The 288,358-nt window shown below is 42.4% G+C and overlaps 2 protein-coding genes and 2 pseudogenes across 8 annotated transcripts; 2 read left to right on the forward strand and 2 right to left on the reverse strand.

Annotated features, from left to right (window-relative positions):
• Nucleotides 1-890: 890 nt before the first annotated feature.
• On the reverse strand, nucleotides 891-175,664 carry NINL (ninein like). Of its 6 annotated transcripts, none has more exons than XM_043604743.1 (25): nucleotides 175,454-175,664; nucleotides 95,950-96,143; nucleotides 87,706-87,802; nucleotides 83,523-83,701; nucleotides 81,228-81,294; nucleotides 79,102-79,292; nucleotides 78,241-78,393; nucleotides 75,427-75,597; nucleotides 71,234-71,370; nucleotides 69,658-69,798; nucleotides 63,786-63,960; nucleotides 62,604-62,714; nucleotides 61,923-62,003; nucleotides 53,035-53,164; nucleotides 50,145-50,254; nucleotides 48,841-49,169; nucleotides 48,508-48,546; nucleotides 45,841-47,010; nucleotides 37,993-38,097; nucleotides 36,581-36,650; nucleotides 15,159-15,317; nucleotides 14,080-14,193; nucleotides 9,427-9,636; nucleotides 5,924-6,037; nucleotides 891-1,872 (listed from the first exon to the last, which is right to left on the reverse strand). In XM_043604743.1, the coding sequence occupies exons 1-25, from the start codon at nucleotides 175,644-175,646 to the stop codon at nucleotides 1,681-1,683; spliced, it is 4,632 nt and encodes a 1,543-aa protein (XP_043460678.1). In that variant the 5' UTR covers nucleotides 175,647-175,664; the 3' UTR covers nucleotides 891-1,680. The 6 variants fall into 6 exon arrangements, with proteins under 6 accessions (XP_043460678.1, XP_043460681.1, XP_043460679.1 ...); XM_043604746.1 differs by lacking the exon at nucleotides 175,454-175,664 and adding an exon at nucleotides 125,929-126,080; XM_043604744.1 differs by lacking the exon at nucleotides 48,508-48,546.
• Nucleotides 161,558-162,327, forward strand: LOC122466881 (annotated as a pseudogene).
• A 36,769-nt stretch (nucleotides 175,665-212,433) lies between the features above and the next one.
• On the reverse strand, nucleotides 212,434-227,728 carry LOC122497555 (N-acetylneuraminic acid phosphatase). 2 transcript variants are annotated; one of them, XM_043604750.1, is made up of 2 exons: nucleotides 227,620-227,728; nucleotides 212,434-213,973 (listed from the first exon to the last, which is right to left on the reverse strand). In XM_043604750.1, the coding sequence occupies exons 1-2, from the start codon at nucleotides 227,689-227,691 to the stop codon at nucleotides 213,317-213,319; spliced, it is 729 nt and encodes a 242-aa protein (XP_043460685.1). In that variant the 5' UTR covers nucleotides 227,692-227,728; the 3' UTR covers nucleotides 212,434-213,316. The 2 variants fall into 2 exon arrangements, with proteins under 2 accessions (XP_043460685.1, XP_043460684.1); XM_043604749.1 differs by having other exon boundaries at nucleotides 227,545-227,716.
• Nucleotides 227,729-254,459: 26,731 nt separating this feature from the next.
• Nucleotides 254,460-259,061, forward strand: LOC122467062 (annotated as a pseudogene).
• Nucleotides 259,062-288,358: the final 29,297 nt, after the last annotated feature.

Genomic DNA, 288,358 nt, shown 5'->3' on the forward strand with positions numbered 1-288,358 from the left:
CTAATTTAATTCCATTGTGGTCAGAGAAAGTACTTTGTATGACTTAAATTGTTTTAATTTTTTTGTGACTTGTTTCAAGGTCCACAACATGGTCTATCCTTGTAAATATTCTAGGTGCACTTCTGCTGTTGTTGGAGACTATAAATGTCAATTGTTTGATAGTGTTGTTCATGTCTACTAGATCCAATCTCCTTGTTACTCCAGTCCCAGCCAGAAGTCCACAGTGAATGAAGAACTGTGCCCTTTGATGAGTTTTGACAAATGTATACAACCATGTAACTCAAACTATATTGAAACTATTTTAACAACTAGTAGCACTAGTTCCCATTCATTGCTCTTCTTTTTAAAATTTTCCATATTATTTTATTTGCTTATCTAGCTGTACATGTAAACTTTAGAACTGTCCAACTCTGGACAAGGGGTTGATTGGAGAAAGGAACACCCACTTGTGTTTTTATTGGAGCTATATTACATTAATCAGTTAATTTAGAAGAACCAACTTTATGTTGTTGAGTCTCCCTATCCAAGAACTGATCTTTCCATCTGTTCTGGTCTTTTTAAGTAGGCTCCATGCACAATGTGGAGCTTGAACTCACAATCCCCAGATCAAGAGTCGTATGCTCTGCCAACTGAGCCAGCCAGGCAGGCACCCCTATTCCAGTCTTTTGTGTATTTCCATAGTGCTTTAAGACAGACAGAAGGAGACAGGGCACAGCAGATTGAGGGTAGTGGCTGACTCCAGGAAGGAGAAGGAGGTTGACAGCAACAGAACAGGGGCTGCACCTCTATCTACATGTAGCAGAAGGATTTTAATACATCTAGTTGATGGGCACAGGAGTGTTTCTTATAAAACTATTTTTCTATTTAAAATATTTAATAAAAACTTAAACTTAGAAGTTAAAACAATTTTAATAGAAAAGAGTTTTTGTAAATACAGTGATTCTTCATTGTACAGTTTATTCTCATAAACCAAATAACCATAACTTATGTATATTTTGGATATAAAACTAGACTTTTCTTTTTTCTTTACATATAATACAATTTCCAGTGTGATGACATTTCAATGAGGGAAAGATTGCATTCGCAATACCATCATCCCTGAGACCACAGACCTAAAATAAGCGCTCTCCAAACATCTTCCTGTGGTAGAGCAGTCCCTGAAGAGGGGGCTTCCCCTCCATTGTCTTTGATCGCAGGGTTGACAGTCTCAGCAAGAGTCTTTCTAGAATGTTTGTACAGACACAGCTTGAGAATGCTAATGATCTAAACCCAAAGCAATAACAGTGAAAAGATGAAACTGTCTAGAGCCCTTATTTTTCATTTTACTCTCTGTAGCCAAGGTCAAAAGTACAACATTGAAATTGATTGATTTTACCATTTTTCTTTTAGTCTTACTTCACTGAAAGCTACCCATAATTGTTTCACCAATGAGTAGTAAAACTGAGAATTTTACCGGAGAAATTACCCAGGACTACTAATAAAAATGTAGTCTTTTCCAGCATGTCTATTTCCTGAGCAGCTGGCACAGTAGACATTTTTAAACGCGTGTAAGGTGAACAAGAAATCAGAAATCTATGTCCAAGGGTGCACAACCAATGAACGTTAGGATATTATGACATCATGGTGGCTTAATTTTAAAAGATATTCTTTCAAAATGAATTCCAGGAAAACAAGCAACCTTCACACAGAGAGGGAAGCTGAAGTGATCTTACTGATGAGTCTGTTGAGAGCTCTAACTTTTTCTTCCAGGATGCAGTTTTTCTTCTCAGCATCTCGTAGTTTCTCTTCGGTGACCTGAAGTGCCTTTGTCAGGTGAGCATTTTCCACATAGAGATCCTTGAGCAGCAAATGAGATTTTGTGTTCTTTTCAAACTAGGGAGGAGAGAAAAAACATACTTTACTATTATTTTAGTGCAGAAATGTTGCATGACAGCTTGCCCCTCCCACTCTTTCAAGTATGTTTGGAACACAGTTCCAGGGTTTTTACATATCTCATACACAAACATTGGGTATAATGACAATTTTTATTAAACCTGGCATGAAAGATGAAATTTAAGTCAACTTTATGAGAGTTGATTTTACCATGAAATGAAGATATAAAAAAGATCAAAATCACCAGCCTTAAATTTTTTTTAACCGTTTATTCATTTTTGAGAGAGACAGAGTGCAAGCAGGGGAGGGGAAGAGGGAAAGGGAGACACAGGATCCGAAGCAGGCTCTAGGCTCTGAACTATCAGCACAGAGCCTGATGCAGGGCTTGAACTCGTGAACTGCTAGATCATGACCTGAGCTGACGTTGGATGCTTAACCGACTGAGCCATCCAGCTGCCCTAAAATCACCAGTCTTTAAAAAGGCCTACTCGGGGCGCCTGGGTGGCGCAGTCGGTTAAGCGTCCGACTTCAGCCAGGTCACGATCTCGCGGTCCGTGAGTTCGAGCCCCGCGTCGGACTCTGGGCTGATGGCTCAGAGCCTGGAGCCTGTTTCCGATTCTGTGTCTCCCTCTCTCTCTGCCCCTCCCCCGTTCATGCTCTGTCTCTCTCTGTCCCAAAAATAAATAAACGTTGAAAAAAAAATTTAATAAAAAAAAAAATAAAAAAAATAAAAAGGACTACTCAACATAACATAAAACATGTCATTCTGGTTCTTGCCAGTGTGCTCTGCAGGGCCACCATGTCTCACAGGACACACTCTGACACTACATCCACCCTGGGAACCCCAAGTGCATGGGCTGGTCACCACACACTATAGCCATGGCGATGGGGACACAAGGCCACTCTAGTTATGAGTCCTTGTTCAAGATACAATGCCAACCGGGGTCCTAGCCTTGGGCTTCAAAAGTCAATACTATATTCATTCATTCAACAAGTACTGCCAGACATACTGCGCAATGATCTTGCTCTCGGGAGCACATATTCTGATGGAAGTGGACATGCCAGAAACAAATACATGGTGTGGAGGCATGACAAGTTCTAAGAGAAAACCCCACATAACTGAACTCAAGTCTGCCTGCCTGATGTACAGCAAACACAATCACTCAGCATGCAGTTATGTGTCAAGGAGAGATAGCCAAAGGAGGAGATGGAGATGGGAGGGCTGGACTCTAACCTGCCTCCCCCAAGGAGAAGAGTCAGGGATGTTTACAGGCAAACAAAAAAGATCTTGGTGAAAAGTTACAGCTGCACTTACTAGTCCTATTAACACTCAGGTTACTGGTTTCACCAGGAGGCGACAGATAGCTGAGGGAGTTCCTATTTCGGTTGGGGTGAATAGGGAAAGCTTCTCTGTCCATTGACATTTGAACAGAGATCTGAACAAAGCAGGGCAAGGAGCACTGAGCCTGTCTGGATGTGAACATTCCAGGCAAAGGGAGGAGCAGGTGCAAAGGTCCAGAGCCTGGCCAGGCTGGGGATGGCTGGAATGGCCAGAGACCTGGGGCTGGGGGGGCATGGCAGTGAGAAGCCCACTGAAAGGAAGTTACAGCTGACACGCTGGCTGGGTGCCACCGAGGGCTGGGGGCAACTAGATCCTGCAGAGCCTTGGAGGCCTCTGTAGGAACTCTGCCTGGTACTCTTAGGGCTGTGAGAGGCCTGGAGGGCTCCGAGTAGAAGGGCCAGCACCTCAACCATGTTGGGAAAGCACTGCTGCCACTCCTGCACTGAGAACATAGCCCAGGAGGAAACAAGGACACTGTAGGGCACAGAGGATGAGAGTGGGAGTGAGAAGAGGCTGGGTTCTACATCCCTTCTGAGGCTGAGCTGGCGGGTTCACTTGCAGACACTGTGGGGGCATCCACCACAACACCAACATTTTGGACTTCAGCCAGTGACATTAGTGAACACACGGGAAGGCAGATGAGGGTGTCCAGATAACCCTCTGCAGGTACTTTGGTAAAAAGGGGCAGAGGCAGGGCCAGGGCTCCTTTACCTTTGGATTCAGGTGGCAGTGAGGGCCTGGGAGAAGGGAGGGTCTGGGCATTGTGGCACATGCACAGTCACAGGTGGCTGGTTCACTTGGCTAGAGCATAAGCTAGTTCTGAGGTGGGGTGGGGTGGAGTGGGGTGGGGTGGGGTGGAGTGGGATGGGGTGGGGTGGGGTGGGGTGGGTGTAGGGCTGTGGACAGGACCTCACCGCACAGGGGCAGGTGTGCAGGAGAAACAGGATTTAACCAAGACTGAGGATCTGCCAGGCAAGAGGAAGCAAACTGTGGCTTTGTGTAAGAGAACTACCGTAGGGCAAGGGGGGTCGCCAAGTGTCTGTAACACTTGGAGAGTCAGTGGATGGCAGAGAGGGAGCTGCAAAGCCAGGAGCATGGTCAGGGAGGGAGGTGTGACTCCCAATGGGACCTCCCACCTCCCAGGGAAGAAGAGGTGGCCTGGACATTTCATCCTGTTTGGGCTCAGTTCAGGAGCCCTCTAAACAGACTTGACTACTATAATGAAAATATTTCTGCAGACTCTCATACTTAATTTCTTCTAGCTCTGAACAGAACTATTCTGGAGTAGCTGGTGTTTGGCTGAGCCTTTTCTCTGTCTCCTGCTTCGTTCTAGCCTTGCCTCCCCCTCCCAGCACCCTCCATGCTGGCTGCCCAGCCACCAGTTCTTACTGATTGACCTTGCTGGCTGAATTCAACTGTGGTCTTTGCAGCCTATTGAAGCCCAAATATTTTCTTTTCCCCCAGAGTGATTTATTTAAAAATATAGATCATATCATGCTCTTGCTTAAAATCTTCAGATGGCTTCTAACTGCCATCAGAAATAAAATAAAATCCCAGGGCACCTGGGTGGCTTCGTCGGTTAAGCATCCAACTTCAGCTCAGGTCATGATCTCATGGTTCGTGTGTTTCAGCCCTGTGTCAGGCTCTGTGCTGATAGCTCAAAGCCTGGAGCCTACTAAGGATTCTGTGTCTCCCTCTCTCTCTGCCCCTCCCCCACTCATTCTATGTATCTCTCTCTCTAAGAATAAACATTAAAAAAAAAGTAAAATAAAATCCAAACTCCTAACGTTGAGGGGGGTCCTGCCCACCCGCACCCACCCATCAGCTCATAGCAGCTACAGCCACCTCCCTGGCAGTCTGCTGATGTACTCCACTTGGTCCCATCTAAGGACATATACCTGAACTGCTCCTCTGCTTGGATGCCCCTCCTGCTCGGGGTCTAGCATGTCCCCTAGCACACAGGGAAACACATGGGTGCCCTTTTATGACACTCCCATTGACTGGAGGTGCTACAGGCATTCAGCCCAGCACTGCATAGGACAGTCCCACCACATGAGCACCTCTCTTCCAAAAAGCCAACCTGGCCTCCACTGGGGGGGAAGGGGGGGCTCAGAACCAGACTTCCATGGCTGTCATTGGTGTCTGCTCCCATGCCATCTGTTCAGAGTGGTCCCCAACCATCCCCACCACGTGCCATCCATCTCTTCTTGAGAGTGAGCATTTCTCATCACCTGAGGTCATATATCTTGTTATTGTCTCCACTGCCAGAACGTAAGGCCCAGGAGGGCCCATCTTAGAGTCTTCCTAGAACAATGAATGCCATGATACATGACAGGTGCTCAGTAAGTATCTGCCCAGTGACTGAATAAATGAATAAATGAACATCCTTTCTGAGATTATGTGAACACCTCTCAAATGTACCTTAAAACAATTCCCAAAACAAACACAATATACAAATACAGTGTAGGGAATATATTTAACAAAATCAATTTTTCTATTGATTGATTTTAGCTGTTAATCTTCTGAAAAAAATTTGTACATTCAGTTTCTCAAAGTTTAGATGGAGCCCTAGGTTCAGTGGTTCCAAATGAACATGGGGGCTCTCTGTGTTCTGTGAGGACAGTCTCTCCCTGAATTAGCTACTTGAACACCCATGGAAGGAGAAAGTTCAGAAAGTGCATGTGGCAATGACAGACATCCATCACTGACCTGCTCTTTCAGCTCAGCTACTTTCTCTTGGAGGAGCATGTCCACGTTCTTCAGAGCCCTTCCCACCTCTTCCACCCGCTCCTCACTGTCTTTCAGCTCCTTTTCATGTTCTTCCTGTCACAAAAGGTTACAGACCAATAATTTACATTTCTAAAAGAATCATCTCAGGCTTATTTACTTCAGAGTGGAAATTAGCTAAAATGTACATATCTGAGAGCAAAGGGAGAGCCTTTCATCTGCACAGAGTAACAGACACACAATGTTCTGCCACAGGTCACAAAGCTGACACTGCTCTTTGTAGTTCAAGAATTAGCAGACTGTTTTCCTGGGCATTTAATCATAAATTACTCCAAAGTGAGTTTCCCCAAATGTGTTACTGAGTATTTTTAAAGGATTTCTGATTAAATTTCTGTTTTGTCAATATTCTATCACGGGTGAACTTATTTCCTGCTTAACATTTTTGCACAATGCGGATAGGTTATTCTTCATTAGGATTTATGCTTCACAAACATCAGATCTTACCGACCTTTTGAGTCTTGCTCCAATTTTTTCCTCATGGAAGCACCCCTCTTGTCCTCAGGTTCCTATCTCCACACCCTCCCACCCCATTTCCCAATGAACTACACTGTGGCATTTCAGGATGTAGGTGTTTTCTCAGCCTTTTATTATTATTATTATTTATTATTATTATTTTTTTATATGTATGAAATTTATTGACCAATTGGTTTCCATACAACACCCAGTGCTCATCCCAAAAGGTGCCCTCCTCAATACCCATCACCCACCCTCCCCTCCCTCCCACCCCCCATCAACCCTCAGTTTGTTCTCAGTTTTTAACAGTCTCTTATGCTTTGGCTCTCTCCCATTCTAACCTCTTTTTTTTTTTTCCTTCCCCTCCCCCATGGGTTCCTGTTAAGTTTCTCAGGATCCACATAAGAGTGAAACCATATGGTATCTGTCTTTCTCTGTATGGCTTATTTCACTTAGCATCACACTTTCCAGTTCCATCCACGTTGCTACAAAAGGCCATATTTCATTTTTTCTCATTGCCACGTAATATTCCATTGTGTATATAAACCACAATTTCTTTATCCATTCATCAGTTGATGGACATTTAGGCTCTTTCCATAATTTGGCTATTGTTGAGAGTGCTGCTATGAACTTTGGGGTACAAGTGCCCCTATGCATCAGTACTCCTGTATCCCTTGGATAAATTCCTAGCAGTGCTATTGCTGGGTCATAGGGTAGGTCTATTTTTAATTTTCTGAGGAACCTCCACACCGTTTTCCAGAGCGGCTGCACCAATTTGCATTCCCACCAACAGTGCAAGAGGGTTCCCGTTTCTCCACATCCTCTCCAGCATCTATAGTCTCCTGATTTGTTCATTTTGGCCACTCTGACTGGCGTGAGGTGATACCTGAGTGTGGTTTTGATTTGTATTTCCCTGATAAGGAGCGACGCTGAACATCTTTTCATGTGCCTGTTGGCCATCCGGATGTCTTCTTTAGAGAAGTGTCTATTCATGTTTTCTGCCCATTTCTTCACTGGGTTATTTGTTTTTCGGGTGTGGAGTTTGGTGAGCTCTTTATAGATTTTAGATACTAGCCCTTTGTCCGATATGTCATTTGCAAATATCTTTTCCCATTCCGTTGGTTGCCTTTTAGTTTTGTTGGTTGTTTCCTTGGCTGTGCAGAAGCTTTTTATCTTCATAAGGTCCCAGTAATTCACTTTTGCTTTTAATTCCCTTGCCTTTGGGGATGTGTCGAGTAAGAGATTGCTACGGCTGAGGTCAGAGAGGTCTTTTCCTGCTTTCTCCTCTAAGGTTTTGATGGTTTCCTGTCTCACATTTAGGTCCTTTATCCATGTTGAGTTTATTTTTGTGAATGGTGTGAGAAAGTGGTCTAGTTTCAACCTTCTGCATGTTGCTGTCCAGTTCTCTCAGCACCATTTGTTAAAGAGGCTGTCTTTTTTCCATTGGATGTTCTTTCCTGCTTTGTCAAAGATGAGTTGGCCATACGTTTGTGGGTCTAGTTCTGGGGTTTCTATTCTATTCCATTGGTCTATGTGTCTGTTTTTGTGCCATTATTATTATTTTTAAATGTTTATTTATTTTTCAGAGAGAGAGACAGAATGTGAATGGGTGAAGGACAGAGGGTGAGGGAGAAACAGGATTTGAAGCAGGCTCCAGGCTGAGCTGTCAGCACAGAGCCTGATGCAGGGCTCAAACTCACAAACCATGAGATCATGACCTGAGCTGAAGTCAGACGCATAACTGACGGAGCCACCCAGGTGCCCCCCCCCCCAGCCTTTTAAATTAAACACTTAAGTAGGGTACACACATGCCAAACTATTCAAGCATTTTAAAAGTGCCAATTCTGATGCCTCACACTGATGCTTTTAGTGGGAACCACTGGCACCCAACTTTTACAGATGAGGAAGCTGAAGCAGAGAAGTTAAGTAACTGGCCAAAGTCACTCAGCTAGGAGATGGTGAAGCCTGGATTCCAATCTCTGCAGTCCATGCCCTGAGCCACATTATCCTGCTCTTTAAGGCAACAACTCTGTTTCTATGTCTCTAGATGCCTAATGCAGTGCCTGATGCACAGCCAGGGTCCCCAAGTGTAGCACTCTCTCCAGATAAGTGAATGGCTTGTTCTCTCAACTCCAGCACATCTTGGCTCAAGTAACACGTTGGTGAGGCCTTCTCTGGCCACCATCCCACTCCAGAGCACTCATCAACTCATCACCATCTGACATGCTATCCTCATGACTCATGTTTTCATTTGTCTCCCCACCACACCAGAATATAGGCTCCAGGAGGGCACAGGCTTTTGCCATGTGTGTCTGTTTCTGTATCTCTCCTACCTAGATCAGTGTGCACCCAAATAAATAACTTCTGCAGTCTTTGTGTGCCTGTGGGTAGATTTTTTTCAGTCTGCAAAATGGTTTCAGATTCTTTTTAAATTAGATGCATCATTTGGAAACTGGGAATGTTTCTGTAAAAATCTAGTTTCTGGCTTTCCTTTGAAATCAGGAGAATTGGCACACAGGGCCTGTGATTCCACAGGACTACATGGGTGGGACCACTACCCACAGCTTCCCTCATGGCCTCTGTATCACCACATTTCTGGCCCTGTAAGCAGTTTTGAGTGTGTGGTCCCTAACATTTAGCCATGTGGCCTACCACAGACATGTGCAGCCCCAAAGACAACCTGTCTGGGTGGACCTGTTGCCCCCATGTTGAAGAGGCCTTTTGGGTCAGCTGGCTTATCACTCTGAGGGGGTGGGAGATGCCTTCTCCAAGAGGTTTGCCATCCCTCCCTGATCCATCTTTGGCCCCTGTTAGAATCCCACATTGTTCACAGTGAAAATCAGGGGCCTGCAGCTGTGGTATAACCAAACTTCTACGAATTGGGATGGCAGTTTTTGGCTGAGTGATCAGTGATCCAATCTCGCCACCCCTGGCACCATCAGCTGGGCCTCAGGGCCCTTGTCTCCACTCACCCACTGTGTTTCCAGCCGCCTCCCCTTCTCCTTCTGGAGAATGCACTCATCACGGAGCTGCTGAGTGGCCTGCCGCTCCTCTTCCAGTAGCTGCTGCAGCTCAGTCATGTGGTCCTGAGGCACCAACCACTGCATCTGTTCCTGCAGCTGGTGGACCTCCTCCGAGTGCTGGGACTGTGCCAGCCTTAGCCTCAGGTTGGCTCCATGCAGCTGCACCGGGGAGAAAGCCATGATAGTGCTGGTGTGATTGCTGAGAGCTATGGGGTCATTACTAGACATGCAAAACTCCATGCTTACAGATACCCTACAAATGGAAGGGCACACAAGGCATCCTTATTCCTTGGTCCATGCATCTGCAGCTACATGTAAGGTTCATAAAGAACCTATTCATTTGTATTCTGACAGCCAAACTCTGGTTTAGCCAGAGTTTCTACACAGAGAGAGTCAAGAAGACTCAGGTCTGTAGCCTCAAAGTGGTGACACTGAGGTTTCCTGCTGCACCCATGGGAGAATCATGCCATACTCTGTCCAGTTTACATTTCAGCAAACTTCATGGAGTCTGTTTAACAATTATAATCCATGCAGGCCTTGCATGGTGATTTTCCTTTAGGCAGAGAGCTCATACTCCTTAGGCAGCTGAGACCAGGGCCACAGAGAGCAATGGAGCATATGATGAAGGCCAAAGGGACCCTGGCAGCAGGTGCAGAACTACCCCAGCCCCTGGCTCCCCAACCACAGTGGATGGCAAGATTTCACTGGAGTTGTGGGTAACTTGGCCAATCCTTTTATTAAACACCATTTAAATCACTTTGATTCTAGAGGCTTCACCAAGAATATACAGAATTTCCTTGGCACCCTACAAGAACTTGGTATGTCAGCCCTCACACACCTCTGAGGCCCCATAGATGGGAGAGGGAGGTACCTCCATCAAGAGTCACACTTAGGATAGGTCTGAGGTGACCATGTGATTAGAGACAGGGAGGATGCCAGCTATGGCTACTCAAGGGCAACAATGAGGCTTTAGGCCTCAGGTCGTTGTATCCCCATGCATCTCTGAGGGGCTGTCTTAGGGGGCCATGTCATCACCATCATGTGTGGCTGTTCTTAGGACAGGAGTCATCCCAGAGAAACACACCTGCACACAGTTTCCAGGACAGCTACTATGCTCTTTTGGAGGAGTGAAATATAATGACTTCTAAAATCAGATGACCAAAATATATTTTTCAGAGATATCTGGTCTTCATCCACAGATTCTAAAAATGCTTCAGAGCCACAGACGTGAAATAGATGTCTCATTATTAATGAAGGTGATTTTTGAAGTGCACCCAAGGGGAGGGGCTGGCTGCCAGGAGGGTCAACCACGTGATCAAGGATTGGAATTTTCAGTCCTATCCCCTAACCTCCCAGGAGGGGAGAGGGGCTGAAGGTTGAGTCAGCCAGTGGCCAATGACTTAGTCATGACTATATAATGAAACCTCCATAAAAACCCAAGAGCCAGCTGTTTGGTCCCTGTTTTGGAGAGCGTCTATGCTTGAGGAGGAACACTTCCATGCGCCCCCAGGCTGGGGCTCAAGCTCCCTGAGGACAGATATTTGGGACCTCACCCTATGTATCTCTTCCTCTGGCTATTGATTTGTTTCCTTTAACATATCCTTTAATGAACTGCTAAATGTTAAGTGTTTCCCTGAGTTCTGTGAGCCACTCTAGCAAATTAGTCAAACCTCAGGAGGAGGAGGTTGAAACATCCAATCTGTAGCTGGCTGGTCAGAAACACAGCTAATAGCCTGGGGGGTATGACTGGCTTCTGAGATGGGGTAGGAAGTAGTGTTGTAGGACTACACCCTTAACCCTTAACCTGTGGGGTCTGATGCTGTCTCCAGGCAGATAGTACAAGAATGGAGTTGAATTCTCAGACACCCTGTTGGTGTCTGATAATTGCACGCTGGAACTGGGTCTGGGAACCTTGAGAAAGAGGGACAGAGAAGGGAGAGAGGAGAACCAGTTCTAAAACACACCCCCCACAAATGTAGCCCCCTCCCGACTTTCATGCTTCAGTCATCCTGCAGACACCCCAGATGGAAGTTGAGCCCCAGCCCAGGCCCTTGTGACTCCATGTCAGAATGCCCACCCACTCCAAAGCTGTTCCTGCTCTCTGACAGCACTCCCTAACACCCTGATGCCCTCTTCCTTAGAACACACTGTTCCCATGCCCCTTGCTGCTAACTGCTACAGCTATCTCTCTGCTCTGAACACAGATGCCTGGTGCAAGCTCCTGGGAGGAGGCCACTGTGTGGCCCAGTGTGAGGTCTGTGTCTGTGGCCCTACCCTGTGGCTCTCTGAGCAAGGCAAACAGCCCATAACACCGTCTCAGCTGAATTCCTCCCAAGCCCTCCTCATCTCCCTCCCTGCAGAACTGAGACTGGCTAGAGCCTGGGCCAACTCTGGAGACCCCTGCCCAACTATCACTTGACAAGGGAAAGATGTCCCCAGAGACCACTGGGGCAGCCCATGCCAGGAAAAGAGGGCCATTGTGTTCTGGGATCAGGGGCATGGCAGTGAGCCACCTCAGCCATCGGCTACTCCCACCTGAGCTCACAGGCTGCTGTTCCTGCCCCCTGAGGGATGGGAGCTGTGCTCTCCTTGCATTGAGAGGTGAGGACTGTGTCCTCCCCTGATGGACAGGTGGGTTCTGTGCCCTCCCTTTGAATCCAAGCTGGACCAACAAAATGTCAGGGGAGTGATGTTCTGGAATGCCCTGACACAGTCTTAAGAAGCCTGGCAGCTTCTATCTGCTCCTCTAAGGGTGCTTGGTCACCTATCCTCTCAGAACTTCACTGCTATGCTCAGACAGCCTCATGCCACCAAGAGGCCAGGTGTGGGTGCTCCAGCTGAGAGCACCAGTGGGCCCCCAGCCACCAGCCAACACCACATGCCAGCCCTGTGACCTGAGGTCTCTCAAACATCTGATCCAGCTGTGCCTTCAGATGATGCTAGTCCTAACCTCATTTGATTGCAATGGCCCCCTGAGATCTCAAGTGAAAACAGCCCAGCTGCGCTGGCGAGCCCACAGACCATGAAGGATAATGATGAACAGTGCTAGAAGCTACCAAGTTTGAGGTTGGTTTGACGTACTGCAACACAGAACCAAGATGGTCATTCCCAAGGGCATGTGATGCTTACAGCATTGTGCTCCCGTGCACCATACCTTCTGAGCTGTGCAAAGTCCCTCTGCCAGGACCTCTCATGGCCCCACCCAAGCTGCCCCCCTGCTCATACTTGTCCAACCTGCTCTCTTTGACCTCCAGGGCGCTCCTCCTTAAAATCACCCACAACTGTGCCAGTGACAACACTGGCTCCTCCCCAGTGGTCCCGCGCCCACTCTACCATGGCTCCTCTAGAAGATCCTTAAATACCCACAGGCTTCTCTTATTTCCCTCATGTGAACTCCCGTCAATGTGGTTTTGGGGGTTCCTCTTCTAAATTACAAGGGGGAAACATCTCACATCACAGGAGAACTGCTTAAGTAAGGTCCCTTCTGCCCATGACAATGGCTGAATGCTGACTCCTGGACTCAAAGGGCTCAAGCTGGTCAAGGCAATTTCTCAAGGTTCCTTTCAGACTTAAAAACAGAGAAGGGAACCCCCCAATACTCAGAGGCATCTCTGGGAGAGCGCTTGTTTGCAGCAGGATGGCTGAAAGCCCACATGAGTCCCAATAGGACATCATAAAGCCCTGGGTATGTAGGGGGACCCCACAGCCAAGTCCAGCTGTGGCATCTGGGGCCAGTCAGGGAGTCTGTGAAGTTGCTCAGAGGAGGGAGGCATGCCAGTGCCACATTCAAGTGAGGGCCCTGGGCCACAGGCCAGTGAGTTAGAAACCTCTTCCACACTGCTTGGGAGGCTTCTCCCATGACTCCTCTTTTCTATCTACAGCCCCCAGCCCTCTAAGCGCAACGCACATCTGAGTCCACATTAGGCCATCACACACCTGCCATTCTCTCATCCTGCTCCCCCAGGAAGAACCAGCTCCCCCTCTCTCATGTCTCTGCACACCATGCTGTCAGGGCATCCTGACATCCCTGCTTGGCCTGTCCTGCTCACATCTGCTTGTCCCAAACTGCAAGCTCTCCACTTTCCTACCTCTGTAGCTTTAGAGCCTGGTGCACTAGTAAATGCTGGAGCAGGAGAGAAAGTGGGAGGCAGGAGCTCAACACCCACATGTGTATGCAATTTCAGGGCTTCTGTGCACACATAAGCCTGTGTGAGGGCAAGACGGGCACACTGAGCTTGCTAACCCAAGGGACTACTCCACCTCATGTCCTTGGATCTGACGACACTCCCCCCTCCTCAGAGGCTACCCACAGCTCTCCTTTGTTCTTCTGTTCTGCAGATGGTGCAGCCAAAAGCACTGCTTGTCAGCCTCCTTCCCTTGTGCATAAACAGAAGCTCTGCCCATGGACTGCTCAGGGTCAACCAACCCTGTACTAGGCTCAACTTCAGTCTCAGGCCTGGTAAGTGCCCACCAGCTGTGTAACCTCAGGGCAGCCCAACAACCTCTCTGGCCAGACCAGTCCTGACAAGGCTCTGTCAGTGCTAAACTGTGTTGACTTTCCTCCCAGCTGAGACCCAGCCATTGGCCATCATGCACACCCACCTGATTTTGACTTTCTTCAAGGGTCTCTCTCAGCTGTGACTGTGACAGTCTCAGGCTCTGACATTCCTGATTCATGTGTTCAAGTTCAAGTTCAAGTTTTTGGATTAGCTCACTCTGTTTAAAAAAAATAATTTCACAAGTACAAGAATATCTCAGCAGTCTGATGCATATTTATTTATTTCTTTTAAGTTTATTTATTTTGAGAGAAAGAGTGTGTGAGCAAGCAGGAAGTGGGGGAGGGAGACGGGGGAGGGAGGGAGGTGAAGAGAGAGAGAGAGAGAGAGAGAGAGAGAGAGAGAGAGAGAGAATATCCCAAGCAGGTCCCATGCTATCAGCATGGGAACCCAACGGGGGCTCCATCTCATGAACTATGAGATCATGACCTGAGCCAAAATCCAGAGTCAGACACTTAACTAACTGAGCCACCCAGGCACGCCATCAGTCTGATACATGTTTAATGCAGAAACTTCAGAAATTCATAGAAAAGCAAAAATGACAAAATTTAAACCACCATGATCCCAACATTGTGCTGTGATCTCAGCCCTTCTTCCACACATGTGTTTCTATCAATAACACTGGTACAGCATTATATGCTGTGCTTTCCTTATTATATTTTGAGCATTTCCCCATAACATTAAATATTATTGGAAAACATGATTTTTAATGACTGTACCATAATTTACTGACTCATTCAGTATTATTGATGATTCAAGCTGATTCCAATTCTGTTTTGCTATTATAAATACCACAGCAATGAAAACACTTCCAGCTAAGTCTGCCCACGATGCTCAGATAAAATTCCCATAAGTAGAATTATAAAGTCAGAGCATACTGACATTCTTGAGGCACTTGACACATATTTTGCCCAAATGTCCTCCAAAGAGGTCTACCAATTTATTCTCTTAGCATCAGGATTTAATCCCTTTCTGCTACTTTTTTTTAGATATTGGGAATTTGCAAGGCTGCTGAAGCCTACAAATTTTCCAGAGCACATACTTGTTAAGTTCCCCTCTTTACCTGAGGGGTGAGCCTACCTCCAGGCATTTTAAGGCTGTTGCTGATGTTTTTAGACCACTCACCTGCAGCTCCTCCTGGTGCCCGGCCTCCTCCAGTCTCTGTGTTAACAGCTGAATGTTGATGAGATTCTTCTCGTCTTGGGCCTGGTGGACAGAGGCCTCCTCTCCTAGCTGAAGGATCTTGTGATTGAGCTGGGACACTTCATCCTTGCATTTCTGACTCTGGAGCATAACGGGTTAAAATACAGATGCCAAAGTTACTTTTTTTAAACCAGGAGCTTAATTCATATCATTCCAGTGGTTCCCAATCAGGACCCATTTTGTTCCCCAAGGAACATCTGGCAATGTCTGGAGATACTGCTGGTTATCAGAACTGGGAAGGGGACGGCTAAGGCATCTCATGGTGGAGGCACTCAGCATCCTCCAGCGCAGGACTGATCCCACCCCAAATGGCCACAGTACTAAGGATGCGAAAACGTGCTCTACTCCCTTGAGGAAATGAGAATATCTCAACTGCCAGAGGTGGCTACATCATGAACATCCAAACCACTGCTCTGAAGATCTTCCATATTTTTCTTATTTCTTTCATGGTTATGTCCAATTATTATTTTAAGTAGTCTGAAAGAAAACACCTTGTTAAATTTGAAGTATATGAATCTCCTCAAAGTAGGCTCAGGTCATGATCTGATCTTTTGTCATTAAACACCTAAACATATCTTTCAGCAGGGTGCAGGTGGTGATTAAATTGTATATTCTGCTTTTATCCAGTATCTACTGCCCAACAGATGGTGGATGCACAACAGATGCCCACTGGGTGGCTAAGTGAATGCCCCATGAGCTGGAACAGCAACTAGAACACTGCCCCTACAGTCTCTCCCCATGGAAATGCCAGTTACTTTAAACTATATGTTGTGAATACCTTCATATAAATCACATTTCTGCTTATTTGCTTTTTTTCCACAGCAGTCCATTCTCGAGGCCGACTGTCAGTGGCTCCAAGTGTTGGCAGAGTGGGGTTCTCTGAACCTGTTTTCAGCACTACTGGCAATGCACACACACCACTCTCCCCAGGGCTGTGCTAACAACCATTTCATTTCTATGTTTTTGAAGATTTGAGAAGCAGATGATGGAACCTTACTTGAAGTTGTTCTGATTTGGATTATTTAAGCTTAGTGAGTTTACACATTTTTCTCGTGATGATTGCTCCTTCTGTTCTCTGTAAACAGACTATTACCTCATCCTGTGCTTAAGACCTCAAAACTGAGGGTAAAGAGGTGTTTTCAACACATCGTAAGTTCATGGTTGTTGTGTCTGGTATGGAAATCTCTTGTGTTTATTACATTTTATTGTGAAAATTAAAGTTATTTTTCAATATTGGCATTCATCTTATTCTCTGAGGATAGCGTTGATTTTTTTTCATAATGGTATGTTTTTATGATTTTTTAAACTCTAATTCCAGTAGAGTTAACATGCACTGTTACATTACTTCAGCCTTGATTTTTTTAGCAGCCAGAAACAGAATCTTCCTTCAGCTAATTTTTTTGGTTACTTTTAATATTTAGTCTTTGGAAATAATTTCAAACTCATATAACAGATGCAAAGCTATTACAGAGAACATCCATGTGCCCTTCACCCAGACTTACCAGCTGGCAACATTTCCCCGTGTGCTTTGTGGCTGGCTGGTACTCTCTGCACATATGTGCACACATGTGTGTACACACACACACACACACACGAGACGGTTTTCTGAGCCATGACCCTGTGTTACATGTTTCCTAAGGAGGTGAGCGTGTTCTCACATGGCTGCCATGCAGCTCTGGCTTCAGGACAAGAATCACACCACCTGCATCCTAGTCTTGTCAACTGGCCCAGTTATGACCCTTGGAGCACCCCTTCTGGTCCAGCTTAGGCAACGCCTTTATCTGTCAGGCTGTTTTAGCCTCCCTGAATGTGAGATGTTTCCATAGCCTGTCATATATTAACACTGAAAATTCTGACAGATACAGTTACCTCCTCACCTTTCCCCTTCAACAGTTCCTCATTTGGGGACTGCCTGATGCTCTCTGTGACTAAGCTCAGGAGATGCCTGTGACCAAAACTCCACTCAGGTGCCACTATGTCCCCCTCAGGGCATCCCACTGAGACAGTGGGGCGCCCACTGTCTCTTGGTGTCTGTGTCCATCACCTCCTTAATTCTTTCTTTTCCCCAAAGTTAGTTTATTTATTCTGGGGGGTGGGGGAACAGAGCATGAGCAGGGGAGGGGCAGAGAAAGAGGGAGAGAGAATGCCAGGCAGGCTATGTGCTGTCAGCATGGAGCCTGACATGGGGCTCAAATTCATGAACCATGAGATCATGACCTGAGCCAAAATCAAGAGTTGGATGCTTAACTGACTGAGCCATCACCTTAATTCCAACTTGTATTCACCTTAGTTTTATTGCAGAAGACAAAAGCAGTCATATCCTGATCAAATTTTAAAATAAGTGGATGTCTGTGCTAAATATGCTTACTCTGGATGTGATTATGCCTTTAGGCCTAGTTTCCAGTTTATAAGATACACAAGGGAAGATAAGCAGACTGAATGACACTATCAGGAAACAGCTGGACAGATCCAGAATGGGGGATGGCCTACAAGACAACTGCCAGATCTCTTCAAACAGACAGCCTTGGGGGTGAATCAGCTATTCCAGGTTAAAAAGACTAAAGACACATTGCAGCAAGCAGACCATATTTTCCAAAGACAGCCTCAATGGCATCTCTCATCCCACATCCCCTTCTGTAGTGTGACCTGGACACTCACCCTCCCAGATGAGCCTATGTCCCTCCCTGTGCCTTGGGGGGGTCTGGGTGGAGGTGATATGGAGAGATTTCTGAGATGAGAAGCCTTGTGCCTGCCTTGTGGTCCTGCTGGACCACTCGCTACCTGAATGCCTCTTTGTGACACTCCCTCCCAGGCCCATGGAGAGGAGCCCCCAGATGGTTCCAGCCCTGGCCTTTGGGTCACCCCAGCTGTCCAATCTTCCCATACCAGTGACATGGAGAAGAGGCAGGCCATCTGCCCTGTACCCTGTCTGGAACCCCTGACCCACAGGTTCTGTGAGCACAATAAAGTGGCTGTTTTCTGCCACCAGAACAGCATTGACAGTTCAACGCATCATCCTCAGCTGGATCCTAGTTCCAAAAAATTTACCATCTAAGACATTTTGGAATAATTATAGAAAGATGTAAATATGGTCTGAATATTGGACAGCATTAAGTAATCACAATTAAGTGTCTCAGGTGTTACAGCAGTACTGTGGTTAGGCAGAAGATGCATTCATTTTTACAAGATGCCTGCGAAATATTTAGGAGCAGAGTATCACTGTATCTGTCACTTACTTTCAAAAGGTTTGAAAACACACACACATACACATAGTACAGAGAGATACAAAGAAAGGTATAAACAAATAATAAAGCACAAAGTTAAAAACTGCCAAATTAAGGGGGCACCTGTATGGCTTAGTAGGTTAAGCATCAGACTTTGGCTCGGGTCATGATCTCTCGGTCCCTGAGTTCCAGCCCCACATCGGGCTCTGTGTTAACAACTCAGAGCCTGGAGCCTGCTTTGGATTCTGTGTCTCCCTCTCTCTCTGCCCCTCCCTTGTTCTCATTCTCTCTCTCTCTCTCTCTCTCTCTCTCTCAAAATAATAAATAAGCATTAAAAAAAAAAAACCTTGTCAAATTAAGGTTGTGGTATGTGGGTGATCAGTATATATTATGCCAAATTTTCTGTGCCATTACAGTTTTTCATACTAAAAAGTTGAGGGAAAGAAAACAAATGGATACCTATAATCCATTTATAAGTGTGTCCTAGGAATAAGCCCAAAAGAGGAAGGGGGCCCCAGGAAAGCCCCAGGTGGGTCATTTCACAAGAAGCTGGTCTGCAAGCAAGTACAGTCGGAAGTTTTCATCTTACATAACTCCAGGAATTGGCCACCTAATGGAGAAGACCCAAAGCAAGGTCACCACACACTCATCACAGAAACAAACACCCAAAGCTGGGAGCCCAGACAACCCACCAGTAGTCTCAGGCAGTCCCCATAGCAGAACATTCGGTGACCACACATGGGTAGAGGTGGCACCAAGAGAGAGGAGGTGTGGCACTTAACTCAAGGATGGCACAGGCTTGAGAAGCCAAACATGGCAACCCACCCCTCCAGAACTAATGAGTGAGTTCAGCAAGGTGGCAGGAGGCAAGACCGACAGATGAAAACCCATTGAATTTCTGTGAACATACAGTGAACATACACAAACCCAAATTAAAAACACAATAAAATCCTGAAACCAATATTGTATTGTATGTAAACTTACTAGAATTTAAATAAAAATCAATCAGAGCTGCCAGTCAATACGGTGGAGAAGTAGGGGGACCCGAAGTTCCCTCTTCCCTCAAACACAGCAGTGTTGAGGCCAGAGGACTTGGAATTCTAAGAGTCCAGGCTGCAGAGTAACAGATACATCTCCAGGGACCCACAGGGACAACTTGGTGGGCCACAGGTGCATGATTACGAACCAGGAGAGATAAAACGGGCGGCATAAGAACAGAGGGGAGGAATCCCCTCCTGTGGAGAAATAAAAGGAAGAGAAAGAAAGGCTGTGGAAGTGTGGGATTGTATTTTGACAAGAGAAAAACCATGGGCTGGGGACTGGAAAAAAACAGAGAAAGATCCAATTTCTTTCTTTCTTTTTTTTTGTCTTTGTGAAGACTTTATTTCTCTCATATAATCTCTATGTAATAATCATTAGCCAACCTTTTAAATACATTGCAAATCTATCTTTTGCTAGTTCTAATTTTTATATAAGCAATTTTATTTTTTCCTTAAATTCCCATAGATTTTATTTTCTTCTTATGGTGCCCCACAATCTCCATTTGCCCATACTTAAGTGAATAAATATTTGTTTTAGTAGTAGATAATGTGCACAAAACCCAAAACCCAGATCTTTAATGTAGCTCTCCACAGAAAATTTTTCCTCTGATCTTAAGAGCTTTTCCAATCTCAAAACTGTTGACTATCATTCCAGAATGCAGTGGTCCATGGCTTATTCCTGACAAACAGGTAGTATTTGCCCAGTTTTCCATTAGGTACCTCCCAACTTTGGGAGGGTGGTAGTATCCAATTTCTAATAGCAGCTTGATTGGAGCCAGCTTCTCTGGATTGGAGCCAGCTTCCCTGTTCGTGTGCCTGGGGAGAAGGGGAACCAGCCTTGGGCTTGGTAACTAGCTCAGAGGCATAGTCTGCAGTCAGAGAAACCAATCTGCTACCTTGAGTGCTGGGGGAAAAAGGCAAAGAGTCATTCCAAGGACAGAAGACCTTACTTGCACCTGCCAGCCAGAGATCTTTTGTTGGCTGGCTGAGCAGAGTGGCACTTCCCTGGAACCAGGGCGTGTGGGCAGAGTGGGATCGTTTAAGACATTGGGGTTTGAATCCCAGCCAAGCACCTGGGAGGCATGGGAGACTCTGGAGTGGACAAAACCCACCCACTCGCACCCACTCAGCACAGTGAGGATGGCCTGAATAGTGGTTTGCGACACCTGGTCTAGAGAGGAGAGACTGGGGTATCGCCATTTTTCTCCCAATCACCAAAAAGGTGGGGCTTCAGGGAAGCCGCCTACACCAAACCACGCCCTTCTGTGCCTGGTACCTGTGTATCTACAGGGGCAAGATTGACACTGACCAACCACACAGGCCCTCCTCCTGATCAGTGCAGCCACCAGTTCCAAGGCACCTAGCAGTTTTGCATTTTCTGATTTAATTCTCGGTCAATTCTTATCCTCAAAAAATTAAAAATAGAGGGGCACCTGGGTGGTTCAGTCGGTTGAGCATCTGATTTCAGCTGAGGTCATGACTCATGCCCTGTGAGTTCGAGTACTGCGTCAGGCTCTGTGATGACAGCTCAGAGCCTGCAGCCTGCTTCGGTTTCTGTGTCTCCATCTCTCTCTGCCCCTTCCCCACTTGTTCTCATTCTCATTCTCTTTCTCTCTCTCTCCCCCACCCCAAAAGTAAATAAACGTTAAAAAATGGGTTTTTTAATTTAAAAATAGTATTACCCTAGGACCCAGTAATAGCACTACTAGGAATTTATCCAAATGATACAGGAGTGCTGATTCATAGGAACACATGTACTCCAATATTTACAGCAGCGCTGTCAACAATAGCCAAATTATGGAAACAGCCAAATGCCATCAACTGATGGAAGGATAAAGAAGATGTGGTTTATATATACACAATGGAACACTACTTGGCAATGAGAAAGAATGAAATCCTGCCATTTGTAACAACATGGATGGAACTTGAGGGTATTATGCTAAGTAAAATAAGTCAGAGAAAGACAGATATCATGTTTTCACTCATATGTGGAACTTGACAAACTTACCAGAAGACCATGGGGGAAGGGAAGGGGAAAAATAGTTTCAAACAGAGAGGGAGGCAAGCCATAAGAGACTCCTAAATACAGAGAACAAACTGAGGGCTGATGGGGGGAGGGGGAATGGGAGAAGGGCATTGAGGAGGGCACTTGCTGGCATGAGCACTGGGTGTTGCATGTAAGCGATGAATCATCGGAATCTACCCCCAAAACCAAGAGCACACTGTATACACTGTATGTTAGCTAACTTGAGAATAAATTATGTTTAAAATAAATAAATAAATAAATAATCAGTCAACCACTCAATCAATAACAATAAAAAAAATAGAAACATAATACTAGCTCCAGTCTCTGGCCTGACAGGTAAAGAGCTCTATCTCCCCAATAAGAAAATGGCTGAGCAAATTGAAATCAACAACTCCTCTTAGAATCCATCAGAGAATTGCAGTCATAGGGCAAACCAATGCCCTAATAACTGGAAAGACAGGCTAAGTGCTCACAGCTTACCAGGAACAGAGACTGGAGCCTGATACAGGAAGGGAAAGGGGACCCATAAGGATGAACACTGGAGGCCACGCCTGGCTGGCGTGAGAGTTAAAAAGTCATGGTCTCAGGGGAGCCCTAAACTTTCCTGAGACATACCAGAGTCTTGCCCTCAACAACAGAGAAAATCCCCTCAGGCTTCTAGCAAGTGGGAACAAAGTAATGGCGATGGACTGAACTGTGTGTTCCCTCCAAATTCGTGTGTCAAGGCTCCTAAACCCCCAATGTGACTATATTTGGAGTTAAGACTTTCAGGAGGTGATTAAGGTTAAATAAGCTCATATGGGTCAGGACCTAATCTGACAAGACTGTGACCTTTTAAGAAGAAGTAGAGCCCTGTCTCTCTCCCTCTTAGTGCCCATGCAGAAGAACGGCCATGTGAGGACACAGTGAGAAGGCAACTGTCTGTAAGTCAGGAATTAGGGCTCTCACCAGCAACCAAATCAGTCCGGACTTGTCCTGGACTTCTGGCCTCCATAACTATGAGACAATAAATTATTGTTGTTTAAGTGCTCCAGCCTATGGCATTTTGTTACAGGAGCTGAAGACACTAACGCAGTGGCCATTCTGAGGGATACTTGGAGCGTTCTGTTCCCCTCCTGCCCAAGAGAAACTACTTTATCAGAGCTTAACCAACCCCAGCCCATCCAGCCTTTCTGTCTCAGCACACACCACCTCTCAGAGTGGCTAAAGTAATAGTGCCAACACCTAATGCTGGCAAGGATGTGAAGAAAATAGATCGCTGGGTGAGAATGTAAACTGTTACAGCCACTCTGGATAACAGTTGGGCCTTTTCTTACAAAACTAAACATGTAACTACCATTTGCACTTTTGGTGAAATGAAAACTTATGTTCATAAAAAAAAAACCTATAGGAATGTTCAGAGCAACTTTATTTGTGATAGGCCAAAACTGGAATCATCCCAGCTATCCTTTAAAAGGGGTGTGATACAATGGAGTACTACGTGGAATGAGAAAGAATGAAATATGGCCCTTTGTAGCAACATGGATGGAACCGGAGTGTTATGCTAAGTGAAATAAGCCATACAGAGAAAGACAGATACCATATGTTTTCACTCTTATGTGGATCCTGAGAAACTTAACAGAAACCCATGGGGGAGGGGAAGGGGAAAAAAACAAAAAAGGAGGTTAGAGTGGGAGAGAGCCAAAGCATAAGAGACTCTTAAAAACTGAAAACAAACTGAGGGTTGATGGGGGGTGGGAGGGAGGGGGGGGTGGGTGATGGGTATTGAGGAGGGCACCTTTTGGGATGAGCACTGGGTGTTGTATGGAAACCAATAGACAAAAACTTCATATATTGAAAAAAATAGAAGAAATAAAAAAAAATAAAAGGGGAGTGATAAAAGGCGGCTGGGTGGCTCAGTTGGTTGAGCATCTGACTTTGGCTCAGGTCATGATCTCACAGTTTCTGAGTTCGAGCCCCACATCGGGTTCTGTGCTGACAGCTCAGAGCCTGGAGCCTGCTTCAGATTCTGTGTGTCCGTCTCTCTCTGCCCCTCCCCTGCTTCTGTTCTGTCTCCCTCTCTCTCAAAAATAAATAAACATTAAAAAAAAAAGGATTCAAAGGTGAGTGTTGGGGTGCCTGGGTGGCTTAGTCAGTTAAGCATCAGACTTTGGCTCAGGTCACAATCTCATGGTTAATGAGTTCAAACCTTGTGTCAGGCTCTGTGCTGACAGCTCAGAGCCTGGAGCCTGATTTAGATTCTGTGTCTCCTTCTCTCTCTGCCCCTCCCCAACTTGTGCTCTGTCTCTCTCTCTCAAAAATGAACAAACACTGGGGAGAAGAGGGTGGGGTAGGAGGGCGCTGGGTTCACCGCGTCCTGCTGATCACCTAGATTTCACCCACATCTGCCTAATTTACCCTGATAACCACCAGAAGACTAGCAGAATGGACTCTCCAGGGCCAAGCATAGACGAGCAACCCACGGAAGAGGATAGGAAGGGCGGAGAGGCAGTGCGCACTACATGGACTGGCAGGAGGGAGCCAGGGCGGTGGAGGGGCAGCCAGCCCACCCAGCAAGGCAGAGCCTCCGACTGGCTTGCAAAAGCGGAGGGGCCAGATGGAGTGTGTTCTGACAGCCAATGGGACTTAACATCTGGAATGTTATAAGTCAAAAGCTCTGCTCAGAGAGTGGGAGGGAGAGTTGTTAAGCCCCGGAGGACAGGGCTCAGCTTGGCAGGAAACAAAGGTGCTGGGAAGCGCTGTCTCCCTACCCATCCCCCAGCCAAAATCCCAAAGGGAACCAGTTTCCGTCACGAAACTTGCTTGCACTGCACAAACACCCAACACTGTGCTTCTGTGGATCCATCCCTCCAATGGGTCTGCCTCCCTCCCGGTGCCGCAGGGCCACTCCTGAAGCGGACCACCAAAGGCAAAGCGAGCGGAGTCTGCCCCTCCCACCCCTGTGCACCTTGCGGATCCAACCTGGCTAATACGCCAGATCCCATAGAAGCAGTACCACAAGACTGGCAGCGTGCAAGTAGTCCAGACAGAGGCCACACCACTCCACAGTGAGTCCTGCCCCTGGGAGAGGGGAAGATAAGGTACACACCAGTCTGACTGTGGCCCCATCGGTGGGCTGGGGGCAGACATCAGGTCTGACTACGCCCGTCCACCAATACAGGTTACTCCAGACAGCACAGAGGAGGAGCCCTGCAGTTCCCGCCACTCCGGGGACTATCTAAAATGACGAAACGGAGGAATTCTCCTCAAAAGAAACTCCAGGAAGAAGCAACAGCTAACGAACTGATCAAAAATGATTTAAGCAATATAGCAGAAAATGAATTTAAAATAAGAGTCATAAAATTAATTGCTGGGCTTGAAAAGTGTACAGGACAGCAGAGAATCTATTACTACAGAGATCAAGGGACTAGTACACAGTCAGAAGGAGCTAAAAAATGCCATAAACGAGCTGCAAAATAAAATGGAGGTGACCACAGCTTGGATTGAGGTGGCAGAGGAGAGAATAGGTGAATTAGAAGATAAAATTATGGAAAAAGAAGAAGCTGAGAAAAAGAGAGATAAAAAAATCCAGGAGTATGAGGGGAAAATTAGAGAACTAACTGACATAATTAAACGAAATAATGTACGCATAGTTGGGATTCCAGAGGAGGAAGAGAGAGGGAAAGGTGCTAGAGGTGTACTTGAAGAAATCATAGCTGAGAACTTCCCTGAACTGGGGAAGGAAAAAGGCATTGAAATCCAAGAGGCACAGAGAACTCCTTTTAGACGTAACTTGAATTGATCTTCTGCATGACATATCATAGTGAAACTGGCAAAATACAAGGATAAAGAGAGAATTCTGAAAGCAGCTAGGAATAAACATGCCCTAACATATAAAAGGAGACCAATAAGACTCGACGGATCTGTCTATTGAAACTTGGCAGGCCAGAAAGGAATGGCAGGAAATCTTCAACGTGATGAACAGAAAAAATATGCAGCCGAGAATCCTTTATCCAGCAAGTCTGTCATTTAGAATAGAAGGAGAGATAAACGTCTTCCCAAACAAACAAAAACTGAAGTAACTCATCACCACTAAACCAGCCCTACAGGAGATCCTAAGGGGGACTGTGTGAGTGAAATGTTGCAAGGACCACAAAGTACCAGAGACATCACTACAAGCATGAAACTTACAGACATCACAATGACTCTAAACCCATATCTTTCTATAATAACACCGAATGTAAATGGACTAAATGCACCAACCAAAAGACGCAGGGTATCAGAATGGATAAAAAAACAAGATCCATCTATTTGCTGTCTACAAGAGACTCATTTTAGACCTGAGGACACCTTCAGATTGAAAGTGAGGGGATGGAGAACTGTCTATCATGCTACTGGAAGTCAAAAAACAGCTGGAGTAGCCACACTTATATCAGACAAACTAGATTTCAAATTAAAGGCTGAAATAAGAGATGAAGAAGGGCATTATATAATCATTACAGGGTCTATCCATCAGGAAGAGCTAACAATTATAAATGTCTATGCACCAAATACGGAAGCCCCCAAATGTATAAAACAATTACTCACAAACATAAATAACCTTATAGATAAGAATGTGGTAATTGCAGGGGACTTTAATACTCCACTTACATCATTGGATAGATCATCTAGACACAGGATCAATAAAGAAACAAAGACCCTGAATGATACACTGGATCAGATGGACTTGATAGACATATTTAGAACTCTGCATCCCAAAGCAACAGAATACGCTTTCTTCTCGAGTGCACATGGAACATTCTCCAAGATAGATCACATACTGGGTCACAAAACCGCCCTTCATAAGTATACAAGAATTGAGATCATACCATGCATACTTTCAAATCACAATGCAATAAAGCTTGAAATCAACCACAAGAAAAAGTCTGGAAAACCTCCAAAAGCATGGAGGTTAAAGAACACCCTACTAAAGAATGAATGGGTCAACCAGGCAATTAGAGAAGACATTAAAAAATATATGGAAACAAATGAAAAGGAAAATACAACAATCCAACCTCTTTGGGATGCAGCGAAGGCAGTCCTGAGAGGAAAATACATTGCAATCCAGGCCTATCTCAAGAAACAAGAATCCCAAATACAAAATCTAACAGCACCCCTAAAGGAAATAGAAGCAGAACAGCAAAGACACCCCAAATCCAACAGAACAAGAGAAATAATAAAGATCAGAGCAGAAATAAACAATATAGAATCTAAAAAAACTGTAGAGCAGATCAATGAAACCAAGAGTTGGTTTTTTGAAAAAATAAACAGAATTGATAAACCTCTAGCCAGGCTTCTCAAAAAGAAAAGGGAGATGACCCAAATAGATAAAATCATGATTGAAAATGGAATTATTACAACCAATCCCTCAGAGATACAAACAATTATCAGGGAATACTATGAAAAATTATATGCCAACAAACTGGACAACCTGGAAGAAATGGACAAATTCCTAAACACCCACACGCTTCCAAAACTCAATCAGGAGGAAATAGAAACCTTGAACAGACCCATAACCAGCGAAGAAATTGAATCAGTCATCAAAAATCTCCCAACAAATAAGAGTCCAGGACCAGATGGCTTCCCAGGGGAATTCTACCAGACATTTAAAGCAGAGATAATACCTATCCTTCTCAAGCTATTCCAAAAAATAGAAAGGGAAGGAAAACTTCCAGACTCGTTCTATGAAGCCAGTATTACTTACTTCCTAAACCAGACAGAGACCCAGTAAAAAAAGAGAACTACAGGCCAATATCCCTGATGAATATGGATGCAAAAATTCTCAATCAGATACTAGCAAATCGAATTCAACAGCATATAAAAAGAATTATTCACCATGATCAAGTGGGATTCATTCCTGGGTTGCAGGGCTGGTTCAACATTTGCAAATCAATCAACGTGATACATCACATTAATAAAAGAAAAGAACCATATGATCCTGTCAATCGATGCAGAAAAGGCCTTTGACAAAATTCAGCATTCTTTCTTAATAAAAACCATCGAGAAAGTCTGGATAGAAGGAACATAGTTAAAGATCATAAAAGCCATTTATGAAAAGCCCACAGCTAATATCATCCTCATTGGGGAAAAACTGAGAGGTTTCTCCCTGAGATCAGGAACACGACAGGGATGTCCACTCTCACCGCTGTTGTTTAACATAGTGTTGGAAGTTCTAGAATCAGCAATCAGACAACAAAAGGAAATCAAAGGCATCAAAATTGGCAAAGATGAAGTCAAGCTTTCACTTTTTGCAGATGACATGATACTAAACATGGAAAACCCGATAGATTCCACCAAAAGTCTGCTAGAACTGATACAGGAATTCAGCAAAGTGGCAGGATACAAAATCAATGTACAGAAATCAGTTGCATTCTTATACACTAATAATGAAGCAACAGAAAGACAAATAAAGAAACTGATCCCATTCACAACTGCACCAAGTATCATAACATACTTAGGAATAAACCTAACTAAAGATGTAAAAGATCTGTATGCTGAAAACTATAGAAAGCTTATGAAGGAAATTCAAGAAGACATAAAGAAATGGAAAAACATTCTGTGCTCATGGATTGGAAGAATAAATATTGTCAAAATGTCAATACTACCCAAAGCTATCTACACATTCAATGCAATCCCAATCAAAATTGCACCAGCATTCTTCTCGAAACTAGAACAAGCAATCCTAAAATTTGCATGGAACCACAAAAGGCCCCGAATAGCCAAAGGAATTTTGAAGAAGAAGACCAAAGCAGGAGGCATCACAATCCCAGACATTAGCCTCTACTACAAAGCTGTAATCATCAAGACAGCATGGTATTGGCACAAAAAAGACACATAGACCAAAGGAATAGAATAGAAACCCCAGAACTAGACCCACAAAGGTATGGCGAACTAATCTTTGACAAAGCAGGAAAGAATATCCAATGGAAAATAGACAGTCTCTTTAACAAATGGTGCTGGGAGAACTGGACAGCAACATGCCGAAGGATGAAACTAGACCACTTTCTTACACCATTCACAAAGACAAACTCAAAATGAATAAAGGACCTGAATGTGAGACAGGAAACCATCAAAACTCTAGAGGAGAAAGCAGGAAAAGACCTCTCTGACCTCAGCCGTAGCAATTTCTTACTTGACACATTCCCAAAGGCAAGGGAATTAAAAGCAAAAATGAACTATTGGGACCTCATGAAGATAAAAAGATTCTGCACTGCAAAGGAAACAATCAACAAAACTAAAAGGCAAGCAACAGAATGGGAAAAGATATTTGCGAATGACATATAGGACAAAGGGCTAGTATCCAAAATCTATAAAGAGCTCACCAAACTCCACACCCGAAAAACAAATAACCCAGTGAAGAAATGGGCAGAAAACATGAATAGACACTTCTCTAAAGAAGACATCCAGATGGCCAACAGGCACATGAAAAGATGCTCAACGTTGCTCCTCATCAGGGAAATACAAATCAAAACCACACTCAGATATCACCTCATGCCAGTCAGAGAGGTTAAATAAACAAAAGAGACAATAGATGCTGGAGAGGATGTAGAGAAACGGGAACCCTCTTGCACTGTTGGTGGGAATGCAAACTGGTGCAGCCGCTCTGGAAAACAGTGTGGAGGTTCCTGAAAAAATTAAAAACAGACTTTTTATGACCCAGCAGTAGTACTGCTAGGAATTTACCCAAGGGGTACAGGAGTACTGATGCATAGGGGCACTTGTACCCCAATGTTTATAGCAGCACTCTCAACAATAGCCAAATTATGGAAAGAGCCTAAATGTCCATCAACTGATGAATGGATAAAGAAATTGTGGTTTATATACACAGTGGAATACTACGTGGCAATGAGAAAGAATGAAATCTGGCCTTTTGTAGCAACATGGATGGAACTGGAGAGTGTTATGCTAAGTGAAATAAGTCATACAGAGAAGGACAGATTCCATATCTTTTCACTCCTATGTGGATCCTGAGAAACTTAACAGAAGACCATGGGGGAGGGGAAGAAAAAAAATGGTTAGAGAGGGAGGGAGCCAAAACATAAGAGACTCGTAAAAACTGAGGATAAACTGAGGGTTTATGGGGGGTGGGTGATGGGGCTGAGGAGGGCACCTGTTAAGTGAGCACTGGGTGTTGTATGGAAACCAATTTGACAATAAATTTCATAATAGAAAAAAAGTGAATAAACATTAAAAAAATTAAAAAAAGAAAATGTGAGTGTTAAATTGTGGGATATCAACCCAATGGACTAATATTCAGCAATAAAAAGAAGCGTACTACTGTACAGGCATCACTTCCCTGAATCTCCAGGGAAGTATGATGTGCAAGAAAAGTCATTCCCAAAGGTTACATTCTGTGTGATTCTTTTTAAACAACATTTTGAAGTGATAGTTTTAGAAATCAAGGACTGATGAGTGATTGTAGGGGTTAGAGGCTGGAGGAAGGGAGGAGGTAGGTGTGGTTATAAAAGAACAACATGAAGGATCCTTGAGGAGTTGAAACTGTTTAGTATCTTGACTGTGGTGGTGGATACATGAATCCACAGAGGCAATAAAATCATATGGAACTCAATACACACACCTCCCCCCCACACAGACATAAACACACCCCCCTACAGACATACACATACACACATGCATGCATACACATGCACACATACACCACACATATACACATACATACACCAATACACACATACATACACAGTGACACACACACACATGCACATGAGTACACAAGTAAAACTGGGGAAATCTGAATATCACCCATGTATTGCATCAACATCAATAGACTGTTTATAATATTTGTTATAGGCTAATTCCTGTCCACCCAAAATTATATGTTGAAGTTCATACTCTCAATACCTCAGAATGTGACTTTATTTAGAGACAGGGTCTTTAAAGAGGTGATTAAGGGAAAAAGAGATGCTATGAACGCGCTCTAATCTGATAGTGTCCTATTAAGAAGAGATTTGGATACCAACATGTAAGAGGGAAGACCACATGAGGACACAGGAAGAAGACAGCCATCTACAAGAGAGGCTTCAGGGGCGCCTGGGTGGCTCAGTCGGTTAAGCGTCCAACTTCAGCTCAGGTCATGATCTCGCAGTTCATGAGTTCAAGCCCCGCGTCGGGCTCTGTGCTGACAGCTCAGAGCCTGGAGCCTGTTTCAGATTCTTGTCTCCCTCTCTCTCTCTGACCCTCCCCCGTTCATGCTCTGTCTCTCTCTGTCTCAAAAATAAATAAACGTTAAAAAAAATTTTACAAGAGAGGCTTCATGAAATTAACCCACCAACCCCTTGATCTTGGACCTCTAACCTTGAGAATTGTAAGGAAATATATTTCTGTTGTGTAAGCCACTCAGTCTGTGGTATTTTGTTATGGCAGCCTTAGCAGACTAATATATATATTATACTATAATTTTGTAAAATGTTACCAGTGGAAGATTCAAAACCTTTGGGATGCAGCAAAAGCAGTCATAAAAGGGAAGTTTATAGGAATACAGGTCTATCTCAAGAAGCAAGAAAAATCTCAAATAAACAACCTACCCTTATACCTAAAGGAGCAAGAAAAAGAAAAACAAAAAAACCCCAAAACCAGTAGAAGGAAGGAAATAATAAAGATTAGAACAGATACAAATTATATAGAAACTAAAAACCAAAACAAAACAAAAAGCAGAACTGATCAATGAAACCAGGAGGTAGTTCTTTGAAAAGTTAATAAAATTAATAATCCCCCAGCCAGACTAATCAAAAAATAAAAGAGAAAGGACCCAAATATATAAAATCACAAATGGGAGAGGAGAAATAACCAACACCACAGAAATACAAACTATGAAAAATTATATGCCAACAAACTGGACAACCTGGAAGAAATGGATAAATTCCTAGAAACATATAGCCTACTAAAACTGAAAAAAGAAAAAATTTAAACAGACTGATAACCAGCAAGGAAATTGAATCAGTAATCAAAAATATCCCAACAAAACTCTAGGATCAGATGGCTTCACAGGCAAATTCTACCAAATATTTTTTTTAATTTATTTCTTTATTTTGAGAGAGAGGGAGAGGGAGAGGGAGAGAGAGAGGGAGAGAGAGAGAGAGAGAAAGTGAGCACATGAGCAGGGGAGAGGCAGAGAGAGAGGGAGACAGAGAGAATCCCAAACAGGTTCTGCTGTCAGTCCAGAGCCTGATACGGAGCTTGAACTCAGGAACTGCAACGTCATGACCTGAGCCTAAACCAAGAGTCAGACACTTAACCCACTGGCCACCCAGGTGCCCCAATTCTACCAAACATTTAAAGAACAGTTAATACCTATTCTTATCAAACTATTCAAAAAACTAGAAAAGGGAGGAAAACTGCCAAATTCATTCTATCATTACCCTGATACCAAAACCAAAGACTCCACTAAAAAAGAGAACTACAGGCCTGTTTCTCTGATGAACATGACTGTAAAAATTCTCAATAAAATACTAGCAAAACAAATCCAACAATACATTAAAAGAATAATTCACCATGATCAAGTGGGATTTATTCCTGGGTTGCAGGCCTGGTTCAATATTTGCAAATCAATCAATGTGGCACATTGCATTAATAAAAGAAAAGGTAAGAACCATATGATCATTTCAATAGATGAGGAAAAAGCATTTGATAAAGTACAACACCCATTCATGATAAAAACTCTCAACACAGTAGGTTTAGAGGAAACATACCTCAACATGAAAAAGGTCATATATGCAAAATCCAGAGCTAGAATCATCCTCAATGGCATTTGAAAACTGAGAACTTTTCCTCTCTGATCAGGAACAAGACAGGAATGTCCACTCTCACCACTTTTATTCAAGATGGTACTAGAAGTCCTAGCCATAGAAATCAGACAACAAAAAGAAATAAAAAGCGTCCAAACTGGCAAGGAAGAGGTGAAATTTTCACCATTTGCAGATGATATGATACTATATAGAGAAAACCCAAAAGACTCCACAAAAAAACTGCTAGAACTGATAAAAGAATTCAGTAAAGTTGCAGGATGCAAAATCAATGCACAGAAATCTGCTGCATTTTAGACATAATGAAGGAGCAGAAAGAGAAATTAAGGAATCAGTCCCATTTATTATTACACAAAGACAATAAGATACCTAGGAATAAACCTAACCAAAGAGCTGAAAGACTATAAAACACTGATGAAAGAAACTGAAAATGACACAAAAACGTGGAAAGACTTCCATATGCATGGGTAAGGACAAATATTGCTAAAATATATATCTATACATTATATCTATGCTACCAGATATATCTATATATATTTATAGTATATATAGTATATATCTATACTACTAAAAGCAATCTACACATTTAATAGAATCCCTTTCCAAATACCAACAGTATTTTTCACAGAACTAGAACAAGAAACCCTACAATTTGTATGGAACCACAAAAGGCACCAGATAGCCAAAGCAATCCTGAAAAAGAAAAGCAAAGCTGGAGACATCACAATTCTGGACTTCAAGCTATATTACAAAGCTGTAGTAATCAAAACAGTATGGAACTGTCACAAAAATAGACACAATCATCAATAGAATAGAATAGAATAGAAAACCCAGAAATGAATCCACAACTGTATGGTCATTTAATCTTTGACAAAGCAGGAAAGAATATCCATTGGGAAAGAGACAGTCTCTTCAACAAATGGTGCTAGGAAAACTGGACAGAGACATGCAGAAGAATGAAACTGGACTACTTTCTTTCACCATGCACCAAATTATACTTAAAATGGATTAAAGACCTCAATGTAAGACCTGAAACCAGAAAGATCCTAGAAGAGAGCACAGGCAGTAATGTCTCTGAGATCAGCCATAGCAACTTCTTTCTACATATGCCTCCTGAGGCAAGGGACACAAAAGCAAAAATAAACTATCGGGACTTCATCAAAATAAAAAGCTTCTATAGAATGAAGGAAACAATCAACAAAACTAAAAGGCAGCCTATGGAATGGGAGAAGATATTTGCAAATGACATATCTGATAAAAGGTTAGTATCCAAAATATATAAAGAACTTATCAAACTCAACAGCCAAAAAACAATCCAATTTAAAAATGGGAAGAACATGGGGCGCCTGGGTGGCGCAGTCGGTTAAGCATCCGACTTCAGCCAGGTCACGATCTCGCGGTCCGTGAGTTCGAGCCCCGCGTCAGGCTCTGGGCTGATGGCTCAGAGCCTGGAGCCTGTTTCCGATTCTGTGTCTCCCTCTCTCTCTGCCCCTCCCCCGTTCATGCTCTGTCTCTCTCTGTCCCAAAAATAATAAATAAACGTTGATCATCTTTCCCTATGTTTAAAAAAAAAAAAATGGGAAGAACACATGAATAGACATTTTTCCAAAGAAGACATTCAGATGGTCAACAGACACAGGAAAAGATGATTAACATCACTCATTACCAGAGAAATACAAATCAAAGCTACAATGATATATCACCTCACACCTGTCAGAATGGGTAAAATCAACAATACAAGAAACAACAGGCACTGGCGAGGATGTGGAGAAAGGGGAACACTCTTGTACTGTTGGTGGGAATGCAAACTGGTGAAGCCACTCTGGAAAACAGCATGGAGGTTCCTCAAAAACTTAGAAATAGAACTCCCCTGTAATCCAGCAGCCACGCTACTAGGTATTTATCCACAGAATACTAATTCAACAGTATATATACTAAAAATACTATTTCAATGGCATATATACACTCCAATGTTTATGGGAGCATTATCTACAATAGCCACATTATGGAAATAGCTCAAGTGTCCACTGACTGATGAGTGGATAAAAAAGATGTGGAGTGTATGTTTGTAAGTATACACACACACACACGCACACACACACACACACACACACACACACACACTGGAATATTATTCAGCCATAAAAAAGAATAAAATCTTTCCATTTGCAATGACACAATGGAGCTAGAGAGTATAATGCTAAGTGAAATAAATCACAGAAAGACAAATACCATATAGTTTCACTCGTATGTGGAATTTAAGAAACAAACCAAAGGAGGGGCACCTGGGTGGCTCAGTTGGTTAATTGTCCGACTTTGGCTCAGGTCATGATTTCACAGTTTGTGGGTTCAAGCCCCGTGTTGGGCTCCAGCCCATAGCCTGGAGCCTGCTTTGGATTTTGTATCTCCCTCTCTCTCGGACCCTTCCCTGCTCGCATTCTGTCTCTCTCAAAAATAAGTTAAATATTAAAAAAAAATTTAAGTAACAAAACAAAGGAGCATAGAGAAAAAAAGAGAGAAGCAAACTAAGAAACAGACTCTTAACTATAGAGAACTGATGGTTACCAGAATGGAGGTGGGCGGGGGAATGGGTGAAATAAGTGATGGGGACTAATGAGTGCCCTTATCATGATGAGCACTAGGTGTTGTATGTAAGTGATGAATCACTATATTGTACACCTGAAACTAATATTACACTGTATGTTAACTAAGTGAAATTTAAATAAATGTTACCGTTGGGGGAAACTGGTCAAAGTGTTTAAAGGATTTCTCTATATTTCTTATAACTACGTGAGTCTATAATCATTAATAACAATACCAATTTAAAAAAGAATAAAGAAAAACAAGAATGACACATCCCAGCTTGTGTGCTTCCTCCTTAATAATCCACCCAAAAACCACTAAAGGAGACCAAATATGAAAGCATCCGTGTAAGAGGGCAGAGAGAGGACTAGTGTGGGGTCAGTGCTGAAACAAAACGGGAAGGGCATTTATGCATGGGATAAAGGAGACTAATCAACAGTAAGTACATCTTCTGAGGATAGAAACCAGGATTCTCACTGTTGGAGATATGAGTTACAAATATAGAAAGGGAGAAACTAGGATCATCCCTAAGATATTAGGTGGGAACTGCATATATGGGTTTGAATTCATGATTTTCAATAGAGAGACAGAAATAAATAAATATTCATGAAACTACATGCACATTCATTGATGAAACTCTAAGTACATACACACTCCATAACTATCCACTAACTATGCCTGGAAGTAGTGACACCCCAGGAGCAGTGGGCACTCCTGGTGCCCAGGTCTTGGTCTCCAAACACTATTCTACACTAACAGTCACCAGAAGCTCCTTGGGGGAGTAGCTGATTATAGGGCTCAGGCAGGGGAAGTATTAGATGAACTTGGAATATCTGGGGGTACCAGAAAGTAAAGAAGTGCTCAAAAAATGATCAGGGTTCATCTGGAGGACCAGAAACCACTGCGAAGGGGCTCTCATTGGCCAAATCTGAGACAATTTGAGCACGAAAATAAATACTGATAGTAATGTATTATAACCCATTGAGAAAAAGCAGGAACCTAGGATAGTAATAGGATAATGTAATGAATAAATAAGTGAAAAGAAAGCTCTTCCTTACACATTTGAAATACCAATAAACATAAAAGGAATGGTGGAATTAGTTACCAACTGGCCACCATCACAGCAAGAAATAAAGGATGCTAAAATAAAGGGTAAGAATTCGATGGGGAATGGGGTATTTACATAATATTAAAGTATCTACCATACAATACTCACCATAACAAAGGGAAAAGTAACCTTACTGTGGAGAAGCTTGGCCAACACCACCTAACCAGGAATCAAAGCCAACATCACTAGTAATGGGACAAATTATGGGACAAAGAGACCTAATCTAAATCTAATCACAAGAAAACATCAGACAAACCAAACAGAGTTACTTCCTACAAAATAACTGTTTATAATCTTCAAAAGCACCCTGGTCCTAAAAACCAACTGAAGGAGCCACCTCTCACCTCTCACCTGTGAAGGTGAGAGGACAGCTGGCAAAGCTCAAGGGGGTGGAGGCTCAGACAGCACTTTTGCATCCCTGTTCATATCCTTTGAGTCAGGGAAGGGACGGATGGCTTGGCAAATCACTCTCAGATCTTTCAGAAAAAAGTTCTGTCCTTCCTTTCTGTAAGTTTGAAATGATCTCAAAATAATGAAAAAAGGAGAGTGGTGTTAAGCGTCATGCAGGAGTCGATACCTGACCTGTTTGTTGAGTTCCTCCATTTCAGAGCAGGCCTTTTCCTTGTCTCTCTTTAAAATCTCAATTTCCTTCCTATTGGAGAAGCAAAATTAACAATGTCACTGACCAGCCAGTTTCTTTTTCCCATCATTGGGTTCGCAGCCACAAAACAGACACTCACACCTGCTCTGTCACTGTTCTACACTACTGCCGCTGCCCATCCAGTAGGGACCCCAACCCTCGGAACCAGAGGAACACTGCCAATACCGTAAGAACAAACACCCTCCATGACATTCTTCAGCCACACATAGTAATATCTCTTTAGAAAACATGTGACGAGTCACACTAAGCAGCATAAATAGGACCAAAACAAAACAGCCTTATATCTGCTGGGGTCTGTTGGGAAATGGGCCCTGGCAGCAGATTAGAGAAACAACAGTTTCTAGAGGGGAAAAAAACTTTTAGGGGCGCCTCGGTGGCACAGTCGGTTAAGCGTCCGACTTCAGCCAGGTCACAATCTCGCGGTCCGTGAGTTCGAGCCCCACGTCGGGCTCTGGGCTGATGGGTCAGAGCCTGGGGCCTGTTTCCGATTCTGTGTCTCCCTCTCTCTCTGCCCCTCCCCCGTTCATGCTCTGTCTCTCTCTGTCCCCCCCCCCAAAATAAATAAACGTTGAAAAAAAAAACTTTTAGATTTCTGAAATCCTGTAACATAATACCAACCAGTTGTTGACCATCTGCTCTGGGGATGCCATATTTTAATCATGTTGAACTTCAGAGATGAAAAAAAAAAAAAGTCAAACAAACTGTCCTTGGATAAGACTACAGTAGTGAAAGCAGAAAGCCACAGATGGGTACTCTGTGCTTTCTCCCCTCCACAAACACAGTCTCTCCTGCCTCAGTTCCTGCTCCCCTTCCCCACCTCTACCCCTTATTCTAACCCACTGAAATCCACAAACCATGGAGAAGCCCAACTAAAATCATTATCAAAACATGAAAAAACAGATTCCAAAATGGCCCAAGAAGCATCTCTTATTGCTAAAGAAATACTCACTGTCCCCCACCCGCACCCTGAGGCGTGATATGGAGCAGCTCCATGGGATGGAAAGTGCTTATACAGACTTCAGAGAGAAGTGGCCCAAGCTGGAGCTGTCCACCGTGGTGCTGACTGTGCCGCAGTGTGCACATGTTCTACCTCATACTTAGGAGCCCAGGAATGAATGTGGCTGCCAACATCTGGAAAGGGATCTGAGCCCTCCCACGCCTATCAGGGCTGGTCAGAGGTCAGCATGGCTCGCCTTTGTGGTTTTCTGGAACTCAGGGTTGGTGTGTTAACACTTCCCACTTTCCACAGCAGTACCTTCTAAGCCCATTGCACAAAAAGCAAAGCATGTTGCAGACTGGAGTCCAGTTATAATGACTGAGCCAGGGCCCTTACCTCTGTGCATCATTTGTCTTTTCTGCAGCTTCAAGCTCTTGCTGAATCCTTCCCAGCTCATTTTTCAACAATGTATTTTCTTCAGAAAGCCTATCCAACTCGATTCTGCCAGAAAAATTGAAAAAAAGAAGCTGGGGACTCCAGGAGCTGGCCACATGCAGTCCACATGAGTCTGGTCTTGCAGCTGGAAGTCATGGTGATCTTGCATCATCCCTGGATGATGGCACAGGGCACACTGTTATTTTTTCTATGCACAGCTAACATGCTATGGTTTGCATCTCCTAAGCAATAAGCTACAGAAAATAAAGCTTTCTTACCTTCTAAAACAGTCACACAATCAACAACTCACTAATGCATTCAGCACCTTGGTTCTGTTTATGTTTATAGGGAATCTGTTACTGCATCTTACAACCACTAACTGCAATAGGAGTATGCTCACAGTTGGTATGAATGCACAACGCTGGCTGTGTGTCCTCAGGTTACAGCAAAGGATATTCATCTCCCACCAAGGAACTCTGACATAGAGATCAGGAACATAAGGAATCAGAAGACCAAAACACATTTTCCTTTTTAGTGAGAGCTCCCCTCATTGTACACTCTGAAGTCAACACTAGGGAGGAGAAACTGGGAAGATGTCCACATTAGTGGGCATCATACCTGACACAAGGTAGAGGCCTCAATGGAAAGAAGCAAGCATGAACAGTTACCACATGAACCATGTCTGCCTGGAGCCACTTTTGCTCTCTTATAACTTAGAGGTCTCCACTAATGTAACACTAGTGACGTATGGTAGATGAGCAATTTACCAGTAAAGATCATGAAAGAGACAGCTTAAAACCCATATTTGCTGGACAAGAAATTTATTCTTCAGGGGCGCCTGGGTGGCTCAGTCAGTTGAGCGTCTGGTTTTAACTCAGGTCATGATCTCGCAATTTGTGGGTCCTAACCCCAAACTGGGCTCTGTGCTGACAGCTCGGAGCCTGGAGTCTGCTTCGGATTGTGCGTCTCCCTCTTTCTCTATTCCTACCCCACTTGTTCTCTCTCTCTCTCTCAAAACATAAATAAACATTTAAAAAAAAAGAAAGAAATTTATTCTTAGTAGATACTGGTCTGGTTGACATTTATTTCCCCCATTGGTCCTTATCTGGCATTAGCTTCTAATTGTTTTAAGCGAAAAATACTCAAAGCCATGTGATCTTGTCATGTTCATTTTATGTAATATGCTTATAATACCAAGCATAAATGTCTTCTTAATAAGCATAAATATGACTTCATTTTATCTCATGAGAAACTAAAGGGAAAAATAAGGAAAGGTTAATTATTGGAATTTTTAAAGCAGTAAAAGGTTTTAAGCAGGGGAGTGAAACAAATGAGGTCTGTGTTTGGAAAGTACCATTCTGACTCCAGAATGGGAAAAAAATTGATTCAGTGCAGATGGGGGGGGGGAGGGGCGGGCGGAAGGGGGGCAGTTCCCACTTAAAGCTTCCTGGACCTCAGATAAGCTGATGGTGTCCTATCCTATCCACCTCACCACACCAAGCAATTAGAGAAGTGTGAGGCTGATCATATAATGGGTGATTGTCCTCACAGATGGTAATGGAAACCTCCAAGGGCCCTCTAACAAAATAAAAACCTGGAAGCTGAAACCCCAGCTTTGAGTATTAAGCAACACAAAGATAGAGTTACCCTGAGGCCAATGCCTATGTCAGCACTGCCATCAGCAGCATGGACTCCTGCATTAAGCCAGTGCCCTAAAAGGAGGTTAAAGTGGCCCTGGATTGGGAGGCTCTCAATTCTCAGCAAATGCAGTATCTACCCTTTCTGCAGAAAGCACCCTACTATGGCTCCTGAGATTCCCAGTGATTAACATCATGTAAACATTAGCTTACAAAGATCACCACAACATACATGGAAAAAAGCTGCCTCTGAGAGGCAGCAGAAGCAAAACAACAGAATTAGATCCCATAGGAACCTCAGATATTGGAATTACCAGACACAAACTAGAGATAAATATAAAATGTTTATGCAAATAAAAGATGGAAATAAAAAAATAAATAAGCAACAAAAACCTATCAAAAATGATCAGACCAAGCAGGACAAAATAGGATTTTTGGAAATGAAAAAAAAAAAGGCAATGTCAAACTAAAACCTCATTGAATGGGTTAAACGGCAGATTTAGATAGAGCTGAAGGAAGAATTACTGATCTGGAACACAGAAATGGGGGAAAAAAACCACCCAGAATGAGACAAGTGAGAAAAGAAGATATGGAAGGGAAGAAATGGAGGGAAAGTGAAAAGCTCTAACATCATACATCTAATCGTAGAGCAAGAGGAAAATCCATGTTTTAAAAATAATGGCTGGAAGGGGCGCCTAGATGCCTCAGTTGGTTGTGTCTGACTCTTGATCTCAGCTCAGGTCTTGATCTCAGGATAAGTTCAAACCCCACAATGAGCTCCATGCTGGATGTGAAGTCTACTTAAAGAATAATAAACTGAGGGTTGACGGGGGGTGGGTGGGGGTGGGTGAGGAGTATTGAGGAGGGCACCTGTTGGGATGAGCACTTGGTGTTGTATGGAAACCAATTTGACAATACATTTCATATTAAAAAAAAGAATAAATAAATAATGGCTGGAAGTTTTTCATAAGACACAAATTCAATGGGCACAATGCTTTTCTAAATACAGTAGGTAGAAAGAAAACCACACCTATGCCCTATCACCTGACAATTCCATTCTTAGGTACACTCCAACATAAATGTTCCAAAAGACATGGACAAGAACTTTCTTAGCAGTGCTATTTGTGATTACCAAAACCCAAACTAAACACTACTCAAATTGCCTATCAACAAGTGAATGAGTAAATTGTAGTATATTCACATAACACTCCACAGCAATGAACCATATGAATGAGCTACAGCTATAAATCTTGAATCCTCCAGATGGGCCCAATGTAATCACAGGGTCCTTAAACGTGGAGGGAAGGGGCAGGATAGTGGGTATCAGAATGATGTGATGTAAGGCAGACCTGACCAGACATCACTGTCTTTAGAGATGGAAGGGGGCCAAAAACAAGGAATGCAAACAGCCCACAGAAGCTAGAAAAGGCAAGAAGAGCAATTATCTTCTATAACTACAGGAAGGCAACCCTGCCAACATCTTAATTTTGGTCCAGTCATACCCATTTCCTTCTAAGCTCCAAAACTATAAAATAATAAATTGTGTTGTTTTAAGCCACTAACTTTGTGGTAATTTGTTACAGCAGCCATAGAAAATTAATACACATATACAGCAATAACTAAACAGAGTAGACTACTTAATGTCAACAGTGGAATCTTGAAGATACTGAATATGTTCAAAGGGCAGAGAACAGCCCTTAAATCTAGATTTGTGTTCCTAGGAACACTATCTTTCAAAAAAGAGGGAAATTTTGAGACATTTTCAGATAAACAGAAACTGAGGGAATTTACTCCAACAGAGTTTCACTAAGGGAACTTCTAAAGACTACACATTAGAAAGAAAAAGATCCTATAAAGAAGGCATGAGATATAAGAAGGAATCTAACCAAGGGGAAAATCAGGCATCCAAATGGAGGAATTCTGCAAAACACCTGGTCTTGATTTTTCAAAAACATCAATGTCCAAATTCCTAGAAACACACAATATGCCAAAACTGACTCATGAAGAAATAAAAAATCTAATTGGACCTATGACTAGTTAGGAGATTGAGTTAGTTAATCAAACGACTTGTAACAAAGAAATGCCCAGGAGCTACCAGGATTCCCTGGTGAGTTCTACCACACATTTAAAGAAGAAATGCTAATACTTCTCAAACTCTTCCAAAATTTGAGGAGGAGGGGACACTTCCTAATTCATTCCACAGGGCCAGCATTACTATGATATCAAAGCCAGATAAAGACAGTACAGGAAAACTAGAGACCAATATCCTTTACCAATATTGATGCTAAAATCCTCATAAAATACTAGCAATAATTATTGTTTAATAGGTACAGAGTTTCTGTTTGGAATGATGAAAAAGTTTTGGAAGTAGTCAGTGGTGAAGACTGCACATTGTGTATACATGATGCCACCAAATTATATACTTAAAAGCAATTAAAATGGTTAATTTTACATTAGGTATATTTTACCATGATAAAAAAAAAGTCAACATCCACTGACAAAAAAATTAATAAAAAAAGATGGATACACTCTTAGATTAAAGGATATGGGGCACCTGGGTGGCTCAGTCAGTTGAGCAACCAATTTTTGATTTCGGCTCAGGTCATGATCTCACAGTTCATGGGATCAAGCCCCATGCTCGAGCATGCATGCTCGCTCTCTCGCTCTCTCGCTCTCTCTCTCTCTCTCTCTCTCTCTCTCTCTCAATAAGTAAACTTTTTAAAAAAGGATATTAAAGACATATGATTAACTAAATGCATGGCCTGATCCTTGATTAGATATAGGGTGAGTGAACAATCTAGAAAGAACATACCAAAACAACTGGTGAAATCTGGATGTAGAGTGCAAATTAAAAATAGCAGCATATTCATGCTAAATTTCCCATATGTGATAATGATCCTGTGGATATGCAGGAGAATGTCCTTATTCTTACAGAACAACATGTTGAAACATTTAGCAGTAAAGAGTCATAATGTCTGCAATTATCTCCAATGATTCAGAAAATATTTTAAAAGGGTATGTGTAGATTTGTGTGTGTGTAGAGCAAAATAGCAATAGGAGAGGTGACTGTGGATAAATTTAACCCTGTGGATATTCAGGTTACTCCTGCTATTCTCTAAAATACTGGCAGAAATTCTTTCACAATCCAAATCTGGTCATGTATCTCTCTGCACTTTGCTTTCTTTTATGATAAAGGCCCAAATCTTCACCATGGCCTTCAAGATCCTGTAAGTCTGAGTTCTGCCCAACCTGTGAGCCTACAACTGCTGTGGGTTTGGAAGGTGGTCGCATGTGTTTACTTACAAGTGGCCACAAGGCCAATACACTGGGAGTTGTGGCCAAGGGTCTCCTGGCTGGTGTTGGGGCCAGACCTCCCCTCACAGAGCAGGAGCTGGGACTGGGGACCCAGCATTGGGGTTGGAGGGATGCCAATGAGCTCAGCAAGCACCTGCATGTTGCTGAGCCTGGTAGATTCCTTCAGGCTGGTTTTGTGTGAACCGGCCTCTCAAAGGCTTCAGAGACAGGTGTTCCTCTCTCCTTCCAGGATTCTTCCCCTAAAAATGCAGCCCCTTGGTTTCCCCTTCTTCTGTGGGATCCTTCCTCAATTCTCCACCCACCACACTCTGCGAAAGACACCACAGGCTCCTCATGTGTAACTGAATCCTGCCCTCCCCACTTCTTGGTCAGTGGCATTTCTGGGGAGTCCTCTGATTGCTCTGTGACCCATTTCCAACACCTTGTGTATATCCCATCAACTTGGCCTCCACACCCCTGCCAGTCAACTTCCTACACCTCTGATGCCATCACTCTGGTCCCCAGCCACTGTCACCTCTTGCCTGGACAGCTGTAATATCCACCTCCCCCTGCCCTCTGCCGGCCTCCGCATTGCCTTTACACCCACCCCACAGTCCCTGCAATATGCTCTTCTCAGTCTTCCTGGCTACCTGAGAGCACCTTTCCACAGCTGCCTGGCTCAGAGCCCCAGCAGCCTGCCCCCTGAAAACCCTTCCCCTGCCCACGAGAGCTGGCTCCCATCTACATTCCCCCCTCTGCACAGTTATCTTCTCGTTCCCCAAAGCCTTGTAACCTGGGCCAAGCCTGCTTCTGCCCCAGCGCCTCCCCTGCCTTCCCAGACCTGACCCCCCAACCTCCCAGAAAACTATCACTTGAATTGTGTTTGGTCATTTCTATACATTCACCTAGGCTTTCAGCATATGTGCACATGTCCCTGGAAAATGTACATGGTTTCAGCAGCATGGCCTCTAAGTTTCCTCATCCTTGAAACATGGTAACACATTTCTTCCTGACACTTGGACATGCAGGAAGCATGGTGCCTCCCTCATGGGCTGAAAGCTGTAAACATCTGTTCTGCTCTTTGCTGCAATCCCTAGCTGCACTGCCACACAGAAGATGCCCCATAAACACTGTCAAAAGACCCTGCTGAGACTACAGCTGTGACTATAGTTATAGGGTCAACAGGTGGGAGTGCAGACCAGGAAGAGCAGAGAGAGGACAAGGGCAGCCTTCTGACTCAGGCCAGTGAGCAGCAGACCACTTGGCACTGGGCTGGGGAATCTGGACAGCACAGGTGTGGGCACACGCATCTGTCCACGGGGAGGTGTCCGAGAGGAACGGCACAGTGAGATTCAAGGCTCTTGGCTGCTTCTGTGCCCAAGGCCCTGGGTGTGCCTGGAGCCTACCATGGACTCATGCACAGAACAGGCCCCCACAGTGTGTCCATAGGGCCGGAGACCAGCCCCTGTGGGGGGCTTGCTATGGAGAAGTTGGGATAGTAAGTCCATGTTCTACACTCATTTTGTGCTCTGTGGCCCACTGGAGACATGGCACCATGGCAACTTGATGGATAAGGAAATTTAGAAGTCAGGCCACCACAAACAAGGTGCTACATGGCTCAGAGACACCCACCTAAGAGGCTGCACATCAAGCAATGTCTATAAACTGATAAACAGCCCCTTCAGGACAGCTATCTCTGAGAGGAGAGAGGAGGCTTAGCAATGGTGCCTAGGGACTTATAGCTATGCTCATAATTTTTTGTCAGCTGGGTGGTGCACTGACATTTATTCTGTTTGGTTTAACATAAACCCCAACTCTCCTTTTTTTTTTCCCAAGGAAGCTACCCCACCATAGTCATCCAGACCCAGAAGCTGGTGCCTGAGCTGGAATGCAGGTCTCACACACACTTGTGACCACATTCCAAGACAGACCCAAGTCACCTACTTGGACAAGTGACACAATACTTGACAGAGCCTCCATTTCCACAGGAAGTGGACCCCTCACAGGTGTGCTGTGTAGGGGTTAATGGGACTAAATGACACTTCACACAGAGCACTGACCATATCACGTGGCTGTGCCTGGCATGCAAGTACCTATAACCTCTCCCAGGGCAGCCATCAGTCTCCTAAGGAGCCAGAAAAGCATCTAAGACCATGTGCTGCCGCATCTGGAAAAGCTTAGTTTCTAGAATTCTAGGCTTCTGAGAAAGATCATGTGTCAGCCTGAGTCCCCCAGGGATCCTGGGAAGGAGGAGGGCCTGGATGCACACCTGGGTGTTCTCTGCACTTTGCACACAGACCAACGTCTCCAGGACACCATCCCACCTTGAGGCTTCCCCTGGAGAGGAATCAACTGCAGCAGCATCTTGAAACCCCCTGAGCACTCACGCCCCACCCCAGCCTCCCAGAAGGTGCCGGGGCTGCCTGGATGGCTGCTGGCCTCCTCTGCTGCTCTACTTAGAAAGCACAGGAACTTGCAGTTCAAGGACAGTGCCTGGCACATGTGCTGGTGGGGCAAAGTAGTAGGTCCTGCTCAAAGTCAGCAGGAAGAGGGCTCAGGTGACCCAGAATTGAAGTGGGGCTCTAAACACAGTCTGTCTTTGTCTTTGCGAGATCAGCAAGAACTTCCTAAGGAAGACCAGGGGACACCAGTCAGCTTAGCTGCCCAGAATGACCCAGCTCTGCCCCCGCCCACTCGTTGGTTATCTGGTGACCTGTGGGATGCCCAGGGTCAGGGATGGGCTTATGACCGCTGCACAGGCACAAGAGTTACATAACCCCCATCAGCAGCTGTCATGAAACCCATGTGGGGGGGGGGGGGGCAGTGGTAGAGGTTAGAAGGTGTAGCTAGGCATTCTAAGAATGTTTAGAAACCAAACCTGTTGTTCTCTCTTGCATCTGCTTCTTTCTCAAGAGCCCAAACGACATACTCCAGCTGTAGCAGTTTGGTTTTCATGCCATCCTTCTCTTGCTCCAGAGCCATGTTGGCCTCTTCCTCCCGCAGGACCTCAAGCTGTTCCTGCCTGGCTCCCTGGGGGTCAACAAGGTGCAGGTGGGAGAACAAGGTGCCCTCCTTGGCCTTGTCACTGCTGTGCTGCAGCCCTTGCTCCAGGGTGCTGTTCCCACACCAGGCCTGTTCCTCCAAGGCCTGCCCTTGGCTCCCCATGGGGGCCAGCCCCCCACTCAGGTTCCCAGCTCGCTCAAGAATGGCTGGCTGCCTCTCAGTCTCTCCTCTGCCTGATGTTGGGGGCTGAGCTGGTGAGGCATCTCCCTCTGTTTTCCAGAGCAGCTCCTGGGCTTCAGGCTGATTCAGACCAGATGGGCCAATGGCAGGAGGTACCAGCTCCTCTAGGACTGCTTTCTTGTCCACCCCACGTTGATGCACCTGTAACCACCTCCCTGGGGGGGCAGAAGCTACCTCCTCAGGGTCAAGTACACCCTGACCATCCTCTCTGAGGCCAAGGTTCTCCAAGGACCCTCTGCAGGCCAAGGCAGGGTCTAGGGCTGGGCTCTGCCTGGGGTCCATATGGCACAAGTACCGGCCTGGCACATCCCTGTGCCTGGCTTGCCCATGGCCATGCCCAGCACCAGGTTCCTGCCACACCAGTGACTGCTCCCTCCTGCCTGCACAGAGGGGCATGGGGCCACCCATACCTTCTTGGTCACCACCTGCCACTGCTGGCCCATCCTTCAAGCAGGCCTGCAGCATGTCTTCTTCCTGCATAAGCTTTCCCATTTGCTTCCTACAGGCAAGCTCCAGTCTTTCCTTCTCCAGGGCAGAGGACCTGCACGGTTGCATCTGCTCCTCACCTGTCAGCTCCTGCAGCTTTAGCTGTTGCCTTCCACAGAGTGGGAGGATCTCCTTCCCTTTGCCCTCCCTCCACTCCTTCTCCAGATCATGCTGCTCTATCACCTCATGGACTTGCAGCAGGTGTTTCTGCTCTTCCTTCTCCTGCTGAGGCTGCAGCGCTAAGTCCTTACAGTGGGCAGTCTGCTGTAAGGATTCCGTCCTTGAGAGCTTGTGGTTCAACTCAACTTCTGCCTCTTTCCTACAGAAACAGAGCACATCACAGGCACTGTGGGTGTAGCTCCAGGCCCAGCCCTTCCCCCCAGGGTTGGAAAGGCCTCCTCAAAGGCTCTTCTTGTCCTGACTGCAAACCTCCTCTTTGCCTGACCTGTTCTGTCCCTTCATCTCCCATGCACCCCAGAGCTCCATCCATGCCCTGGGACCCTCCTTAGAGGGTCTATTGGAGGATCTCTTCAGTGGGGTTGGGTTCTACATATAGAAGCTGACATGAAGCCACTCACACAGATGACTTTTAGTGTAAGTTGATTATAATTAAATAGGATAAAATTCAGTACCTGAGTCATGCAGGCCACATGTCCAGGACTCAGTAACCACATGTGGCTCATAGCTGCCATCATGGACAGAGCAGACACAGGACGTGTCCCCTATCACAGGAAGTTCTAAAGATAGAACTTTAGTGGTCTAAAGCTTTAGTGAGCCGTGTGAATCTTGCCCACAGTCAAAACTACCCTTGAAGATTTGGTAAGTTGCTGGAACCAGGACAGCCCCAGGAGAATGGGGTCCCAGCTGAGGTGGGGGCACTAAGGGCGTGTTCTCTGCTCCTGGCTGGTGCTGGCCTGAGGACAGGACATATGGTTGTATGTGGCTCCAGCTCCAGCCAGAGGAGGGGCCATGAGCAAGAAGGTCCTCCAGATGGACAGCACAGGATGGTGGGAGGCGCTACCCTGCACCGACCCCCCCCTGTTGCTGGTGGGGTCTAGAAGGACTTGGGTCAAGACTCTTATCACACAGCTCTGGGGTTTAAGAGAAAATAACTTAAAGCTCAGAAGAAGTACATGGCTTAAAAATGACCTTTATGGTCCTCTAGGAGAGGGACAGTTCCTGTCAGGCCTTAAGGGCCTGGGGCCCCTCCACTGTGTCATCTGGAGTGCAAGGAGGAGGGAACACCCACAGACTTGGAGGGCAGTCTGGTCTTTCACAGCACATCTCATGTATTTGAGCTACCCCCAATCATCAAGCCAAAGAAGGGGAAAGTGTACCCCACCCAGACTGGAGGGCGTGTTTCCATATACAGGTGGCAAACATCCTGCAATCAGGGGGTGACTGATGCCATGTGTACTCAGCTCCACCACTGGAACTCCACTGAGCCCTACACAGCCTCTCCATGAGGAGCGGAAGTACGGTGGGCCCCTCCACTGTGAGTAGTCAGATCAGCCCTGGGTCAACGTATGGGCGTGGTCATCCCCGCCTGAGCTGGGCGGGTCCAAGACTCCCCACAAGTCACAGAGGGGCTGACTAACCAGCACCATGGCTGAAATAACTAGTCATTCACTCTATTAAGTCAGACCCATATGGACATATGGGTATTTTTCACATAACTATGATACCGTTGGATACAAAATGCCATATTCGTTTTCCAAATAAAACTTTCCTCCTCTTTGCTCATATATTTTGACCTTTTCAAGAACCTCACTAACCCAAATTACTCGTCTTTCCCATGGTTTTAGGGCTTTTATACCTTTTATCCATCTCCTCATGTGTTATATAATACAACATCCTGGAAAATTAGAATGAGATATTAAATGAAGAACATTTAAGAACCTTTGCTATCAGCGAGTCTAAGGCAGAATTCTACAAGGAATTTTAACTCCTCTACTCTAGTTAACACCTTTTTAATGCAAAGGAACAATCCTTATGATCCTATTCTTTCAATGCTCACCCACCTGCCCTGAGGAAAAGCACCCCGTTAGCAGGCACTGTGATTCTGAGCAGTTTGCCTAATGCAATTTCAAATTTGGGTTCTTGGCAAGAAACCCTAGATGTGAGATCCTGAAAGGACACGGCACCCAACCTGACTCGCTGAAGCTCCTTCCGATGCCTCTGGCGCTGCTCCTGCTTCAGTGGGTCCTGTTCCTGGGCCAGCCGCTGGGCTGGGCCAGATAGCGCCTGTGCACAGCACTGTCCCAACACTGCCCTCTCTGTCAAGGGGCTGTGGGAAGCCTGCTGGAGCTGGTCCTGCAGGCCTCGGATGAGCTCCTGAGACTTCATGAGCAGCACCTCCAGGTCGGCCCTCCTGCACTCCAACACACGGACCTCAAGCCTGAAGGCCTGCTGCATTTCCTCCCTCTCCTTTGCAAAGTCCCTTCTCATCACCTCCATTTCCCTTTCATAGGAATTTACCTGAGAAGAGAAACGTGAGCAGCAAAGATAAAGAGTTCCTGAGAATGACTTACCTTACAATGTGAAACAGAAATAACGGACTTCCAGGCACAACATCCAAAGAACTGGTGGCTGAGACCCGACAAAGTGCACAGGCTTGTGAGGGTAACAGCTATGCTAACGACAGTCAAGCCTCCCCCAGGGTGCAGTGTGGCTGTGGGCTTCTGTTGTCTTGCATAACCTTCACAAGGGCCCCAGGGGGCAGGTCCAGCAGGTGGGGAACAGAGGCTGGGACCATACCAGACCAGGTGCTTGGTCAGGCCTCCAAGGAGGGCAGAGAGTGAAACAACTGAGAGAACTGGGGAACCTTCATGAGACCAGCAGGTGACTCTGAACATCCTTGAGGCAGGAGTTTCCAGCAAATGCATCCAGGGAGCCCAGGGCACAAGCGCAAGACATGTAATCCCACCTTGCTGCTACTCTTAACTCTGACAACAAATCATGAAAACAAGTCATGGATCCTGTCCCTTAACAAAACCCACTACAATCTGCTAACGGAGCAGGAGAGAAGTTTATCTAAGAAGACAGACTCAGCCAGGGTCCTGGCCACAAGGTCACAGAGTACCCCACAAGGGGCAATCCCAGGGTTGTTTCTGCTTAGAATACAGCCAGGAGGTGTTCTTCCCCTTCAGCAGAGTGAGCAGGAAGGTCTGGCCTTGTGCAACCCTTGTGAATTCGGGTACACATAACCTCATTCCCTCCCTTAATTGGTCTTTCCTTATCTCTTGCCTACTTCCAAAGAGGGTGTGAGGCAGAATGTACATTTTATTTTAAAACGTTTCCCCATAATCTTTTGTCCCCCGTAGCAGGCTTACTATGGGGCCCAGAGTCTAGGGCACACGTGTGCATGCGGAAACGTGCACTGCCAAGCGAAGCTTTCTAGCATGCAGCAGGAAGCCTCTCTGTGTCCCTGTGGCCATCCTCATTCCCCCTGACCTTGGTCTCCAGCTGGATCTTGAGGTCTTGGTAGTGTTCCTTCACCTGCTCCATCATTATCTCGGTTTCTAAACTCACTGGAATGCAATCACCCACAAATGAAGTGATGCCTGCAAACGAGAAGACATTTCCATTTATGACCTGCCAAGGATGCCATGGGTCTATTCCTAGCCTTCCAATCTGACATCTGGACAGCACTGAGTATTCAGCCCAGCCTTCCTCCACCATGCCCCCCACCAAGCACAACCTTCCATGGGCACCTTCTGCAAAAGGAACACAGTGCTGGTGGAGACAGCTGACCCTCAAAGGTTTCCACAAGCAATGTTATCTTGAGCTCTCAAAGTAGGAGCTCTTCAGAAATCAGGTCTTTTTGACCTAACACTCGTTCCTCAAAGATATAACCAGGAGGCTCCCTGCACGAACCATCAGGCCCTTGGATTCCCTAAAAGATGGCATACATGGTACTTTTACTACCCCCTGAATTCTGTTCCCGGATGATGCCAGGTACCCTGAGGAACTGGGAAGACAGACAAGGCACAGACTAACTTCTGGAGCAGTCAATGCTTTATGATGAGGCATTATGAGCCTATTTCTTCAATCTTTTTATCTTAGCTCCTCCGTTTTCTTGGAGACTCTATGTTACTTACTTTTATATGATAATAATATGGAGTTTCAACAAATACATTAGGCATGGTAAATACTCATGGAGCAAAGCTTCTGACAGATCACAGGAAAGAGGACATAAGCGACTGCTTGTTCCAGATGACTTTTCTCACAGACCAACAATGTCAGATGTCCTTGCAGCTCATTTTGTGAGGCACCCATAGAACCACAAGCACCACCAGCACCCCCTGGGGCACCAGGCATTCCCAATGCTGTGTGTGTTGAGAGGCACACCAAAGAGCTGACTCAGAATGTGGGTTTTGGCTACTGCTCAGGTTTCATCTGTGTTGGGTCTGGGGCTGGGAAAGTGAAGGGAAATGACACACCCCTTAACTATTTTCCATGAAAACAAGTGACAGACTGAGAACCATGTGGTTGAGAGAAGTCAGGACAAGCACCTTAGGAAAGAAAGCAGCCTCTCCCTTGACAGCTAGAGCTGCCACATGGTTTTGGCTGAGCAGGCCTGGGTGAAGGAACACCAGGCTGGAGTGGCTCCAGCTGGAAGCACTAATGGGACAGCCACCGTGATCCACACAGCCCTTCCCCCAAGACTCCCCTGTGGCAGCAGACAGACCCCCCCCCTCCTTTGAAGGGACTGATGGAAACTGTGATCAGATGAGGGGGGTGGGGGGGGGCAAAGGGAAAGAGAAAGGGTTTTGGTGGGCAGATCAGTGATGACATAAAGCCAGAGGCTGCCTTTCAGTGCCACAACCCAAGGTCTTCTGGACAAGGGCCACCCAAGGTACAAGACACTAGCTCTGCTGCTCCCTGGGTTACAAGTTGGTGGCTCTTGACAAAGGTTCCATGCTCTCTGTATCCCGGGCTCCTTTCCAGGGACAAGTTCCTCCTTGTGGTCAGGCTGCCCACCTAGCCACATGTAACACTTACCTGAGGATGTGATAATGTCCAGTGTGCTGGCCATACCCCAACACCTCCCAGCTGAGGGCTGTAGACTACAAGTCATGGACTTGGAGCCATTAGACTCCACTAAAGAAGGCCTAAAGGGGCGAGGAAGCTGGACCCACATGCACAGAAAGCCCCACTCAGTTCCTCTTGGAGGGTCCCATGTTGGCTCTCTTAGGTACAAACTTTTTTTTCTGTTTTATGAAGTAAACAGCTTTAGGACAATATGGTAGCTCTGAGTGCTCTCAGGATTGCAGATGAGAACAAGATGCTCTCTGAGGGGCTGACTCTGCCTTGATACACAGTCAGTGGAGGCAGCCAAGTGGCCAGAGGTAGGGAAGTCCTGGCGGTCCCCTTGTGTACTCCCACCAGCAGCAGCATGCATGGAGCCATGGGCACCATGTGAACTTGCATGCTGCCGACTGCACACAACTGTAAGGAAAGGCGGCAACCAACCAAACCCACCCTGTCCTCCAGAGGAACCACGGAAACCTCAGGGACAGCTGGGGCATCTGAACCCCCACCCCACCCATTCTGGTCTCTAGTAGGAGGCAACAAGTTAAACACAGGGAACTAAGGTCTCCTGGTGTTTGGAGCTTGTCCCAAACCTCACAGGCTGAAGAGTTGGGGAGCAGGAAGACTTGATCTTTTTCAAGTCACACCTTCAACATCAGCTCTGTGCATGGGTACCAAGGTACCAAGGCCCCACCCCACCTTGACCCTTTCCACACATTCCAGGCAGTAAACATCAGCCCTATTCTGCCATGGTCCATGTGAGGCCTCTGTGAATATCGGAAGTCCCTGATGCATTTCACACAATCTAGCACTTTCCCTGAGAGCTGTTACAGACCTAAGACCAGACCTCATGCTCTGTATGACCCCCAGCCTCTCCTCTCCTCCCTTCCCTTCCCTAAATGACTGTGTCCAACCATGCTGAACGATCACCCTGGGACATCTCTATGGATCCTCCCCACGACCCAAGGGGCTTACTAGGTCATGCCTGTCCTGAGGTCACTACAAGGTCATCATAACTTCACCATCTCTACCTAAATGGTAAAACCTTCACCCTCTTCTTCCCTTGAGGCTCTGGATATTGTCCCTGGCCTTGGGTTATAGGCCATTCTCCCAAATGTGCTGGTCCAAAAGGGGCTCATGACCCTCTGGAAGCCTGACATGCTGTGGAGCTGGCCCCCCCTCCTATAGAGTGCCCCTGGATCAGGGGGCAGCTCATGCAGTGGGGGCAGACAGATATCCATTGCCACCAGCCCCTGCTCTCCCACAGCAGGAGCACACAATCCCTTACCTCCCAGGACTGGGCTCCTACCTGTTGGGCCATGTCCAGAGAGCAGCCGTTCCTCTGGCTGTGCACGGGGACAGCCATGCCAACTCGGAGGCAGCTGTGCCCGCAGACCTTCCAGTGCAGTTTGCAGCTCGTCGTTGTGGTCCTGCAGGTCCTACAGAGCAGAGCCAGACACCCCTTGCAGCCAATATGGCCACCTGAGGAGTGGTGAGGAGCACAGCAGTATGGAGCTGGCCCGCCCAGGGAGCAGCCAGGTGTCAGGCCCTGACTTCCAGCACACAACACTTAAACTGTATTCTAGCTTCCTAATGACAGGTGAGCCTAACGAAAGCTCTTCCTGACTTTCTTATGCTCTGCACCACTTTCAGGGCCACTTCCTGACTTTCTTATGCTCTGCACCACTTTCAACCACTGGATACACGGGAGGGGCTAAGAAAAAAAAAAGGCTGAAGTGGAAATTGAGGAGGAATGTAGAAAATACAGAGAACCATTAATATTTGAAACTCTAGTGGTTTAAGACCATAATGATGTTGTGATGTGGGTGTGAGACAGCACTATCTGGGATGTGTCCTGGAATTCTTTCCTTTCCTATTGTTGAATTTCCAAGGGTTCTTTCTACAGCTACTGAGAAAAGAGAATACCAGGTGTTTCAGACCAAGGGCCACAAAGAAAAATGACTGTGTCAAACACAAAGGATGGTGGGTGAGCATGCACATAGGTGGATGTGAGGGGATTTGAGGAGGAGGGGTCATGAAAGCTTCAGAGGAAGGGTCTCATTTATAACCAGCATAATTTTGTCCACAGTTGAATGAAACACATCTCAATAAACACACCCTGTCATCTGACTTTTAAAGGGCTAGAAAGGGTAGAGTTTATAGCTGCCTTCCTAGATGGTCCCACAGCTGCATGTGTTACCACATCCACTCATGACTCTGGATCTAAGTCCTCCTTCCCTGGAACCCCGGTGGGCCTGTGACTGACTAACCTGGAGGATAGCACAAGTGATGCTGTGTCTTCCAAGGATGCAGCTTTCAGCCATCTTCTTCTTTTGGGACACTCCCAAAAGTGCATCCAAGGCCACATGGAGAGGATTCAGGGCCCAGCCCATGGCATACCTCTCACAAGGCTCCACACATCCCTCTCTGTCTTGTCTTTTTTTAAAAATTTTAATTTAATTTAATTTTATTTTATTTTTATTTTATTTTTTTAATATTAAATTTATTGTCAAATTGGTTTCCATACAACACCCAGTGCTCATCCCAACAGGTGCCCTCCTCAATACCCATCACCCACCCTCCCCTACCTCCCACCCCCCATCAACCCTCAGTTTGTTCTCAGTTTTTAAAGTCTCTTATGTTTTGGCTCCCTCCCTCTCTAACCTCTTTTTTTTTCCCCTTCCCCTCCCCCATGGTCTTCTGTTAAGTTTCTCAGAATCCACATAGGAGTGAAAACATGGTATCTGTCTTTCCCTGTATGACTTATTTCATTTAGCATAACACTCTCCAGTTCCACCCATGTTGCTACAAAAGGCCATATTTCATTCTTTCTCATTGCTATGTAGTATTCCATTGTGTATATAAACCACAGCTTCTTTATCCATTCATCAGTTGATGGACATTTAGGATCTTTCCATAATTTGGCAATTGTTGAGAGTGTTGCTATAAACACTGGGGTACAAGTGCCCCTATGCATCAGCACTCCTGTATCTCTTGGGTAATTCCCAGCAGTGCTATTGCTGGGTCATAGGGTAGATCTAGTTTTAGTTTTTTGAGGAACCTCCACACTGTTTTCCAGAGCGGCTGCACCAGTTTGCATTCCCACCAACAGTGCAAGAGGGTTCCTGCTTCTCCATATCCTCACGAACATCTGTAGTCTCCTGATTTGTTCATTTTAGCAACTCCGACTGGTGTGAGGTAGTATCTGAGTGTGGTTTTGATTTGTATTTCCCTGAGGAGGAGCAACGTTGAGCATCTTTTCATGTGCCTGTTGGCCATCTGGATGTCTTCTTTAGAGAAGTGTCTATTCATGTTTTCTGCCCATTTCTTCACTGGATTATTTGTTTTTTGGGTACGGAGTTTGGTGTGTTCTTTATAGATTTTGGATACTAGCCCTTTGTCCGATATGTCATTTGCAAATATCTTTTCCCATTCTGTTGGTTGCCTTTTAGTTTTGTTCCTCTCTGGTTTTTGAATGCTATTTGAGTTTCCTCTCCAAGCAGCTCTCACTGAATAAACCTAATCTTCATAAAACTGGTCTTATCGGCCATCGCCTGGTCTGTAACTCCATCTCCCCTGGAGAAGAATCCTCTTATTGGCAATTCTAGGCAGCAGGAGAAGGGACAGGTTCTGCATAGATGCTGTAAGACCCTTCACAAAGGGTCATTGTACCTCATTCAGAAGCTCCTGGGCAAATATAAGAGTTTCCCGACGGAAAGAGCAACTCTGGGGGGAAAAGGGCAGGGCTAGCAAATTAGAGCTTTGGGGCAAGTCTGCAGAGCAGAGCATGTACACAGCCTGGTTGCTGACACAGCCTGTGATCATTGCTGCTCTAGCTTTGGCATATCTAAGATGGCAGTGCTCACCACACAGGCCACCAAGCAGCTCAGGTATGGTCAGTCTGAACCATCATGGCTGTAGCCTAAAATCCACACTGAATTTCAAAGACTGGATTCCAAAAACAGGATGTAAAATATCTCATTAAAAATGTGCTTATATTGGGGCGCCTAGGTGGCTCTTTCGGTTAAGTGTCCAACTCTTGATTTTGGCTCAGGTCATGATATCACAGTTTCATGAGTTCAAGCTCCACATCTTGCTCTGCACTGACTGTGGAGCCTGCTTGGGATTCTCTCCTCTCCCCCTCTCTCTGCCCCTCCCCCCACTTGTGCTCTGTCTCTGTCAAAATAAATAAACTTAAAAAATTGCTTATATTGATTATATGTTGAAATGATAATTGTGTGGATATAATGGATTAAATGTTACTAAAATTATTTCTTTTTATATGTTTCAGTATGCCTACAGAAAAACTTTAAATTACATGTGTACCTTGTATTGAGTATTCTGAGAATATACACACATCCCATAAATTCAGCAGTACCAGAAAACAGGTTCTCTTAGGTGCTATGCTAGCCATAGACTTCTTTGCTCTCAAGACAGAGCAGGGAATGTGCTCAGTTCTAACTGATGAGGGTGACATGTGCCATCCTAGGCACCAGCCATGGGCTTCAGCTCTATACAGTGGGTGTCTGGTGGGGCTGAGGAACCAGGTGCCTGTTTATTTTCACATGGACTCACATTTACTGGGTGTGCCTATGGGTGCCAAAGACAGTTATAGGGCGTTATTGCACCAGCCAGGAAAGGCAACAAGGTCATTGCCCTGATATGGCAGCATGAAGGGTCCAAGGGGAGGGTGGGATTTCAATAGCAGCACTGGAAAGTGCCAGAGAGGAAGATGGTGCCAGCAGGTTGGCTGGGACTACAAGCTGGGCCTGAGTATGCATATATATAAGTGGGGGAAGGAGGGGGCAGATAAAGAACTACCTAAGATGGGCAATGGTGGGGGCATCTGTTAGGGGTTGTTGTGTGTCTCAATCCATTCAGGCTTCTATAACAAATTTCCACAGACAGGGTTCATAAGTAACAGAAATTTAGTTCTCATAGTTCTGAGACTAGAAGTCCATGATCAAGGTGCTGACAGATATAGTGTCTGGTGAGGGCTTCCTTGTTGGTAGTTGGTGGTCTTTTCCTGTCCCATGGTGGAACAGATGGGGGAGTTCTCTGGGGTCCCTTATACAAATCACTAATACCTTTCACTGGGCTCCACCCTTATGACCTAATCGTCCCCAAAGGCCCTACCTCCTAACATTGTCACACTGGGAGCACAAGCTACAACATAAGAATTTGAGGAAACACAAGCATTCCATCTGTAACAGTGTGGAAATGAGGGAAGGGAAAATCTGCATTTGGGGTGTCTGACCAAGGACACACTCCTCCATTATAGTGTCCACCCAAAGCAACAGCAGAAACATGAAATCACAGAGAACACTGATTAACATTCACACTCCCCTTTAATCAAAGGCAGCCTCGCCAACAAAATTAAGATTGAGAAAGACATAACAAAAAGCTAAAATGACAGTTAAATAGGGAGAGGATTTGGCAACAAGGGAAAGCACAGTCTCACTGCTAACAAATATCCTGGTTACAAAGTACAGGGAAACGCAGAGCAGTGACTTTGGAAAGGTTGGGTGACACACCGCGGGGAAGGTTGAAAGTTGCCTCTACCTCTGGAGACTGACTCTAAAAACACCATTAGCCAGGGGGGCTCCTGGGTGGCTTAGTTGGTTAAGTGTCCCAACTTCGGCTCAGGTTATGATCTCACTGCTCATGAGTTCGAGCCCCGCATCAGGCTCTGTGCTGACAGCTTGGAGCCTGCTTTGAATTCTGTCTCCATCTCCCTGCCCCTCTCCTGCTCGTGCTCTCTGTCTCTCTAATATAAAATAAAACATAAAAAATTAAAAATAAATAAAAATAAAACACCATTAGCCAGAGGCAGTGACCCTCCAGTAGCAAAGAGCAGAGGAACAGGACGCCTATGGCTTATAGGAGAACACCAAGGGCCAACTGATAGATGCAGAATGGGTGCTGGGCTTGGGAAATCATTATTTTGCAGCCATCATGGTAAAGACTGGATACTATCCAATTGGATATTAAATCCAGGGAAAATTTTGATGAAGAACAGGAAGTTTATGTCATTTTTAAGTGTCTCCCTACTGATTGCTTATTAGTTGCATGGGAGAAAAAAAACCAGTAACTATACAATGGGGAAATTAGGCAACACCTTAACATCACCTATGCTGACTGGCTGAGAACACATAATCTTAATTTAATACAAAAGAAATATCAGAACAACACGAAATAAGAATGCTTAAAAATCTCTCTTTAAAAATATCCATGTCTGGGGTGCCTGGGTCGGTTAAGCGTCTGACTTCGGCTCAGGTCATGATCTCACGGTCCGTGAGTTCGAGCCCTGCGTCGGGCTCTGTGCTGACAGCTCAGAGCCTGGAGCCTGTTTCAGATTCTTTGTCTCCCTCTCTCTCTGCACCTCCCCTGTTCATGCTCTGTCTCTCTCTGTCTCAAAAATAAATAAACATTAAAAAAAATATGTCCATGTCAGAGACAAAGAAAAGGCTGTGGGAATGTGCTGGAGACTGTTAGGATTTAACACCCAAGGTGATGGTTTTGGAGGCCGGAACTTTGGGAGGTGATAGGATCATGAGGTCTACTAGAACCCTTGGGTCATGAGGGATTAGTGCCCTGTTGTTCGACATCCCAGAGAAATCCCTTGGAGGCAGCCTTTCCATCTGTACCAGGAAGAGAGCTCTCACCCAATACCAAACCACAAGCCTGACTCCGAGCTAAGGGAATTTCTAGTAGAAGCTTCTGCCTGTCTTACCTTTTAGGAACTAAATTCCTATTCTGCCTAGCTGTCAATCTCACCTTTTATTTTATTTTATTTTATTTTATTTTACTTTATTTTATTTTTTATTTTTTTAATGCTTATTTTTGAGAGAGAGAGACAGAGAGAGAGGGAGACACAGAATCTGAAGCAGGCTTCAGGCTCCAAGCTGTCAGCACAGAGCCCCACATGAGGGGCTCAAACTCACAAACCGTGCAATCATGACCTGAGCCAAAGTCAGATGCTTAACTGACTGAGTGTCTGACTCTTGTTTTCGGCTCAGGTCATGATCTCACAGTTTTGTGGGTTCAAGCCCGCATCGGGCTCTGTGCTGGCTGACAGCACAGAGCCTGCTTGGAATTCTCTGCCTCCTTCTCTCTCTGCCCCTCTCCCTCCCACTGGCGCCTGAGGTCTCCATCTCTCTCAAAATGAACTTTAAAAAAATTTTAAAAACAAACTAACAAACTGCTAGAAAAAGAAACACTGGGGTGCCTGGGTGGCCCAGTCAGTTATGTATCCCACTTGATTTCAGCTCAGGTCATGAACTCACGGTTTATGAGATCAAGCCCCATGTCGGGCTCAGCACTAACAGTGTACAGCCTGGTTGGGATTCTGTCTCTCCGTCTCTGCCCTTCCCGGGCTCATCCTCACAATCAGTCAATCAATCAATCAGAAAAAAAAAAACAAAAACAAAAAACCAAAAACAAAAAACAAAACTTGAGGAGGCCAGAGTGCAGACAGCAGCACTTTCAACAATAGCCAAATTATGGAAAGAGCCTAAATGTCCATCAACTGACGAATGGATAAAGAAGATGTAGTTTATATATACAATGGAATACTACTTGGCAATGAGAAAGAATGAAATCTGGCCATTTGCAGCAACATGGATGGAACTAGAAGATATCATGCAAAGTGAAATAAGTCAGTCAGAGAAAGATAGATACCATGTTTTCACTCATAAGTGCATCTTGAGAAACTTAACAGAAGACCATGGGGGAGGGGAAAGGGAAAATAAAAGTTACAGAGAGGGTGGGAGGCAAACCATAAGAGACTCTTGTATACTGAGAACAAACTGAGGGGGTGGGAGAGAGGTGTGTGATGGGCATGGAGGAGGGCACTTGTTGGGATGAGCACTGGGTGTTGTATGGCAACCAATTTGTCAATAAATTATATTAAAAAAAAAAAGTGATGGACAGTTACCTCAGCCTCATTATAATGTGAAAATCCCTCTGTGAATATTGATCCCGAGCCCTAGTAAAAGGAGCCTGCTGCTTTCCCTTGTTTGGCTGTTTTAATTACTCCCCATTATCTCCCTATTCCTACAAATAAAGCAAGCTTGTGAGGCAGCTCCACTGGCGTAGTCTCTGTCTGCATCTCACCAAAGGAGCAGGCCCACTTGAGTTCAGTAACACCACCTCCAGAACTGTGGGAACTAAATCTGGTTTATAATTTCCCCATCTATGACGTTTTTGTTGTAGCAGCCCGAACAGCCTAAGACATAATGTTTCAGACTGAAGGAACCTTACACAGACAACTAAAGGCAACATCTGACCCTACAATGGATCCTGTAGGTTAACTAACAAAACTGAAATACAACCAGCAGGTTAAGGTATTGTATCTGTGGGAATCATGAAGTTAATAAGTGTGTCACAGTTAGGTGGAATGGGAAGCTGGGTCTTCCGGAAGAAAAGCCCAGATTTCTGGCTTTTGCACATTTCTGTGGTGTAAATAACTCTCACAAGAGCTGATTTCAAGCTATCCAAGGTTTAGCAAGAAGCTGGCAAAACTCCTGAACACTGAACAATCAACTCTGTGCACATGCACACCACTGCAAGGAAGCAGGACTAAGCCTGTTCTTCCGAAATGTGTACTGAGTGTAGAGGGGTGGAGTGGCCCCGTGATGCACTCACCCTGAGATGTTCAGAAAATAACTGTGTATACATATTCACATCCATACACAGCACACAAGTGAGCAAACATGCAACGAGCACATGGAGTAAAATGTAAACAACAGGTGAATATGGGCAAAAGGTATCCAGGTGTCCCTGCCACTGTTTTCACTTTTGTAACTTCATGTATTAGAAATTATTTTCCAATGAAAAGTTTTCTTAATGCTCTAAATGTTACTGTGAAACAATCAAAAATATTTTTAAAAATGGAAAAAAGCAAATATCTGAATAGATTAACACTAATATGTTCAATATTTCTGATGTTTCAAGAAGTCAAATTTTAAGAACCAAAAGTGAAATTAGTAACAGAGTCCCATGAAAGAAAGATGGATTTATGGGTGTTTGAAAGATTCAGTGGACTAAAGTAACGTGTTAACTGATGATTAGTTACAGGCTCTAAGTCCAGGCAACAAGCTTAAAGGGAGGGAGGAAACACAACATGTGACTGCAATCCCACCTGCACAACAGACCCTAACACATGACACCAGGAGGTTCAGGAGGAGGGTGACACAGCTGACAAACACAGGATTTCAGGAGGGTACCCTGGCATCGGGGTTTGGAGCAGAGGAAAAGAGCACAGGGCAGGAAACAGTGGGTCACGTCACACTCCAGAACAGCATGGGCTCACCTTTATCCTCTGGTGTTGCCAAAGCAATGTACAGCAGGAACAAAGTCAATTCTGACTTTAATTTGGAGGGAGATCATTAAGAAGTGAATTGATCATAGACCCTTAATAACAAACAATAATGTTTTATCTGTTGGGGTCCTGGATCATTTTAAGAGTGTAACAGGGGTGTGATACGTTTCAGCACCACTGACCTATTGTTCACCACCTATGCCTTGCTCTGCGGTGTCTCTAACTAATGGATGGCCCTTGGTAGGTTTGGCTACCTGCATGGTGCCTGGAAACACTGAGGGGGGCTTCAGAACTGGTGCCAGTCTATCAGCCTTGGCCAGCCTGTGGGGGGCTCAGCATGGGCACCACACAGGCAAGTTGGGTCACCTCTCCTTGAAGAACATGAAACTTGGGAGGATCCATTAGTAGAACACAGGCTGAGATCACAGGCTCCACTTGCTCTGCTCATACACGGATGCTCCTGCTGACCCATACTGGACTATCCTTCATGTGGAGGTCAGGAATGTGGGCCACTATGAATGACAGGCCACTCCCAGGCAGGAGGGTGAAGTATGAGGCCTACACACTACCACCCAGGTGTGAACCAGTCAGACCCTGATAACTTGCACCATCCACCCATCTCATGGGCTCTAACACCCCACTCTTAGCAAGCACAGCCAGGAGAAGGCTGCGCAGCCTTCTGGCACCAGATCTCTGGAGGGCCAAGCTCTCAGAACCTTCCCCAGCACCATTGCCCTTGCTGTAAAGTGGGCTGGATGGTTCAGGGCAGGGGTGCATGAAGACCCCATGCACCAAAGACAAAAGCAATGTCACAGTGCAAGACAAAGTAAATGTGATGGCTTGGGATAGCAAAGGGGGCCAGGTGGGGCACATACCCGGCACTTGAGCTCGTACTCCTTTAGGACCTCTATAAACCGCTCCTCCTGGGCCAGGAGCTCTGTACTCTGTGGCTCCAGCTGAAAGTCAGACCCACACAGAAAAATGATAGGACCTCAGACCAGGTAGATTGTGTGCTGTCACCCCATCATGTTCCTCCCACTAGGCTCAGCATCTCTAGGTACAGCCTTCCATCCCTCCTCCTCCTCCCTCCCTTCATTTAAAATATCTCAAGGCAGAAGGATGCTCTGAATTTATGGAAGGTGGTCATACTCTTAACTGGAGTCTGGGGTGCATTCCTACCTCAGCTGCCTGGGATGCCCCCTGACTGGACCTCTCCATGCAGCACCTCCACTCCCCTCCTTCTCCCAAAGTGATGGGCAGGGCCAGATGGAGGGCCTCATGGTGGGCATGGAGCTCTCTTCTGTGCCCCCCACCACTGAGAACCTATCACTGGGGTCTGTACACATGGTGCTGGTGAGCCCTGGCTCTGTCACTAAAAGATTAGTACCCCTGCACTGCAATGAAGAGGAAGAAAACAGAAGGAAGGTCAATCTGCTGATTTTTCTCTCCATTCTGGAATTTAAGTAAGAAAAAACAGAATTCAGTCACCTATGGATTCAAGTCCCTGACACTTTTTACCCAGTAACCAGAGACTCAGAATCAGCAAAAGGACTTGCCTTATCCTTCAACACAAATTCCAGGTCATTCTGCAATTTCAAGACCAGCTTCTCTGATTCCGAAAGCTTTTCCACCACTTCAATAATCTCCTTCTGTAATCGACTGTTTTCCTACAAGACAAAAACCAGCAGTTCACCGGGCTTTGGGAGTGGAGGACAGAGCTGTCAGCAGCTTATCTCCCCTCTGGATCAAAAACTTATTCCCAGCAGCACTCCCAATCAGGGAAGAAACCTGCAAATGCAGGTGTCTGCTGCTCACTGCTTGCAGGAGAGGAGGCTGTGCTGGGGAACCAACCCCACAGAACCCCTCACCAGTGCTCGTCGCTTTCTTCACTGCTCTTACTTCTCCCATCCCCAGTGCTCAAGAAGGCTATGAGTAACACAAGAGGCTGGGGGCAATCCTTTCTGAGCTGTTTTCTGAATGAGGGATTTGAAACTACACACTTATAGTTCAGATGTCCAGCAGGGGAGGAAGGCAGAGCCCACAGACATGGAAAATCATGGAGAAGAGCAGTAAGGACACGGTGTGGGCAAGGGCCCAGCTTCTCCCCCAGGCAGACAGAGACCAGGCAGATGTGGAAAGAATCTGCAGGCTCTGAGTTAGGAAAAGAAGAGGAAGGCAGGAGCAGAGGATGGACCAGGGAACACCTCACTGGATGGAATCAAATGCTGGGTGGCTGTGGATCACAGGACACTCACCAAAGCCCAGAAAACTCCCTCTGCTTCAGACCACACACCCAGGACTCCCAAAGAGTGGGCTTTAGGTTTTGGTCTTTGGCTGACCCCACAGATGCTCTGGTTTCCAGGGTGTGCAGCAAAGTTGGCCGCCGCCACTGACCCTCCATGACCATCATCCTCCTGAACCAGAGCAGAGAGTAAGAGCCCCACAGGTCTCAACCTGTCCTGGTGCCCCCACAACCAGAGAGAAGGAAGGAGTAATGCGTCTTGTGGAAAAGCCAGGACCCTTCTTGCTTTGGCTGAGAAATGTCCTATCTTTGTGGCTGCAGCAAATGTTCCTTAGTTGGAAATCGCAGGCATTTCCCTCCCACAGAAATGTAATAAGGTCACTAGGAGGTATTCAGTCCCTGACCAGGAAAATGTGGGATGTGGGAGGATGGACCCTCAGGCAACCTCATGTCTTTCCATGCAGGATGTCCTAGGGAGACAAAGCTCCCCACCTACCTTCAGCGCCAGAGTCAGCTTCCCACGTAGGTTGGCCTCCTCGCCCCGCAGACGCTCCAGGTCCTTCTCCAGCACAGCTGTCTGCCTGCAGGTCTGCTCCCAGAGCAGCTCACGTTCCCTCTCCACCTCAGACCGCAGGAGGCTCAGCCTTTCCCGGTATCCCTGCTCCAGGTGTCTGCATGGTACACAAGGAATATGTCATGTTGGGTCCCAAGGGGCACCGCCTAGGCCCATACTGACCCCCGTCTCTCCAGGGACATCTCCCAAGCAACATGGCCTTTCTTCCTTGGAACCTTCCAGCCCACAGCACTTGGCCACACTGTCTGATACTCCATTGTTCCTGCTTGACAGAAGGGGTCACTGAACCTCAGCTAAGCTGCAGATCTTGTAAGGGTAGGGGCCCTGCTTTAAATCCTGCCCTACCCTGGGTCTGGTGGTGGATGCCCCACTCAGGGCTGGGGAAGGTGACAAGGGAAGCAAGCAGGTCCCTGGACCCTCTGGAGTGAGCTAGCGAATGCTTTCTGGGAGTACACCTCTCTGATGCCCTCTGCCTTTCAGCCGCCTTCCACACCACAGCAGCCATCAAATGCCTTGGATAACCAAATGCGCACAAAAGTAAGCCTCTAGTGCAGGACTCAGGCAACATAAAACCTGGGGACAGTGAATCCCAAAGCAATCAGAGGACAAGGTAGGAGGCATTTTTTTTCACCTGTTTCTGCCTTACTCTTTTTAAAGAACCAGTTCTATCAGCAGAAAAAAGTGCCAAATCTTAGTTTTATCACTAAAACAACCACTTAGCAGGATCTCTCAAACCAAGTCTCTCTAGGCTGAAGATGAGCAAAACTTGTACTTCAGCAGAGGGCTTGGCAACATTAATAATTAAGAAGAGAACACTGAGGGACGCCTGGGTGGCTCAGTCGGTTGAGTGTCCAACTTCGGCTCAGGTCAGGATCTTGCAGTTTGTGGGTTCGAGCCCCACGTCGGGCTCTGTGCTGACAGCGCAGAGCCTGGAGCCTGTTTCAGGTTCTGTGTCTCCCTCTCTCTGCCCCTTCCCTGCTCATGCTCTGTCTCTCTCTCTGTCCCTCAAAAATGAATAACTGTTAAAAAAAAATTAAAAAAAAAATAATAAGAAGAGAACACTGGGGGCTTGTCCTCCAGCCCCTCTAGACAGTCTGGACTTTCGTTCTCATCCCAAAACTTTAAGGAAAGAAATGGAGGGAAAGGAAATGGAGGAAGGGGAGCTGTTACTTAGGGGAAAACAGTAAGATGAATCTAGCTAATGTAACACTCCACAAACTTTTGGGGTAGTTTTTAAAAAATACTTATTTGACCATACCACTCCACTCTTTAAAAACTTGTGAAATATCCAGCAAAAGGAAAATGGATAAATAAGATATGGTAGACCCACATAACAGGATGCTCTGTGGCCATGACAAAAGCATATGTGATATAATACCATTTGTAAATAATTAGGTACATGGGAAAAAAAAGTGAATGACATAAAAAATGTCAGGAATGGGGCGCCTGGGTGGCTCAGTCGGTTAAGCGTCCGATTTCAGCTCAGGTCACGATCTCACAGTCCGTGAGTTCGAGCCCTGCGTCGGGCTCTGGGCTGATGGCTCAGAGCCTGGAGCCTGCTTCCGATTCTGTGTCTCCCTCTCTCTCTGCCCCTCCCCCGTTCATGCTCTGTCTCTCTCTGTCTCAAAAATAAATAAACGTTAAAAAAAAAAATTAAAAAAAAATGTCAGGAGTGATAATCTCTGGGTGAAACTTCTGCGTTTATTTTTACTTACTTGCATTTTCTATAATGAATGTGTATCATTTATTACTTTTGCAGTTAAGAAAAACCAAATACAGCCATAAAAGCCTCTTCTAGAAATTCCTGATAATGCTCCAGTACTCATGGGGCAAAATGCAAGATAAGGTTTTTGAGTTTGTGATTCTCTGACCCCAGGAAGGACATCATAAAATTATTCCCATATGGTTAGGAGAGAATCAAGCCTAGCACACTGTGACTGAAGCAAATCAGTTTTCCGTTACTCAAACTGATCATCTCAAATCAATTTACATTTAGCTCTTGGACACAATTCTTGAAAAAGGAGTTTTCTCCTGTGAATAATATTAACCAAGGGCTGGGAGGTTGCAGTATAGGCTGTCAGCAGAGGAAGGTTGTGTGGGAGTCAGACTGCTCCAGAGTCTAGAGAGGTCCCTGTGGGCCCCTCTCACCCAGGGTCCCAGTGAGGCTTCAACTCAAGATCTCAGTGGTGCCAGATCAGTCCCACTCCTGCTCAGGTGGGATCCCAAGTCTCCAAGTCAGTAGTGAGTCTAACAACACACTGTTAGAAGAGCCATGAGGAGGAAAGGGGAGGTACTGAGAAAGGAAAAAAGCTCTGTTGGCTTCTTCCAAGGTTCCTTCAGCTCCTAATTTGCAGTAATAGTCTCACTCTGTGGAAACCCATGCTGACCTCATATCCTATTTTGTGAAGTCAGGGAACTAAGGAGGCTATGACAGGTGAGCAAAATCCTACATCTGTAGCTACAAGAACCAACACTCTGAACATTCTTTTTTTTTTTTTTTAATGTTTATTTATTATTGAGAGACAGAGAGACACAGAGTGTGAGCAGGGGAGGGGGCAGAGAGAGGGGGAGACACAAAATACAAAGCAGGTTCCAGGCTCTGAGCTGTCAACACAGAGCCCGATGCGGGGCTTAAACTCACAAACTGTGAGATCATGACCTGAGCCAAAGTCGGTCACCCAACCAACTGAGCCACCCAGGCACCCACACTCTGAACATTCTAATTCCACCTGCAGGAACACGCTCAGCAAGAAGGGGTGAGCGGGGCAGCTTGCGGCTGGATGCCACAAGGGAATCAGCTGAACAGAGACAGTCAATTGCTGACAAGAGACAAACTGCAGTTATTTCCTAACTAAACGCTCCTTTGTGATAAACACCACCCATGCTCCACACTGAGATAAGGGAGGCTCAGCAAGGCCACAGTCAGCACATCCACACAGAAGTCAAGGTGTCCATTGCCAGTCTCCCCACCCTGGGCTCTTCGGCCTTACTGACACCTCCTTATAAAACCATGTTTATTTATTTTTCTCAGGTTTGATTGGAAGTATTTTTGAAAATTTGGTGAAAGGATCCTTAATGTTTGGGTTTCCTGAACATTCCCGTTATCTTGGGAGAGTCTTTTGTGCAGGAGTGTTGGAAGTGAGTATGCATGTGTGCACACTTGTACACACGGACATGTACTCTCTCACACTCATGCCCCTTGACACCATCTCTTGCATACTCCTTCTCTTTTTTTTTTTTTTTTAATTTTTTTTTCAACGTTTATTTATTTTTCGGACAGAGAGAGACAGAGCATGAACGGGGGAGGGGCAGAGAGAGAGGGAGACAGAGAATCGGAAACAGGCTCCAGGCTCCGAGCCATCAGCCCAGAGCCTGACGCGGGGCTCGAACTCACGGACCGCGAGATCGCGACCTGGCTGAAGTCGGACGCTTAACCGACTGCGCCACCCAGGCACCCCGCATACTCCTTCTCCACACCAGGCAGAAGTAGGTGTGGACATCCAATGGTGAGCAGACGAGGATCTCAGCCTGCTGCATTCAGCCTTCCCCAGCCACCCCCAGGAAGGAAAGGGCGATTCTAGAGTCCCATAGACTCAGATGTGTGGCTCTGCTCCATGCAGAGCCTGCTCCCTCACAGACTAGGAGTAACAGCCACAACTCTCCCTTGGATCCCTGAGTACAAGGGTCCTGTGGGAAGGTGAGCTGATGGGGCTCATGTGCTAACCTAGGTTAGCAATATGTGACTCCAGGTGACCCCAGCCTGGGAAGGTGATGAGCTCTCTACCCTGCAGTGCTCCTCCTGCATAATGGTCTGTTCTCACACTTCTAATACATGGCAGGCCAGGGCCTCACACTCTCTTATCTTGGGGACAGTACAGGACAAAGAGAGAGGAGACCTGGCTTCAAATTTTGGACCACACTTGTTGCATGATTACAGGCAAGCTACTGCACTGCTGCAAGCCTCAGTTTCTTTAGCTGAAAAATGGGGCTAAAATGGCCTGTTTGGGGTAACTATGGCTGGTAACTCAGGTGACACTTGGCATACAACAGGAGCACCACAACAATAACAGTAGTTTCACAGGCCAGAAGCTCCTTCCTGGAGGGCCGATCGGCTCCTCAACCCCGAGATCTCTGGCTGCACAGTGGAGGGACACTGTGTCTCTGGCGAAGATAAACTGGAATGGGCTCTTGGGCTTCAACCCCACTGTTTAGTTGGACTGGCCCCGTGTGGTCATGAAAGCCCCCATCTGCTGTGGCCACCTACAAGACCTGCAGAGCCCAGGAAAGCTGGCTGCACCCCAGGATACCTCCAATCCCTCCCAGTGTGAGCCACAAGGCCCTGGGGTAAGGGCTTTGTAACTGACTGTGATAGTCCCCAGGCATGACAGGAGCAAGCCTTTCTAGGGATGGTGCTCAGAAGCCTGCAGTAAGGCAGATGGGGGCAGGTAAATGTCCCTGTGAAGGCTATTTTGCTGCCCAGCCAGGGCCATGTAAAAGGGGCTTCATGTACATCACGCTACAAGACCCACACACACTGCCAATAGGGCTGGTGTAAGAAAAGTGTTACCTTCAAATGCTACAACCACACAAGACAGGGAGAGACAACATCCCAGAGGCACAGGAATGAGATGGCTTGTCATAAGCTCTCAGACATCTGCTTGCTGAAACCATACATGCCACGTGAGTTATTACTTCTCTTTCTCATACATTTCGCAGAGGCCCACTCTCCACTAACCCATAGGCATGAGATGTGCCCAGTGGCTGCATGCACCAGGACCTGTTAAGAGCTCGAAAACACTGACCTGTGCCCTCCTGTGCAGAGGATGGTCTTTCACCATTCCCATTTCACAGATGAGGAACCTCAAGGACTCTGTCCACCCAGGATCACAGCAAGGGCTGTTGAGGGAGAATGAGGAGGGGAGGCTGGCAGCCCTCCTGTGCCCCCACCAGTAGCACTGCCAAAAGCTGAGTGTACCACACTGGTTTTTCCGCAGCACACACCCTTTGCTATACTTGAGGAGACACCTTCAAGTGACAAAAGCTTTGAGAAAGTGAATAACCAGCTAAGCTCTGCTAGGGATGCCTAGCATAGACTGTACACCAGAGTGGGGTGAAAATCTCCTCTTTGCCTGCTCCAGCCTGGGAGATCCTCAGGGGCTGGATTTCTTCACATTTTGGCTAATAAACCAGAGAGTGGGCTTTGTGTCCATAAAAAAAAGATCAGAAATCCTTTCCTCTGATCTGTCCAGCCACCAGCGTGACTGATGGAGCAAACCGCTCACCAGGGATCTGTTTAACTCATCATAACTTACAATACTTGAAGTCACGTTTTGGGCTCTGGGCTTCTACCATATTAACCTCCTTTCAACAGGTTCTAAAACCATTCACCAGCCCTCTCTCAAAACATTCATCCATGTCACTAGCCACAGGTACACACAGAAGACACAGTTTGGGTGGGACAGACCCCATAAGTAAAGCGGAGGATAGGAATTTTCCCTGCAGCCCATAGGCACACATAGCTGGATGCCCCTGCACCATGACCTCACATCATAAAGAGCAAGGCTACTATTTTAAATGCACACCTCTTATTTCAAGGAAGGACATCCCCAGAGGTGCACCTTCTAGATTTCTCCTGGCTCAGGTGAGGAGGGCCTGAGCTCCACCATGTTCATGACCATGGCCTCAGCTAGTGGCAGACCCACATCCACCACCCACCCTTGGCCAGAGCCGGGGAATCATGGCCCAGCTGCTGAGAAGCCATGTCTCTGCACTTGGGTATGACTGCGAGACCTACTGGATCTTCTTCTCCGTGAGATGCTCTAGGGCAGAGTGACAGTCATCCATCTCTTGCACAAACTCCAGGTTCCTCTTCTCAGCTTTCTCCAGGTCCTGCCTCGCCTTGTCTCGCTCCCTTGCCATCTGCTCCACTTGTCCCCTGCCACACGAAGGAGACAGTGTCAGAGGGGGGATACCTGCTCTGGGCCCAACAAGCCCTGTGTCTCCATGAATGATAGAAAGGGCTGCCTTAACTGGGTGCTGCACATGGGCAGTGCTGTGCTCTGACCTCACTGCTACTACTAACCATCTCCTAAAAGTGGTTTCCAGAATTACTATGCCTGTTTTGCAGATGCACATACTGAGAGAGAGGCTAAATGACTTGTCAAGGAAGGTTTCTGGAAGGTTTCTGAACCAAGGAAGTCTGAACGTAGAGCCTTATGTTGTGCGACACCTCCAGATAGCCCAGAACAGGTAATAATTTATCCATGTCTCCCTCTTGTCCCCTCTCCCAGGGATCCCCAACACCTAATCCAGGACTGGACACATGATGAAGAGTAGGCTGGCACCCATCACCCTGCCTGGTCACACCCTGTCACCTGCAGCCAGGTATCTGGATGAGTCACTTAGAGCAGAATGTGATTTGTGTGTGTAGCTCTCACTCTTTCCATTTACCCCAGTCCCCACATGAGGTTATGCACTAACCCTTGGCACTTGCTATTCTGGTGACTGTTTATCCCCCTGAAGGAACACAGAGCTTTTCTCCCTCCACCCTCCCAAGGCATAGTCTCTGGTCCTATTCTGAGAGTGCCTGAGGTCAGAAAGCTCATCTGTCAGCATCTAACTGAATGCAAAATCCTGAGGATGGAAATCATGATTTCTTCCCTGCAGCTTTGGAACATCAATAAACACAAAAGCAATCTTTATGCCAATTTGCTGAGCATATGGATGGCCTGAATACTCAGCTAATTGAAACCTGAACCCAACTAAAATGGAATGCATTCTCAGGCCCCCTGTCATTGTGCACTGGGTGACCATGTTGAGGAACACTTCGTTCTACTGTCCTGCCAGCTGCCCCAGCCCAGGACCCTCTGCCTGTTCTTGGAACACATCCCTGCCAACTGTAAGATTTCTGTCTCTGCACCCGAGAGCTCCAGTGTCAGCAGGATGAGTGTCAGGTTCAAATTCCCCCTTTGGAATATTGCTAAAAGGAACTAAGGGAGGACCTCAACATCAGTTTCTAAGCTTCTTACCAAGTGTGAAGGCAGACTGGTGACTCAGAAATTCTGTGGCCGTTAAAACCCTAGCAGCAGCTACCACACAGGCCACTGGGGCCTCAGGCCCCTCTGAGACCACACAGGAGGATGCCACTCGAGGCACAGGTAGCCCTCTTCTGCACTCACAACTCAGCTCTTTCCCTGTCCCACCAAGAGTGCCCACTAAAGGACAGCCAGTGGGAAAGGTGGTGTCAAGTCCTTTGTCCCCTGGGACTGGCTTGGGGTAGACAAGGGCAGACTGCCCATTTCCCTCCAGGCAACGCAGACAGCTATACCTCCACAACCTCCCCAACCTCCCCAACCACACTGGGCTCTTACTGGCGGAAGCTCAGCTCCTGGCGGTAGCAGGCCAAGGCTGCCTGTTGAGTGGCACCACCGACCATCATGAGCTCATTCTCAAGGGCCCAGGTCAGCTCCAAAAGATTCACCTTCTCGTCCACACTGAAGCCAAGACTCTGGAAATAGCAAAGCCCATTGGGCGGGAAAGGATGTGTGACTTCTCCAAATACTTCCTGGCTTTCCTGAGAATAGGCCAGGCCCAGATCCACACTGTCCTGGTGGCAGCACCTGCCAACTCTTCTGTCTGTAAAGTCTCTGCCCTGCCCCCACCCATGTTACTCTGGTCTCCCCTCCCCCATAGTCCCTGTCAAAGCCAAGTTCTCCCCTCACCCCTCATCAGGGAGTATATGACCAGGTTAGACAAAGACCTTCTTCCTGAAAAGGTAACTGACACAGAAGCAGAGGACATCATGGGGACTGATAAGAGGCCGGCAGAGAGGCCATTTTCTGTGAAATAAGTTGCTGTATGAACCCTGCTAGCCTTGGGAGCTGTGTGAAGAGAACTGACCTGAGCCCAACACCACCAAGAAGCAAGCAGAGGATAGATGTAAAAGAGCCCTGACGACACCTCTGGGCACTTTCTCTCAAGTGCCTGCTCACGTGAGCCCGTAATATCCTCCCTCCTTAAGACATTTTGAATTGAGTTTTTATCATTTAAAACTAATAGAATCTCCATGAAGTATATGTATGGGTGGGTAGTTTTGTTGGCAGGAAAGCGATCTAACAGAGAGATGAGCCATGGCCTAGTGAAGTGGAGCATTCTTCCCCTCAAGATTTTGAAAATAAGAGAATAAAACTGTTTACATTAAATGTATTGTACCACAACAATAATAATAATAATAAACCATACCCATATACCCCTCTGCTCAACTGACAACAACTAACACTTGCTACATTTGCTTTTTTAGTGTTGAGTATTCTTGACCCCTGCTCCTTCTATGATGTCAAAAAATTACAGTTACACCCACATCTAGAGGCAGGCACCATGTCAGGGACTGGAGAGAAGGGGCCACAGCATTCTCAGTCACACAAGGAAATGAGGCATGCTCCCTTTTTTAACCTATAAAATGGAGACCAGGCTTTCCACTGCTCCCCCACTTCCCAGAGCGCTTCTGAAGAGAAGTGACATCAGGGTAAAGCATATGGAATAACTTGGGAAGCTCAAGCTGTTATTCCACAAATAAAGATGTCCCAGCCATCATGTCACCAGACAGAGGGCAAGACATGATAGGTCACAGCAGCAGCTTCCTGACCAAGATGAAAGGAGTCATCAAAAACCACATGGCAAGGGTGTGAGGCAGCCTCCAAGACAGCCCCGTGTCTCTCACCTCCTGGCACCCATACCCAGGTATTCCCCTCTCACACACAACAGGGTCAACCTGTGTCACACACAGGACACTGAGGAAGTGACAGTGTATGACTTCCAAGGTTGGGGCTTGGAAGACACATAGCCTCCTCCTCACTCTCTCTTAGATGGCACTCCCAGGAAGTCACTGCCTAGTTGTGAGGAAGCTCAAGCAGCCCTAGGAAGGGGCCATGTGCAAGGAATGGAGGCCTCCTGCTACAGCAAGTATCAATCTGCCAACTTGGGAGCGGCGGTCCAGCCCCAGTCAGTCACTCACAAGACTGAGTACTGGCTGACATCTGATCAACCTCAGGGGAGACCCTGAGCTAGAGCCACCCACTACATAGCTCCCAAATTCTGGACCCACAAAAACTGCTCAAGACAAGAAGAGTCATTGTGTTTCAAGGTGTAATTTAGTGGTAATTTGTTGAGGAAGGACAAATAACCATTCCCAGGCCTCCTCCTAGAGCACTCTCAAGGGCTTGGATAAGAAGCTCCCTGAAATGGCCAGGGGTTTTGAGAAGCTGGGTATGTGATGCCAGCACATCCACACTAAGGGCTCACCCAGCTGATGCTTCCTTCTCAAGAGAAAGGCCTTTCTTTTTCAGGCATGGTGTGCTTAGTTGTCTTGGTAGGACCAGCAGCCTGTGGTCTTCACCACCAGCATCACAGGTAAGCAGTTTCTGAGAGCGTCGCAGGCAGGAAGGGCCCGATCTGACATACCAGGATACCCAGAAGGCCTGCCCCACTCGCTGCTGCTCCCGCCCTGGCTATGTGGGCTCAGGCAGCAACCTCATCTGTCACGTGAGACAGAAACAACTACACTGAGTGAAGAGTAAACAATGTCACAAACTTCACAGGTCCTTGTTTGGTGCCAAGTGCTGAGAGTTCAGTAAACACCTCTGCCCTTCAACAAAATGGAAGCAAATCCTCAATGCAACTAGTAAATTACAAATTGCTAAGGAAATGGAAATATTCTCTGACAGCAGGAAAGCAATAAAAAGGGTAAGTTATGAAGTGTCAGAGGCAAATTTGAGTGGTCTAAAGGCAGCTCTAAAGGCAGCCAGCCCACCTCCAAATGACAGGGAATGCTCTAAAGGCAGCCAGCCCACCTCCAAATGACAGGGAATCAGGAATACAGTTTCAGGGAGAATCTCAAAACCGTGAATCTCTTTGCTCTTTGCCCTCCCAGGGAGCCAATCTAGTAACTAGGGCTCAGCCTCCAGCTCTCCCAAGGGCCAGGTGCCCAGTTCTGGCCTTACTGTCCAGGCTCTGCCCAGGCTGCTGGGTGGCCACACTCAGCAATGGCTAGGCCCAAAAGGGCCTCGCCCAAAGTGTCAGGAGGACTATCTTAAACGTTGTCATTGGGCGTTTGTGCTAATAAGGACATTTTCAGAGGCAATATAAAAAAGCCTACCAAGAGTTAAAATGTGTAACTTCAGAAATCTAGCCTACCAAGAAATACCAGCATAGGAACAGGAGGATATATAATCTAAACAAGATTTAGAACAGAAAAAAAATCTACATGTCCAATGATAGGAAAAAGGTAACAAATTAACAAGATATACAGTATACCAATTTTGCAAAAACAAAATTTAAAGCAGGAATATCCAAATATATATTTCTTTTCTGTGCTGGGGAAAAGCTCTGCAAAAACTCCCACTGAGCCATGAGGTGTTGCTACTCCTACAGAATGGGAGCAAAAGGGGGCAGGCTTTATTACTTTATGATTTTGTGTACAGCTGACACTTAAACAAAATTTTTTTTAATGTTTATTTTTGAGAGAGACAGAGTGCGAGCAGGCGGGGGTCAGAAAGAGAGGGAGACACAGAATCTGAAGCAGGCTCCAGGCTCTGAGCTGTCAGCACAGAGCCCGATGTGGAGCTCAAACTCACGAACTATGAGATCATGACCTGAGCCAAAGTCGGACACTTAACCAACTGAGCCACCCAGGCTCCCCCAGGTGACATTTTTTTTTTTTTAACAACACAAAGTGAAATTTGGAAATGAAGATCAGCAGTCCAGCTTACACACACACTTTTCCCCAGTATTCTTCTCTTACCCTTGTCCAGCCCCTGTGCACAACTGGCTTGACTGCCCCAGAGAAAGCTCCCTTCAAACCCCAGGGGTCTGGCCCTGTGTCCCTGGGGGAGGTTGGACTGGCCCCCAGAAGAGGCCTGACCCCATCTGAAGACAGTCTTGTGGGCCAACCCCCCGAAGAGCATGCAGGAACTCGGGAGGAGGCAGCAGGGCAGTGTACCTCCATACCCAACACGGTAGAGGAGGGGGTCCGGGCAAGCAAGGGCCATGAGGGGAGAAGAGCTTGGCCAGCCAGGCAGCAGCTCTGGGCAGAATTTGGGTTCACTATGGAGCTCATCTTCCACAAAATGGAAACACTCAGACTACTGGGACAGTGACATCCAGTAAGACGTCTCTACCACAAGGTAGGAAATTTTCTCCCCTCATCTGGGATGGACTGCCATTGTCCAGGTAAGCAAAACATCTACAAGGCTAACAATGTACTGAGGGAAATGTCTAAGATACCAAAACCTACCTTCAAGTAGATTTGTTTCATATTTGTTTTCTCTGCTTATTTATTATCTCTTAAAGTTAAAATTTCTTATATTTTAATGGCAAAAAAAATAAAGAGGAAAATGATTCTAACAGGCCTTCCCTACATGGGGTTCCCCCAGAGAGTGCAGGCCCTGTGTGTCTGTGGGATTCTCTGTCCAGCCTCCTCTGAGAGCAAAGGGCCCTGAGGTCCCCTGCTGGCCCCATGCTGCCCGCATGCTCCCTCCAGGGCGGCTGTGAGTGACCAGTTCCAGACCTGCAAGATTTCTCTGCTGTTCCGAATCCCCTCCTGGGCCCACAGGGTGATGAGCTGCTCAGGAAAGGCAAAGCCGGTGCCATCATCAATACTGCACAAGAGGCGCAGGCCTGAGCACACGGACACCAGGGATGATGTTGTGGCAGTCTGGCAGCTGCCCTCCTCCAGGACCTGTGTGTAGAGAAAGTGGAAGTACCTCTTGTTTATTTTTAGTATTTTCCAACTTCAGTAGCCTGTGCTCAACCTTTCACTGTCTCATTGAGGTCTGTCAAGAACAGCTCACACAGTGACCATTAGCTCTGTCTCCCAGACTAGTAAACAAAGGCACGGCACCATCTCACAGTATGCCCAAGACTGCACGGCTCTGCAGGTGGCAAAGTGGGGATTTGAACCCAGAGATCCGGACACCCAGCCTATTGCCTTCTCTAAGACCCTGGTGCCTGCTTTCCTACTGTCTACCCGAGGCTTGGTCCAAGGAACACATTCCAACACCTGTGTGGCCTCACATGTCAGCAAGAGCTTCTTAGTGGGAGGCATGAAGGGGTTTTAACCTCTCTCTCCCAAATCAGTACTGGTGTGCACCCGGCCTCAAAAAGCTAGAGAAGGCACATGCCAATGCTCAGAAATCCAGCCTGTGGAAAGAAACCCAAGACAGGCTTAAAAGAAGAGGCCCAAACAAAGTCACCCATCTGCACAGGCCTCAGAAACACATCTCATAGCTGACAGAATTGGAGAGTTTTAAGAGGAAGGGGAAAAAAAATCTCTTGGCCAGAAAGCTGACCTGTTAGGCTTAAGGGCTATGAGAATCCATCAAGCAAGACTGCTTTCTGCCCCAGGCTGGCATTCTCTTCAGAACCAGCATTTGCTATCTGGGGCTATAAGAATGAGGAAAAACAGTCCCTTCCTTCTGGCCACTGGGGCTTCTGCCACCCCCCCCCCCCCCGCCGCCCCCAGGGAACACTTTCCTTGTTGGCCTCCTCTCAACTCCCCTCAAAGGAGTCTCTGATATTCCCAAACATTCCAGGCTTTTCTCATTGCCTGAAACACTTCTCCCCCAATGCTCCATGGCTGGGCACTTTCCAGGGCTCTGCTCTGACACCCCCTCCCAGCCCAGCACCTCCCTCCTGGCACTCACTACCTCAGCAGGTACTCACAGGCCCATATGCTCTCATCTGTTCTCAGCCATATCCCTATCTCTTCATAAACACTTAGGAACTGGGTGCTTACTAAAGCTGTGCTAGGTACAGCCCTACAAAGTAGGCATGTGACTCCATTTACAAAAGGGGAGAGGACAGACAGCTCAAGAATGGTCAGAAACATTCCATGGCCACAGTGGAGAAGCTCAGATAGCCAAATGCACCTGGACCACCCTTGTCTCCCTCCCACCTGCTTCCTTTGTGAGGACTGTGAACTTGGGGACAGGCACGTCATGGTGTAGCAAGAGGGGGGATGGTGCTGGGCCACATACTTGAGGGCCCAGCACCACCATGCCACGCAAGAGTCCACACACACAGGATGCAACACCCTCCACCTGCAGCTGTGTTAGCTCAGGGCACTTCCTGGGTAGTCAGGTGTTCCTTGGGCACCTGCATCTGACTAGAGGTGGGTCCTGCCTGGTTTCATTCCTGCGCCCCATGGCTCAGAGTCCTGTCCAGCTGTGCTTCCTCATTGGGACGCAGGAACAAGGGCAGCTCCACCACAGAGGAGGCACCCTCCCTCCACTGGCTCCAAGCATGACTTGGTGGGACTTCATGGCCTCTGACCTTACATGGCCTGACACTTTCCTTTAACACTCCTAGTTTCTTCTCTCTCCATTCTCATCAGGTTTAGATTCAGAAATGGGACTCTCGGGGCGCCTGGGTGGCGCAGTCGGTTAAGCGTCCGACTTCAGCCAGGTCACGATCTCGCGGTCTGTGAGTTCGAGCCCCGCGTCGGGCTCTGGGCTGATGGCTCAGAGCCTGGAGCCTGTTTCCGACTCTGTGTCTCCCTCTCTCTCTGCCCCTCCCCCGTTCATGCTCTGTCTCTCTCTGTCCCAAAAATAAATAAACGTTGAAAAAAAAATTAAAAAAAAAAAAAAAAAAAAAGAAGTGGGACTCTCAGATTACACCTAGTGCAGCAGAAAACAACATTACTCATCTTGTACCGCCACCTACAAACTACAGGATCAGCCACATCAGCAGAGAAGCATTGGCAAGACTCCCCCAGAGAACCTTGCCCTGTGGTGGAAGAGGGAGGTTCTCCTCTCCTGGGATGGAGAAAAACCAAATGCTAAGCCAACGGTCAGCAAATGAGATCACAATTTAAATAACCGCCTAAAATCTGCTCCTCTCCATCTGCAGAGACCTGGTATTTGAATGAGAGATAAAATTCAGGAACACAACACAGGGAGAGTACAAGGAAAGGAGTACCTGGAGAGCTACTCCTAGGGAAGGTACAGAATGCTCTCACTGCACCACAATGGGGAGGAGAGAAGAAGCTCTTCTAATGGAAGGTGCACTGGGATAGGCTTCTTGAGGAGAAAATCGAGGAACTGCCATGTAATCCTCATAAAACCACTATAAGGTAGGCACCATTTTACAGATGAAGAGCCTGAAGCTCAGAGAAGGCAAGTAACTCATTCAGGGATACACAGTTAGGGAGGGGCAATGCCAGATCAGCAGAAGACCTGTGTGATTCTAGAATCTAAATCACATGGCCTCCCACTCACACACGTATGTGTACATACTCCCACCAACTCCCAGGTCTGTGAAGATGATGAAGGCCAGAGTGACAGCAGTTGCTGCTGTGGTTCAAAGCTTAATCATCCCATTTTACCTGGTGATGAGACCAGGACATGCTTGGTTTGATGGGAGTGGAAGACTCTGGAAGTGAAGTGGGCCCGTGATTGAATAGGCCAAGCTGGAATTCCTCAAGACTCACTCTGCCGTCTCCATCTTGATCCAGTTTGTTAAACAGGTCCTCCAGTTCCTAGACAAAAGCCACCACACCTGTGCTGAGGCCCCACCCACAAGCAGCTGCATGCCAGTCACCACCACCCAGGCCTTCCCTGGGCAGTCTGCTTGTCCTTACCAAACTCACCTGGGATACACCTGATGTCCCCCGACTCTGTCTTGTGACATCTACATACCTGGTCAGTTTCCACCCTGCTGTGAAGGGGTGCCACCTGCACTTCCTAATTCCATAAATACCCATTCAGAGTAACTTGCTGGATGGCAGGAAGAAGACATACATATGGAGGGGGTCCTGGGCCCCCAGCAATTCAGAGAACAGCAAGGACAGCAGGACTAAAGGGAACTTTAGTAAGGAGGCACTTCCCCATCACATCACCCTGCCCACCCCCCTCCCCTTGGCCCCTGCAAGGGAGTGCAGCCTGCCTCAGAGGGCATAACATCTGGGTTGGGCGGTAGAACTAGGCAATGCAGGAAGGGGAAAGGGCACTCCAGGCAGAGAAAGGGTCATAAGTGAAGGTGCTCAGAAGCTGGTGAGGCAGGCCATACATGACATGTGTGGGCGCAGACCTCAGCAGAAGCACTGGGAGTTACCAGAGGACTTTAGACCACAAAGTAGTACAACCACATCAGTGTCTGGAGGGTGAAGGGACTCTCCAGATGCAACAGCAACCTGACCAGCACAAAGAACCTGTCCTTGACTGTAGTCTGCCTCAGACCCTCTCACCTCCTTCTTCAGTGCCTGGAGCCCGATGCTTTGGCAGACCACAGCCAGCTCCTGCTCGCTGAGGTGGCCGTTACTGCCAACACCTAGCTTTTCCCAGATGCCACGAACCCGGCTCTCAGGGGTGTCCAGGGAGAGGCTGCAGGGCTTCTGGAGGCATCTGAAGACCTCAGAACCCCAAGCTGGCAGCTGGCCTGAAGCAGAAAGAGTGACAGGTAAACCTGATGTCCAGGTAGAAGCACTTAGGGGAAATATACCAATGCTGGCAACTGACTCTGAAATCAGATGGATGGGCAGGTGGACACACTTGAGTAGTGAAGCATCAAAGGTGGAATCTAGGTGATGAGTACATGGCTGTTCACAATACGATTCTTTCATCTTCATTCTGTGTTTCCAAATTTTCATAATAAAATGTAGGTGGGGGTGGGAGGAACCTCTGGTCCATGTGGGGAAAGCTTTTTCTCAAAGGAACCTCCTAAAGTCAGACCACTGGAAGCATATAAAAGAGGGCTGCATTATTTGTATTTACAAAAAACAAAACAAAACAAAATAAAACAAAAAAAAACCCCTAGTTTTTAAAAAATAAATTTCAGAAACTAATGTTTCTGAGCTTTGCCAGAGAAACAACTTGTGGAATGGACAGACGTTGGGGGTGCCCGTGAGAAGCCATCATGGATGAGCCATGCTTCAAGCCAGACATTCCCTCTACAGTCAGTCCACGCCACCCAGCCTGACACAGAGAGGCAGCTCAGACTCCACATGACTGAAGTTCCCCATCAGCAGCTTGGGTAATGGGCTACTTTGACATTAATTACTTTGATAGCCCAACCAAGAACAAGAAAGTCACTTTTCCTGAGGAAAGCCAGGCCTGTGTGCTCATGAACAACACTGTGTTGGGTTGAGGAAAATGCCTTAAAAAAATTTTTTTAATGTTTATTTTTGAGGGAGGGGAGGGGAAAAGAGACAGGGAGACACAGAATCTTGAAGCAGGCTCCAGGATCTGAGCTGTCAGCACAGAGATGTTTAACCGACTGAGTCACTCACGCACCCTGGAAAATGCCTTTTTTGAGATCTCTTCCAGCATAAAGTGTCTGAAATTTCTAAGTAAAAGCATAAAAGCACCTCTGATACTAGGGTTTATTTCTCAGGAATGGCAAAGGAGATAAATAAATCCTCTGAGGTCTGATGTGAGTTTCATGCACACTGTCAATTCTAACCCAGTGAAAAGGTTTCTGTTCGAGGCTAGGAAGAACCCAACCTGCTCTGCAGGCAGAGAGACCCAAAATTGCACTGTGCACAACCTTCCTTTCCTGCCCTAGATTTAGAATTGAAACCAAGACGGTTAAGATGTGATCACTTGGCTGCTCTTCCTTATCTATGTGCTTTGTCCAACAGCTGAGGTGGGCGCTCAGGTCAGTTCCCCTGACATCCACTAAGTTAAACACTGAACAATGGCTCTCGTCCTTGAGGATCACAATCTAGATCATGCTCAGTTCCAACTGCTGATTTTTTACTGCAGCAAAAATTCAAAAGGTCAACTGTGGTCTCCCTCTCCAAGTAAAGTTTCTGCACTTTCTCCTCTGTGTGGGAGGTATGTTTAAAGCATCCCCAGACGCACATGTGGGCACACTGCTATCTTATGTACCCCTGCTTTTGCCTTCCAGTTGCCCCTGCAAGGCTCCTGAGGGCCAGGACCACATCTGCTATTTTATCTGGAGCATAGACACAGAGCCACTGGAGGTTGCCAAGACTGCTTGCACACAGCCAGGAAGACGATGTGCCCAGGTCTGGCACATTAAGAAGGGAGTGCAAGAGGCCTGGGACCTCAAGCCATGCCTGCCACCTGGGGTCATGCTGGTCCTCACAGATTGCGAGATGTGGCCCAACCATACTGCTCCCTTGGCCAGGGGCCTCTGTCCAAGGATCTGACCTCAGGGGATGCCGAGCACCAAGAGACTACCTCCTGGCTGGGACCACTTCTGGAGAAGGGGCCCACCAGATACAGCACCCACTCTGCATGCTTCCCAGGAAATTACACATGGCTGGCTCACTGACCAACAAGCCAGCGCCTTGAACTTCAAAGCACTGATCAAAGATAGGGAGAACCAACCATGAGTCTGTGGCTTTACCTTGTGCTTCAAACAACTCATTCTGAGGTTCTTTAGCACTTTCAGCTTCTTCATCTGACTTGAGACTCTGTAGAAAAACGAAAAGAAGGATATATTTTGGAGCTAGGTAGGGACTGAGGAAGAGGACAAACAGCTGGTGAGATGCAGCTCCTCGGGCAAAACCCCCCACCTACAGATGGCCTTTGCACCAAGCCGTGAGGCACGGGCACAGAACAGCTCCTTCTCACAGACCAAGCACTACAATGTAGACACAGAGACACATGATGCTCCTCAACATAAACCAAGTCATCAGTAGTTAACACTAAAAACATAATCAAGCACTTGTACCCAAACAGGAATGAAAAATGCTCCCCAAACCAACACCTCCTTGTGGTGCTGGCTTCGGACACCAGCACTGGAGAGGAATGGCCAGGGAGTATGGTCAACCTTCCACTGCACGACATTATCTTGCTCCAGCTTGATGGTCTTCACTTCTCTGTACCCTGTCCCTTATCATCCAGATCAATTCAGCAAACAGTTGGAGGGAGAGTAGTTCTCCCTGTCCCTCCAGGAGCTCCAGGGACAGCATGATACATAGCAAGCACTGACTCCTCAGTGCCCTTTGCAAGCTGTACCCTGAAGGGGGCAGGCCATCAAGAAACACTTGACTGTGGGGCGCCTGGGTGGCTCAGTTGGTTAAGTGTCCAACTTTGGCTCAGGTCATGATCTCACAGTTCGTGAGTTTGAGCCCCGCGTCGGGCTCTGTGCTGACAGCTCAGAGCCTGGAGCCTGCTTCAGATTCTGTCTCCCTCTCTCTCTGCCCCACCCCCGCTCATGCTTTGTCTGTCTTAAAAAAAAAAAAAAATTAAAGAAACACTTGACTCAGGTAAAAACCTCATGTTTTTGTGGCCAAGTTGGCTGACTACAAAGTCAAAGTCTGCTTCTGACAGGTGCTATGCATCCCACATCTGATTCTGGAAGGAATGCCAAGTTGGCCAAGACTCAGCACTCCTCAGAGCCAGCACTGAAATGAGAGTGGAATCTGGGAGCAGGTGGTATGTCCCATTTTTCTAATGCATTCAGCCCAACTGACAACCCTAAAAACAGCATTCCTCCATGTTCTAGTTCCAGGGATCAAAGATGGTTTTAAAAAGCAGAACAGCATAATGGAGATAGAGCAGACTCCTTATACCTCTATCCCTGCAGACCAAAGTTAAAAACGATAAAGAAGTGAATGCCTGGGATTTGTTGGTATTACCCAGGCATAGCATGTCCCTGAGCAAAGAAACTCTAGGATTTAAATAGATATGCTTGCCTCAACAAATGCTGAACATGTAATAAAATTAATGTGAGGGTCTTATTGAAGATAAGTCCCCATAAAGCCCCACCTGACAAAATGGACATCACAGAGAGTAGGAACCAGGAACCTTCTGGAATTCTTGAAAATAAGTCTAAGGACTCTACAGTTAACTTGAAAGTTATGGATCTGCCCCATGGATATTTCCTGACATGAAGGCTGTAAGGCTCCAGCAGACCATCTTCTGCAGTATCTCGGCAGCAGTGAACAATTTAGGGACATGGGGGGATAGAATCAACCCTCAGAGCCCTGGGAGGTCTCAGCACATGTTTGCCAAATTGTAAGTGGTATATTCTTGGTATATTCCAAGTGCTCAAGGCAGGTGGGACCATGGGCCTATTGGTACTTCCAAGTTCCTAACCTTACAAGGGCACCAGAAAGGCATCTTTCTTTCTTTTCTCACTCTTATTAAACCATAAAAAACAGCCTTCTCACAGTGGTGGGGGGAAAGTTGGTGGTGATAAGCAGGTGAAAAGCAGGTGATTTCAGCACAAATTCTGCACTGCCCTAATGTCTGAAGAAGTACAGTCTGGCCAGAATTCCCTGCAGACAGACCCAGAGACACTTTAACAATTCTTTTTTTTTTTTTTTTAAGTTTATTTATTTATTTTGAGAGAGAGACAGAGAGAATGAGGGGGGGGGGAGGGGCAGAGAGAGAGAGACAAGGAGAGAACCTCAAGCAAACTCCACACCTAGCATGCAGCCCAACATGGGGCTAGATCTCATGAACCATGAGATCATGACCTGAGCCAAAATCAAGAGTCAGTCACTTAACCAATTAGGTCACCCAGGCACCCCAGACTTTAGAATGAAATGTCATTCCCCAAACTGCACCTTTGTTTCTGGCAACTTGAGATGCCCAGAAATGCCCACCTGCCCCTCACATCCTCTTATAGTCATGTCACAATGACTAAATGAGATGGTGGCCTAGGGTGGGGAAAGGAGGAACTCGGACCCACCTCCACACTTTCCAGAGATGCAGAGCGGCGGAGCTGGCCTCTTCCAGTGGCCCTCGCCTGCTGTTCTGGTAAACATTTGGCTCCTGTTGCAGAGCCACATGGCTCAGGCTCAGGGCAGCTCCAGCGACCATACCATTTAGAGCCACTCACATACTTTGGCGGGACAGCACGTGAAGCAGCTGGAAAGAAAATATGAGGTTTGGTGGAGGGGGTGGCGGGGGGGGACAGGGAGCGGATGGTCTGTGCACACTGCAGAACACATTTCAAGATACAGAGTGTAGCTCTCACAGAAGCACACAGAAAATGTCTGGAAGAACACAGACAGCAGTTAACAGTGGTCAATCTATTCCTCAGGCAGGGAACTGAGAAACCCAGGCTGGGAGATGGGGACTTTCTACTCTAAACTCTACATGCTATTTAAAGTTTTCTGAGCATACTGCTTTTATGTAGTAAAAGACTACTACTAATACAAAAAGACTTTTTGTTTACATAATAAGAGACTAATACTAATAGCTTTTTATACAAAGAAAAAAAAACCCTCCAATATTCCAGCAACATACTGTTCTAGAGACCAGAAGGTCACTTCCTACCCTGCTTACTTCAGGACCCCATCTGGACAGGACTGTCAGGGAGCTGTGGGCATGGACCTCACACACAGCCAAGGGAGGCTCAAACTCTGCTGGTCTGAAGTCTGGGGCAAAGGCAGGCATGAGTTTTAGTCTGGGATTCATGAGAATCTCTTAAACCCTAATAACCCTTTGCATTTCCTTCTTCCCTCCTTACCTGTTCACATTTGTACACAATGTGACCTCTCAGGCAGAGAAGAAATGATACTGACTCTGTGAGGAATTTGGGTGAGTAAGAAACAGACTTGGAGAGGGTATCATGGGCAGCAGCCAGGACACAACATAGGTTCAGAGGGAAGCAGCCAGCATGGGCCAGTTGGAAAGAAAAGCATAGGATCCAATGAAGTAATTCCAGGCCAGGAAAACAGAATTTCACTGAAAGGTGTCATGCTTCTTTAAAGAACCACATCAAGTGGTTCCAGGCCAGGAAATTCCAGGCCAGGGAATTCCAGGCCAGGAAAACAGAATTTCACTGAAAGGTGTCATGCTTCTTTAAAGAACCACATCAAGTGGTTCAAGTACCACATCATTCCTTTCTTCCATCCCCCCTGACCTTGACCCGTGACTCCTGACCTTGAGACCACATCAGAGGAAGGGGCTGGGTCCAGCCTGGCCAACTGAAAGTACAGTGATGCCAGTGACAGACAGACACTGGGGATGAGGGAGGAGTTTTAGGGAGGAAGATGCCAAGTTCCATGTGGGATGTGCAGACTATGAAGTGACAGCATGACATTTAAGACAGCTGACAATATGCAGGGTGACTATAGCATGTCTCACCTCACTGAGACACTTGAAGGTAATCATAAATTATACCAATCAGCCTGGGACAACAGGCATGTGATGTACTGAAGAGGAGGGCAAAGTTTACAAGCCAGCAGAGAGAAAAAAAGAGGGAGCAACCCAGCAGTGTTCAGAAGGGGCAAATTACAAATATGGAGAAAGGCTCCCACCAGAGAGCTGCCAAAAGGGTAAGTGAAAGTCAGTGAATTCGGGCTCTTGCATATGAGCATCGTTTCTGGTTACAGAGAGGCTGTGGGCTGGCTGATGTGGGTGGGAGAAGAATCCTCCTTCCACCTTGAGGGGGTATAAGAAGAAGGAAAGTCGTATCAGGCAGGAAATGGGAAGCTGGGGCACAGTTGGGAAACCAAGTGCCGAAAAATCAGAGGGGCTCTGATGTCCCCTTGATCTGCCATGAAGGGAAGGAGTCTCAGGCCACACATATGACCATTTAATTGAGGACAGCTTTGAGATCTGAAAGAAAAGAAAAAGGCAAAGAAAACAAAAGAATTGAAAGAAGAGGGGGGAAAAACCACAAGTCCTAGAATACTTTCTTAACTCTTTGGAGAAACTGAGTGCATGCCAGAGATCTAGTTTTAAGTTTAGAAGCTCCACACATTCTCTAGCATGGGAGGAGCATATATAGTGTCAGGGACCCTGGGCATCGCCCTTCCATTCCTATCCACGATCACATGCCACATTCCCAAATCTTGTGTTAGTAAAGGCCTGTGGCACTCTTCACCTCTTTCAGAAGAACAGTGTCAGACAAAGTGACCAGCAAATGCCCCAGGGGTCATGCAGGGTTCTCTACACTATACCCAGGTGCCGTGTAGCCTTTAGCAGCCAGCTGAAGGAGCGGGTTCTGGCTACACTGTGTATACAAGGGCCCAGTGCTTACAACAGGAAAACCGGAACTCAAATCTTGGCCACAGTTCCAAGATCTATGTGGGATCTTGGACAAATCCCTTCACACATCAGCCCTCAGTTCCTCATCTGAATAATGGGTATGATAATGCCACAGGATTCTGTGAGCCTGGCACACTGAAGACAACTGATGTGAGGTATCATCCTTTCCACTCCCCATGCCCCTGCCCCAAGCTCTCCCACTATTATCCCTGTTATCTGGTCATGCACCTGCTCTAGACCAAGGGTCCACTGTGGGAGGAGCCTGCTGTGGACCAGAAGGAAAAGAGCTCCCTCCTCGATCTCATCAATACCATACCTCCAACCTCAAACACATTGCCCCATGCCCTATTTCACTCACTGCCCAATACTCACCACAGGTAGCCAAGATGGATCTGAAGCACATCAAGTGTCTGTCATTCACAGCCTGAAGTCCAATGGAACAGGCACTGAGAATGTCCATCATCATCTTCTGACCCTCAACCCACAACCTACATGCCCCTGAGTGGACCTCTTTCCAAACCCTCCCTCCACCTCCTGACCATTACCAAAGCCAGGGGGCATTCCTCCTCAGGATGTCCCTTCCATTTGGAAATTCTATCTTTGTCCCTCCAGCCCCATTCCCATGACAGGCATGTCAGCACAGCACAACACTACTGCCTGACATAAGATACATCTGCAAATGACTGCTGGTCATGTAATGGCTCCCACCCCGGTCGGATCTTCCCAAGGCTGGTGGCATCCTATCTGTTCTGCCAACCTCAGTGGTCTAGATATACCTTATGTCTGCACTGAGCTTTCAAATCTTGAAACTTCAACTGCTCCACAGTTGAAGATATAAAGTTCTACTTTATCTTGTCAACACTTCATGCTGTAAGGACAGCACGCAGTATTATTTGACACCTGTGATACTGTGATTTATAATAAATATATATTTGGTCTTCACCCCATCCCTGGCAACCAAACCTGAGTTTATATTAATGAGGTGACTCCTAGAATGCCCTTCAGAATGGGGGCTGGTTGTCTGGACACCCAACCATGTGATTAGAGGGTTAGAACTTTCAGCCCCACACCTGACCCCCAGGGAAGTGGGAGGGGCTGGAGGTTGCATTCAGTCATAAATAGCCAGTGGTTTGATCAATCATGCCTATGTAATGAAGCCTGCATAAAAACTCAACAGGATGGGGTTCAGAGAGCTTTTGGAGTGAACACACAGAGATTGGGGTAGAGTGGTGTGTGGTGAGAGGGCATGAGCTCTCCATCCTTTCCCCACACCTTGCCCTGTGCCCCTCCCTGTTCCATCTGGCTGTTCCCAAGTTCTATCCTTTTATAATAAAGTAGTGATTTAGTAAGTAAACTGTTGCTCTGATTTCTATGAGCTGCTCTTGCAAATGAATTGAACCCAAGGAAGGGGCTGTGGGAATCTCTGACTTACAACCAATCAGAAAGAGAGGCAACAAGCTGGACTTGTGACTGGCATCTGAAGTGGGGGCCATCTTGTAGGACTAAGGCTATCTCCAGGGAGGTAATATCAGGGTTGAGTTGCAATGTAGGACACTTAGATGGTGCTGGGGAATTGCCTGGTGTGGGACAAACTACCACACATTTGGTGACCAGAAGTGCCAGAAGTATTCAGAGGTGCTATGTGTAAAGGAAAGCAATAGAGCTTTTCCTTTCCAACACTATGGACAAATAAGGAAACAAAAGAAGAAAAAAATCCAATGTCTCATCCCAGTCCACACAGCTTGGCAGTCAGACAGTGGAGTTAGGATTTAATTCTCAGACCTACCAATATCCTTCAGTCTGAATACCACACTCCTGAAGGTAACAGATAAATAATGAAAAAAACTTAAGGTGAGTAGAGAAAGTCCTCTTACTAGATTCCAAGGAACTACTGTCTTCATCCGAGGGGCCAGCACCAGCATTTGATGACAACACTGCCACAAAACCTTCCTTAAATTCCTCAAAGTTAACCTGGTAAATGTAAGAAAACAGAGGTCAGTGTTACTTTCAACAGATCACATATGTAATACCTTAGCCTTTTGTTTATATTCTCACATGGAACATATTGCTGCCTTTAGCACTGAGAGCATTCATTTCATTTTTTCTAATATTCACTTAAGATTTTTAAAAATTTTATTTTGAGAACGTGTGTGCACACCAATGGAGGAGAGGTAGAGAGAAAGAATCCCAAGTGGGCTCTGTGCTGATGTGGGGCTTCAACAATCACGAACTGTGAGATCATGACCTCAGGCCAAGTCAAGACTCGAACACTTAACCAACTGAGCTACTCACACACCTCAATATTTTTTTTAAGTAGACTCCACACCCAGCACAGAACCCAATTTGGGGCTTGAATTCACAATCCTGAGATCAAGACCCTAGCCAAGATCAAGAGTCAGATGCTTAACTGACTGAGCCACTCAGGTGCCCCTAAGAATTTTTTTAAATAGAAGAATAAGGAAAGCAAGCCAAAAACTGATCACCAACAAAACCCAATTACAAATTTTAATAAGTACATCAAACAACATAATTAGAAAATTGAACCAAAAAGGGGTATCTGATGATCATAAAACATTAATATACATAAAGAAAATATTCAAGCTATCACCACCCCATCAAGAAATGGAATATTGCCAGCATCCCAGAGGGGCCTCCACCATGGCTCCTTTTGATTAAATCACCCGCCCCCCTACTCTGACTTTTATAGTAATAACATCTTTGCTTTTATACATTTGTATGCATCCCTGAGCAATATGGCTTAGTTTTGCTTCCTTTCAAATTTGATCTAAATGGAATTATATGCATATATTCTTTTATCCCCTGCTTCTTAAAACTCAATATTACTTCTGTAATACTCGTTCAAGCTGCCATGCATAATTCTTTTTTGCTTATATATAGCATTCCATTGTTTAACTGTGTATTTACTAACTATTCTCCTGCTGATGGATATTCCCATTGTTTCCAGTGTCTGATTATTTACAAAAAAAACCAAAACTGCTTTAAACATTATTGCACATTTGTCCTTAGGAGTTTCTCTAGTGTATATGCCAAAGAATGGGATTGTGGGGTCATAGAATATGCATTTGAATCTTCTTGGTGAACTGAATCTTTTATCACTATAAAATGCTAACCCTCTTTAGTTCGGAAATGTTATTTACCATAAAGACTAGCTTTCTTCTGATTAGTATTTACATGCTATACCTTTCCATCAAATTTTAATAATATTAGTTTTTTATATCCTTATATTTCTGATGTTTGTGAAAGCTTTATCTTTTAACTACTTAGTCTATTTACATTTAACATAATTACTGATATAGTTGGATTTAAATCTACTATTCTACAGTGTGCTTTCAATCTGCTTCTGCTTGTGTTTTCTCCCTTGTTTCCTCTCTTTGGATTTACTGACCTTTTTTTTAGGACTTCATTTTTCCTTTACTAAGTTACAGGTTATGCACTCTATTTCCATTCTCTTTTTCTTCATTCTAAAAATTACAATGTGCATCCCCAGCTTATCAAAGTTTACTGTTAGTCAATACTTTTACCCTATTCCACGGCAATACAAAACCTATGTAACAATTTAATTTCATTTACTACACTCCTGACTTTCATGCCTTTGTTATCAATTGTTATATATTTTAATTCACTCTATTTTAACCTCCCACAAAATATTATTTTTGCTTTATATAATCAATGTTCATTAAGAATTATACAAATATTTACTGCTTTGTTTTTCGTTTATTTTTGTGTTTCTGACCTTCTGTCTACGATAATTTTCTATCTATGTGAGGTACATCCTTTAGAATTTCATTTTTCTTAAGTATGCTGGTGCTAAGCTCTTTTTAGTTTGATTGTCTGAAATGTTTTTACTTCACTTTCAGTAAACTTTTTTTTAAGTAGAAAAAAAATTTATTAAAAGAATAGTGGAAATGACCCAGCTATCCATAAATAGAATGGGTAAATAAATTATGATATAGTCAGACAATGAAATATGATGATGGAAAAAAAAAACACTGACAGAGATATGATACTGAGTAAAAAAAACCCAGAGAGCACGTACTGAGCATGTACTGTGTATTTCCATTATATAAAGTTCAGAAACAGACAAAGCAAATCCATGGTGCTAGCATCAGGACAGCTGGTAGCCTTAGTCAAAGAGGCACTGCAAGGGACATGAGGAGGGATTCAGGATGCTGGTTACCCAGGTGCAGTCAGCATGGGATATTCATTGAGTATATACTTCTGATATGTGCTCTTTTCTCTATGGATGATTTAATAAAAGTCACACAGAAAGAAATCAACAGATGAGATTAGGTAGGTTAAGAGGTCACCAGTAAATGCTGAAAAAGCAGGTTTGGGGCTGTAGGTGCAAGCATGCTTCCCAAGTCTGGCACAGAACTTGAATGAGCAAAACTCTGTTGCTGCTGCTGAGCACTAAATGCAGCTGTCTGCTGAGGATACATGTGTTATTATGACCTGACATTGGATTATTTGTGCATTTGTTTATTTTTGTCTCTAGCATGTGATGCCACTTCTGGCAAATAGTTTATGGGATATGTTTGCCTCTGTATCTTTTCCTAACTGAGCAGAATTCGTCTTTTCACTGATGGGTTCTTTCACCTTTACTCTTAAAGGACCTTGCTGAGCATGGAACTCAGGTTGCCAGTTGATTTCTACTAGCACACTGGAGATACCTTTCCACTGGTTTCCAGCTTCCGCTGTTATCTTTCAGAAGGCAGCTGTCAATCTAACTATGGCTCATTTTCAAGATACATCTATTTTTCCCAGACTTCTTTTCAAAAAAAATTATTAAACTTTTCATTTTGAGAGAATTATACATTCACACGCAGTTATAGGAAAAAATACAGAGATCCTGTATACCCATCTCTGGCTGCTTTTATGATGATTTCTCTGTTTACTTTCAGTTTTACAATAATATGGCTAGGTGTGGATTTCTTTGCATTTATGCTACTTGGAATTCAGTGGATTTGGGGAATCCCAAACCTGTTCTGGAAATTTGTTTTTTTTAGCTATTATATGTTCACATTATGCCCCACCTCATTCACTCCTCTCTCCTGGGATTCCAAATAAAGGGATGTTGGAATGTAGGACCTTCTCACTCTACCTTTACCTTCTCTTCTGTTTCTATCTTCATGCTATATTCTTGATTCCAGTTAATGAATGCTCTCCTCAGCTGTGTCTAATCTACATTGGTTTTAATTTTGGCCTGTGATCACACTTTTCGGTTCTAAAAATTGTATTTGGTTCTTTGTTCAGATTTGTTATATCATTTTTTAGAGTTCCCTCTTTCCTATAGGTATTTTCAAGCTTTTTTAAAAAAAATCTCTTCTCACACAGTAACCACAGTTGTTTGATATTTTGTTCGCAGTAATTCCAGTACCTCACATGCTGTGCACCTGCTTCTGTTGCCTATTATTCCCCTGGTTCTTGCTCATCCTGCCTTATTTGTGTGTTGGCTATCCTTGATTATATGCTGGTTGTATTTGACTATTAGGAATAATTACAGATCTTGAATGATGACACTTTGTCAAGAGAGGTCTTTTATTTGCTATTGCCAGATGCCTGAGGGCACCACCTGGACAGGACCACCTTCAGATAAGTGAGGTTATCTAGACCAATGAGGGGACTACAAGTCCAGACAGCAAAAGACACAATGGCTGATTCAGATCCTCCCTTAAATTGGGGGCTGGTTTATCAGATTCTCTACCTTGGGTGAACCTGGGTTTTGACATATCTCCCTGGTCCTCTAAGGTCCCAAAGGCCATATCAATTTCACAGTTTCTCAACACTAATGGGGTTTTATGTGATGAGCTTAACATCTTTCAGTATATGACTTATTAGAGATTTTTAGGTAATTCCTCACTGACTTATTTGCTCTTTTTTTTTTTATAGTTTATTTATTTTGAGAGAGAGAGAGAGAAAGAGAGATCTGGGAGGGACAGAGAGAGAGAATCCCAAGCAGGATCCACACTGCCAGCGTGGAGCCTGTTGTGGGGCTCAAACTCATGAACCGCGAAATCATGACCTGGGCCAAAATCTAGAATTGGACACTTAACCAACTGAGCCACCCAGGCTCATGACTTGCTTGCTCTTTACCATTTTCAAGATATTTGTTTTTATGATTTTGTTCAGCATTTTTTAGTAGCCCATAGAGGAAGACTGGCCTGAGTTTGCTAACCTGCCACTACCAGAATGTTTGAAGCCTGTTCATACTTTTTTTTTTAGGACTACATAAATTCCATCATATGGATCTATCTTAATCAATCTCATATTAAAAAGGCTGTTTCCAATATTTTGCTATTTGAATTACTGCTAGAATGAATATCTTGCATATATGTCACTTCATATGAAGATAGACATTGTATTTCTGTCATTATCACATCCCAAGCTTCTGCATGTTGCCTAGCACATATTAAGTGCTCAGAAATACTTGTTGAATACATGGAAGTAGAATGAAATGACAATTTTGCTTGATCTAATCTCTGATTTCTTTTGTGTCTTTGATAACACTCATCAGATGACTTTCTTCTAACGATCAAATAGTAGTGAGATCTGATTGCCAAGTGTATTGCCATTTTATCTGATACTATTCTAACTGTGCTTATATGTTTCTGTGTCTTTTTCCTTCAATAAAGTGGGAAGAGCAACCCCCATGGCACTAAGGTGCTTCACAGAATAGGACATACCATCATCTCCGTAAAATCTCAGACTCACTCGTCACAATGAAGAGGCTGGACAGTGTGATCACTTTCAACTTTAAAATTATTTTCAGTAATACAATGTCAAGAATTGTTTTTCTAAGTATATGCACCCCTATGTTTATTGCAATAAACATAACAAAGATATGGAAGCAGCCCAAGTGTCCATCAATAGATGGATGGATAAGGAAAATGTGGTATAGACAATAAAAAAGGAATACTGCTCAGTCATAAGAAAGGATGAGATCTTGCCATCTGTGACAACATAGATGGACCCAGAGGGTATTATGTTAAGTGAAGTAAGTCAACAGAGAGCAAATGCCATCTGATTTCACTTGGGGTCTAAAAAATAGAATCTAAAAATAAAACAAATGAATGAACAAACAAAAAGGCAAAAACAGACCCATAAATACAGAAAACATGGTTGTCAGAGGGGAGGGTAGTGGGAGTACTGGCAAAATGAATGCAAGGAAGTGGGAGATATAAGCTTCCAGTTAAGGAATGAATAAGTCACGAGGATAAAAGGAACAGCATAGGGAATATAATCAACGATACTGTAATGACGTTGTATGGTGGCAGATGGCAGCTACACTTGTGGTGAGCATGAGATAACATATAGACTTGTCCAATCTCTATGTTGTACAACTAAAACTAATTTAACACTGTATGTCAACTATATTTCAATTAAAAAAATAATTATTTTTTTGTGAGTAAAATTCTCTTTCTGCACAAGTTCAAAATATTCAATGTAAGGTCCTCACTACTAACAAAGAAAAAAGAGAACCTAACATAAAATGCACATGGCAATTCCCCACACTCCAAAGGAATCAGATCAGATTAATTTCTGGCTTGAAACCAGACCTTGATAATGTTTCCTTCACAGGAAATAGGAATTAAAAATGAGCATAACCTCAGTGCATTAAAAGATTACCTTGTTAATTAAAATTAATGTTGTTTATAATGTTGTTATTCATTTTTATAACTGGATTACTGTATCAATGACTAACATTTACAAGATGTCATATATTAGTTACTACAAGGAAACTGGATATGCGATATTTGAACTAAAAAGCCAATCAATTCTTGTGGATAAAGGATTTATCTTGATTTTCTTTGAAATATCCTGAAATCTTCACCATTTGGTTTCTATCGTGGTAAATGGTTGACAACTATCTGGACATTTCTGGCTTGACACCAGCTTCCTCTAAAACCTCTACAGAATCCACCTAAATGCTGGCTGTGTGAGCTATGCCCCATGTGTGGGATGAAGCAGAGGAGCAGTAAAAGCTCTGAAAGCAGAAATAATCCACCATGACTATACAATCACAGAGGAGGTGGTACACAGTGTGGGGTGGGGTGGAGGGAGACAAATGCAGGGCCCCTAGAGGCATTGGCTGGTGTGGACACTACTCTTGAAATGTTAGAGAGGGAAGGAGGGACAACTTCCGATGAGACTCAAGAGCACTAAGGGCAGCAGAAATCTTCACCATAAGAGAGAGGAGTTGGGACAAACAGAAAGATGGATGAACACACACACAGAGCTTTATTAAGAGATGATGTTAATCAGAAAAGGTCAGGCTCCTGTCAATGCCTGTGAGTGTCTGTGTCTCCTTCTAACATACCTCCCCATAAAAGTGTGAGGAAAAACATCCAGCCTCCTGGAAGGAGTTATAGCTCATAGGAACTCTCTTCCAGGATACAGGTGATGTGGGAGAAACCAGAAATCTCAAACAACCCAAGTTGATTTTTCTCTTAACTGATGCTCCAATACTAATACTTTTTTTTTCCCTATCATAATTTGATGTTTCTAAATCTTGTACCATTTCTGCACATACAAAGGATAAAGTGGGGGAGAGCTCTGGAATGATGTGATTGTTCAATCAGCAGAATCTGTCATCTGAATGTGAACTTCTTCTTTTGGCTTTTAATTTTCCAAACTGCCAAAAATAATCAAGAAACTCAGATCATCTGTTTATACTGCTTGAATAACCAGAGTGATTTTCACAAATGTGCCTTTTGCTCCCAAATACAATTCCAGGTGATATCAAGAGGGGCTAGAACATTATCACAATTACACCTGATTCTTAAGTCCATAAAAAAAATCAGGAATTCGGGGCACCTGGGTGGCGCAGTCGGTTAAGCATCCGACTTCAGCCAGGTCACGATCTCGCGGTCCGTGAGTTCGAGCCCCGCGTCAGGCTCTGGGCTGATGGCTCGGAGCCTGGAGGCTGTTTCCGATTCTGTGTCTCCCTCTCTCTCTGCCCCTGGCAGGCATTGGCAATATGGGGCAGTGGGTGCTTTGGGGAAGTAACAAGAGGTACATTTCGTCTGGACTCTCTCCCTATGCTGGCAGTGAGGGATTTTTTTCTTGTTTTTCTGCATTTGTTTTTGTCCAAGAGCCCATTCAGGAAAATCTGCAGGCTGGATTTTTTTTTTTATCATTCAAAATAAAAATGGTTTCATTGATTTGTCTGGAAAAAATGTTCTTCCTTCAAAGATGACCAACGAGATAACAGGCACTGTTTTTAACACTAAAACATTAACATCTGGACACATTTAAGAAGTAGGGACAAAGTAGGAGGTACTTTTCAGTGTTTCTGTAAGTAAAGCAAATTGTAGTCTAGATTCTAGATCACCATTCTAGATGACCTTGAATTTCCTAGCAAAAACAACTTGAGTTCATACTTTCCTAGATCTGGCCTAGATGAAATCACAGGACACCTCTCAACATACATATCTATGTTCTGTTTTGCAACAGTGGTGTGCAGTTGCTTTGTTCATCTGCTATAATGAATTTCAAGCTGTGTAATTTTACTAGACAGTCTGCCTTCAAGGTAGTTTGAAGTTGCCTTTCTCTCAATGACAGTATGTCAGCTGCCCACAGATCCTTGTGTTTGTTTGTGAACCACATACCATTTACCCATACCAACCTTCCATCCCATCCCCCTCCCCCAATAAATCACTCAAACACCTTTCTGGAAAAACCAAACCAAACCTCTGGAAGTTACTATGCTTTAAAAAAATAATCTTCGGGAACCTGGGTGGCTAAGTCAGTTGAGCGTCCAACTTTGACTCAGGTCATGATCTCATGGTTCATGGGTCTGAGCCCCGCATGGGGCTCACAGCTGTCAGTGCAGAGCCTACTTCTCATCCCCTGTCCCCCTCTCTCTCGGCCCCTCCCCTACTTATGCTTTCTCTCAAAAATTAATAAACATTAAAAAAAAAGTAATCTTAAGAAAACTCTTGCTACAATGTAGAAGTTCAGCAGAAGGAAAAGCAGCTTTCCAGTTCCTAGTAACTCTCCTTTGGTCTGTCTCTTTAGTCAACTGATATTTCTCAAATGCCTACAGCAAACTATAGTATTCTGTGCTTTTCCTCATGAGAATGAAGTCAAATACCCACCCTGGCAAAGTGGTCATTTCCAAGAAGTGTTTGCAGAAGGATGGGCAGCTCCTTTTCCAGATGAAGCTTAAGGCAGAGCTGGGTCAGCTCTTCCCGGTCCAGAAAGCCTGTCCCTGTGGTGTCACAGCTGCTGTAGACTTCTTTGAGCTGTGAAACATAGTGGTTCTCTTCTTCTTCACCCATCCCATAGCAGGCTGGGCATGCCAGGGGGAAAAGAGAAACAAGAGTACACTCTTATTGCCACATGCCACATTTTTTCACTGCTCCAATGAGCCTGGTATGGTGGCATCCAGGGTGCTCCTGTGAGACCTCTACAGGAGAGGTCAGAAACATGTGAATGGGGAGCCAGTCCTTGTTCAAAAGAACCAGAATTTCTTTGTTCTGTAAGAAAATATCTATTATAGAATAATCAGGAAAAAGAGATAGGTATAGAGAACTTAAAATCATCCAAAATTTCACCACCTAAAAATATCATTACTAATATTTTGACAAACATACATTCTAATTTTTCTCTCTCTATATATATAAGTATGGTATTTTTTTCCTTACTGGTATTTAGTTATAAATACTTCATAAAGTAAAAATGTTACTAAATTTTACTAAATAAAATTATTTACAATAAAAAATGGAAACTCCAATAAAATATATAGAGGATGTTACTTAATCACAAAGGAAAAAGTATATGGATAATAACCATATAAAATGTTCAAATTAAAACAAAGATACTCTTTGCCACTGTCAAATATCAAGAATAAAAACCCCAATGCTAACTGAGGCTATCATCAAAGGGGCCTCTCACATATTTCTGGAGAAAGTGACAATTAAATGCCTTCTGAAATATACTTTGTATACCAAGAAATTTTTAAATAATTGTATTATCTGACCTAGTTATTTCACATACACAATATCTTACAGAAATTCCTTGTACTTCAGGACAGACAAAAACGTAAAAGAAAACAAAATGTCCAACAAAAGAAAATAGATTGCTAAGTTACAGAACAATTATATGGCAGAATAGCCAACAGGCTTAAAAAACACATTTCTGAAAAATATTAAACAGCATAGGAAGTGCAGTTGATAAAATACCAAGCCAGGATAAAAACTTTATAATAATAATAGCTGGCATACGTACTGGTCAGTTCACATACAAAATTCACTTATGTCTAGAACAAATCTATCAAGAGACTTCTGCAATTCTTGGGGGGAAATATAGTAAAAAAAAAAAATACGCCAAAATGGTAACAGATGATTTTATGATATTCTACATTTCCATTTTCTATTCTCAACATTTTTATATTTCTCAAAAAATTCTATAAAAAGTGAAACACTTTATAACTAGAAAGATGTTGCTAAGCCGTGTAAAACACTGAGGTCCTAAAGATACTAGGATGAACCATATGATATTGCCAACACTGGAGTTTTCTGACCAACAACAATGGCGACTTCACGCTGGTCAGTATATTGTACAGACACAGGACTGTGGACAATTCTGAAAAGAGGAGATGCGATAAGTAAACAAACATGGAAAACTGATCAAGCTCATTAATCAGCAAACAATTCATAAACACGAAACAATAAAGTAACATCTCTTACTAATAAGAAACAGCACACGGGCGCCTGGGTGGCTCAGTCGGTTAAGCGTCCGACTTCAGCTCAGGTCATGATCTCGCGGTCTGTGAGTTCAAGCCCCGCGTCAGGCTCTGTGCTGACTGCTCAGAGCCTGGAGCCTGTTCAGATTCTGTGTCTTCCTCTCTCTCTGACCCTCCCCCATTCATGCTCTGTCTCTCTCTGTCTCAAAAATAAATAAACGTTAAAAAAAATTAAAAAAAAAGAAACAGCACAATAAATGCCAATTCTATAAAGATATGATTTTTAATGTCAATGGTATTTGCCCATGCATCATCCACGAGGGGTAGGGAGGTCTGCATCAGCACAAAACCTGTATGAAGGATTGAAATCTGTTCATATCAATCCCCTCCTCCCTCCACCAAGAGTATCGTCTTACTCAGGGAAACAGTAAAATCAGTGACGTAAAAAAACTGACTTTGAATAGAATCTCCATTATGATCTTATAAGGTGAACTGACTTCCCTGAGCTCCTGATTAAACACCTGCTGATCAGGTATAAAGACTGCCAGCATCTCAGCCTCAGGTGTGATGCAGGAGTGAAAGGATAACAGGCCTGTTCTATCCACTCATCAAATTATGCGTGCATTCCTAGAAAGAAGCTTGGGGAAGTGATGAAAGGGCATGGATAGGTGGAGCTCTGAACACCTGCCCCATCCCAGACAGTTTTGACTGCAGAAACAACATGGAGTAACATAGATATACATGTAAAAACATCAAGGATAAATCAGAAAACTGAATACCATTACTAACTCAACATCTGTCACACTTCTCATCCGAGGTCAGTCCCCCACCTAAGCTGGGAGCTCTGTCCTTTTGCAGACAACAGACACCTGTGGTGAGCTGCATACAACTACTGATATTTGCCAATGCTTATTTTTGATAAGCCAGAAGTAAATGGACAGGAGAACATAATGGTAAGAAAGACAAGTGGCAAAATTCAGTATGTGAAAGAGAGTCAAGGAATCAGGGTGAGGAGGGTGAGCAGTGACTAGGAGACCCTGACTGCAGAACCTACCACACACCCACACTTCCCCAGGCAGATGTCCCCCCCCCCCCCCCCCCCCCCCCCCCGCCCCGCACCGCATGCTCTCCCTGTTGCCTTGACTACTAACTATCCTCCCAGCCCCCATCCACCACCACCTGGCCATGCCTCCGCAAATCATGAACACACCTATTGTGAAAAATCCTCCAGTTTTTCTATTTTACTTTTAGTTGTAACCAATTCAAGCAATTAAAAGTATATAAACAAAAACAAAACAAAACAAAGCAAAACAAAAGCCCAACTCCACTCCCAGAGGTAAGCACTGCTTAGAGTGTAGGCTTTCAAATTATTCCCAAGTCTACGAGGTAGATGAACACACAGACCTATATAAATAGATAACACACATAGATATGCATGTTTTTATGTAAGTGTAACACCATACGTGTTATTTTGCAACTTTTTTTTTTTAATTTTGAAGAAAGAGAAAGTGTGCATAAGTGGGGGAGAGGGACAAATGGGAGAGAAAGAGAGAGAGAGAGACAGAACATCTCATGCAGGCTCCAGGCTTAGCTCAGAGGCCTACTCAGGGCTTGGTCCCACGGCCCTGGGATCATGATCTCAGCTGAGTCAGACATTCAACCAACAACTGAGCCACCCAGGCACCCCTATTTTTCAACTTTTAAAAAATATAGGATATCTGAAAGATCTTTCCATGCCTTCTTCATTTAAAATTTTTTAAAAATATTTATTTATTTTTGAGACACAGAGAGACAGAGGCAGAGAGAAAGCGAGCATGAGCGGGGGAGGGGCAGAGAGAGAGAGAGAGAGAGAGAGAGGGGGACACAGAATCTGAAGCAGGCTCTAGGCTCTGAGCTGTCAGCACAGAGCCTGAAGTGGGGCTCAAACCCATGAACGGTGAAATCATGACCTGAGCCAAAGTCAGACGCTTAACTGACTGAGCCACCCAGGTGCCCCTCTAAGGATTGTCTTAGAGATGTGGGGCATCTCCAGGGTTTTTTCTTACAAAACCTTCCTCCGGCCCTCAACACCCCAGGAGGACTCTTCATGAGTCCTGAAGGGGCAAACCAAACCAATGTCCTGCAGAGTGTGCCCTTGGTTGGTGCAGGAGTGTCCCTGGAGAAGGCGGGCTTGGCTGTTTTCCCAAGGGCTGAGCAAGAAGAGAAGAACCATCTTCCTCTCCCAGCCTTAGGCAAGTCCTGCATCAACACCATCCTGGGGGGCCACACACTCCCTCCACCACATGTTATTTTTGTTGCCACAGGGACTTAAGGTCCCTATTGAGATGTAGCTTTCCCTTTCTACACAGTTTCAAACTGGGGCCTGAGGCACCCTGGCTGTCCATTAAGGTGAAGTCTGTATGCAGAGGGCCCACTGGTGGTGAGTCTCCCTTGGTGAAAGGGGGTCCACAGCCTGCCACAACCCAAAGCCTTGCTGAAATAAGGAGAGGTGCAAAGTACTGAGACTACAGACACCAGAGAAGCAACAAGACTTAGAAAGAAGAGTAGCAGCTCCTTCTTCATCACCCACAAGAGCTGCGTTCACAGTTCATCTTCAAATGTCACCAGACTCCACCAAGTCTGGGGCTGTCTCTGGAGGCCTAGGATGCTCCACCTCATTTCCTCTGGGACCACAGAATCACATTTTTGAGGCCTGGCTGGGATTTCTAGAAAACAGAAGGAACTTCCCATCTGACTAAACAGACCACAGAAGGGACAGGCCAGCAGGGCCTGGTTTTGAAGAGAGCAGCACTAACTCTTTGAACAGCCCCTGCTCCCACAGGACCTAGTACAGCATCCCCCTCAGGCCCCTGTTTTCATTGGCTCACAGCAGAACATCCAGTGTACCCAAAATGAGTCTATGAGGCAAAACTGCAAAGGAAACCTGACCTCGGTAAAATGCAAACAGATTCAGGTTCTGAAAACAGATTTAGCCTCTTCATAAGAGGCTGAGTGCCAGAAGCACATTTCAGTTAAGTAGAACAGCCACTCTGTCTACAGGGAGGCAGGCCCAGAGTACCCAGAACTCCTTCTAGGGTCTCCCCCATACACCAGGTTATGATAAAGTCTCTAGAGAACCTCTTCTGAGAGGCTACATGTTTTCCTGAGAGGGGACACCCATCAGTAACAGGGTACACAATCAGTGAGTGCAAAGCAAGACCTTGGGGGTGGGAGGAAAATCAATAAAATGTAAATGGGAAACAGGCCAAATCCTCAGGCCACCAGGCTGCCATCCAATGACCCAACACCAGGAGGGTGTGACTGGCATAGTCCTCCCAAGCTCCACACCCCACCTGCCCTCTGGGCCACAAGGCAGACAGGAACTGAGGAAGGGCTTCCTCCAATCCCAGAGCTGACCTCAGTGCAGGTCTGTAGTGCATTTTGTCAAATGCTTCAAATGCCCGAAATGTTTTGGGTTTTACATTTTTATGCTGGACATTCTATAATGAGCCCAGAGCAATACATGATGCTGTAATTTAGCTATTTTAAAGGGAAGGTCACCAGCATTATAGACCCACTTAATATCAGAGTTGCTGCATCCCACACCTTCCCAGGACAGGTCAGATCTAGGCTGGGGTGGGCCAAGAAGGGGAAGAGTGGGGAGCATACTCTAGGGCATTCACCCAGGAGAGGGGGGCATTCCCAGTGGGGCAGGTAAGCTGAAAAGCCTTCCCAATACCTGCACTGTCAAAGAGGATATATCAAGAAAATCAAGGTCAGCAAACCCTCAGATGTTCCCACATCACACTGGATCTGCCAGAGGTGGAACATACCTGCAGGAACTCCTACCCCATGATTCCAGAACTGGGCAGAACTCAGGTGTGGGAGCTGGAGGTTAAAGGGCTCCAGAGGGCCCTCCCAGGAGCAATGAGAAGCCAGCCCTCTTCTTGACAGAACTTACTTGTCTGCCTACATACCTCCATGAAAGGGTTAACACAGGGCAAGGACCCAAACACTCAACCCCACATCGCCTAGGTTATACCTAGTTTTGCTCAATACACAGTTGAATTCCTGGCAATTCAGAAACACTCCTTTCCTCTCCTTTCCCTCATCATGTGAATCTAAGACATTGCACCCAAGAGAGCAGATATTTCATCTACCAGCCATGCAGATACAGGCAAGAGAGGTAATTCAGGTCAGCAGTACTACAAGTCAGGCAAAAAAAGATATGCTAACACATTTCCTAACCCCCACCCAAAGCAATGTCCAGCCATGTTTTCAAAATAAAGGGAAAAAGGAGGCACTGCCTCTACTCATGTATGCCCTATGGACACTTCCCAGGATGTGGGAAGGGTCTTTCTATAGCTTCTGGAATACCACATAACAAATCTCAGTGGTAAAATAGTTCGCTATACTGGCCAGAAAGGCTTGGAAGAACTCCAAGGCTTCCTTCACCTGGAAAGCATGGCCTGGGTACAGGTCTAGTCTACCAGTACAGAGGAGCCATGTAGACCTCCATGGCTTCCTCTGCATTCAGGAGTCTCAGAAAAGGGCTTGAGTGACAAAACTAGACACTGTAAACATCACAGAATTATGGAAAGTCTCAGAAATAGTGGGGAAGCATGAAAAGGGGCTTCAAAATTCTGATGTTCACACACACACCCCATTTGCTGGAATGTGGAGGTAGTGATTTGGGAGGTGGTACATGCAGAAGGGGAGACCCAAGACATACACACAGGCACTGTCCTGCCCCACCCCACAAAGAAAAACTAATATCCACAGAGAGAGAAAGGAAAATCATTAAAGTCATCACAGACAATAGACTATTAAACAAAGGTATGATTAAGACATCAAGGGAGGTTTCTTGGACATTGACATATTACAGTTGCAACAAAAAAATTCAATAGCAAGACTGGAAACTACAAACAAGGAAATCTTCCATGAAGTGCATCTAAATGACGGGGCGCCTGGGTGGCTCAGTTGGTTAAGCATCCGACTTTGGTCATGATCCGGTCATGATCTCGCGGTTTGTGAGTTCGAGCCCCGCGTCAGGTTCTGTGCTGACAGCTCAGAGCCTGGAGCCTGCTTGTGATTCTGTGTCTCCTCCTCTATCTGCCCCTCCCATGCTCATGCTCTGTCTCTCTCTGTCTCTCACAAATAAACATTAAAAAAATTTTTTTAAGAAAAGTAGATTTAAAGTGTGTCTAAATGAGATAAGATTACATGATGAGGAAAAGACAGTCTCTTCAATAAATTCTGTTGCAGGGTGCCTGGGTGGCACGGTGGGTTAAGCGCCTGACTTCCGCTCAGGTCATGATCTCATGGTTCATGAGTCTGAGTTCCACATCAGGCTGTCTGCTGTCAGCAGAGTTCATTTCAGATCCTCTGTCTCCCTCTCTCTCTGCCCCTCCCCCCCTTAAAAATAAACATTAAAAAATATATAAATAAATGGTGTTGCAAAATTGAAGAAAGAATAAAGAATGAAGTTTGACCCTTACCTCATACCATACACAAAAAACTAACTCACAATGGATTCAAGTTCTAAATTAAAATCTAAACCTATAAAACTTTTAAAAGAAAACACAAAGGAAAAGTTTCATGATGTTAGATTTGGTAACAATTTCTTACATATGATACTAAAGCACAGGCAACAAAAGCAAAAACAGGCAAATGGTATTATATCAAATTTAAGAACTTCTACACATCAAAGAAAAAAAGAGTGAAAAGGCAATCTATGTACTGACTGGGACAAAATAATTGTTAACCATATCTGATAAAAGGTTAATAACCAGAACATATCAAGAACCCCTACAACTCAATAACAAAAGACAGGTGATCCCATTTAAAAAATGGGCAATGGATTTGGAGAGACATTTCTCCAAAGAAGATATAAAATGGCTGACAAATGGCCAAACATATAAAAAAGGTGCTCAACACCTCTCATCATTCTCACACGCATTAGGATGGCCACTATAAAAAACAAAACAGAAAACAGGTGTTGGTGAAAACGTGGAAAAACTGGAACAATACACAGCACTGTTGGTGAAAAATGATGCAGCCACTATGGAAAATCATATGAAGGATCCTCAAAAATCTAAAAATAGAAACTATATGATCCAGCAATTCTACTTCCATGTATATAGCCAAAGGAATTGAAAGCAAGATCTCAGAGATATTTGCACACCCATGTTCACTGCATCATTATTCACAATCGCCAAGAGGTAGAAGCAACCCAAATGTCCATCAACAAATGAGTAAAGAAACTGTGGTATATCCACACAGTGGAATGTTATTCAGCCTTAAAAAGAAAGAAACCCTGTCACATACTACAACACAGCTGAACCCTGCGGGTGTTCAGTTTATGCCAGTCACAAAAGGACAAATACTGTGTGATTCCACTTGCATAGATGTTTAGTCAATTCATGGAAACAGTGGTGGTTGCCAGGGGCTGGGCGGAGGAAGGAGCTGTTCTGTGGGTATAGAGTTTGTGTCACAAGATGAAAAAGTTATTGAGATCTGTTACACAACAATGTGAATACTGAACTGTACATTTAAAAATGATTAATTGGGTAACTTTTATATTATGTATTTTTTATAATTAAAATTAAAAATAAAGTTTTCACAAAGAAAAATAATTCACAGTTTGATGGCTTACTTTCCGAAATTGTCTGGCTTACTTTCTGAAATTGTTCTATGGTACTGTTATCTAGATTTTCTCCTTCCTTAGCAACAACAACAAAATAACAATCCCAAAGCTCCAGGCATCCTCTAAAAGTCCAGGAAAGGGAACCAGTTGAAGGGAAGGGGGATTATTGGAATAATACAAGACTTTTCCTTTTTTTTTTTCCTTCAAATTTCTGTTTAAATTCTACTTAGTTAACATACAGTGCAATATTGGTTGCTGGAGTAGAATTCAGTGATTCATCACTTACATATAACACCTAGTGCTCATCATAACAAGCACCCTCCTTAGTATCCACCATCCATCTAGCCCATTGCCCCATCCATATCCCTCCATCAACCCTCAGTTTGTTCTCTATTGTCAAGAGTCTCTTGTGGTTTGTTTTCCTCTCTCTCTTCTCCTCCCCTCCCCCCACCTCCCATATGTTCATCTGTTTTGTTTCTTAAATTCCACATATGAGTGGGGTGCCTGGCTGGCTCAGTCAGTTAAGTGTCCAGCTTTTGGCTTCGGCTCAGGTCATGGTCTCATGGTTTGTGGGTATGAGTCCCTCATTGGGCTCCATTCTGGCAGTGTGGGGCTTACTTGGGATTCTCAATCTCTCTGCCCCACCCTGATTGCTCTCTCTCAAAATAAATAAACAAACTTTATTTTTAAAAATTCCACATGAGTGAAATCATACGGTATCTGTCTTTCACTGACTTATTTCGCTTAGCATAATATACTCCAGCTCCATCCACGTTGTTGCAAATGGCAAGATTTCATTCTTTTTGATCACCAAGTACTATTCCATTACACGCGCACACACGCGCACACACACACACACACACACACACACACACACACAGTCTTTATCCATTCATCAGTCAGTGGACATTAATATAGGAGTTTTCCAAGTAGACAGATGGCAAAGTCCTCTCACATGGGACAACAAATAAAAAATATCCACACCTGGCTCAGTCAGTTAAGTATCCAACTCTTGGTTTTGGCTCAGATCATAATCTCATGGTTCGTGAGTTTAAGCCCCACATTGGGCTGTATGCTGACAGTATGGATCCTATTTGGAATTCTCTCTCTCTCCCTCTCTTCCTGCTCCTCCTTCACTTGCTCTCTCTCCCTCTCAAAATTAATAAACTTAAAAAAATAATAAAACCACCCACACCACCTTATGAAATTTCTGAACAAGCAAACAAACAAATCCTCACAGCATCCAGAGAAGCAAGAGTACTCACAGAACCAGGCAGTAGAATTAGCGTGGGCTGTTGGCAGCAAGACTAAGAGCCCTCATGAAACCAGGTCCTGACATCCCGAGTGAAGATCACTTTCAGCCTCATCTGGAAGCTACCAGACATGTACTTCAGCAAAATGAGGGATTAACCAAGAAAGAGGGAGATGCAGGATCTAGGATCTGGGTCCCATTCAAGTGGTGGAAACTATTCTGGGAGGGCAGCCCTGGGGCTGTGCCAGAGGACAACCCACACAAACCAGAAGGAACCCATAGGTCCTGTGTGCCTGTGACCATCTAGAAAACAATGTGGATGGGTTTCTGACAGAGCTGATGGAGTATGTGGGAAAAAATAAGGATAAGTTCATTAAAAAGTAAAAACCAAAAAAACATTAACCTCTCTATAAAGCCATGCTTGGAACAAGAATGGAAATGTAATCAGGCCCCAGCTGCATGTCAGTGTGGCAGTCAGGCAGGGCCACCCTCTGTGGGAGTGACAGGGAAGCCTCGAGGTGGAGGTGCCATCTGAGGTAAGAGCCCTGGACTGTTGCAAAGGGAGTGGGGCAGGGGAGGAAGGGACAGTGACAGCAGGAAAGATGTGGTTATCTCAGGAGGCACTACCCAGTTTTCAGCAGAGTGGTATTTCACAGGCCTCCATAAAAAAGAGCTCCAGATTGGAATCAAACACTTCCATTCATTCATTCATTCATTCATTCATTCATGGACAGAGTAATAAAGGGAGAGTGCATGCATATTGGGGAGGAGCAGAGAGAAAGAGGCAGAGAGAGAGTCCCAAGCTTGGGATATGGGGCTTGAACTCATGAACCACAAGATCATGACCTGAGCCGAAGTCGAATGCTTAAGTGACTGAGCCACTCAGGTGCCACTTCCAATTTTGCTGGGTACTTTCCCTTCCCACCCTCCATCCCTGGGAACCTGCCCTCTACTCACCCCCATGGTGAGGTCCACAAAGCCAGCACACTGCCACATGCAGAGACTTGCCCTGGATTATAGCAGGATTCTCGTAGACTCATGACACCAAGGCTTTTCTTTCCAGGAAGCAACTTTTTCATGCCGACACAGGCTCAGAGTGTTTGTACCCAAAAAACTGAGCTCCAATTGTCTTAAGTGGACCCAAGTAAAATATATTCAGTGCTTAAGCTAATTTAAGTTTGTTGGTTTGAGACAGACCTGTTTATCAACATTAAGCAGAAAAAACTTTTATTCTACTTAGGTTTGCTGAAGGTCAAATAAGCTCATGTTATCTCTGTTTCAGTTTGTTAGCAAAAGGATGACTTACAGTAATGGTTAACTTTGTCTCATAGTTTTCACAGGTAATTGTTAAGATAGCTTTCAGTCTTTTGTAACCTAAAACATTAAAGTTTGGCTTGCATGATAAATTGGGACTGAATTCATTGGATATCTAATGAGATAAAAGGTTAAAGCACTAATTACTAGATATAGGTTTGTGCTTTTGACTTGTTGCAGAGAAATTAAGGGTATTTGGATCTGTTGGAAAACATGCTTTGTGCTTAATTGATTCATAGGTTTGCCATCTAAGGAATTCTGATGTAACAGTTCACAATTGGTTTCTACTTAGTTTTCACTGGAGACTAAGGTTTCTAAGAGTTAAAATTCTACTAAATGTAGTTAAGACTGATGGAAATAAGGAAAGCAACTCTGCATGTAGAAAAGTAGATGTGTAAGAAAGATATAAGAAATGGAAATATGTTTTTTGTTCAAGGTAAAAGAAAGTAGTTTTCTCCTGAGACTGGTTGTTTGGAGAAAAAGGGCTTAGGTCAAAACCTGAAAGCAAAGGAAAGTTGTAGAAGGTTTGTGAAGGGAAATTTATAGAAGGAAATTTTATGTGTGGTCAGGACGGACTAAGGTTAAAATAAATGGATTTTAAAAGTACACTGGTTTAAGATTAAAATTCCTCCTCCTTTGATTCAAAGGCTGGGAAAATAGTGGCAATACCCTTGATGCCAGCTTCAAAATCCTCCACATTTGTGTTGTTCTTGTTTAGCAGAGGAATGGAATATGAGGAATGCCATATGAGGGATGATGATATATGAAGGGCTTTTACTGGGATACACAGGAACCATTTTACTAAACTTAGCCCATTATATGCCAAAAATGGATATCCACATGGCTGGAGGCATTGAGGAGCCAGTTATGCAGGCCTCACCCCAGGTGGTGCAGAAAAGGAGGGAGAAAGGGAAGGCAGAAGACCTGAGGTGCTAGCAGAAGGCAGAGAAAGAGAATTCCCAGTTTTAAATCTTGTCAGCTCAGACACAGGAGCAGACTCCAGGGTTGTTTTGTTTTGTTTTGTTTTGTTTTCCACTAGTAGAATTAGGCAGTCCATGTCAGTCTGGAGAAAAGAGGGAATTTCCCCTAAAAAAAAAAAAAAAGGGAATTTTGGCAGATGCTTGGGAATGTTCCTTAAAGTCCCCATTCTGAGGTAGAATAACCAGAGACAGTTGGCTCTAGTTATCATAGTCATTGACCCAGGAAATGAATGAGAGAGAAGTCCCCACACACAGTCACACAGTGACTCCAACCTGCCACCCAGTGCCTTAGAGTTGCAGTTTTGTTCCTTATTCATTATGGAACTATTTGGGCAACTCTGGGAGGTGATCGGGCCCCCCCCTTCTGCCTCTTTGGGGCAGGTCTACCAAAACAAACCAAGGTTCTGATGGGTGGCACTCCCTGAGCTGATTCCTGGGCCTCACGGGTTCCACTGGGCACACACAGGGTCCTCACCCTGGTGTGCTGAGAGGGGCTGGTCTCCTATGTATCAAGTGGCCTGCTGGCACCAGGCGAGGTTGCTTCTCCTGGTGCTCCAAGGTCATACCCCGGTGGCAAAGGAGGTGGAAACACAACGTCTCCAAATCCCAGACGAGCCCCCAAGAGATGAAGCAGGATTCTCACACAAAGAGTTCTGACACCAAGGCTTTTCTTTCCAGGAAGCAACTTTATTCATGCCAACATGGGCTCAGAGGGTTTGTACCCAAAAAAACTAAGCCTCAAACGCCACATGGTGTAGGCTTTTATGCATTTTCTACTTGTCTCCCATAATGGGTAACGTATAGACACACAGTCTGATTGTGTGGTCTCATGTTACAGGGTCATGAGGGATGTCACATTTGCACATAGCCAGATTGCCTTCCCTTATCTTGAGGTCTTTTCTTACCACATTCCTTAGGGAGGGGGCTCTACCATGGGATCAGGGGCTGGGGTTATCTGAGTGAAAGACACCCTGACTCCAGACACTGGTGACTGGCCTGCACTTGAGTGAGCTCTGGCTCATCCCAACGCTACAGTATCAACAAAGATAAACGTGTCACCATCCACAACAGGAGTAAAGAGCAGGCAGGTCAGTGTGGCTTTCCCTCATCACTGGTCCTCTAAGTGGGATGACTGCTATGATTGCTAGTTAAGGGAACTTTGGGTTTTCATCTTCTAAGAGAACAAGACAAACCCTGTGGAGTACCTCCACCCCACGTGTGCTCTTGCCTTATGACATCCTGAAAAGATCTCATTCCAGCAGAGCTGATGACCCCCCAAAAACAGCAGGTCTGCTATCCCCAGTTTGAGTATCTACTGCTGCTGATTTCCTGATCACAGAGACTTACCTCTTGTAAAAATGCTACAAGGCATATTTTTATTTTCCCCACAAAATGATTTACATCAAAATTTGATTTCTGAGTTCTCTTAGTTCATCCAAGCTTCCTCTGGATATGGACCTGGTGTAGACAGTATGCAAAATACAGGGTGTCCCCAGCAGATGGTCATCTTCCTTGGCTCATCTACCTGTGGCTGGCCAAGTAGATGGCCACAGTGCTGGGCAGGGATAGGGTGCTGCAGGCTCACACATGACGGAGTGGTGGAGCACATCAGCCTGCTCCTGCACAATCCCTTCACACTGGTTTTCAATATTTGACCATACAGTGTGAACTTTGCCTTTTGGTGTCTGGTAGGTACTTAATACAAGTTATCATCAATACAAATGAACACTGAAATAGACTGGATTGGGGTCAATTCCCTTAAGAGAAGGCTGAAGCCCCATAATCAGAACCTCTGAGCCTCCAAGCATCTGACTTCTCTTGAAACCCCGCTGTCTGCATATTAACAAGGTCAGCTACAACAGCATAGGGTAGGGAAGGAGTTCAGAAAAAGGCCATCTTCCTCCTGCCATGGTAAATAGAGAGGGCCAAGGATTCTGTGCAAACTTTGAAGCATCAGAACCTTTCTGACCCATGTAGACAACCCTAAATGACCCAAGACATTGCCAACACTGTCTTCACAGCTAAGGTGACCCAGTGCCCTTTCCTTGTACTCACTGCAAGGCTGCAGGACCTCCAAAGCAGCCCAACTCTGGGCAAGTCCCAGCTTCTATCAAAAACTGGGTCTAAAATACCTCCTTTGCTGGGCTGCTGAGGGGCTAGTTACAGAAAATGCCAGATGCTAGGGGCACCTGGGTGGCTCAGTCAGTTGAACATCAGACTCTTGATTTCGGCTCAGGTCATGATCCCAGGGTCGTGGGATCAAGCCCTACATCAGGCTCCACACTGAGTGTGGAGCCTGCTTGAGGTTCTCCCTCTCTTCCCCTGCCCGCCTCCTTCCCTACTCATGCACTCTCTCTCTAAAATAAAAAACAAAACAAAAGATAATGCCAGGTGCTAGATACCCAGGCGACTTATCCTTCGTGTTCATTATAATACCACCACTAACAGCACTGGAATTACTGTTCCCACACATAGGTTCACAGTTTTAATGCTGCTCAAATCCTATTTGTAGAATTGCCTGACTGCATACTGCCTCTTCTTCTGTCCTTCCCTCCCTCCCCAGAAAGCCACCAACCTAAATTACAAAACACTGAGAAGTGGCCTTAACCCCGCCCTCCACCCAGCAGGGACCCTACAGCACCTTAGCTGTGGGAATCTTCTGTTTACACTCCCCAAAGCCTATGTGTGAGGGCAGAAGCCAGAACCCCCTTCCCCTGTAATCCTTCCACAGACCCACTGGAAGGAGGAAGGAAACACAGGGAGAGCCTTCTCTGCACCCTCAAGCAGGGCCTGGCCTGGTCCCACAGTGACCTGTCTGTCAGCACTGCCAACCCCCCCCTCCCCTGCTTGCTCCCAGGTGGCCCCCAGGCCTACTCACATGTAAAGTACAGGCCTCACAGTAGAGTGGTTGTTATAAATAATAAACACTCCCCAGGGTTCAATGGCTTCTTCAGTTTCCTCTTCATCCAAACTGAATTAATCTTCCTTTGCATTCCACATATGCATAAAATGTTTGCACAGCAAGCCACCTGAAAACCTGGCCCCATTCAGCAGCGGACTGCTGAACTGGGGACAATATTCCAGATAAAGAAGAACACTTGATTTCTTAAGGTTTTATATAAAATTCTGAAATCCAAATCAGTAGAATCTCAATAATTCTAATGCTATAAAGTTTAATTTAAAATCACATACACTTTGCTATCAGATGAAACAAAACCCTGTTTTCACCTCAAGGAGAAAAACCTGCCCCCAAACAAACTGGATATTGGCCCTGAGACAGATGATGTAGGTGGGCAATCCACATGACCATGCAGCCCTCTGGAGGCAAAGAGAGCAAGGTGTTGGTTTGCATTTAATTGACACACAATGATGAGAGAACTTAATCTGTGCCCTGAGAAACTCCTTCAGTATTGAGGAAAGAGAAGAGAAAGGTGGTCTCTCAGAAGCAGCTATGGTGTTTGATGTTTGAGGGCCTAGAGTACTGTATTGCAAAGGGGAAATAATTCCAAACAAGGCCCTCCATAAAAACCTGCTCACCTAGAAAGAATGGAACCAAGGGCAGCCATTCTAGATTGGTTCATTCTTTATCTGGAAAGATGTTACAATCCTGATAAAATATTAAAGCCCGTCCTTGGGTTCCAGTGGAGCAGACCTCAGTGCCACTTTAAAAATAGCCTTACAGTTTTTAATGAACCTTCATACTTTGGCAGTTCTGAGTTTTTTTGATTAATTTCAGCATTAACTTTTCTTGTTTTTCAAAATTTATACTGTGTATTTACTTTGCCTACATGGGTCCTAAATATCTCAGCAATAAGGCTTGAGTAGCTATCATTTTTATCAAAGGGATTTTTCAGTGCCAACAATGTAAAAATAAGCTGATAACTTCATTTAATCAGCAATTACTATACTATGTCCTTTTCCTACAAAGCAGACAGACTAAAAACTTTAAGGATATCAAATTCTGGAACTGTCCTAATACAACCATTTTTCTGGGGTCTCATAAAGAAGACATTGTGGCACACAGTGATGGCAGACCCTAGTGTCAGTCTCCAGTTTTACTATGGGCATTTTCCACCTCTGTGACCTTGAACAAGTTATTTCACCTCTCTGTACCTCAGTACCTAATTAAGAGACTGTGAGAATTAGTAATTGTTAAGCTTGTTAACATGTCAATATTGAGACCAGTGTTGCACACAGTTGGTACTGAATAAACACTGGCATCTCCTCTGGCACACAGGCACAAGTGCCTGGGGCAGCACACACACCTGTAATATCTACAAACCACATAGATGTCCACAGCTTTCAAAATAAATTATATATAGAAAATCTTGTAAATTCCTATTACATGCCAATATATGTAAATAAAGATTTATTTTTAATAAAACTATACATAAAATTATATATATATATAAGAATATAACATGATAATTTGATACACATATACAGTGAAACAATTACTACAGTCAAGCTAATTAAGATACCTTCTCCTCAGAGTTACCATTTTTTGTGTGTGTGATGTGAGCCCCTAAAATCTACTCTCTTAGCAAATTTCCACTATTCAAAACAGTATTATTACAACTATAGTCATCATGGTATATATTAGGTCTCCAGACCTACTCATCTTATATAACAACTTTATACCCTTTGAGCAGTATCTTCCCAGTTCCAAAGATTTTTATAGCCACGAGTACTTTTATTTGTGCCAGGACTACAGCTATAGACCCCAAATTTATATGTCTACCCATGTGATTATAAACTATCTAAACAATATTCACACATGAAGTTATCCACATATTGTTCTATGCACCTAAAATGAGCTTACTCTGTGTTAATCCAATGCAATCACATGTGTCCTCAGAGACAGGCAGAGGAGTTTTGAAAGAGAAGAGGAGGCAATGTGACCATAGAAGCAGAGACTGGGGTGATGCAGTCTTAAGCCATGGAATGCCTACAGCCACCAGAAGCTAAAACAGGGAAGGATCAAATTCTCCCCTGGAATCTGCAGAGTGACCCTGTCAACACCTTTTGGACTTCTGGGCTCCATAAGTAAAAGAGAATAAATTTCTGTTGTACAGTTCATGGTCATTTGTTACAGCAGCCCTAGGAAACTAACACAACATCCCATGTCTTTTTTTAACTTTTTTTTTTAATGTTTATTTTTGAGAGAGGGACGGAGGGAGGGAGGGAGGGAGGGAGGGAGGGAGAGAGAGAGAGAGAGAGAGAGAGCAAGCAGGGGAGGGACAGAGAAAGACAGAGACAGAATCTGAACCAGGCTCCAGGCTCTGAGCTGTCAGCACAGAGCCTGACATGGGCTCGAACTCACTAATTGTGAGATCATGACGTGAGCCGAAGTCGGAAGCTCAACCGACTGAGCCACCCAGGCGCCCCACAACATCCCATGTCTTAATATTGTTAATATAGCAATACCCCTAAACTGGTCTACAGACTCAATGCAACTCCTACCAAAATTCCAGCTGGCTTCTTTAAAGAAATTGACCAACAGATCTTAAAAAAATTATATGGAAATAAAAGGGACCCAGAATTGCCAAAACAATCTTAGAAAAGAATGAAAAACGTGGAGGACTCTCAGTTCCCAATTTGAAAGCTTATCACAGTGGTACAGTAGCCAAGATGGTATGGTTCTGGCATATAAACAGACAAGCAGACCAATAGAATAATATTCAGAGTCTGGAAATAGAATCTCCATGTACAGTAAATTGATTTCAACAAAGAAGCCAAAACAATTCAGTGGGGAAAAACAAGTCTTTTCATCATATGGTACTGAGACAACTGGATAGCCACATGCAAAAGAATCAAGTGGAACCTCTACCTCACATCATATATAAAAACTAACCTTAAATGGATCAAAAACCCAAATGTAAGAGCTAAAACTATAAAATGCTTAGGAGAAAACATAGGAGTAAATCTTCTAAAGAAGTAAAATGACCTTTATTTAGGCAACGTTGTGTCTTTGATTAGATAGAACACCAAAAGCACAAGTAACCAAAGGAAAATAAAAAAGGTAAGCTGGACTTCATCAAAATTAAAATTTGTTGTACTGCAAATGACATAATTATAAAATGAAGAGACAGAAAACATTTGCAGATTCTGTATCTGAAAAGGGACTTGGGTTTAGAATATATAAAGAATTCTTGCAGCTCTATAATAAAAGCACAAATAACCCAATTAAAAAATGGGGAAAGGATCTGAATAGATACTTCTCCAAAGGAGACACAAATGACCAAAGATGCTCTACCTCTTTAGCCATCAGAGAAATGCATATCAATACCACAATGAAATAGCACTTAGAGTATCTAGGCTGACTGTAACAAACAAGATGTGTAATAATAAGTACTAGTAAGGATATGGAGAGATCAGAAAGCGAAAATCCTGAAAGCAGCAAGGGATCCTCAATGACATTAAAAGCTGACTCCTCCTCAGGAACCATGGACCAAAAGGCAGGAAGGTGACATATTTGAAGTAGTGAGACAAAAAGGATGTCACCCAAGAATTCTATATCCAGTAAACTCATCCTTAAAAATGAAGGATATATAATGCCAAAGGCATGATTTATGAAAGAAATAACTGATCAGTTGGACTTTACTAAAATAAAAAACTTCTGCTCCACGAAGGACACCATTAAAGGAAAGAAAAACAAGCCACAGACTGGGAGAAAACATTTGCTGAAGACATGTCTTATATCCTTGTTATCCAACATATACAAAGAACTCTTAAAACTCAATAATAAGAAAATGAATATACAAAAGGTAAACAGGCATATGAAAAAATGCTCAACATTATATGCAACTAGGGAGTTGCAAATAAAACAAGACACACCATTACACACCTTTTTGAATGGTCCAAACCCAGAACACTAAGAAAATCAAATGCTGGCCAAAATATGGAGGAAAAAAAAACCCCAAAACCTCTCAATCACTGCTCATGGGAATGAAAAATGGTACAATTACTTTGGAAAACAGTTTGGTAACTTAAAATAATTTTTTTAATGTTTATTTATTTTTGAGAGAGAGAGAGAGAGAGAGAGAGAGAGAGAGAACGAACACGCACAGGTAAGGAGCAGGGAGAGAGAGACCATCCCAAGCAGGCTCTGTGCTGTCAACACAGAGTCCAATGTCTGAATCAAAATTAAGAGTCAGATGCTTAATTGAATGAGCTACCCAGGCACCCCTAGTAACTTCTTATAAAACTAAACATACTCTTACTTCTGTAAGTGTCTACCCACAGATGAATGGATAAAAAAGGGGTGGTATATATACACAATGGACTATTACTCAGCCATAAAAAAAGAATGAGATCTTGCCACTTTTGACAATATGGATAGACCCAGAGGACATCATGCTAAGTAAAATAAGTCAGACAAAGAAATACCATATGATTTCATTTACATATGGAATCTAAAAAACAAATGAACAAATAACCAAAACAGACATTAATACAAAGAACAAACATGGTTGCAAGGTGGGGGGTGGGGGGTGGTAAGAATAAGCAAAATAGCTGAAGTGGATTAAGACATACAAACTTCCAGTTATAATGTAAGTAAGTCACAGAGATAAAAAGTACACCATAGGGAATATGACTAGTACTGTAATAACATTGTATGGTGACAGACAGTGATTACACTTATGGTGAGCACTGAGTAATGTACTGAATTGCTACTGAATTGTTTCTGAATCACTGTTGTACACCTGAGACTAAACTAACATTGTATGTCAACTATACTTTAATAATAAACTAACTGACTGACATATTCTTACAAAATGATCCAGCAAGTATTTACTCAAATGAGGTGAAAACTTATGTCTACACAAAAACTTTCATATGGATGTTTATAGCTACTTTATTCATAACTGATTGTACCTGGAAGCAACCAAGATGCCCTTCAGTGGTGAATGGGTAAATGTTACAGACTGCATGTTTTTGGCCTCCTAAAAGTCATATTGAAATCCTAACCCCAATGCGATGGTATTAGGAGGTGGGGCCTCTAGGAGGTGATTAGGTCATAAGGCTAGACCCCTTATCAATGGGACTAGTGCCCTTATATAAGAGACCCCAGAAAGCTCCCCCACCCCTTCCACCATGTGAGGACACAGCAACAAGGCAGCCATCTATAAATTAGAAAGCAGGCCATTCCCAGACACAGAATCTGCAAGCACCCTGATCTTGGGACTTCCCAGCCTCCAGAGCTGTGAGAAATGTGTTTGTTGTTCAAGTCACCCCATCTATGGTACTTTTATTACAGCTCTCAGGCTGTAGCCACATCAGTCCCCTCTGCTGCCACATCTGTGAGATCTTAGCCTAGCTCAGCCACAATTCTGCCACATCACTCTCTCCTCAGAGGCACCTATTGCCCCATTTTATGATTGTGTGATAATTCATTTGATCAGCCCCCTGTCAATGGACACTTACATTGTTTCTGATCTTCTGCTACTATAAACAATGCTGCGGTGAACCACCTCTGAAGAATAAATTCCTAGAACTGGAACCTCTGGGTCATGAACATGTCTTTGTTTAATTCTGACAGATATTGCTAAACTGACATACACAGAAGTGACACCAACTTAGTCCTATGAGTAATGTATAAAAGTGCCTGTTCCTCTATCCCTAGGCAATACAACATGTTATCAATTTTTTTTCCAATGTGATGGGGGGTGGGAATGGCATCATATTATAGGTTTTGTTGATAAAAAGCTTTTTGAAGGAATAAGCAATTACTCGATAGCCACTCTATGGAAATCCTAGACAATCCAGTGGAATACAAAGAGATATAAAAGAAATGTTCTCTGCTCTCAAGTGTGGAATCAGGAGTGATGGATGGAATATACACATGCCCTCATTTAAGAATACAAACCAACCACCCTGTCTGAGGCAGCAGCATAGTCTAGTCAAAAGGGCCAAGCACCTCAGCCTGACTGCTACTAGCTGTCTGGGCCTCAGTTCCTCTGGTGTAAAATAAGGACATAAAATCAGATGATCTCAAAGATTGCTTCAACTTTGGAAATTCTATATTGAAGAGAAATCAGTTAACTTAAATTTACTTTAAAAGTGAATACAGTATTCTTTACATATAACCAGAGTCAATCAGTACAGCACAGTGTCATAATGGTAGTATGCCCTCACCATCCTGACACCTGGAGCAGGGGTGTGAATGGTGGTGCCCTTGCTCTACCTGCAAGCATGCTCTCTGCTCTGTGCTGAGACCAGACCTTAGGATTCTTAAAAGAGTACCCCAGGCAGCAACCTCTGGCTGGCATGGAAGATGTAAGAGAAAACCCTGTCTGGCAGTGGGAACAAAGCCACACTCATCTATCTCACAAGACACTCTCACCTCTGTTTGCTGACCAGCATGATTTCGCATACAGAATTTGAACAGGAAAACAGCGATGCTAAGTTGTCCTGGCAGAGACACCTGGGTGGCTCAGTCGGTTAAGCATCTGACTTCGGCTCAGGTCATGATCTCACAGTTCGTGAGTTCGAGCCCCGCATCGGGCTCTGTGCTGACAGCTTAGAGCCTGGAGCCTGCTTCAAATTCTATGTCTCCCTCTCTGCTCCTCCACTGCTCATGCTCTGTCTCTCTCTCCTTCAAAAATAAATAAGTTGCCCTGGCAGACCAGCGCTCTGGCCTCACCAGCATCCACATAAGACCATGAAGTTGGGACACAGGGCTAATGGTCCACAGTCTAATCTATTTATTTTCAGACTGTACACCATGAAGCACAGGATTGTATCTTTCATTAGTTTCACTCTATATCTACTATTCTTCAAGGAATTTAATTCCAATGAAATAACAAGATACAGACAGATTAAAAAGTTGCGTGATTTGACTTTACTGAAAGGCTGCCCTGGCATAAACAATTTCAGTTAGTAGAAACATGGTTTATCTGGAAGCTCAGGAACCACCTCAATACCAAGGCCAAGGTCTTTGGCTGAGGTGTATGGTTCTTAGGAGAAGTTTCCCTGTTCTGAATCACACACGCTGGAGTTTTTACTTTTTATACTAGAATTCCTAAACTTAGTTCTCTACTTCTACCCAAATATTAAATAGCATTTGCATGAAATAAGCAGTGACAGTTTTTCTTCCTAAAGGAACCAAGGTGAGCACAGTTGAAGGGCATTTGCTAAAACAGATTTCTTATTCCCAAGCGCTCCCCAAAAGAATCTATATTCAGTCTAAACATCCTTGCCCAATCTTCCTTGACACAATGAACTTTTAAATAAACAGACCTGTCTTCAAGCTGCATTTTTTAAAACTGTAGATGGCTATTTAACCAAGGTAATGAGTAACAGAGCTCATTATCTCAGTAAGTATAAACTTGAATTTTTAACCCTGAGCAGGTCTGGCACAAAGATTCTCTATCTTTTCCTGCATATGGACTCTTACTGAATGTTTCACAAGTGATTTCTCTAACTTTGTTATTCAATCCAAATTTTCCCTGGAAAAAATTGTTTTCTTACTTTGCCTGTGATCCTCAGTCTGAGGACAATGTTCAGGATATCAGAGTCAGAAGGAGGTCCCAGAGAGTACAACTCAATCAACCCATTTTACAGATGAGGAACCTCTCCGTAGGCTGAAGAGCATGGGTGGAGCATACAAGGGCCCAACCAGGGTACACAGGTAATTATTTCTAAGGCACCACCTTCCCTGCCATTCAAAGCATGTGTAGCAGTTTCCCTGTCTTGGCCTCCAACTGAGATCCTATATTCACTGTAAATCCTTGCTGATACTTTTAACTATATGCTCAATGACCAACATTTTATTTCCCACTATTCTCTCCTGTCTTAGACTTTGATGGCTGTCAAAAGGCATCAAATGGCTACAATCAGGTGGCTGTCGCTGCTCATACCAACTGGTGAAAGCTCATTTTGCACACTTCTGTCCGATTCTGTCTCAAGGACATCATGTTGGTAGCTTAAAATCGGCTCTGGTGGGACTATTTACACCACAATAGTTGGCAAGTGCTACCACCTAGGACTTCTAGGAGAGGGGCAGCTGTTAAAACTTTATCAGCATATCAACCACTGGTTAAAATATAAAAGACTGATCACATCACATGCTGGTAATGACATGGAGCAACTGCAATGCTTCGTTCTTGTTAATGGGGGTATATACGGCACAAAAATTTTTAAAAACCTGTTCAGTGTTACCTACCAAACCTAAAAACATACATACATCCTATGACATGAATATCTAACTCCCTAGGTATATACTCAACAGAAATGCATGGATTTATGCACCAAATGACATGCTTTCTTAGGCAGCATTATTCATAGTAGCCAAAAACTAGAAGCAACCCAAATATTCATCAACTGGGTTACACTTCAGCCCTCAACAAGTACAAAAAAGTGGAGATCATACCATGCATATTTTCAGATCACAACACTATGAAACTTGAAGTTAACCACAAAAAAAAAAAAATTGGAAAGACCACAAATACATTGACCTTAAAGAACATCCTACTAAAGAATGAATGGGTTAAAAGGAAATTAAAGATGAAATAAAAAAAGTACATGGAAGCAAATGAAAATGAACACACGACAGTTCAAATGAAACCTTTGGGATACAGCAAAGGCATTCCTAAAATGGAAGTATATTGCAATATGGGCCTACCTCAAGAGGCAAGAAAGGTCTCAAATAAACAACCTAATCTTGTACCTAAAGGAGCTAGAAAAGGAACAAATAAAGCCTAAAGCCAGAAGAAAAAGGGAAATAATGAAGACTAGAGCAGAAATAAATGATACAGAAACAAAAAATCCCAGTAGGATAGATCAACAAAACTAAGAGCTAGTTCTTCAAAAGAATTAATGAAATTGATAACCTCCTAGCCAGACTGATCAAAAAGAAAAGAGAAAGGACCCAAATAGATAACATGAAGAATGAAAAAGGAGAGATCACAATGAACACTACAGAAATACAACAATTAGGGGAGCCTGGGTTGCTCATTGGTTAAGCAGCCGACTTCAGCTCAGGTTATGATCTCGCGGTTTGTGGGTTCAAGCCCCGCATTGGGCTCTGTGCCAACAGCTCAGAGCCTGGAGCCTGCTTTGGATTGTGTCTCCCTCTCTTTCACTGCCTCTCCCCCACTCAAGCTCTGTCTCTTTCTGTCTCAAAAATAAATAAACCGTAACAAAATTTTTTTTAAAGAAATACAACAGTTATGAGAATACTATGAAAAATTACATGCCGACAAACTAAGTAATCTGGAAAAAATGGACAAATTATTAGAAACTCACAAACTACCAAAACTGAAACAGGGAGAAATAGAAAAATTTGAACAGACCCATCACCAGCAAAGAAATTCAATCAGTTATCAAAAATCTCCCAACAGGGGTGCCTGGGTGGCTCAGTTGGTTAAGTGTCTGACTCTTGATTTCCGCTTAGGCCATGATCTCAGAGTTCGTGAGTTCAAGCCCAAGGGCTCTGCACTGACAGCAGAGCCTGCTTGAGATTCTCTCTCTATCTCTATCTCTGCCCCCCCCCCAAATAAATAAATAAAATCAACTCAAAGAAAAAAAGAAGAAGAAGAAGAAGAAGAAGAAGCAGCAGCAGCAGCAGCAGCAGCAGCACCACCACCTGGGTGGCTCAATTGGTTAAGTGTCCGACTCTTGATTTCAGCTCAGGTCATGAATTCATGGATCATAGTATCAAGCCCCATGTCAGGCTCTGTACTGACAGCGAGGTCTGCTTGAGATTCTCTCTCTCCCTCTCTCTCTGCCCCTGCCCTGCTTATACATGCAACACCTTTATCTCATTCTCTTCTCTCAAAATAGATAAACTTTAAAAAAAAAAAAGGAGAGTTAATACCTATTCTCACATTATTTCAAAAAAATAGAAATACAAGGAAACTTTCCAAATTCATTCTATGAAACCATAATTATCTTGATTCCAAAACCAGAAAAAGACCCCACTAAAAAGAAGAATTACAGGCCAATATCCTTGATGAACATGGATATAAAAATTCTCAACAAGATACTAGCAAATTGAATTCAAAAGTATATTAAAAGAATTATTCACCTATTCCCCATGATCAAGTGGGATTTATTCCTGGGCTGCAGGGTTGGTTCAATATTTGCAAAACAATCAATGTGATACACCACATTTAATAAAGGAAAGGATAAGAATCATATGATCCTGTAAATACCTGCAGAAAAAGCATTTGACAAAATACAGCATCCTTTCTTGATAAAAACCCTCAACAAAGTAGGGATAGATGGAACATACCGCAACATTATAAAGGCCATATATGAAAGACCCACAGCTAATATCATCCTCAATGGAGAAAACCGCAAGCCTTTCCCCTACAGTCAGGAACAAGACAAGGATGTCCACTCTCACCATTACTATTTACCATAGTACTGGAAGTCTTAGTCTCAGCAATAAGACAACAACAACAACAACAAAAAAAAAAAAAAAAGAAAGAAAGAAAGAAAGAAAGAAAATAAAAGGCATCCAAATCAGCAAGAAAGAAGTCAAACTTTCACTATCTGCAGCTGACATGATACTTCATGTAGAAAACCTGAAAAACTCCACCAAAAAATTGCTACATGAATTCATACATTAATACATGAATTCGGCAAAGTTACAGGAGATAAAATCAATGTACAGAAATTGGTTGCATTTCTACACACCAATAACAAAGCAGCAGAAAAAGAAATCAAGGAATCGATCCCATTTGCAAATGCATCAAAAACAATTAGATACCAGGAATAAACCTAACTAAAGAAGTAAAAGATCAATACTCTGAAAACTACAGAACACTTATGAAAGAAACTGAAGAGGATACAAAGAAATGGAAAAGCATTTCATGCTTGTGCATTGGAATAACACTGTTAAAATGTCTACACTACCCAAAGCAATCTACACATTTAATGCAATCCCTATCAAAATACCACCACCATTTTTCACAGAGCTAGAACAAAACAATCCTAAAATTTGTATGGAACCACAAAAGACCCCAAATAGCCAAAGCAATTCTGAAAAAGAAAAATATAACTGGGGGCATCACAATTCCAGATTTCAAGCTATATTACAAAGCTATAGTCATCCAGACAGTGTGGTACTGGCATAAAAACAAACATGCAGATCGGTGGAAAAGGATAGAGAACCCAGAAACAAACCTGCAACTATATGATCAACTCATCTTCAACAAAGCAGGAGGTAATATCCAATGGAAAAAAGACAGTCTCTTGGGACAGAAACTGTTCCCAACAGAACGAATGCTGATGGGAAAACTGGACAGCAACATGCAGAAGAATGAAACTGGACCATTTTCTTCTACCGGACACAAAAATAAATTCAAAATGGATGAAAGACCTAAATATGAGATAGGAAACCATCAAAATCCTAGAGGAGAACACAGGCAACAACCTATTTGACCTAGGCCATAGCAGCTTCTTCCTAGACATGTCTCTAGAGGCAAACATGAACTATTAGGACCTCATCAAGATAAAAAGCTTCTGCACAGTGAAGGAAACAATCAACAAAACTAAAAGGCAACCGACAGAATGGGGAAAGATATTTGCAAATGACATATCAGATAAAGAGTTAGTATCCAAAACCTATAAGGAACTTATCAAACTCAACACCCAAAAAACAAATAACCTAGTTAAGAAATGGGCATAAGATATGAATAGACACGTTCCAAAGGAGACATCCAGATGGCTAACAGATACATGAAAAGATGCTCAACATCACTCATTATCAGGAAAATACAAATCAAAACCACCAGGAGATAGCACCTCACACCTGTCAGAATGGCTAAAATTAACACAAGAAAAAACAGGTGTTGGTGAGGATGAGTAGAATGAGGAACCTTCTTGCACTAATGGTGGGAATGCAAACTGGGGCAGCCACTCGGGAGAGCAGTATGGAAGTTCCTCAAGAAACTAAAAATAGAACTACCCTATGATCCAGCAATTTCACTTATAAGTATTTACCCAAAGAACACAAAAATACAGATTTGAAGGGCTCCACATAGCCTATGTTTGTTTATAGCAGCTTTATCAACAATAGCCAGACTATGGAGAGAGCCCAAATGTCCATCAACTAATGAATAAACATGATGATAATGATGGTGATGATGGTGATGATGGTGGTGGTGGTGGTGGTGGTGGTGGTGGTGGTGTGTGTGTGTGTGTGTGTGTGTGTGTGTGTGGTGGAATATTACTCAGCCATCAAAAAGAATGGAATCTTGCCATATGCAATGATTTGGATGGAGCCAGAATGTACTATGCTAAGTGAAATAACTCAAACAGGGAAAGACAAATACCGTATGATTCCACCCATATGTAGAATTTAAGAAACAAACAGATGAACATATAGGAAGGTGGGGGGAAGAGGAGACTGAAACAAACTACAAGAGACTCTTAATGGTAGAGCACAAACTATGGGTTGACAGAGGGAGGTGGGTGGGAGATGGGCTAATGGGTGATAGGTATGAGGAGGACACTTATGATGAGCACTGGGTGTTGTGTATAAGTGATGGATCACTGAATTCTACTCCTGAAACCAATATTGCACTGTATGTAAACTAAAATTTAAATATAAAAAAAAGGAAAAAAAGCACTATAAAATATCTATCAAAGGTAAAAATAAATACTTTGTGATCTATTCTGGAAAACTATAAAACAATGGTAAAGAATGAACTGCATGGCAATGACAACAACCTGAATCTCACAAACGTAATGAAAAGAAGCCAGACATATTGCATGATTCCATTTACATTAAATTCAAAAGCAGGAAAAATTACTCTGTGGTGTTAAAAGTTAAGATAGAGGACAGTAGAAAGGAAAAAATAAATAGGACAACATATGAGGGGGTAGTCAGTAATATTCTATTCTTTTTACTGGGATGGTGGTTATACATGTATGTTAACTCTGTGACAATTCATTATTATCTGTGCACTTTTGTTATGTAATGTTATACTTCAAGTTCAGTTAAGAGGAAAATGCTAAATGCTGGTCTGAATCCTGGCATGGCAAGTACCTACTTTGTGGTGAATTCCCTCTTGGTGTGACAGGGCTTGAAGAAACACACTCCCCAAATGAGTAAATAAAATAAATGGCCTAAATAAGAAATGAGAAGCCCCAGAAAGCATTTAGGAAAACAAAAGAAACCCACAAACTTTCCCCAAAGCCACTTCTACTCCCCTTCCCCAAGACAATCTCTAAAATTATACATCCAGCAGCTATGGGTCCTTTACATCCCCCAGAGTGTTTTACCTTCAGAACAGGACATGTAAGCCCCAATAACTTCATGCTGGACAAACACACTCACACCTAATTCAGGCTAAATTTGCTTCTTAAAAACACTACAGAGTAGGACACTATCCAATTAAGTGGGATAAAAGACATTTAACAAATCATGTAAAATCAAATCAGAAGCTGGTCTAGTTGGAAGAGCATGTGACTCCTGATCTTGGGGTTGTAGAGTTCATGCTCCACCTTGAGTCCCCACCCTGAGTGTAGAGATTACTCAAAAACGAACAAACTTTAAATCAAATCAAACCATATTTTAGCAGCAATCTTCATGGAGAAATAAAAAGAATAAAAATGACTGACTTGGAAATACTCTAAACTCAACATAATGCTCTGGGCTTGTCCTTAAGCTTCCAAAAAGCTCTTCAGGAAACTGTAATAGTTGGGGATATTAAGAAGCCTGCACGTGAGGAACAGTGTATTTGGGGATCACATCTATCAGTCCGGTCAGGCTGTTCTATCAAAATACCACAGACTGGGTAGCTTATAAACAACAAAAAACTTCTGACTTACAGTCCTGCAGGGTGGCAAGTCCAAGATCAAGGCACCAGCAGGGTCAGGTGTTGGTGAGGGCCCACTTGCTTGTTCATAGGCTGGCGCCTTCTTGCTGTGTCCTCACGTGGTGGAAGGAACATGGGAGCTCTCTGGGGCCTCTTTCACATGGGCACTAATTCCATTCATGGGCTCCACCCTCATGACCTAAGCACCTCCCAAAGGCCCCACTTCCTAATACCATCAAATGTGGGAGTTAGGATTTCAACATATGAATTTGGGGAGGATACAAACATTCAGGCCACAGTAGTACCTTCCAAGCTCAACTTTAGAACTTCCCAGAGATTCTAGATAATTTCTTAAGCCATCACCATAATGTGAATTTGACTATTTTTATTAAAAAAAACAAAAACAAAACTTACAACATAAAGTGGCCAAGATATTACTATGGACTGAATGTTTGTATCCCCCCCCAAATTTATATATTAAAGCCTTAACCACCAGTGTGATGTATTTGGAGATGGGGCTTCTAAGAAAGTAATTAAGGTAAAATGGGCTCATACGGGTGAAGCACTGATCTGACAGGATTAATGTCCTTAAAAAAGAGACACCAGAGAGCTTGCTCTCTCCCTACAAGCATGGAAAGACAAGCCACGTGAGCACAGGGCAACAAGGAAGCTATCTGCATCCCAAGGGGAGAGGTCTCACTAGAAACCAATCCTACTGACACCTTGATCTCAGACTTCCAGTCTCCAAAACAGTGAGAAAATAAACTTGTTTGTTTGTAGTCTGTAGTACTTTGTTATGGCAGCCCAAGCAGAACCGTACAGATTTAATAGTTTTTTAAGAATGTATTTCATATTTTATGTATGGAAAAGAATGAAGTCAAAGATTTTATTAAGAAGGATTTATGCAACAAACATTTCCTAAGCTCCTTCTATATGTCAGGTTCTAGATGCTGCTCTCTTGAAACCAGTATTTTAGTAGCAGGATTTTGCTGCCAAGATTCCAAGACAGAAATAAACGTAAACGAGGAGAGTGCTGAAATGCAATTTGACTTAACAAGGGCCTGGGGCACAGGTGGCATTGCCAGCAGAGGGAGCATCTAGCCATGTTGGGGCAGGGGACCTGGTTGGGATAACACAGATGTGGACCTTGTGGTCTCATCCAGAGACATCCAGTCTGTGCTACAGGTGAGAGAGACTGGTTGGGCATGAAAATATAGCCAATCAAGAGAAAACCTGACTTGTCAACTGGTAAGATGCTTGACTTAATCCAGGTGAATCATCATTTTAAGAAATCCAAGAAGATATACACAGGAAAACCACCAGATAGGCAGAAACTGCTAACAGTAATGGATATCTGCAAAAATAAGACAAAGTTGTATTCACAAGTATTTGGGGCTTTTTCTTTCACATGGAGCCTGTTTTTGAAATGTGTGCCTTTTACATATACCTGCCATGATGGGACTGAGTTCCAGAAACGGGTGAAGTGTTGAACACTGCTGGGCCAGTGTCTTCTGCAGAGGCCTACACTGGAGCCGGCTGGGGTGGCAATCTGTTAGCACCACACACACCTTCGCATTATCTGTGATAGAAAGAACTTCATACCAAAACGTCAATTGTCTACCTCAGGAATTGGAGGGACAATGCAGATGACATGGAGGACAAAGGCTCCCCAGTGACCCCAGCCCTGGCAGAGCACTGATTTCTTCTTAAATTTCTGGTAGTCTTCATAATCTGACAAGGGCCAACACTGCTAGAGTTTTGAACTCATTGCTACATTTGTCACAAGCATTTTTTTTAAAGATTCAAATTTATTAGCAAATGCTTTAATAATCAGAATGAAAGCTATTCACTAATCTGCCTGGGTATAAAACTAATAACAAAAAAGTTAATAGCCTTTATTCCTATAGTCAGATAATAATCAGTTAATATAATGAAGAAAAAATCTATTTATGTTATAATAAATACACAAAAATAATCTAAAGAAATGTATTAGATCTGGACCTGGAGAGAAACAATTATCAGAAAAATCCAGAGTTGATATAGGTTAGTCAGAGTATAAAGGAGAACTGGGTCCATTAAAAATATACGAACCTGAATGCCCACCTCAGCACTCATTAGAAGGAGTGACAAGCAGGGCATCACTGGGCTGAGGATGAAACCCCTGAGTGCTCTCAGAAGACAGATAATGCAGATCAAGTTTATCCTCATTACTCATTTACCTTAGACTATTCCCAATAATGTAAGCCCCTAAGTATATACATAATCATGGGTAAAACAAGAAAAATAACACATTAAAAGAAACAAAAGTCTGATCCTAAAGTCTATGGGCTTAGAACAGACACATGAAATAAAGAGAATAAGTAGAAGAAAAGAAAAGCCATTTACAGGAACCCAGGTACTACTTTGCATGAAACAACTATGTTACTTTGGAGAAAATGAAATTTGATGAAATCTATTTTCCTCATCTTTATAATAATTTTCACATTTGTGATACTTTATGAATGATGTCATTTTGTCTGATGTATAATTATATATTCTTTATCATAAAATAAAATTGTCTTTTGTTTCATTATTACATTAAAACATAATTTTCCTCAATAGTTACAAACAGAGAGGGAGGAAGGCAAACCATAAGAGAGTCTTAAATACAGAGAACTAACTGAGGGTTGATGCGGGGAGGGAGGTGGAGAGTGGGGAAATGGGTGGTAGGCATTGAGGAGGGCACTTGTTTGGATGAGCACTGAGTGTTGTATGTAAGCGATGAATCACGGGAATCTATCCCCCGAACCAAGAGCACACTGTATTTAGCCAACTTGACACAAATTATATTTAAAAAAATAATAATAATATTCCTCAAAAAAAAAAAAAAGAAATCTGTAAGACCTGCATCAGTAAATTCCTGAAAGACAAACACAAAAGACTTTAACAAATGGAAAGACACACCATGTTATTGCATAAGGAGGCTGACTATTTAGTATCTAGTCTCCTTCATCTACACATTTAATGTTTACCCAATAAAAATACCAATGGGGGTATTTTGGGGATATAAACAAGTTAATTCTGAGGTTCATATATACAAGCAGAATAGCCAGGATATTTCTGAAAAGGAAGAAGAGTAAGAGAGGACTAGCCTAATGAAATATTAAAACAGTTATAAAGCTGTAGTAATTTAAACAAGGTAATACTAGTGAAAGTCTAGAGAGAAAGAGTCACTGAACAAAAATAGAACAGAAAATGCCTAAAAAAGAGTTCAAAATATATACAGCATATCTAGCATATGATAAAAGTGATATTGTATATCAAAGGACAAAACAATTTATCAAGAAAGTGCTGTCAAAAAAACTGATTAACTGTATATAAGAAAATAAATTTGGATACTTATCTCATTCTTTTTAGCAAAGTAAATTCCAGAAGAACCAGAAATTTAAACCAAGAAAAACTCAATCTGTAAAAGAACTAGAATAAAATACAAATTCTGCATCATTCTTATAAGAGTGGGAAGTTTGACTACATGAAAGTTAAAATTTCTAAGAGGCAAAGAATGAAGTCAAAAGAGGAGCGCCTGGGTAGCTCAGTCGGTTAAGCATGCAACTCTTGATTTCACAACTCACGGTTATGAGATACAGCTCCATGCTGGGCTCTGTGTGCAGCCTGCTTGGGATTCTCTCTCCACTCTCTCTCTACCCCTCCCCCTGATCACATGCATACGTTCTCTCTCTCAAAATAAATACACATTTAAAATTAAAAAGAATAAAGTCAGAAGATAAATGGCAAACTAAAACAATTCTAATGCAAACAACAGACAAAAGGCTAATTTTCTTGGAGCCTAGGTGGGGTTCAGTGCATTGGGCTCCACACTAACAGTTGGGGGCCTACTTGGGATTCTCTCCCACTCTCTGCCCCTCCCCTGCTCACTCGCACAGGCTGTCTCTCAAAATAAATAAACTTAAAAAAAAAAGGGCTAATTTACTAAATAAAGAGCTCCTAAAATCAATAATAAACAAGATTTATACCCTAAGTAACCTAGCAAAGGATCCAGATTACTTACAAATACAACAAACAGTTAGGAGATACTTAACAATATTTACCAAAAGAGACAAGGAGACATGACTTTTCACTTATCAGACTGTATATTACTTTGTATATTACCACAGACTAAGTGCCTTAAGACGAATGAAATTTAGGGACACCTGGGTTGCTCAGTCAGTTAAGCGGCCGACTTCAGCTCAGGTCATGATCACGGTTTGTGGGTTTGAGCCCTGCGTCGGGATTTGTGCTGACAGCTGAGAGCCTGGAGCCTGTTTTGGATTGTGTGTCTCCCTCTCTCTCTGCCCTTCCCCAGCTCACACTCTGTCTCTGTCTCTCTCAAATAAAACAAAAAACATTTAAAAAAATAAAAAATAAATGAAATTTATTTTCCCACAGTTCTGGAGGCTGGACATCCAAGCTCAAGATAACAGCAGGGTTGGTTCCTTCTAAGGACTCTCTCTTTGGGGCTTGCAGATAGCCTTCTTCTCCCTGTATTCTAATATGGTCTTCCCTCTGTGTGTGTCTGTGTCCTTAACTCCTTTTCTTGTTAAGGACACTAGTCATACTGTCTTAGAGCCCAATACATGACCTTATTTTAACTTCATTAGTTCAGTGGGGCTTCAACATATGAATTGGCACACTGTTGAAAATAGAACTCTAGGCTGTGCTGATGGAAATATAAACTGGGGCAGCCTCTACAGACAGTAGTTTATCTGTAGTTTAACATATATTTCATCAAAGAAGATACATGAATGGACAAAAAGCACATGAAAAGATGCTCAAGTCAAGATCTTTAGTCATTGCGGAAATGAAAATGAAAATGACACTGAGATATAATAACCACTTTCTACCCACCAGAATGCCTACATTCACAAAGACAGAACATAAGCACTGGAGAGGATGTGAAGAAATTGGATCCCTCATACATTGCTAAGAGGTATCTAAAATGGAGCAGCTACTTTGGAAGATCATTTGGCAATCCTGCAGAAGGTTAAACATAGAGTTACTATACGACTCAGCAATTCTACTCCTAGATACATACACAAGAAAAAAGGAAAACATACATCTAGACAAAAACTTGCACATGAATGTTCACAGCAGCATTATTCCTAAGAGCAAACTGATGGAACTAACCCAAGTGTTGAATCATCAACTGATGGATGGTAAACAAAACAAAGTACACCCACCAGCAGAATTCATCAGGAGTCAAAAAGAATGAAGTCCTAATACATGCTACAACATAGATGAACCTCAAAATCATTATGCTAAGTGAAAAAGCCAGATCCAAAAGACCACAGATTATATGATTCATTCAGATAAAATGTCCAGAATAAGCAATTCTATAGGGACAGAAAGAAGACTAGTCTAGGCCTATAGGACATAAGGAGTGGGTATGAGGAGAATGGGGAATTACTGCTAGAGACACAGGGTTTATTTTTGGGGTGATGTAAATGTTTGAAAATTTGATTATGACAATAATTGTGCAATCACATAAAGAATACACTTTAAATGAGTGAACCTTACGGAATTCTCTAACAATAAAGCTGTTGAAAATTTAAAATAACAGGCAAATATCTCATAAAATATACAGAACCAAAAATGAAATGCTAATATTCTTATTTTGTAAAGAGTGTTTACAAACCACTACATTTTAAAAACAGGCAAAGGATGACAAGTTATTTTAAAAAGAATACAAGTTATGGGGCACCTGGGTGGCTCAGTCAGTTAAGCGTCTGACCAGCTCAGGTCATGATCTCACTGTTGTGAGTTCAAGCCCTGCATCGGGCTCTGTGCTGACAGCTCAGAGCCTGGAGCCTGCTTTTGATTCTGTGTCTCCCTCTCTCTCTGCCCCTTCCCTGCTTGAGCTCTGTCTCTCTCTCTCTCTCTGCCTCAAAAATAAAGAAACAATAAACAATTTTTTTTCAATATATGAAATTTATTGTCAAATTGGTTTCCATACAACACCCAGTGCTCATCCCAAAAGGTGCCCTCCTCAATACCCATCACCCACCCACCCCTCCCTCCCACCCCCCATCAACCCTCAGTTTGTTCTCAGTTTTTAAAGTTTCTTATGCTTTGTCTCTCTCCCACTCTAACCTCTTTTTTTTTCCTTCCCCTCCCCCATGGGTTTCTGTTAAGTTTCTCAGGATCCACATAAGAGTGAACACATATGGTATCTGTCTTTCTCTGTATGGCTTATTTCACTTAGCATCACACTCTCCAGTTCCATCCACGTTGCTACAAAAGGCCAGATTTCGTTCTTTCTCATTGCCATGTAGTACTCCATTGTGTATATAAACCACAATTTCTTTATCCATTCATCAGTTGATGGACATTTAGGCTCTTTCCACAATTTGGCTATTGTTGAGAGTGCTGCTATAAACATTGGGGTACAAGTGCCCCTATGCATCAGTACTCCTGTATCCCTTGGGTAAATTCCTAGCAGTGCTATTGCTGGGTCATAGGGTAGGTCTATTTTTAATTTTCTGAGGAACCTCCACACTGCTTTCCAAAGCGGCTGCACCAATTTGCATTCCCACCAACAGTGCAAGAGGGTATCCGTTTGTCCACATCCTCTCCAGCATCTATAGTCTCCTGATTTGTTCATTTTGGCCACTCTGACTGGCGTGAGGTGGTATCTGAGTGTGGTTTTGATTTGTATTTCCCTGATAAGGAGCGATGCTGAACATCTTTTCATGTGCCTGTTGGCCATCTGGATGTCTTCTTTAGAGAAGTGTCTACTCATGTTTTCTGCCCATTTCTTCACTGGGTTGTTTTTCGGGTGTGGAGTTTGGTGAGCTCTTTATAGATTTTGGATACTAGCCCTTTGTCCAATATGTCATTTGCAAATATCTTTTCCCATTCTGTTGGTTGCCTTTTAGTTTTGTTGGTTGTTTCCTTTGCTGTGCAGAAGCTTTTTATCTTCATAAGGTCCCAATAGTTCATTTTTGCTTTTAATTCCCTTGCCTTTGGGGATGTGTCGAGTAAGAGATTGCTACGGCTGAGGTCAGAGAGGTCTTTTCCTGCTTTCTCCTCTAGGGTTTTGATGGTTTCCTGTCTCACATTCAGGTCCTTTATCCATTTTGAGTTTATTTTTGTGAATGGTGTAAGAAAGTGGTCTAGTTTCATCCTTCGGCATGTTGCTATCCAGTTCTCCCAGCACCATTTGTTAAAGAGACTATTTTCTATTGGATATTCTTTCCTGCTTTGTCAAAGATTAGCTGGCCATACGTTTGTGGGTCTAGTTCTGGGGTTTCTTATTCTATTCCATTGGTCTATGTGTCTGTTTTTGTGCCAATACCATGCTGTCTTGATGATTACAGCTTTGTAGTAGAGGCTAAAGTCTGGGATTGTGATGCCTCCTGCTTTGGTCTTCTTCTTCAAAATTACTTTGGCTATTCGGGGCCTTTTGTGGTTCCATATGAATTTTAGGATGGCTTGTTCTAGCTTCGAGAAGAATGCTGGTATAATTTTGATTGGGATTGCATTGAATGTGTAGATAGCTTTGGGTAGTATTGACATTTTGACAATATTTATTCTTCCAATCCATGAGCAGGGAATGTCTTTCCATTTCTTTATATCTTCTTCAATTTCCTTCATAAGCTTTCTATAGTTTAGAGCATACAGATCTTTTACATCTTTGGTTAGGTTTATTCCTAGGTATTTTATGCTTCGTGGTGCAATTGTGAATGGGATCAGTTTATTTGTCTTTCTGTTGCTTCATTGTTAGTGTATAAGAATGCAACTGATTTCTGTACATTGATTTTGTATCCTGCAACTTTGCTGAATTCATGTATCAGTTCTAGCAGACTATTGCTGGAGTCTATCGGATTTTCCATGTATAGTATCATGTCATCTGCAAAAAGTGAAAGCTTGACTTCATCTTTGCCAATTTTGATGCCTTTGATTTCCTTTTGTTGTCTGATTGCTGATGCTAGAACTTCCAACACTATGTTAAACAACAGCGGTGACAGTGGGCATCCTTGTCGTGTTCCTGATCTCAGGGAAAAAGCTCTCAGTTTTTCCCCATTGAGGATGATGTTAGCTGTGGGCTTTTCATAAATGGCTTTTATGATCTTTAAGTATGTTCCTTCTATCCCGACTTTCTCGAAGGGTTTTTATTAAGAAAGGGTGCTGAATTTTGTCAAAGGCCTTTTCTGCATCGATTGACAGGATCATATGGCTCTTATATTTTCTTTTATTAAAGTGATGTATCACGTTGATTGATTTGCGAATGTTGAACCAGCCCTGCAGCCCAGGAATGAATCCCACTTGATCATGGTGAATAATTCTTTTTATATGCTGTTGAATTCGATTTGCTAGTATCTTACTGAGAATTTTTGCATCCATATTCATCAGGGACATTGACCTGTAGTTCTCTTTTTTTACTGGGTCTCTGTCCGGTTTAGGAATCAAAGTAATACTGGCTTCATAGAATGAGTCTGGAAGTTTTCCTTCCCTTTCTATTTTTTGGAATAGCTTGAGAAGGATAGGTATTATTTCTGCTTTAAACGTCTGGTAGAACTCCCCTGGGAAGCCATCTGGTCCTGGACTCTTATTTGTTGGGAGATTTTTGATGACCGAGTCAATTTCTTCGCTGGTTATGGGTCTGTTCAAGCTTTCTGTTTCCTCCTGATTGAGTTTTGGAAGCGTGTGGGTGTTTAGGAATTTGTCCATTTCTTCCAGGTTGTCCAGTTTGTTGGCATATAATTTTTCATAGTATTCCCTGATAATTGTTTGTATCTCTGAGGGATTGGTTGTAATAATTCCATTTTCATTCATAATTTTATCTATTTGGGTCATCTCCCTTTTCTTTTTGAGAAGCCTGGCTAGAGGTTTCTAAATTTTGTTTTTTTGCTTTTTTTTTTTTTTCAAAAAGGCAACTCTTGGGTTCGTTGATCTTCTCTAAGTTTTTTTAGATTCTATATTATTTTTTTCTGCTCTGATCTTTATTATTTCTCTTCTTCTGCTGGATTTAGGCTGTCTTTGCTGTTCTGCTTCTATTTCCTTTAGGTGTGCTGTTAGAGTTTGTATTTGGGATTTTTCTTGTTTCTTGAGATAGGCCTGGATTGCAATGTATTTTCCTCTCAGGACTGCCTTCCCTGCATCCCAAAGCGTTTGGATTGTTGTATTTTCCTTTTCATTTGTTTCCATATATTTTTTAATTTCTTCTCTAATTGCCTGGTTGACCCACTCATTCTTTAGTAGGGTGTTCTTTAACCTCCATGCTTTTGGAGGTTTTCCAGACTTTTCCTGTGGTTGATTTCAAGCTTCATAGCATTGTGGTCTGAAAGTATGCATGGTATGATTTCAATTCTTGTATACTCATGAAGGGCTGTTTTGTGACCCAGTATGTGATCTATCTTGGAGAATGTTCCATGTGCACTCGAGAAGAAAGTATATTCTGTTGCTTTGGGATGCAGAGTTCTAAATATATCTGTCAAGTCCATGTGGCCCAATGTATCATTCAGGGCCCTTGTTTCTTTATTGACCGTGTGTCTAGATGATCTATCCATTTCTGTAAGTGGAGTGTTAAAGTCCCCTGCAATTACCACATTCTTATCAATAAGGTTGTTTATGTTTATGAGTAATTGTTTTATATATTTAGGGGCTCCTGTATTCGGCAGATAGACATTTATAACTGTTGGCTCTTCCTGATGGATAGACCCTGTAATGATTATATAATGCCCTTCTTCATCTCTTGTTACAGGCTTTAATTTAAAGTCTAGTTTGTCTGATATAAGTATGGCTACTCCAGCTTTCTTTTGGCTTCCAGTCGCATGATAAATAGTTCTCCATCCCCTCACTCTCAATCTAAAGGTGTCCTCAGGTCTAAAATGAATCTCTTGTAGACAGCAAATAGATGGGTCTTGTTTTTTTTTATCCATTCTGATACCCTATGTTTGGGTTGGTGCATTTAGTCCATTTACATTCAGTGTTATTATAGAAAGATACGGGTTTAGAGTCATTGTGATGTTTGTATGTTTTATGCTTGTAGCGATGTCTCTGGTACTTTGTCTCACAGGGTCCCCCTTAGGATCTCTTGTAGAGCTGGTTTAGTGGTGACGAATTCCTTCAGTTTTTGTTTGTTTGGGAAGACCTTTATCTCTCTTTCTATTCTAAATGACAGACTTGCTGGATAAAGGATTCTCGGCTGCATATTTTACTGTTCATCACATTGAAGATCTCCTGCCATGCCTTTATGGCCTGCCAAGTTTCAAAAGAGAGGTCAGTCACGAGTCTTATAGGTCTCCCTTTATATGTTAGGGCATGTTTATCCCTTGCTGCTTTCAGAATTTTCTCTTATCCTTGTATTTTGCCAGTGTCACTATATGTCGTGCACAAGATCGATTCAAGTTACGTCTGAAGGGAGTTCTCTGTGCCTCTTGGATTTCAATGCCTTTTTCCTTCCCCACTTCAGGGAAGTTCTCAGCTATTATTTCTTCAAGTACCCCTTCAGCACCTTTCCCTCTCTCTTCCTCCTCTGGGATACCAATTATGCGTATATTATTTCTTTTTAGTGTATCACTTAATTCTCTAATTTTCCCCTCATACTCCTGGATTTTTTTACCTCTCTTTTTCTCAGCTTCCTCTTTTTCCATAATTTTATCTTCTAGTTCACCTATTCTCTCCTCTGCCTCCTCAATCCAAGCCGTGGTCATTTCCACTTTATTTTGCATGTCGTTTAAAGCATTTTTCAGCTCCTCCTGACTGTTCCTTAGTCCCTTGATCTCTGTAGCAAGAGATTCTCTGCTGTCCTCTATACTGTTTTCAAGCCCAGCGATTAATTTTATGACTGTTATTCTAAATTCACTTTCTGTTATATTATTTAAATCCTTTTTGATCAGTTCATTAGCTGTTGTTATTTCCTGGAGATTCTTTTGAGGGGAATTCTTCTGTTTGGTCATTTTGGATATTCCCTGGAGTGGTGTGGACCTGCAGGGCACTTCCCCTGTGCTGTGGTGTATAACTGTAGTTGGTGGGTGGGACCACAGTCAGACCTGATGTCTGCCCCCAGCCCACCGCTGGGGCCACAGTCAGACTGGTGTGTGCCTTTTCTTCCCCTCTCCTAGGGGTGGGATTCACTGTGGGGTGGCGGGGCCCGTGTGGGCTACTTGCACCCTGCCAGGCTTGTGGTGCTGGGGATCTGGCGTATTAGCTGGCGTGGGTAGGCAAGGTGCACAGGGGCAGGAGGGCAGGCTTAGCTCTCTTCCTCTTAGGTGATCCACTTCAGGAGGGCCCTGTGGCAGCGGGAGGGAGTCAGACCCGCTGCCGGAGGGGTGGCTCCGCAGAAGCACAGCGTTGGGTGTTAAGCAAGTTCCCTGGCAGGAACTGGTTCCCTTTGGGATTTTGGCTGGGGGATGGGCGAGGGAGATGGCGCTGGTGAGCACCTTTGTTCCCCGCCAAACTGAGCTCTGTCGTCCCGGGGCTCAGCAACTCTCCCTCCCTTTGTCCTCCAGCCTTCCCGCTTTCCGAGCAGAGCTGTTAACTTATGACCTCCCAGACGCTAAGTCGCGCTTGCTGTCGGAACACACTCCAACCAGCCCCTCCGCTTTTGCAAGCCAGACTTGGGGGCTCTGCTTGGCCAGCGGGCCGCCCCTCCGACCCGGCTCCCTCCCACCAGTCCGTGGAGCGCACACCGCCTCACCACCCTTCCTACCCTCTTCTGTGGGCCTCTTGTCTGCGCTTGGCTCCAGAGACTCTGTTCTGCTAATCCTCTGGCGGTTTTCTGGGTTATTTAGGCAGGTGTAGGAGGAATCTAAGTGATCAGCAGGAGGCACGGTGAGCCCAGCGTCCTCCTATGCCGCCACCTTCCCAAAATCCCCTAAAAAATTTTTTTAAATACAAGTAATAAACATCCTTAAAATGTCTATACTACCAAAGCAATCCACACATTTAATGCAATTTCTATCAAAATTTTTCACAGACCATTTTTCACAGAGCAAGAACAAACAATCATAAAATTTGTATGGAACCACAAAAGATGCTGAATATCCAAAGCAATCCTGAAAAATAAAAACAAACTGAAAGCATCAAGATTCCAGATTTCAAGCTATATTACAAAGCTGTAGTCATCAAGATAGTATGGTACTGGCACAAAAACAGACATACATCAATGGAACAAAACAGACAGCCCAGAAATGAACCCACAACTATATGGTCAACTCATCTTCGGCAAAACAGGAAAGACTATCTAATGGAAAAAAGACAGTCTCTTTAACAAATGGTGTTGGGAAACTGGATGGCGACATGCAAAAGAATGAACCTGGGCCACTTTCTTACACCAGACACAAAAAATAAACTCAAAATGGATGAAAGACCTAGATGTGAGACAGGAAACCAGCAAAGTCTTAGAGAAGAACACAGGCAGCAACCTCTTTGACCTCGGACAGAGCAACTTCTTGTGAGACATGTCGCTAGAGGCTAGGGAAACAAAAGCAAAAATGAACTACTGATATCTCATCAAGATAAAAAGCTTCTGCACAGTGAAGGAAACCATCAACAGAACTCAAAGGCATGGGAATAGGAGAAGATATTTGCAAATGACATACCTGAAAAAGGTATCCAAAATCTATAAAGAACTTATCAAACTCAACACCCAAAAAACAAATAACCTAAAGAAATGGGCAGAAGATATGAATAGACACTTTTCCAAAGAAGATGTCCAGATGGCTAACAGACACATGAAAAGATACTCAACATCACTCATCATCAGGGAAATGCATATCAAAACCATGAGGAGATAGCAACACACATCTGTCAGAATGGCTAAAATGAACAACACAAGAAACAATAGGTATTGGTGAAGATACGGAGAAAGGGGAACCTTCTTGCACTATTGGTGAGAATGTAAACTGGTACAGCCACTCTGGAGAAGAGTATAGAGGTTCCTCAAGAAACTAAAAATAGAACTACCCTAAGATCCAGCAATATCACTATAAGGTATGCACCCAAAGGATACAAAAATACAGATTTAAAGGGGGTATATTCACCCTAATGTTTATAGCAGCATTATCAACTATGGAGACAGACCAAATGTCCACTGACTAATGAATGCATAAAGAAGATACGGTGTGTGTGTGTGTGTGTGTGTGTGTGTGTGTGTGTGTGTGTGTGATGGAATATTACTCAGCCATCAAAAAAAGAATGAAATCTTGGGGTGCCTGGGTGGCTCAGTCAGTTAAGTGTCACGTCATGATTTCACAGCTCATGAGTTTGAGCCCCACATCAGGCTCTGTGCTGACAGCTCAGAGGCTGAAGGCTGCTTCAGATTCTGTGTCTCCGTCTCTCTCTGCCCCTTCCCTGCTCTCTCTCTCTCTCTCAAAAATAAACGTTAGAAAAAAAAATTTTTTTAAAGAATGAAATCTTGCCATTTGCAACGATGTGGATGGAGCTAGAGTATATCATGCTAAGCGAAATAAGTCAGAGAAAGAAAAAAACCATATGATTTCAGTCATATATGGAATTTAAGAAACAAAACAGATGAACATATGGGAAGGGGGGAAAAGAGAGAGAGAGGGAAACAAACCATAAGAGTCTTAAAGAGAGAGAACAAATTGAATCTTGATGGAGGGAGGTGGGTGGGGGATAGGCTAGGTGGGTGATGGGTACTTAAGGATGGTACTTGTGTGATGAGCTTTGGGTGTTGTATGTAAGTGATGAATCACTAAATTCTACTCCTGAAGCCAATATTGTACTGTATGTTAACAATTAGAATTTGAATAAAAATTTGAGAACAAAAAGAAAAAACAAAACAAAACAAAATAAAATAAAATGGATACAAGTACCCAAAACAGGAAAATAATGCTCATCACTAATAATCAGTGTTACTTCCCCATGATGTCCTCATTGACCCCTTGGAGCAAAAATCTCCTTGTTCTGTGATCGCATAGCACTGCATACACCACTGTGATGGAAAACTACATGTTTATGCATCTCTCTCCCTGGTCTGTGTACCCTTCTCAGGGAAAGCAAGGACCATATCTTGTTCATTTGTAAGCTTCCAGTTCAGCTGCCAAACCCTGTGTTTTGCAAATATCCATGAACACATGTATGCAAACTCCTTTTACATTCTTAAATTGAAAAGTGATGTAAGGTTTTAAGAGGGTGCTTTAAATAGTCATCAATATTTCCATGTGATCGCAGCCTCTCCTTTTTTTAAAAAATATTTTTTAATGTTTATTCATTTTAGAGAGAGAGAGAGAGAGAGAGGGAGAGAGATGGAGTATAAGCAGGTGAGGGGCAGAGAGAGGGAGACAAAGAATCCAAAGCAGGCTCCAAGCTGTCAGCATAAAGCCTGATGTGGGCTCGAATCATGAGATCACGACCTGAGCCAAAGTCGGACACTTAGCCAACTGAGCTACCCAGGCGCCTTTTCACTTAAAGTTTTCACCAGTCTTGGATTCCATCTTGACTCGAATTGTCTCCTTTCTGCCAACCTCCATAGAGAGAGGGAGGTGGGGAAAAACCTGTGAGTGATTCTTTGATAAGCGTCCCTCTATATTTCAGAAGACTTCTAAGGGTGGAAGTACACCTGCCCCTGGCCTCCCCTGCTGGGTTCCTCTCTCTGACAGGAGCAACTCTCAAGGGTACACTGGCACTATTTCCATCTGGATCCACTCCTGAAGCAGAAACACCCTTCTCTTTTCCCACAGCATTCCTACTTCCTCTCTTCTTAGTTCCTGGCTGACTCTGCCTGCCCCAACCTGGGAGCCGGTTGCCCATATAGCTTTCCTCCTTCTCTTGAGACAAACATCTCAATCCTCCTTTGGGATCACATCCCACCCAGCTAGAGGGCACCTGACCTTGCATGGCCATAATGCACCCCACAAGCAGGGTATGCTCAGGGACAGCCCTGAGATTCATGCCAGCCCAGAGTGACTTGGACTCAGGAGTTTTGCTACAACTTCTGGGATGGCCAGGCTGGTAGGTCTTGTCATGAAGCAGCTGTGTGGCCTCAGTCAAGGTACTTAAGGTCTCTGGGCCTGGGTTTTCTGAGATCCCAAACAAGGAGGCCAAACTTCATGGCCAAAGGCACCTGCATGCTCTGAAATTCTGGTTCTCTTAGGCTTATTAGCACAATGCGTTCTGGGATCCACTTACCACTGAGTTTCAGAAGAGTCTGGAGAGTGAGGTCATGGGGATGCCAGGCAGTCTGGTTCTAGATGCAACACCACTGGAGGTGATGATCACCCCGAGTCTGCGGGACCATGGTTGATACCAGACATCTAGGAACACATCTTCCACACCCACAATCAGGCTTTGCCACAGACACTGCCTGTCTGTCCATCTCTGGCCTTGGTCAGCTTGTGCCTGTCTCTAACTAGATTCTCAATCAATGTCTGCAGAGTCACACTTTCTCTCTCCTGCTCCTGCTTGTTGCTGGGAAAACATTTTTCTTTTACAACCACACAAAGATTGGCAGAAACTCATGCACCATTAGAAGCAAATTAATCATGTAACCAGAGGTACTGGAGCATAGTGTGTTGTGGCTAAAGAGGCCCCATCTTAAATGTCATTGGGAAAAACCCACTAATTCTTTGGAGCTCCACAATAGACATTTCCATTCAACTCAGTTTGTGTCATTCTTTCCAAACACACTGATTTATTTTTAAATTTGTCTACATAGGAAAAGTCAAAATTTAGGTCAAATTCAGAACTCAAAGATAATATTTACAAGGTTATATACCTCAGCTTGTGATACACTCACCATATGCAAATATACTTCTGAAAAAGGAAACATTTTTAGAGCCAAAGATTGCAATAAAGTGGGTTACAAACGAATTGAAACTTACAGAACAGTGAAAAAGAACATATAAAACATTCAATATAAACCTAACTGCATTCTTGTCTCTCTTCCAAATCCTTTGGCTCACATCACATTTACTTAAAGAAAAAAGGAAACTGTCCCTAACAGGTATAGAAAAGCAAATGTAGGAAGCTATCTCCCTCAAGCCTTTTCTCCTTTCCTCTACTCATGTTAAAAATCTACTGAATGAGGGGCGCTTGGGTGGCCCAGCCGGTTAAGCAACTGATTTTTGATTTCAGCTCAGGTTATGATCTCATAGGTCCTGAGACAGAGCCCCACACTGGGCTTGTGTTGACGGCACAGAGCCTGCTTGGGACTCTCTTTCTCCTCTCTTTCTGCCCTGCCACACTCATGTCCCTGCGCTCACACCCCTGTTCACGCTCTCTTTCTCAAAATAAACAAATAAACTTAAAAAAGAAAGTCTACTGAGAGGTGCCTACATGGCTTAGTCAGTTAAGCACCTGACTCTTGCTCTCGGCTCAGGTCATGATCTTATGGTTTGTGGGATCGGCCCCTGCATTGGGCTCTGCACTGACAACGCATAGCCTACTTGGAATTCTCTCTCTCTCTCCCTCTCTCTCTGCCCCTCCACTGCTCATGCCCTCTCTCTCTCTTTCAAGTAAATAAATAAATTTTAAAAATCTACTGAAAGAAATATGATACATAAGCCTCTGGGTCTAACAAGCCAACTGTACCTTTATCCTATCAATCAAACACTGAGGTGGATTCCACGGCTTTTGTTCCAAGCCAGACTGGCACAATACAGACATATTGTTCCCACCATCTTCTGTGAGAATTATGGAGTGGCTATGAGGACATTATGTTTGGCAGACGCCTTCAGATTGGAGTAAACTCAGCCAGGTCTAGAAAAAACCCCTAGGGAGGCTGGGCAGCTCTTATTATGGGTAAGATGCCTCCCTGGAAAGATCCATACTCCAGGCTCTGCCCAGGAAAGAGAAGCCAGAGAGGGAAGAAGTTGATTATAAGAAAAGAAAGGAGACACAGAAGAGGAGTTCAGATGAGTTATCAGGTCTGTTCTCAAAGCTTTGATGACAGATTTGGGGAGGGCCCATCTTCTCACCATGCCATTCTGGTACGCTATTCACACAAAAGAACACAGTAATGAGTGACTTAACCTCTAAAGAGAGCCCACCCTGAACCAGCCACTTTCCCTACATAGCCTCATAGTAGTCCCATGCCAACTCATCCTCTCATGTCTGCAGGTGAGGACAAGGGCCTGGGGGATCTTGCTCATGGGCCTTCCCATCCCAGACCCTGCACTCTTTCCACTACCGCACTATGCCCAAAAGTTACTTCCCATCCTTGTTTTATACAAGAATCCTAACCAGCCTCAGAAGCATTCTAGGAAAAGAAGCATGTGATCTAAGGTAAAGGTTGGAGAAATGGTATTTTAAACATTTTTTTTCAACGTTTATTTATTTTTGGGACAGAGAGAGACAGAGCATGAACGAAGGAGGGGCAGAGAGAGAGGGAGACACAGAATCGGAAACAGGCTCCAGGCTCTGAGCCATCAGCCCAGAGCCTGACGCGGGGCTCGAACTCACGGACCGCGAGATGGTGACCTGGCTGAAGTTGGACGCTTAACCGACTGCGCCACCCAGGCGCCCCAGAAATGGTATTTTAAACAGAGCTGCACACAGAAACAGCTGTTGGTATTCCAACTTCTCCTAGCATCTGTGGCCCTAACCAATGGCTTGTTTCTGGAAAGACATTTTCTGATCTCCCTTACTGTTAAAGATAATTTTGAGGAAAAGAATCATCATTCCCATAGCAAAAATATTTTTCTCTGATGTTCAACCGAGGTACAAATTGGCCTAAAATAAATACAGCTAGGTTATGTCACAAGCAAAAGTCCACATAAAAATCTCATTCTTTTAAAGAAAAATACACAGTATTGTACCCCTGATTATGTCAGCCTGGATGGAGAGATTATCCTTCATCCATGTCTTTCCCCACAGGAAAGACAATGAAGAAGGAAAGAAGACCACAGTGTGACATCACACACAGGCAAAGGTATGGGACTCTGAAAGAATGACCAATGTCACTACCACTCAGGGAGCAGGACGATATTCTATACTTACTCCCTCAAGGAAGAAAGGACAGAGTGGAACAAGACAGAGAGATTTTCCCTGGTGTTTTGCAGTTCACACCTAGCTCCCATAAAGCAACCCAAAACTACAAATAATGTAAGAGTAAAACCTCCAACCTAAGCAGTAAAGGTGGAACCTGGAAGCAGGTATAGGGTGGGGCAACGTGAAAGACCATCTGCAGGGAGGTCTGAGTGAGAATTCACTCTTTGACACAGAGTTCAGGGAAGGGTAGGAGCCCATCAGAAGCGTGTCCAAGCAGTGAGTTGTGTCCAGGTAGCATGCAGGAGAGGTGGGCTCAGGAGAGTACTGGGCTCAAGAAGGAGGGCTGTGTGCCAGGGACCCCACATGAATTAAAGCCCCAAAAGAGAAACAAAAGATGACCATCTGGCTGTTGCCAGGGTGGACAGAATACACCCATGCCTCAGTAACATGTAATCCTCTGGGAAGTTAAGACCCAACAGGGTGACCTCTGAACAGATTAAGATGAAATTTCTGCCACCTACCAGAATATGGACTCATGAAATATACCATGGTGTATCACAGACAAAAATAACATTCTTTGTACACCTGAATTTAAGGTTTGCAGTTACAAAACATGAGGTCAATTCTTCAGCATCATGGGAGGGGCACACATGAGGGAGAGCATGAAGGTATACTCATAACCCTCTAGGTGGCATGTGGGGGAGAAGGTGTTCTTCCTCATTTACAAGTAGACTCAATGGCATGCAGTATTAAAGTTTCAGGTCACAATAGTGCTAAACTTTAAAATGCTAAGTACTCAAGCAACCCTATTGTGCTCTGTGGGTAAGAAACCACATGAAATTTGAAGATGTGTATTTTTTTAAATATTTATTTATTTATGAGAGAATGCATGCACGTGCACAAGAATGAACAGGGGACGGGCAGAGAGATAAAAGGAGAGAATCCCAAGCAGGCTCTGCACTGTCAGTACAGAGCCCCACTCGGGGCTCAATCTCACAAACTGTGAGATCATGACTTGAGCCAAAACCAAGAGTCAGAACCTTAAATGACTGAGCCATCTAGGTGCCCATGAAGTTGTATATTATCTTTTTGAACCTCAGAGGACTTACTAAAAATTCATAACTTGGGGTATTTTGATAACTTTGGAAAATCCTCAGCCAAGGTCACTCCAAATATTGCTCCTGCCCGAGTGTCTCTTATGTCCTTCCAAGGCTCCAATTACAGGACTCTTAGATCTCCTCATGGCATCTCTATGCCTCTAAGACTCTACTCTTTTCCAAATTTTCCCTCATTTTTTCTCTCCATGCTTCATTCTGGAAGTTTTCTGCCAGTACCTAATATTTCCTTCATTTGTAACCATTCTACTGTTAGCTATCTCCACTGAGTTACTGTTACTATATTTTTAAATTTCTAGAATATGTTCATAAGTTACTATGCACTGTTTTATATTTTAATTATTTTGTTTTTTAATTTTTTAAAGTTAATTTACTTTGGAGACACAGAGAGAGAGAGACTGGGGTAGGGGCAGAGAGAGAAGGAGACAGGCAATCTGAAGCAGGCTCCAGCCTCCGAGCTGTCAGCACAGAGCCTGACTCAGGGCTTGAACTCATGAACTGCAAAATCATGACCGGAGCCAAAGTCAGATGATTAACTGACTGAGCTACCCTGGAGGCCCTTTTTATTTTTTAATCTGTAATTTATTGTCAAATTGGTTTTCATACAACACCCAGTGCTTATCCCAACAGATGACCTCCTGAATACACATCAACCGCTCCCTCCCACCCCCCATCAACCCTCAGTTTGTTCTCAGTTTTCAAGAGTCTCTTATGTTTTGGCTCCCTCCATCTCTAACCTTTCTTTTTTTTTTCCCTTCCACTCCCCTATGGTCTTCTGTTAAGTTTCTCAGGATCCACATAAGAGTGAAAACATATGGTATCTGACTTTCTCTGTATGTCTTATTTCAGTTAGCATCACACTCTCCAGTTCCATCCATGTTGCTACAAAAGGCCATATTTCATTCTTTCTCACTGCCACATAGTATTCCATTGTGTATATAAACCACAATTTCTTTATCCATTTATCAGTTGATGGACATTTAGGATCTTTCCACAATTTGGCTATTGTTGAAAGTGCTGCTATAAACATTGGGGTACAAGTGCCCCTATGCATCAGTACTCCTGTATCCCTAGGGTAAATTCCTAGCAGTGCTATTTCTAGGTCATAGGGTAGATCTAGTTTTAATCTTTTGAGGAACCTCCACACTGTTTTCCAGAGTGGCTTCACCAGTTTGCATTCCCACCAATAATGCAAAAGGGTTCCCGTTTCTGCACATCCTCACCAGCATCTATAGTCTCCTGATTTGTTCACTTAAGCCACCCTAACTGGCGTGAGGTGGTATCTGAGTATGATTTTGATTTCTATTTCCCTGATGGGGAGTGACATGGAGCATCTTTTCATGTGCCTATTGGCCATCTGGATGTCTTCTTTACAACAGTGACTATTCATGTCTTCTGCCCATTTCTTCACTGGATTATTGTGGAGTTTGGTGAGCTCTTTATAGATTTGGATACTAGCCCTTTGTCCGATATATCATTTACAAATATCTCTTCCCATTCTGTTGGTTGCCTTTTAGTTTTGTTGAGTGTTTCCTTTGCAGTGCAGAAGCTTTTTATCTTCATGATGTCCCAATAGTTCATTTTTGTTTTTAATTCCCTTGCCTTTGGAGATGTGTCAAGTAAGAAATTGCTGCAGCTGAGGTCAGAGGGGTTTTTTCCTGCATTCTCCTCTAGGGTTTGATGGTTTCCTGTCTCACATTCAGGTCCTTTATCCATTTTGAGTTTATTTTTGTGAATGGTGTAGGAAAGTGGTTTAGTTTCATCCTTCTGCATGTCGCTGGCCAGTTCTGCCAGCACCATTTGTTAAAGAGACTGTCTATTTTCCATTGAATATTCTTTCCTGCTTCATCAAAGATTAGTTGGCCATACATCTGTGGGTCCAATTCTGGGGCCTGTATTCTATTCCACTGGTCTATGTGTCTGTTTTGGTGCCAATACCATGCTGTCTTGATGATTACAGCTTTGGAGTAGAGGCTAAAGGGTTGTGATGCCTCCCACTTTGGTCTTCTTCAAAATTACTTTGGGTATTAGGGGTCTTTTGTGGTTCCATACAAATTTTAGGATTGCTTGTTCTAGCTTTGAGAAGAATGCTGGTGCAATTTTGATTGGGTTTGCATTGAATGTGGAGCTTGCTTTGGGTAGTATTGACATTTTGACAATATTTGTTCTTCCTATCCAGGAGCATGGAATGTTTTCCGTTTCTTTGTATCTTTTTCAATTTCCTTCATAAGCTTTCTACAGGTTCTATCATACAGATCTTTTACACCTGTGGTTAGGTTTATTCCTAGGTACTTTATGCTTCTTGGTGCAATTGTGAATGGGATCAGTTTCTTGATTAGTCTCTCTGTTGCTTCATTGTTAGTGTATAAGAATGCAACTGATTTCTGTACATTGATTTTGTATCCTGCGACTTTGCTAAATTCATGTATCAGTTCTAGGAGACTTTTGGTGGAGTCTATCGGATTTTCCATGTATAATATCATGTCATCTGCAAAAAGCGAAAGCTTGACTTCATCTTTGCCAATTTTGATGCCTTTGATTTCCTTTTGTTGTCTGATTGCTGATGCTAGAACTTCCAACACTGTGTTAAACAACAGCGGTGAGAGTGGACATCCCTGTCGTGTTCCTGATCTCAGGGAGAAAGTTCTCAGCTTTTCCCCATTGAGGATGATGTTAGCTGTGGGCTTTTCATAAATGGCTTTATGATGTTTAAGTATGTTCCTTCTATCCAGACTTTCTCAAGGGTTTTTATTAAGAAAGGTTGCTGAATTTTGTCAAAGGCCTTTTCTGCATCTATTGACAGTATCATATCTTTTATTAATGTGATGTATCACATTGATTGATTTGTGAATATTGAACCAGCCCTGCCGTCCAGGAATGAATCCCACTTGATCATGGTGAATAATTCTTTTTACATGCTGTTGAATTCGATTTGCTAGTATCTTGTTGAGAATTTTTGCATCCATATTCATCAGGGACATTGGCCTGTAGTTCTCTTTTTTTTTGCTGGGCCTTTGTCTGGTTGGGAATCAAAGTAATGCTGGCTTCATAGTATGAGTCTGGAAGTTTTCCTTCCCTTTCTATTTTTTGGAACAGCTTGAGAAGGATAGGTATTATCTCTGCTTTAAACGTCTGGTAGAACTCCCCTGGGAAGCCATCTGGTCCTGGACTCTTATTTGTTGGGAGATTTTTGATGACCGAGTCAATTTCTTCGCTGGTTATGGGTCTGTTCAAGCTTTCTATTTCCTCCTGATTGAGTTTTGGAAGCGTGTGGGTGTTTAGGAATTTGTCCATTTCTTCCAGGTTGTCCAGTTTGTTGGCATATAATTTTTCATAGTATTCCCTGATAATTGTTTGTATCTCTGAGGGATTGGTTGTAATAATTCCATTTTCAATCATGATTTTATCTATTTGGGTCATCTCCCTTTTCTTTTTGAGAAGCCTGGCTAGAGGTTTATCAATTCTGTTTATTTTTCAAAAAAGCAACTCTTGGTTTCGTTGATCTGCTCTACAGTTTTTTTAGATTCTATATTGTTTATTTCTGCTCTGATCTTTATTATTTCTCTTCTTCTGCTGGATTTAGGCTGCCTTTGCTGTTCTGCTTCTATTTCCTTTAGGTGTGCTGTTAGATTTTGTATTTGGGATTTTTCTTGTTTCTTGAGATAGGCCTGGATTGCAATGTATTTTCCTCTCAGGACTGCCTTCACTGCATCCCAAAGTGCTTAGATTGTTGTATTTTCCTTTTCATTTGTTTCCATATATTTTTTAATTTCTTCTCTAATTGCCTGGTTGACCCACTCATTCTTTAGTAGGGTGTTCTTTAACCTCCATGCTTTTGGAGGTTTTCCAGACTTTTTCCTGTGGTTGATTTCAAGCTTCATAGCATTGTGGTCTGAAAGTATGCATGGTATGATTTCAATTCTTGTATACTCATGAAGGGCTGTTTTGTGACCCAGTATGTGATCTATCTTGGAGAATGTTCCATGTGCACTCGAGAAGAAAGTCTATTCTGTTGCTTTGGGATGCAGAGTTCTAAATATATCTGTCAAGTCCATGTGGCCCAATGTATCATTCAGGGCCCTTGTTTCTTTATTGACCGTGTGTCTAGATGATCTATCCAATGTTGTAAGTGGAGTGTTAAAGTCCCCTGCAATTACCACATTCTTATCTGTAAGGTTATTTATGTTTGTGAGTAATTGTTTTATACATTTGGGGGCTCCCGTATTTGGCGCATAGACATTTATAACTGTTGGCTCTTCCTGATGGATAGACCCTGTAATGATTATATAATGCCCTTCTTCATCTCTTGTTACAGGCTTTAATTTAAAGTCTAGTTTGTCTGATATAAGTATGGCTACTCCAGCTTTCTTTTGACTTCCAGTGGCATGATAAATAGTTCTCCATCCCCTCACTCTCAATCTGAAGGTGTGCTCCGGTCTAAAATGAGTCTCTTGTAGACAGCAAATAGATGGGTCTTGGTTTTTCATCCATTCTGATACCCTATGTCTTTTGGTTGGAGCATTTAGTCCATTTACATTCAGTGTTATTATTGAAAGATACGGGTTTAGAGTCGTGATATCTGTAGGTTTCATGCTTGTAGTGATGTCTCTGGTGCTTTGTGATCCAACATCACAGAGCCCCTCTTAGGATCTTGTAGGGCTGGCTTAGTGGTGATGAATTCCTTCAGTGTTTGTTTGTTTGGGAAAACCTTTATCTTTCCTTCTATTCTAAATGAGACTTGCTGGATAAAGGATTCTCAGCTGCATATTTTTCCTGTTCATCACATTGAAGATTTCCTGCCATTCCTTTCTGACCTGCCAAGTTTCAGTAGATAGGTCTGCTCCTACCCTTATGTGTCTACATATCTTGTCTGCTAAGGCCCGTTTATCCCTAGCTGCTTTCAGAATTATCTGTTTTTTCTTGTGTTTTGCCAGTTTCACTATGATATGTTATGCAGGAGATCTATTCAAGTTACGTCTGAAGGGAGTTCTCTGTGCCTCTTGGATGTCAATGCCTGTTTTCTTCCCCAGATAGGGGAAGTTCTCAGGTATGATTTGTTCAAGTACACCTTCATCCCCTTTCTTTCTCTCTTCTTCTTCTGGAATTCCTATGATACAGATATTGTTCCATTTGATTCCATGACTTAGTTCTCTAATTCTCCCCTCATACGCCTAGATTTTTTTATCTCTCTTTTTCTCAGCTTCCTTTTTTCCATAATTTTATCTTATAATACCTATTCTCCCCTGTCTCTTAAATCTGTGCTGTGGGCACCTCCATTTTATTTTGCACCTCATTTGTACCATTTTTTAAGTAATCATAGCTATTTTTTAGTCCCTTGATCTCTGTAGCAATAGATTCTCTGCTGTCCTCTATGCCTTTTTCAAGCCCAGCAATAACTTTATCACTAGTATTCTATATTCTTTTTCAGTTATATTGCTTAAATCGGTTTTGATCAATTCATTAGCTGTCACTACTTCCTGGAATTTCTTTTGAGGGGAATTCTTGTGTTTCCTCATTTGACTAGTTTTCTGTCCCTTATGCATTTTAAAAGTTTGTTGTGTGCTCTGCACCTGCGAGCACTGCTGTATTAAAGGGAGGGGAGTCATACACTCTCCAGGGCCCGGCCCTTCAGGAGGTGTTTTTTTGGAGATTGTTACTTGCTCTCTGTTGTTGTGACTTTGCTTCTTTTATTACTTTACTCATAGTGATATTTTGGACCCTCCACCAGGTGTACTTTGATTTGTGCCTTGGAGTAGCCCTATAAAGGAAAACAAATAGACAACAGAAGACAAAAACATGCAAACACACAAATAACACAAACAGATAAAGAAAAACAAAAAACAACAAAACCAGAAAAACACTGACTACAAGTAAAGAACAGGGTGTAGTTGGTGATGATGGAAGAACACATACAAACAGATAAACGACAGAGGAGGGGCAGGGGTGGGGAGGGGTGGGAAGAAAAAATAACATTGACTAGGCACAGAGACTAAAAGTCTTAATCCAGAGAGAGAGAACAGAAAATAAAGAAGGAGGAGGAGAGAAAGAAACGATGATAACGTTACCCAGAGAAACTATATGGCTTGATTACTGCAGAGAGAGAGAAAGGAATGTAAAGGAGGTGTAGACCATGTATCAAGAGAATGGATTAAATATGTCTGTTTGGACAAACCAGAACCAGAGTATCAGCTTAGAGGAGGGAAGAGATGAGGAGAAACTGGTGGGGGGGGGGGGGAGGCGGTGGAGAATATATCTATATATAGAGAATTGACCTAGAGTTAATCCAGGCAATGCTGCAGCACTGGTCTGGAGGAGCTGTCCTCAGGGTCTGTCCAGCTCCAGTAGATATACAGTTACCCAGTGCGAAGGGGCATGGTTTGGTGTAGTCTGGACCCACCTCCACTATGGGCCCCGGGACTGATCCCTGAGGCCCGAAAAGGCAGGGATTTTAAAGACAAAAGGGAATATTTGTGTACATTATTTACAAAGGATTATGACTGATATTCATGGAAAAAGTAACCTTGGTTGAACACGATAGGTTGCTAAAGCGAAAGTCTGCTACCATAGCAATTTTCAGGTGTTCCTGGAAAGTCGTTGGAATATTTGCTTTTTGGCCCAGTTCAAAAGTTCATGGTTCCACTCTGAGGACTTGGATTTAAAAACCCTTTGACATAAGTGACTCATTTTATCTCATCTTTCACAGGTTCAAATCTCATTCTTTTATTCTTGACTGAGCTGCTCAGAGGCTGCTCCACACATATCTGAATATTTGGGTAACATTTATTCAAAGAATTTGAGAGCTTTCACTCTCTGGTACATGCATTTTTAGGATTCCTTGCTCATTTTGCAGTTGCTGTGATTGCCCAAACTGCAGGCTGTCAAAACAGTTTTTTTCTAGGGAAGTTTTAGCTGCCACTCATGGTGAGTGGTGCTTCCCTCTGCCAAGAAACTGTGCAAAGGGAAATGCACCCTGTGCCCATTGCTCCCTTCCAATATCTGCCTGCTCTTGGTTGCTCCCAAATGTCTTTCTTCCATAGTTGTTTTTGTACTTGTCTAGAGTTTATAACTGTTAGCTGGAGAAGGGTTGATATGGTAGGACCTTATTGGCCCCTACAGATTTAAATAAAATTTGTGTCCTTCTCGGGTGTTGAATTTGGTAAGTTCTTTATAGATTTTGGATACAAACCCTTTATCCAATGTCATTTGCAAATATCTTTTCCCATTCCCTTGATTGCCTTTTAGCTTTGTTGATTGTTTCCTTTGCAGTAGTGCAGTAGCTTTTTATCTTGATGAGAATTTGAGTAGTTCATTTTTGCTTTTATCTCCCTTGCCTTTGGAGATGTGTCAAGCAAGAAATTGCTGTGGCTGTGGTCAAAGTGGTTGTTGCCTGTTTTCTCCTGTATGGTTTTGATGGTTACCTGTCTCACATTTAGGTCTTTCATTTATTTTGAGTTTAGTTTTGTGTATGGTGTAAGAAAGTGGTCCAGATTCATTCTTCTGCATGTTGCTGTCCAGTTCTTCCAGCTGGAGACTGTCTTTCTTCCATTGGATACTCTTTCCTGCTTTGTGAAAGATTAGTGGGCCATACGTTTGTACCAGACCCAGTTTTTATTCACCTCAATCCATGATCTTGACTTAGGATGTTATCAGAGTGTTGATGCCATAGGTATTTGCTAGAAACAAATGTAAATTCTTAGAAGAAAAAAAAAACCTCTAGGGCTCATGTTTTTCAAATATATTGGCACACAATCAAAGTAGGCCCATAGGAACTATGATAATGTGCATGGAAAACATGGGTGACCAGTAGTGGGGGCAGAGCCTTTGGGACTCCTGATGCTTGAGCTAGTAGACACTGGGCTCAGACTCCTTGAACTTACTGTGCTAAAGGAAATTAAGGGCAAGATTGAGGGTTTCTACAGAAAATGGTAAACTTTCAAAAAGGGCATAGTACTTTGTCTCTCCCTCTCTCAAAAATAATGAACACATAAAAATAAAAATTAGAAAGGGGAGAGCTAGGAGAAGATGGCGGCATAGGAGGACGCTGGGTTCACCTCATCCTGTTGATCACTTACATTCCTCCCACAGCTGCCTAAATAATGCAGAAAACCTCCAGAAGACTAGCAGAACGGACTCTCCAGAGCCAAGCATAGACAAGAGGCCCATGGAAAAGGGTAGGAAGGGTGGAGAGGCGGTGCAAGCTACACGGACTGGCAGGGCGGAGGCAGGGCAGTGGAGGGGCAGCCCGCCCAGCAAGGTGGAATCCTTGAGTCTGGCTTGCAAAAGCGGAGGGGCCGGACTGCATGAGTTCTGACAGCCAGCGGGACTTAACATCTGGAATGTTATAAGTCAACAGCTCTCCTCGAGAGTGGGAGGGCGAGAGGACACTGGGAGAGAGAGGTGTTGAACCCCGGAAGACAGAGCTCAGCTTGGTGCGGAGCAAAGGTACCGCCAGCGCCATCTCCCTATCCCATTCCCCAGCTGAAACCCCAAAGGGAACCAGTTCACCGCACCTGCTTCCACCGCACAAATACCAACGCTGTGCTTCTGTGGATCCATCCCTCGTACGGGTAGGCCGCCCTGCTGATGCTACAGGGCCCCTCCCACAGAGGACCACTGACTGCAAAGCGAACTGAGCCTGCCCTTCTGGCCCCTGTGCACCTTGCGGATCCACCCCAGCTAATATGCCAGATCCCATAGAGCAGTACCACAAGCCTGGCAGTGTGCAAATGGCCCAGACAGGGGCCACACCATGCCACAGTGAGTCCTGCCCATGGAAGAGGGGAAGATAAGGTATACACCAGTCTGACTGTGGCCCCAGCAGTGGATTGGGGACAGACATCAGGTCTCACTGTGACTGCCCACCAACACAAGTTACTCCAAACTGCACAGAAGTGCTCTGCAGTTTGGAGCCACTGTAGGGACTACCAAAATGACAAAACGGAAGAATTCTCCTCAAAAGAAACTTCAGGAAGTAGCGACAGCTAACGAATTGATCAAAAACTATTTAAGCAATGTAACGAAACAAAAATTTAGAATAATAGTTATAATATTAATTGCTGGGCTTGAAAAAGAGTGTAGAGGACAACAGGGAATCTATTGCTACAGAGATCAAGAGACTAAGAAATAGGAGGAGCTAGAAAATGCTATAAATGAGGTGCAAAATAAAATGGAGGCAACCACAGCTTGGATTGAAGAGGCAGAGGAGAGAATAGGTGAATTAGAAGACAAAACTATGGAAAAAGAGGAAGCTGAGAAAAAGATGAAAAAATCCAGGAGTATGAGGGGAAAATTAGAGAACTAAGTCATGCAATCAAACGCAACAATATCCATATAATAGGAATTCCAGAAGAGGAAGACCGAGAGAGAATGGGCTGAATGTGTAGTTGAACAAATCATAGCTGAGAACTTCCCTGAACTGGGGAAGAAAAAAGGCATTGAAATCCAAAAGGGACAGAGAACTCCCTTCAGACATAACTTGAATAGATCTCCTGCATAACATATCATAGTGAAACGGGCAAAATACAAGGATAAAGAGAAAATTCTGAAAGTAGCTAGGCATAAACATGCTCTAACATATAAAGGGAGACCGTTAAGACTAGTGATGGATCTATCTACTGAAACTTGGCAGGTCAGAAAGGAATGGCAGGAAATCTTCAATGTGATGAACAGGAAAAATATGCAGCTGAGAATCCTTTATCCAGCAAGTCTGTCATTCGATAGAAGGAGAGATAAAGGTCTTCCCAAACAAACAAACACTGAAGGAATTCATCACCATTAAGCCAGCCCTACAAGAGATCCTAAGGGGGAATCTGTGAGTGAAATGTTGCAAGGACCACAAAGTACCAGAGACATCACTACAAGCATGAAACCTACAGATATCACGACTCTAAACCCGTATCTTTCAATAATAACACTGAATGTAAATGGACTAAATGCTCCAACCAAAAGACATAGGGTATCAGAATGGATGAAAAACCAAGACCCATCTATTTGCTGTCTACAAGAGACTCATTTTAGACCGGAGCACACCTTCAGATTGAGAGTGAGGGGATGGAGAACTATTTATCATGCCACTGGAAGTCAAAAGAAAGCTGGAGTAGCCATACTTATATCAGACAAACTAGACTTTAAATTAAAGCCTGTAACAAGAGATGAAGAAGGGCATTATATAATCATTACAGGGTCTATCCATCAGGAAGAGCCAACAGTTATAAATGTCTATGCGCCAAATACGGGAGCCCCCAAATGTATAAAACAATTACTCACAAACATAAATAACCTTACAGATAAGAATGTGGTAATTGCAGGGGACTTTAACACTCCACTTACAACATTGGATAGATCATCTAGACACACGGTCAATAAAGAAACAAGGGCCCTGAATGATACATTGGGCCACATGGACTTGACAGATATATTTAGAACTCTGCATCCCAAAGCAACAGAATAGACTTTCTTCTCGAGTGCACATGGAACATTCTCCAAGATAGATCACATACTGGGTCACAAAACAGCCCTTCATGAGTATACAAGAATTGAAATCATACCATGCATACTTTCAGACCACAATGCTATGAAGCTTGAAATCAACCACAGGAAAAAGTCTGGAAAACCTCCAAAAGCATGGAGGTTAAAGAACACCCTACTAAAGAATGAGTGGGTCAACCAGGCAATTAGAGAAGAAATTAAAAAATATATGGAAACAAATGAAAAGGAAAATACAACAATCTAAGCACTTTGGGATGCAGTGAAGGCAGTCCTGAGAGGAAAATACATTGCAATCCAGGCCTATCTCAAGAAACAAGAAAAATCCCAAATACAAAATCTAACAGCACACCTAAAGGAAATAGAAGCAGAACAGCAAAGGCAGCCTAAATCCAGCAGAAGAAGAGAAATAATAAAGATCAGAGCAGAAATAAACAATATAGAATCTAAAAAAACTGTAGAGCAGATCAACGAAACCAAGAGTTGCTTTTTTGAAAAATAAACAGAATTGATAAACCTCTAGCCAGGCTTCTCAAAAAGAAAAGGGAGATGACCCAAATAGATAAAATCATGATTGAAAATGGAATTATTACAACCAATCCCTCAGAGATACAAACAATTATCAGGGAATACTATGAAAAATTATATGCCAACAAACTGGACAACCTGGAAGAAATGGACAAATTCCTAAACACCCACACGCTTCCAAAACTCAATCAGGAGGAAATAGAAAGCTTGAACAGACCCATAACCAGCGAAGAAATTGACTCGGTCATCAAAAATCTCCCAACAAATAAGAGTCCAGGACCAGATGGCTTCCCAGGGGAGTTCTACCAGACGTTTAAAGCAGAGATAATACCTATCCTTCTCAAGCTGTTCCAAAAAATAGAAAGGGAAGGAAAACTTCCAGACTCATACTATGAAGCCAGCATTACTTTGATTCCCAACCAGACAAAGGCCCAGCAAAAAAAAAGAGAACTACAGGCCAATGTCCCTGATGAATATGGATGCAAAAATTCTCAACAAGATACTAGCAAATCGAATTCAACAGCATGTAAAAAGAATTATTCACCATGATCAAGTGGGATTCATTCCTGGACGGCAGGGCTGGTTCAATATTCACAAATCAATCAATGTGATACATCACATTAATAAAAGATATGATACTGTCAATAGATGCAGAAAAGGCCTTTGACAAAATTCAGCAACCTTTCTTAATAAAAACCCTTGAGAAAGTCTGGATAGAAGGAACATACTTAAACATCATAAAGCCATTTATGAAAAGCCCACAGCTAACATCATCCTCAATGGGGAAAAGCTGAGAACTTTCTCCCTGAGATCAGGAACACGACAGGGATGTCCACTCTCACCGCTGTTGTTTAACACAGTGTTGGAAGTTCTAGCATCAGCAATCAGACAACAAAAGGAAATCAAAGGCATCAAAATTGGCAAAGATGAAGTCAAGCTTTCGCTTTTTGCAGATGACATGATATTATACATGGAAAATCCGATAGACTCCACCAAAAGTCTCCTAGAACTGATACATGAATTTAGCAAAGTCGCAGGATACAAAATCAATGTACAGAAATCAGTTGCATTCTTATACACTAACAATGAAGCAACAGAGAGACTAATCAAGAAACTGATCCCATTCACAATTGCACCAAGAAGCATAAAGTACCTAGGAATAAACCTAACCACAGGTGTAAAAGATCTGTATGATAGAACCTGTAGAAAGCTTATGAAGGAAATTGAAAAAGATACAAAGAAACGGAAAACATTCCATGCTCCTGGATAGGAAGAACAAATATTGTCAAAATGTCAATACTACCCAAAGCAAGCTCCACATTCAATGCAAACCCAATCAAAATTGCACCAGCATTCTTCTCAAAGCTAGAACAAGCAATCCTAAAATTTGTATGGAACCACAAAAGACCCCTAATACCCAAAGTAATTTTGAAGAAGACCAAAGTGGGAGGCATCACAACCCTTTAGCCTCTACTCCAAAGCTGTAATCATCAAGACAGCATGGTATTGGCACCAAAACAGACACATAGACCAATGGAATAGAATAGAAACCCCAGAACTAGACCCACAAACGTATGGCCAACTCATCTTTGACGAAGCAGGAAAGAACATCCAATGGAAAAAAGACAGCCTCTTTAACAAATGGTGCTGGGAGAACTGGACAGCAACATGCAGAAGATTGAAACTAGACCACTTTCTCACCCCATTCACAAAAATAAACTCAAAATGGATAAAGGACCTAAATGTGAGACAGGAAACCATCAAACCCTAGAGGAGAAAGCAGGAAAAGACCTCTCTGACCTCAGCCGTAGCAATCTCTTACTCGACACATCCCCAAAGGCAAGGGAATTAAAAGCAAAAATGAACTACTGGGACCTTATGAAGATAAAAAGCTTCTGCACAGCAAAGGAAACAACCAACAAAACTAAAAGGCAACCAACGGAATGGGAAAAGATATTTGCAAATGACATATCGGACAAAGGGCTAGTATCCAAAATCTATAAAGAGCTCACCAAACTCCACACCTGAAAAACAAGTAAACCAGTGAAGAAATGGGCAGAAAACATGAATAGACACTTCTCTAAAGAAGACATCCAAATGGCCAACAGGCACATGAAAAGATGCTCAATGTCGCTCCTCATCAGGGAAATACAAATCAAAACCACACTCAGATACCACCTCACGCCAGTCAGAGTGGCTAAAATGAACAAATCAGGAGACTATAGATGCTGGAGAGGATGTGGACAAACGGATACCCTCTTGCACTGTTGGTGGGAATGCAAATTGGTGCAGCCGCTCTGGAAAGCAGTGTGGAGGTTCCTCAGAAAATTAAAAATAGACCTACCCTATGACCCAGCAATAGCACTGCTAGGAATTTATCCAAGGGATACAGGAGTACTGATGCATAGGGGCACTTGTACCCCAATGTTTATAGCAGCACTCTCAACAATAGCCAAATTATGGAAAGAGTCTAAATGTCCATCAACTGATGAATGGATAAAGAAATTGTGGTTTATATACACAACGGAGTACTACATGGCAATGAGAAAGAATGAAATATGGCCTTTGTAGCAACATGGATGGAACCGGAGAGTGTTATGCTAAGTGAAATAAGCCATACAGAGAAAGACAGATACCATATGTGTTCACTCTTATGTGGATCCTGAGAAACTTAACAGAAAACCATGGGGGAGGGGAAGGAAAAAAAAAAAAAAGGAGGTTAGAGTGGGAGAGAGCCAAAGCATAAGAGACTGTTAAAAACTGAGAACAAACTGAGGGTTGATGGGGGGTGGGAGGGAGCGGAGGGTGAGTGATGGGTATTGAGGAGGGCACCTTTTGGGATGAGCACTGGGTGTTGTATGGAAACCAATTTGACAGTAAATTTCATATATTGAAAATAAATAAATAAATAAGTAAGTAAATAAATAAATAAATAAATAAAAATAAAAGGATTAATAAAGTAAGCCTTTGAACAACTCTATACAAAGAAATTAATCAACTTAGATGAATTGAACCAATTCCTTAAAAATCATGAAGTGTAACAAGTTCTCCCATATCAAATTGATAATCTAAATAATAACCCTATAACTATCAAAAAAAAAAACACCCTTGAATCTGTATTTTTAAAACTTCCAAGGGGCGCCTGGGTGGCGCAGTCGGTTAAGCGTCCGACTTCAGCCAGGTCACGATCTCGCGGTCCGTGAGTTCGAGCCCCGCGTCGGGCTCTGGGCTGATGGCTCAGAGCCTGGAGCCTGTTTCCGATTCTGTGTCTCCCTCTCTCTCTGCCCCTCGCCCGTTCATGCTCTGTCTCTCTCTGTCCCAAAAATAAATAAACGTTGAAAAAAAAAATTTAAAAAAAAAAAAAAAAACTTCCAAAAGGTGTAAGGGTAATCTGGTTGTATTGTCTGTCACTCTACTGATCACCAGGGTTGATTCAGCTGATCTGACTTGGCTGGCTGGGTGGATCCCCTTCCTCCCTTGTTGCTCCATGTGCACCCTCCCCACACTGCACGTGCAATCAAAGAGGACCACCTTCCCCACTAGAGAAGAGCCGTTCCTCAGTCAAGGGTATACAAATGGCTGTACTGGAACCTCCAAACAAGCTCTTGAGGTCCATGTGCAGCACAGCATAGGGCAGTCAAATTTCCAGGACTCCAGACAATTCCAAATGAGATGCTGCATATGGCAGGCTGCCTTTCTTAAAAATAATAAATAAATACTTCCAAAAACCAAATCAGCCACCCCAGATGGCTTTACTAGCATATTCTATCAAAAATTTAAATTAGAGGGGACCCTGGGTGGGTCAGTTGGTTAAGGTCCCACTTGGGCTCAGGTCATGATAATTGCAGTTTGTTGAGTTCCAGCCCCCCGTCAGGCTCTGTGCTGACAGCTCAGAGCCTGGAGCCTGCTTCAGATTCTGTTCCTTCCCCTCTGTCTGCCCCTCCCATACTCATGCTTTGTCTCTCTCTGTCTCTCAATAATAAATAAATGTTAAAAAAACTTTAAAAAATTTTTTAAATTAGAAATAACACCAATTCAACACAGTACCATCCAGAAAATAAAAGAGGAGACAACCCCTCCCAACTCATTTATGAGGCCAGCATTACGCTAATAACAAAACCAGCCAATGACAATATAAGACAAAAACACTAAGATCAATATCCCTCAAGAATATAGATGCAAACTTCCTCAACAAAATATTAGCAAATCAAATATAACAATATATAAGAATAATACACTATGAGGTAGGTTTAGGCCGATTGAATGCAAGGCCGATTCAACATTCAAAAATCAATCAATGATTGATCATAACAACAGACTAGAGAAGAAAAACTACAAGATCACAACAATGGATGAAGAAAAAGCATGTCAAAACTTCAACATCTCAGGGAAGTAGGTGGGGGCATAAGTGAAATAGGTGAAAGGGGTTAAGAATACACCTATGATGATGAGCACTGAGTAATGTATAGAATTGTCGAATCACTATATTGTACCCCTGAAATTAATGTAACACCGTATATTAACGCTGTTAATAACACTGGAATTAAAAAAAATAAACTGGGCACTTCGGTGGCTCAGTTGGTTAAGCATCCAACTTCAGTTCAAGTCATGATCTCATAGTTCATAAGTTCGAGCCCTGCATCAGGCTCTCTGCTGTCAGCACAGAGCCTGCTTTGGATCCTCTGTCACCCCTTCTCTCTGATTCTCTCTCTCAAAAATAACTAAACTTAATAAATAAATAGCCACAAAACCAAAAACCAAAACCAACCAAAAAAAGAGTACACTTACCTTCATGAGCACTGAGAAATGTATAAAATTATTGAATAATTATATTGTATACCTAAAATTAATAAAGCACTGTGTACTGATCATACTTGAATAAAGAAAGTTCATGCCAAAAATTAAAAAAAAAAATTTAACATCTATTCTTGATAAAAACTCTCAGCAAACTGAATAGAAGGGAACTTCCTTAAGCTGATAAAGAGCATCTACAAGCCTACAGCCAACATCATACTTAATAGCACAACACTGAATGTTTTCTCTGAAAGACTGGGAACAAAGCAAGGATGTCCAGTCTCATCCCATCTGTTCAGCATCACACTGGAAGTCCTAGTCAGTGCAATGAAGAAAAAGGCAACAAATGGCACACAGACTGGAAAGGAAGAAATAAAACTTCCTATTCACAGATGACATGTCTATGTAAAAAATATCCCAAGACATCTACATTAAAAATCTCCTCAAACTAGGGGCATCTGGGTAGCTCAGTTAGTTAAGTGTCCAACTCTTGATTTCAGCTCAGGTCATGCTCTCAAAGTTCATGAGTCCAACTCTTGATTTCATCTCAGATCCTGCTCTCACAGTTCGTGAGTTCAAGCCCCACATTCGTCTCCGTGTGCTTCACAGCGCAGAGCCTGCCTGGGTTTCTCTCTCTCACTCTCTCTGCCCCTCCTCTGCTCGCTCTCTCTCTCTCTCTCAAAATAAATAAATAAACATTACAAAAAAAAAACCTCCTCAAACTTATAAATGAGTTTGGCAAAATCAAAGAATACAAGGTCAACATAAAAAAATCAATCATATTTCTGTGGACTTAAAACTAAAATTTATAAAACAATATTATTTATTTTTCTGCAAAAAAAGTGGCTACTTAAATATAATCCTAACAAAATCTGCAGATTTGTATGCTGAAAACTACAAAACGTAAATGAAAGAAATCAAAGAAAATCTAAATAAATGGAGACACATACTGTTTTTATGAATTAGAAAACTCAATATAATTGTCAATTCTCCTCAAACTGAGCCACAGATTTAACCTAATTCCAACAGAAATCTCAGCAGAATTGATATAGACAAGTGAGTTTTAAAATGCATACAGAAAGGCAGGGGCGCCTTTGTGGCTCAGTCTGTTAAGCATCTGACTTCGGCTCAGGTCATGATCTCAATCAGGTCATGAGATCGACCCCTGCATTGGGCTCTGTGCTGACAGCTCAGAGCCTGAAGCCTGCTTTGGATTCTTGTCTCCCTCTCTCTATGCCCCACCCTTGCTTGTGCTCTGTCACTCTCTTCTCTCAAAAATGAATAAACGTTAAAAAAATTTTTTTTAATAAAACACATACAGAAAGGCAAAGGAACTAGAATACCCAAGAGTATTTCAACAAAAAAGGAATGAAGCTGGAGGATTCATATTACCTACTTCTAAGACTTGGTTTAAAGCTCTCATATCAAGGCAGTGTGGTTTGGTGAATGGATAAACAAATACATATCGTCAGTGGAAGAGAATACAAAGAATCCACTATCAGATTCACAAATACAGCCATTTGATCTTTGACAAAGTTGCAAAAGAATTCAATAGAGTAAGAATAGTCTCTTCAACAAATGGTACTGGAACACTCAAACATCCACATGCAAAGAGGAAAAAACCCCTCAGCATAAACCTTATACCTAGTACCAAACTTAACTCAAAATTTATCACCACTCTAAACATAAAATGTAAAAGGATAGCACTTTTGGAAGAAAACACAGAAGGATATCTTTATGCCTGGAGTGAGGTGACTTTTTAAATAAGACACTAAAAGTAAAATCTATACATCGATAAATTGAATTTCAACAAAATTAAAACTTTTTGCTGTATCAAAGGTACTGCACAGAGAATGAAAAGACAAGCCACAAACTGTGAGGAAATCGTTGCTAACCACATATCCCACAAAAAGTCTGCATAGATGATATATAAAGAGCTATTAAAAACTGAACAGTTAGAGACAAGGCCTACATGGTGGCTGAGAGCCCTGGAATGGATAATGAGACACCGAATGTTTCCTTTTGACTCTTCCCTTTCAACTCTGGAATGAGAGACTTTTAATACCCAGATTAATGGGGGACATGCAGATTTAGGGTCCTGGGGAGCCTTTTCCCCGTCTCCCAACGCATGTCAAGGGCAGTCTTCTTGGGGTCCTTGTGGCCAGCCAAGATGGTTGCCCCCCCAGGTGAAGTCTGTGTGAGGGTGGTCCTGGAGTTGCACATATGGAGTGCATCCTGGGGCTTCCAGCGCTAACCCAAGTGAGGTGAAGCCACTCTGGTCCTGAATACAGGGATCCACAGATCAACATGATAATTACCGCAAGCCCTTGTCTGAGCAGAGAAGTAGGAGCAGAAACTCAGGAAGACTCAGCTTATCAAAGCTGACCCAGCAACAAAAACAAGCTCTGTGTATGAAGACCCAAAGATCAGTAAATTCACCAACATGATGATGAAAGGAGGAAACGAAGTACTGGCCAGACCCCTCATGATGCACACTCTGGAAACTGTGAAAAGGAAGCAGTTTGAGAAGTACCATGCTGCTTCTGCAGAGGAACCGGCAACCATCAAACATAACCCTTATGCCATCTTCCACCAAGCACTGAAAAAACTGAGCCTGGATGGGCTGGTGATTGAGCTGGTATCCATCCTCAGAGGTGGCCATTTCTATTAGGTCCCTTTGCTAGTAGCCGACAGGTGTCGTTGCTTCCTGGCCACGAAGTAGATGATTCCTGAGTGCAGGGAGGAGCAGCACTGGCAGATGCTGATGCCAGAGAAGTTGTCACATGAGCTGCTGGAAGCTTTTCACAACCAGGACCCTGTGATCAAGAAGAAGCATGACATGCACAAGATGGCTGAGGCCAGCCGAGCCCTGGCTCACTACCACTGGTGACAGAGGGAAGATGGAGGCTCTAGGAGGAGCCCAAAGCTCTCTGCTGCAAGAAATAACGGGAGCCACTGTCATGGTGAAAAACAGTTGTGGGTTAAGAATGTAGTTCCTTTTTAAAGGCAGGCAGGCCTCATAAGGATGAAACAACATATTTATATTGCCTGTTAGTCCTTTCTTTGGGAGCTAGAACTTGCTCTTCCTGTCCCATCTCCTTACAAAGAGGGAACATGTCCATTTCGATTTCCCTCAGGAACCCTAGGGCCCATCCAACCTCCCTTCCCTCAATTCAGGCTACAACTTAGGATGAAGCAGTTTTATTATTAGAAAAGGCTTATTAGAAAATTCTCACCCTGGACTGGTATAGCATGTGATGTAGTATCCCCATTTACTAAAATTGACTGGAAATATAAAAAATAAATAATAAAATAATAAAATAAAATATAAAACCCAATTTAAAAAAAACCTTGCACAACACTAGAACTGACCACACTTCCAAAGAAAATATACAAATGGAAATAAGCTCATGAAAAGATGTTCACCATCATTCACCAATAAGGAAATGAATATTAAAACTGTAATGAGATACCACTACATGTCTATTAGGATAGCTGACATTAAAATTTTTAACAAATTCCAATACCAAGAACTGGCAAGGAGAACAAATTAAATTCTCATACAGTACTGCTGGAAATGCAAAATGGCAAAATCACTCTGGAAAAAAAGCAGTTCCAAATTAAACAAATACTCAGCAACCCTGCACACTATTATTTACCCTAGGAAAAGTGAAAACACATTCACACAATTCTGTATACAAATGCCTGTAGCAGCTGCATTTACAACTGTCAAAAACTGGAAACTACCCTAATATCCTCCAACTGTTTAATGGATTGACATCCATCCTCACCTGGAATGCTACTCATCAATAAAAGGAAGAAATTGTTAATACAACAACACAGATAAATACTGAGAGAAGGAAACCAGTCTGGAAAGGTTACATGCTGTAAGAGTCCATTGATATTACATTCTGGAAAAGGTAAAATTACAAGGTCAGCAAACAGGTAGGCAGGAGTTAGGACTTACAACCGGGCAGCAAGAGTATTTTTTGGATAATGCAACTATTCTCTTCTTACTGTTGTGACAATTACAAATCTATATGTGTGTTCAAAGTCTCAGAACTGTACACACACACACACGTCAATTTTAGCATATGCATTTTTTTTTTAAAAAGGGAGGGAGGTCATTTTCCAGAAACTTCCACCTTTAGCCCTGTAACAGAAACCTCTCTGAAGGCAAAGGAACACCAAGGTTGGGCTGCTGTCTTAGAATGGAAAAAACAGAATAAAACATGTATTGAATTTCAGTTACTTATTCTGCTGCAGACTTATAAATTCTAGGGCATTTATACCTAGTTTTATTGAACAAAATAATTTCAGGTTACCTTTGAGGGCCTGGGATCATTCACTTCTCAAAGGGTCTCAACCTCACTCCCATCTAAGCAGCAACAGTGTGGAATGCTGGTGTGAGAAGCTGGAATCTCCCTCCCATCCCACAGCAGCAGCTTACACCTCCACCAAATGGAGGTAGGTGAGTCACCTCCTCCTGGGAGGCCACCAGAAAGAAGAGGGGAGATGTGGGTGCAGACAGATCTCAAGAGAGATAAACAGGCACCGAGGACTAGTAACCTAGATTTCTCTTTGAAGTAAAAGGCGAGTGCTTGGCACTAGAGCAAGCAGGGAGGCTTGCCGAGCAGACTCTTTCCTGAATGTTGTTGGGCAACTTACATCCGGGAATGTGAGCTCACACCTTTATCATTTGAGAAATGTTATCACTAGCCACAGAACCACTCAGAGCTTTATCAGTTAGCCAGGTGGAGCATCTGATTCTCCACCAAATGCTAGAAATTCCAGAAGAGAATTCACATGAACACTCTTTTTTTTCTTTTCTAAAATGTCTGAGAACCTGAGATGGTGGATGTTACTTGCATGTTACTGTGAAAGCACCATGTTCATGCATTATTAGCAAGGACAGACTGGGAGGTCAGCAGAAGGCACATGCTGCTGCTTGCTTCAGCATTCTCACTCCAGCAAGAACAATGTCCTCAAGAGACCCAGGGAAGGAAGCTGATGACCTAAGAGCAGAATCTTGCTTTTCATTAAAAAAAAAAAATAAGCAAATGTTTAATAGGCACAGAAACCCAAATTAAAACAATTTAAGAGTTTTTCACACCAGGGGGCACATGACAGGATTCCATGTGTCTGGCACACTGCTGTCAAGGCCTGACTCTCTGGCATCCCCTCTCCCCTGCTCTCCCTGCACCAAGGAGCCAGTAAGGAAGTTCTGCAATGAGAACCCATTGCAGTTCTGCAATGAGAGACCCCATTGCACACTCATCCCAACCAGCAATGTGACTAGACAGTGGTAATCATTGGCCGGTTGTGAGAATGAAGGGAGGTGCACACATTTTATATGCACAGAGAAGAAAACAGGAAGACTGAAATTCTTCATAGAATGCTACTTATAAGTCTCTAAATGCTCAGAACAAAATCAAAAGCCTAACAAAAGGGAAACACCTCAGCACACCATGGAATATATCAACAGACAAGCTTGGGAACTCCATCAACACACAAACACTTGTCCATTAAAAACATCCTGAAGCAGTACTACCAACAATAGCCCAAGTATGGAAAGAGCCCAATGTCCATCGATGGATGAATGGATAAAGCAGATGTGGTATATATATACAATGGAGTATTACTTGAGAATCAAAAAGAATGAAATCTTGCCATTTGCAACTATGTGGATGGAACTAGAGGGTATTATGCTAAGTGAAATTAGTCAGAGAAAGACAAAAATCATATGACTTCACTCATATGAGGGCTTTAAGAGACAAAACAGATGAACATAAAGCAAAGGAAACAAAAACAATATAAAAACAGGGAGGGGGACAAAACAAGAGACTCATAAATATGGAGAACAAACTGAGGGTTACTGGAAGGGTTGTGGGAGGGGGGATGGGCTAAATGGGTAAGGGGCACTAAGGAATCTACTCCTGAAATCATTGTTGCACTATATGCTAATTAATTTGGATGTAAATTTTAAACAATAAAAAATAAAATTTAAAAAACACCCTGAAATTATTGCAGTGATGACATCAACCAATCAAGCATGTGTTACTTCTCTAAAGAAGACATCCGGATGGCCAACAGGCACATGAAAAGATGCTCAATGTCACTCCTCATCAGGGAAATACAAATCAAAACCACACTCAGATATCACCTCACGCCAGTCAGAGTGGCCAAAATGAACAAATCAGGAGACTATAGATGCTGGAGAGGATGTGGACAAACGGATACCCTCTTGCACTGTTGGTGGGAATGCAAATTGGTGCAGCCACTCTGGAAAACAGCGTGGAGGTTCCTCAGAAAATTAAAAATAGACCTACCCTATGACCCAGCAATAGCACTGCTAGGAATTTACCCAAGGGATACAGGAGTACTGATGCATAGGGGCACTTGTACCCCAATGTTTATAGCAGCACTCTCAACAATAGCCAAATTGTGGAAAGAGTCTAAATGTCCATCAACTGATGAATGGATAAAGAAATTGTGGTTTATATACACAATGGAGTACTACGTGGCAATGAGAAAGAATGAAATATGGCCCTTTGTAGCAACGTGGATGGAACTGGAGAGTGTGATGCTAAGTGAAATAAGCCATACAGAGAAAGACAGATACCATATATTTTCACTCTTATGTGGATCCTGAGAAACTGAACAGAAACCCATGGGGGAGGGGAAGGAAAAAAAAAAGAGGTTAGAGTGGGAGAGAGACAAAACATAAGAGACTCTTGAAAACTGAGAACAAACTGAGGGTTGATGGGGGGTGGGAGGGAGGGGAGGGTGAGTGATGGGTATTGAGGAGGGCACCTTTTGGGATGAACACTGGGTGCTGTATGGAAACCAATTTGACAATAAATTTCATATATTGAAAAAAAAAAAGCATGTGTTAGATTGCAGACACCAGTGATGGGGGGATGGGGGTGGGGTGGGGAGGATCGCTGAAATTAGCAGAACAAAGCAGAAGTCTAGCACACATTCATGTTTCAACTCCGCAAAACATACACTGCACACAGAACCTGGAAAGTAATAAGGTCTTGGTTAATGCATGCATTTCCTTTAAGTACCTAATTTATTATTTTTTGAAGTGTGTGCACATATTGCCATTATGATGTCTCTTTTTTTGAGACAATTGTTGCTATTTATTTTTATTTCGGTCAAGTGACCTTAAAGGTTGAGGGAGAAAAATAAAAATAAAAAAGGGCACTAGGAGATTTTCCTAACACTCTACTTCCAGGTGTGTAAGTCCTGGTGTCTACTCTTTGCACAGTCAGAGCCATTGGAAAGAGGTCTCTACTTCTGACCCCTCAGTAGGGTCCTCACTTTTGCTACATAATCTTTTGATAATAGAAAACTAGTATTTCTTGAGTTCATCACATAATGGGCACATTCCTAAGCACCTGGGAATTTATTAGCCTTGGGAGGGAGGCACCATTGTCATCCCCATATTAAAAGTGATGATATCTAGGCATAGAGAGGTGAAGTAATTTGTCCAAAGTCACAGAGCTGGTAACTGAACACACACTGAGGTCTAACTCCAGTTAGAACTACCAACCTTTAAATTTTGCCTCATGCCTATTAATAATATCCAAACATACAAAATAATTTGAATATTTAAAAGAAAGTTTTTCCATGTCCAGAATATATGGGGAAATGTCTCCTCCAGCTCTAAACCAAACCAGAAAGTCCTAATGTTATACAAAAATTTTATATTACTAAACCTAATTACAAGGAAAGAACATTAACTTGAATAGTCCCCCAAATTACAAAGCAATACTTCAACCAAACATTCCATGTCCCAATTCATTTTTATTCATCTGCTATGAAACAGTGAGACACCTTCTCTTCACCAGAACCAGGGTATAACCTTTGTTTCATGTTGGCTAAATAGCAAATAAGAGAGGGGTGCCTGAATGGCTCAGTCGGTTAAGTATCCAACTCTTGATTTCAGCTCAGGTCATGATCTCAGGGTTCATGAGATTGAGCCCAGTGTCAGGCTCCACAATGAGTGTGGAGCCTGCTTAAGATTCTTCTCTCTCCATCCCTCCCCTGAATACGCATGTGCATTTCTCTTGCTTTCTCTCAAACAAAAAAAAGAGAATAAAATAACACAGCTGATAACATTTATTTTGAAAACCATAACAGTCCCCCCAACTCATTATTGTCCTAACTTTCACATCTGAAATTCCAGCATGCAATTAAGAGCTAAAGGCACATGTTGATCCTCTCTGTTCTTTACACATATTTAAAAGTCCAAAGAATCTGACAGTGGATTGAATATTTTTGGTTTCTACTTCCAAGAAATCAGCCTGCTGTGAAGGTCAGTGTCAATATCAAGAACTCAGTGACCATAAAAGCAGATTCAGAATTGCTAAGAAACTCATCTTTAATGAAGATGAAACACAGCAGTCCAAGAAACCAGGTCATGGAGAAATCACCGTTATTTTGCTATTCCAGTTGCTTGAAGTTCATGCCAAACAAAATAAACTAAAATAAAATGTTATAATCCTGGGCTTATGCAACCAGCCAGCCTTGGGATGGAACCATTTCAAAGTCTGACACACATGGGGCTCAAGAGCTAATGAAACTTGATGCACTGACACGGAGGTTTCCAACACTGCAGGGACCAGTGGCCCCAGTGCAGAGAGGAGCTTGGGAGCACCAGGCCACTACAAGTTCTATGAAACGTGCCTGTGCCTGGTGGTCTCTGTGAGCACCAAGTGTAAAAATCAATCCCACCCTGTCTCCCCCCAGAACTGGACCCAGAATAGGAAAGAAATCTGGGAGCAAGCGCTAGGAGTCAAGAAGCAGGAGCCCAGCCACAAGCCAGGCCTTCACAGACACATGAGCTCAGGGTCATCTGCTTAACAGGAATCAGCTATTTGAATGATTATAGTATAAAAGTCTTATCAAAAAGCTCTCTCATTTTAAGTCACAGAATTTTGGAGTTTTATGGTACTTTAAGTTGCCTTGTCCATTATCTTAGCAGACTTGGGAAAGCCATTCTCACTTAAAAAAAAAAATGGGGAAAATAAGGCACAGACATTTGGAGCCCAAAGACACTTCAAGAAATGGGCAGCACTAAAACTAGTATCCATCCTGAGGTAAGACTGGGTAAGGGCCTCACATCAACCTATCTCACTCATGCAAAGGGAACAGTTCCCTATGCTCTTCCCACAGGGTCATTCCTGGGCCATCACTGTCTCAAAATTATGTTTCTGCTCCCTGAAACAGGAAACAAAGGAAGAGCAGTTTAAAGTGGTAGAGGTGAAGACAGACATTCAACCTGGAATGTGTTGAGTTTGAAATATCAATGAGGCGTGGAGGGGAAATGAGCAAAGGCACCTGGATGTCTAGCCTAGTGTGAAGCATGAGGAATGGAAAGCTGTCACACGAAACCACTAGGACTGTCTTCTTTTTCCCACCTCTTCAGACAATAAAGCCAGAGAAAATACCACAGTTCATCAAATCCAAGATGCCACTGATTCTAAGACCAATGACTAAAAAAGAAAAACTGCTATCAAATCTGACACAATGCTAAGACAGTGTTGACTGCAAAAGGCATCCCAAATTCAGAGACATGGTAACATGAAAAGTTAAAGTGAGGTATTTAGATTGCAGTATATACAGGGTAGACATCTGTTTTTGTACCTTTCTATTCTGATATAATATCAACTTTATAGAAAAATAACAAGAACAGTACATACAATTCCCAAATACCCTTTATGCCTGGAGCTTCACCGATAAACCGTTTTCACTTTGCCCCATTTATCACATCCACTGTATCATTTTCTGTCTCCAACTCTGTCTCTCCTTCCTCAGATTATTTCATACTGCACTTACTAAACTGAAGGACATAGTGATATGTACAATGATCAAATTCAGGAAACATATCACATCACTAACATTTAAATTTTGTCTATTGTCCCAATAATGTCCTTTATAGCTCTCCTGCCCACTTCCTGACTCCAATCAAGTAGTGTACACAGGTGTCAGGTTCTTTTAGTCCTCTTTCAACTAGGATGGTTCCTCAGTCTTTATGTTTTTTTTACCTTAAAATAACTAAAGACTATAGAAGTCAGTTATTTACTCTGTAGAACATCACACAAATGGAGTCTGTCTGATGTCTCCACACAGAGACTCAGGTTATGGCGGGAATACCCCCAGGGTGAGGTGGGCGAGGTAGCATCCTTCTCAGTACCTCTCATCAGGAGGCACACACTGTCTCTTTACAGGTGATCTTTAATTTTCATCACTTAGTTAGGACAGCATCCAAAGCAGGCCAGCTACCTTGTATAAGAAGTTGATTCATAATGCGGCGCCTGGGTGGCTCAGTTGGTTGAGTATCCAACTCTTGATTTCGGCTCAGGTCATGATCTCAGGGTTCCTGAGGTCATGTGCATGCTCTCTCTCTCCCTCTCTCCCAAAATAAATAAATAAACATTAAAAAAAAAGAATTTGAATTATGAAAATTTTAATAAAATCTACAACATCAAAGTCTTTATGTGTACAAGTTGAAATAATAAAAATTCAAAAATAATTTAAAATGTGTCAAGAACTGCTTAATTTTAAAGCCACACTTTTGCTACAAAGCAGGACTGGCTAAATTTGAATTAGCAAGGACCCCTGCAAACATCCTGTTTGAAGCAGTTTTCTGAGAAGTGCTACTGGCACTTCGGTTCTTATGAGCAGGCCACTAATGTAGATCGTGGAGTTTAGAAATTGGGCATCTATGTTTCTAGCCAAGTCAAGAGGCAAACTCACCATTACTTCCCTTCGTTTAGGTCCTTGGGGAGTGGTGACCGCACTGAAGTCTGACCACAAAAGCAGTCACCTGAACCCAAGGAGCTAATTGGCTGAGCTGCAGCTGGCCCTTAGGAATCAGCTTCCTTCAGGCAGAAGGCACTACCCTCCCTGTTATCACGGGGACAATGAGCTCTCAGTTTTATTCCCCATCCACATGGGGACATGCATACCCTGACTATGTCAGGAGGAGGCTCATCTGTTCTGTAGTTTCTCCCCAGCCGGGGACCTGGTGGTGCTGCCTACTCTTGCCCACTTTTGTCCATGTTCATGAACACAGCCAGAAGCCTGGAGTCCACATGCACTGCCAGTCCTAACCCCTCCCTCCTCAGGCCACCTGTGTATAGCCAGGGCAGGTAAATACGTTCTGGATACCTTGAGCTCTCCCTGGGCTGTGGCAACCTGTTGTTAAAGTCTAACAGAGCAGACTACCCTTTTGATTTTTAAGTAATGTATAACTATTTACAAAATTCCTGCGCCCTTAAACTAAACTCTAAATCAGTGAATGCTTCATTATATTACTTCATGTTGGTTCTTGTGTTTATGGATTTATGCCATCTGTGACCCTGAAGGAGACTCCACAGGCCCCTGGTGTGAACGGCGCTCCTAGGAAGTTGCCCTGGCAGGACCACATGGTGGCTACACTCCCAATCCCAACATCAGACTCATCTTTTTAAATTTATTTCCATGAGCATGCACACACATGGTGCCCACCAATGCAAAGCACAACTCTTGCTTACAAATGGAATTTGACTTGCTAATTCCCTTACCTCCCCCTCACCTCAAATATCTAGACAGATTGTGGAAGTCAGTTTTTTATCAGCACTGAAAACTCCTGACTTTCTTTTTCATGTACAGAAATGATCTCGTTGCTTAGGCAGTGACATATGGTGGAAATCTCACAGGCTAGAAGGCATGGAATCTGCAGAGAGCCTGTCTAGATCCCTGTGCACCCTTCAGTGCCATGTGATTCTGAACATAGCAGGTAGCAAGCCTCTGTCTTCTAGATGGGGACAAGAGCATGTCCCAGCTCAGCAGACTGCTGTGAGCACTACACGGAAGAATTTACCAAAAGCAGACAACAGAGCCGGCACACAATACAAGCTCAATTTAAAATCAAATCACCAAGAGACCAGCGATCCATTTCTGACATCAGCATGACCAATGCACAAGCCATGCAGAGGGTCCAGAGGACATACTCTACCTGTGCAGTGAGTTACACTAGCTCTCCAGTGATTAGGTACCCACAGAATGCCCTCCTACAGCCCCCATGCACCCTGCCTCCTTGGAGTAGCAACAGGGAAGTATGAGGCCTGTCACAGACCAAGGTGAGCCCCCTTACAGCTGATGACTGGTTCCATGGTCCAGAAGGCTACTGAATGTGTTACTCCTTATTCTTGAAGAGACACAGAAACCAACCTCCCTCTTCCTTCAAATGTAAAACAGCCACTACCAACATGTGTGAAAGAGGAGCAACCTAGGCCCCCAGTTGCTGATTTAGCCACTGGAACAACTCATCCTGAAGTCCTATACTTTCCTTCCAGGACTTCCCTACCTATTTAAGCCAAGACTGAGTTGGGTTTTCTTTTCTTTTTCTTTCTTTCTTTCTTTCTTTTTTTTTTTTAACTAATTTATTGTCAAGTTAGCTAACATACAGGGTATACAGTGTAATCTTGGCTTTGGGAGTAGATTCCCATGATTCATCACTTACAACACCCAGTGCTCATCCTCCCCTACCCTCCGATCAACCCTCGGTTTGTTCTCTGTATTTAAGAGTCTCTTATGATTTGCCTCCCTCTCTGTAACTTATTTTTCCTTCCCTTCCCCTATGGTCTTCTGTTAAGTTTCTCAAGTTCCACATATGAGTGAAAACATGATATCTTTTTCTGACTGACTTATTTCACTTAGCATAATACCCTCCAGTTCCATCCACATGAGTTGGGTTTTCCATCACTGGTACCTAAAAACATCTCAATTGATACGCATCCACAAATGTAAAAGTTTTCACTTCAGTGAAAAAACTAGACATTATCAAGAGAGATTTTCCTTCAGATCTTTAACAATAACAATAAACAACCACTTTGAGAAGTTCCAATACCAAAATATTAACTTATTAAACAAAGAAGATCCCAAAATAAGATAACTGGGTTATAAGAGCCACTGTCACATCATAAAAGGTTCTGCTACTTTCCTCTCATGAAACACAAAGCAAGTCAATGCACAAAAGCTGGTATATACCAGTGCCTCTCAAACTTGAGTGTATTAGAATTACCTGGAGGATGTTTATTTGAGAAAACAAGGATTCCAACTCAAGGGAGACTATGTACCCGTCTTTGAGAAACAAGAAGCCATTATTTCTTAAAGTTTAAGGAAGGGTTAAAGAGGGTTCAGAGAAACAGATGAGTACAACTAGGCAGCAGCAGGTGCATGCTCTAACTTTCATCAAGATGTTAAAAACACAAAACACCACCCAAAAGACTCCTGGGTTCACAAAAACAAACAAACAAAATACAACATTTAGAATCCTTCAGTGGAGAAGTCTCACCAGGAGGCTCAAGGTTAACCCAAGGATGGGGAATGGAAAGCCTTCTGCTACTGCTGCCCTCCAAACAGCTCCAGGTAGAGTCTGACCCAAAGTTTTGGCCTCCTGCTTGTGATTAACCAAATATCTGGCCTTGAGCCTGAATTCTTAATTTGTACTTGAAGCCAAGGACTGAGCTAAGCCCAAATCTAAAGTTCACTTACAGCCACTGCCACTCAACCTGTTACAGAATGACCATGGAATCAAGAGCAAAGTGTGGCCTTAGTGTTGCCCTTCTAAGTCAGAGGGCACTGTTCCCCTTCTAGTCAGGAGCCACACAATTCCCCCTGACTACCCCTCTGAAACTTCTAGTTCAAAATGTGAGGCCAGGAAACTGTTTTTGCCTCCTTATTATAGACCTTTCTTGAGCCAGGGAGGGAGAGAGAGATCTAGAAGCTACCTGTTCATAGTAAAATCCAAAGGTAAGTGTCCAAGGTAGAAAGAATATGGTTAGAGGGATCTCTCCTCTCACATGCCCAAATCCCAAACGCCACATGTTCCATCTTCCACCCCCCCACACAAAATGACCCTCCACAACCAGCACTTAAAGTCACTCACCATAAAAGGGTGAATACTCTGAATACTTTGAATACTTAGTTAGAATTTTGCAACTCTACTATTACTCTTTTTCACCACCAAATGTTCATAAGGACTAAGGAGCAGAACAAAAGACACACTAACACTAAAAGGGATTTCAACATACTGTTGGCAAATGACTGTGTCAGTTAAGTCACCTCTAAGCAGCCCTGCAAATCACAATGTAAAGAGATAAATAGGACTTAAAGAAAAACAGTTTTCCAGCAAAGATTATATAAAGTCCACAACTTAAAAAATGTTGAAACCCTAACTTTTCCTTTGTGATATGTTCTTTTTCTAATATGATGGTGTTAAATGTTACATGAAGTTCAGGTTCTTCGGAGAAGGCTTGTTATTTTCTCATTCTGCAAAAGTGATTATCCTCTTTTTTTTAAATTTTTTTTCCCAACGTTTATTTATTTTTGGGACAGAGAGAGACAGAGCATGAACGGGGGAGGGGCAGAGAGAGGGAGACACAGAATCAGAAACAGGCTCCAGGCTCTGAGCCATCAGCCCAGAGCCCGACGCGGGCTCGAACTCACGGACCGCGAGATCGTGACCTGGCTGAAGTCGGACGCTTAACCGACTGCGCCACCCAGGCGCCCCTATCCTCTTTTTTTTTTTATTGAATCTGAATTAGATAGATAGATAGATAGATAGATAGATAGATAGATAGATAGATAAGATAGATAGATAGATAAGATAGATAGATACACACACACACACATGTATGTAAGCACAGAAGACCCACTTCTATTTGTCAGTACGACTAGTTCAATCTGTAACAGTTTAAACCACCAAGAGATGATATGTATGTAAGCCAAACAAAAGGCACAGCACAGTGGTACACTGCTTCTTTGCCTTAGCATTTTTCTTTTAGGATACATACTCTTGCACACAGTTCATAAAACTGTGGGGCTGCTTAGCGTCCTATTTAACAAATTTTAACTGAATTTTTTGTTTTTTTTAAGTTTCTGCTTTGAAAAGTATTTCGAAGTCCAATGTGGAAAACGTGGTAAAGGCCTTTAAGAAAAACTCATGGTCACCCATAATTCCTCCCACCTATTGACAGTGCTGGCGGTGAAACCTTGAGCAACACTTGACCCTCTCCAAGCCCTCCAGCTCCACAGTTCTTTCTTTGGACCCCATTCCCACCCCCCACTGTAGGACGGCTTGGCCTAAGTCTCCAGGGCATGATTTATGAGTGTGAAACACCAGAAGAGATTGGACAGACTCCTACTGAGATTTGTGACTGAGCCCACCAATGGGAGGAAAAGGACGATCCTGCCAAACAACTGGTAGGACACATAAAATTTCCAACAGACTTTATAGTCCCTGACAATGGCGTGTTTCAAACAGTTTTCCCAAGCGCAAACTCGCGATACAACATCCTAAAAACTTCCTATATAGAAGGATGCAATCTTATCTACAGGAGATCATTCTGTGGAGGACGTGGCCTGCTCAGAGGAACCAGGCCTCGAGCTCTGCAGGTGATGGGAGAGGCTGAGGGACACGGCGGCGCTGTGGGCGTTCCAGGGGCCAGGGCACCCGGCAGCTGCGCGTCCGGGAAGGAAAAGTCAGCGCTGCAGTTGTGGCCGCGGCTTTCGCTACACCGTTTAACCTTGGTATCATCAGTGAGGGCCACTGCCCTCTCCCCGATGCCGGACTGCTCGCCAGAAGGTTAGCGTCCACTTCAGCAGAGGGGCCAAATAGCTGCAAAACTCGTTCCGAGGACCACGCACACTGCAGGAACGGAAACGACTGTAGAACCTAGTTTTCAAAGGTTTGGTGGAACAGCGGGATTCCCGCGGATACGTTCTTTTAAAGCGACCCTGCACCAGCCCTCCAAGGTGACGGAAAAAGGAGGCTAGCATGTCAGACTTACCCAACCTGGGGCCCCTTACCCAGAGGGGAAGGGAGGACCCGGACCCCGCGAAGGAGCCGGTTCCGGGCGCCGAGGCGAGGGCGGGGGGATACCCCGCCCCACTCAGAGTCGCAGGGCCCCGGCCCTAGTTCCCACAAGCCCGCTGCCTGGGGCGCAGCCCGCGAGACGCTGGCCTCTCTCCTCCGCGGCCCCAACCAGGGTGCTCGCAGCCGGGCGGGCCGCACGTGCCGCGGAGGCGCGGGCTCCACAGCCCCGCCCCAGCCAAGCTCACCTGGGCAGTGGGTGCCTCTGGTCTCCCCCGCGCTTGGGACACACTGGCGCGAGCCAAGGGCGCTGGCGCGCGCACTGCACGCACCCTGCGTCCTGCCGGCAGCTCTTTGTGTCTGGAGGCCCCGACGCCGTGTTCCCGCAGCCTCTAGGCACCGCCCCCTAGGCCTCCTAGCGCCGGGCGCGGCGGGCCCCATCCGAGCTGGCGGGGCGGGCGGGGGCTGGGTGGAGGCCGAATGGGCGGGGCGTGCGGGCGTCGGGGCGGGGCGAAGCGGGTGGGCGGGTTTGGGTGCGAGTGGGGTTCCTCCACTGCCTCCAGGCGCAGCTCACCTTCAGCGAAGCGTTTTCTGTGGGGTTTGGCTGTTCGAAGTCCTTGCTCCAGCATCCTCTTCTGGGAACAACCCGAGGAGGCAGGCCAGGTAGTAGTTAATACCCCAAATTCGCAGTTGAGGAAACCGGAAGACACAAAACTAATGGTTCCTGTCTTTCCATCATATATCAAGTGAAATCTTTCTTGAGCATGTACTAGTAGTGCCAGGCGTAGTCCCATGGAGCAGTAACCATGTGGGGAGAATTGGCAAAAAAAGAAACAAAAAAAAACAAAACAAAAAAATTCCCTGCCCCTCATAGAGTTTACATGCCCGAATACAACTTAAAAGCTTAAGTGAAATATACAAGAGATGATCTAAGGAGTGCAGGAAGTTGGCCAGGGAAGGTCAGAGAGACAGTGACATTTTAAGTGAAGGCCAGAAAGAAGTGAGTGAGGGAAACAGGCAGCAGTCCCAGGGAACAGCTGGCCAGGCCTTGAGTCTAGAGGATGAGTCTACAGGGTGAGTTTCTTTGTGGCTGGGAAGAGTGGTATGGGAGGAGTGTGGTGTGTGAGGCGAGAAAGAAGTGAGAGTTAGGTGAGAGGTATAGGGCCTTTCTGCCCCTTGTAAGGACTTTGCTCCTACTCTGAGACTGTTTAGTAGAGGGAACTTTAACTTCTGACTTAAAATCGCTCTGGTCACTGGGTTAGAACAAGGGCAGGGGTGAGAGCAAAGGCTGAAGTAAGGAGACCATTAAGAAGTGATGGCAGTAATAAGGCTGAGAGGTGAGGGTGGCTTGGACCAGGGTGGAGGGGATGAGGAGTGGTCAGATACAGAATATGTGGTATTTGGGGTGGTCCAGCAGACAGAAAGTGCCTACAGATTGGAGGTGGGTTGTGAAAGAGAAAGGGTGACTCCAAGACTTTGGCCTATGCAACGACAGTTACTCATTTTATGCTGGGTTCTTTCTATGCACAACCTCATTTTAATTCTCACAATCATCCCAGGACACAGTTACAACATTGTCATTTTACAGAGTAGGGGAAATAAAGCTTAAGTGGTTAAATAGCATGCTGGGATCCATATAGCTTCCAGGTCCCAAAATCTGATCCCAGAACTTGCACATGCTCTGACCAGCAGGTGCTGCTGAGCTAAGACCTGGGGCTGCATCCCCCTTCTCCCTCCTCCCTGCAGTGCTCTCAATGTCCCAACTATCCTTCCAGTCATCACATCAAGAGGATCGTCTTCATTTCTTATCTTTGTGGCTTCAGGGCATGAGCCAGCTGCCTTCTGGGCCCCTGACACAGCCATCCTACTTGTCCATTGGCTTCTCTATTCCTTCCCAATGCTCCCTTGTGGTCTTCCTTTCCTCATCCCTAAATATTTTCATTCGTAAGGTCCTAGACTTGGCTCCCTGCTCTCTTTGCCTAGTTTCTGGGTGCTTCCCCCTGTCCTCTCTTAAGTATGATTGAATAGTAGTCCTTAGTATTTCTACCCTGCTCTCACTCTGGTCCTCACTCTCTTTCTCTCTTAAAACCCCAAACATCAAACTACCAACTGGATATTACACTTCCATATCCCACAAGCAGTTCAAATTCAACCAGTCAACAAGTCTCAAACTGAAATATTTATTTTTCTCCTAAGATATGTTTCTTCTTGTGGATTCCCCATGTTGGTGAAGGTCACAGCCATTCCATCTCCTCCTCACATTGTCTCAGTTGCAAGTCCTATAGATTTCTGTGTATCTTCTCTTTCTCTCTTTCTCTCTCTCTCTCTCTCTCTCTCTCTCTCACACACACACACACACACACACACACACACACACACACAGTCAAATCCCAGCCACACCTTCTTCTTGGGTCAGGCCCTCCAAATGCCTCCTGAGGATTGCTAAAGCCCTAAAGACCACTGTCTGCATTTTGTACTTGTCAACTCTGTACAGCAGCCAGATGTGCTTTGTAAAACGTATGCCTGTGTTGTCCCTTTTCTGCCTAAAGCCCTTCCAGGTCTTCTGCTGAAATTATTTAACAGATCATTCCTTCTAGACCTAGCCCTGCCACTTTTCCAGCCCCCTGCCCCCACCCATAGTCCATTCTCATCTAGTCTTCAGGCCAGCAGGGCCACCTAGTTCTCTGAAAATGAAACAGACCACAGGTTGTCTTTTTTCCAAAGCTTTGCAAACCCCCTGGTTACCTGTCAGTCAGCTTTAGCTCTCAACACAGAAACTCCTCCGACCATGTGTTTGCTTCCTTTCCTCTGTCATCCTAGGACACTCATATTCACTTCTATCCAATCTTGTATCACTCTTTACTTTGATAATCTCTACTGATGTTCTCTTCTGCTAATTTTTTAGCTCCTGTGAGCAAGGATTATCTTTTTTCTTTTCCTCACCCCCATGCCTAGAATCCAGCAAATGTTGTTTGTGCTGGCTAAAGGATAGAGTGGGCTATGCTGGACCTGTACTATCTCCCTCTTTGACCTTTGTTAATGATGCTTCTCCACACCTCAACTCTATCCTTTCACCCCTGATGCAGAAGGGGAAGTCTTACCAGCACAACAATATATCAAAATGATTAAATGAGCTGCACTGTGATCTAGCATGAGGAAGGTCTACACCTGTGTTTTGTAGGGACTTCACTTTAAAGAATGTGAGGACCTGGGGCAACATGACTGATGGGAAAGAGGCAGGATAAAAGTGAGGCTCTAGGGGAGCAGGGTAGGAAAAGGAGGGGGGGCACCAAGGATGAGTGAAAATTACAACTGCCTGCAAGTGGCAAACACCACACAGAGTGAAAGGCAACCAGAGGAGACTAGTGAGTGGAGCTCATGCCATGCTCTGGATTATGAGGTTTTCCAGACCTGCTCTGAGTGAGGCTGGAGGCCTTCTGATGTGCTGGGGACCCTCCTCAGCCAGCAGAGGGCACAGTGGCAGGCCATACCATGCAGAGGTGTTCTAGCTACAGGATACATAGCCAAGGTCCTGACAGATTCCAGTTTATGACATTAAGTTCCCAGGGGTGCCTGCTGCAAAAATAAGCATCTTTATTCAGAGTGACCATGTGCCCAGGTAAATATTCTTTAACCCTAAGGAGAAAAAAAGTGAATAACTGGGGTCAACTAGCAATCTTCACCACAATTGTATAAAAATATTCAGGTATCCTATTTTAAGCCTCACAGCCATTAAAATTATTTTCCTTAGATTGTTTAAAGCAGGCTGTTAAGCATGCCCCTCTCCTTCTTTTGTCTACTGTCCTGGACCAACTGCACAGCTCCAACCACCTGTAGTGCTGAGTCTTCTTCTCTAAATGTGGTAACCATCACCACCCACTTTCTAAGCATAAGAAATAGTCTACACACATCAGAAGATCTATTAAGTGAGAGAAAAATGGGAGGACCCAACCCAGGGTTGGGTGACTGGGGTCAGATAAGACAAGTAACAAAGATAGAGAAGAAAATGGTGGGTTCACGATGACAGCTGTAAACTCAGCTAGAAAAAACAGGCAGGAAGTGACCTGATATTTTAGCTGGGAAAGTGGCTAAAGGGGCAGATATGGCTGGAATATAAGAAGAAGTTACAAACTACTTGGAGTTAGAGGCAAAGAGAAATGAAAACCAGAAGTCTCTCCAAAGTAGCTTGCTTACGTGGAAGGTGAAATTGCATTGTTGCCAATACCTTAGTGAGACATTAAGTGCTTTCTCCTCACCATGACTTACTAAGGAAACAATTGAAATTGTCTTATAAACTGAGTATTGTGTAAAATTAACCAGAGATGGGGCTCAGAGGTAACTTCCAGTACCCTCATTTAGAAGCATATCATCTTGTCCATAGTCTGGGTTTAAAAGAAAAACAAACAGCAATAGGTCAGTAACTGAAGCTGGAAAAATCCTATTGCGTAGTTTGTCTTATCCTATAATCTCTCGTCATGTCTAGTCATTTTGTCTCCAGAGCATGCTTGACATCTTGAGAGACTAAGGATGCAAGAGAAAGAAGAAACATTACTGATTCAAGACACAGGGGGACCAATGTGACCACCTTGAGACATGAGAGAGAAAATCCATGGCTCGAGTTCTGAAGACTACTCATAAGATGTGTCTTACCATGTGAAACCTACAGCCCCTGCCTTCCAAATGTTTCTCTTTTCATGTCTCTTCTATGTTATGATAGAATGACCTTAATCTTTCCCCAAACCTGCTTTAACATGTATTCCTTTCCTCAAGGCCTTTGATGATTCCATCTTCACTAGGTGGTGGAACCCAGATTCACTGACCCACATCCAAAATCCTTCACTGACATCCTAGTTCACCTTTCCAACTTCTCCTATCACTTGCCCCATGAACCCCTGGCTCCAACAAAGCCATGTATGAGCTGCCTCTTAAGGGTGCCCTTTGCACTCTTGCCTTTATGTTTTTGACATATCTCCCCTCCTTTCTATCTACTCAAGTCTATCTATTCATCAAGGTTGTGCTCAAAACTGGCCACTTCTGAAAAGACCCCCACAGTACCCACTGTCTATCCCACCCATTGAGTAAGCAGTCCTATTCTGTTTTGTGCCATTCATTCTCATGTCCTGATCTGTTCTTTAAGTCTTGTGTCACGATCTGAAGTTCCTCTGGTAGGTCCTTCTTGTTTGAGTCCTAACTAGATTGAAAGCTCCCACAATCAGACATGATTTTTATGCATTTATATCCCCCATAACAGAGAGATGGGATGGGAAAGGATGTTGTAGAAAGCCTGGTAAATGTAAGGGTTCATTATTTTATTGAATTCTAGTGTCGATTTTATGTTTCTGATGATTGTTTCAATTAATGTGGAGTGGAAATGCATAGTTTTTGTCTGTGATATAGACATCCTAATTTTTCTTAAATAGCCTATCATGAGATTGTCATCTGTGAATTCTAGTGTGGTATAGGGAGTTGAGAAATGTCAGCACACCCTCAGATGGCTGGGCTTTGACAGATGGCCACAGAATACTGCATTTGTTTTATGGTGTTGTTAGTTTACATTCATTTTACATGGTTATTTCAATTAACAATGACAACAATAGCAATCACATGATTTAACAGAGAACTTTATTTTATAATGTACTTTTATCCTTAATGGAAAATTTTGCCACTTTCAGGTTCTTAGAACATTCCCTGGGAGTCATGGCTAAGTGCTGACCTCAGTACATTTAGAAAATACTTTCACTTGTGGATGTTGTTGCTTCATTACCCTTTGATAAGTGTTGACAATCCACATACGCCCAGTTTAACTCAGTCTGAATATATCTGACCCTTTCAGTAAATTCTACTTTTCTTCTTTTAATAAGAATTTATTATTTGAAGATAATTTTAAATTTATAGGATAGTTGCAAAGATAATACAGAGTTCCCGTATACCTCTCAGACATTTCCCTTAATGTTAAGATCTCACACAACCATGGTTCAAAGATCAGAATCAGGTGATTAGCTGCTGACACTACTGTTAGCTAAATTCCACACTTCACTTGGACTTCAGGAGTATTTCCACTGTTGTCCTTTTTCTCTTCCAAGATCCCAATCAGAATCTCAAATGGCATTTAGTCATCAGGTCTCCTCAGTCTCTTCCAGTCTGTGACAGTTTCTCAGACTTTCCCTGTTTTTCATGACCCTGACAGTTGTAAGGAGCACTGATCAGATATTTCATAGAATGTCCCTCAGTTTGATGTTTTCTAATGATTTTGACTCGTGTTATTGGTCTTGGAAAAAAATACACAGAGGTGAAATGCACTTCTCTTAGATCATATCAAGGGATACCTGACATTCCCTGAACATTATTGGTGATGTTAATCTTGATCATGTGGTTCAGATGGTGTCTGCCAGATCTCTCCAAAGTTTAAATTTTCTCTTTCCATACTCTGATCTTTGGAAGAAAGTTACTAAATTTGGTCTACACTTATGAAGGAGAGGATTAAGTTCTACCTCCTAGAGAGGGGAGGGTCTACATGTATTATTTCTTTATTCATTCAATCATTTATTTATATCAGTGTGGACTCATGTATATTTATTTTATACTCTTAGTTATAATCTAGTGGTGCTTATTTATTTTGTTGTTCAAATTTTCCCAGCTTTGGCCATTGGAGCTCTTTCAGATTGGCTTCTGAGTCTCTTTCACATGCCTTAGATGTTCCAGGCTCAGCTAATACTTTCTCTGCCTCAGCCCTAGTATCAGTCATGTTTCCAAGGAGCCCTGGGTCGTTTCACTGGAGAATGGTATTTAGAAACCAAGATCTGGATGAAAGTGTGCTTGTTGCTACTGGGGATGTCACTGCTTCTTGGCACTCATAGCATAGCTTTAGGAAATGTATATAAATATACTCATCCATGTATAAACACATAATTACAAAATCTCTCTATATGTATCATCTATCATCTATATATCTATCTCTGTCTACATATTAAATTGATCATGAGTCTGTACTGATGTCTCCAGCTTAAATCCAACACCACAAGCTTCATACTAGCATTTTACCCTGCTTCTTTGTAACTTCTTTCTTTGATGGTAAGAAATATGGCTCCTATTATCTACTACTTATTTACTTATTTGGTCACCTCTATTATAGATGTAAATTACTTTCAGAATTGTTAACCCATACACTTGTGAGAAACAATTTACAAGATAGGATACGGTGTTTATGTACAGTTCTTTGGACTTACAGTTTCCAGTAAAAATACTAGTTTTCAAAGTTACTTGGGCCACCTTTTTTTTTTTCCTTATCCCCTTCAGTGAGGTTATATCATACATTTGCAATACAGTTAGATTCATCTGTTACAGTCTGCTTTTCATGTTGGTTCCTCCACATCTTAGTTAATTTCTCTTTTTTAAGTTTATATTTTATTAATTTTGAGAGAAAGAGAGAGTGCACAGGAGGGGTGGAGAGAGAGGGAGAAAGAGAGAATCCCAAGCAGGCTCTGCATAATCAGCAGGGAGCCTGATGTGGGGCTCAAACTCACAAATCATGAGATCATGAGCTGAGCCAAAATCAAGAGTAGAACACTTAACAAACTGAGCCACCTGCTCAGGCACTCTGCTAGTTGATTATTTTTTTTAATTTGCATACAGTAAAACTCATGCTTTACAAAATTAACAAATGTATCTTATATATCTGCCACTCCAGTACCATACATAACAGTTACATCACCCTAAAAGTTCCTCCATGTGGCCTCTTGGCAGTTGACTGCTCCCCTCTTCCCCAATATTTGGCAACTATTGTTCTGTTTTCTATCCCTACAGTTTTTCTTTTACCAAAATATCATATGAATGAAATCATATAACATGTAAGCTTTAGGGTTTGGCTTCTGCAAAATGAGTCTAAGATTCATCATCCATGTTGTTGCAGATATCAGTAGCTCATTCCTTTTAATTGTTAAATAGCATTCCATTGAATGAATTTTCCACAGTTTCTTTATCCATTTACCTGTTAAAGGACACCTTGGTTACTTCCAGTTTTTGGTGATTATGGATAGAGCCACTATAAACATTTCCATACAAATTTGTTGTTGTTATTGTTGTTGTTGTTTGAGCATAAGTTTTCTATTTACTTTGATTAGATAACTATGAGTGGGGTTGCTGGGTTGTATGGTAGGTCTCTGTTTAACTGTATACAGTGTTGCCAAACTACTTTCTAAAATGGCTATTCCATTTTGCATTCCCCACCAGCAATAAATATGTTTCTGTTCCTCTGCATCCCTGTCAACAGTTGGTGCTGTTAGTTTATTTTATTTTAGCCATTATAATAGGGTCTATTTTCTTTTTGAGGGCAGACTGGTTTTGGTAAAAATATTAGGTGTCATTAAATTCAGCTAGCTAAGAGAAGTCAAATGAGGGTTTTTATAATGTTAAATTAATTAAACCAGGAAGCCATTAGATTGAAGTGTTTCTCATGCCCTAACAGTCTACATGAACAATCCAAAACCTAAGCCTATAAATGCCTCAAGTTAAAGAAATCAAAATGTAAGGGCAACTATGGTAGGGTACCTTCCCTAAGGAGAGAGGAAAAAAAAAGGGAGAGAAAACTCTCTCCCTGGCTATGTGCCTATGTGACAACATCCCTCATGACCTTGTAAACTGAGACTACTTAATCAGATTGCATGTTTATGTGTGTTACCATATATGGGAGACAAAGAAATAGAAAAATATATTTAAAAAACTATGTCATGTGACATTTGGGTGCTCAGTCTTTGGGTACAAACCCAGCTGAGCAGTGCAACTAGGAATAAAGCTGCTTCTGAAAGAAAAGCCTTGGTGTCACAACTCTCTGTGCGAGAATCCTGCTACATTACTTGAAAGCTTTCCTCTGGGATTCAGAGATGGTGCGTTTCCACCTCCTTTGCCACCAGGGATGTAAACCTTGGGGTGCCAGGAGAGGCAGCCTTGCCTGGCTCCAGCAGACCACTTAATCCACAGGAGACTAGCCCTCCTGGCCTGCCAGGGCAAGGACCCGCTGGGTGCCAACGGAACCGTGAGGCCCAGAACCAGCTCAGGGAGCACCCGTCAGACTGGTAAGAAGCTGGATTCATTTTGGCAGACCTGCCCCCAAGAGGCAGAAGGGGAGCCTAATTACCTCCCAGAATTGCACTAGTAATTCCACAAGGGACGAGGAATGAAGCTGCAACTCTAAGGCATTGGGTGCTGGGTGCTGGGCGGCAGGTTGGAGTCACCATGTGACTGTTTGGGGACTTGTCTCTCCTTAATTCCCTGGGTCAATGACTATGATAATTAGAGCCAACTGTCTCTGGTTATTCTGCCTGAGAACAGGGACTTTAAGGAATATTTCCAAGCAGCTGCTGAAACTCCTTTGTTTCAGGGAAATTTCCCTGTTTTCTCCAGACTGACATGGACTGCCTAATTCCACTAGTGGAAAACAAAACAAAACAAAACAAAAACCTGGAGTTTGCTCCTCTGTCTGAGCTGACAAGATTTCAAACTGGGAATTCTATTTCTCTGCCTTCTGTTGGCACCTCTCCTTTTCTGCCTTCCCTCTCCCCCTTTTTCTGCACCACCTGGGGTGCAGCCTGCATAATGCATCAGGCACCATCAGCTCCTCCTCCCACCCTAGATTTAGAGGAAAAAGAAACCATTTCAGATTTTCCCCCTAACGTTCCAGGTAAAATTAACCATGAGGAACAAATTGTCTTAGCGGACCCAAGTAAAACATATTCAGTGTTTAAGCTAATTTAAGTTTGTTGGTTTGAGATAAGACAATGTTTATCAACATTAAAAAAACAGAAACAAAAACAAACTTTTATTCTACCTAGATTTGCTGAAGGTCAAATAAGCTTATGTTATCTCTGTTCCAATGTTAACAAAAGGATGAAATTAAAGTGATGGTTAATTTTGTCTGTCTCAAAGTTTTCATGGGTAATTGTTAAGATAGCTTTCAAAGTCTTTGGTAACCTAAAACGTTAAAGTTTTGCTTGCATGATAAATTGAGATTGAATTCATTGGGTATCTAACAAGAGGCTAAAGCACTAATTACTAGATGTAGATTTGTGCTTCTGACTTGTTGCAAAAACCTAAGGATATTTGGAACTGTTGAAAAACATGCTTTGTGCCTAATGGATTCATAAGTTTGCCATCTCAAAAAAAAAAATTTCTGATGTAATAGAGTTCACAACTGGTTACTGTTAGGATGTCCTTGGAACCACAGTAGAGAGGACGGCCATCTTGCCAGCGCAACCCAATGAAAAGCCCCTAGTAGCGTGCCAGAACGAATTGAAGGTCAACCAATCACTGAGCGACAGCACCACCTGATACGAAAAAGGCCCACCTGGACCTAAACCCGGAACTGCTGCAGCTTAAAAACCCCACCCCACCACACCTGGTGTGACTTCCCTGACTCCTCTCTCTCTCTCCCTGAGTCACGGAACCTCACCCAAGACCTTAGTTCTCAAGTAAAGCCTTTGACTGCTAAAATTTTTTAGCCTCTGACTCCTATCTTTACCCTGCCTTACGCCTGACCCTAACAGTTACTACTTAGTTTTCACTGGAGACTAAGGTTTCTAAGAGTTAAAATTCTGTGAAATATAGTTAAAACTGATAAAAGTAAGAAAAGCAACTCTGTAGGTAGAAAAGTAGGCGATATGAAAGAAAGATATAAGAAATGGAAATATATTTTTGTTGAAGGTAAAAGAAAGTAATTTCGTCCTAAATGACCTAATGAGACTGGTTATTTGGAGAGAAATGGCTTGGGACAAAATCTAAATGCAAAGAAAAGTTGTAGAAGATTCATGAAGGAAAATCTTTAAAAAATTTTTATGTGTGGTCAGGACAGACTAAGGTTAGAATAAATGGATTTTAAAAGTACACAGGGTTAAAGGGTGCCTGGGTGGCTCAGTCGGTTAAGTGACCGACTTTGACTCAGGTCATGATCTCACGGTTCGTGGGTTCGAGCCCCATGTCAGGCTCTGTGCTGCACACTTGCTCAGAGCCTGGAGCCTGCTTTAGATTCTGTGTCTCCTTCTCTCTCTCCCTTCCCCCGCTTGTGCTCTATCTCACTCTGTCTCTCAAAAATAAATAAATACAAAAAAAAAATAACTATACAGGGTTAAGATTAAAATTCCTCCTTTGATCCAAAGGCTGGGGAAATGATGGCAATACCCTTGGTGCTGGCCTCCAAATCCTCCACATTTGTGTTGTTTTTGTTTAGCAGAGGAATGGATGCCTGTGCCATATGAGGGATGGATGATATATGAAGAGCTTTTACTAAGATACATGGGAGCCATTTTATCACATTTAACCCATTGTATGCCAAAAATGGATATCCACATGGCTAAAACATAATTATGTAGGCATTGTTGAAAAAGGCAGAGGAATAGACCGTGACTTTGGCCCTTTAACCCCCTCCCTCAATGACCAATGATCAATATGTAAGTTACTGTTGGACCAAAATAAAATTACTACATCTTATGACATCCAGGAAAGTCCTGCTTGGTCACAGTTCATATCCCCAAGGTCCTACAGGTGGGAAATAGAGGGGCAAACAACAGCAGCAACAACAACAACAAAACACACACACACACACACACACACACACACACACACAGCAAAAGACCTGGTCAGCTCTCTCAGGTAGGGTCAAACCTGGGTAAAATGACTACTCCCAGCACCTCAGGGCTTTTGGCTGCCAGTCGCATAGCCAGACAAAACTCAGAGCCAGGAGATGAGGTTTCTCCTAGAAAGCTATAGGAAATTGAGATAAGGGACAACTTTCTTCCTTTTTCCTATAGATGGGAAATTTCCCAACCAAGGCCATTACTCCATTGGAATACATTATGATTCATTTTCTTTTGCCCAAAGGCTTGGCCCCAATACAAATTAGAGGAGAGAATCTGGCCTCCAGAGGGAAATATCAATGACAATACTATCCTACAATTGGGCTTGTTTTGTAAATGTGAAGGGAAATGGGGAGAATTCCCCTATGTTCATTGTTTTTGGGCCTTAAAAATCAAGATATATGTAAGCAATATAAAGTAGATCCTAATTTAATGACAACCCTTTCTAAAGCCCAGCAATCAGTAAGGGAAACAATTAAGGGCCCTTGTATCCAAAACAGACCTAGAGAAGGAGGAAGGGAAGTCTTCCACTTCAACCTCCTCCTCCTAGGGTCCTCAATCTATATATACAAAAAATTACAATTTTGCTCCCTGCTACCCACCTTATCCAGGCCCTCCCTGTAATGTAAGGGATATGGTTCCCTTACAAGAAGCTAGAATGCTAGAAAAAAACCCTTTACATTACAAGGATTAAGACAGATAAAAGGATTAAAATATAGGTAAATTTTCTGATCAGATAAGTATGTAAAGGCTTTTCAGAATATTACATATGTTTTTGAGTTGACCTGGAAAGACACAATGCTTTTGTTAAATCAGACTCTTAATGGGACAGATGTTTTAAAAAATCAAGGAAATCTAAGATTTAGCTGTTAAATTATGCTAAATTAGCCACTATTTTACAAACACAAAATGGGAACCAAGTGACCTTCCTGTGAAAGGGCGAGCCTACGCCAGCCGACTCCATCTTGTTCTGTGTCCTTCACCTTGACCACACCTCCTCCCCTCGACTCCATCTTGTTCTGTGTCCTTCACCTTGACCACACCTCCTCCCCTTGAGTAAACCCTCCCTCACCTGCCGGACCCTTCCCCAGGACCCCTCCCCAGCCAATCGGCTGAGGCCATAGCCATTACCTCACCAACTGCCCCCAGGCCCCAATAAAACCTTTGTCCTTTTGAAACTCGCTCTCTTTCCCTGGTATCTCACCGCTGCGTTGGTGCAGGTAGGGGATTGAGCTCCAGCTAGCTCGAATAAAGGCTCTTTGCTTTTGCATCGGACTCGGCTCCCTAGTGGTCTTTGGGGATCACGAATTCTGGGCATAACACCTGGAGAGGTTGAGGGAAGCTCTTATTAAATATATGGCTAACCCCCCTGAACCCCCTAAGGCTGAGATGATTTCAAAGGACAAATTTGTCACTCAATCAGCCCTAGATATTCAAAGAAAATGCAAAAATTGGCTGTTGACCTTGAAGGGACCCTGGAGGAGCTCTTATGAGCTGCCAATTGGGTATATTACAAACAAGATCAAGAGAAGAAAGGAAAAAAAAAACACAAAACAGAAAAGGAGGCTTTAAATAAAAAAAAATCTGATACCTTAGTTGTGGTCTTACATACTATGTCAGACCGGACTTCCCGAGGTCCTGGCACCAAGTCGCATTTATATGGCCGTTCAAGAGCATGAAAATGAGAATGTCCTCAGAGGGGACATCCAAAATGAAAACCCCATAAGCCATGCCCCTTGTGTGGAGACAATCACTGGAGATCTGAATGCCTTTGGGGACCTCTAACTGTGAGGACTCAAATAACCAATGTCTCTGGAAGGAACTAACCGGGACCTGGGGCTCTTCATGGTAGCTCCCCTAAACCAACTGTCTGTCAGAAACCCAGACCCTCAAGTAACTCTAAATATAGAAGGAAAACTGGTTGATATCCGTCTTAACACCAGAACTATCTTTTCGTCCTCCTTTCCACTCCAGGCCAACTATCCAAATGCAGCATGACGATTAGAGGCATCTCCAGAAAACTTCTAACTAAATTTTTCTCTCAGCCCCTGGGATGTATATGGGGAAACCTAATTTTTTCTCATCCTTTCTGGATAATGCCAGAGAGTCTTGCTCCCTAGCTAGAAAGGGACATTATAAGTAAATTAGAGACTACGGTGCTACTAACTCCAGGACAGATAAATTATGTGAGTTTTTGAAAATTACTGGATATTGTAGACTATAGATACCAGGGTTCAGGAAACTAGATTGCTGGTGTATCAATTATTAAAGGAGACTTAATCCCACCTACTCTCCCCCCCCCAAAATAAAGTGGGGTCTGACTCCTAAACATGGTCTCCAGACCTTGAAATGGTTACAAACAGAGCAGGGCAATTACTATTACCAAACCCACAGAGCTAAAAGATCATTAAAACACAACATCAGGCCTTTCATTTAGGGAGGGACAAAATTTATCAAATAGCCCAAAGGATGTTTACTGGAAAAAAAAATTGTCAAGGACAGTTCTGCATGTAGTATCAGCCTGTGAAGTATGTCTTAGAAACAATCCTTTCAATCAGAAACTTGCTCTCCGATAATCAAGGAACTGGAGACTATCCAGGAAAGATTAACAATTAGGTTTCACTCATACGCAAAGATCAAAAAAAAATTCCAACATCTGTTGGTATGGGTTAATACTTTTGCTAATTGGGTAAAGGCCTTCCCCTACAAGACAGAAAAGGCACAAAAAGTAATAAAAATTCTGCTTATAAAAATAATACCCAGGTTTGGCTTATCTGAACATTTACAAATTAATAATGGTAAATGATTGCCTTGCCTCTTTCTCTAATGGAACTCCTGGCTCTTGAAAAAGTTTTACACCTCAAAATAAAGCAGACTGTCTGCTTATACTCAGCATAACTCTAAATAACACCTCACAAGCATTAGATGATTAAAAAAAAATTTTTTTAATTAAGTTAGGGCCAAACTCTTGGAAATAGAGCCACCATTGATTACTTACTGCTCCTGCTTCTATATCACCTGGGTTATGAGAGATTCCCTGACATATATTGTTTACAAAGTCAGGGTCTCTCTTAGATTATTTGACAGGTTTGGAAACTGTAGACATTATCTTAAGATGCCATCTTGTTGGTTAGTATAATTTTTACTTTGTGTTTTTCTCTTTGTGTCTGCTAAAGTTTATGCCACCTCATGCCTGCCAGCCTTCCTGTAAAACCATACTGTGGGCCACTCTACCAACCCTTGGGTAGACTCTAACCACTATACCCCTATACCATCCCTTATCAGCTTGAAGAAGCCAGAACTGTCATTGTCTCTGTTTCCTAACAGCAGTTACAGGTCCTATTCCAGGGGAGAAATAAATAGGAAAAGGGTTAACATTAGGCAGGGGGAGATAAGGGACCTTCAGGGAAACAGACTGCAGCTGCAAATGGGAGTTTAAAGAAGCAGATGGGGTTCTCCCTTTATAAAATCCTTTATGGGTACCCTCCCCCCATTATCAAGGGCATAAGGGTGGGGGGGATCTAAATGAGATAATCAGTCTAACCCTAAGACAACAGACGGGGCCCTTGGCTTTACCCTAACCACCTTACACCACTGGGTCAAGGAACGATTACCTGTGAATCTGACCACAGACACTCACCTCTTTAAACCAGGAGATGCAATATGGATAAAGGAGTGAAATGTCTAACCCCTAAAACCCCTCTGGAGGGGCCCATTCACTGTCATTTTGCCCACCCCTAGTAAAGGTACCTTAGTAAAGGTAGCTAAAGTGGGTCCCTGGAATCAGAGTGAAGCCTACATCTTGAAACTGGGAGTGCATTCCTCATCCACTAATGCTGCGAAAGCTGACCATATGGAAGAAGCAATCTGCAACTCCAGAGGCTCCAGGAGACTGCAGCTCTGCTTTAGTCACTCCAGAAGTTGACTAATCTACACACAGCAGAAGCTTGAGGTATCAACAGTCTGATGAAACAAAAGACTGTCCTTATTTTCTATATGTTTCCTTACTGTGATGCACTGTCACACCTTGTTTCTCACTATTATTATGATTCTTGCTCTACTCTTTGCCATAGGATTGGCCGAGGCCACCCTGGCCAGCTGGAAACGTGAGAGGTTTCTGTTAACACTCACTTTCCTTGTGTGGATAGGATACTTCATTGGTACCAACATGGGGGGAAAATGGCCACAAGAGACTAAAAAAATTAGATCCCCACAAACCTTATAGTAGAAAAAAATACCCCAGTCCTACTATCAGGGTTTGGCTTCTCAAAATCTCAATTATTGGAAAAAACTGTCTTGCCTAGTGGGGAAAAACTTCATTGTCATCTCTGTTAAAAACTTAACATGGCTAGGCCAAAGATTTTATAACCCATCTGCCCCAAAAACCCAATGGTGGGGGACCCCAGACCACCTTGAGCCAGAGCCCCACCCCTTGTCTAACTTCTCTCATCTCTGCCAGGCCTGAGACAATGTCAACGCAGCCATCAAATGGCAGGGCCCAGGTGGACTGTACTAGATATGTGGAAAGACAGCCTGTATAGTACTCCTTTCAGTCTGGTCAGGGTCATATGTGCTGGAAACTATTCATCCATCTTTCTTCCTGCTCCCACTTGCCAGAGGGAAATATTTGAGAGTCCAAGTGTATGGGATAGGGAGACTCAAAGGAAGCAAAGTGCCTTACAAATTGGCAATTAAAAAGATAATAAATGGCCTCCCGAGTGTATAACCCAATATTATGGCCCTGCCACCTGGGCAGAGGTTGGGTACTGGGGCTGCCCTCCCATTTACGTGCTAAATTGCATAATTAGACTGCAAGCAGTTGTAGAAATTATAACCAATGAAACTGCCAGAGCTCTTAACTTACTAGCTAAGCAGCAAACCAAAATGCACAATGCCATCTATCAAAATTGCTTGATCTTAGATTACATGCTTGCTTCTGAGGGAGGTGTTTGTGGAAAACACCTGAGCAACTGCTGCCTACAGATAGATGATGAGGGGAAAATCATAGAGGAAATCACAGATCAAATGAGAAAGGTTGCTCATGTCCCAGTCCAGACCTGGAAAGGTTGGAACCCTGGGCAGTTATTTGGAGGATGGTTTTCAACTCTTGAGGGATTCAAATACCTCATGGGAATTATCCTCCTAATTTTGGGAGGGTGCTTGATCTTACCCTGCTTATCTCCCTTGATTGTAAGGTCTATATCCAGTCTCATTGAGGCTATGGTTGAGAGAAAGATAGTCACTCATGTAATGATGTCATAAAAATATAAACCTCTAAACCAAGATGATGTTCTTTGACCCAAAATAGAGGGGTCCGAGCATCAAAGTGGGGAGTGTGGCATCATCCCCTCCCTAAGGAGAGAGAAAAAAAGGGAGAGAAAACTTCAAGGTAACCTGGCTATGTGCCTATGTGACGACATCCCTCATGACCTTGTAAACTGAGGCTACTTAATCAGACTGCATGTTTATGTGTGTTACCATATATGGGAGACAAAGAAATAGAAAATGTATTTTTAAAAAACTATGCCATGTGACGTTTGGTGCTCAGTCTTTGGGTACAAACCCAACTGAGCGGTGCCAACAGGAATAAAGTTCCTTCCTGGAAAGAAAAGCCTCAGTGTCATGACTCTGTGCGGGAATTCTGCTACACAACCAATCACAAAAAAACCAACTAGATTTTCCCAGATAAGGCAACTACCTAAGCTATAGCCAATCAAATTATTTCTTTGCTTTGCTTTCAAATATTCTTTATAAAAGTCCTTCCCTTAGCTCCTAACCCCTTTCAGTTTGGTACTGTCCAATCTGAACCAATTTTTGCTCAAATGAACTCTCAAACTTTTACATATGCCTCAGTTTATCTTTTAAAAACAGTAAGTCAAAGTATAGATCACCCTTATCATCTTGAATCAAAATACTATTGACAGAAGGAAATTAGTTTTACAAATTACTCCAATTTGAAGGTAAACTAGGCCCTAGATGGTGTTGCCCATGCTAACTCCCACATTAGCAAACCAAAACTTAACTGAGTTTCTACGCTCAGCTGTCCCAGAAAAGGACAGCCATGTCAACCAGTCGATGTTTGCCTGTTCAGCACAAATTACCTGACTGAGCTCCAAGAATTCCTTTGCCCCATATGAGGAAAGTAACCCTGTTTTAACCAACAAACAAGTGCCTTATAACTTCCTTGTTCCTGCTTACTCTGGTCTATAAAAATCTTTCACTTCTGGGGTTCCTGGTGGCTCAGTTAAGTCTCCAACTCTTGATTTTGGCACAGGCCATGATCTCATGGTTTGTGGGATTGAGCCCTGTGTTGGGCTCTGTGCTAACAGCACAGAGCCGACCTGGGATTCTCTCTCCCTCTCTCTCTGCCCCTCCCTCACTTGAAGGAGTATATGGGTTTTCTCTCTCTCTCTCTCAAAATAAATAAACATTTATTAAAGAGTCTTTCACTTTGTACAGCTCTTCAAAGCTCTTCTCTATCTGCTAGATTGGAAGCTGCTTGACTCATGTATCACTGAACAAAGCCAATCTTTAAAATTTACTCAATTGAATTTTCTTCTTTAGCAGTTTTGGCAATCAGAATGAGACCCAAAGGAGGCTATTGATGGCTTTGGGAACAATGAGAAACACAGGTGTTGGTGCCATTGAACCCTTTGAGTTCTCTGTCTTTCTCAGTGTTTCCAAAAGACATGATAAGTTCCTCTCATATCTGAGCTCTGACTTCTTCTTATGTTTGAGTTTCTGACCTAATTGACTTTTCTAGTCCAGGGTTTAACAGATCAGCCTGAGCTAGCAGATGGTTCCACGAAAGCCTGTAGACCATTGTCCATTATTAGTTCACAGTCCTGATTTATTGGGTGTTGTTCCTTCAGTTTATAGTTCCACTATGGGACCTGCTAGTTTTGTTTGTGTGCACCTAAGGTAGTATAAACTGTTTTTAGGCAACAGACTTGAGCAATGGAAACCTGAGAAAGGTAAAAGGGCCCACAGAGACCACTGAGCTGAAGTAAACAGGCTCATTAAGTGACCCACCTCGAAATAACCACAGGCTCAAACTGACCAATTATAACAAGGCATAGTTCCTAAGATTACCAAAAAAGGGAGAATTCCACATATCTCCAAACTCCCTCACTCTGCTCTAAAAACTGGCTTCTCACCACTGTCTGATAGCTCAGAGCCTGCTTAGCATTCTTTCTCTGCCCCTCCCCTTCCCTTGAAATAAATAAATAAACATTAAAAACAAAAAAGAATTCTTACCAGAATCAGCTCTCCTAGATTTCTGTCTGTAGTGCAGGGTCAAGAGAAGAAGGTAAAATTTCACATCCCCTTCGTCTTAAAATTCAGACACTTGTGAATCTGGTTTTGGGGTACATATTGTTTATTGATCCTCTCTCTCCCAGATACAGCTATTGCTTTTTTATTTGTCTCATTTTGTGTTCTGAGAACTTGGCTTGGCTTGCTTGCCTTCCTGGGGAAGGCAGATTGTCAGTTTTTTATGTGTAGGCAATTCAGCCATCAGTTTAGGGACCCCAAGAATATGGCCAGACAAAACTGTGGGTTGTACTCTCTGGCTAGGTCCAATGCACTTTTGCCAGCTCTCAGGGAAATTGTCTAAGTTTTTCTCTTGGTTATCTTTGGGAGTGGTTCTGGATCTTGGGAAGGCTTTTGCACCTTTTGCATCCTCTTTGGTGATGTTTGTTGCATCCAAGGGTAAGTCATAAAAGACTTACTGGTTTGTGTTGAGTCACTTGATAGGTATACCTTTGGTTTAAAAAAGTAAAAAACAGAAAACAAACAAACAAACAAAAAAACCAACAGGTGGTGGGAGAGTTCAATACTGCCAGGTATATTTACTCTTTGTCCTAGCTGAATACAACCTGAAAATGCATTTGAAAGAATTTTTTTAAGAAGGTCTATAGTCAGAAGTTGGCCAAATTAGAGCTGACATTCAGAGTCCGTAAGGACCATTTTTTTTTAAAGCCCTCCCCTTTAAACTAAAATGAAACTATGGAACAGAGGGAAAGAAAAGCATTCTGAAGCCATTGTGGAAGAATTTGCTAAAATGTTCCAAAGACCCAAACTATAAGTCTAAAATGTAGGAATCTTTTGATTTCCAACTTAGCTGAAAATATTCTCCTTGGTATAAAGAAGCAGATTGAAGATAATGTGGTTGGATGGGTGTGTCAGTCTCTTGATATCATTCAGGCTTAAAAACAACTTAATTTATGAAAACAATTTAAAAACAACTATCCTTGTCTTAACAATTGAATCTTTACAAAAACAGAAATGCAGCTCTACAAGCAACTCAAAGCTTACTTGTCCTATTTATCAATGCTAAAACCTCCCCTATTCATCTCAGAAGGCACGTAGATACTGTAAAAGATCTGGACTTTGGGAACAAAGGTCTTTCTTAGAGAAATTTACATTCTTTCCCTGTGCCTATGATATATAAATATTCCTGGTCTTCCCCAGGAACCAGGGCCTATATCTTTCAAATGCAAACTTCAGGGAGGTAATTCTAATCAGAAGGACAAAACAAAGTTATTTGGAAACTAAGCCTATGAAAAATCTTAAAAGTCTTCTCTACAAATATTAGTGAAAGGCTTAAGCCATCTAAGCAAGTAAACAACTTATTCTATCTGCCAGAAACACAATTTGGGTTCAACTGTTTTTTATAAACTAGTGAGTTTTGCATTATTGAACCCTTGCTGGGTGAACCAGGGAGATCCTGGGCCCTGGGGCCTCAATGTGGCCAAACCAAGAGGAGTCATCAAAGATTCTGGGTCTTGTCTTGAGAAAGAGGAGTCATCAAAGGTTCTTGGTCTTGTCTTGAGAAAGAATTCAAGGACTGACGTGCAATACAGTGGATGAGTCACACAAGAGGGAAGCTGTGTTAAAGTGAAAGGTACACCCTCAGGATAAAGCAAGCAAGCTCAAGACAGAGACCTACACGCTTTGGGGGTTGGGATTCTATCTTTTACTGACAATCTTTAATTAGGTGGTGGAATATTCATTACTTGGGGCAGGAAGCATGGTTTCCCACTTTTTCCTCCCAATTAGATCAGGGGTTTCCTGTCATGGCACCTGCCATCTTGGGCCTGTCTGGTTTGACCTGCTTCTTTATGGCTTCATGGCTTCTGCCAGGAAAGGCCTCCTGCCTTCCCCATAGCTGGCTATGACTTCCTCATTGCTAACCTCCAGGCATCCCGTTAGAACCCAACAAACTGCCTGCTCTAACAGAACCTGTCTCATGACTAAAATTTTAACATAAAAGCTATATTGGGGTGCCTGGGTTTCTCAGTTGGTTAAGCATCAGACTTTGGTTCAGGTCAGGATCTTACAGTCTGTGAGTGGAGCCCTGCATCAGGCTCTGTGCTGACAGCTCAGAGCCTGGAGCCTGCTTCAGATTCTGTGTCTCCCTCTCTCTGTGTCCCTCCTCCACTTGTGCTCTCTCTCTCTCAAAAAATAAATAGACATTAAAAAAAATTAAAATAAAAGCTATAAGATCTTTATTTGTATCTAGCTATATGTTCATGTATATCTATGTATGTTATAGATGTGTGATATTTTTTTTGCCTCCAGATGGAATTGCCAAAATTAATTTGTAAAGAACTCTATTTAATTGGCCTAACAAAAATCAAGAATCTGTATGGGAATTAAAGATACAACATAGAAAATATAGTCAATGGTGGGGCGCCTGGGTGGCTCAGTGGGTTAAGCGTCCGACTTTGTTTCAGATCATGATCTCATGGTTCATGAGTTCGAGCCCCATGTGGGGCTCTGTGCTGACAGCTCAGAGCCTGGAGCCTGCTTCAGATTCTGTGTCTCCTTCTCTCTCTGCCCCTTCCCTGCTTGCAGTCTTTGTCACTCAAAAATAAATAAACACTAAAAAAATAAAAAAAAAAAGAAAATATAGTCAACGGTATTGTAATAGCATTTTATGGTGAAGGATGGTACCTACATTTGTGGTGAGCACAGCATAACATATAGATTTGTTGATCGTTGTGTTATATATCAGAAATTAAAGTAACATTGTGCATCAACTATATTTCAATTAAAAAAAGAAAAAAAGAAGCATTTATACAAATCAAGTGTTCTTTCAGAAATGTGGAAACTGTTTTTCAAATTCATGTCATCTAGGATAATCTTAGCTAAATAACAGCTCATTTAAGTTCAATAGTTTAATTAAAACAGGCATATCTTTACAGTTATAAACTTTTATTCTAGCTAAATTTACTAAAAGTCATATAAGCTCATGTTATCTCTTACAGAATTTGTCAGCAAGAAAGATAGCTTAATGTGATGGTTGGCAGTTTAAAGTCTCAATGATATTTTAATGACTAATGTAAACATAATTATTAAGAACAAGTAAATTACACAGATGTAAATAAGATAAAAGTTTATAAACTCTTCAATAATAATTATACTTAATGCTATATCTACTTAAAAATAGTTTCCAATTCTTTTTGGTAACTTAAAACCTTAAAGTTATACTAAGCTAAGTTAAATGATGGATATTCATTGAATATCCAGATCATTTCCAAATAAGATAAAATATTGCAACATTAGTTACTGAACATTATCTACTTTGGGTTTCTCATTATAGAGGAACTGAAGATATTTGGGTATATTAGTAAATATTTTATATGCCACATTGAAAAATGCACTGTAGAGAAGAATGTACTTCTAGAAATCAGAAAATGTATTCATATACTTGTCAATCCACAGAATGCTAGTGTAACAGCTCACAATTGCTTATGTCTTAGTTTTCACTAGAAATTGAGGATTCGATTCTAAGTATTACAAATTCTAACCAATACATGTAATTAAAACTACTTAAAATTAATTAGTGGTAAAAGAAAAAAACATGTATGAAAAGTAGTTAAGGAGAGTAAAATGAATTTTTGGGTGAGAAGAAATACACAGAGACCCAGTGGGGCTCAGTCCACTGATACTGAGCATGTGATTTATGATCCTGGGGTTGTGATTTTGAGCCCCATGTTGGGCAGAGATTACTTTTTTTAAAAAGTATGAGAAAAATAAAATAATAAAATAAAATAAAATGTAAGAAGTATGGAAAATGTGTTTTTTGTCTTCAAGTAAAATGGTTGTTTCACAATAAGAGGAAAATATAGGAAAAAGCCTAAATGGATATATATTTTTTTTTATTAAAAAAATTTTTTTAAACGTTTATTTATTTTTGAGACAGGGGGAGACAGAGCACAAATGGGGGAGGGTCAGTGAGAGAGGGAGACACAGAATCTGAAACAGGCTCCAGGATTTGAGCTGTCAGCACAGAGCCCGACGCGGGGCTCGAACTCATGGACCATGAGATCATGACCCGAGCTGAAGTCGGACGCTTAACCGACTGAGCCACCCAGGCGCCCCTGGATATATATTTTTAAAAAGCTATAGATGCTTTCTGAAAAATGAGTCATAGGGAAAGCATTTTATGTGTGGTCAAACTGGCTAAGATCGGAATAAATTTATTCAAGTTCTTAAAGAATGAGTTTTAATATCAAAAGTACACTTGTGCAAAATTAGAATTTGTTTTTCTACTGACCTGTTGAAGAATGGACTTAGACTACTTTCTTACACCAGGCACAAAAATAAACTCAAAATGGATGAAAGACCTAAACATAAGACAGGAAACCATCAAAATCCTAGAGAAGAAAATGGGCAACAACCTCTTTGACCTTGGCTGCAGCAGCTTCTTACTCTACTAGACATGTCTCCAGAGGCAAGGGAAATAAAAGCAAAAAGGAACTATTGGCATCTCATCAAGATAAAAAGCTTCTGTACACCGAGGGAAACAATCAGCTTGGATAAAGAGTTAATATCCAAGGAGCGCCTGGGTAGCTCAATTGGCTAAGCATCCAACTTCAGCTCAGATCAAGATCTCACAGTTCGTGAGTTCGAGCCCTGCATTGGGTTCTGTGCTGACAGCTCAGAGCCTGAGGCCTGCATTGGATTCTGTGTCTCCCTCTCTCTCTGCCCCCCACCCCACCCTCTGTCTCTGTCTCCAAAATAAATAAACATTTTAAAAAAAGAATTAGTATTCAAAATCTATAAAGAATTTACCAAACTCAACACCCAAAGAACAAATAATCCAGTGAAGAAATGGGCAAAAGACATGAATAGACACTTTTCCAAAGAAAACATCCAGATGGTTAGCAGACACATGAAAAGAGGCTCAACATCACTCATCATCAGGGAAATACAAATAAAACCCACAATGAAATACCACCTCACACTTGACACAATGGCTAAAATGAACAACTCAGGAAGCAACAGATGTTGGGAAGGATGTGGAGAAAGGTGGACACTTTTGCACTGCTGGTGGGATGCAAACTGGTACAGCCACTCTGGAAAACAGTATGGAGGTTCCTCAAAAAATTAAAAGTAGAACTATCCTGTGACCTAGAAATTGAACTACTAGGAGCTTATTCAAAAGATACAGGAGTGCTGATTCAAAGGGGCACATGCACCCCAGTGTTTATAGCAACACTATCAACAATAGCCAAAGGATGGAAAGAGCCTAAACTGATGAATGGATAAAGAAGATGTGTTTTACATATACAATGGAATGTAACTCAGCAATCAAAAAGAATGAAATCTCGCCATTTGCCATAACTAGAGTGTATTATGCCATGTGAAATATGTCAGTCAGAGAAAGACAAATACCATACATATGATTTCACTTATATGTGGAATTTAAGAAACAAAACAGATGAACATAGGGGATGGGAAGGAAAAATAAGATAAAGACAGAGAGGGAGACAAACCAGAAGAGATTCTTAAATATAGAGAACAAACTGAGGGGTATTGGTGGGGTTTGGGTTGGGGATGGGCTAAATGGGCAATGGGCATCAAGGACACTTGTTGGGATGAGCACTGGCTGTTATATGTAAGTGATGAATCACTAACTTCTATTCCTGAAATCATTATTACACCATATGTTAACTAATTTGTAATTAAATTAAAAAAGGGGGGGCACCTGGGTGGCTCAGTTGGTTAAGCTGTCTGACCTCAGCTCAGGTAGTGATCTCACAGTTTGTGAGTTCAAGCCTCGTGTCAGGCTCTGTGCTGTGCTCAGAGCCTGGAGCCTGCTTCAGATTCTGTGTCTCCCTCTCTCTCTGTCCCTCCCCCACTTGTGCTCTGTCTCTCTCAAACAAATACATAAATAAACATAAAAAAAGAAAAAAAAGAAATAACCTATGTTCATCAATAGGAAATTGGTAAAGCAAATGTGGTACATTCGGGTTTAGCAAAGAATAGAGAAGCTTTTTCTATAGTAGAATGATATTTATATTTGTATTTTAATATATTTGTGCATACTCATATGTAATAATCCAAGATATATTATTCAGTAAAAAGAAGTCTAGGCACATCTTTTGTTTCTAAGTCATTTGAACCCAAATATTTTGAACTGAAGAATGGAATGGAAGTATTTCATTTTCTTGGAGTAGCTTTTAGTGCAACTGCCTGTGGCTCAAAGAATTTGAAATCTTGAATGTAGGTTAAGATAATCTCAGATTGGTATTGCTCACAGACAACCAGTGGTGGAAGCAAATAGAAAATTTTCTCCAGAGGAAGATTTAGTTATTCTATGCATCAAAAAATAATGCCTCAAGTAATTTTTCACGTGCAGTGTCTACAGAGTCAAATATAATCAGACACACAAAGAAACAAGGTACTATAAGCCAGGACCTGCAGAAATAAAAGACAACAGAAACAGAACCCCAAATACATAATATTAAAATTATCAGACAGACTTTAAAACAACTACCCTAATTATAATAAAAAATATAGAAGCTAAGCTTGTAAGATTCAGAAAAAGTGATAAAATTAACATAGCAAATCAGAAAAGAACACTTGAAATCCTAGAACTTAAAGATATAGTGACTGAAATTAAGATATGAATGGACATGCTTAAAAGAAGATTAGACTGAACTGAAGAAGAGATTAGTAAGCAGGAAGATAGGTAAGTAAAAATTGCACAGAATGCAGAATGTAGAAATTAGAAAGTCACAGATTAAGTGACATTATGACTAGAGCGAGAAGTTCTAACAAATTTAATTTGAGAGCAGGAAGGAGACAATGGGGCAGAGACAAAATTGAAGAAATAATGACTGAGAAATTTCCAGAACTAATGGTACGTTAGCCCACAGACTCAAGTAATTAGTGAGTGGTTCAGTGGTTCAGTCAGAGGAACATGTAACTCTTGACCTCTGGGTTGTGTGTTAGAGCCCCACATTGGGTATAGAGATTACTTAAGAAAAAAAGTCTTTATAAAAAGAAATTAGTGAATCCTAGGCAGCATAAATTTTAAAATACATCATAGCAAAATGGCAAAACAAATTAAAATGGTGAGAGTGGACATTCTTATCTTGTTCCTGACCATGGGGGAAAGGCTCTTAGTTTTTCCCTATTGAGGATGATATTAGCTGTGGGTCTTTTATATATGGCCTTTATGATGTTAAGGTATGTTCCATCGATCCCTACTTTGTTGAGGGTTGTTATCAAGTATGAATGCTGTATTTTGTCAAATGCTTTTTCCGGGTCTGTTGAGAGGGTCACCTGGTTCTTATCCTTGCTTTTAATTAATGTGGTGTTTCATGTTGATTGGTTTGTGAATATTGAACGAACCCCGCAGCCCAGGAATAAATCCCACTTGATCGTAGTAATTCTTTTAATGTACTGTTGAATTTGATTTGCTAGTATTTTGTTGAGAATTTTGTATCCATGTTCATCCGGGATATTGACCTGCAATTCTCCTTTTTAGTGGGCTATTTGTCTGATTTTGGAATCAAGGTAATACTAGCCTTGCAGAATGAATTTGGAAGTTTTCCTTCCATTCCTATTTTTTGAAACAGTTTGAGAAGAATAGATATTAACTCTTTTTTAAATGTCTGATAGAATTCTCCTGGGAAGCCATCTGGCCCAGGACTGTAGTTTGTTGGGAGATTTTTGATTACTGTTTCAAAATCTTTGCTGGTTATGGGTCTGTTCAAATTTTCTATTTCTTCCTGTTTCAGTTTTGGTAGTTTGCATGTTTCTAGGAATTTGTCCATTTCTTCCATATTGCCCAGTTTGTTGGCATATAATTTTTCATAATATTCTCTTATAATAGTTTGTATTTCTGAGATGTTGGTCTGGGATTCTGAGATGTTGGTTGTGATCCCATTTCATTTGTGATTTTATTTATTTGGGTTCTTTCTCTCTTCTTTTTGACAAGTCTGGCTAGGGGTTATCATTTTTATTAATTCTTTCAAAGAACCAGCTCTTAGTTTCTTTGATCTGTTCCTCTGCTTGGCCCATCCTCGCTGTTGTGGACTCCATTCAGATTTACACCTCAGTTCCAGCATTTTTAGTTCAGCCTGAATAGATTTTAGCTCTTTTATCTCTATAACAAGTGATTCTCTAGTGTGTTCTATGCTTTTTTCAAACCCTGGTAGACTCCTCATGATTGTTATTTTAAATTCTAATTCAGACATCTTACTTTTATCTGTATTGATTAAATTCCTAGCTGTCATTTCTTCCTGTTGTTTCTTTTGGGGTGAATTCCTCTGTCTTGTCATTTTGGAAGGGGGAAAAATAAAAAAAATAAAATTAAAATTAAAAAATTAAAAAATTAAAAAAAAATTGGGGCGCCTGGGTGGCTCAGTCGGTTATGCATCCAACTTCGATTCAGGTCATAATCTCACAGTTTCTGAGCTCAAGCCCCGTGTCAGGCTCTGTGCTGACAGCTCAAAGCCTGGAGCCTGCTTCAGATTTTGTCTCCCTCTCTCTCTGCCCTTCTGCTCGGTCTCTGTGTCTCTCTTTCTCAAAAATAAACATTAAAATTTTTTAACTTAAAAAAATAATAAAGGAAGGCAGATTCTAGATGTGTTTTGGTCTGCTTGTTAAGGGAATTTTCCACAGGTCATTTTTTCTGTTTATAGATGGCAGCTTTGTTCTCTAAGACTTCCAGTCGATTTCTTGGGTGTTCAGAATGATTTGATATTTAGCTGTTTGGGAGAGGAGGCATTTAGGGTTGCCTTACTCCTACCTCATCAGAACACTCCCCTTTTAACCTTAACATTTGATCACAGCTCTCAGTAAGTTTCGGGTCTGATGAAAAGGGATTATTGTTAAAGTAACCAGATTAGACTCAAGGTGGAGCGACTCATGGTAAACCTCATGTCAGCAAATCAAAACTTCACTAAATTTCTATGCTGGGCTCTCCTAGAAAAGGAAAGCTTAGATCAGCCAGTCACTGCTTGTCTGCTCAGCATAAGTTACCTGACTTGACTCTAAGATGTCCCTTCTTTGCTCCAAATAAGGAAAGTAATCCTGCCTTAACCAACCAGCAAATGCCTAGTATAACTTCTTTGTAAAAATCTGTAAAAATCTCTCACCTTATACAGCTCTGTGAAACTCCCTTCTCTTTGCTAGGTTGGATGCTGCCAAATTCATGAATCGCCCAATAAATGCAGTAAGATCTTTAAAATTTACTCAGTTGAATTCTGTTCTTTCAACAAACGAATTTATAAAGAAGAGTAGAAGAGGTAACTGAGAAATGAGGAAAACAAAATAATCTTGTATGGGATTTTTTTTGTTTGTTTTTTTAAATTTTTTAGTTATTTATTTTTGAGAGAGAGAGAGAGAGAGAGAGAGAGAGAGAGAGAGAATGAGCAGTGGAGGGGCAGAGAGAGAGGGAGACACAGAATCCAAAGCAAGCTCCAGGCTGTGAGCTGTCAGCACAGAGCCCAACGTGGGGCTGGAGCTCACAAACCATGAGATCATGACCTGAGCCAAAGTCGGACACTTAACCGACTGAGCCACCCAGGCACCCGTTTGTTTGTTTTTGTTTTGATCCTGGAATTTCCTGATTTGGAGTAAAATTGTCTTTTAAGAACACGTATGATTGCCTGAAGTCAAGGCTCTTGATGGGCCCAGAATCCAGGGTTGGTTCTGGCCCCTGATGAGGATTTATTTGTATCCCAATGATGTAAACAACCAAGCCCAAGGGTCCACTGTACAGAAGATCCAAAAGCAGTCCAGGGCCTTTGGGCTATTGTTTGGTGCAGGAATCACTGGGAGCCTGCAATACTATTCATCTATAGGGGTTTTAATAGCAAAGTGTATATACTGAGAAGTTCCATGAGGTATCACATGTCTTTTGAGCCTGTGAGCTCCATGACATCAGGGCTGGACCCCTTTATTTCCCTGCTGTAGACTCCTGCCTAGGGCACCCCACCACACATACATACACAATAGTTAACATGTAGTCTTTGTGTGTGTGTGTGTGTGTGTGTGTGTGTATACTGCCCAAATAGAACCAAGTCTTGCAAAGGCATCACAGCTATTTCCTCTTGTATTAGTTTTCTCAGGCTGCCATAACAAAACACCACAGACTGGGTGGCTCTGGTAACAGAAATTTATTGTCTCACAGTTCTGGAGCTGGAGGTCCAAACAAGGTTTGGCAGGTGTGGTTTCCCCTGAGGGAAACTTTTCCTTGGCTTGCTGATTGTAGTTTTCTCCCTGTGTCCTCACATGGCCTTCCCTCTATGTGCGCATCCCTCATGTCTATTCTTCTTCTTGTAAGGACACCAGACCTACTGGATTAGGGCCCCACACTTTCAACCTCATTTAACCTTAGTTACTCAAAGACACTATCTTCAAATGCAGTTATATTAGGGATTAAGGCATCAACATATGAATTTGGGGGGTGGGATACGATTTAGTCCACAACACTCCTCACCTGCAGGCCCCTCACTGTCCTTCCCCTTATGTACCCACTTCCTTCTCTTTTTCTCCCTCTCCACAGACTCACTTTCTGTTTCTCTATGGGTTTATCTCATTCACCCTTTTAGAAGTTCACTCAACAGAAGTGAGTGGAATCTGCTGAGTTCACAGCACAGGAGCCCTGTGGTTTTGACTCAGACCTGTTTTGCTTGGCTTCATGATGGGAGTCTTCCTATGGGTCACCTCTCCTCAGTTTGCTACAATCCACATCACTTCCATGCTGTGGCACTGGCCCCCTTGGCTCATCCTCAGGTGGGTCTGGCCCCCATGGGCATTCCAGATGGAAATCCCAAGTTAGAGCCTCTGAGTCCCAAATTGTGCAACAAATCCAGCATGCACAGCTAGACTCACTTGTGGCTGTCAACTGACCAGCCAGAGGAGTCAGAGAAGAGGTCAAGGACAGGAGCTCCTCTAAGAAGGAGCTTTGGTGGTTTGGAGGAAAGGAGTGGCAGAGAAACAATTGGTCCATATCTTGAACGAGATTCCCAGCCTTTCTTTGTCCCTCTCTCTTTGTCTTTCTCTCACTCAGGCATGTTTTAACCCCAGTGAAGTGGTCTGTTTTTCACATTGTTCTATTTGGCCACTATTACACACAAGTACCCTATTAATGCAATAGCACTGCACATAATGTCACCCAACCACTCACACACACACACACACACACACACACACACTATGCACACATGCACACCCCAATAGGCATATGCTATACCACCTACACACTCCACAATAATCCCACTACAAACACCCTATTAAGCACATGAATACTCACTACTCACACCTATATATGCAATCCCAACTCCTTACACACATGACCCCACTACACTCATACCCAACAACTCATACATAATTACATGAAATACCTTCCACTATTTACCTCACTACTCACAAACACCCATCAATCTCTCTCTCTCTCTCTCTCTCTCACACACACACACACACACACACACTAATGAGCACCTCATTACATACAACTTCACATATATATACCACAGTACCCAGCACACATAGTACTCACACATACACACCCCTACACAAACTCTCACTACTTACATATAATCCCACTACATACACACAAACTCCCTACATACACACACACACACACACACACCTCACCACCTGCATATACATATGCACACAACCTACACACATGCACACACACTTCCAAACACAAAACCATGTACACTCACCACACAACACTGTACATTGCTCCCCACCACACAGAAAACTCACTATGCTACACACACACACACACACACACACCTTCTACAGATATGCACACATACACTATACATACACAACCTTCTTCACACATACACACCTCTATATGCACTCATACACATATACTTTCACTCCATTATCTGTATCCAGATAATGGATGGAGTGGATGGATATCCACTCCATATCCACACGTACTTACCCACTCCATCACACACGTGCACACAAACCCACAAACACATATACATAAGCCCTACCACCTTCTTTTCTACCATTTTGATGACAATTTTCTCCATATTCACAGCCTGCTTTTGACTGCCCATCCTACCCGTCCAAATTTCATTTCTCACCATCCCTACTCAGATTCCTTTCTCTAGCCAAGCTAATCACTTTCCTTTTTTTGCAGACTGTGAACTCCTCCTGATTGCTGAAACCCCACTGCCTGGCACTAAGTAGGGGTCCCATAAATTTCTATTAAACTGAATTCTCTCTCTGCAAATGTTCTCTCCCTTCTTTACCCAGATCAGATATTTTATTTCCTTCAATACACAGCTTAAAATTCATGGCCACTGCACTGTAGCTCTCTTATCTGACATTCTTCTAGGAAGTGTTCATCAATTTTGTACCATACTCCTTATGTACCAGGATGTCAAAACTGAAGCTGTGAGCTAAGCAGAAGACATCAGATACCAAACTTAGTAAGAGGTGCCATGGTAGAGTGTTCAAGGCAGTTAGTCCAGCACTTGCTTCCTGACTTTTGAGCTTCCCCACCCACTTCTCAGATATAAGAGTAGAGACAGTGGAACTGGAGGTGGAAGGGAATTTATGGAGTTTCTGTGGACAGAGATTCTGCAGCTTGAGTTTCATCCCCTTGGAGAGGGCTAGAGGAACTACCCCTTAACCTCAAACCTAGAGAGTGAGATGCAGTGGTAAAACTCAGAGAGGGTGACACACATTTCCTGAAGAAAGCATTCAAGTTGAAGGGGCTGTGGCAGGGGAGCCAGGGACAGTGGACTGCGGGTGTAATCTGCTTCTCACTGATGGTGGGGCAAGGACACAGGAGAGAGACTGACCTGGAACCAGAGCCCTTCCCAGGAGTACTGCCTGTGAGAGGAAGGGGATGTCACTGGTGACAGTCAATGGTGGAGAGGTCTGTCAGAGAAGCAAGGCCAGAGGGACAGCCTACTGGAGAAGGGGCCCAGAAGCAGCAGCTGCAGAAGTCTAGCAGGGGCTCTGAAAAGCCCCATAGTTCCTGCAAGGTAGTCAGGTGTGAAAGCCTGTTGGCCCTGCAGGCTGTGGAGCCAAATTAGAGGACAGCAGCAGGCTCTGGCCAAGTGAGAACCTCCCTGTCCACCCTCCCACACCTCACCTCTGCTCATGAGGAGATGAGTGCAGAAGAAAACCATAGGGAGGCTCCAGTAAGCAAGCCCAGGCCTCGTGGGAGGGGAAGAGGCAGGCTGGGCAGTCCTGCACTTGAACAAAAGTTGAAGTGTGTACTATCCTATGGGGCTGGACCCTGTGCACATCTGAATCCAGATTGTATTTGTGACTTAAAGTGATCATAGGACAATTTCCAAGGAATAAACAGAAAAAGCTTGGATTTTTCATCTACTCTTCATCCACTGGCAGCCAGAGAGCTTCCCCCACATGTCAATATTAAAGGAACAATAGGTGACAGAAAAATTTTTTATTACATCTCAGTGTCATTGCTGGCACTGGTTACACGTGTGTCTCCTATTAAGTTTCTTAGTTTTTATATCTGTTGGTATTCCAAATGTGATCCTTGCATTGTCTTTAACCTGCCACAATGTCCTGCACTTTACTGGGGGCCATTAGTTAGTATGTGGGGGCAAGCATTAGAGTTGGCAGCCCTGGAAAGAGTGGGACTGAGTGTGGCTAGGCTTTCACGTGGCGGGGCCTTGAATAAGTCATCTCACCAGCCTCAGTGTGGGGTGCACCCATTGTGCTTACATTGGCTCCATGTTGTTTACGGTTCTTTAAGAGAGGGCTCAACCCACCAAATTCCCACAAAATTTGCTCATTCCAAGGAGTTAAATGTAACAGAACTGTTTTCAGGGGAGAACAGTCCCATTTATCAGTGGACACTCAGTGAAGCACTGTATGTGTAGTTTTCAGTGTATCTTACTGTTACTTATTAAATCTTCAACACAGATTTCAAGCTTTGGAGATATGTGAAAAGATTAAACATATGTTTCTCATTATTAGGAACTCAGCAAGTGGAATATAGGTGATATACACCAATAAACCATAATAAAATGTAACTTTTAGATCACTTATCATTGTACAATTTGGGGGTATTTAGTACATTCACAATCAAACCATCACTATCTAGTTCCAGAATTACTTTTGTCATTCCAAAAGGAGACTCTGTACCTAGTAAGCAGTCACTCTTTGTTCCTATTTCAGTAAAATCATGAACTTAATTTCTTTAAGCCATTTTATCATCTTATTCATAAAATGTCAGACTGACAATCCAGAAGAGAAAATCTTCCAAGAAATCCAGTGGGAATAACTATATTGTCACATATGTCATATATTTGAAGACTAATTAAAAACATGGTTTTATTTTGGGGACACCTGGGTGGCTCAGTCAATTAAGCATCCAACTTCAGCTCAGGTCATGATCTCATGGTCTGGGAGTTGGAGCCCCTGCATCTGGCTCTGGGCTGACAGCTCAGAGCCTGGAGCCTGCTTCCAATTCTGTCTCTCTCTCTCTGCCCCTCCCCTACTCTCACTCAAACACACACACACACACACACACACACACACACTCTCTCTCTCTCTCTCTCTCTCAAAATAAATAAACGTTAAAAATTTTTAATAAAAATATGGTTTTATTCTGGCTAAGTTTTAGCCCTATTTCTAGGAGTAGGATAATTTCTTTTAATGTTTATTTTTGAGAGACAGAGAGAGACAGAGCACAAGCAGGGGAGGGACAGAGAGAGGAGGAGACGCAAAGCAAAGCAGGCTCCAGGCTCTGAGCATCCCTTCTCTCTTATTCATGAATACCAAGGACTTCCAGGAATATAAGGAAAGGCTTTAATGTGACAAATAGATCCAAAGAAACAGATTAGAGCAACTTGGAAGAAACAGTGGATTCTATGGATTCTTCAAAGATTTAACAATTTTCTGAGAGATAATATTCCGCTCAAAACAAAAGCAGTTATTAAAAAGAAACATCTAGAAAACAAAGCAAAGCTCTTGGAAATTAAAAAATATGGTGACAGGGGAAAAAATCAATAGGACTGGAAGATAAAGTTGAAGAAACCTCCCCAAAAGTGGAACAAAATTACAGATGGAAAAATAGGAGAAAAGATTAAACACGGCAGGTCAGTAGAGGAAATCCATCATCTGAACAGTAAGAGTTCCAGAAAAAGAAAGCAAGAAAACAGTGGAGAAGCAACATTCAATGAAGTAATTACATTTTCCAGAACTGAAGAACATTAAGATTTTGATTAGAAGAGTTCAGAGTGCTGAGCACATAGGGTGAAAACAGACCATCACCAAGATATATCATCACAGATCACTGGGGGAAAACAACAGTTCTAAGAGCTTCAAGAGAAAAGAAAACTGGTCACATAAATATGTCTTCTAGCAGCCATAGTAGAGCAATGCCTTTGAAATTCTGGATGAAAATGATATCCAACTGCATGCTATTAAACTTATCAATAATAGAAGATAATAAAGGCATTTTCAGACACTTACAATCTTAAGCATTTTACCTGTCACACAAATTAAACATGGGAACACACAAGACAAAACCAGGAAATCCAACATAAGAGGCAAAGGGAATCACAAGGATGGCAATATGCAGTGGAGGGAAATTAGTCAGAGTGGAGCAGGGGCAAGGGCTCACTCCGTAGCTGTGCTGACCTTCCCCTCAAAGTGAATGAAGGCACAGTGAAAGTCAATGGAACCATCACTTTTATTGATTTTAACAAGAATGATAGTGGATGGCAGAGACCAGGAAAAGTGTATGTTCCTAACACAAATGATGTAAACAGAAGCTTTAGGACTCTCTTTTTCAATTAATATCTTAGCAAGAGCATTTTTTTTCTAAAACTGAAAAGCGGAAATAAAAATCTTGCTTAACTGAAAGGAATTCTAGGGACTCCTGGGTGGCTCAGTCGGTTAAGTATCCGACTTTTGATTTCAGCTCAGGTCATGATCTCATGGTGGTTTGTGGGATGGAGCCCCTACGTTAGGCTCCACACTGGCAGTACAGAACCTGCTTGGGATTCTCCCTCCCTCTCTCTGCCCATCCCCCACTCATGCAGATACACAGGAAGTTGCTTACAACAGTGGCCTATAGGAGTGGTGAGCCTCTGGGAAAGAAAGGAGACTTTGCCATTCACTGTTTTATTCTTTTGACTTGTGTATCCCAAATAGTAATTGTTCAAATATGAATATATTCCCTAAGTTAAAGAGATGGAGAGATGGAGTGAAAAAAACTGACCATGTATAGTAGCATGTAGTTTAATAAAACTTACCTCAGTTTTAAGTATATAAAACTATTTTATATTAATATGTTCACTATAACTGTACTTAATGGATGGTGATGGAAACCGTTTCTTTTGTAGGCTACAAAGAAGTTTGAAAGTGCTAAACCAAATGTCTCTGTAACTATAAAAATCCTTTCCTACAATACTTACTGAGCAGCCACTGGGTCTTGGCTCCTACCAGATCTAAAATGTTTGTGCACCAGTGGGTTAGATGCGTATATAGAATCAGAAAACATCCATCTTTCTGTTAGTATCCAGGTGCAGTGTCCATTTGTGTCTACTGTTGGCCTTCCTATATAACTTAGTGCTTGGGAGAGACTCTAGACAATTGAGAATTTAGGGCTTTGTAGAACATACCACTTTGAAGAAACTGAAAAAAAAAAAAGATGACAGGACACTATTGTTACATCATTTTTTTAAATAAGGGATTTTTAAAAAAATGTTTATTTACTTTTGAAAGAGAAAGAGAGAGCACGAGTGGGGAAGGGGCAGAGGGGGAGGGAGACACAACCTGAAGTGGGCTCCAGGCTCCTAGTTGTCAGCACACAGCCCAATGCAGGGCTTAAGCTCAGGAACCGCAAGATCATGACCTGAGATGAAGTCACTTAACTGACTAAGCCACCCAGGTGCCCCTGTTACATTATTTTTTTTAATCTTGAGGAACATTATTCTAAAATAGAAACATTGTTAATAAAATCATAGGTCTACTCCAAGATTCCTTAATATCTTTTGTAATATTCCATTCAGAAGGCAGAAAACTACCAGGTCTTTTCCTATGGAAGGGTGCAAATGGAATGCAATACTGCATTAGTGCACTGTACAGGTATCACAGGGAGGACAAGGAAATAATCTTTTAATTCCCCCTCTCCTCCATAACTTTTGCTGAAGAACTGCTCACTTGACATCCTAGAAACTATCTTGCTGAGTTCTGTCACTATAATCTAGAAGCAATGAATCTTCTCCAGTTAGCATAATGAATGTGACACTGCCTACATCCATCCTGTGGGAGAGCTAAAAGGACAAACCCTCAGCATTGCACATCAATCTATTAGAGAAATCATGCATATAGTTATTTTTTCTGTCAAGATCCTCCAATTTAATCTTTTTTAAATAGCTAAAATATAATCAAGGTCACATGGAACTATACACAAACATACCCTGTTCACTATTGTTCAGCTTCATAGCAACAACACCATGGGACAGTCAAGGGCACAATCACAGTTTTAAAAATTAAGAGTGAGAAGTAAACACAACAGGACATTTGCACAATGGCAGAGAATCCTGTTCTTGGCAGTAAACAGAAAATGATTGGCTAAAGAAATAGTTACAGATAGGCATAATCTAGAGTCTAAGTATCATAATCATAGGATATTTAAATGAGGATATGTATAACTATAGTTGTATGTATAGTTATACATATCCTAAAAGTCTAATATTTTACGTTAGTAGCTTCTTATATAAAGGTTAAAACAAAAACCTATGAAAAACCAACCTAAATCATTCTTTCTTTTTTCCTTAATTAACCATTTTACTCCAAGTTTGATTGAAGTCATGAGACAGTCTAGCTTAATGGCCTAGAAAAAGTTTTCTAGTTGCAAGATGCCTTAATCCTTAATTAATAAGCCCAAAGTGAACAATGAATTCGATATAAAAATTGTGAAACAAGGATATATTTCCTAGAATTTGAAAAACAGGAGACTTAAGGCAGATGGTTAACACCCAGAGCCCCTTAAGTTATATTAAAATGACACCCTGGAAATATCTTATAGCAAAACATAATTTTCTCTTAGATTTCATCATATGGGTGAAACTGTTCAGGCCAGTAAAGAATTCATGGGAGAGCTGCGTGGTTAGGCTGCACCAAGGCAATCCCCCTCTGAAGTATCCACAGAAGGAAAATGACTTGGTACCCTGTGGTTTGTACTTATCCTCAGCAAGACAGCCTAGTCCCCTTAACCCACTGTGTACCTGGGAAAAGATTGTAAAAATACTTCTGTAAGAGGTAAAGACAATAAGAACCTATAAGTACACTCTGGAAAGATGTGAAAATGTCAGAGAAGGAGCACCACATGCTGATTTTAACAGCTTTTTTACTGGAGGAATCTGTTGTGTATACACCATAGGAAAATTGTACCCCCCGCAACCCCCAGAAAAAGGTCATGCAGAAAAATTAGATTCATAAAAGAATGTAATTCAAAGTAGGCAAAAATATGGCATATGTTTAAAAAAAATATGCAAAATAATTTCACTACGGAATACCTTAATTGGCATGTGACTTAGTACTATTTACTATTAACCAGATCTGATTATTCTAATAAATCTCTAATATATCTTTTCTGGAATATCTATTTTTAAAATATATCTTTTTTTTAAATTTTTATTTTTAATTAATGTTTATTTTTGAGAGAGAGACAGAACACAAGTCGGGGAGGGGCAGAGAGAGAGGGAGACAGAATCCGAAGCAGGCTCCAGGCTCTGAGCTGTCAGCTAAGAACCCAATGTGGGGCTTGAACCCACAAACCATGAGATCATGACCTGGGCCAAAATCAGACACTTAATCGACTGAGCCATCCAGGCGCCCCTAAAATATATCTATTTTTAAGACAGAACATAAAACCTGTATTTGTGAATCCAGTATAAGCTATCTTGCCTGGTATCTTCATGGATCCAAGATATTAAAAGATTAATAAAATAATTCTTTAAAAACCTCAAGTTACAGATTTAACAAATAATATATTTCCTCAAGTTTTCTGGATTATCCTACTAAAAATAACTTGTATTAATTAATGTACTCTGGATTTCCAGATATAAATACCAGTCAATGGTTGGCTGGCCACTGAATCATAAGTAAAATTATTCTTAGAACTGGGTCATAATATATGGAATGCCTTAACTTTTCTTAGTTCAAACCCTGTAATTTTACCCTAAAATACATAATCATGTCCTTTTATGTGCTTTAAGCTGACATATTGACTGTGCAGTCTATACTTTGTAAGACAGCAGGTAACTCTAGCACAGAAGAAATTATATAATGTGGCATGGGGGATGACTTCAGTGGCATTATTCCATTTTTATTTATCCAGACTGTTGCTTTTAGCCCTGCATTAAGACCTCCTTGTATATCAGTTTCTAGTGTGTCACCAACCATCACACAGTCCCCAGGCTGTACTCCAAGGAGACTACAGCAGTAATAAAATATGGAAGGTGATGGTTTCTCTTCTTTCTGCTCTCCACCTACAACGATAGCATCAAAATAGGACTGGCAGGCACAAGCCTCGATCTTCTCCCTTTGGGTCTGGCAGTCTCCATTTGTCAGTAAAAGTAGGCGGACCTCCTTTCGAAGTTCAGTGAGCATGGCTTTGACATCTTCTGCTAGTATCATATGCTGTAAACGTGTAGATTTCCACAGGAAATAACATTCTTCAGCCAATATCCTATTGGCTGCACCACCCTTCGTTTCCTGGATTGCTTCTTCCCAATGTAAAGTCCTGAGATCAGTAATGCAAGTACTGGAAGGATGAAAACATTCCTTGCTGAGTTTAACTTGCACTTTGTCACAGATGGTTTTAGCTTCTTCTTTGTAATGGTATTTTGATTGTAAGAGCTTTATCACCTAAATAAAAGAAAATAGGTTTATTAGCACACTTCAGGTCTTTAATAGTCATGCCCTGAGAAGCCACACTCCTATAATCTCAGAGCAGAGATTCTAACTCCATATGTCTGCCTTAAGGCAGCTCTATTAGCACACCATTTGTAGTAGGAATATAAAAATATAGAGAATACCAGAGTGAAGATCTCCCAACCTCTCTCTACAGAACTCATTCATATATTTAACCGATTTCTATTCTAAGAAGTGTCTTCACAGATAGCTCATAACAACCCTTCATTTGGCAGTCCGCCATCTTTTATTCTGGTTATGAAGAAATAGAAAGAAAACTTATATTTATATTCAGTAAAAACATTTTAAATCCTCAAAACCATTATTTAGACTCTTCCAATAATAATGCTGGTTCATCCAACCTTTTCTTATCTATGTCCATTTTATGTTGTGAAGGCCTAAATTGACCACCATATAAAATGGAACCTAATTCTGTTCTTTTAGAAACATATATTCAGTTCTAATGTAATCAAGCATGTTCTGTGATTTCAGCCATTTAATGACCCAGTGCTTTGTCCAAACCTAGTTCTCCAGATAAAAATCTTCAACAAGTTCCGAGTCACACTCTGTTACACTGGTTCTGAATCCCCCATTAGAATTACATGCTCTCGCTCATGTTCCACATCTTTTAAATTTTTTATTTTTTTTAACGTTCATTTATTTTTGAGACAGAGAGAGACAGAGCATGAATGGGGGAGGGGCAGAGAGAGAGGGAGACACAGAATCGGAAGCAGGCTCCAGGCTCTGAGCCATCAGCCCAGAGCCCGACGCGGGGCTCGAACTCACGGACCGTGAGATCGTGACCTGAGCTGAAGTCGGACGCTCAACCGACTGAGCCACCCAGGTGCCCCAATGTTCCACATCTTTTTATCTTAGCTTTTATTGCATTAGATTCTTTTCTATTTGGCCTGTCTTCTAACATTTACTAAGACCCAATGCTCACATACATCATTTCTAACCTTTTCCACAACTCTGCAAGCGTTTTTGAAATGAAGAAATGGAAGTTCAGAACTGTTAAGTAACTTGCCCAAGTTGGGATTTAAATCCAAACTTGCCTACTTCCAAAGCACACATGCTTGCCTTTACACTATTGTATTAGGCAGTAGAGACCGGATCTGTTGTCCTTATGACATGATCTGGTGGGGAAAATAAGCAGGTATGTAACCACCATAAATGCTGGCTTGAGTGCCATGACAGTCATGTAAATAACAATGGAAATAAAATTCAAGAAGCAAGTCATTCCACAGGGTTATTGGATAAGGCTTGGCAGAGAAGATAACATTTAAACCAAGGTGTTAACAAGCCAATAAGATGGGCATGGGAGGATAAAATCATTCTAGACAGAAAGAAGAGCATGAACAAAGATGCAGAGCTTAGAATTTTGAGAACTGGGAAAGGTGAGAAGCAGAGTTCAAGATGAAATTCAAGGCGTGTGAGGGAGGATAGTAAGATATGGGGCTGGAGAGGCTATTTGCAACTGTTTGTGAAAGGCCTTCAATCTCAGGCTGGGCAGAGGCTACCCAAATCCCCTTGGTATGCAGTATTCCATAATGCCTATACCTTCATACTGTGATTAGGTAGACTTCTCTGTTTAAGAGCTTTATTTGACCACAGGAGCACCCATGCACATAGGCTAGGGTGGAAGTGGTACCCTGGGAAAAGGCCTCAACCGATGAGGGGCAGAAAATGGTAGATAAATATCTCTGCTTTCTTGTCCCTTGGAAAGGACAATGGAAGCATGTTCTCTTCATGCTGTGTCCCAGAGTTCCCTAGCTGTTCACACCAGTAACCTGCTCATTTAAACTTTCCTTCTTTGTATGATTCCACCACTCTCCTAGAGTACTTCCAAGGATCACCTCCCAAATGGATTACCTGCATCTGAAGTCCCTGTCTTAGGGACATCTGGGGAAAGATGACAACACCAAGACATTTTTGGATCTTTGAATGATGAGTGCAAGGCACATAACTGGGAACAAAAGTTATCTGTTGTTGGACCAAAGTGGTCAAACAAGTTTAAATGTGTTGCCCTAAACTATATCGGGAACAAGTAGTATGCTACTCACAAGACTGAATTCACAATTCACCTACTGAAAAGGGGAAAGAGATTAATAAACACATCATTCTTCCTTCAGAGTATAAGATTCACATCAAAAGCAAAGGAAATAGTGCAAAGGGCAAGATGGCGGAATAGCATGGAAGTTTTTTTTGCGTCTCTCATCCCTAAAATACAGCCATATCAAAACTAAACCATCCTGCACACCTAGAAAACTAATCTGAGGATTAACACAATTTGCACAACCTGAACCACAGAACTCAGCAGGCACGTTGCGCAGAGAGGTGAACTGGGGGAGAGAGAAGCTGCAGAGGGCAGGGAGCTGTTTTGCTTATGGAGAGAGGACGGAGATGGGAGGAGAGCAACCCCTCCCTGCCCGAAAGTAGCTAGAGAGAAAAGAAAGAGTTAGCAAGGGACTTAACAAAAAAAGGGAGAAAGGAGAAAGGAGAGGGTTTAAATTCCATTAAGACTCTATAAACAGGGGGAGCACAGAGCCTGAAACTCCACAGCTAGATACCTGGTGGTGCTCTGGTGAGAAAGGCAAATCACCAGGGGTAGAAAGTGAGGTCCTTGGCCCACATGGGGAGAGGTGGTTTCCCTGCTGGGAGGACATTTGGTAGAGGCAGTGTGGCCACCCCACAGGCAAAGGTCCCAGAGGATCCTGAAGAACAACCACATTTGCTGGTGCTGGAACAAGGACATTAAGTGGGAACCTGGGTGCCAGATGTGTGTTGTGATTTACCATAATCCCTGAAACACTGCTGCTACATGATTGTGAAAATTTTCTGGGGTGGGTAGGCACCCAACCACAGTCTTTGGGCAAAGGCAGGAGCATAGTTCTGCAAATATTACTGGGGGCAGGTGGGCACCAGGCCATTGCTCGGTAAGACTCTCCTCTATAGAGTCATAACAGGTCAAAGCCACAGTCCCTCAGAAGTGAGATGCAAAACACAGCCGCATCTAAGATAAAACTCAGGAGGGAGATGCTGGCCTGGCAACCTGACAGTTTGGTCACAGACAGTGTAAAAGCGGGAATGGACGGACTGGAGACAAAGGACAGGTGCCTGATTGCTGATTGGGGAGAACAGAATTCTGATACTAGAGACTAGGGAGCTGGGTGATACCATTTTACCCCTCCTGCGCAGGTGCATACACCGCTACACGTGCCACAACAATCCACCCCAGTAAGCTAAGAAGCGCCATCTAGTGGAGAATGGAGACATTACACTAAGCCCCACCCAACTGGGCCAACCTTGCTCTTCAGGAACACCACAAATCTCTCTGCCTGCTTACTTTACAGACTATAAAGTTCTTCATAGTTGAACTTCTAGCGGAAATCGATGTAATTTCAATCGTATTTCGGTCTGTTCACTGGTCCATCTATTCAATTTTTTTTTCTTTTCTTATTGTTCAATACAGAAAGAGAAAACATTCTCATTTTCAATTTTTGTTAAAAATATCTCTTTAAATTTTTTCTATTTTTTTTTACTTTTTGAAAATTTTCAAATTCGATTTTACTTCCATCATTTCATTTTATTCTATTTCATTGTATTCATTTTTCAAGTTTTCAAACATTTTCCTTTTTTTTCCTTTTATTATCTTTCCCTTTTTTCTTTAATCTGTCAAGCTCCTTTCAATAACCAGAAAAACAAACCTAGAATCTAGCATCATATATTTGATTTTATGTGTGTTGGTTTTAATTTTTTAATTTCAATTTTTTTTACCTTATTAATTCCTTTTCTTCCTTCAAAATGATGAAACAAAGGAATTCATCCAAAAAAAAAAAAAAAAAAAAAAAAAAAAGAACAGGAAGAAATGACACCCCCGGACTTAATCAACAATGATACAAGCAAGATGTCTGAACCAAAATTTAGAATCACGACAATAATACTTGCTGGGGTTGAAAATAGATTAGAATCCCTTTCTCCAGAGATAAAAGAAGTAAAAGCTAGTCAGGATGAAATAAACAATGCTATAACTGAGCTGCAATCTCGAATGTATGCCATGGCAGCAAGGTTGGATGAGGCAGAGCAGCGAATCAGCGATATAGAGGACAAATTTATGGAGAATAATGAAGAAGAAAAAAGAGGGAGATTAAGCAAAAGAGCATGATTTAAGAATTAGAAAAATCAATGACTCATTAAAAAGGAACAACATCAGAATCATAGGGGTCCCAGAAGATGAAGAAAGAGAAAAAGGGGCAGAAGGGTTATGTGAGCAAATCATAGCTGAGAACATTCCTAATCTGGGGAAAGACACAGACATCAAAATCCAGGAAGCACAGAGGACTCCTATTAGATTCAACAAAAACTGACCATCAACAAGGCATATCATAGTCAACTTCACAAAATACTCAGGTAAGGAAAGAATCATGAAAGCAGCAAGGTAAAAAAGCCCTTAACCTACAAGGGAAGACAGATCAGGTTTGCAGCAGATCTAGCCACAGAAACTTAGCAGGCCAGAATGGAGTGGCAGGATATATTCAATGTACTGAATCAGAAAAATATGCAGCCAAGGATTCTTTATCAAGCAAGCCTGTCATTCAAAATAGGAGAGATAAAAAGTTTCCCAAACAAAAATTAAAGGAGTTTGTGGCCACTAAACTAGCCCTGCAGGAAATTTTAAGGGGGATTCTTTGAGGGAAGAAACATCTCTCTCTCTCTCTCTCTCTCTCTCTCTCTCTCTCTCTCTCTCTCTGTATGTGCATGTGTGCGTGTGTGTGTATACACACCAAAAGCAACAAAGAATCGAAAGGACCAGTGAACACCACCAGAAACTCCAACTCTACAAGCATCATAATGGCAATAAATTCGTATCTTTCAGTATCCACTCTAAATGTCAATGGACTCAATGTTACAATCAAAAGACATAGGGTAACAGAATGGATAAGAAAACAAGATCCATCTATATGCTGTTTACAAAAGACCCACTTTAGACCTAAAGACACCTTCAGATTGAAAATAAGGGGATAGAGAACAATCTATCATGCTAATGGTCAACAAAAGTAAGCCAGAGTAGCCATACTTATATCAGACAATCTAGACTTTAAAATAAAGACTGTATCAAGAGATGCAGAAGGGCATTATATCAAAATCAAGGGGTCTATCCACCAAGAAGACCTAACAATTGTAAACATTTATGTGCCAAATGTGGAAACACCCAAATAAATTACAAACATAAAGAAACTCATCGATAGTAATACCATGATAGTAGGAGACTTTAACACCCCACTCACAGCAATGATCATCTAATCAAAAAATCAACAAGGAGGGGTGCCTGGGTGGCTCAGTCGGTTGGGCGTCTGACTTTGGCTCAGGTCATGATCTTGCGGTCCGCGAGTTCGAGCCTCGCATCAGGCTCTGTGCTGACAGCTCAGAGCCTGGAGCCTGTTTCAGATTCTGTGTCTCCCTCTCTCTCTGACCCTCCCCCGTTCACGATCTGTCTCTTTCTGTCTCAAAAATAAATAAACGTTAAAAAAAAAAAATCAACAAGGAAACAATGGCTTTGAGTGACACACTGGACCAGATGGACTTAACAGATATATTCAGAACATTTCATCCTAAAGCAGCAGAATATACATTCTTCTCCAGTGCACATGGAATGTTCTCCCGAATAGACCACATACTGGGACAGAAATCAGCCCTCAGCAAGTGCAAAAAGATCAAGATCATACGTGCATATTTTCAGACCACAATACTATGAAACTCAAAATCAACTACAAGAAAAAATGTGGAAAGGTAACCAATACTTGGAGACAAAAGAACATCTTACTGAAGAACGAATGGGCTAACCAAGTTAAAGAGGAAATTAAAAAGTACACGGAAGCCAATTAAAATGATAACACCAGAGCCCCAAACCTCTGGCATGCAGCAAAAGCGGTCATAAGAGGGAAGTATATAGCAATTCAGGCCTTCCTAGGAAGGAAGAAAGGTCTCAGATACACAACCTAACCTTACACCTTACAGAGCTGGAAAAAGAACAGCAAATAAAACCCCAAACCAGCAGAAGACAGGAAATAATAAAGATTAGAGCAGAAATTAATGCTATCAAACCCAAAATGAAAGAGTAGAACAGATCAATGAAACCAGAAGCTGGTTCTTTGAAAGATTTAACAAAATTGATAAACCCCTAGCCAGTTTGTTTCAAAAAGAAAAAGGAAAGGACCCAAATAAATAAAACCAAGAATGAAAGAGGTGAGATCACAATCAACACAGCAGAAATACAAACAATAATAAGAGAATATTATGAGCAATTATACGCCAATAAAATGGGCAATCTGGAAGAAATGGATAAATTCCTAGAAACATATAAACTACTAAAACTGAAACAGGAACAGAAAATTTGAACAGACCCATAACCAGTAAAGAAATAGAACTAGTAAACAAAAGTCTCCCCCAAAACAAGAGTCCAGGGCCAGACGGCTTTCCACGGGAATTTTACCAAACATTTAAGGAAGAGTTAACACCTATTCTCTTGAAGGAGTTCCAAAAAATAGAAATGGAAGGAATACTTCTAAACTCTTTCTATGAAGCCAGCATTACCTTGATTCCAAAACCAGACAGAGACCCTATTAAAAAGGAGAACTATAGACCAATTTCCCTGATGAACATGGATGCAAAAATACTCAACAAGATACTTGTCAACCAGATCCAATACATTAAAAAAATTATTCACCACGACCAAGTGGGATTTATACTTGGGATGCAGGGCTGGTTCAATACCCACAAAACAACCAATGTGATACATCACATGAATAAAAGAAAATACAAGAACCACATGATCCTCTCAATAGATGCAGAGAAAGCATTTGACAAAATACAGCATCCTTTCTTAATACAAACCATCAAGAAAGTAGGGATAGAAGGATCATACCTCAAGATCATAAAAGCCATGTATGATAGACCCACCGCTAATATCCTCCTCAATGGAGAAAAAATGAGAGCTTTCCCCTTAATATCAGGAACAAGACAGGGATGTCCACTCTCACCACTGTTACTCAACATAGCCTCATCAATCAGACAACACAAAGAAGCAAAATGCATCCAAATCAGCCAGAAGGAGGTCAAACTTTCACTCTTCACAGATGACATGATACTCTACATGGAAAAGCCAAAAGCTTCCACCAAAAAACTGCTAGAACTTATCCATGAATTCAGCAAAGTGGCAGGATATAAAATCAATGCACAGAAATTGGTTGCATTCCTATACACCAATAAAGAAGCAACAGAAAGAGAATCAAGGAGTTGATCCCATTTACAATTGCAACAAAACCCATAAAATACCTATGAATAAATCTAACCAAAGAGGTGAAAAATCTATACAGTGAAAACTACTGAAAACTTATGAAAGAAATAGAACACACAAAAAAATGGAAAAACATCCCATGCTCCTGGATAGGAAGAACAAACATTGTTAAAAAGTCTGTACTACCCAAAGCAATCTACATATTCACTGCAATCCCTATCAAAATAACACCAGCATTCTTCACAGAGCTAGAACAAACAATCCTAAAATTTGTATGCAATCAGAAAAGACCCTGAATAGCCAAAGCAATCTTGGAAAAGAAAACCAAAGCTGGAGGTTTCACAATCTCGGCCTTCAAGTTGTATTACAAAGCTGTAATCATCAAGACAGCATGGTACTGGCACAAAAACAGACACTCAGATCAATGGAACAGAATAGAAAATCCAGAGATGGACCAACGAATATATGGCCAACTAATAATTGACAAAGTAGGAAAGAATATCCAATGGAATAAAGACAGTGTCTTCAGCAAGTGGTGCTGGGAAAACTGGACAGTCACATGGAGAAAAATGAACCTGGACCACTTTCTTACATCATACACAAAAATAAACTCAAAATGGATGAAAGACCTCAATGTAAGACAGGAAGGCATTAAAATCCTCGAAGAGAAAGCAGGCAAAAACCTCTTTGACTTCAGCTGGAGCAACTTCTTATTTAACAAGTCTCCAGAGGCAAGGGAAACAAAAGCAAAAATGAATTCTTGGGACTTCATCAAAATAAAAAGCTTCTGCACAGTGAAGGAAACAATCAACTAAAAGGCAAGTGACGGAATGGGAGAAGATATTTGCAAACAACATAGCAGATAAAGGGTAATATCCAAAATCTATAAAGAACTTATCAAACTCAACACCCCAAAAATAAATAATCCAGGGGCGCCTGGGTGGCTCAGTCGGTAAAGCGTCCGACTTCAGCTCAGGTCATGATTTCATGGCTTGTGAGCTCGAGCCCCATGTCAGGCTCTGTGCTGACAGCTCAAAACCTGGAGCCTGCTTCCGATTCTGTGTCCCTCTTTCGCTCTCCCCCTCCCCCCCCAACTGTGCGCTCTCTCTCTCTCTCTCTCAAGAATACATAAAACATTAAAAAAATTAAAAAAAAAAAACAAAAACAAGTAAGCCAGTGAAGAAGTGGGCAAAAGACATGAATAGACACTTCTCCAAAGAAGACATCCAGATGGCCAACAGACACCTGAAAAAATGCTCAACATCACTCATCATCAGGGAAATACTAATCAAAACCACAATGAAATACCACCTCACACCTAGTCAGAATGGCTAACATTCACAACTCAGGCAACAACAGATGTTGGTGAGGATGCAGAGAAAAAGGATCTCTTTTGCACTGCTGGTGGGAATGCAAACTGGTGCAGCCACTCTGGAAAACAATATGGAGGTTCCTCAAAAAATTAAAAATAGAACTACCCTACAACCCAGCAATTGCACTACTAGGTATTTATCCAAGGGAGGGGCACATGCATCCCAATGTTTACAGCAGCACTACACAATAGCCAAAGTATGGAAAGAGCCCAAATGTCCATTGAATGATGAATGGATAATGAAGAAATGGTACATATATACAATGCAGTGTTACTCAGCAATCAAAAATAATGAAATCTTATCATCTGCAACTACGTGGATGGAAGTAAAGGGTATTATGCTATGTGAAATTAGTCAGAGAAAGACAAATAGCACGTGACTTTACTCATATGAGGACAGATGAACACAAGGTAAGGGAAGCAAAAATAATACAAAAATAGGGAGGGGAACAAAACAGAAGAGACTCTTAACTATACAGAACAAATAGAGGCTTGCTGGAGGGGTTGAAGGAGGGGAGACAGGCTAAATGGGAAAGGGGCATTAAGGAATCTATTCCTGAAATCATTGTTGCAGTATATGCTAACTAACTTGGATGTAAATTAAAAAATAAAAATAAAAAAGAAAAGGAAATATTGTTCAGGCTATTTTTGTTCATCAAAAAATGCAAGAGTTAAGAAAAGTCTTATTAGTCCAAAAAAAATATACCAATCCTAAGAATTTTAGATGAAGGCAAAGTTTAATTTCAATGAACAAACCAAGCTTCTTCAGCTTTCACACTAATGTCACCATCTTTTCTAACAATGTCAGTTGAATTACTCTTGAGCTATGATGGAAGGCCACTAAGTTTTAGCAACCCTATTGCTACACAATAAAAGAACACAGGCCCCTAGAAGTCCACAGTTCTTGAGCTTAAATAGGAGCTAGCTCATAGTTAGCAAACTGAAAGCTCCCCATAAACATCCCATTTCCTGTTACTGCAATTGCCAATTCATTTCTTATGTTCTCAGGGCTCTTAAAAAGCAGAATTAGCTTACCTTAAAGTGGAGTCTTCTAAAGGTATAGAATACCACTTTCAAGTTTTGCAATTTCTTCCAAGTATATCCTCTGAATTAACTTTTCCTTTTTTTTTTTTTTTTTCCACACAGCAGGTAATTACAGATTCACTTGGGATCACAAGTAGCATTTTAACATTAACACATTAGGGGAAAAGTTTATCAGTCATTTATACATTAATATTACTTAAAACAGAAATAACACCTATTGAATCACTAGATTTTATACCTGAAACTAATGTTAACATTGTGTCAACTATATTTCAATAAAACAAAAACACCTAAGTTGAATTAGTACACAATCTTAATGCCCCAACTGAGAAAATGAAGAGTAAAACGATCTCCAACTTGGAAGTGTGATGACATTTTATGCAAGGGGTAAGGCTGGCCTGAAAAGGATTCTGCGCACAGTTAAGCCCACTAAGTACTTAGGGGCATGAAGAAAGGAGCCCTAAGACAGTAAAGGGGGAGGGGGATCAATTTGATGTCATAAGACAAACTCAAACTTCTAGTTCAAAACTCTAAGACTCATCTTAACCAATACAAAAAGAAGACTCTATCCTACTCCTGCTTTCTGGACCCAGAATTAAAGTTAGTATCATCACTACTAGCTTTTAGCTGATTGTGATTGCGATTTAAACACTTTCTGAGGGATAGAGTGGGAACTATATAACACTTTACAATACTATGATAGTATATGAAGTGGCTGAATTCCAAATAAAAGGGAGTTAAGAATATATGCTCACAAGGGCACCTGAGTGGCTCAGTCGGTTGAGCCTCTGACTCTGGAGTTTGGCTCAGGTTATGATCTCATAGTTCATGGGTTCGAGATCCATGCAGGAAGGGCTCCACACTGGCAGCGTGGAGCTTGCTTGGGATTCTCTCTTTCTCTCTCTGCCCCTCCCCAGCTCTCTCTCTCTCTTTCAAAGTAAACAAAAACAATTTTTAATAAAAAAAAATAAAAAATACATGCTCACAAAATAGGACTGCCTGCATAGAGTCTACCAATTCAAGCAGCTCTTGTGCTATTTTAGCTCAAGTCTTTCCTCAAACATCATTTATTCTATGTGACCTATCTGACCAACCTATTTAAAATTACAATTCATTCTCCCCTCCACTTTTCTGAACATACTTATAAATAAATATACATCTGATGTATTATGTTCACAGTCATCCCCACTAGAGAGTAAACTCACAAATGCAGAAATCTTTTCTGCTCTGTTCACTGAGAAACTGCAATTTCCTGTGGACAGCTTCCTCTTGGGTAGTGACACGGACAGGCCTGAAGAGGGTGGAAAGAAAGAACTTTCCCAGAAAGGGAAATGGCTCCTTCTCCCCAAGCCCAAGGCAATGGCTAAGACCTTTCCTCCCCTTCTCCTTTCAATAAAGTATTTATGAAAGCTGACATATTACTTCTGAACAGGCCAACATTTATGGATGATGCTGTATTCTTATGTGATAAAGCATTCCTTTTATAGTCAAAAGCACACACAAACTCTGCTCATTTGATTGAATGTTTATAAAGGAGGTGGCAACTGAACCAAGTCTGGAAACCTGGATTTTTATTTATCCATCCATCCATCCATCCATCCATCATTTATTCAATATTTACCATGCATCAAATGAATGACTACAACAGTTTGTTCCCTCTTAAGAAGCTATTAAGTTGTAGGCATCTGAGTTACAAAACTTGTTAATATCCTTTGATAAGTATATCTTGAACAAAATACAGTGCTGGTATAAGGGAGGGTATAAAGACTAGGGAGAAATAGAATCTGACTTTTGTTCAGAAATTTTACTGTGGCAGGAATGTGAAGGATGAACTGGACATAGTGAACTTGGAGACACCACCACAGCAATAGTCTAGGTGACAGGGTGGATGGTATAATTCATCAAGTGAACATTGGATGGCATGTAATTTCCAGGTTTAAATTAAACCTGGTAAGCATACTGAGGACTAAGATCATTATTCAAATTTTAAAATAAGAATTTAAGATTTAGAGTGGTTACATAACTTGTTCAGGTACTTTCAGCTAGGTACTGGGAGAGCTGTGATTGAAACTCAAATGTCTAATTTTATTATTTATTTATTTTAAACATAATTTATTGTCAAGTTAGCTAACATACAGTATATATGGTATGCTCTTGGCTTCAGGAGTAGATTCCCATGATTCATCACTTACATACAATACCCAGTGTTCATCCCAAGTGCCCTCTTCAATGACCATCACTCATTTTCTGCTCCCCCCAATAAACCATCAGTTTGTTCTCTGTTTAGGAGTCTCTTATGGTTTTCCTCCCTCTCTGTTTGAAACTATTTTTTCCCCTTTCCTTCCGCCTTTGTCTTCTGTTAAGTTTCTCAAATTCCACATATGAGTGAAAACATATATTTGTCTTTCTCTGACTTATTTCACTTACCAAATGCCTGATTTCAAAGCATGAACTCTTGGCCTATAGCATTATTTGGCCTAAACCAAGAATTTAATTGCAATATACTGGGTCTGACCTGCCAAGAACACAAAATATGCCCCTGAGGTCAAGGTAAAGGGTATAAAGATAAAAAGGATAGTCAATAGTGTGGAATGCCTCAGTAAAGTCATTAAGACAGACTTAAAATGTCCATTGATTCTGGCAATTTGGGAGGTACCTAATGACCTGGCAAGTCTATTTCATTAGCAAGACAGAAACTGTATGTCAAGAGATTTAGTAATAAATAAAATGTGGAGATAATGTATATAGATTTCTTTTGAAAAACATGGTCGTCAACTGAGATAGGTAACATCTAGTGAAGAGAGAAGGATTCAAGGGAGGCATTCTTTTTAATGTTTTTAAGTGTGGGACAGATCTGAATATTCAGGAGTGGAATGCACCAACAAAGAGGATGAAGATCCAGGGAGTTAAAACCTAACTAATGAAGACTAAAGAGGTTGGAACACTCAGGGTTGGAAGGATTAGCTTTTGAAAGTGGGTTTTTCACATCTGATCACTCTTGGTTTTCTCCTTAGAGCTGAAGGCATTAGAAAGAAAAGGGGGATTAAGAGGGCTTGAAAAGCATGGGAAAGGTCTGACACATTTGTGGGTATGGAGAGGATGCTGCTGAGCAATGCCTCATGAAAGGAATGCTCTGTGAAGCACGGAGTTTGGGTGTCACCTCAGATATCTAAGGGTCACACCCACAGCAGGGAGACTGGAGGTGAATTCCTGCGGAGAAAATTCTCTGGAGTCAATTAAGTCCAGACTCGTCACTGACAGTTGCGTAACTTCTTGGGTCTCCTCAAAGATCCATCGAAGACCACTCAGTGCGGGTACGACCCTCCCGGAGGTCAACCGCGGAGAGGATGGCGCCTAGCTGGTCCGAACCTGCCCTGGCAAGAAGCCAGAAGCCAGGTGTCTCCAAGTGTGGTATGAACGTCCATGTTTGTGGGCGACTCTGCCACCGTGGCAGTTTTAATGACATCCTTTCACGTCCCAGAGCACTGGAAACAATTTCAAGAACCCAGCGTCCCAGAACCTGGGCGTAGCCAGGGAGGTAACCCAAGGGGCTGGGAGTGAGGGAAGGCAGCAGCACCAGCCAGCACCCCCTGCCCACTCGTCTTTCTTTCCCGATCCTTCCGACATGGGGCCAGGGGCCTCAAAGGACGAGAAGCCAGTGCCTCTGGGATGACCTGGCCCCGGTGCGGTTTCGGCGGAGATAGCACTGGAAAGGTCAGGGGTGGGAAGACACCAAGGGGACAGGAAAGCGCGTGATACAGGGTGGGCGCATTGACCCTGCCCGGAGGAGGGCCGCGGGAGTCGGGACGTTACCTCCAACATGCCTTTTCTACTCGCCCCGGCCGTGTCGATGAGTGTGTTGTCCAGATCAAAGAAAACGGCCCGTACCTGGTTCAAGACCATTCCGCCAACCGCGCGCGTACCGTTCCAACTCCGCCTCTGCCACCGCCACCCGCGCATGCGTGAAGAGGGACGGCGGGCACGGAAGACGTGGGCGGAGCCGTGAGGTCACCTGACCATTCCTTGCAGCGGGCGGGACTCCCGCGAGATGTCTCAATAGTGGAGTGTCTGAGACAGCGAGATACCGCGAGAGTCCGGAATCGCGGTCTGTTGGTAGCGACCGAAACGTGCCACTGTCAGCGGGCGGGTCGTATCTGAACAGCTTCAGAGTGAGGAAGATTAGTGGCGCAGTTTCCTTCGTAGCCTCTTTCTGCTTATCTCTGTTTTCATGTTGCCCTCCTGGTGATATCATAACTGCCCTGGGGAGGTTTTCTGTGCCACGTGCCGCCTGAGAAGGAGTCCGAGTAGCAGTGGCTTTTCCGTTTAGACGGGGTGGGGGGTTATCGCATGGGGAGCTGCGGGCGATTCCGAAACTTCGCTGGTGGTTTGCTAACTCCAAGTCGGGATGTGAGTGCGTGTGTCTAGTACCCTGAGTCTGCGGTTACGGGACAGGTCACGTCAGTAGCAGGAATGCGAAGGGGGTGCAGAGGTGTGATATTTACCCTACTAGAGTCCAGTAACCATGTTAGAACTGGAGCCCTCACCAGTACATTTTTGAAAGATGTAGTTTGGATTCCTTGAGACCCCTGTTTGATGGCTGTACGTGAAAGACCGAGGGTTCAGTAGTGTCTGCTGTTTTGTCCACTTTGATTGCTTTTCCCGTTGCATTTCCAGGCTTTTGGGTACTTCATAAATGGATAGTTTTCAGGTATGGCAAGGGGCTGAGGTATCTAAACAGTTTATTAACCTCTAGAAGGGCAGTAACAACTGCTTTCTACTCTTAGCAGAACAAAGATATTGAAATTAATCTCAAATCTTCTAAATTGTCTCTGTGGGGTAACTTTACCGAAATGTAGATAATATGGTCATCATTAATGACCAGAAATTGTCTATCAGGTAGGATAGGGCTGCAGGCAAAATCTGCCACCAGAATTTTGTTGGATCTCTGATCAGAGATTTTTTTTACATTTCTAAAAGTGATTGGAAGAAATCAAAAAAGGAGTATTCATGACACGTGGGAATTATGTGAAATGCAAACTTTAGTGCCCGTAAATGGTTTCATTGGGACGCAACCATTTATTTATATATAGTCTTTTGCTGCTTTTGCCCTGCAAGCAGAGTTGACTAGTTATACCTGAGACCATATGGCCTGCACAGCCATTTACTGTCTGGCACTTTGTAGATAAAATTTGCCCACCCCTGAGATACATGATTAACAGTTGGGCTGCTGGTGTTCAGTAGAATTAGGTCAGTTGTCTTATCTTTATGTTAATAGTTTTTTCTTCTGCACTGGCATATTACAGTTTCTGTATGTTTTAAGCAGAATTTTAGAGTTAACCTCTCTTTGCTACTGTTGAAAACAAAGATATTTATTCTTCAAAAACATGACCGGTTACCCTGTTGATGGGCATGGCGAGTCTAACAATTTTGGTCATTTAGATTAACAATCACTAAAGTTATAATTACTTAATTGGAGTTAACCTTTTTTAGTTGTCTGAGATGTCAGAATAAATTAAGCATAAAATGGCTTATAGGGTACATGAAGCTTAGAGGATTGAAGCAGGTGTGTGTGTGTGTGTGTGTGTGTGTGTGTGTGTGTGTGTTTTCCTTTTCTCATGTGCATAGTTTGTTGACTGAGTCACAAATCCAAATCCAAACTCAGAGGGCATATAGTAGTCTGTGTAATCCTTTTAAGGGGTTGGGTTTTTGACAGGTTTCTCTTCCTGACAAGTAGTCTAAAGGCATTCCATGACCTGTCCACCTTTGCTACTTAAAGGGAGGTGATGGTCAGAAACAGTACTTTAATTCCTTCTAATTAGATGTCTCAAGTCTTTAGGATGTTTTAGTTAATATTTGTGAACCACTGAGTTTTCCTATAGCATTTAAGATAGATTTACAGGCTCCTCATAGGTGGGCCTCAGGTACAGTACTTAAAGTTGGTCAGCTTGACAAGTTTAACACTAGTAACTAGAGGAGGTGTTATTTGTGGACTCCAAGTTCTAAGTAAAAAAATGGGTAATTGTGAGACTTGATGTAGTAACACATAAAATGGAAACTAAACTAACATTTCTTCTTCTGCGTTCTACACTGTGTGTAGTGGCACAACACTGTTGTGCCATTGCTGCTGCCCAGTGTTGGTCCTGGCCTTTCTTACCTTCAGGAAACTGTCAGGCCCTTCCTTCCCATCTCCTGTATACAAGTTCATTAAACTCCATGATCTCAGAAGAGAGGTTTGCCTTCTTGTTGGAAGTTTTCTCAGAAAGGGACATTGCTAGGTTGATAGCAATAAAATAGAAGCAACTGGAAGAGAATCACAGTTTCCCACTACATCTAGCTGTCATTAGTTGTATCCATCCACTTTGCCTGATACCCTTAAATGCCTTTCAGTTGTTCCCTACATCCCCAACCCTAGTTAGGGAAATCTTTTCAGCAGTTCTTCCTAATGCATCATCAAGATTTTCCCATCTTTTGAATCCACTCCAGTCAGCCTCTCAATCACAGTACTATACTGAAGCTACTCTTGCCAAGTTACTAGCAATCTTCACCTTACTAAATCCAATAGCCATTCTCTGCCTTCATGGTACCTATCCTATCAGCAGAGGGCACACTCCAGTTAACAGTTTACCAACATGCTACCAAAGTATTATCAGAATAGTGGTAGCTGTTATTCAGGTGTGTGCAGTTGAGCGCACACACACACACACACACACACACACACACACTTCTCCAGGGTTTATGTATATTTGCAATTCTACAATCCTGTGCTTCTTATACTAAATCATTCAGGGGACAACGACAGAAATATAAGTGTTTGTCTTTTCATAGTAAATACAGAATTGTTATCTTAAAGCTTGGAGTTGCAGTACTGAAACTATTCAGTACTATTCACTTGATTCTTTAGATTAATTCTTCAGGTTAATTTTATTGATTCTTTAGATTAATTCCAATTCTGTATATTTTCTTAATCATTAAAATTGATCAAGGATACGTTAAATCCTTAACCTATGTTATCTTTTACTAGACTTTCCTCTTATTTTGTTATTGTTGGTTAGTTGGATCTAAGTCAAATATTTATTTGTCTGATTGTGAAAAACAGAATTTGACTCTTTTACATCCATGGCCAAAATCCTGTGCACAGCAAAACGGCCAGTGTGTCCCAGAGACCAGCAAGGTTTGTCATTCTTCACTTTGAAACAATGATACCCTTGATAAGAGAGGAGGTTCCACTGCCTGTGGTAAGCCAGGTCCTACACTTCTGTAGCCTCATTCCTTTCCCTCTCTCAGCACATCAAGTGTCCTGGCCTTGTCCTTCAGGGGTCTCCATGTGCTGCACAGAGCTCCTCCTGGTGAGCAGTTTGTCTTAGCCTCTCAAGTCCAGTGCCTATTCTAGGATCCCAGGTTCTATTCCCCTACTAGGAGGAAGCAGCAACTTTTTTTTACAGTGACAGTTCGTTTTCTCTTATCAATGGGGATATGTTCCAAGACCCCCAGTGGATGCCTGAAATCATGGATAATACTGAACCATATATACAGTATGTTTTTTCCTATACATACATACTTAGGATAAAGTTTAATTTATAAATTAAGCACAGTAAGAGATTAATAACAATAGCTAATAATAAAATAGAATAATTATAAGAATATACTGTTAAGGAATACATAAATGTAGTCTGTCTCTCAAGATCTCTTACTGTACCTTCCTCACCCTTCTTGTGATGATATGACAAAATGGCCATGTGATGAAATGAAGTGAAAGATACAGGTGTTGTGATGTACACTTAGGCTACTATTGGCCTGATAATACATTAGAGGAAGAATCACCTGCTTTTAGACTGGTTGACTATGGGTAACTTGGTTGACCATGGGTAACTGAAACCCCAGAAAGTGAAAGTGGGAATGTATGTATCTCTTTATAGCCATCCAGGATGATTTATGATTCTATTTCTGTCCCATTGGACAGTCAAACCTATGAGGGCAGAGACCTATGTCAGTTAAAAAAATTTTTTTAAATGTTTATTTATTTTTGAGAGATACAGAGACAGAATGCAAGTGGATTGGGGCAGAGAGAGAGGGAGGCACAATTTGAACAAGGCTCCAGGGTCCGAGCTGTCAGCACAGAGCCCGACGCAGGGCTCGAACCCACGAGCCATGAGATCATGACCTGAGCCGAAGTTGGATGCTCCACCGACTGAGCCACCCAGGCATCCCAAGACCTATGTCAGTTTAACTCACCAGTGTATCCTCAGAGACTAGCACTCTAGAAAGCATATAGTAGGTCCTCAATAGGTGTATATATATTTAAATGAATTAATGGCAGCTTTGCTAGCCCCCCTCAATCCAGACCAGGGTCTGATGACTAGATCCATTTCATCTTCTCTTCCTCCACCTTACCTGCTGTGGGCAGAGATGGAGCAAACTGGAAAGTACATAGGGGGAGAGGTTAAAAAAGTGGGAGTTGGGAAAAGCTAAACTTTCAGAGTATATAGTTGGGAGAAAAGTCTAAGAAACATACAAGCACAGTACCTTCTCATGCCAGATAATTGTGATTTACAAGAACTTGCCTCTCAAGTTGTGTATTAAACTTCTAGTATGTGTGGCTTGTGCTTACCCATCTGCTTCCCAATATAGACTAAACCAAATGAGCTGTCACCTGCCACTGAAAACTCAGTGATGATGTGACCCAAACCCTAACCTGACTTAAGAAACATTTTATGCTCCTGCCGAATATCACCATCTCTATCTGGCAACTCTTCCCACCATCCCCACTTCTCAGTCCTTAAATCTGCAACCACACCGACTTTCTTGGCACTTCACTACTTCAATTCTTGTCTGTTATGCCCACATATGATACTCACAGCTAGGGATGCTTCCTTTTCCCTTCATCCCTTCAGTTGACTACTTCCTCCTCCTTCAAATCTGAACCTGGACTGCAGTAGCTATGGAGTCTTTCCTAACTGCTCCTCATTAGTACAAACTGGGGGTTAGGTGACCTTACAGCATTTAACACACTGTAATTTATCTGTTTGTTTACTTGTTCCATGCAAAGAGGTCGACCTTTAATTACTGAATCCCCAGGGCTCAGTCTAGGATCTCAAAAAACACTTATCAAGTAGGATGAAAATGACTGTTTAATTAAAATATATATAACTAAACTTACCATTTTAACCATTTTTGAGAATAAAGTTCTGTGGTATTAAGTGCATTCACATTGTTCTGCAACCTTTCCCTCCATTTCTAAAACTTTTTTTTAATGTTTATTTTTGAGAGAGAGAGAGACACAGAGACAGAGAGAGAGAGGGAATGGGGGAGGGGTGGAGAGAGGGAGGAGACAGAATCTGAAGCAGGATCTGTGCTGAGAGCAGAGAGCCTGATGTGGGGCTCGAACTCACAAACCATGAGATCATGACCAAAGTCAGATGCTTAAGTGACTGATCCACCCAGGTACCCTAAAAGTTTTCTTTTAAATAAAGTTTACTTTATTTATTTAAAGTTTACTAGGGGCACCTGGGTGGCTCAGTCGGTTAAGCGTCCGACTTCAGCTCAGGTCATGATCTCACGGTCTGGGTTCGAGCCCCGCATCGGGCTCTGGGCTGATGGCTCAGAGCCTGGAGCCTGCTTCCGATTCTGTGTCTTCCTCTCTCTCTGCCCCTCCCCCGTTCATGCTCTGTCTCTCTCTGTCTCAAAAATAAATAAACGTTAAAAAAATTAAAAAAAAAGTTTACATTATACAACACCCAGTACTCATCCCAACAGGTGCCCTCCTCAATACCCATCACCCACTTTCCCCTCCCTCCCACCCATCAACCCTCAGTTTATTCTAAGTTTTTAGGAATCTCTTATGATTTGGCTCCCTCCCTCCCTTTTTTTTCCTTCCCCTCCCCCATGGTCTTTTGTTAAGTTTCTCAGGATCCACATAAGAGTGAACACATATGGTATCTGTCTTTCTATCTATGACGTATTTCACTTAGCATAACACTCTCCAGTTCTATCCATGTTGCTACAAAAGGCCATATTTCATTCTTTCTCATTGCCAAGTAGTATTCCATTGTGTATATAAACCACAATTGCTTTATCCATTCATCAGTTGATGGACATTTAGGCTGTTTCCATAATTTGGCTTTTGTTGAAAGTGCTGCTATAAACATTGGGGTACAAGTGCCCCTATGCATCAGCACTGCTGTATCCCTTGGGTAAATTCCTAGCAGTGCTATTTCTGGGTCATAGGGTAGATCTAGTTTTAATTTTTTGAGGAACCTCCACACTGTTTTCCAGAGTGGCTGCACCTGTTTGCATTCCCACCAACAGTGCAAGAGTGTTTCCATTTCTCCACAACCTCTCAGGCATCTATAGTCTCCTGATTTGTTCATTTTAGCCACTCTGACTGGCGTGAGGTGATATCTCAGTGTGATTTTGATTTGTATTTCCCTGAGGAGGAGCAACGTTGAGCATCTTTTCATGTGCCTGTTGGCCATCTGGATGTCTTCTTTAGAGAAGCGTCTATTCATGTCTTCTGCCCATTTCTTCACTGGATTATTTGTTTTTTTATTTAGTTTTTAAAAAAATTTACATCCAAATTAGTTAGCATATAGTGAAACGATGATTTCAGGAGTAGATTTCTTAATGCCCCTTACCCATTTAGCCCATCCCCCCTCCCACCACTCCTCCAGTAACCCTCAATTTGTTCTCCATATTTATGAATCTCTTTTGTCCCCCTCCCTGTTTTTATATTATTTTTGTTTCCTTTCCCTTATGTTCATATGTTTTTCTCTTAAAGTCCTCATATGAGTGAAGTCATGATTTTTGTCTTTCTCTGACTGACTAATTTCACTTAGCATAATACCCTCCAGTTCCATCCACATAGTTGCAAATGGCAAGATTTCATTCTTTTTACTGCCGAGTAATACTCCATTGTATATATATACCACATCTTCTTTGTCCATTCATCCATCGATGGGCATTGGGGCTCTTTCCATACTTTGGCTATTGTTGATAGTGTTGCCATAAACATTGGGGTGCATGTGGCCCTTCGAAACAGCACACCTGTATCCCTTGGATAAATGCCTAGTAGTGCAATTGCTGGGTCATAGGGTAGTTCTATTTTTAGTTTTTTGAGGAACCTCCATGCTGTTTTCCAGAGTAGCCGCACAAGCTTGCATTGCCACCAACAATGCAAAAGAGATCCTCTTTCTCCGCATCCTCGCCAACATCTGTTGTTGCCTGAGTTGTTAATGTTAGCCATTCTGACAGGTGTAAGGTGGTATCTCATTGTGGTTTTGATTTGTGTTTCCCTGATGATGAGTGATGTTGAGCATTTTTTCAGGTGTCGGTTGGCCATTTGGATGTCTTCTTTGGAGAAGTGTCTATTCATGTCTTTTGCCCATTTCTTTGCTGGATTATTTGTTTTTGGGGTGTTTAGTTTGATAAGTTCTTTATAGATTTTGGATACTAACCCTTTATCTGATATGTCATTTGCAAATATCTCTCCCATTCTGTCAGTTGCCTTTTAGTTTTGCTGATTGTTTCCTTCGCTGTGCAGAAGGTTTTTATTTTGATGAGGTCCCAGTAGTTCATTTTTGCTTTTGCTTCCCTTGCCGCTGGAGACGTGTTGAGTAAGAAGTTGCTGTGGGTCAGATCAAAGCAGTTTTGCCTGCTTTCTCCTTGAGGATGTTTTAAAAAATTTTTTAAGGTTTATTCAGTTTTTCAGAGACAGAGCATGAGCGGGGAGGGGCAGAGAGAGAGGGAGACAGAATCTGAAACAGGCTTCAGGCTGTGAGCTGTCAGCACAAAGCCCGATGTGAGGCCCAAACTCACAGATGGCAAGATCATGACCTGAGCTGAGGTCAGATGCTTAACCAACTGAGCCACCCAGGGGCCCCTTTCCTCGAAGATTTTGATGGCTTCCTGTCTTACATTGAGGTCTTTCATCCATTTTGAGTTTATTTTTGTGTATGGTGTAAGAAAGTGGTTCAGGTTCATTTTTCTACATGTCGCTGTCCAGTTTCCCCAGCACCACTTGCTAGGGAGACTAGACTGTCTGTGTTCCATTGGATATTCTATCCTCTTTGTCAAAGATTAGCTGGCCATATGTTTGTGGCTCCATTTCTGGGTTCTCTATTCTGTTCCATTGATGAGTGTCTGTTCTTGTGCCAGTACCATACTGTCTTGATGATTACAGCTTTGTAGTATAGCTTGAAGTCTGGGATTGTGATGCCTCCTGCTTTGGTTTTCTTCTCCAAGATTGCTTTGGCTATTCAGTGTCTTTTCTGGTTCCATACAAATTTTAGGATTATTTGTTCTAGCTCTGTGAAGAATGCTGGTGTTACTTTGATAGGGATTGCATTGAATATGTAGATTACTTTGGGTAGTATTGACATTTTAACAATATTTGTTCACATCTTCTTTATCCATTCATCAGTCGATGGACATTTGGGCTCTCACCATAGTTTGGCTATTGTTGATAATGTGCTATAAACATTGGGGTGTGTGTACCCCTTTGAATCTGTATTTTTGTATCCTTTGGATAAATACCTAATAGTGCAATTGCTGGGTCCTAGGGTAGTTCTATTTAAAAAAAATTTTTTTTAACATTTATTCAATTTTGAGAGTTAGAAACAGAGCATGAGGGGGGGAAGGGACAGAGAGAGGGAGACACAGAATCTGAAGCAGGGTCCAGGCTCTGAGCTATCAGCACAGAGCCCGACACGGGGCTTGAACTCACAAACTGCGAGATCATGATCTGAGCCGAAGTCAGACGTTCAATCAACTGAGCCACCCAGGCGCCCCAATTCTATTTTTAATTTTTTGATGAACCTTCTTACTGTTTTCCAGAGTGGCCACACCAGTTTGCATTCCTACCAACAGTGCAAGAGGGTTCCCCTCTCCCTACATCCTGCGCAACATCTGTTGTTTCCCAAGTTGTTAATTTTAGCCACTCTGACCGGAGTGAGGTGGTATCTCAATGTAGTTTTGATAGGTATTTCCCTGATGATGAGTGATGTTGAGCATCTTTTTATGTGTGTATTTGCCATCTGGATGTCTTCTTTAGAAGAAGACCCATTTCTTAATTGGGTTGTTTGGTTTTTGGGTGCTGAGTTTGATAAATTCTTTACAGATTAAAAAAATTTTTTTAATGTTTATTCATTTTTGACAGCAGAGAGAGACAGAACATGAGCAGGGAAGGGGCAGAGAGAGGGAGACACAGAATCTGAAACAGGCTCCAGGCTCTGAGCTGTCAGCACAGAGCCTGACACGGGGCTTGAATTCACAAGTTGTGAGATCCTGACCTGAGCTGAAGTCGGATGCTCAACCAACTAAGCCACCCAGGTGTCCCTAATTCTTTACAGGTTTTAAGGAGGGCACTTGTTATGATGAGCACTGCATGTTATGTGTAAGTGCTGAATCATTGAATACTACTCCTGAAATCAATATTGTACTGTATATTAACTAAAATTTAAATATATTTAAAAAATTTAAAAAACATATATGAAAATTCAAAAGTCTTCATTAGGTACTTGATGTCAAAAATAAACTATGAATTTGAAAAACAGAAGTTATATATGTGACATTGACCACAATGCAGAAACAGAGGGTAGGCATCAAGATGGCGGCTTAGGAGGACGCTGGGCTCACCGCACGTCCTGCTGATCACTTAGATTCCATCTACACCTGCCTAAATAACCCAGAAAACCGCCAGAGGATTAGCAGAACAGAGTCGCCGGAGCCAAACGCAGACGAGAGGCCCACGGAAGAGGGTAGGAAGGGCGGCGAGGCGGTGCGCGCTCCACGGACTGGCGGGAAGGAGCCGGGGCGGAGGGGCGGCTCGCCGGCCAAGCAGAGCCCCCGAGTCTGGCTTGCAAAAGCGGAGGGGCCGGGCGGACTGTGTTCCGACAGCAAGCGCGACTTAGCGTCTGGGAGGTCATAAATTAACAGCTCTGCTCGGAAAGCGGGAAGGCTGGAGGACAAAGGGAGGGAGAGCTGCTGAGCCCCCTGACAACAGAGCTCAGTTTGGTGGGGAACAAAGGCGCTCGCCAGCGCCATCTTCCCCGCCCATCCCCCAGCCGAAATCCCAAAGGGAACCGGTTCCTGCCAGGGAACTTGCTCGCTCCGCGCAAACACCCAACTCTGCGCTTCTGCGGAGCCAAACCTCCGGCAGCGGATCTGACTCCCTCCCGCTGCCACAGGGCCCCTCCTGAAGTGGATCACCTAAGGAGAAGCGATCTAAGCCTGCCCCTCCTGCCCCCGAGCACCTTGCCTACCCACCCCAGCTAATACGCCAGATCCCCAGCATCACAAGCCTGGCAGGGTGCAAGTAGCCCAGACGAGCCACACCACCCCACAGTGAATCCCGCCCCTAGGAGAGGGGAAGAGAAGGCACACACCAGTCTGACTGTGGCCCCAGCGGTGGGCTGGGGGCAGACATCAGGTCTGACTGCGGCCCCGCCCACCAACTCCAGGTATACACCACAGCACAGGGGAAGTGCCCTGCAGGTCCTCACCACGCCAGGGACTATCCAAAATGACCAAGCGGAAGAACTCCCCTCAGAAGAATCTCCAGGAAATAACAACAGCTAATGAGCTGATCAAAAAGGATTTAAATAATATAACAGAAAGTGAATTTAGAATAATAGTCATAAAATTAATCGCTGGGCTTGAAAACAGTATACAGGACAGCAGAGAATCTCTTGCTACAGAGATCAAGGGACTAAGGAACAGTCACGAGGAGCTGAAAAACGCTTTAAACGAAATGCATAACAAAATGGAAACCACCACAGCTCGGCTTGAAGAGGCAGAGGAGAGAATAGGTGAAGTAGAAGATAAAGTTATGGAAAAAGAGGAAGCTGAGAAAAAGAGAGATAAAAAAATCCAGGAGTATGAGGGGAAAATTAGAGAATTAAGTGATACACTAAAAAGAAATAATATACGCATAATTGGTATCCCAGAGGAGGAAGAGAGAGGGAAAGGTGCTGAAGGGGTACTTGAAGAAATCATAGCTGAGAACTTCCCTGAACTGGGGAAGGAAAAAGGCATTGAAATCCAAGAGGCACAGAGAACTCCCTTCAGACGTAACTTGAATCGATCTTCTGCACGACATATCATAGTGAAACTGGCAAAATACAAGGATAAAGAGAAAATTCTGAAAGCAGCAAGGGGTAAACGTGCCCTCACATATAAAGGGAGACCTATAAGACTCGTGACTGATCTCTCTTTTGAAACTTGGCAGGCCAGAAAGAATTGGCACGAGATTTTCAGGGTGCTAGACAGAAAAAATATGCAGCCAAGAATCCTTTATCCAGCAAGTCTGTCATTTAGAATAGAAGGAGAGATCAAGGTCTTCCCAAACAAACAAAAACTGAAGGAATTTGTCACCACTAAACCAGCCCTACAAGAGATCCTAAGGGGGACCCTGTGAGACAAAGTCCCAGAGACATCACTATAAGCATAAAACATACAGACATCACAATGACTCTAAACCCGTATCTTTCTATAATAACACTGAATGTAAATGGATTAAATGCGCCAACCAAAAGACATAGCGTATCAGAATGGATAAAAAAACAAGACCCATCTATTTGCTGTCTACAAGAGACTCATTTTAGACCTGAGGACACCTTTAGATTGAGAGTGAGGGGATGGAGAACTATTTATCATGCGACTGGAAGCCAAAAGAAAGCTGGAGTAGCCATACTTATATCAGACAAACTAGACTTTAAATTAAAGGCTGTAACAAGAGATGAAGAAGGACATTATATAATAGTTACAGGGTCTATCCATCAGGAAGAGCTAACAATTATCAATGTCTATGCACCGAATACCGGAGCCCCCAAATATATAAAACAATTACTCATAAACATAAGCAACCTTATTGATAAGAATGTGGTCATTGCAGGGGACTTTAATACACCACTTACAGAAATGGATAGATCATCTAGACACACGGTCAATAAAGAAACAAGGGCCCTGAATGAGACATTGGATCAGAGGGACTTGACAGATATATTTAGAACTCTGCATCCCAAAGCAACAGAATATACTTTCTTCTCGAGTGCACATGGAACATTCTCCAAAATAGATCATATACTGGGTCACAAAACAGCCCTTCATAAGTTTACAAGAATTGAAATTATACCATGCTTACTTTCAGACCACAATGCCATGAAGCTTGAAATCAACCACAGGAAAAAGTCTGGAAAACCTCCAAAAGCATGGAGGTTAAAGAACACCCTACTAACGAATGAGTGGGTCAACCAGGCAATTAGAGAAGAAATTAAAAAATATATGGAAACAAACGAAAATGAAAATACAACAATCCAAACGCTTTGGGACGCAGCAAAGGCAGTCCTGAGAGGAAAATACATTGCAATCCAGGCCTATCTCAAGAAACAAGAAAAATCCCAAATACAAAATCTAACAGCACACCTAAAGGAACTAGAAGCAGAACAGCAAAGGCAGCCTAAGCCCAGCAGAAGAAGAGAAATAATAAAGATCAGAGCAGAAATAAACAATATAGAAACTAAAAAAACTGTAGAGCAGATCAACGAAACCAAGAGTTGGTTTTTTGAAAAAATAAACAAAATTGACAAACCTCTAGCCAGGCTTCTCAAAAAGAAAAGGGAGATGACCCAAATAGATAAAATCAGGAATGAAAATGGAATGATTACAACCAATCCCTCAGAGATACAAACAATTATCAGGGAATACTATGAAAACTTATATGCCAACAAATTGGACAACCTGGAAGAAATGGACAAATTCCTGAACACCCACACTCTTCCAAAACTCAATCAGGAGGAAATAGAAAGCTTGAACAGACCCATAACCAGTGAAGAAATTGAATCGGTTATCAAAAATCTCCCAACAAATAAGAGTCCAGGACCAGATGGCTTCCCAGGGGAGTTCTACCAGACGTTTAAAGCAGAGATAATACCTATCCTTCTCAAGCTATTCCAAGAAATAGAAAGGGAAGGAAAACTTCCAGACTCATTCTATGAAGCCAGTATTACTTTGATTCCTAAACCAGACAGAGACCCAGTAAAAAAAGAGAACTACAGGCCAATATCCCTGATGAATATGGATGCAAAAATTCTCAATAAGATACTAGCAAATCGAATTCAACGGCATATAAAAAGAATTATTCACCATGATCAAGTGGGATTCATTCCTGGGATGCAGGGCTGGTTCAACATTCGCAAATCAATCAACGTGATACATCACATTAACAAAAAAAGAGAGAAGAACCATATGATCCTGTCAATCGATGCAGAAAAGGCCTTCGACAAAATCCAGCACCCTTTCTTAATAAAAACCCTTGAGAAAGTCGGGATAGAAGGAACATACTTAAAGATCATAAAAGCCATTTATGAAAAGCCCACAGCTAACATCATCCTCAACGGGGAAAAACTGAAAGCTTTTTCCCTGAGATCAGGAACACGACAAGGATGCCCACTCTCACCACTGCTGTTTAACATAGTGCTGGAAGTTCTAGCATCAGCAATCAGACAACAAAAGGAAATCAAAGGCATCAAAATTGGCAAAGATGAAGTCAAGCTTTCGCTTTTTGCAGATGACATGATATTATACATGGAAAATCCGATAGACTCCACCAAAAGTCTGCTAGAACTGATACAGGAATTCAGCAAAGTTGCAGGATACAAAATCAATGTACAGAAATCAGTTGCATTCTTATACACTAACAATGAAGCAGCAGAAAGACAAATAAAGAAACTGATCCCATTCACAATTGCACCAAGGAGCATAAAATACCTAGGAATAAATCTAACCAAAGATGTAAAGGATCTGTATGCTGAAAACTATAGAAAGCTTCTGAAGGAAATTGAAGAAGATTTAAAGAAATGGAAAGACATTCCCTGCTCATGGATTGGAAAAATAAATATTGTCAAAATGTCAATACTACCCAAAGCTATCTACACATTCAATGCAATCCCAATCAAAATTGCACCAGCATTCTTCTCGAAACTAGAACAAGCAATCCTAAATTTCATATGGAACCACAAAAGGCCCCGAATAGCCAAAGGAATTTTGAAGAAGAAGACCAAAGCAGGAGGCATCACAATCCCAGACTTTAACCTCTACTACAAGCTGTCATCATCAAGACAGCATGGTATTGGCACAAAAACAGACACATAGACCAATGGAATAGAATAGAAACCCCAGAACTAGACCCACAAACGTATGGCCAACTCATCTTTGACAAAGCAGGAAAGAACATCCAATGGAAAAAAGACAGTCTCTTTAACAAATGGTGCTGGGAGAACTGGACAGCAACATGCAGAAGGTTGAAACTAGACCACTTCCTCACGCCATTCACAAAAATAAACTCAAAATGGATAAAGGATCTAAATGTGAGACAGGAAACCATCAAAACCTTAGAGGAGAAAGCAGGAAAAGACCTCTCTGACCTCAGCCGTAGCAATCTCTTACTCGACACATCCCCAAAGGCAAGGGAATTAAAAGCAAAAGTGAATTACTGGGACCTTATGAAGATAAAAAGCTTCTGCACAGCAAAGGAAACAACCAACAAAACTAAAAGGCAACCAACGGAATGGGAAAAGATATTCGCAAATGACATATCGGACAAAGGGCTAGTATCCAAAATCTATAAAGAGCTCACCAAACTCCACACCCGAAAAACAAATAACCCAGTGAAGAAATGGGCAGAAAACATGAATAGACACTTCTCTAAAGAAGACATCCGGATGGCCAACAGGCACATGAAAAGATGTTCAGCGTCGCTCCTTATCAGGGAAATACAAATCAAAACCACACTCAGGTATCACCTCACGCCAGTCAGAGTGGCCAAAATGAACAAATCAGGAGACTATAGATGCTGGAGAGGATGTGGAGAAACGGGAACCCTCTTGCACTGTTGGTGGGAATGCAAATTGGTGCAGCCGCTCTGGAAAGCAGTGTGGAGGTTCCTCAGAAAATTAAAAATAGACCTACCCTATGACCCAGCAATAGCACTGCTAGGAATTTATCCAAGGGATACAGGAGCACTGATGCATAGGGCCACTTGTACCCCAATGTTCATAGCAGCACTCTCAACAATAGCCAAATTATGGAAAGAGCCTAAATGTCCATCAACTGATGAATGGATAAAGAAATTGTGGTTTATATACACAATGGAATATTACATGGCAATGAGAAAAAATGAAATATGGCCTTTTGTAGCAACGTGGATGGAACTGGAGAGTGTGATGCTAAGTGAAATAAGCCATACAGAGAAAGACAGATACCATATGGTCTCACTCTTATGTGGATCCTGAGAAACTGAACAGGAACCCATGGGGGAGGGGAAGGAAAAAAAAAAAGAGGTTAGAATGGGAGAGAGCCAAAGCATAAGAGACTGTTAAAAACTGAGAACAAACTGAGGGTTGATGGGGGGTGGGAGGGAGGAGAGGGTGGGTGATGGGTATTGAGGAGGGCACCTTTTGGGATGAGCACTGGGTGTTGTATGGAAACCAATTTGTCAATAAATTTCAGAAAAAAAAAAAAAAAAAAAGAAACAAAAACGTTATAAGAAACTTAGCCATCTAGATATTTAACACATACAATGAAGTAATTCTTAGCTGAAAGCAGAAATAAAAATCAATATTACAACATACAGAAATCAAATGACATTCAGAGGATATTTTATGAACTTAGCAGTATTTTGACAAAGACAAGAAGGAAAATAAATGAATTTAATTTCAGTGTAAGAAACATGAAAAGAAACAACAAAACAGGTTCTAAAAAACTTGACTGAGGAAATAAATATAAAAACAGAAGTTTGCAAAGTAGAAAAATAAGACAAAATGAACTAATGATCAAGAAAACACAAAGTGGGGCACCTGTGTGGCTCAGTTTGTTGAGCGGATGGCTTCGTTTCAGGTCATGACCTTGTGCTCCATGAGTTCAAGCCCTGCATCGTGCTCTGTGCAGACAGCTTGGAGCCTGGAGCCTGCTTCAGATTCTGTGTTTCTGTCTCTTTCTGCCCCTCCCCTGCTCATGCTCTGTCTCTCTCTCTCTCTCTCTCTCTCTCAAAAATAAGTTTAAAAAAAAACCACAAAGCTTATTCCCTGACCAAAAATTAAAATAGAAAAATATTTGGCCAGTGTAATTACAGATGGAAAAAAATAAGGAATAAAAATGAGATATAATTTGGGGTGCCTGGGTGGCTCAGTCAGTTAAATGTTCAACTCTTTATCTTAGCTCAGGTCTTGATCTCAGGGTCATGGGTTCAAGTCCCACATTGGGCTCTGCACTGGCATGAAGCCTACTTAAAAAAAAAAAAAGACAATTACAGGTATAAATGAGATTGTGTAATTATAAAGGAAAACAATGTAACCCTTGGTTTAAATTATTGAAGAATAAGAAAAACCCTTGAGTCACCAAATCTGTAAGTCCCCATGTCTTGGTGGGGTTTCTTTTCTTTCTTTCTTTCTTTCTTTCTTTCTTTCTTTCTTTCTTTCTTTCTTTCTTTCTTTCTTTCTTTCTTTCTTTCCTTCTTTGATTTAAGTTTATTTATTTTGAGAGAGAGAGAGAGAGAGAGAGAGAGAGAGAGAGAACAGGGAGGGCCTGAGAGAGAGGGAGAGAAAGAGGATCCCAAGCAGGCTTTGTACTGTCAGTGCAGAGCCCAGTGCAGGGCTCGAACTCATGAATCCTGAGATTGTGATGCTTAACTGACTGAGCCACCCAGGCACCCCTCATAGTGCCTTGGTGGGTTTCAACCAGCTCTTCATTTTGCTTATTTTGAAATTTTATTCTAGGTTGTGTTTGTGTACATGTAGTTTTTATTTTTTGTTTTATGTAAAAAGAGTTTTCTTTGGAGAAGAGTGGGACTCTAATTGAACATGCCAAATCACATGTCGTAGTCTGACTCTTCTGACTCCTTCTCATCTTTCTTCTCATTTGCTATGGGCTAGGGTGAAATGAGTAGCAGGAGCTGCAGATCCTGGATCAGCAGAGACAGCCACAGCCCCAGTAGCAGGCATGTTGGCAAGCTTGCCGATACCCTGGGTAAATACTTTTTCTTTCAGCTCACTGATGACCTTGTTGAGCCAGTTATCATCCATCTCTATGCCTGTGATATCCAGAATCTTCCTGATGTCCTTGGCACTGGGATGCTTTGCCTGCAAGGGTGGCCAGCAGGTCTCAGTTTTAGAGGAGCCTCATGTGTGACTCTATGTTGTGTTTAAATATCAGTAAAGAATATATGTGAATGGGGGCGCCTGCGTGGCGCAGTCGGTTAAGTGTCCGACTTCAGCCAGGTCACGATCTCGCGGTCCGGGAGTTCGAGCCCCGCGTCAGGCTCTGGGCTGATGGCTCAGAGCCTGGAGCCTGTTTCCAATTCTGTGTCTCCCTCTCTCTCTGCCCCTCCCCCGTTCATGCTCTGTCTCTCTCTGTCCCAAAAATAAATAAAAAACGTTGAAAAAAAAATTAAAAAAAAAGAATATATGTGAATGGATTAAGTCATTTGTACACAAGAAGTTTACTCATTGTTGGACATAACATTTTTCAGAAGTGTGTGTGTGTGTGTGTGTGTGTGTGTGTATACTGAAGTGTGTGAATTTAGATGTGTTTATCACTGAAGGTCATTTGAATTTGGGAATCCCAGATAAAGGCCTGATAGCTGTGTGGAAATAAAGACACCCCAATTGAGAACAAACAGGCTACTCATTCACAGCTGTTAGACCAAGGGGATCACCTACTTGCTTTTGGTAGAAGAGTGGGAAGGATTCAGGTGTGCTCTAACTGGAGCGTGTTGATATGGGGACACTGGAGGTGGCATCCTATGTGACTGGTCAGGGGCACAGATTTGGCTTCCTCTGCTTGGTCCTGAGATGGAAATGAGAGCAAAAGTGAGGGAAGCTTCAGTCATTGACCAAACCCTGAATTGTTTGAACTGATTGCTGTGGAGTTTCTGGCTTGACTTTCTGAGGAGGTTGTGGGTCAGGACTTCCTGAGCTTGTCACTATCAGACGTAGGTATGCAGGCTTGGGAGTGGATTAGAGGTAAAACCACTTAATAGTGGAGTTAGTGAGTCCCTGTCTTAATCACTGGATTTGAGGTGTCACTTTCTGTTTTATACTCTTGATTGATGTCTTTCTTTTTTTGTTGAAGTGAGGTTCACATAACACTAACCACTATTTTATTTTATTTATTTTATTTTATTTATTTTATTTTTAAATGTTTATTTATTTATTTTGAGAGAGAGAGAGAGAGGAGGGTTAGAGAGGGAGAAAGAGAATCCCAAGCAGGCTCTGTGCTGTCAGTGTAGAGCCTGCCAGGGGATTTGAATTCACAAACCCTGAGATCATGACTTGAGCCAGAGCCAAGAGTTGGACACTTAACTGATTAAGCCACCCAGGGAGACCCAATACTAACAGTGACCAAACCAGGGCATTTAGTACATTAACAGTGTTGTGCCACCATTACCTATATCTTGTTCCAAAACATTTCTATCACCCCAAAAGGAAACTTGGTACCCATTAAGCAGTTGCTCCCCATTCCTCATTGGGGGAAATTCATTGGAGAAACTTGTGCCAGGAGGGGGGTTGTTTGTTAGGATGTAAATGAAGTGGAGAAATATTAATGTGTGGCTCTGAGTATTTAGATTATTCAAGGATAGTCTGGTTGTTTGTATGGATAATGCAAATTAAAAAGTGAATTGTCAAACTTTGGTGTCTAAAGAATATGTATTTTAAATTATTTAGGTCAGGGGCACCTGGGTGGATCAGTCAGTTAAATGTCCAACTTTGGGTCAGGTCATGATTTCACGATTGATGGGTTCCAGGCCCCAGCTATGTGCTGACAGCTTGGAGCCTGGAGCCTGCTTCAGATTCTGTGTCTCCCTCTCTCTCTGTCCCTCCCCAACTCGTGCTCTCTCTCTCTCTCAACAATAAACAAACATTAAAAAATTAATTTAAATTATTTAGATCAGATATATTTAGAATTATTTAGATCAGGAGCACCTGGGCAGCTCAGTTGGTTAAGTGTGCAACCCTTGATTTTGGCTCAGGTCATGATCTCATGGTTCGTGAATTAGAGCTCTGTGTCAGGCTCTGCACTGAAAGTGAGGAGCCTGCTTGGGATTCTTGCTCTCTCTCTCTCTCTCTCTCTCTCTCTCTCTCTCTCTCTCTTTCTGCCTCTTTTCCCCCTCTCTCTCTCAAAATAAATAAACTTAAAGAATTATTTAGATCAGAACATCATTTCCATTTCCAGCCACTATTCATTTTTTTTCTTTTCAAATTTTTATTTAAATTCTAGTTAGTTAACATACAGTGCAATATTGGTTTTAGGAGTATAATTCATTGATTCATCACTTACATACAACACCCAGTACTCATCACAAAAAGTGCCCTCCTTAGCACTGGGTGTTGTATGGAAACCAATTCAATACAATAAACTTCATATATTGAAAAAAAAAAAGTGCCCTCCTTAATACCCATCACCCATCTAACCCATCCCCCACCCTACCTCCATCCTCAGTTTGTTCTCTGTCATTAACAGTCTCTTATTAAGTTTTGTTTCCCTCTCTTTTTACTCCCCCCTCCCATATGTTCATCTGTTTTGTTTCTTAAATTCCACATATGACTGAAATCATACAGTACTTGTCTTTCTCTGACTGATTTATTTCACTTGATAATACATTATAGCTGCATACATGTTGTTGCAAATGGCAAGATTTCACTCTTTTTGATGGCTGCATAAAATTCCAGTGTGTGTGTGTGTGTGTGTGTATCTATATATACACAGTAGTCTGTGTCAGACACACACACAGTAGTCTGTTATATATATATATATATATATATATATATATATATATATATATATATATATAAAACATCTTTGTTATCCATTAATCAGTTGATGGACACTTGGGCTCTTTCCATAGTTTGGCTATTGTTGATAGTGCTGCTATAAACATCGGGATGCATGTGCACCTTGAATCAGTATTTTTGTATCCTTTGGGTAAATACCTAGTAGTGCAATCTCTGGGCCGTAGGGTAGTCCTATTTTCTGCTTTTTGAGGAAACTCCATAATGTTCTCCAGAGTGGCTGCACCAGTTTTCATTCTGACCAACAGTGTAAGAGGGTTCCCCTTTCTCTGCATCCTTGCCAACATCTGTTGTTTCCTTGTTGTTAATTTTAGCCATTCTTACAGGTGTGAGGGGGTATATCATTGTGATTTTGATTTGTATTTCTCTGATGATGAGTGATGTTGAACACCTTTTCATGTGTCTGTTAGCCATCTGGACATCCTCTTTGGAAGTGTCTATTCATGTCTTCTGCCCATTTCTTCACTGCATTACTTATTTTTTGGTTGTTGAGTTTCAGAATTTCTTTCTTTTTTTTTTAAAGTTTATTTATTTTGAGAGAGAGAGAGAGAGAGAGAGAGAGAGAGAGAGGCAGAGAGAGAGGGAGACAAAGAATCCCAAGCAGGCTCTGTGCAGAGAGCACAGAGTTTGATGCAGGACTCAGTCTCACGAATTGTGAGATCATGATCTGAGCCAAAATCAAGACTTGGATGCTTAACAGACTGAGCCCCTGAGAAGTTCTTTATAGAGTTTGAATACTAACCCCTTATCTGATATGTCATTTGCAAATATCTTCTCCCATTCCGTTCTGTTGCCTTTTAGTTTTGTTGATTGTTTCCTTTGCTGTGCTGAAGCTTTTTATCTTTTTTAAATAATTTTTTAAGTTTATTCATTTTTGAGAGGGGGGAGGGGCAGAAAGAGGGAGACGTAGAATCTGAATCAGGCTCCAGGCTCTGAGCTGTTAGCACAGAGGTCAATGCAGGGCTCAAACTCATAAACTGCGAGATCATGACCTGAGCCGAAGTCGGACACTTAACTGACTGAACCACCCAGGTGCCCCCCAGAAGCTTTTTATCTTGATGAAGTCCCAATAGTTCATTTTTGCTTTTGTTTCCCTTGCCTCTGAAGAGATGTCTAATAAGAAGTTGCTGTGGCTGAAGTCAAACAGGTTGCTGCCTCTTTCTCCTCTAGGATTTTGATGGTTTCCTGGTCTTACATTTAGGTCTTTCATCCATTTTGAATTTATTTTGTGTATGGTGTAAGAAAGTGATCCAGTTGCATTCTTCTGTATATTGCTGTCTAGTTTTCCCAGCACCATTTGCTAAAGAGACTGTTTTTTTTTTCCACTGGATACTCTTTCCTGCTTTGCCTAAGATTAGTTGGCCATACACTTCAGCATTTCTGGGTTCTCTATTCTGTTCCATTGAAACATATGTCTGTTTTTGTGCCAGTACCATACTGTCTTGATGATTACAACTTTGTAATACAGTTTGAAGTCCAGAATTGTGATTCCTCCAGCTTTGGTTTTCTTTTTCAGGATTTATTTGGCCATTCGGGGTCTTTTCTGGTGGCATGTAATTTGGAGAATTGTTTGTTCTAGCTGTGTGTAACACCTCTTTTGCAACAAATATAAGACTTTGAATCTAATTATAGTTATAATCTGGAAGATTTTATTTACTGTAGACCCAGGAATGTTGTATGCTAAAATGGCCACAATGTCACAGTATGGGGAATAAAATCAATGGTATTGTAATAGTGTTGTATGTTTTATGGTAACAGGTGGCAGCTACACTGATCCAAACAAAGTTGAATCACTTTGTTGTAAAACTTAAACTAATGTAACATTGTGTGTCAGCTATACTCAAAAATGTTTTTAAAAATCAATAAAATCAATGGTATTAGAATTGATGGAATTGTATGGTACTCAAAAATGTTTTTAAAAATAAAAAGTAAATGGACACAATGTAAGTTTGAAAAAAAAGATGTAGGATATATAGCCAGTGGGATATTATTCAGCCATAGAAAGAATGAAATCTTGCCATTTGTAATGACATGGGTGGAGCTAGAGAGTATAATGCTAAGCAAAATAAGTCAGTCAGAGAAAGACAAATACCATATAGTTTCAGTCATATGTGGAATTTAAGGGAAAAAATGAGCAAAGGGAGAGAGAGAGAGAGAGAGAGAGAAAGAGAGAGCGCGCGCGCAAGAAAGAGACCCTTAACTATAGGGAAAAAACTTAAGTTTAGCAGAGGGGAGATGGGTGGGGGAGACAGTTAAATAGGTGATGGAGATTAAGGAGCGCATTTGTCATGATGAACACAGATTGATGTATGAAATTGTTGAACCACTATGTTGTACCTGAAACTAACATAACACTGTATGTTAACTAACCAAAATTCATATAAAAACTTTAAAAAATGCCAGACTGCTTTGTAAGATGATTTTAAAAATCCTGAACATATTCTGAGAGTGAGGTGATCCCCACAACCATCTGTAGAAGAACAACACAATGAGTCATTCACAGACAGCTTAGACATTAATGCAGGAGCTACAACCACCTAGGGTTTAGCCATTGCTGACTTGGAGTTCTGCTGTGAGATGTTATCATGGGAACTAGGTGGAGCTCTAAGGAACCTTGTCCATGCAAGGGCCTGACAAATGCAGTGGTTCTTAGAAGAGAGATGCCTAGAATCAATCAATCTATCTATGTATCTATGTATCTATCTATCATCTATCTATCATCTATCTATCCATTCATTTTTTTTTTAATTTTTTTTTCAACATTTATTTATTTTTGGGACAGAGAGAGACAGAGCATGAATGGGGGAGGGGCAGAGAGAGAGGGAGACACAGAATCGGAAACAGGCTCCAGGCTCCAAGCCATCCGCCCAGAGCCTGACGCGGGGCTCGAACTCACGGACCACGAGATAGTGACCTGGCTGAAGTCGGACGCTTAACCGACTGCGCCACCCAGGCGCCCCGATCCATTCATTCTTGTAGGCTCTATGATGCCCAATGTGGGGCTCAAAATCAATGACCCTGAGGTCAAGATTCACATACTTTACTGACTGAGCCAGACAGGTGCCCTAGAATCCGTTTTTTAATTTTAGCATTGTGTATTCTCCGGAGAGCCTGGGAATTTCCCAAGGCATCAAGTCCTGTCCCTTTTGTTTAATAGTCTTTCTAACTATCTTTCTTCTTTCTGTATTTTAGTATAAGCAGCAAGGATAAGCTAGGCGACACTCCCAACACTTTCTGGAAATCTTAGCTAGATCACTCAATATTTCATCTCATTTTGAACTTTACACATTACTGTAGGTAGCAGAATTGCTGAACTTTTGACTGCATAGCAAAGATATCCTTTCCTCTAATGTGTAGTAAGATTATTCTATCCTGTCAATCCTCAACTCACAGTATTAATGAATAGTCATGCCATTTTAAGCTTTCACTAACACCTTTCTCAAAACCTAGCTTTCTTCTACTGCCTGATTTTTGTCATAACGTTCCACTTACAGGTACTAAAACTTATATTAATTATGTAATGCTACTTAATAATCTACCTCAGAATGTATCAACTTAATAAACATTTATGGTCTCCCAGTTTTTATGGGACAGGAATCCCAGAGATTAGCTGTGTGGCTCTGGCTCAGGGTCTCTCATGATGTGGTCAAGTCATCATCTGAAGTCTTGACAGGTGCTAGAGGATCTGCTTCCAAAGTGAGTGTTACTCACTTGTCCAGTACATTAGTGCTGGTTGAAAACAGGAGTCCTCAGTTCCTCATGGTCTTCTGCATAAATCTGCATGAGTGTCCTCACAGTTTTGGTGCCAGCCATCCACCAGGGTTAGTGGTCCAAGAAAGATAGCAAGGAGAAAACTCCTGTGCCTTTTATGACCTATTCTCCAAAGTTGCACGCTATCGTGTGCTTTTTTCTATTTGCTAGATGCAAATCACTAAGTCCAGCTCACAGCAAAAGTAGGGGAGTTAGGCTCTGCCTCTTGAGGAGATCATTAGGGAGTCTTTGGGCCTATTTTAACCATCACAGCAATTCACCTTCTTTATTTCTCTACACTCAGGGATCACAGTCTTTTCTGCCTGTTTTCCAGTTTCTGAAAACATATGTTCCATATATTTCATCACTTTTCTTTTTTTTTTCTTTTTTTTTCTTTTTTTTTTTAATTTTTTTTTCAACGTTTTTTATTTATTTTTGGGACAGAGAGAGACAGAGCATGAACGGGGGAGGGGCAGAGAGAGAGGGAGACAGAGAATCGGAAACAGGCTCCAGGCTCCGAGCCATCAGCCCAGAGCCTGATGCGGGGCTCGAACTCACGGACCGCGAGATCGTGACCTGGCTGAAGTCGGACGCTTAACCGACTGCGCCACCCAGGCGCCCCGTCACTTTTCTAATTGCTTATGATAGATGGGCTAGCCCAGTGCTGGTGATCACTTAGCCAGAATCAGAGGTCTCAGTACATTGAACTAGACCTTGTATGCAGTCTTTCTTCTCTTTGGCCTAAATTTCCTCCCCTTTAAAATGGAGATTTTGAGGTGTCTGGGTGGCTTAGTTGGAAGAGCATGCAGCTCTTGATCTCAGGTCATGAGTTCAAACTCCACTTTGGGTATAGAAATTACTTACACAAATAAACAAATAAATAAACTTAAAAAATAAAATGAAGATTTTTGAACAAAAAACCCCCCAATATAACAGAAAGATGTTTTGCCCTCTACTTCCATTTCTCACATGTCCAGTTGTTTAATTGTTTACCTTTGGAGTCACCTTAGATTTGAGAAGAGAATGTTGAGTAGGAACAATGGTCACTCCCAGACTGCCCCTTTATTGTACAAATAATCTAATATTTGTACAATATTGTACAATTGTACAAATTGGGCTATTGCCTAGCACAGGCTGAGGCATTATAGGCACAAACAGAAGTATAGAGGAGTATTCAGTATTGTTCTCTTTTCCTGTCTTGTACTATCTCTAGAGTGTGACCCCAAGGAATGTGAAAATATGGAAGAGAGCAGATAGGATTATAGTTCAGGGAAGATGGAGCTCCAGGAGGAGACAGACTACTCATTACTTACTATTAATGAAAATTGATTATGGCCCAGTGTCTCTATATTTCTTGCTTTGTGTGGTATATGCAACCATGTTTATGATTAATTAATTAATTAATTAATTAAAATTCAAGTTAGTTAACATACAATCTAGTATTGGTTTCAGGAGAAGAACCCAGTGATTCACCACTTGTTGGAGAACAAGAAGCCAGAGGCACTGTAAGAATGTCCTGAAGGAAAGGGATGGGGTAGCAAGGAACTGAAAGCCATTCTATTCCCTGGCAGAAAGTCACTGGGACTGCATGTTCTCTCCAGAAGGACATCATACCGGTGCCAGGCCTGGGATAAGAATGTTTTGTCTGGCGCCAAATGCACTCATGACCCAGTGTGGAATACACTGCAGGTGCATGACCTGTCAAGATGCCAAATGCTATGTTGTATGTTCTTGCTCTTATCACATTGCAGAAATAAAAGAGGCTTGAGACAGGAGACCAGTGCTTTGGCTCCTGGAGAGTCTTAGCCCCCTGCTTTGTGATTCTTTTCGTCACCACACCTGTAGGATCTGTCTCTTTTCAATTGTTTACATATAACACCCAGTGCTTATCCTAACAAGTGCCCTCTTTAATGCCCGTCACCTATTTAGCCCATCCCCCCACTACCGCCGCTCCAGCAACCCTCAATTTGTTTTCTGTATTTAAGAATCTCTTATGGTTTGCCTTCCTCTGTTTTTATCTTATTTTTCCTTCCCTTCCCCTATATTCATCTGTTGTGTTTCTTAAATTCCACATATGAGTGAAATCATATGATATTTGTCTTTCTCTGACTGACTTATTTTGCTTAGCATAATACACTCTAGTTCCATCCATGTTGTTGCAAATGGCAAGATTTGCTGAGTAATATTCCATTGTATATATACCACAGATATATACCACATCTTTATCCATTCATCAGTCAATGGACATTTGGGCTCTTTCCATACTTTGGCTATTGTCAAAAGTGCTGCTATAAACATTGGGGTGCATGTGCCCCTTTGAATCAGTATATTTGGATCCTTTGGATAAATACCTAGTAGTAAAATTGCTGGGTCGTAGGGTAGTTCTATTTTTAATTTTTTGAGAAACCTCCATACTATTTTCTAGAGTAGCCTCACCAGTTTGCATTCCCACCAACACTGCAAAAGGGTTTCCATTTCTCGGCACCTTTTTGTCAACATCAGTTGTTTCCTGACTTGTTAACTTCAGCCATTGTGACAGGTGTGATGTTGTATCTCATTGTGGTATTGATTTGTATTTTCCTGACGATGAATGATTTTGGTAATCTTTTCATGTGTGTTAGCCGTCTGGATATCTTCTTTGGAAAAGTGTCTATTCATGTCTTCTGCTCATTTCTTCACTGGGTTATTTGTTTTTTGGGTGTTGAGTTTGATAAATTCTTTATAGATTTTGGATACTACCCCTTTATTTGATATGTTTGTTATTTGAAAATATCTTTTCCCATTCTGTTGGTTGTCTTCTAGTTTTGCTGATTGTTTCCTTCATTGTGCAGCTTTTTTAATTTGGTGAAGTCTCAATAGTTCATTTTTGTGTTTTTTTTTAAATATTTGGGTTTTAAAAATGTTTATTTATTTTGAGAGAGAGGGAGAGAGAAAGAATGAGCAGTGTAAGGGCGGGGGGGGGGGGGGGGGCGCAGAGAATACCAAGCAAGCTTCATGCTGCCAGCACAGAGCTTGATGCAGGGCTTGAACTCACGAACCATAAGATCATGACCTGAGCCAAAATCAAGAGTCGGATGTTTAACTGACTGAGTCACCCAGGCACCCCTTATTTTTGTTTTTATTTCACTTGCCTCTGGAGACATGTCTAGTAAGATGTTTCTGTGACTGAAGTCAAAGAGGTTGCTGCCTCTTTCTCCTCTAGGATTTTGATGGTTTCCTGCTCTCACATTTAGGTCTTTCATCCATTTTGAATTTATTTCTGTGCCTGGTATAAGAAGTCATCCCGTTTCATTTTTCTGCATGCCACTGTCCAGTTTTCCCAGCACCATTTGCTGGAGAGACTTTTTTCCATTGGATACTCTTTCCTGTTTTGTCAAAGATTAGTTGGCCATACACTTTGGGTCCACTTCTGGGTTCTCTATTCTGTCCCATTGATCTATGTATCTGTTTTTGTGCCAATACCATACTGTCTTGATGATTACAGCTTTGTAGTACACCATGGAGTCTGACTTGTGATGCCTCCAGCTTTGGTTTTCTTTTTCAGGATTGCTTTGGCTTTTTAGGGTCTTTTCTGGTTCCATAAAGGTTTATAATTGTTTTTTCTAGCTCTGTGAAGAATGTTGGTGTTATTTTGATAGGGATTGCACTGAATGTGTAGATTACTTTAAGTAATAGAGACATTTTAACATTGTTCTCCCAACTCATGAACGTGGGATGTTTTTCCATTTCGTTGTGTCTTCTTCAATTTCTTTCATAAGCTTTCTATAGTTCTCAGCATACAGATCTTTTACTTCTTTGGTTATTTTTTCCCCCTAGGTTACTTATGGTTATGGTGCAATTATAAAACGGATAGATTCTTTGATTTCTCTTTCTGCTGCTTCATTATTGGTGTATAGAAATGCAACCTATTTCAATACGTTACTTTTATATCCTGAAACTTTGATGAATTCATGTATCAGTTCTAAGCAGTTTTTTGGCAGAGTCTTTTGGTTTTGCCACATAGAATATCATGACATCTGCAAAGAGTGAAAGTTTGACTTTTTGTTTGTCAGTTTGTATGCCTTTTATTTCTTTTTGTTGTCTGATTGCTGAGGCTAGGACAGTGGTGAGAGTGGACTTCTCTGTCGTGTTTGTGAACTTAGGGGAAAGCTCTTGGTTTTTCCCCATTGAGGGTGATATTAGCTTCAGGCCTCTCATACATGGCTTTTATGATGTTGAGGTATATCCCTACTTTCTTGAGGGTTTTTATCAAGAAAGGATGCTGTATTTTGTCAAATACTTTATATGGTTCTTATCCTTTCTTTTGTTATCAATTATCAATTACATTGATTGATTTGTGAATAGTGAACCAGCCCTACATCCCAGGAATTAATCTCACTTGATCATGGTGAATAATTGTTTTAATGTACTGTTGAAATCAATTTGCTAATATCTTGTTGAGAATTTTTGCACTTAGCCTCATCAGGGATATTGGCCTCTAATTTTCCTTTTTAGTGGGGTCTTTGCATGGTTTTGGAATCAAGGTAATGCTGACTTTATAGAATAAGTTTGGAAGTTTTCCTTCTATTTCTATTTTTTGGAAGAAGCCGTCTATCCCAGAACTCTTATTTGTTGTGAGATTTTTGATAACTGATATAGTTTCTTTGCTGGTTATGGGCCTGTTCACATTTTCTGTTTCTTTCTGTTTGAGTCTTAGCATTGTGTGAGTGTCTAGGAATTTGTCCATTTCTTCCAGATTGCCCAATTTATTGGCATATAATTGCTAATAATATTCTCTTACTATTGTTTCTATTTCTGCAGTGTTGGTTGTCATCTCTCCTCTTTCATTCTTGATTTTATTTATTCGGGTCCTTTCCTTTTTCTTTTTGATCAATCTGACTAGGGGTTTATCAATTTTGTTCTTTGGCAAAAAACTGATTTCATTGATCTGTTCTACTTTTTTTAAATTTCACTATCATTGATTTCTGCTCTGGTCTTTATTATTTCCTATCTTCTGCTGGTTTTGTGCTTTCTTTGCTGTTCTTTTTCCAGCTCTTTTAGGTGTAAGATTAGGTTGTGTATTTGAGACCTATCTTTCTTTAGGAAGACTTGGATTGCTATGTACTTCCCTCTTTTGACCACCTTTGCTGCATCCCAGAGGTTTTGGACTTTCGTGTTTTCATTTTCATTGGCTTCCATGTACTTTTTAATTTTCCTTTTTAATTTCTTGGTTAACCCATTCATTCTTTAGTAAGATGTTCTTCAATCTCCAAGTATTCATGTTCTTTACAAATTTTTTCTTGTGGTTGATTTTGAGTTTTATAGTGGCCTGAAAATATGCAAGATATGATCTCAATCTTTTTATACTTGTTGAAGGCTGATTTGTGACCCAGTATGTGATCTACTCTGGAGAATGTTCCATGTGCAGTCAAGAAATATGTATATTCTGCTGCTTTAGGATGAAATGTTCTAAATATATCTGTTAAATCCTTCTGGTCCAGTGTGTCATTCAAAGCCATTGTTTCCTTGTTGATTTTCTGCTTATTGATATGTCCGTTGTTGTAAGGGGGATGTTGATGTCCCCTTCTCTTATGGTATTATTATCAAAGAGTTTCTTTATATCTATGATTAATTGATTTATATATTTGGGTGTTTTCCACATTTGTGCATAAATATTTATAATTGTTAGATATTCATAATTAAGGTGGATAGACCCCTTAATTATGATACAATGCCCTTCTTCATTTCTTGTTACAGTCTTTATTTTAAAATTATTTTGTCTGATATAAGTATGGCTACTCCAGATTTCTCTTGAAGACCATTAACATGTTCCATCCCTTTACTTTAAATCTACAGGTTTCTTTAGGTCTAAAATGTGTCTCTTGTAAGCAGCATTTATATGGGGCTTGTTTTCTGATCCATTCTGAGCCCTATGTTTTTTTATTGGATCACTTAGTCCATTTACATTTAGAGTGAGTATTGAAAGATATGAATTTGGTTCCAGTGTGTTGCCTGTGGAGTTGGTATTTCTTGTGATGTTCCCTGGTCCTTTGTAGTGTTTGTTGCTTTTGGGTTTTTTTGTTTGTTTGTTTTGTTTTGTCTTTTGTCCACTCAAAGAATGCCCCTTAAAATTTCTTACAGGACCTGTTTAGTGGTCACAAACCCCTTAAGTTCTTGTTTGTCTGGGAAAATCTTTATCCCTCCCCTCTATTTTGAATGACACCCTTGCTGGATAAAGAATTCTTGGCTGCATATTTTTCTGAATATATCCTACCACCACTTTCTGGACTGCCAAGTTTCTGTGGATAGGTCTGATGCTGATCTGTCTTCCCTTGTAGGTTAAGGATGTTTTTCCCTTCCTGCTTTCATAATTTCCTTGTCTGTGTATTTTGTGAGTTTGACTATCATATGCCATGGTGATGTTTGGTTTTTGTTGAATCTATTTGGAGTTCTCTGTGGCTTTTGGATTTCGATGTCTGTGTCCTTCCCCAGAGTAGGAAAGTTTTCTGGTATGATTTGCTCACATCAACCTTCTGCCCCCTTTTCTCTCTCTTCATCTTCTGGGACTCCTAGGATTTGGATATGAATCCTTTTTAATAAGTCAGAGTGTTCTCTAGGTCTTGTATCATGTTCTTTTGCCTTTGCTTCCTTTTTTTCTGCTTCATTATTCTCCATAATTTTATCTTCTATAGTTGCTGATTCACTGCTCTGCTTTGTTCATCCTACCTATTGTGGCATCCATTCAGGATTGCTTCTTAGTTATAGCATGTTTAATTTTGGCCTAACTAGATTATATTTCTTTTATCTTGCACAATGGGATTCTCTGGTGTCTTCTATGCTTTTTTAACCCTAGCCAGTAGTCTCATTATATTGGTTCTAAATTCTAGTTCAGACATCTTACTTATCTGTGTTGATTAAGTCCCTGTCACTTCTTCCTATTCTTTCCTTGGGGTGAATTCCCTTATTTTGCCAGTTTGGAAGAGGAAAAAAATTAATAAAATAAAAAAACTTAAGAAATTAAAAACAAAACAAAAAATCAAATAAAAAAAGTTAGATCCCATGTGTGTTTCTGTCTGCTTGCTGAAAGAAGCTTGATAGGTGTGGTGATGCATTAAAGTTCTAAGAGGGAGGTGCTGGTGGCAGGACTGGATCTAGAAGAATCTTCTGCTGGCCCTCAACTTGTCCTGGAAACGTGGACCATTCCCACCATAAGGGGACAAGCCATATGGCTGAACAACAGTACAACAGTGCCTTCTCGCCACCACCACCTGACCACTTCAGCACACTACTCTCATGGTGGGGGAATAGGCAACATGATGATGCCTATGACCTTCTACTTTGGCTTTAAGAATGTGGAACTACTGTTTTCTGGTTGGTGGTCAATACAGCTTGAGAAATGGCAGGAGCTTTCTTGGCAGTGTTTTTACTAGCAATGTTCTATGAAAGGCTCAAGATAGCCTGAGAAAGTCTGCTGCATAAGTCACAAGTCAGCATCTGCTACAATTCCATGCCTGTACCAGGACCAAAAGGAGACATCCTTATGGGGACACAGAGACTGTTGGGCAGCAGATGCTGAGCTTTCCTTGTCTCCTGCAAACAGTGCTGCATGTCATCCACGTGGTCATCAGCTATTTCCTCATGCTTATCTTCATGACCTACAATGGATACCTCTGCATTGCAGTAGCAGCAGGGGCCGGCACAGGATAACTTCTCTTCAGCTGGAAGAAGGCAATGGTGGTGGACATCATAGAGCATTGCCATTAATGTTAAACTCCATGGTGCAGCCTTATTGATTGCAGTGGGAAGTAGTTAAAGACTGAAAGACAGGATTCCTACTCCAATATTCCCTTCTTGCTACTTATTTCCTTACACACACACGCGAGAGCTTTTGGTCTCTGAGCTACGGTGATAACCTTCCTGTTTTTTTTTTTTTTCTAATGACCTGAGACTTCCTCAGACAAGATTCCCTCAGAATCTCTCCTCCATCATCATCTTAGATCCAAGTTATATGTTCTTGTCCAAGCCAAGTAGCTTTCTATTCAAGGACTTGATAACCTACTTCATTTTTTAGTCTTCTGTTTCTATTTTGTTAACAGATAATATATGAATTTGGTGGGTTCCTCCTGGGTTGGTGATGGAAAGAGATTCACTTCAGCTAGGATTGATGGGAGCTGAGGGAAATTCTTACCCAAATAAACCCAGAACCCAAACTTAACATTTGAGAGTGACTTCCCGCCTTTGGATTTGATAAGTGTGAGATACATTGTGCCTTTCCCTAGGTGTGATGTGTTGCACCAAAATCTTTACAGTGTGCAGAAGGGTGGTTTGAGACTAAATACAGGGCTGGAGCTCACAGAAGTGTGCATTATTAGGGGGCTGACTCATTAACTTGTGTTCCTACTTAACATTTTGATTAGAATGAACTTGTCCAACAACAACAACAAAAGAGATGACAACCAATTTGAGAAAATAGGAATAGATATTTTAAAATAAAACCATTGATATTCTTAAAAAAAGAAAGAAGATTGACAGAACAGAGAAAAGAGGGAAAGAAGAAGAAAAAGTAAGAAAAAATTTAAAAATTTCTTTAATAAAATAGAATAAAGAAAATGAAGTAGAAAATAAAATGAAAAGAAAATGAAGAGAATGAATTTTTAAAAATTAAAAAAAATTAAAAAATTATTCTCCTTCAAGGAAAAAAGAAAAGAAAGAAAAAAGAAAACAATTTAAGGAAAAACAGAAGCAAAGAAAATGAACAAATAAGTGAATGAGCAAACAGAATAAAATTGGAATTAAGTTACCTCCAGTTTCCCAGAACTGAAACTATGAAGCTCTCTATATTCTGTACACTAAATGGGTGGAGTGACATGCTGTTCTTCTGGGGGATGTGCTTGGAGGGCACAGTTGGGCAGGGCTTGGTGTAACAACTCTATTCTCTACTAGGTGGTTCTGGTTAGCTTATTGGGGTGGAGCAGTGTTGGTAGCCCTGCTATTAAGCACCCCTCCTTTGTCTCGAGCCTCTATCTACTCCCTGCCTCTACCCTGTCTGTGTCCAATCTGTCCGCCTACCAGGCAGCACCTCCCTCCAGAGTTTTGTCTCAGATGGTGTTGTGTTTTAAAACCCCACACTTCAGAGACCCCTGGGGCTTGGACCTGAGACCACTCTCTGGGGAAAGGTCTTGCTGAGCAATGGCTGGGTGCCGGCTTGCCCTAGAAAACATTCGTGCAGTCATGTAGCAACAGATGATCATAGATTATGGCAAATCACAACACATAGCCTGTGCCAGGTTTTGAAGCACCCTTGTGTCTTTGTCCTAATACCAGAAGACATGGCTGCTCCCCAGGGTCCACTGGGACCTTTGCCTGCAAGGAGGCCATATGGCCTCTACCAAATGCACTTCAAGCAGGGGAGCTGCTTCTCCCCATGTGGCACACGGATCCCTCAGACCCTACTACCTTCACGTGGGGATTCACCCTACTTCCTCCCCACAACACTGCCAGACACTGAGCTCTGAAACTTCAGATTCTGCGCTCCACTGTTTATAGAATCCTGGTGGTATTGAAATCTTCTTTCTCCCCATCAATGGTTTTGGGGAATAGATTTCTTGTTCAGTTCCCTGTGAATGTTTTCACTCTTTCTCTTTCTCTTTCTCTCCAGGAACTTTCAGGGGGGAGTGCTTTCCTTGCACTATCCCAATGTGCTGCACTCTCCCCCTTTCTCTTTCTCTCTCCGTCTTCTCTCATCAAAAATGACTCCCTACCCTCCAAGGCTTTTCTCTCCACCAGTTCACCTCTCTGCACTGCATACCTGCTGAGTTCTGAGGCTCAAGTTATGCAGATTTTTGTGCTAATCCTCAGATCAATTTCCTAGGTGTTCAAAATGGTTTGGTGCTGATCTAGCTGCGTTTCAGAGACGAGACAAGCTCAGGGTCTCCATGATGCTCTGCCATCTTAACTCCTCCCCTCCCTCCCCTCACTTTTAATATGCAAGTGTCTTTAGGTTTAAAATGAGTCTCTTGTAGGCAACATATAGATAAATATTATGGTTTTAAATCCATTTTGATACCCTTTGTCTTTTGATTGGAGCATTCAGTCCATTGACATTCAGAGTTATTATTGAAAGATATGGATTTAGTGCCATTGTGTTATCTGTAGAGTTGGTATTTCTGGTGATATTCTCTGGTCCTTTGTAGTCCTGTTGATTTAGTCTTTTTTCTTCTCCACTCAGAGAGTCCCCCTTAAAATTTCTTGCAGGGCTGGTTTGGTGGTTCCAAACTCCTTTAGATTTTGTTAGTCTGGGAAAGTGTTTATCTCTTCTATTCTGAATGACAGCCTTGCTGGATAAAGGATTCTTAGCTACATATTTTTCCTATTCAGCACATTGAATAGTTTCTGCCACTCCCTTCTCATCTGCCAGGTTTCAATGGACAAGTCTGCTACTAACCTTATGTGTCTGCCCTTGTAGATTAAGGACTTTTTGTCCCTAGCTGCTTTCAGAATTCTCTCTTTATCTTTCTATTTTGCAAGTTTCATTATGATATGTCATGGTGTTTACCTGTTTTTATTGATTTTGAAGGGAGTTTTCTGTGCCTTTTGGATTTGGATGCCTGTTTCCTTCCCCAGATTAGGGAAGTTCTCAGATATAATTTGTTCAAATAACATTCTGCCCCCTTTGCTCACTCTTCTTATTCTTGTTTTGCTTTTTCAGTTCCCACTGTCACTATACCCAGTTTATTTTGCATCTCAGTTGCATCTCATAGCATTTTAAAATTCAGCCTGACTAGTTCTTAGGTCTTGGATCTCTGCAACAAGGGTTTCTCTGGTGTCTCCTATGCTTTTATCAAGCCAGCTAGTAGTAGTTTTATGACTGTTATTCTAAATTCTTGTTCAGATATATTGCTTACATCTGTTTTGAGCAAGTCCCTGGCTGTGATTTCTTCCTGACCTTTCTTTTGAGAAGAATTCCCCCATTTTGTCATTTTGGCTAAGTTTCTGTCTTTTGGGTGTTTTAATTTTTAAAAAATATTTATTTATTTTTGAGAGATTGAGCGTGAACAGGGGGAGGGGCAGAGAGAGAGAGAGGGAGAGGGAGACACAGAATCCGAAGCCGGCTCCAGGCTCTGAGCTGTCAGCACAGAGCCCTGTGGAGTTATTTTATTGTAAGCCCTGGGAAAGTGAGTGGGGCAATTACTGAAATGTCAGGGATGTTTTGGTCTCAAAGCTGTCAAACATGATAGCATTATGAGAACAGAGCTCCATGATCCCCCAGAGGCCAGTTAGGGACCCATTGTAATTGTCTGGAAGTGCACTTCTTTTCTGAATGCTTTCACATAAACACCAGATGTGTGTTTGGTTTATGTCTGGAGGTTCTTTGTGTTTTCTTCCAATACTTTGACATTCTTTGATGTTTATACCTGGCAAATATGAAATGAAGACTATGTACATTTTGCTGCTGCTGCTGCTGTTTTTGCTAGCAGAGGCAACCCTGCACATCTGCTCAGTCTAAGTGTCTGAGAACTTTTTCTTCATTGTGTGGCTACAGAGCCTGACACAGGGCTTGAATCCATGAGCTGCAAGATCATGACATGAGCTGAAGTTGGATGCTTAACCGACTGAGCCACCCAGATGCCTCTGTCTTTTGAGTGTTTTAAGAGCTTGTTGTGTTTCCTGCACCTGAGGGTACTACTACATTAAGAAGGGGTCATACACTGTCCAGGGCTTGGCACTCCAGGAAGTGTTTCTGCTGTATGTTGTGTGCACTCGGCTGTTGTGTTTTGGCTTATCTCCCCTATTGGTCAGTCCTCTGCAGAGCTCCTCTTTGCTACAGTGGTGGAGTATTTGGACCTTTAACTAAGAGTACTTTGATTTGTTGAAGTAACCATGGAGAAAAAGGGGAGAGGAAACCTGACCCCCAGAAAAGAGAAAGGGAAAGGGAACAAAAACAAAAACAAAAACAAAACAGAGAATAAAAAAACTGTAAGAGTGAATCTGCAGAAAAAGAAAGGGGAAAAAGCAGAAGAAAAGAAGAAAGAAAGAAAAAGAAAAGAATAAAAAATCCTGATCAAACAAAAAAAAAAGGAGAGAGAGAAGGAAACAAAAAATAATGCAAGACACTATGAGTCTGATTCCAAAATAAAAAAGAGAAGGAGGAAAAAAAGAAAAAAAAAGTTATGTGTTGGTGCATCGGAGATCCTGGTTGTGCTGGTCTGGAGCAGAGGCCAGCTATATTGGCTCAGAGTCACTCTTGCCCCAATAAACAAACCATTGCCAGGCAGAGAGGGGCAGGGTTTGGTGTGAAAGGGTCCTGCCTCGATAGAGGGCTGCTGTGTTACTCTCTGAAGTCCCACCTTGTTGGTGTTCGGGGGAAAATGGTGCCATACCACTCTTTCATTCCTGGACTGGGGATCTCAACCCTGCTGTTCAGGCAGCCCTCACAGAATACTGAGGGCAGTGAGCTTGTCCTGCGCCACAACTCTCTTGTGTTTTTACTTTGGCATGTGTCTGGGATTCAAAACCCAGTGTCTTAAAGGACATGGCATGGTTCAGATCTGCTCTCCTCCTCTGGAGTAGAGCCTCTCCACTGATGAAAGATCTTTGACCACCTGCAGGGTCTTTTGTCCTTGGAGTGGCAATAAACCTTCTTCCAAAAGTACTCCAGGAAAGGGACTGTTCTTTCCCAGGGCACCCAGAGATCTCTACACCGCATTATGCACTCTGGGGCCAGCTCTCTCCTCTCCAGGAGAGCATGCCACAGCTCTGCTCCAGAGAAAGTCATGCACTCCCCAAACCTCAGGGTCTGAACTCCAAAAGCTGGTTGCAAAAAAGAACTGGAATACTCTACTTCTAGCTCCCCAGTCTGTGGTCCAGAGAGGTTTTCCTCACGTGCTAACTTGATGCCACACTTTCTCAACCCCTTTCTCTTTCTCTCCCTTTTGTCTCTCCACAGAAAGGATTTCCTCCCTTTCATGGCACTGTTGCTTTTCTCTCCCCCAATTTACAGCCACGCACCTTGCACCTGGCAAGGTGTCTCCCTCCCACCGTGGAGATCCTTCTGCTGCTCCACAGATCAATTTCCTGGGTGTTCCCAGTGACCTGACCTCAATACACCTGAGTTTGAGTGATGAGGAAAGCCCTGTGTCCCCCTAGTCTCCGACATTTTAACTCCTCTCTCCCACGTTTGGGATTTTTAGGCAGAGAACACACAGTCACCATTTTAAGGTATACTGTCAAGTTTGCTAAACAATGGCACACCTAGTAGGAAACTAGTACCAGAGATTTAATCAGGAGCATGATTGCATAAGTGATAAAGCTATAAGGGTGTCAAAATTTATATATACAACTAACAAATATACAAGGAGCTCCTACAGTAAACCTAGCACAGTGATTAATGCTTAATGTAAACAGCAAACATGATAGACCTGCTGCTACTGTCATTTGTGGTTGGAAGGCATTCCTACAATAAAAAACTCATATAGAAAGTGCTTAGTCATGGTGGAAAAATACAGTGTGTTTGGATTACAGCAATAGAGGAGTATAACCAAGGATCAAGTTTTGGAAGGGTGAGAGAAAAACTCCTGGAAGAAATTAGTTTTGAAATAATGTTCTAAAATCAAGGGGAGGATTTTTGCTGGGAGAGGTCAAGTTCTTTGATGAAAGATGTCATGGCAGTATTGGGAGACAATTCTCCAAAGTGTTTCTGAATGTCTTATATCAGTTTTTGTTCTGTACTATATTTACAAGGATATTAGTATAGCAAGCAGTCTTGGAAGATATACTGTCACTCTCCTGAGCAGAGGTTAGATTAATTGCATGACCAGTACAATGAAAATAATACCTCTCTTGACAGAAAAGTTTGGGCAGGATTTCTAGGAGTCCCCGTTACAAATTAGGTTTTCCCAAGCTCATTATTCTCAGCTCTGACACAGACCCAGTTCATGTGCAGCATTCATCTGCACCCAACTCCTAACTGCCCCTGTGTGTACCTTGGGGGCAGGAGAACTGATGTGTACATGAAGTTTATGCTGCCTGGCATGGTGTGACACCTTAGGCATCATGTCTTCTGCTCAAATCTATGAAACTGGCAGGCTAACTTCCTAACTTGCATGTAGAGTAAAATTGCAGCCATTCCTCAGTCCGTGAAAACAGGAAATGTCAGAACTAACCACATTACCAAGCACACTTGGATTCCAGGGTTCAAACAGAGGTCACCATGTTGGACTCCCCTTCCTTCAAATTATGTTACCTGAGGGTAGCCTATTGTAATTTCCTATTATTAAATTTGGTGCCAATCCCAAACCATCAAATGTGTTTTCCTCAGGTCTCAAACTAGAAAAGTCTAGGGTCCTTAATAGTTTTTTTTCCTATAGGACTTTTAGTCCCCATGCAAATTTACCTTGCTGAGTAAGGGGTAACCTTTGTCAGAAACAAGAAGGTTTTGTTACACCTCACTCTGGAATAAAGGGCCTAATCCACCTTGTATTTCCATAAATAGAAAAAAGGATATAAGTTATTCTTAATAAAACAAAGTCAGGTACATGGTTACTTATTATGTGTAATTATATACATATGTATTCTAAATGCAAAATCACAATTATTTTATGTGGTGTTTAAATTCAGGTGTTTAATATAGTTATCTCCACTGTTTGATGTCCTCCAATGATTCAATTGTTTTTCCAGGGCTAGTACCAAGCCTTTCAAAGAGTATGTGACTGTAGATAATTTTGTCCAGTAAACTATTTCCAGAGGGCCCTGAACCTCCTACAAGCTGTCCCAGGAGAGGATGGGCTCTCAAACGTGGAAGTACACTTTCAGTGTACTTAGGGGAGTATCAGACATAGTTGGCCCAGCCAGAGAGAAAATTTATCCATAAATACATATCTGTGTCTGGAGGCATGGTCCCTGAGTTGTTAGGGGTTGTTGCAACTCTAGCTGTACTTAAGTACTTTTGGGTCTTGTGAGGAATCTCTACTGGAGTCCAGTGAGGAAGAGGAGAGTTCCTATACAGAAGACAAAACCTTGTCACTTAATCTCTACTGAATATTTCACTGATGTCATCTCTCTGGAGCTTTGCCTCAACCCTGTGGAGTAGGATTACTTTTCCCACTTCACAGAAAAGGAAACTGGGCATAATGAAAGAATGATATGTGTAGTCACTTGTTGGTAAACTTGTTCCTGTTTGGGTTGTGTCTCATTTGAATTTGGACCTTGGAGTCAAGTTGTTCTATCTACACTATTCTTACTTCCTAAAGAAGACTAAGACATTTTTAGTAGGGGGGAAATTTACCCTCATGCTGAGAATTTAAAACTCCAGTTACTTTTGTTTTGGCCTACCATTTTCTATCTGTTCTTTCAGCAAATATGTTTTTATATCTTATCTCTCAGTAAATGATAAAACCTATTTGTGATAGGAGACTTCAGTTATTTGCACTTGTTCTTATACTGACTGTGTGAACCTGGAGAATACTGAAGGTGAGCTGAGACATGGAAGAATGTGAACTTATAACCAATTTATACCACTGTTGTGGGAGTATCTCTATTTGCACCATCCATTTTCATTCTCATATAGGTGGTTTGATTTCCATCTTACAAGTGAATAAACAAAGACAATACACAGTTCTCAGGGGTAAGACTTAAGTCATGTCTTTACACTCCAAATTGAAGGCACTTTAGGCTGTTACCCTTATGTGGGGGAAGGGAGCTTCTGGCCCAAAGAGATGAAGAGTGCTTCCTGGGTTGGGCCATTCTTGTAGTGGGATTCCCTATAGTGGTGCATCTTGAGTGCCCAGTGTCTCATAGTAGGGAAGCAGAATGCCTCCTCTTGTCCCTGTCAGAAGAGCTATGAATCAATTCCCCTTGCTGATGCTGCCAGTCTTACCTCATGTCATCAGTAGGACTCCATTTTGATTACAGTGGAGCAATGAAACTTCCTGGCCACCTTCTGTGGCTAGATTTGGGTCAGGATATATTGAGTCTTGCTTGCCTTCTTCTGTTGGATGTGGGGTTGTAAGATGCCATCCTGCTGTCTTGTTCTTCCAGTTTTGGGATTCCAAACCAGTTCAGTTTCCTCTTTCTACCATTCAGGGTTCTCCTTTGCATTATATCCTCTTGCATTATTTCCAGTGCTCATAGTTGCACTTAGTGGGGAGTCGCAAAGCAAAAGGTATCTATGCATTTTGTCCAGATGTTACTCTACATGTTTATTTTTCCAAGTGTCTTTGGAATATTCTGTGAGATAAACCATATTCCTGGCCATAAAACAAGTCTTAACACATTAAAAAAAATTGAAATAATAGGGGCACATGGGTGGGTGGCTCAGTCAGTTGAGCATTGGACTTTGGATTAGGTCATGATCTCATGGTTTGTGAGTCCAAGCCCAGCATCAGGTGTGCTTGAGTCCCACTTTGGGTGAGCTCAAGCGCCACTCCGAGCTCTGCACTCTCTCTCTCCCTGTCTCTCTGCTCCTTGCTCATTCATACTCTTTCTCAAAAATAAATAAAATTTAAAAACCATAAAAAATTGAAATTATAAAAAGTATATACTCTAACTATAATAGAATCAAACTAGAAATTGGTTAAAGAAAAACCTGTTTCAACAAGATCTCCAAGTATGTACTTGGAAATTAAACATTGTTAATACTCCATAGGTAAAAGAGGGAGCACCAAAGGAAATATAAGAAAATGCATAGAAGTAAGTGAAAGTGAAAATACTACATATCAAAATATGTGGTGTGCAGCTAAAGCAATGCTAGAGGGAAATTTACAAAACTACGCCAGTTTTGAAAATACTTCAAGGTGAAAGTTACAGTTACAGCCAAGACATCCAGTAGACTACCCAAGCCCCAGGAGAAAATTCTGTGTGATTTCTTTGGGAAATTAGAATCTTTTTAAGCAGCCATGTATATGGGGGAATTTAGAAAGACATATACATGCCTAGGGCTAGAAAAATGCTCAGAAAAAATCTGAGAAGATCCTAAACTTTTATGACTTTTATATGTTGCAGCACCTTTGCATTCCTGGGATAATTCCCACTTAGTCTTGTATAATCCTTTTTATGTCTCTGAATTTTGTTGGTCTGTATTTTGTTGAAGATCATTTTTAATGATTTCAAGATTCTTTGTTGTGTCTTGGGCTGAGTCTTTGTATTTATGCAACCTGAAGTTTATTGAGCTTATTGGAACTTTAGATATGTATCTTTTCTCAAACTTGGGAAAATTTCAACCATTATTCAAAGAATCTTTCTGTTCCTTTTCTCCTTCTCCTTCTGGGACACTAATGTGTATTTCTGTCTGATTGATCATTTCCCACAGTACCTTAGGATCTGTTTACTTTTCTGTGTTTTTTTTCCTGCTTTTCAGATGAAATAATTTAAAAAGTCTTATTTCCAAGTTCAGTGGTTCTTTAAAAATTTTATTTATTTATTTATTTTTGAGAGAGACAGTGTGAGCGGGGAAGGGGCAGAGAGCGATGGAGACACAGAATCTGAAGCAGGCTCCATGCTCTGAGCTGTCAGCACAGAGCCTGATGTGGGGCTTGAATTCATGGACTGTGAGCCAAAGTCAGATGCCCAACTGACTGGCAACCCAGGCAGTGATTCTGCCTGCTTAAATCATTTGTTGAATCCATCTAGGAATTTTCAATGTAGTTATTGTATTTTTCACTTAAGTAATTTCTGTTTCATTCTTTTTTATAACTTCTATTACTTTGTATTCTTATTTTGTTCTTATATAATTTTCTTGCTTTCCTGTATTAATTAATTGTTTTCCTTTAACCCTTACAGCACATTTAAGACAGTTGTTTTAAAATCCTTTTCTAGTACCTCCAATGCCTATGTTTCCTCAGGGACGGTTTCTGCCACTTTATTTTGTTGTTTGCAATGGCCATTTTTTCCTATTTTTTTCTCTGCCTTGTGAAGACAGAGGATAGGTCAGAAGATTCTGAGAAGAATGGCTGAGTAGGAAGCACCAGGAATCTCTTTCCCCAGCTAGACAGCACTTATACTAGCAGAATCTGTCTGATACAGCTATTTTGGATCACTAGAATCTATTGAAGGCTTGCAACTTCCAGGGGAAGACTTTCATGACAACTTGTGGTTAATTTTGGTCAATTTCAGCTTTTTATCACAGTGGTACCTACCCATCTCCCACCCCTACCCTTATTTTCTGTGCATCCTACATATAGCTTTTGGGAGCCAGCGTGGATAAAAAGACCCTGTTCTCCAAATGTCAGAGATCTGTGCTCTGATTGCTAATTGCTGCTTTTGATCACAGAAGTACAGACAAAAGGCAGGAGCCAGTGTTGTTGCACTCATTGTTGAAAGGTTTTTCCCCTCTAGCTGAAGTGACCTCCAGGGGATTTAATAAGGCAGTGTTGATTTTTTCATTCCCTTCATTTTTCTCCTTTTCCTCTTTTGGGAGTCATGCATTAAAGACTAGGATATTGAAAAGAAACTATATATGGGGAGCATTCAAAAGTGACCATGAATTCCCAGGGAAAGGTTTGAGCTCAGAAAAAACCAGAGGGGATCTTAAGTTTACACCTAAGGCTGATTCTCAGCAAAAAGAGAGTCTACCTACAATATTAAAAAACAAAAATAACAAATAATGAACAAAAACGTTAAAAAATAAACCCTGGGGAAAGGGAAGATTTGATTTTAAGTTATCACATTGTTAAATTCATTATAACCAAACTTTCAAAAGACAGAGACAAAGAATCTTAAAAGCAACAACAGAAGCAACTCATTGCATACAAGGGATCCTTAATAAGATTATCAGTAGATTTCTCACAGGAAACTGTGGAGGCCAGAAGGTGGGCCTTTAGTGGGCCAAACACAAAACAAGTAAACAAAAGTCCTAAAGTAAATAAAACAGGACAAAAAAACCTGTCAACCAAGAATCCTATATCCAGCAAAATTGTTCTTCAAATTTGAGAAAGAAACCAAGACATTTCCAGGTAAATAAATGCTGAGAGAGTTTATTACCATTAGACTTGTCTTGTAAGAAATGCTCAGTGTCTTGCAGGATGAAATAAAAGGATACTAGAAAGTAACTTGAAGCTGTATGAAAAAATATAGAGCTCAGTAAAGGTAAATAAATGGGCAATTATAAAATTTTGTATTATTGTACAATGGTTTATACATCTATTTTCTGTTTTCTACATGATTAAAGAGATGAATACATTAAAAAATATTAGTCTAAAAGTTAGTATTGTTGTTGCAAATGGCAAAATTTAATTCTTTTTCATCACCGAGTAGTAATGTGTGTATGTATGTATATATGTATGTATGTATGTGTATATATGTGTATATATATCATATTTTATTTATCCATTCATCTGTTGATATATGTATATATGTATGTATGTATGTGTATATATATGTGTGTGTGTGTGTGTATATATATATATATCATATTTTATTTATCCATTCATCTGTTGATGGACATTTGGGCCCTTTCCATAATTTGGCTATTGCTGATAGTGATGCTATAAACAATGGGGTGCATGTGCCCCAATTCCTAGTAGTGCTATTGCTGGGTCATGGGGGTAATTCTATTTTTAATTTTTTGAGGAGCCTCCACACTGTTTTCCAGAGCAGCTGCACCAGGTTGCATTCCCACCAACAGTGCAAAAGTGTCGGTCCCCCTTTCTCCACATCCTTGCCAACATCTATTGTTTCCTGAGTTGTTAATTGTAGCCACTCTGACCAGTGTGAGGTGGTATCTCAATGTGGTTTTGATTTGTATTTCCCTGATGATGAGCAGTGTTGAGCATCTTTTCATGTGTGTGTTTTGCCCTCTGGATGTCTTCTTTGGAAAAGTGTCTATTCATGTCTTCTGTCCAATGGAACCAGAGGACTGAGATAAGTCAGTCAGTAAAAAACAGCATATGTTTTCACTGATATGTGGAATTTGAGAAACGAAGACCATAGGGGAAGAGAAGGAAAAATAAATTACAAATAGAGAGGGAGGGAAACCATAAGAGCTTTTTTTTATTAAAAAAAGTTTTTAATGTCTATTTAGAGAGAGAGTGACAGAGCATGAGCAGGGGAGGGGAGGAGAGAGAGGGAGACACATAATCTGAAGCAGTCTCCAGGTTCTGAGCAATCAGCACAGAGCCCGACACAGGGCTCAAACTCACAAGCCGTGAGATCATGACCTGAGCCAAAGTTGGACGTTCAACAGACTGAGCCACCCAGGCACCCCAAGAGACTCTTAAATACAGAGAACAAACTGAGGGTTGATGGGGGGGGCTGAGGAGGGGAGGGAGATGGGCATTGAGGAGGGCACTTGAAGGGATGAGCACTGGGTATTTTATGTAAGTGATGAATCACTGGGTTCTACTGCTGAAACCAATATTACACTGTATGTTAACTAACTTGAATTTATTTATTTATTTATTTATTTATTTATTTATTTATTTATTATTTTTTATGAAATTTATTGACAAATTGGTTTCCATACAACACCCAGTGCTCATCCCAAAAGGTGCCCTCCTCAATACCCATCACCCACCCTCTCCTCCCTCCCACCCCCCATCAACCCTCAGTTTGTTCTCAGTTTTTAAGTCTCTTATGCTTTGGCTCTCTCCCATTCTAACCTCTTTTTTTTTTTTTCCTTCCCCTCCCCCATGGGTTCCTGTTAAGTTTCTCAGGATCCACATAAGAGTGAAACCATATGGTATCTGTCTTTCTCTGTATGGCTTATTTCACTTAGCATCACACTCTCCAGTTCCATCCACGTTGCTACAAAAGGCCATATTTCATTTTTTCTCATTGCCACGTAATATTCCATTGTGTATATAAACCACAATTTCTTTATCCATTCATCAGTTGATGGACATTTAGGCTCTTTCCATAATTTGGCTATTGTTGAGAGTGCTGCTATGAACATTGGGGTACAAGTGGCCCTATGCATCAGTGCTCCTGTATCCCTTGGATAAATTCCTAGCAGTGCTATTGCTGGGTCATAGGGTAGGTCTATTTTTAATTTTCTGAGGAACCTCCACACTGCTTTCCAGAGCGGCTGCACCAATTTGCATTCCCACCAACAGTGCAAGAGGGTTCCCGTTTCTCCACATCCTCTCCAGCATCTATAGTCTCCTGATTTGTTCATTTTGGCCACTCTGACTGGCGTGAGGTGATACCTGAGTGTGGTTTTGATTTGTATTTCCCTGATAAGGAGCGACGCTGAACATCTTTTCATGTGCCTGTTGGCCATCCGGATGTCTTCTTGAGAGAAGTGTCTATTCATGTTTTCTGCCCATTTCTTCACTGGGTTATTTGTTTTTTGGGTGTGGAGTTTGGTGAGCTCTTTATAGATTTTGGATACTAGCCCTTTGTCCGATATGTCATTTGCGAATATCTTTTCCCATTCCGTTGGTTGCCTTTTAGTTTTGTTGGTTGTTTCCTTTGCTGTGCAGAAGCTTTTTATCTTCATAAGGTCCCAGTAATTCACTTTTGCTTTTAATTCCCTTGCCTTTGGGGATGTGTCGAGTAAGAGATTGCTACGGCTGAGGTCAGAGAGGTCTTTTCCTGCTTTCTCCTCTAAGGTTTTGATGGTTTCCTGTCTCACATTTAGGTCCTTTATCCATTTTGAGTTTATTTTTGTGAATGGTGTGAGAAAGTGGTCTAGTTTCAACCTTCTGCATGTTGCTGTCCAGTTCTCCCAGCACCATTTGTTAAAGAGGCTGTCTTTTTTCCATTGGATGTTCTTTCCTGCTTTGTCAAAGATGAGTTGGCCATACGTTTGTGGGTCTAGTTCTGGGGTTTCTATTCTATTCCATTGGTCTATGTGTCTGTTTTGGTGCCAATACCATGCTGTCTTGATGATGACAGCTTTGTAGTAGAGGCTAAAGTCTGGGATTGTGATGCCTCCTGCTTTGGTCTTCTTCTTCAAAATTCCTTTGGCTATTCGGGGCCTTTTGTGGTTCCATATGAATTTTAGGATTGCTTGTTCTAGTTTCGAGAAGAATGCTGGTGCAATTTTGATTGGGATTGCATTGAATGTGTAGATAGCTTTGGGTAGTATTGACATTTTGACAATATTTATTTTTCCAATCCATGAGCAGGGAATGTCTTTCCATTTCTTTAAATCTTCTTCAATTTCCTTCAGAAGCTTTCTATAGTTTTCAGCATACAGATCCTTTACATCTTTGGTTAGATTTATTCCTAGGTATTTTATGCTTCTTGGTGCAATTGTGAATGGGATCAGTTTCTTTATTTGTCTTTCTGTTGCTTCATTGTTAGTGTATAAGAATGCAACTGATTTCTGTACATTGATTTTGTATCCTGCAACTTTGCTGAATTCCTGTATCAGTTCTAGCAGACTTTTGGTGGAGTCTATCGGATTTTCCATGTATAATATCATGTCATCTGCAAAAAGCGAAAGCTTGACTTCATCTTTGCCAATTTTGATGCCTTTGATTTCCTTTTGTTGTCTGATTGCTGATGCTAGAACTTCCAGCACTATGTTAAACAGCAGCGGTGAGAGTGGGCATCCTTGTCGTGTTCCTGATCTCAGGGAAAAAGCTCTCAGTTTTTCCCCGTTGAGGATGATGTTAGCTGTGGGCTTTTCATAAATGGCTTTTATGATCTTTAAGTATGTTCCTTCTATCCCGACTTTCTCAAGGGTTTTTATTAAGAAAGGGTGCTGGATTTTGTCGAAGGCCTTTTCTGCATCGATTGACAGGATCATATGGTTCTTCTCTCTTTTTTTGTTAATGTGATGTATCACGTTGATTGATTTGCGAATGTTGAACCAGCCCTGCATCCCAGGAATGAATCCCACTTGATCATGGTGAATAATTCTTTTTATATGCCGTTGAATTCGATTTGCTAGTATCTTATTGAGAATTTTTGCATCCATATTCATCAGGGATATTGGCCTGTAGTTCTCTTTTTTTACTGGGTCTCTGTCTGGTTTAGGAATCAAAGTAATACTGGCTTCATAGAATGAGTCTGGAAGTTTTCCTTCCCTTTCTATTTCTTGGAATAGCTTGAGAAGGATAGGTATTATCTCTGCTTTAAACGTCTGGTAGAACTCCCCTGGGAAGCCATCTGGTCCTGGACTCTTATTTGTTGGGAGATTTTTGATAACCGATTCAATTTCTTCGCTGGTTATGGGTCTGTTCAAGCTTTCTATTTCCTCCTGATTGAGTTTTGGAAGAGTGTGGGTGTTCAGGAATTTGTCCATTTCTTCCAGGTTGTCCAATTTGTTGGCATATAAGTTTTCATAGTATTCCCTGATAATTGTTTGTATCTCTGAGGGATTGGTTGTAATAATTCCATTTTCATTCATGATTTTATCTATTTGGGTCATCTCCCTTTTCTTTTTGAGAAGCCTGGCTAGAGGTTTGTCAATTTTGTTTATTTTTTCAAAAAACCAACTCTTGGTTTCGTTGATCTGCTCTACAGTTTTTTTAGTTTCTATATTGTTTATTTCTGCTCTGATCTTTATTATTTCTCTTCTTCTGCTGGGCTTAGGCTGCCTTTGCTGTTCTGCTTCTAGTTCCTTTAGGTGTGCTGTTAGATTTTGTATTTGGGATTTTTCTTGTTTCTTGAGATAGGCCTGGATTGCAATGTATTTTCCTCTCAGGACTGCCTTTGCTGCGTCCCAAAGCGTTTGGATTGTTGTATTTTCATTTTCGTTTGTTTCCATATATTTTTTAATTTCTTCTCTAATTGCCTGGTTGACCCACTCATTCGTTAGTAGGGTGTTCTTTAACCTCCATGCTTTTGGAGGTTTTCCAGACTTTTTTCTGTGGTTGATTTCAAGCTTCATAGCATTGTGGTCTGAAAGTAAGCATGGTATAATTTCAATTCTTGTAAACTTATGAAGGGCTGTTTTGTGACCCAGTATATGATCTATCTTGGAGAATGTTCCATGTGCACTCGAGAAGAAAGTATATTCTGTTGCTTTGGGATGCAGAGTTCTAAATATATCTGTCAAGTCCATCTGATCCAATGTCTCATTCAGGGCCCTTGTTTCTTTATTGACCGTGTGTCTAGATGATCTATCCATTTCTGTAAGTGGTGTATTAAAGTCCCCTGCAATTACCACATTCTTATCAATAAGGTTGCTTATGTTTATGAGTAATTGTTTTATATATTTGGGGGCTCCGGTATTCGGTGCATAGACATTTATAATTGTTAGCTCTTCCTGATGGATAGACCCTGTAACTATTATATAATGTCCTTCTTCATCTCTTGTTACAGCCTTTAATTTAAAGTCTAGTTTGTCTGATATAAGTATGGCTACTCCAGCTTTCTTTTGGCTTCCAGTCGCATGATAAATAGTTCTCCATCCCCTCACTCTCAATCTAAAGGTGTCCTCAGGTCTAAAATGAGTCTCTTGTAGACAGCAAATAGATGGGTCTTGTTTTTTTATCCATTCTGATACCCTATGTCTTTTGGTTGGCGCATTTAATCCATTTACATTCAGTGTTATTATAGAAAGATACGGGTTTAGAGTCATTGTGATGTCTGTATGTTTTATGCTTATAGTGATGTCTCTGGGACTTTGTCTCACAGGGTCCCCCTTAGGATCTCTTGTAGGGCTGGTTTAGTGGTGACAAATTCCTTCAGTTTTTGTTTGTTTGGGAAGACCTTTATCTCTCCTTCTATTCTAAATGACAGACTTGCTGGATAAAGGATTCTTGGCTGCATATTTTTTCTGTCTAGCACCCTGAAAATCTCGTGCCAATTCTTTCTGGCCTGCCAAGTTTCAAAAGAGAGATCAGTCACGAGTCTTATAGGTCTCCCTTTATATGTGAGGGCACGTTTACCCCTTGCTGCTTTCAGAATTTTCTCTTTATCCTTGTATTTTGCCAGTTTCACTATGATATGTCGTGCAGAAGATCGATTCAAGTTACGTCTGAAGGGAGTTCTCTGTGCCTCTTGGATTTCAATGCCTTTTTCCTTCCCCAGTTCAGGGAAGTTCTCAGCTATGATTTCTTCAAGTACCCCTTCAGCACCTTTCCCTCTCTCTTCCTCCTCTGGGATACCAATTATGCGTATATTATTTCTTTTTAGTGTATCACTTAATTCTCTAATTTTCCCCTCATACTCCTGGATTTTTTTATCTCTCTTTTTCTCAGCTTCCTCTTTTTCCATAACTTTATCTTCTAGTTCACCTATTCTCTCCTCTGCCTCTTCAAGCCGAGCTGTGGTGGTTTCCATTTTGTTATGCATTTCGTTTAAAGCGTTTTTCAGCTCCTCGTGACTGTTCCTTAGTCCCTTGATCTCTGTAGCAAGAGATTCTCTGCTGTCCTGTATACTGTTTTCAAGCCCAGCGATTAATTTTATGACTATTATTCTAAATTCACTTTCTGTTATATTATTTAAATCCTTTTTGATCAGCTCATTAGCTGTTGTTATTTCCTGGAGATTCTTCTGAGGGGAGTTCTTCCGCTTGGTCATTTTGGATAGTCCCTGGTGTGGTGAGGACCTGCAGGGCACTTCCCTGTGCTGTGGTGTATAACTGGAGTTGGTGGGCGGGGCCGCAGTCAGACCTGATGTCTGCCCCCAGCCCACCGCTGGGGCCACAGTCAGACTGGTGTGTGCCTTCTCTTCCCCTCTCCTAGGGGTGGGATTCACTGTGGGGTGGGGTGGCTCGTCTGGGCTACTTGCACCCTGCCAGGCTTGTGATGCTGGGGATCTGGCGTATTAGCTGGGTGGGTAGGCAAGGTGCTCGGGGGCAGGAGGGGCAGGCTTAGATCGCTTCTCCTTAGGTGATCCACTTCAGGAGGGGCCCTGTGGCAGCGGGAGGGAGTCAGATCCGCTGCCAGAGGTTTGGCTCCGCCGAAGCGCAGAGTTGGGTGTTTGCGCGGAGCGAGCAAGTTCCCTGGCAGGAACCGGTTCCCTTTGGGATTTGGCTGGGGGATGGGCGGGGGAAATGGCGCTGGCGAGCGCCTTTGTTCCCCACCAAACTGAGCTCTGTTGTCAGGGGGCTCAGCAGCTCTCCCTCCCTTTGTCCTCCAGCCTTCCCGCTTTCCGAGCAGAGCTGTTAATTTATGACCTCCCAGACGCTAAGTCGCGCTTGCTGTCGGAACACAGTCCGCCCGGCCCCTCCGCTTTTGCAAGCCAGACTCGGGGGCTCTGCTTGGCCGGCGAGCCGCCCCTCCACCCCGGCTCCCTCCCGCCAGTTCGTGGAGCGCGCACCGCCTGGCCGCCCTTCCTACCCTCTTCCGTGGGCCTCTCGTCTGCGTTTGGCTCCGGCAACTCTGTTCTGCTAATCCTCTGGCGGTTTTCTGGGTTATTTAGGCAGGTGTAGGTGGAATCTAAGTGATCAGCAGGACGTGCGGTGAGCCCAGCGTCCTCCTAAGCCACCATCTTGCCGCAACCCTATATAATGTTTTTTAATTCACTGCATGTATTTTAAAAATATTTGGAGAATTTACTGAGCACATGGTTGTATCAGACAGTTTAGTACTTGTACATTCTAGTGATTATTCAAAAGGATTGAAACACACTTCTTTTTTTTTTTTATGAAATTTATTGACAAATTGGTTTCCATACAACACCCAGTGCTCATCCCAAAAGGTGCCCTCCTCAATACCCATCACCCACCTTCTCCTCCCTCCCACCCCCCATCAACCCTCAGTTTGTGAAACACACTTCTTACTGGATGAATCTGAAGAATCTAAAGCTAACTCAAAGATGCCTTAGCTACAATGGTGTTTGTGGCAGTTAAGTGCATGGCCATTCCCTTTGGAATTTTAAGAGATTTTAAACAAAATACATAAACATATGTACGTGAAAAAGCAAATGAAAGATGTATTAAAAGCAGCATGGTAGGGCCCTTCAATAAAAGCCCCTTCCATAGAGCTTATACAAACAAGTTTAAGATCACTTGTGATTATACGTGTTTAAATGGAATTTGAAATCCTCATTTAGAACACAGCTGTTTCAGTCAGTTCCATACATGGGCATTTTACAGATGCATGTAAGCACACTTCTAACTGGATGTTTATGAGAAGTTAATGCACAATTAGCGAATATAGAGGGTTTAAACAAAAGTTCTACTAGATATAAACTTACATCTACAAGAAGAATGCATTATCACACTGTACTTTTAGGCACTGAATGCTAGGCCATTTCCTAATGCTTCTACACAAGGGTTTAAGAATACTCATGACTACCTATTCCCAAGAAGCTTTTGGAAACCTTCTTGGAGCAAAGGGTACTTTCAGCAAAGCACAAGTGTTTACACAGGTCTTGGGGAAAGAGTTACTATATAAGTCTATGAGGGACAAGAATGTCACTTGAAGCACAGTGATCCTTTAGGCACTTCAGCATGGGGCCTTTCCCTAGGGCTAATAGAGAATATTATTTAAAGTTTTTATTCATATTCCAGTTAATTAACATACAGTGTAATATTAGTTTCAGGTGTAGAATTCAGTAATTCCACCCTTCCATACAACACCCAGTGCATATCACAAAGTGTACTCTTTAATCCCCATCCCCTGTATAATCCATTCCCACCCATCTCCCCTCTGTTAACCACCAGTTTGTTCTCTGTAGTTAAGACTACATTTTCTGGTTTGACACTCTCTTATCCCCCCCCCCATGATCATTTGTTTTGTTTCTTACATTCCACATATGAGTGAAATCATATGGTATGTCTTTCTTTGGTTGACTTTGTTTTGTATATTACTCTCTAGCTGCATCCACATCATTGCAAAGGACAAGATTTCATTCACTTTCATGGATAAGTAATATTCCATTGTATCTGTCTACCTATAGATAGATAGATAGATAGATATAGATAGATAGATAGATGATATATAGATATATAGATAGATACCACATCTTTATCCATTCATCAGTCAATGGACATTTAAGCCCTTTCCATAACTGGCTATTGTTCATAATGTTGCTAAAAATATCAGGTGCGTGTATCCCTTTGTATTGTTATTTTTGTAGCCTTTGGGTAAATACCTAGTAGTGCAATTGCTGAATCATAGAGTGGTTCTACTTTCTAAAGGTTAATTCTTTTAAATTAATTAATTTGTTTGAGACAGAGAGAGGGGCCAGGAGCAGAGAGACAGAGAGAGAGAGAGAGAGAGAATCCCAAGCAAACTCCACACTGCCAGTTCAGAGCCCAACAAGGGCTCAGTCCCATGATTCTGAGATCCTGACTTGAGCAGATATCAAGAGTCAGACACATAATTGAGCCACCCAGGTGGCCCAGGGTAGTCCTACTTTTAACAGTTAAGGAGACTTCATACTGTTTTCCAGAGTGGCTACACCAGTTGCATTCTCACCAACAGTGTAAGAGGGTTGCCCTTTCTCCACATCCTTGCCAACACCTGTTGTTTGTTATCAATTTTAGCCCTTCTGACAGGTGTGAGGTGATATCTCATTGTAGTTTTGATTTGTATTTCCCTGATGAGGAGTGATGTTGAGCATCTTTTCATGGTTCTTTGGGGGAAATGTTCACCTTGTGTTCTGTGTGCTCCTCTCCCTCTCACCCTTTTCCCCAATGAAGGCTCCCTCTCCTCTGTGGCACCATTGATCTATTTCTCCCTAAACCACCTCTCTGCTCTTTCTACCTTTTTTGATGTGGCTTATTCTGTCCCTGTAGTTGTGGTCTTTGTTCTGCCAGTCTTCAAGTCGATTTCCAGGGTATTTAGAATGATTTGCTAGTTATCTAGTTATGTTCAAGTGATGAGACTACACTTCTGCCATACTAGCTTTCCCAACACACACTAATAAAGAATGTTTCAACAAATTTCCGCTCATATGTATGTGAAAGGCTTCAGGAAAGACCTTGAACAATGCAGTTTCAGGAAGGTAACCACAAGGTGTGTGTGGTGTCTGTGGTGTGTGTCAGGGGGTACATGTGTGGTGTGTGTGTAGACATTTGTAGTGGTTGTGGTTTAGTGCATTTGTCTGTTCTGTATGTGTGTCAGTGGTTTATAGGTGGTGTATGTGTTTTTGTGTGGAAAGTGTGATATATGTGTTGAGATTGTGATTTATGTGTCATTTTTGTATACTCCACATGTAATATATGATCATTTGTGGTCTATGACATTTTTTTGTCAGTGGTGTATCTGTGGTTTTGTGGTGTGGCATATGGGTCGAGTTTGTGTAATATCAGTGTGGTGTGTGTGGTGTGTGTATGGTGTGTATGTGGAGTGTATTTGTGTGGTATATGTGTGGGATGTATTTCTGTGTGTGTGTCGTATGTGTGTAGTAAATTGTGGAAGATATCTGTGCAGTGTGTATGTGGTGTATGTGTGATGCATTTGTGTGGTAATGTGTTATGTGAGGTATGTGTTTGTAGTATGTGTGTGCTAAGTGGCACAGGTGTGGTGTAGGTGTGTGGATTATGTGTCATGTTTATGTCTGTAAGTGCAAAGTTTGTGGTATATGCATAGTTTATGTGTGGAGGAAGCGGCATGTGTCTTCTGTATATGTGGTATATGTTTGGTGTGTGTGGTGTATATGTATTGAGTGTGGTAATACTGTTTGAAGGGGTATAACTGTGGGTGTGTGGGGCATGTATGATCTGTGTTGGATATGTTTGTGGTATATGCATGGTGAGTATGCAGTGTATATGTGGTGTGTGTAATGTATGTATGTTGTGCATTGTGTATGTGTGATATGTGTGTATGTAGTCTTTGTGTGGCTAATGTGGTGTGTGATGTGTGTGCTAATGCAGAGTGTGTGTGTATATGTGTTAGAACTGTTTTGAGTGTATTGTATGAGTGGACATGTGCAACGTATTTTTCAGAAATGTCTGGTGTTTGTGTGTTTGTGGCTGGTAGTGTGTGTGGTATATTCATGCTGTTTATAATTTGTGTGTTGTGTGTGTTCATGTATTGCACGGGCATGTTATATCTGTGTTGTGTATGTGGTATATATATGGTGTTTTTGTGATGTTTGTGTGTGGTGTATATTGTCTGTTGGTAGATCTGTGCTGTGCTTTACCTTTGGTTCTACATGTGTTGTGTGTGTATTATATGTGAAGAGTCTGTGGAGTATCAGTTTTGTGTGTGTTCCTGTTATATTTGTGGTATGGTGTGTGTGTGTGTGTGTGTGTGAGTGTATGCATGTTATATGTGTTGTGTGTCTTTGTTGTGTGTGCTGTATGTTTGGTATTAGTGTAAGAGACATATGTGTGTTTTTGTGTGGTGTAGATTATGACTTATTTGTGTTTATGTGTGTTATGTGTCATCTATTTTGTGTGTGTTATATGTGTTTATGTGTATACTATATGGGGTGTGGTTTTGTGTGGTGTATATTATGTGTGTGAACTGTACAGTATGTGTGTTTGGCATTTTTGCAATAGGTGTAGTGTTTGTGTGGTGTATGTGTGGAGTGTGTGTATTATATGTGTGTTATATATGTAGTTGGTACTTGTGTATGTGTGGTATGTATTGTGTGTGGGTGGCGTTTGTGGTGAGTGCATTATGGGTTGTGTGCTGGGTGTGTTTGTGGATATTGTGTGTGTAATATAGGCATGGTGCTTGTGTTATGTGTGTGTGGTGTGTGTGTGGAGTGAGTGTGGTATGTGAGGTATTTGTGAGATACATGTGTTGTTGGCCTGTCATGTGTGTGTAGAGTTTGAGTGGTGAATGTGTGGCATGTATCAGGTATATGTGTGTTGTGTGTGTGGTGAGTGTGACATGTGCGGACTTTGTTGGGTATATGAGGTATATGCATGCTATTTGTGTGTGTAGTATATTTTTGGTTAATAGCTGGTCTATGTTTTGTGTGTGGTATACACATGGGTGCAGTGAATGTGTGATGTTTCCTGTGTGTCTTCTAGGTGTTGTGTGTGAGTGTGGCAGGTATGATGAGTGTACAGTGTATGTACATTTTGTGTGTTGTTTATGGTGCATGTGGGTAATACAGACATGGTATATGTGTGGTGTCCATGTGGTGTATGTGTGGTGTTTCTGTGATATGTGTTGTTTGTGTATGGCAGTTACATGTGGAAGTTTGTATAGACCATGTGTGCTGTGTGTGGTGAGAATGGTTTGAGTGTCATGTGTGTGGTTTATATTTGGTGTGTGTATGTGGTATATGCAGTGTGTGTGGTGTCTGTATGGAAAGGATTGTTGCATGTGAGGTATGTGTGTGGTATATGTGTAACATGTATGTGTTGAAATTGTAGTGCATGTGGTGTGTGTCACGTAAGTGTTGCACGTCTTTTGTGGTGTGGTGTCTGTTTCTACAATATGTCTCTTGTATGTTTAATGTATATGTGATGTATGTGGTCAAAGTGTGTTGTATGTGCTGTGTGTATGGTGTATGCTTGACTTATATGTGCACAGAATATATGTGTGTTTTGTGTGTGCTGTGTGTATGTGCAGTGTGTGTGGCATGTGTTTTATGTGGGTGTGTTGTCTATGTGTGGTTTGTGTGCTGTGTGTGTAGAGTGTCATTGTGCAGTATGTGCAGTGTAACATGGTGCATGGGTTCAGATTGTGTGTGTGACTTATATGTGGCATTGTGTTTTTATACTTCTATTTGTGTGTGTGCTGTGCAAGTGTGTTATACATGTGTTATGTATGAATAGTATAGCTATGTTGTGTTTGGGGCACATATCATCTGTGTGAGTGTTATGTGTGGTGTCTGAGTAGTGTTTGTGTGTTGTACATATGTGTGTGGAATATGGGTACTGGGAGTGGGTCTGTGGTGTTTGTGGGGGGGCTGTGTTTTCTGGCAGGCTTTGTGTTTGTGTAGTATATATATATTAACAGTGTGTGGTTTATGCATAGTTTGTGTGTGTGGTAAACATATGGTCTGGGTGCGGAGGGTGTAGTATATGTCTGCTGTATGTTTGTTATATATTTGGCATATGTATGTTGTATGTAGTGTGTGTGTACATTGAGTGTGGCATCTGCATGATCATGGTGGTTGTCTCCATGGTATATGTTTGATTTGTGTTTTGTGGTGTTTCTGGTTTATGTTGTGTGTGTGTGATGAGTAGGTACAGTCTCTGTGGTATGTATGTTGTATTGTATCTGATGTGTGGTAAGTGGTGTGTGTATGGTGTATTTGTTGAGTGTGGGTTGTGTTGTGGGTATTGTAATTTTATGTGTGGGGTTTGTGTTGTGCGTGTGTCATGTATGTGTTTTGTGTGTGTGTATTACAGGTGTTGTCTGTGAATCATAGATGGGGTGTGTTTGTAGTATATGGGTGGTGTGGCAGAGCTGGATTTCTTGTGTATTATTTTGCATGTGATATTTGTCTTATGGAAGTGTGGTACTTGTAGTTGTGTAGGGTGTATATATCTTGTATGTGCCTTCTGTGTGGTGTAGGCGTGGGTGTGTGTTTGCAGGATATGTTTGAGGAGTGTGGCATATGTTTGGCATGTGTGTATGTTTGGTGTGTGTCTGATGTGAATCTGGTGTGTGTGTCTGTGTTTAGAATGAGTGCTTACGTGTGGTATATGTGGGATGTATATGTGCTGTATGGGGTCTGTGGTATATATACACTGTGTATGTGTGTGTGTATATGCATGTGTGGTATATGTGTGGTGTGTGTGTGTTGTATGTGTGTTGAGGGATTTGTGTATCTGTGGAGTGTGTATGGAATAGTGTTGATGTGTTTCTGGTGTATGTATGGTTTGTGTGCATGGTGTTGTGTGGCATGTGTGGTGTATGTGTGTGGATCTATGTAAATATGTGGTTATTGTGTGGTGAGTGTATGTGTGTGAATGCTGTTAGTATGTGGTTATTTTGTGGTGAATATGTGGTGTGTTTGTGGTATCTCTGTGTGGTGTGTGTTATATTTGAGTATTAATGTATTTGTGTGTGTTTGTGGCATATGTGTGTTGTACATATGGTGCTGGTATGATATGCGCTGTATGTGTAGTGTATGTGTGGTGGTTTGTTGTATATAAGCAGGGTGTGCGTTTGGTATATTTTTGGTGTGCGTCGTGTGAAGGCAGACTATGTGGTATGTGTGTGGTATGTCCATGGTGTAAGGGTTCTCCTTCTGGTGTGTGTGTGTGTGTGTGGAATGTTTATGCGTGAAATGTAGGTGTGGTGTATATGTGATGTGTGTGGTGTGTATAGGTATAGTACATGTCATACTATGTGTGGTAAGGTTTTTGGGTATGATGTATGTGCAGAGTAAGTGTTCTGAATGTGGTTGTTGTGTGATGTATGTGCGGTGTGTCAGTGTGATATCTCTTATTTGGAATATGTGTGGTTTGTGCCTGTTTTTTGGATGTGCGTCGTGTGTGTGGTATCTGTTTGGAATGGTTGTAGGAAGAGTGTTTGATGTATGATATGTGTGGGGTGTGTGTGGTTATGGTATTTGTGTGGTGTGTGTGGATTGTGTGTGGCATGTCAGCAGTACACAAATGGTTTATGTGGGTTCATGTGTGATGTATATAAGGTATATGAGTTGTGATTATGGCATATCTCTGGTGTGCTTTTTTCCATGTGTAGTGTGTGTTTATGTGGTATTTAGGTGGCATGCATATTGTGTGTGGTGTTTGTTGTATGTGTTATGTGTGTGGTATAAGTATGGTGTGTGTGTCATACGTATTGTGTGTGGTCATGTGTGGTGTTGATGTTTGTTATACCAATTTGCTGCTCTGAATTGTGTATAGTATATGGGTGGTGTGCTTTTGGTGTGTATAGGTGGTGTTTGTGTGTTATATATCTTGTAAATGTTTGGTATATATGTGGTATGTGTTGTATACGTCTTCTGTGTGCAATGTACCCAATGAGAATGTGTTATGATTGCTGATGTTGTGGTATAATATACAGTATGTGTGTGGTATACATTGGTGTGTTTCTGGTATATGTATAGTATGCCTGTGTGTGTGTGTTGTATGCATGGTAGGTATGAGTGAAAGTGTGTGTAATATCTGTGTGGGTTTATGTGATATATGTTTGATATGAAAGGTGGATATGGCATGTATGTGGTGTGTGTGTGGGGGGGGGTATCTATGTGATGTAGGTTAGGTATATGTTTGGTGTGTGTGTGGTGTGTTTTTCTATGGAATGTAGTATGGTATGAGCAGTGCATTTGTGATGTGTGGGGGGATATATACGGAGTGTCTGTGGTGTATGTGCATATATTTGTGGTGCATGTGTGGTGTGATGTATGTATTATGGTTATGTGTAATTTATGTATTTTATGTGTTTGTTGTCTATGTACTTTGGGTTTAGTATAAGTGACATCACATGATGTGTATGTGTCTTTTATGTGCAACATATGAGTGGTGTGGGTATTGGGTGTAGGTGGTGTATGTGTAGCTTATGTGAAGTGTGCGGTATATATACAATCTTTGGGTGGTGTTTTTTTGTGTTATTTGTGATGTGTGTAAAATATATTTCTGGTGGTTTACAGCATGTGGGTGGTGGGGTGGAGTGAAGTGGTATGGTGTGTGAAGGGTCTTGTGCTGTGTGTGCATGGTGTGTATTTGGTGTTGTGTTTGTGTGGTGTATGATATGTGTGCATTAAATTTGGGTTGTCTCTGTGTGTGCAGTGTATGTGTGTTATGCCTATAATGTGTGGGTGTATGTGTGGTATGATTTGCAGTATATTGTGGTATGTATGAATCATGTGTGGAGTTTGTTATTTGAGTGTTCTGTGTGTATGTGAGGTATGTGTGGTGTGTATTTGATATATGTGTGGTGTCAGTGTATGCCTTTTTCCTTTGTTTCTACTTGTGTTTGTTTAAGTGCTATATTTGAGGAGTCTGTGGAATATCTGTTTTGTGTGTGTCACTGGTATATTTGTAGCATGGTGTGTGTGTGTCAGTTTGTGTTGTATGTGTGGTATGTGTGTTTAGTGTGTGTGCTGTATGTGTGGTGTGAGTGTGACAGATTTGTGTGTGTAGTTTTGTGTGTCATATATTATGAGTGTGATGTATATCTGATGTCTGTGTTTGCTTCATATTTTTGTGATAGCTGTGGTGTTTGTGTGGTGTGGGGCTGTGGAGTGTTTGTGATGTATGTGCATTACATGTGTGGTTAGTGCCTGAATATGTGTGGTATGCATTGTGTGGTGGTGCTGTGTGTGTTGAGCGTATCATTTCCATATGCACTATGGGTTTTGTGGTATGCATATTTGTGTATGTGTAGTATGTGTATAATATAGGCATGATGCATATGTGCTGTGTGTATGGATTGATTGTGGTATGTGTAGTATTTGTGAGATACATGTGGGGTTAGCTTTTCACATATGTGTAAGGCTTAAGTGGCTAATGTGTGGCATATCAGGTGTTGTGTGTGTGGTGTATGTGTGGTGTGTGGTGTATGTGACATGTGTGGTCTTTGTGGTGTTTATGAGGTATCTGCATGCAATCTGTGTGTGTAGTATGTTTTGGTTACAAATTTTCTATGTTTTGTATGTCTATGTGTTGCATGTGTGGTGAGTGTGGTATGTATGGTGACTGTGGTGGATGTACATTTTGTGTGTTGTGGGTAGTACATGTGGGTAATATATGCATGGTATATGTGTGGTGGCCAGTGATGTATGTGTGGTGTTTGTGTGGTTATGTGTTGTTTGTTTGTAGCAAATACATGTGGAAGTTTGTGTGGAATATGTATGCTGTGTGTGGTGAGTGTGGTTTGTATGTCATGTGTGTGGCTTATGTGTGGTGTGTATATGTGGTATATATGGTGTGTGTGGTATCTGTATGGAAAGGATTGGTGCATGTGAGGTATGTGTGTGCGGTACAGTTATAACATGTATGTGTTGAAATGGTGCGGTATGTGGTGTGTATGGTGTAAGTGTTGAATATCTTGTGTGTGGGGGGCATGTTTCTGAAATATGGTCTCCTTTGTGTAATGTATGTATTCTATGTGTTGTGAAAGTGTGTTTATATGGTGAGAATGCAGTGTATGTTTGGCCTGTTTGTACGTGGTACATGCGTGTTGTTTGTATGTTGTACGTGTGGTATATGTGCAGTGTGTCTGTTGCATCTGTTGCATGTGGTTGTGACATCTATGTGTGATTAGTGTGCAGTGTGTGGAGTATGTGTGTGCTGTATGTGCAATGTTACTTATATGAGTGACGTATAGGTAGTGTGTGCATTGTTATAGGTCTTTGTGTGTGTGGTGTGCATGTGTGCCATACATGTGTTGTCTATTAATAGTGTAGCTATGTTGTGTTTGGGGCATGTATCATCCTTATATGAGTGTTGTATATGTGTGGTTTGTGAGTGCTGTTTGTGTAGTGTACATAAGAGAGTGGAAGATGGGTAGTGTGTCTCTGATGTCTGTATAGGGGCTGTGTTTTGTGACAGGCTTTGTGTTTGTGTAGTATATATATTAACTGTGTGTGCTGTATGTGTAGTTTGTGTGTGTGTGGTAAACATGTGGTCTGGGTGTAGAGTGTGTAGTACATGTCTGTTGTGTGTATTTTATATATGGGGTATAAGTTTGGCATACGTGTGTTGTGTGTAGTGTGTACATTGAGTATGGCATCTGCATGATCATGGTGGCTGTCTCTATAGTATGTATTTCATTTGTGTTTTGTGGTGTGGTTTCTGGTGTTTCTGGTTTGTGTTGTGTGTGTGGTGAGTAGGTACAGTCTCTGTGGTATGTATGTGGTATGTACTGTTTCTGATGTGTGTGTAAGTGGTATGTGTTTGGTGTATTTGTTGAGTGTGGGTTGTGTTGAATGTATTGTTATTTTATGTGTGGGGTTTGTGTAGTGCATGTGTCGTGTATGTATTTTGTGTGTGTGTATTACAGTTGTAGTCTGAATGATATATGGGTTGTGTGTGTGGTATATGGGTGGTGGCAAGGCTGTATGTGTTGTGTGTTGTTTTGCATGTGGTAGATGTGTGTGATGTATTTTTCTTATGGAAGTGTGGTACATATAGTTGTGTGTGGTGTTTTTATTGTTAATGTGCTGTGTGTGTGTTTGCAAGATATGTTTGAGATGTGTAGTGTATGTTGGCACATGTGTAAGTATGTGTGGTGTGTGTCTGATGTGAATGCAGTGTGTGTGTGTCTGTTTGGAATGAGTGTTTATGAGTGGTATATGTGGGATGTATATGTGCTGTATAGGGCATATGTGGCATGTACAGTGTGTGTGTGTGTGTGTGTGTGTGCATGTGCGTGGTATATGTGTGGTGTGTGCATGTG

This window comes from Prionailurus bengalensis, chromosome A3 (genome assembly GCF_016509475.1).
Source record: "Prionailurus bengalensis isolate Pbe53 chromosome A3, Fcat_Pben_1.1_paternal_pri, whole genome shotgun sequence".
NCBI classification, from domain to species: Eukaryota; Metazoa; Chordata; class Mammalia; order Carnivora; family Felidae; genus Prionailurus; species Prionailurus bengalensis.

Coding starts and splice junctions, on each gene's coding strand:
- NINL (XM_043604743.1), bottom strand. CDS start 175,646: ATGGGGCCCGCCGCGCCCGGCGCTAGGAGGCCTAGGGGGCGGTGCCTA. Junction 62,715..63,785: donor AGCTGACTCTGGCGCTGAAG/GTAGGTGGGGAG, acceptor TTTGTCTTGTAG/GAAAACAGTCGATTACAGAA. Junction 50,255..53,034: donor CTCTGGACATGGCCCAACAG/GTAGGAGCCCAG, acceptor TCTCGTTTGCAG/GCATCACTTCATTTGTGGGT.
- LOC122497555 (XM_043604749.1), bottom strand. CDS start 227,691: ATGCGCGGGTGGCGGTGGCAGAGGCGGAGTTGGAACGGTACGCGCGCG. Junction 213,974..227,544: donor GTAGAAAAGGCATGTTGGAG/GTAACGTCCCGA, acceptor TCTTTTATTTAG/GTGATAAAGCTCTTACAATC.